The 243,793-nt window shown below is 39.5% G+C and overlaps 3 protein-coding genes across 3 annotated transcripts; 2 read left to right on the plus strand and 1 right to left on the minus strand.

Moving 5' to 3' along the window:
• Positions 1-28,396: 28,396 nt before the first annotated feature.
• On the plus strand, positions 28,397-223,070 carry LOC149065955 (insulin-like peptide receptor). The gene is made up of 25 exons (XM_089253299.1): positions 28,397-28,991; positions 101,478-101,890; positions 175,069-175,608; positions 177,314-177,486; positions 178,802-178,994; positions 179,096-179,194; positions 180,262-180,409; positions 180,551-180,765; positions 183,019-183,157; positions 183,338-183,391; positions 186,773-186,948; positions 187,051-187,221; positions 189,012-189,222; positions 191,324-191,609; positions 193,767-193,860; positions 194,679-194,830; positions 196,956-197,124; positions 198,493-198,589; positions 198,918-198,988; positions 199,112-199,254; positions 203,096-203,160; positions 204,899-205,031; positions 207,393-207,679; positions 207,839-207,973; positions 209,967-223,070. The coding sequence occupies exons 2-25, from the start codon at positions 101,647-101,649 to the stop codon at positions 210,511-210,513; spliced, it is 4,542 nt and encodes a 1,513-aa protein (XP_089109425.1). The 5' UTR covers positions 28,397-28,991; positions 101,478-101,646; the 3' UTR covers positions 210,514-223,070.
• A 4,644-nt stretch (positions 223,071-227,714) lies between these two features.
• LOC149065956 (uncharacterized) lies at positions 227,715-235,958 on the minus strand. Its single transcript, XM_089253301.1, has 4 exons — positions 235,801-235,958; positions 233,260-233,371; positions 233,028-233,111; positions 227,715-227,859 (listed from the first exon to the last, which is right to left on the minus strand). The coding sequence occupies exons 1-3, from the start codon at positions 235,877-235,879 to the stop codon at positions 233,051-233,053; spliced, it is 252 nt and encodes an 83-aa protein (XP_089109427.1). The 5' UTR covers positions 235,880-235,958; the 3' UTR covers positions 227,715-227,859; positions 233,028-233,050.
• A 461-nt stretch (positions 235,959-236,419) lies between these two features.
• Positions 236,420-241,575, plus strand: LOC149065957 (uncharacterized). The gene has a single exon (XM_089253302.1). The coding sequence runs from the start codon at positions 236,921-236,923 to the stop codon at positions 238,679-238,681; it is 1,761 nt and encodes a 586-aa protein (XP_089109428.1). The 5' UTR covers positions 236,420-236,920; the 3' UTR covers positions 238,682-241,575.
• Positions 241,576-243,793: the final 2,218 nt, after the last annotated feature.

The raw sequence follows: 243,793 nt of genomic DNA on the forward strand, positions 1-243,793 counted from the left end.
TAGAAAATACTGGCAAAAAAATGGCAATTGAATTTTATAATAAGATATAATATAACATCAATTTTAATTATCTACATTCAATAAATGCTACATTTAATATAAATATTTATAGCGCTCTAACACTTCAATTAGTTTTATGTAAGCCTAGGGTTACCAGCCATCCTCCTTTTTGATGCCATTTCAAGCGTCGTCGGCAAAAATTCACCTTTTTATCCTCCTTTAAACACATTCACCAGAAGCCAGATTTTTTTCTGTTTCTGCTTTTTTTTTAGCGGTTCTGTTTTGGAGTTGGGAAAAGTTATTGTTGCGCCTGGTTTTATCAGTGGGAATAGTGGCGCCATCTATTGTGGAAATTGCGATAAGTGACGCCACTAGGGGTGTGTGCGCAGACGCCCTCCTTTCTCGGTCTTCGGATCTAGTAACCTTAATCCAAACCCCAGTTGAGAGGGGATGGTTTTCATCCGCGGTGTGTCAACGGGCTGAACATGAGGCGGGGGGGGGGGGTTACGTTTTTTTCTGCGAAATAACACTATAGTCTTGGCTCGAGGGGGGGGGTTAGAACCCCAAAACCCCCTCCCCACTTGCGTACGCCAATGGGGTTGAATACCCATGATTTGAAATTGTAATGATTTTGTACCATGGATGCGCAACGTTTTCAGTCCGCGGGACCTGTAGGCGTTAATTCTGCCGCTCGCTGGTCAGAAACTGGATTACATCGATATGACCGATTGTTGTTTCGGGACATTCTCGTAATTTTGGTCATCCCGACTTTTTTCTGTAAAATATCCCGTATTTTCAATGACTCTCGATTGAAAATTTCTATTTTCTTTTTTTACTGAAATCAAAAAATGTGATCATTTTCACGACATAAATTACATTATTTATGACCAGGTCCAGATAAGGGTCCAGGTCCCATAAGCACTTGCTTAGGGCATCACGGAAAAAAACGGGACATAACAAAAAAGATATCAAGTTGCGTTTTTTTTAATAACAAAAAGATCCCGAAATTTTTAAAACACTTAACTCTATAGCTGAAGATCATTACTGTATGGATGGGACAAAAGAAGAGAAACTTATAATGTTACGAACTAATATATGCATTATTGCTGTGTTTTTCGGTTAGATTATAGCCTGTTTGTAAAACCTGATGTGCCACCCCCTAAAGCTTTCACTTAGTAGATCTGTAGCTATCACTCGAACTGGCTGCCCAAAGCCCTGACATAGCCCGAATGTTTGACATTAGGGCAACTGGCTGGCCAATTTCGGGCTTTAGCAATAACACTTATACCGGCTCCATCATTGACGCTCAAGGCGGCCCCTCTATCTCCACCCATGCTCAGGGCTCACACGTGCAGACAGGACCTCATAAAAATGAGATATGATTAAAAATTTTAAGTGTCAGGATGCAAATCGGTAGGCAGGCATTTCTAGCTAGGTAGAAGGCCTCGGAAGAAATCTCTTCACCGAGGGGTGCAGGATCATGCCGCTCCCCCTCCCCACAAGGGTGGATCTGGCAGGGCTCCAGCCGGGGCCCGGGGACGATTCTCCCCATTTTTTGTTTTTTCACATAATAAATTCGCTATGCAAAGGGCCCGTCTGGCTTTGGGCTCCCTCCAAAGTTCCCAGCCTTGGGGCCCTGCTGCAGTATGGGGGGGAGGGGCAAGCCCAGGATGCTCTTCAAAAGGCCCTGATACCGCCATGCACCGATTCATAAGAGATTCCCTCAGAGGAATGTTTACTACGTACATGTTTAGTAGTTGAAAGTCATATTTCTAATCCAATCGTCGTATTTTAAGCATAGACGGTTACAAAGTCGGGGGATGGGAATCACGGTCTCCATCCTGCGACAGGGCCTCTAGGCTAGGATCTTTGGTGGGACACCCCTCTCCAGAATTTCACTTGCCCCACCATAGTAAATTTATAAAGTAAAAAAATAAAATAAAATCGCCCCGGGCTGGAGTTCTGTCAGCAACACCTGTGGGGGGGCATGGGATGGATAGCTTCACCTTCCCCCTTCCCATTCAGTAAAAATTTTGTATTATTTGCACGGGGGGGGGGGGGTCGTAGGTGGCAGGATCGTCTTAACAGCACCATTGGACCCCGGGCAAGGTGATATTTCTGGGTAAGATAATAAATTAGATAAAAGTACCTTCTTCTATATGCTTTCTCTCAAAAATTACAGCACCAAATCTAATTGGTACGAGGCACCTCATATGCACTTGAGGGGCACTCGCGTGTTGACTCATGCGTTAAGACCGCACTGGGAGATGGAGATTCGTCTCCTCCCCCCCCCCCCCCCCACTTCCCCCTCCCGTTCACTATACAAACACCCAGAGCCGTAACAAGAAACAAAAATTTACTCTGTCGCTCGGGGTCAGTGTCCATTTGGGTGCCCCCTTCGCCGTAATTTTTAAAGGAAAAAACATTGAACTCAGTGCCCTTTCTGATCCAACGATCGGTGCACCAGATCCCATGCCCTTCCTTAGTTGCGGCCCTGTACATACATCAAGATTTCAATGGGGTGTACTTTCAGGTGCGGATTCAGAGAGTGCAGGACCGTCTGATGGGGGCAGATGGGGGCCCAGCCGGGCAAGGTCCAGATCCTTCAAGTGCATACGAGGTCTCGTGATAACGAGATTTGATGTCATGATTTTCGAGAGTAGATGAGATGAATAACAATGTGCAGGCACTTTCATCAGGGTGAAAGCCTCAGAACATCTATCTGTAGGCCCATAGCATTGTTAAAACGTGAGACACCCATAGTGGTGTTCAACATCCTTGAGAGGGAGGGACACCTAGTAGTATGGGGAAAATGCTGCGCAGTGACCATTACTACACAATCTGTCACCCTTTCTGGCGCATCTGTCTAGATCCGTGCCTAGGTACTTGAAGCATGAAAGATTTGGAACCACCGGCCTAAAGCTAGGGCCACACTCATGTCTAGCTAACCCAATGTTCCTTGACGAATATTTGCTTCCAGAACAATCGCTAAGTTATGACTCTGTTGGCATTCTTCGACCAATATAGGCCAGATAGATTGAAAGATCGGCTCATTCGACTTGGGTTGGAATCTAGAAGGTCTTGGTCATACACTTCAACCAGCTTTCCAATACCTCCTAGTGAATTGACTAGGATTGTCAATAGTTGGACGGCCACACTACTCGGCCACGATCAACATTGGAGCGTATTGGGTCAGGCTGCACACGAGTGTGGCCCTAGTTTTGAAGGAAGAAACACTGGACAGGAATTACAAAGGCGTAAAATTTATAACGGATGTATTTAAACAGGAGAATCTTGAATATATATAAGCTGCGCCTATAATTTGGCTTACATGACCTTAAATCTGGGTTATGATAGATCGAGACGAGGGGCGTGGGGGTGCGGTATTCTATTCTATAATGCGTACGTTCGGTCAGTCGGTCATCAGAAGGAATGGATCATGCAGTCGAAGAGCACCGCCCTGAGGTCGTCGTCGCCGCAGATGGCCGCGGTGATGTCCTTGTCCATGACGATCTCCGCATTGCGTTTGGCGCACACCGCGATCGCCCTTTCGAGGATGTTCGAGACGATGGACTCCTCGATGGCCGTCAACATGATGGGCACCCGGACGTCCACTACCTTCTTGTATCTGCGGATGTGATCGTGGATTTTCTCGATGGAGAAGAACATCTTACGCTTCGGCTCCTTGCTGTCGTGCTCGTGGGTGTTCTTGGCGGTGGACACCTTCTTGTTGTCTTTCTTTGCCTGCTGGCCTGTCTCGCCAGCCACGATGTCTTGGCCGTCGTCGTCGGAGTCGCTGTAATCGGTCGAATCCGCCGCGTGCGAAGTTGCCACCGGGGGCTTCTTCGGTTTCTTGGCTGTCGTCGGCGCGGAACCACCGGAGCTGGCATTTGACGATCTCGACAACTGCCTCGACGGCATATTTGTTGTCGACCTTTCTTTTTCTCTTTACCTCTCTCTCTCTCTCTTACACGATAATCTATTCTCCTGGAAGCTGCTGCTGTGGTGGTGGTGGTGGTGGTGGATTAAGACACTAAACTTCCGAAACGGATCTAAACATGAAAATAATGTCCGCTCGTGGAATAGAACGCAATGCAATTTCAACTACTTTGCAATGGCTGACTTTTACTGTTTCTGTGCAACCCTTTCACGATATGCATTCAAATGCGAGATTTAAAAGAAGCGTATACACAAGAAAACAAATATCAACATACCAAACTGCGGAACCGTACAATAGAAGGGGGGGGGGGATGGAGTGGAACCTAAAGGACTCAGAGTCATGTTCACACATACAGATACAATTTCAAAAAAAAAAACCACGTGCGAGAAAAAAATCAGTTTATAAAAGGAGTTCGGGGACCCTCCTTTGCATTCAAATGCGAGATTCATAGTAGCATGTGGGAGTATGGGGTCATTCAAGTATTACGTCAGCATCGATAGGGGGAGAGGGTTTCCGATTTGGCTGACTTTTTCTGTCAAGGGGAGCGGGGGGGGGGTTTGGATGATGCTTACGTCATCAACCACCCTTTATGAAAATATGGAATATTCTTAATGACATCTTACTCGGTGCGCCGAAAACGAGAAAAATCTTTCGCTAGTTTGTGGGCACCTGGACTAACATTCTACCTATTGATAAGTCCTCTACAAAGCTACTTCAGCGATCTCTAAATGTAAAAAAGTGCTTAACAAATGTGTCCGGGCCGCTTGCTCTAAAACTGTGCCGCATGTCACTCAAGGGCTCTCTAAATGTGCCACGAATCGCTTAAGTGTTCTGGAACTGTTTCGCGGGTTACTTAAGTGATCTTTGAATCCGAAGTGACCTACTTCGGTGATCTGAAAACGGGCCACGAGCCACTTAAATGCTCTGGAATTGTGCCACAGGTCATTTAAGCGATCTGTAAATGTGCCGCTTAGTTCATTTTTACAAAATTGGGTTTGAGGGGGGCAAGCCACATCATATAAGCTTCAGGGCCACATTTGGTACGCGAGTCAAGGGTTTACCATATATGGCTTAAAGGGTGGGGCGCAATGGATTTCTTAAAGAGAAATGTTGAGTTCTTACCCTTCAAATAGCATTGAAATTAACAAAAATCGGTTATAATAACATAAATAAAGGTATTCGAAATTTTAATTTTTTTTTTAAATGCTTTCGACAAGAGGAGGGGATCAGAGTTTTTCTGTGTGTGTGTGTGTGTGACTTTTGCTGACGGGAGGGATGGGGTCGAAAATGGCTAAAAATTTGCTGACGCAATACTTGAACGGCCCCTATACAGTGAAATCTCGATGTGTCGAATGTGCAGCAGCCGACGAAAATCTTTGAGTTAGGCTGGTGTTACACTATAAAACTTTGATAAAAATTCTTTTATAAAACTTGGAAACGTAAGGGACTGTTCGAGCTAGACCTGATTTCTGCATAGAACCCCCACTAATTTAGAGCTTAAAATTTAAACAATATATCTGTTGAGAAACCAGACATTCTTTCCGAAGTTGAGGTCTTCTAATACTTATTTTTCCCTGCCCAGGGCCCCAAGTCAAAAGTGGATCCTTCCTGTGTTCGAGATTACCTTGTAGTTGTATCAGGAACTACTGATGAAGAATTAAAACACTAAAAAATTAAATTTCATGTATTTGTAAAATTAATGTGCAAAAATTCTGTTGTGAAGGAAAGCTAACTATTCTAAGAGTTGCTGTAATTAGTATAAATTAAAAATTACTAGTATAAATCAAATTGTATACCAGTATATTTTACCATAGTAAGTCAATAGTTAAGTAATAAGAGCTCAAAAAGAAAAATCAATACTTTTTTCTTTTGCAATCTATAAATTCTATTTTAATATCATAATTTAATTCATATTTTAATAAATGTTATATTACGAAGGCCTGGATAAAAAAACCAACCGGAGATCGAGATGTAGTTCGGAAAGAAAATTTCATGCAGCATTCATACATATGCTCTAAGGAATGAAAATGTCTGTCCTCTGTAGTTCAATGGTTAGAACACACTCCTGGAGAGTGGTGGTTCGATTCCCCACACAGAGGAATGTGAATTTTCTTTCCGAACTACATATCGATCTCCGCTTGGTTATACAGGCCTTCCGTATGAACAGCGGAGATTGATATCGTTTCTCTCTATAAACGTTATATTACTTTCAATTTATACGATTTTGACAATACTGCACATTGAAACTGATGGCACTCCGCTTAAGCCGTCATAATTTTTCGATAACATGAGGTGACGACTTATCGAGGTTTTACTGTATATTATGGAATTATTTCTTTCTTTTATTCTGAATTATTTCTTTCATTTATTCTGAAATTATTTCTTTCATTTATTTCGGAATTATCTCTTTCATTTATTTTAGAATTATCTCTTTCATTTATTCCAAAATTATCTCTTTCATTTATTCCGAAATTGTCTCTTTCATTTATTCCGAAATTATATCTCTCAGTTATTTTATAATTATTTCTTTCATTTATTTTAGAATTATTTCCTTCATTTATTCTAGAATTATTTCTTTCATTTTTTCTAAAATTATTTCTTTCATTAATTCTAGAATTAATCGTCTTTCAATGTTTTCCAACCATTTCCACACAATGATCAACCCGTTCTGCGTTGGAAAACGCATTCTTTGATGTAATGTTTCATCAGAAACTCGTGTAAATACAAAAATAAGTAATAATAGGTGACCATTATTAAAACAAGAAAAATGAATCGAATTCGTGGCACGTGTAGCACTCGATCAAGCAAAATGTTGCTGGCAGAAATGAAAATAAAATAAAAAGAAGTGCGAAAATGAAGAAAACTAACAACAACAAAAAACCGATCGATAACAACAATATTGATAACATATTCGACAACAACAACGTCTTCTCTTCTCTCTTAAGAGAAAAGAAAAAACTGAGTGGATATTGAGAAATCCACACACTCTTCGAGAAATCTTTGACAAAAAACAGGAAAAACATCTCGTTATCGGTTGCCGTTTTCCATCGACATTTGCCGATTCTCTCACGGACATAAATAACAAGAAAGGACCTCTGTTTTTAGTCGTAATAATAACCTTCAAAAACTGCCATCGAGTTTGTGGCAGAGCCGCCCTTAGGGGTATACAACAGGTGCAGTTTATTTGGAATTTTCATATAAGTTTTAGAATTATATCTTTCATCAATTCTGGGATTTTTTTTCTCATTAATTCTGGGATTTTTTTTCTCATTAATTCTGGGATTTTTTTTTCTCATTAATTCTGTGATTTTTTTTCTCATTAATTCTGGGATTTTTTTCTTTCTAATTTTGGGATTTTTTTTTTTCTTTCTAATTTTGGGATTTTTTTTTTCTTTCTAATTTTGGGATTTTTTTTTCTCATTAATTCTGGGATTTTTTCCTTTTTAATTCTGGGATTTTTCCTTTTTAATTCTGGGATTTTTTTCTTATTAGTTCTGGGATTTTTTCTTATTAATTCTGGGATATTTTTCTTATTAATTCTGGGATATTTTTCTTATTAATTCTGGGATATTTTTCTTATTAATTCTGGGATTTTTTCTTTCTAATTTTGGAATTTTTTCTTATTATTCCTGGGATATTTTTCTTATTAATCCTGGGATATTTTTCTTATTAATTCTGGGATATTTTTCTTATTAATTCTGGGATTTTTTCTTATTAATTCTGGGATTTTTTCCTTGTTAATTCTGGGATTTTTTTCTCATTAATTCTGGGATTTTTTTCTCATTAATTCTGGGATTTTTTTCTTATTAATTCTGGGATTTTTTCCTTGTTAATTCTGGGATTTTTTTCTCATTAATTCTGGGATTTTTTTCTTATTAATTCTGGGATTTTTCTTTCTAATTCTGGGATTTTTTCCTCATTAATTCTGGGATTTTTCTTATTAATTCTGGGATTTTTTTCTTATTAATTCTGGGATTTTCATCATCAATTCTAGGATTTTTTCTCATCAAAATTCTGAATTTTCATCATCAATTCTAGGATTTTTTCTCATCAAAATTCTGAATTTTCATCATCAATTCTAGGATTTTTTCTCATCAAAATTCTGAATTTTCATCATCAATTCTAGGATTTTTTCTCATCAAAATTCTGAATTTTCATCATCAATTCTAGGATTTTTTCTCATCAAAATTCTGAATTTTCATCATCAATTCTGGGAATTTTTTCTTTCATTAATTATGAATTTTCATCATCAATTCTGGGATTTTTTCTTTCATGAATACTGAATACAGTAGAGCATCGATTATCCGAACACCGATCAACCGAAAGTGTTCTAGTCAGCAAATTCACTGCCTTGAGGCGGCTATGAAGTGGTTAGAACAAGAAGAATGTGATGTCGCGTCCAATTGCTGTCTTTAAAACGTTTGCGATATTTAGCGGCAAAAATGAAACGAGTCAAAGCTCTTTTGAAGCAAAAGAAAACTTTGAACTTCTTTTCCTAAACTGTATGTAGGCCTACTTTAATAGCCGTTTTGAACTTGTCAAACTAGGCTAGTCGGTTCTCTTTGTTATTTGTAAGACGTGTGATACAAAATATATACACACGTTTTGGGTTTAATATCATCGTTTCTTTGTTTCATATTGCTCCTATGACGCTGATACAATTTTTTGCCGTGAATGATCGGTTATCCAAACATCATCAGTCCCCAATCGATGCTCTACTGCAATTCCTTTCATTAAAATTCTGGGATTTTATCTCTCTCATTAAATATGAGTTTTCATCAAGTCTGTGGGCTTTTTCTCTGGATAATTATTAATTTTCATCATCAATTGTGGGATTTTCTCTCTCATTAAATATGAATTTTCCTCAATTCCGGGATGTTTCTTTCATTAATTAGGAATTTTCATCATCAATTCTCGGGTTTTCTACCTTATTAATTACGAATTTTCATTAATTCTACAATTTTTTTTCTCATTAATTCTCTTGAAGTTTCACCATCAATAACTTTGAGCTTTTCGGTCTCATTAATTCTGGGATTTTCTCTCTCATTAATTCTGGGATTTTCTCTCTCATTAATTCTGGGATTTTCTCTCTCATTAATTCTGAATTTCATCATCAATTCTAGGATTTTTCTCTCATTGATTCTGAATTTTATCATCAATTCTAGGATATTTCTCTCATTAATTAGGAATTTTCATCATCAATTGTGGAATTTTCTTTTTCATTAATCCTGAATTTTCATCATTTTGGGATTTTTCTTTCATTAATCTTGAATTTTCATCAATTCTGGGACTTTTCTTACATTAATTAGGAATTTTCAGTAAAAAACTCAACTGCCTCTGCGGGAAATTGAACCCACGTCCTCTCACTTGACGGGTGAGCACGCTCAGAGGCAGTTCAATTTTCTTTGCTGAATCCATCTTCGCATCAGCCAACTGTCCAAACATTCGTTTGTTTTTTTTTTAGCATTGCTGTATATTCCATTATAATGTGTAAATTTTGGATAGCGATACCCCACTTCTAATACCCTCTCCGGTTTTTTGATGGGAGAAGGGGGGGGGGGTGGGGGCTGGCCTTCTCTCAATTCCGTACCGGGCGTCACGTCCGGAAAGAGCTGCAGCCCTGGGTGAACTCAAGTGGAAGGGGATCCACATAGAGCAGCGAAGAAATAAAACTTTTAAGTGAGATATATGGTATGACTACTTTCACAGAATCCACTGAGACCATCGAAACCAGTTTCCCCAAAGTAGTATCGCCCTCCCCCCCCCCCCCGGGGGAAGGTGTAATGGTCCAGGAGGGCAGTAGAGGTAGCGCCCGATTGGCATGGTGGTAAGATGTTCGTCTACCATCGTGAAGGTTGCTGCCAAGGTCCAGGGTTCGAACCCAAGGGAGGATATAGATAAGTTTTTTTTCCTAACGAACTCGAGGTGACCACCGATAGACAGCGCCTTCACTTCCAACCCATTTCACTAATGGCAGTAAATTGTAATATAGCGATATGGCCCGAGTTGGTGTTTGGTGAAGCAGTAGAGGCTACGGATGTCAGTTCTGCTTATTCTGAAAATTTCTACTTTAATTTATTCGGAATTATTTCGTTTCTTAATTTTGAAACTATTTGAAATCATTACCACAACATTCCTGTGCTGAAAGCGACCTTTACTCAGTTCGCAACTGCACTCCATGCAGATGAGTGCATGTGTGTGTGTGTTCGTTAAATAATCTTAAGAAAATATTGAAAAACTTAAACTTTTGGGAAAATTTATCTATTCCATACTTAACGGCCTAAAACGGTATACTATTCAATCCGTATTCAACACTTCATGCAGAGCCAGAAAAATTGATGGCAGATGGCAGCACTACACATAACAAACATTACACAAAAACAAACTTCACTTCAGGTTCACTACACGGACATGGACACACATTCGAACATGTACCAATTCGTTTAGATCCGCAGAGGAATATGGACGAGGTGTAGGTCTGGTTTAGTAGTAGTTGTCCATACTTAACGAGAAATCTGATACAAACTCGGAAAAAACGTTCTTTTTGTAAGTAAATAAATAATTGTATTTCACCGATTACCACTAACCATCACAACCCATGAACGTCAATTATCCAATCACAGCTTCCTTGTTCACGTGGGAAGGGAGAGAGAGAGAGAAGGAAAAAAAACGGAGCGAGAGGCGCGAAAAAAGTAAACAACCGTACTGTGCCTGCGCAGATACGGCAAGAGGCACGACATCCCATTCGTATCGGAAATTTTTGTCGTCTGTGGTTATTGCCGAAAATCACTAGCTGAAGATAGCTGCTAATGGATATAGATCCAATTCTCGTACTTTCCTGTGCAATGGGATCAGTCTTGCGAATACAGACATCACGGCGTGACTTGTTTATCGCTTCAAGTCGGACGACCGGCCTAACGAACATTTCGTTCATACGAATGCACGCGCTAACATGAAATAGCCACGTCGTGAGCTGAGTTTTAGCGCCAAGCGTCATCACTTAAAAACACAGAATATGCCGTAAAAACCTAAAAATATTCCTTTATAAATAGACTGACCATATTTCCTCAAAAAAATTACGGGAAATCACCAATCATTGCCTAAAATGATGCCAAAGGTAAGTAAAATTGTAAATTATTGCTAACATCGTCGAAAAAATTGCCAACCGTGTTGAATGAAGCTAGTGAAGATTAAGTGAGAGAGAGAGAGAGAGAGCTTGTTGGAAAAAAATCCCCTCTTCATTGTTCAGCTGGAATATGCAAAGTAATGCTCTAAAATATGAAAATATGCTTTCAATTCTAAAAATCAGGAAAAATACCTTGAAAATTACTGAAAATCATGAAAATACCTTGAAAATTACTGAAAATCATGAAAATACCTTGAAAATTACTGAAAATCATGAAAATACCTTGAAAATTACTGAAAATCATGAAAATACCTTAATATTACTGAAAGTCATAAAATTAAAATCAGTTCAAAATCAGGAACATTAATACTGAACTCTTTGCGGTCCAGAGATTTTTTTTTTGGCACTTCGTTGGTATGATTCGTCTTTCATAATAGATCCCCACAATGAGGAAGGCCCCCTCGGAAATTTGTCCCTCCCTGTACAGTCTTTGTGTAGCTTATGAGATCTGCTAAGAAGCCGAATTCACAGGGCCTCAATATTACCATAAGTGAGTCCTTGTAACAATGAAATCCTGTTGTTTCGTGATGCAGACCCATGTCGAATCCACCTCGACATAGCACCACCATAAAAGGTTAAAATTACTGAAAATCAGGTGGGGGGGGGGTAAAAAAGTGCCTTAAAATTACGGGAAATCGCGAAAAAATTCTCTATCGGGGAAAAAAATAGCTAAATATGCAAAAAAAATTTTAAAAATGCCAAGTCATAGAAATCCGAACCTAGTCATTTGTGTCGTCCCCTTTGGAATCTTTCTCCAGATGTAGTTTCACTTCTCCTTCTGAAAATTTTCTAATCTCATTTCATTTAAAATGAAAAATTCAGCTAAGAAGAAGCCTTTGGTCTCAGAGCAGGCGTTCTTTCGGTATAAGACTCAGCATCAAACTGAACAGTCTGGACATTCTAGGCGAGCTTATCTTTTCCATCTGCGCCTGTATCAGACGCAGAAATGAACTACAAATATGTGTGATGGACGCAAAAATGGTGTGTTCGACTCCTACGAACTCGATTGGGTTGGGTTGTGTGACCAGCAGCATCAGTAGATTAAAGCTGTATGGTATTAGAAGAATAAAGAGCTGGTGTCGGTTGTGTTGTATATAGTGCGAAATAAAAAGGATCTTTACTATCTCATGTTCTCCTGTAAATTCTCATTTCATTGTTCATTTTATCCTTCGGTCAGTTTTTGTATTTTTTATAGCGCTCATTTATAGTGTGCTTCAAAAAACTTATCTTTAATATTTTGGGCGGGCCCCAACGGGAATGAGAGAATTAAACGATTTTCAATAGAAACCTATGGTGGGAAATCGCGTTTCGACTAGCGAAGATTTCGGCAAACGAACGTGATTCCGGGACGAACCATCCGTTCAGCTGAGATACCGCCGTAATTTCATTCCCCCGCAGCCTTAAAAGATCTCACGGCCCACCGTTTGGGAGTCTTTGCTTTCGCGTACGATCGTCCGCGGTTGAAATAGAAATCTGAATATTTTCGATTCTATTAGCGAATATATTACATAACATGAGGAAAAAATTAGGATCAAAATCTGCATTTTTTTTCTCTATCCTATTATATCATTCTCAAGGTGAGGATAAAATATATAGATAACGAGATACTGTACAATCTTTTTGCCTTGCTGCTTATCATAACTACTTTGAAGAAAGTACTAATAACCGTGATAATATTTGAAACTTCGTCTCCATGGGATGGTGATAACGGCCTGTTTATTACAAAGTCTTTGTGTCTGCATCTTTCTCTTATCATACAAAAATAACAGAAAACGAAATTATTCTAGATATTCAAATAAATTTTTAGCTACCGTGTGGTTTAGAGTTTCCAATATTGGGCGGTATGGCACATTTTGGATAGTGGCACTCGCGGGGCCGGCGTAGAAAAAGCGGTATAATTGTAACCTTGCAACGCTTTTCTTCGAGGGAGAGACAAGGGTGGTTCCGATTGCACCAGAGTTTCCCAAACATTTTGTTCCACATCGCTCTTTCTTCAGTGTTTATTTTTTCTTATCGAACCCCCAACTCAAGCCAACCCATAGAATCTTGTTACATCTACAGCCCGGAAGTTTAGGCACTAAAAATGCCTAAAATAGGCATTAAAAAAAGACATTTACAATTTATGCAAAAAAGAAAAAATAACTAAAACTAAGGTATTGAGGGTCTAAAAACTACCTGAAAAATTTATTGCATTCAATTCCATTTACTGCTTTAATTAAGATTTATTACCGTGTTATAACGCAAATTAAAGTAATTTCAAGCCCAAAATAAAATCTCAGTAGACCCTCATTATTAGGTCAATTCCAGGACCACAATTACTAGACGCGGAGCCGTAGAGGAAATGACCCGTGGGACTACAAGTTGCGAATAATTCTCGTTTATTTGTTGTATTATTTGGAATGATCATTATCATTTCTATAGTTGAAACACGGCTACCTTGTTCTAATGTAGTAAAAAAAAAAAATTTTTTTTTAATATTAATGCGGGACTTCTTCAAGCGAGGGGCCTCTGTGTGGCCGCATCTGTCACACGCCCCTGAGGGCGAATGGTAAATTTAATTGGATACTAAATATGTATGTAAAATATATAGCCTCGGTTTTTTTATAAAAAAACAAAATCAGCAGAACGACATCGGACCCAGAGCTCTGTCTTTGGGCGGGCGACGTCAATTGATGACCTCTTGGGACAGTCATAGGTCAGCTATACATATAGGCCTACAATATAGTCCAGTGCCTGAGTGAGACATTTCCATGTGAAGCATGTAGAGAAACAAAAATTTATAATTTTCCTCTGCTTTTCTAACATGGGTTGGGTTCATCTGAAACAAAATCATTCACGTCTAACACCATCCGGTCAAAGCAAAGTTAATGCACGGCGCACAACACCAACTTCTCTATCTCTCAGATCACTTATTCGCTTTTAAATGGTACTGGAAAGGATGTGGGGGGGGGGGGGGGGGTATGGCTTTCTGATGATAATTCGTATCGAGAGAGTTGGGAAATTTGGAAAAACAGCAATTCTTTTGTTTTCAATGCTCAAAATCAATAGATTATGGACACTGAAATTCACTAATATACTTGAAAATATGTTAAAATAGACATTTATGGCAGAAAAACTTAAAAAAAGGCGTTTGTAAGGCCAAAAAAGGGTATATCCATATCTTCTGCCGCTCCCTTTGGAGCTTTCCATCTCCCCCTAGTGGGAGATATATTGCCCACTTTGTGAAACACTAGTATCGCTAGGTCAGGGGAATTTTTTTAAGACTGAGGAAAAATGACTCAAAAACAGCCGATAGGTAACGCTGCTACGAGCGACTTCGATGGAAATATGCAAATGAGACGGTAATAAGAACTTGCGCTCCTAATCCACAATCAGTTCGCCGTTGTAAACCGTGTATGTGGACCTGCTGCACTCTCCGTTGCCGGATTTATGACTCGCCTGCAATGCGTTATTCCCTGTGGTCATGTGGAACACATACTGCTGTAATAAACGATTTGGAGGGATTCTGTTCGTTATTTGAACATATTTCCTTTGACTTGTGTACGTCAGCACCACCCATCGTCTGTTTTTTAGTTATGCTTTTCCTGTCAAAAAAATCCCCGTGACCTAGCGATGCTAACCCTGCAAATCGTTTTTTTTTTCGGTTATTTTTCCGATTTTTATGAATTTTTAAAATTTCTACGGACTTTTTGCTCACACTGTATATGTACTGTAATTACAGTAAAGGGCGTGGAATACAAAGACCTTCTCAAAAAAAGTCAAAGGTCGGTAAAGAAGCTTGGGATATATCTGTTCGCATGCTTAACGGGTTCATAGGTAACCGCACGAAGAAAAACCATCTTAAACTTGTGAAAAAACATAAAAATCTGTATAATAGAATATCCAATGTTTCATCAAATAGCACATCGTATTCTCCGCTAATCTCGAAAAATTCAAAAAAAAAAGCATGGGTGCCTACCCAAAAGAGCACCTTCACCAAAGAATTTTAGACTTGAAGCATCTACATATGTGAAAACACGTCACAAAAATATCGTGGCAACTACTTTTGGTAGCTAAAACGTGAAAGTGAAGTGTAAATAATGATGGAATAAGCAATGAATGAATGATGAAATGAAGATGGGAATAAGCTAAAGCGTGAATACATGGGAATAAAAGTGGCAAAAATTCCATCATTATTTTCAATTAAATTTTATTTTGCGTGGAACGTCCAAATACGGGACTTAGTTATTTGAAAAGTTATTTACAGTTTTTAAAATTGTCAGTGCCAAAAGTTTTTTCTTCTTTTGTCATTTTCAATATTGCAGTCACCCCCTCCCCCCTTCAGCCAATGGTAAATGACCAATTCACAAATATCGATCTCCTGACCACAAAGGCAAAGTTGAAGGGAATAATAATCATTTTCCTGATTATTAGGGCTAAGCAAACACAGAAATAACAACTTCTACCCTGGAACAAAGAAAAAGGGTTTTGTTACATAGTGTTATGTGTCACCTGTGCAAATGGCTCTCGATGATGATGATGGTCGCCAACCATTGTGAAAGACGTCCTACAGAGGTGGATCTATGGTTTCGACGTTTTTGGGTGTGTAACAAATTTTGCCACCATTCCCCCATTCTAGTCTTGCTTCTGGTCCAGAGCCATAACTAGTATTTTTGCCACCCGGAGTAAACATTATTTTGCCACTCCCCCCCCCCCCCCCACAACTTTAAAATCTGATAATTTTGTAACGGTATGCTTTATTGCCATATAAAATTACCGCCCCACTAAATTTTGCCGCTTGGGGCAGTTGGGCCCCTTCCCCCGCCTCCACCTAATTCCGGTTTTTCCGTGTACCACCACAATTTTTTTTTTTTTTTCTCGTTGGCCCGATTTTGTAATCAGTGGTCTCGCACCAGCCGACCACCAATGATTTCGAACGCTGCCACATCTGTCTTGTCCCCACTTGGTTTCATCGTGTTCAGATTCCCCCTTAGAATATCAACAGTACCTTCTCGAATCCGGTTCAGTTTTGTAGCAGCACCTACACTATCGAAACCATCACGAAACACAGTATCTTGCTGGTGCCCTCTCCACTGACCTAAGAAAGAACTTCCAAGGGAAGGGTAATTGTGTTTCTCTCTTTCTTTTTAGATACCTTCAAATTCCACGAGGAAGTCATCGATAATTGCCGCCGCCGCCATTACACACTAGAAAACAGATCATCGTCGACATCATCAAATTGCAATAGAGTCACGGTCAGTAGCAGCTCGAAGAGAGATCACACACAACACAATAAAACACGAAAAATAAAATACCCGAAGGAAAAAGACTTTCACGCCGTAGAAGATAAAATGTTTGGAATTCCTGAAACGGAACAATGAGCCTCGAGGTGAAATAATAATAATAATAAAAGAGACTAGAGAGAGAGAGAGAGATGATGATACGGAAGGGCATCCCTTTATTTTGAACAACACTAGGCCGCATGCACTAGACGACGACGATGATGATGATGATACTCTACGAAGCTGCAGCGGCAGCAACTTATGACTTAGGCAGGGGTTAATGGCCCCTGTAATACTCGAAGAACCAGCAAAATACCAACGCCAAGATTCTTTTCTTTCCTTCATCTTTCAGACATACTACGAGTGTTATCGGTGCTATCGTTATACACAGTATGCATGTATGTATAATACGCACCGATCCATCCTCCATATCGAGACAGGAAAATGGCGGCTTGCCTTTGATCCATCGAAAGTACGTATCGAATGTCAAGAATTTCTCCACTGGATTCCGTAATTTCTATTTCTGTTGTGATACAGTGTGGTATGAAGTTATGAAGATTGGGCAGTGATGCGTATTTGTCTGCTTGAATAAAGGCAGCTGAGGCCCTACAAAAGACTGTCCAAATGCACGAGGCAATCCAGAGGCGGATTTACGTATTTACCGCCCGTGGGCGCTACACGAATTTTGCTACTCTTTTCCCCTTCTAGTGTAATTTTCTTGACCACTCAGTAGCGCTTGGCCCTCAGTCCTGTAGGCACGACTGTGTCTCAGTCAGCGTTTCTGTCACTCGCGCGTAAAGCCGCAACAAGGGGCGGGGGGTAGGCGGTGCTGTACCAGAGGGGATGTAAGTTTCACCCCCCCCCAACCTCTCCTTCAACATTATAAGGGGGCACTAAAATGCAAACTTTCCACGACTGACCAAGTATGTAGTGGCAGCCGTGCTCACACGCTTGCATACTCTTTTGGTCACTCCTATGATCACACAATCTCTGGGTCAAACTTTTGGTCATTCACATGTTTGCCTACGCTCTAGGTCACTCTTTTGGTCATTCACATGTTTGCGTACGCTCTAGGTCACTCGTTTGGCCATCCATATGTTTGCATACTCTTTGTTCACTCTTTTTGACATTCATTGACCTGGTCTCTCATTCTATAGGTCACACTTTTTGTTCGTTCACATGTTTGCTCACGCTCTAGATCACTTTTTTGCTCACTCACATGATTTGAAATCCTGACCTAGTCCCTCGGTCTCTGGGTAGAGGTGAACAATTTGTCCATCACAAATGATTTAATTTATGGTGTGCTGTACAAGTTATGCCGCCCTTCTCCCATTCTACTTCTTGGTCATTCATTCCTCAAATTTTCTGCCCTCCGGTATAGCCCGCTAAGCCCTCCTGTAAATACGTTACTGGTGGGGCTATGTTCCACTATAAAAGGAGTACATGATCACGACTCGTGGGCCAAATGCGCCCGCCAAGGATTTTCATTCGGCCCGCGAAAGGTGTTCTAGTAGAAAAGTATCAATACACGCAACAAGGTAAATTCCCTCTATCATGATTATATTTACAGACGAAAAAAATGTCAAAGGCAAGTAGAGTTGTCAATTAGAACGAAAATCGTTGTCAAAGGTAAGTGAAGTTGTTACTTAAAGCAAAAAAAGAAAAGGCGAATGAAAGTAGAGTTGCCAATTACAAACAAAAGATATCAAAGGCACACATGTAAAGTTGTCAATTACAGCTAAAAAATTGTCATAGTCAAGTGAAGTGGCTAGTCAAAACCAAAAAACTCAAAGACGAATAAATCAAGTTGCCAATTGCAGAAGAAAAATTGACAAAGGACAGTTCCGAACTATTCATAAAATTTGCTAAAAAATCGCCAATGGCGCGAAATAGAGGGCTACGACAAGTTGTAATGGGCAAATATCTAATTCATCGTTTATGAAAAGTATACGTTTATCACACGCAAACATGTGAGATGAATACTGTATATTTCTGACAAAAATTAATTATGATAGTGATAATTATCATACTATAATTGCTGAAGCCATGAAAATAATCGCAATTTTAAAAAAATAATAAATCAGGCAAGCCTTGTTGAACGCAAGAGAAAAAACGGACATTTTATAAAAAAAGTTGGAATGACCAAAATTATACGGGGATATCCCCTTAAATACGGGTCATATGATCACCGTATGTATACCAGTTTCTGGCCGTAGATTAAAAAGGGTTGCGTACCCGTGCAATTGTACAATCTCCCTGTTGCTTGTGATTTTGGGTCCCGCATGAACGAGAGGTCTGGCGACCGTGAAAAATCCTGGCGCAAAAGATCTCGGCCTATAGCAGGGCCTTCAACGCATGGCCCGCAGGTCACGTGTGGCTCCCGAAGCTTTTTGCAGTGGCCCTTTGACGAAAAATCTCATATAGTTTCAGAATTAATAGAATAAATCTCAATGAAAAAATGTATTCCAAAATCGGCAAAAGAAGCAATTTCAAAATTACTTTTAGAAAACATTTCAGAACTAATGAGAGAAATAGTTTCAGAAGTAATGAGAGAAATAGTTTCAGAAGTAATGAGAGAAATAGTTTCAGAAGTAATGAGAGAAATAGTTTCAGAAGTAATGAGAGAAATAGTTTCAGAAGTAATGAGAGAAATAGTTTCAGAAGTAATGAGAGAAATAGTTTCAGAAGTAATGAGAGAAATAGTTTCAGAAGTAATGAGAGAAATAGTTTCAGAAGTAATGAGAGAAATAGTTTCAGAAGTAATGAGAGAAATAGTTTCAGAAGTAATGAGAGAAATAGTTTCAGAAGTAATGAGAGAAATAGTTTCAGAAGTAATGAGAGAAATAGTTTCAGAAGTAATGAGAGAAATAGTTTCAGAAGTAATGAGAGAAATAGTTTCAGAAGTAATGAGAGAAATAGTTTCAGAAGTAATGAGAGAAATAGTTTCAGAAGTAATGAGAGAAATAGTTTCAGAAGTAATGAGAGAAATAGTTTCAGAAGTAATGAGAGAAATAGTTTCAGAAGTAATGAGAGAAATAGTTTCAGAAGTAATGAGAGAAATAGTTTCAGAAGTAATGAGAGAAATAGTTTCAGAAGTAATGAGAGAAATAGTTTCAGAACTAACGAAAGAGAAATAGTTTAAGAACTAACGAAAGAGAAATAGTTTAAGAACTAACGAAAGAGAAATAGTTTCAGAATTAATGAGAAAACTCGCTTCAGAATTGCTGGGAAATAATTTCATAAGTGTTCAACAATGAAAAATATTTTCAAAACTGAAGAAAACTCATTTTTTAAAATTATTTCAAGATCAATGAGAAATTCGTACTCAATGAAATATAGTTTCAGAATTGATGAAAATTCACATTTGATGAAAAAAAATGAATCAACTGTATTATGTCACCGTATTTCATAAAGCCCTTGTGACCTGGATACAATCTTGCAATTCTAACCGCCCTTCTATGACTAGGTGGCCAGTGGGCTCCATTTGTGAGCTTTAATTTGACCCATGATGTCTAAAACGTTGAAAACCCCTTGCCTAGGGATTCAAAGTGTGTGTTATTATAGTGTTGAAAGAGTAGGAAACTTTTTTAACATTCATGTTAGGCTAAATTTCCACTCAAATAAGTGTTGGTCATTTCCTCATACATTTATAGGGAAACGTTTTTAGGAGAGAGATTTTTCCCCACATAACACAGTAGGCATAATAATGAAAGTGAAACTGAGTTCATGGACGCGTTATTGCATGAAACAATACCAAGAAGAGCAATGTTGCCGTCATTCATCGTCATTTTATTAGGCTGTGACAGAGGCCGTGGTACGCTGACCTCGTGGGCGCCATCTATAAGATTCTTGCGAACTGACCCTTAAACATCAAAAAGCTTTTGTTTTTCCTATTATGGACACAACTATCACAAAGGTGAGTAACAATTGAAATAATAACCGTTATTTTGAAGAAAAACAATCATTGTTGTAAAAGAATATATACTTAAAATAACATTCTTTGTCAATCTTCTATAACGATTGAAATTTTTAAACGTTATAAAATTTATAATAATTATTTGAATTGTTAGTTTTTGATTGTGCATAAAATGGTGCTTTGGGTTCGTGTCGTGTTGAAACTGATGTTATTACAATACAGATATGGTATGTGTCATGTCTTCATTATAACTTTTTCTTTGACGTTCTTGATTATGGTTATATGACTGATGACGGTTCAACAGTACCTCAAACATCTCTGGTTAGTGTCTCTCGATTATGTAAATATTTATAATGTTGGGGTTTTTGGGTAGCATATCATCAGCTACTTCCCTTAAGACATTTCCCCGTTGTTCTTCGATTGTGTTGTGTTTTATCTCGATGAGCATTCATTTCGCGAAGATTTGTAAACAATACTCTCCTGGCTCATTCATTCTCTACACACACACATACACTACATACCTTACACACATGCACAAACTTGTCTTTTTCCTTCTCATACCACCCCTGGTGATCTGTAAGTCGCCAGACAGCCTGCAAAGGCTGGGCAGCGACGGAAACGTTCAATTCTGGTCTGGTCTGGAGTTTTTGATTGTGTGTTAGTATGCGGTCGACTGAGTAAATTCGGTGAATTCACCATCAAATTCAGCTTTTTCTACTCTTTAGTGTCTTTTCAGTATGTTCGGCGAATTATTCTCTTTAATGTCTCAGTAAATTAAATAAATTTTTTTCAGTCACCTCAGTAAATTTTCCATCCTAATAAATCCAATCAACTTAAGAAATTCAGATTAAGTTATCTCTTATAACCTCAGTAAATCACGCAAGTTCTCTGGAATTTACCCAATTACTTCTATGAACTCTCTCGAATCGTCGCAGTAAATTCAGGGAATTCACATTTAACAGTGTCATTCAATTTCTTTTTAAATATTTCAGCAAATTAAGTACATTTTCTTGAATCATCTTAGAAAATTAAGTAAATTTTTTTGAATCGTCTCAGGAAATTAAGTAAATTTTCCCGCTTTCTCTCAGTAAATTCTCTCTAATCGTCTCAGTTAATTAATTTATGTAGATCCTCTAAACTCATCTCAGTAAATTAAGTTAATTCTTTTCAACAACCTCAGTAAATTAACTAAATTCTTTTCTTTAATACGTCTGTAAAACCTAATTTTTAGTCTCAGTTAATTAAATAGTTTTCAGTCACCTCAGTAAATTTCCCATCCTAATGTAATTTCCCATTATTAAGAAATTCAGATTAAATTGTCTTTTATCTCCTCAATAAATCATGCAAATTCTCTTGAATTTACCCAATCAATTCAATAAATTCTACCGAATCGTCTCAGTAAATTCAGGGAGTTCACAAATTTAACAATCTCATCCAATTTCTTTTTAACCATTTTAGTAAATTGAGTAAATTTTTTTAATCATCTTAGAAAATTAAGTAAATTTTCTCATTTTTAATGAATCGTCTCAAAAAATTAAGTAAATTTTCTCGATTTCTCTCAGTAAATTCTCTCTAATCGTCTCAGTTAATTAATTTAGGTAGATCCTCTGGACTAATCTCAGTAAATTAAGTTAATTCTTTTCAATCACCTCAGTAAATTAATATTTTATCTCATATCTCATCATTTTCTTTAATGTGTCTGTAAACTCAGATATTAAATGTCTCAGTTAATTAAGTAAATTATTTTCCCTCACTTCAGTAAACTCCCCATCCTAATAAATCTAATCACCTTAAGAAATTCAGATTAAATTATCTCTTATCTCCTTAGTAAATCATGCAAATTCTCTTGAATTTACCCAATAAATTCAATAAACTCTCTCAAATCGTCTGAGTAAATTCAGTGAATTAACACATTTAATAATCTCGTTAAATTTGTTTCTAACCATATCTAACCAATTAAGTAAATTTTCTCGAATCGTCTCGTAAAAATAAGTAAATTTTCTCGAATCGTCTCGTAAAATTAAGTAAATTTTCTCGAATCGTCTCAGTTAATTAAGCTAATTCTTTTCAATGACCTCAGTAAATTGAGTAAATTTTTTTCAATCATTTCAGTTAAGAAATTCCGATCAATTTCTTCAATTCACTCAATGAATACAGTAAATTCTCTAGAATGGTCTTAGTAAATTCAGGGAATTCATACCTTTAGCAATCGCATTAACTTTACTTTTAACCATCTCAGTAAGTTAAGTAAATTCTTCTACATCGCGCCAATAAATTAAGCGAAACCTCTCGAAGCAGTAAATTAAATAAACTCACACCTTTAATTATCTCATTGAACTCTTTTTGAATCACTTCAATGACTGCAGTTTATTCTTCCGAATCATCTCTCTAAATTAAATAATTTTTTTCGAATTGCTTCAGTAAACTGGGAGAATATTACTGAAACCCCATACAAGTAGGTAAAGAAAATTCTTTCGTCTCAACAGATTAGGTAGATTCACACCTTTACTAATCTCATGAAATTCTTTTTGAATCATTTCAGTAAATTAAGTAAATTGTCTCGAATCATTTCATCGGAATAAGTGAATTTTTTCGAATCGCCTCAGTGAATTGAGAATATTCTCTCAAACCATCTGAGAAAATTGAGTTAATTCCTCTCGAATCATTTCAGCAAATTCAATGAACTTACACGTTTAATGATCTCATTAAATTCTTTTGAGTCACCCTAGTGAACGCAGTAAATTCTGCCGAACAATCTGAATAAATTAGATGAATCTTTTCGAGTCGTCCCAGTAAATTGAGTAAATTCTCTAAAATCATTTCAATGACTCAAGAAAATTCACACCGTTAATAATATTATTGAACTTTTCTGGATCATCTCAGTAAATCAAGTACAATTTTTGGTGTCATCTCAGTAAATTGACTCACACGTTAAATTACCTACTGAACCTCTTTTGAATCATCTCCGTAAATTACGTAAATTCTACAGAATCGTATCAGTAAATTAAGTAAATTCGTTAATCATAACAGTAAATTAAGTAAATTCGTTAATCATAACAGTAAATTAAGTAAATTCGTTAATCATAACAGTAAATTAAGTAAATTCGTTAATCATAACAGTAAATTAAGTAAATTCGTTAATCATAACAGTAAATTAAGTAAATATTTTAATAATCTCATTAAATTTTCGTGAATCATGTCAGTAAATCAATTAAATTCTTCAGTATGAACACCAAAACTAAGTAAATTCACAAACACGCACGTTTGATATCCTAATTAAATTCTTCTGAACAAATTCTACTAAAAAAAACATTAACTTTTATTTTAATTTGAATAATTTTGATTTTTTTTTTTTAGTTGACTATTCTGTTTTCCATACTAATCTTTACTAGCATTTACCAGAATGGGTCATTTTTTGATTGACTCCTTGGTAAATTTTTTCTTTTTGTACTGTTATATGATAACAATAAATTTGATTTATATATAAAAAAAAAAAAAAAAAAAAAAATCTCAGTAAATTATGTAAATTCATCTGAGCTATTTCAGTAAATTCAGTATTTTTTCGAATCGTCTCAGTAAACTAATTAAAGTCCTCTGAGTCATGACTTATTATTAAATAAAAAAATTCACTCCTTAATAATTTCACTGAATTCTTTCGACTTGAGTAAATTCCTTCGAATCGTCTCTGTAAATTGTGTAAAAATCCAAAATCCCTTACACACAAACCTCACAATATTCTTCAGAATCATCCCCGTAATTTAAGTTAACTGTCTCGAATCATTTCAATAAATTAAGTGAGTTGTTTTGGAGCGTCTCAGTAAATTAAGAAAATTTTAACCCTTTAATAATCTCATTAAAGTCTTTCGAATCATCTTAGTAAATCAGATAAATTTTCTCGAATCCTCTCATTGAATTAAGTAAATTCTTTTGAATCGTCTTAGTGAATTAAGCAAATTCACACCTTTAGTAATCCCATTTAACTTTTCGATTTTTTAAGTAAATTAAGTAAATTTTCACCTTCAATAATTTTATTAAATTCTTTTGAATAATCTCAGTAAACCAGATCAATTTTTTTTTCCGAATCGCCTTATTAAATTAAGTAAAAATTCATCCTTCAGTAATCTCACTAAACTTTTGAATATTCTCCGTAAATTATGTTTTCGAATCGTCTCAGTAAATTAAGTAAATTCACACCATTTTTTATCGAATTAAATTCTTCAGAATCATGCCAGAAAATTAAGTAAATTTTTCAGAATCGTGTCAGAAAATTCATACCTTTAATAATCTAATTAAATTTATCTGAATCAAATCAGTAAATTAAGTGGATTGTTTAGAATCATCTCAGTAAATTACAGTAAACGTAATTGACTTTAAATTCATCCGTAAAACAAGGGTGACCAATCAAACAATCTCACTTTCAATAATCTCATTAAATTCTTTTGAATTGTCTCATCATGACAGTAAATCAAATAAACTCTTATTGAATCGTGTAAGTAAAACAAGTAACGTTTTCTGAATCATGTTAGTAAATCAACTAAATTCTTCAGAATCATGTCAATAAATATTATGTAAATTCTTCTAAATCATTTCAGTAAATTGAGCAAATTCCGGTTGTTAAATGATGTCCGAAAATTGGGCAAATTCACCCACGTTAAATAATCTAATTATATTCTTCTGAATGATCTCAGTAAATTGTGTCAATACTTCTAAATAACCTCAGTAAATTAAGAAAATTGTCTTGAAACGTTTCAGTAAATTAAGTGTATTCTTTATTGATTTCATTAAAATGTATGAGTCACCATATGCAAATCAGGTAAAATCATTTGAATAATCTCACTGAATTCTCTTGGGTCATCACATGTAACTCAAGTGAAATCATTCGAATCATTTCAGTGAATTCTCTTGTGAATCACCTCAGTAAATTAAGTAACTTCTCTTCAACTGCTCCAGTAAATTAAGTATTTTTTTTGATAACCTCATTTTTGAATCATCAATCACCACAGAGTGAATACGATAAATTCCTTGTCATTTATCTCACTGAATTTTCTTTAATCATCTCAGTAAATTATTTAAATTCTCTTGAATCATCTCAGTAAATTATTTAAATTCTCTTGAATCATCTCAGTAAATTATTTAAATTCTCTTGAATCATCTCAGTAAATTATTTAAATTATCTTGACTAATCTCAGTAAATTCTCTTGAATCCACTCAGCAATTTAAATTCTCTTGAATAATTTCATTAATTTTTTTCTGGAATCATCCCATTAAATTTTCTTGAATGATCTCATTGAATTCTCTTGAATAATTTCAGTAAATTAATTAAATTTTCTTGTGTGAACCGTTGTGTTAAATCAAGTAATTTTTTTAATCTCATTAAACTGCTTTGAATCAGCTCAGTGAATTATGCAAATTCTCCTAAATCATCCAATAGATTTCTCTCTTGAGTCATCTCATTAAATTCTTTTGAATCATCTCGGTAAATTAATAAAATTTTCTTGAACCGTTTCATTAAATTTAGTAAATTCTTTAATCATCTCATTAAATTCCCTTGAATCACCACATTAAATTAATTAAATTCTCTTGAATTATCTCATTAAGTTAATTAAATTATCATGGACTGTTTTGTTAAATTAATTAATTTTTTAATAATCGCATTAAATTGTTGTAAATTCATTTGAATAATCTCATTCATCTCTTTCTTGATGATCATTAAAATTCTTGATCTCAATAAATTCTCTTATATCCTCACATTAAATTCTTTTCAATCATCTCATTAAATTCTCTTGAATGATCTCATTAAATTCTCTTGAATCATCTCATTAAATTTTATTGGATCATCTCTAATTCTTTTGAATCATCTCAATAAATTCACTTGCTTCATCTCATCAAATTATCTTGAATGATCTCATTAATTTTTCTCTTGAATCATCTCATTAAATTCTCTCGAATCATCTCAATAAATTCTTTTGGATCATCTCATTAAATCCTCTTGCTTCATCTCATTAAATTCTCCTGCTTCATCTCATTAAATTATCTTGAATGTTATCATTAATTTCTCTCTTAAATCATCTCATTAAATTCTCTTGAATCATCTCAGTAAATTATTTAAATTCTCTTGAATCATCTCAGTAAATTATTTAAATTATCTTGACTAATCTCAGTAAATTCTCTTGAATCCACTCAGCAATTTAAATTCTCTTGAATAATTTCATTAATTTTTTTCTGGAATCATCCCATTAAATTTTCTTGAATGATCTCATTAAATTTTCTTGAATGATCTCATTGAATTCTCTTGAATAATTTCAGTAAATTAATTAAATTTTCTTGTGTGAACCGTTGTGTTAAATCAAGTATTTTTTTTAATCTCATTAAACTGCTTTGAATCAGCTCAGTGAATTATGCAAATTCTCCTAAATCATCCAATAGATTTCTCTCTTGAGTCATCTCATTAAATTTTTTTGAATCATCTCGGTAAATTAATAAAATTTTCTTGAACCGTTTCATTAAATTTAGTAAATTCTTTAATCATCTCATTAAATTCCCTTGAATCACCACATTAAATTAATTAAATTCTCTTGAATTATCTCATTAAATTAATTAAATTATCATGGGCTGTTTTGTTAAATTAATTAATTTTTTAATAATCGCATTAAATTGTTGTAAATTCATTTGAATCATCTCATTCATCTCTTTCTTGATGATCATTAAAATTCTTGATCTCAATAAATTCTCTTATATCCTCACATTAAATTCTTTTCAATCATCTCATTAAATTCTCTTGAATGATCTCATTAAATTTTATTGGATCATCTCTAATTCTTTTGAATCATCTCAATAAATCCTCTTGCTTCATCTCATCAAATTATCTTGAATGATCTCATTAATTTTTCTCTTGAATCATCTCATTAAATTCTCTCGAATCATCTCAATAAATTCTTTTGGATCATCTCATTAAATCCTCTTGCTTCATCTCATTAAATTCTCCTGCTTCATCTCATTAAATTATCTTGAATGTTATCATTAATTTCTCTCTTAAATCATCTCATTAAATTCTCTTGAATCATCTCATTAAATTCTCTTGAATCATCTCATTAAATTTTATTGGATCATCTCTAGTTCTTTTGAATCATCTCAATTAATTCACTTGCTTCATCTCAATAAATTATTTTGGATCTCTTGCTTCATCTCATTAAGTTGTCTTGAATGATTTCATTAATTTTTCTCTTGAATTATCTCATTAAATTCTCTTGAATGATCTCATTAAATTCTTATCTTGAATGTTCTCATTAATTTCTCTTGTTTCGTCTCATTAATTTCTCTTGCTTCATCTCATTAAATTCTCTTGAATCATCTCATTAAATTCTCTTGAATCATCTCATTAAATTCTCTTGAATCATCTCATTAAATTCTCTTGAATCATCTCATTAAATTCTCTTCAATCATCTCAATAAATTCTCTTCAATCATCTCAATAAATTCTTTTGGATCTCTCGCTTCATCTCATTAAATTATCTTGAAAACGACCTCATTATTTTTTTCATTTCCCTCTTGAATCGTCTCACGAAATTCTCTTGTTTCATCTCATCAAACTCTATTGAATCGTCTCATCAAATTCTTTTTAATCATCTCACTGAGTTCGCTTCAATCATCTCAGTAAACTAATTAAATTCTCCCGAACCGTTTTATCAAATTAATTAAATTCTTCAATAGTCTCATTAAATTAATGTAAATTCATTTGAATCATCACATTCATTTCTCTCTTGATCTAATAAATTCTCCCGAATCATTTCAGTAAATTTATATTTTTAATAACATCACACACACACACATCAAACAGAATCAATTCAACAGATCTCTGAAGGTTAATTCATTAAAAAAAAAGAACCTTATGTATGGGAGAGAGAGAGAGAGAAGCGCGCGATATAGTAAACTTATATTATATAAAAAGAACACGAAAAACACACGCACAGGCGCGTCTCCTTTCTTTAGTGAATGGACTCGCCGAGATCCGAGCAGCCAATCAGCGCCGAGCAGTGTTTACACCCCGCGATATGTGCGTAAATGATTGATTTAGAAAGTCGTACGTACGGCGACTGCTATCGTCGTCGACGCCGTCTCCAACAATATTATTACTGTTATTATTGCATTCGTTTCAAACAATACCGACACATTGTCGAATTGTAGTTGCAACCATTGTTGGGAAGAAAAAGAAATCTATGGATTCTATTGTTGTGTGATAACAATGAACCTTGTGTGAGAGAAACCGCCGATAGTGTTGATTTTTAAAAAATATATATATATATATAGTGCGTGTGTGAGAGAGTGTTATTTCAAGTGCGTGTATATTCGAGTGCATTGTGGTGTGTGTGTGTGTAGTGAGTGTTGTTGTTGCAGCCGTCATTGTTGGTGTTTTTGATTCTCAACAGCGGGAAAAGAAACGCGCAACAATATTCGAAAAATAATTAAAATAACGTGGAGTTCATTCAACAGAGAGTAATATTTACGATCTCCACTCGATACCCCCTACTACGTGTTTATTTTGATTGTTTCGTTCCTCCCGTATTGTTTGTTTTCCTCCCGCCATCGGACGTAACAATTGGATTAACGGTTTTTTTTTTCAAACAATCGAAGATGTGAACGTTCATTGAGACGTTATTACTACACAAAAAAAAAAGGAATGCTTAAAATCGTAAGTACGAATTTATATTGTTTACATTTTTTTCTTTTCCCTCCATTGTTAAGCCTACCCTCGTGGTCTTGTTGATCGCAGTCGTAGTTATTCCTATTGTTCGTTTACAGTGATAACTTGTGTTTAGTATCTTAGTGATGTGTGTTTAGTAGCTTAAGTTCAATGAGTTATCATTTCTAAATAATGCTTGTCATTCACATTCCTTGAATAACAGCAACAATAGATCGGAGTTGTTTCTGCTTCATATTCAACAATACAAATCTATGTATGTATTTTTGTCTGTTGTATGAGCGATCATATATGATTGTCACTGTTGAGGTGAGGTCTCTTCCCGATGAGTGATGTAAGCAAAAATTGTCCATTGTTGTGAATAGAGCGGGAAGTTACTTGATGCATTCGAGTGATGTCGTCGACATCGTCTCCAACAAGATTATTACTTTCGTTTTTAAACAATATCGATACATTGTAAAATTGTACGTGAAGCCATTGTTGTGAAGGAAAAGAAATCGAAATTTCTCAATTCTATTGTGTGTTAACGATGGCCTTTGTGTGAGGAAAACGCCGATAGTGTAGATTTTATATCTATATATATATTAGTGAGTGTGTATTATTTCAAGTGTGTGTACGTTCGAGTGCATTCTGTGTAGTGTGTTGTTGCAGCCCTCATTGTTGGTGTTTTTTGATTCTCAACGGAAAAAAAGCGTGCAACAACATTCGAAAAATTTCAAAAAAAAAAACGCGGATTTCATTCAACAGAAAGAAATCATTTACGATGTCCTTTCGATACTCTGCAACGGGTTCATTTTGATTGTTTCGCTCCTCCCTTCACTCGTATTGTTGGTTTCCCCCCCCCCCCACGCCATCAGACGTCACAATTGGGTCAACGTATTTTTTTTAAACAATCGAAGATGTGAACGGTCATTGAGACGTTATTACTGCGCGTAAAAAAAAAAAAAGGAATCCTTGCGCATTTCTATTGTTTAAATTGTTTTTTTTCCTGTTCCCTCCATTGTTAAGCCTACCCTCGTGGTCGAAGTTATTTCTATTTGTTCGTTTACAGTGATAACTTATGTGCGTTTAGCATCTTAAGACCAATGAGGCATTGTTGATCGTTTCAAAACAATGATCACTCAAGTTCTTTAATAATATGGCAACAGTCGGTTACATGGTTTCGTATTCAACAATATAGATTAATCCATATCCTTTTTTGTTGTATTGGCGATAATATATGATTATCACTTTTGTTGGGGGGAGACCCTTCTGGATGAGTGATGTACACAAAAATTGTTTGAAACTTTGTAGTGCTGTTGGAGAGGTACAACTGTTTTTGTCGTTTGTTAATGTTTTTCTATTGCTTGGTAACAGTGTGTTTTATGGTGATAACTCATGGCGTGTTAAACTTTTTAAAATGAATGAATCAATGTTGATCATTTCTGAACAATGCTTGTTTTTTAGATTCCTTGAATAGCACAGCAACAATCGTTTAAGTTGTTTAAGTTTCATATTTAACAATATAAATCTATGTACGTATTTGTCTGTTGTACTGGGGGGGGGGGGATCATGTTTGTCACTGTTAGGGTTCTTTCCTGATGTGTGACGTAAACAAAAATTATCTATTATTCTGAATAAAAGGGGAAGATACGATTATTTGATGCATTCGACTGCTGTCGTCCTTGACACCGTCTCCAACAATAATATTATTACATTTGTTTTTGAACAATACTGACACGTCAAATTGTACTTAAAGCCATTGGTGTGAAGGAAAAGAAATCGCAGCTTCTCGATCCCATTGTTGTGTAATAACAATGGTCCCTTGCGTGAGACATAGGGGGAGATAGACTTGGAAGTATGGGGGGAGGGGCCCGATGAGGAGAGATGTCAATTTATATATACATTAGATTAGTCGACTCCACCTTTGGCACAGGCCCCCCCCCTTCCCCCCGTTTTTCCGTCCATGGTGTGAGAGAAACTGCCGATAGTATATTGACATTTTTTATGTATAAGTGAGTGTTACTTCAAGTGCGTGTATATTCAATAGCATTGTGGTGTGTGTGTTGTTGCAGCCGTCATTAATGGTGTTTTCTGACTCAACACGGGGAAAAAACGCTTAATATTCCATAAATAATAATAATAAAATATGGTGTTCATTCAACAAAGAAAGAATTTACGACAACGTTTTGATTCCATACTACGTGGTGTGTATTTTGATTGTTCGGTTCCTCCCTTCACTCGTATTGTTGGTTCACCCCCCCCCCCCCCGCGTCATCTGACGTCACAATTGGATTTCCGGTTTTTTTCTTTAAACAATCGAAGATGTGAACGTTCATTGAGGCCGAAATTACACTATAATTCACTATAAAAGTTTGATGAAACATCTTTTACATAACTTGAAAAAAAAAGAAAGAAAAACTGTTATATCTGCTCGAAATTGTTTCGGTTTCACCTACGTATTTTTGTCTGTTGTACCCGTGATCATATTTGATTGTCACTGTTAGGGTCCACATAAGCAAAAATTATCCATTGTTGTCAATAGAAGGGGAAGTACGATTACTTGATGCATTCTACTGCTATCGTCGTCGACACCGTCTCCAACAACATTATTATTGTTATTACATTGGTTTCTAAACAATACCAACTCAGGGTCAAATTCTAGTTATAGCCATTGCTGTCAAGGAAAAGAAATCGAAGCCTCTGGATTCTATTATGTGATAACAATGGGCCTTGTGTGAGAGAGCTCGCCAATAGTGTTCAAGATGAATGAATCGTTGATCATTTCTAAACAATACTTGTTCATTAGATTCCTTGAATAACACAGCAACAATCGTTTAGGTTGTTTTAGGTTCATATTCAACAATACAAATCTATGTACCTATTATTGTCTGTTGTACTGGCGATCATGATTGATTGTCATTGTTAGGGCCGCTTCCCGACATGTAACGTAAACAAAAGTTTGCCATTATTGTGAATGGGGGATATAGTTATTTCATGCATTCGATTGTTAGATTGTGGCAATCGGTATTGATCCATATTGTTATGGACATATTTAATGATTCGAAGTAGTTTATTCCCATTGCTGTTCGTTTTGAATGACAACGCGCGTGCTTAGCATTGTAAGATCAATGGATCATTCTTGATCCGTTCAAAATTGCGTTCCGATTGTTATTTCTTGAGTGAGACGGCAACGATTGTTTCGGTTGCGTGTTCAACAACGAAGATAATCCATGCCCCTTTTTTATTTGTCTGTTATATCGATCACATTTGATTGTCACTGTTGGGGGGGGGGGGGGGCTTCCGGATGAGGGATGCACACTAAAACACGACATCGTTGTGAATAGAGGAGGGCGGGAAATGTGATTCCTGGACGCATTCGATTGTTAGATTGTAGCAATCACTGTTGATTCATATTATTGTCGATGTGTTACGGTGGCACTTGAGGGGTCAGGTCCCCCCACAGAAATGTGTGAAAATGACCGAAAAAGGGGGAAAAGTTGGCCAAATCTATTCTATCACTTTGGTTCTCGCCGGAACGAAATTTCTGGCTACGGAACTGCTGTTGGGGTCCCTTCAGGCGATGAGGACTCTTCCCGATTTGTGATGTAAATAACAATGAGGAATTGTGAATATAAGGTACGGGTTGGAAATGTGATTCTTTGCATTCTATTGTTAGGTTGTGTCAATCATTGTTGGTCCGTATTGTTGCGGACACGTTTATTGATTCATTGTTATTCCTCGTATCTAGTGATAACTTATGTGTGCTTAGCATTTCGAAAATCAATGGTTTATTCTTTTAAAACAATGATTGCCATTTAGGTTCGTTAACAACAATCGTTTAGGTTGTTTCGGTTTTGAATTCAACAATATAGATAACCCGTGCCCATAGTTTTGTCCATTGTTTGCTAGTCATATTTTATTGTCCAGTGTTAGAGTGCTTGCGGCCGCGTTATTACAGGGGTGGCATTGTTTATGACGGATTTATTATGACGGTGTTTTTTCACTCCCGCAAATTTTTACACATCGAAATAATTTTGAAGGGGAAAGCGTGAGTGGATAAATAAGCGCAGGCAAATACAATACTTTCCAGTGTTGAAATGCTGGTATTCAACTCTCTGCTATTCAGTGCTTATTAATTTATCTCAACGCACTTCGTTTCTTTAACATCCGCCACCTATCTCTAGAGAAGCTCGTTTCTGAAAAGATTACGCGTTCCTATTCTTCAAGAAAATTTTTTTTTTCACTTTTTATCCATATTTTTTCCGATTGACTCCATCCAGTGAGATTCCCAACCTTTTTTCCCTTCCCGCACCCCAAGGGCACTGCGACTCACCTTCCCGTAACCCCCATGGATGATAGCATTTTCTAACAGACAAAAAATGTATTTTTTTCTGTAATTGATTACATTAATTATTAGGGATTGTACGGATAATGATTTGGCCGAATATTCGGCTGATGTTTGGGCCGAATATTGATTTTCTGAAAATCCATCAAAATTATAAAATTGGTGTTTTTAACTGAAAATGGAATTATTTTGGTAATTTTATAAATGATATTGCATTTCACGATTATGCAATTCAATTATTTATATAAGTATTAAAAACTGTGGTAATTGAAAGGTTTTTTATTGTCATGGTAACTGATGATCAAATTTAACGATGATATATAGTCGAACTTGGGTTAATTCAAAATCCAAAGTCACTGGAAAGACGCTCGATTTACCCAAAATTCGAATTATCCGATTAATCTATCGTGGACCTTGTAGAAAGGCTACAAATTTCGACTTAATCCTCAACGTTCATATGGAGGTTGGGGGGGGGTATAATAGTTATCAATTATTAAATTTTATCAGTTACGAAACTGTTTCCCAAACTTTAAAATTATTTATAATTATAATAATTAATCTTGGCTACTGTTCTGAACAGGAATCAACATCACTGCTGAATTTTTTGACCATGCTTAAAGTCTTATTTACGGAAACAATTTATGATCATCGGGTTACGAAACTGTTTTCCCAAATTTTGCTTGTTATTCTTATGCTATCAATGAAATACACTTTCAGTAACGTATTGCAATTTGTACATTTACTATAAAAAGATTCAGATTTCGAGAATTGTACACCTTGATTCATAGGTTGAACAACATAATTGGTATCAAGTTGTAAACATTCTCGATGCACTCCAGCTGAACAATATAAAAATAGGCATTAAATTATCATAGAAAGAATAAAAAAAACCGGAATATTCTCTCTCAAAACTTTTAAAATTTGTTGTTTAACAACTTGGTCGAATAAAACAGTCTGTGTGACGACTTCTTTTACAATTTTACGTCTAATCAAAAAAATTTCACACAACTATTATTCACTCTGAATTAGAAATGCATCATAAAATTTACGCGTTATTTTTCCCCTCTTTAAATGTTCTTTGCCCCTTTCAGTAGCTTAATACAGCCAAACCTCGTTAATAAGTCACTCTTGGGAGATCAAAAATATGACCTTTTAAGCGGAGTGACTCTTTAAACGGAGTAAACAATGGCTGCGCTGATTCCTGTCTCGTTATTGATACGTTCATACAGAAAAAAGAAACAATTTTCTGTCATTCAAACAAGTTCTCATGAAAATTGATTACTAGAGTTTTTCTTAATTAATTAATGTTTATTTACAATATTATTACACTCTTAAATAACACAAAATATTACTTTTTTCGCTTTTTAAAAGTGCACAAATTGTTCCGCATGTTTATAGAAACTAAAGTATTGTCGTCTTGTATTGCAGTTTAAATCTTTTGCGCATCATAAATGAAAATTAAATGTTTTTATGGGTTTGAAAGAAATAATTATTTTTCACTGGAAAAACACCGGTGAGTTTTAGCCCCGTTTACATGGGAAATGGAAAAAAGCGGGTTAAAACCCGCTTCAAGAATTTTCACCAATGACTGCTCTCCATTTCTTTCCTTAGGAAGGAAAAAAGTCGTCAAGGGGTTCTAGAACTCCCAATGCTACCGCAATATTGCACATGTAAACGAGGTTTTTGTGTGGAATTGGTAGTTAAAGCTATCCTTTTCTCCAAAGAAGATAAGAATTGGAAGTTTCTGTCTGTTCTGTTTTCCACTCCCGATACAAATTTTCCAAATAGGTCGATTTTGCTTTGTCTTTAAAGGTGAACGACCTTCTTTTTAAGTTAGAGAACATTCTGGCGGTAGGGTTACAAGAGCTCGACAATCGTCCAGCTGAGATTAATTTCAAACGTCAAAAAGCTTATAAAAATATTGATCAGATTAAACTACACGTTTTTCCTTCTCCAAAAAGATTTAAAAAAATAAAAACGGTGAATTTCTGCCATGGATGCTTTCTCAGCTCAAGCTGACCTAGAACAGCAACTCCCCAAGGAAATTAAAATTCCAGCTGAACTATTTTTTTTCCAAATAAGACTTTGTCAACAAGCCTGCAGTGAAAGGTGAATGGGATGGAGGCTTCTGCTTCAAATGCTAGGTAGATCTTTGACGTGATAAGAGTCAACGTTGAACTCAGCGTGCTTATTGTACGAAGAGTTTCCGATTTGAATGGTAATTTTCCAGAGTACTTTCACAAAAAAGTGACTTCTTAAGCGGAGTGGGGTGACGCATTATCAGTTCACTAATATTCGAACATCAAAAAATTCGGATATCAAAAAAGTGGCCCGGTAAGCGGAGTGACGCGTTACCCGGGTGACGCATTAACGAGGTTTGACTGTGTTTCTTGTCTAGGCACGTCCTTCATCTAATGAGCTTGTGTAATCCATGCTCACTTCCACGTTATTGCAGTAGAATTCTATTCTCAGTTTCATGTTTTCTTTGTCCTAGAAATTCACCCTGACATAGCCTCTCTTAAATTAGTTTGTTACGCTTGGAGATTTACACAGATATTCGGCCAAATATTCGTCCTATCTCTATTAATTATCCAATAAGTAATTTTTATGAATTTGTTACTTATTGTTTAATGTTTTTTTCAGCTATGGCTAATATTTAATTTTGACTTCATTTTTTTTTTTAAACTAATTCAAAAACGAAACTAAGAAAACACTATTATTCTAGAATTTTTTTTTTTTTGAGATTTGGAACGAAAAATATTCACATTGAATAGTCTTATTGATTCCAGCCGCAACAACTATAAATTAATGTTTCTTTGACACTTAGGAGAAAACGTCAAAAAATTTACTTAAGTCGTACGTGTTCACGACAGTATCAAATCTAAGTACAAGATGCTAATAACAGGAGGCACCAATGTAAACAAACCACGAAATAGTTCAAGTAAATAAATGGTATTTTTTTTCTCAACCGAAATATAAAACACGATCGCTAATCGAAAAATAAACTTTAGCGACGCGAAATTCGTGTGACGCATTTCTGCGAGCTGACGTCAGAACATGAGGCGTCGGAATATTGGTATGATTCATATTTTATTAGGAATTGAAAAATTCATTTTTTGTCATTTTAATTTTTCTGAATAATCTATGAATATGTTGTAATTTTTTTTCCATCTCGCAACTCCCGGTTGAGAACCACGGCTTTAGTCGAATTCTCCAGAGTATCTCTAGTGTCGTGCTGTTCGGGCACCGGAATGGTCTAACTGCCCATTTTTGTATACCTATTTCTGTTCTATATATCAGGTGCCTCCAACGTAAAGTTTCTCGCGGAACCCTCGATGACAATTAGGGAGTTCTGCACGGAACTGAAACAAATTTTTGAATACTTATCCAAAAAAAGTGTGCCCCTACTGCCATTCACTACCATTCCAGCATCATCATAGCCCAGAGAAGTATCAAAGAGGGCCTAGGAAGCACCTCTTAATTTACTTATTTTCATAGATCATCGTGTCAGATCTTATCGTGTAGAAGCTCCTAATCAAATGAGGTCCTGTCCCCATGAAGGGAGTGGGTCTGGCAGGGCACGAGATGATTCTCATCAGAGATGTGATTCTATTTTTTTTTTCACACTACAAATTCATGTTAGAGGAGGGATTGCGAAAAGTCTGACCCACTTAAGATCTCGGCCTAGAGTCCTACTGTAAGATGTAGGACCAGGTCTTACGGCACGGATAGGTCGCCGTGCTTGGTTGAACTCATGCTTGTGGCTCACAATATTGGAACCTCGTAAGCCTATTCGGAGGCTTATTCACGAATCAAGCGCTTTGATTATAACTTATAACCATCACCGGGCGAAAAGCACCCGTACAAGAACTCTGACACATGGCTTTAATTGAAATAATCATTGTGCTAATCTCTCATGAAGTGTTCATTTGGATTGCCGGTGAATATTTCCGAATAACAACAAGCGAAGAAATCAAGCATATATATGCTCAATAGTTTGAGTGAGCACTTATGACCCCTACAACGATAGGGCAGGCACATGGGCGGGGATACGGGGGTGGGGCATTGCCCTCCCAGCGTCAAAGGTGGAATCGACTGATCTAATATATATATATGAATTGACATCATCGTGCCTCCCAGCAATAATGACCGTGCTCCCCAGACTTCCAAGTCTATCTCCGCCTATGGGCTGGCACGGCTCTAACACGGAGGCCCGAAACAAATCTTTTTTTACTCTATAAATTCACTAACGAGAAGGCCTCAACCAAAGATCAGTCTTAGGGAGGCCTAGCTGCAGGATGTGAGGGGGGGGGGGGCATGATGAGCACCGAGGTGCTCGTGGTAAAAAGGAAAAATTGTATTCTTACATGAAATGCGTGTCCTTTGACTTCCCCCTCCCTCCCCCCCTCCACATAGAGGGGTACATTGCCTCTTATTTCAACTGCACACACCTGTTTCCGTGCTCACAGACCTTCGATGCGATGTCTGTGCGGAATGACGAAGTAACATGCTTGCTAGCTTGTTTTCTGCGAAGTAAAAATATTCTGTGTACACGGAGACAATTTCAGTCATTCTCGGACTCAAAAACATCCATATTTTGTAAACTCATTCACCATGAAAAAATGCCTGTCTTAGTTACCTTGTCCATAACCAATAAACGGGTGGAAATAAAAATTAAATCATCAAAAAATATGCTTTCTAGAAGATTACAGTACAGTATTATATATTTACATGTGAGAAACGCATCAATGTATTAGTAGAACCCCCTCCCGCCACCTATCAAATAAAAGTGTTACAATTCTTCCATTAAAATTAGTTACCGAATTTTGATTAATGTGCGGTATGGAAAAAAACAATATACGATATATTAGTTAATATTTTATACGCAAAAAATATTAATTAAATTATCAAGTTTACCTCGAAATTTTAACAGTTGTTATTTGCAAGGGGTAAAACACTGTTAGTAGAACTCGCAATGTTGGTATACCAGAATTTTTCTTATGCACATTTAATTTATAGAATGGGCATAGCAGTAACTTTGAAATTTAATGGCCAAAAGGCCCCCTAAGATGGAGAAGATGCGGCATAACCGGACAGCCGGCTGTACGGTGCCAGGGCTTCATATAACAGTTCACGGTAACGGTATACCAGAATTAGAATTTTACGGGGATGCCTGGCCCTTAAAGCGGGCCATCTATTACCATACAGGCTGGGGGCTTTCCGTTCCCCGATGAAGAGGAAAGACAAGGGAGTAATGTATGTGTAGGTGTGTAAGTGCATGTATGACGCTGGAAAGTTTGGGGAAAAATCCTCTTTTAGTCATGATCGGGAAAAGTCAAAAATGGTTCTTGGCTTGCGATTAATTTAATTTTAAACGATGGTAACATGCCGCCACTGCCTCACGTGATTAATATTAGCTTTGCTGTGAAGAAGCCCGGTCGGGCAACGTTAGATGCTGGCCTGGTTGCCTCCGATTGGCTGGGTTACTAATACTATTTTACCATGCACAAATAACGACTGTTAAAATTTCGAGATAAACTTAATATTTTAACTAATATTATTGCTTATAAAATATTAAATAATATCGTTTCATATTGCTTTTTTCTCATTTGGCACTTCAATCAAAATCTGTTTAACTCCAATCAAAGAATCCTAACAGTTTTATTTGATAGGTGGCGAAAGGGATTCTAGTTCTATAATGAAAAATAAGTTCCTGAAACAATGACCATGATCCATGGTAGGCATTTAACCATGGTCAGGCCTACTTCTCGTAGGTTCGGGCTTTGGGTACAATACAATAGTAATTATACAGGGCTTTTAGCTACTATGACCATTCCCTGATCATTAAAATAAAATAAAAAAATTGGCAGAAAAAAAGAGATGTCAAGATAAGCTAAACAAAACGAGAACTACGAGTATCGGGCCTTGGGTAAATATGGATTTTCGGAGTGTTCTTTGGGGGGGGGGGGGACTCGTCCTTATGAATGAAAAACAAAGTTTTGGGGTCCCTGGGCACGTGCCCCGTTTGACTATTCGAGAAACAGGCCCTGTTCCCGGGCAATGCAATGTTCTGGGCAAGGAACTGGTATTGCACGTGCCTAGAACCCACTAATCTTCAGGGCCCGGAATTGGCTACTCTTATGTTATAAACAGGGCATCCCCCCCCCCCGCCTCAGGGAGTACTGTATGTATAGGGGACTCCCCGAAAAATTCATATTTGCCAAGGGCTCGAATTTATTAGAAATAGGCCCTGGTTCTGGGGGGCCCCACTGAGCTGGAAGTTTCCCTCCTATATCAGTATTAACACACTCGAAAATCATTTTACAAGATCTCATTATCACGAGTCTAAGCCCCTTAGCTCCCTGATGGAATCAATGTGTTGAAACGGGCCCTGTCTGTATTTCACAACAGAGTCAAATCTTTCCTACGTGCGTATACCCCCCTCCCCTTTTATTCCGAGTGCGTGAAGCTAGCTCCGAATTCAGATTACAGAGGCCCATTTGCTTAAGTTGGTGCCGATGGAATCTCAGTAGGCACCCCCAATGGCCCATTATGTCTAACATCAGCCTGCGCATAGGGGTTTGGACCCTTCTTTTATTCAATTTCGCTCTCCTTATTTGAGCTTTTCGATTTAGGAGGGTTTTTCATTACTGGAAACCAAAAAAAAGTGTGTAGGTCCTCGGGTGCACAACCTAAGGCCCGCGAAGGAAAAGAAGTAGCAATCCGCTGAACATGATAAATAGGTTACTAAGCACTGCACCAATAAAAAAAACAGTATATATATAGAACATGGCAGTACCTACACCGAAGTGAAAAGGTTGTGCACCCCTTGCTGCAGGTGATAAGCTTGATGAATAAGATGCGGTGGTATCGCAGTTACCTTGTGTTTGACTATCCATATCATATATGCCTTAACCCAGCGGTTCTCAGCCTTCTTTGACTCGCGCGGAGCCCTTTCAAGTAAAGAAATTCTATGGCGGAGCCCCGGAGGCCAATTTTTTAATTATTCGTCAAAGTTACTGATTTATTTTTACTATTTAAAAATATTTGTAATTATTTTTTTTAATTTTACTGTTTTTTTTACTTTCCTCGAATGGCCGCGGAGCCCCTGGAGAGTGCACGAGAAGCCCCCAATGCCTTAACCCATAGACCGCGACCTCAGACCTAACTTTGAGAAAATAAACTACGTTGCGCATTTCCAGAACCGTTAAGTGATTAATTGATCCGCGGTGCAGTTCCACATCACTTGAGTGATCCGGGAATGTCACGGGACCATTCAAGTGACTTGCGGCAATTTTACATATAACTCAACAACCACCCTTGGCACATTTACGGATGACTTTAGTGTCCCGCGGCACATTCCAAAATAACTTAAGGGGGTTGGTGTTCGCAAATTTTCCAAAAAAAACAAAAAAAAACCACATTTTCACCAATTTTTCAATTACTTTGAAATTTTCTGCGTCTATGTTCAATTTTTTGTTCTAACTGTATTAGAAATGTTTTTAAAGTATTTTAAATACAAACTACTGGCAGGCATCACACATGCTAATGTTTTCCACTTTAAAAAATGCGTTTTTCGCATCAACTAAGTTTTTTGTTGGATAAGGAACATTTTTTCGAACACCACTCATTCAAATGTCTTGAAACTGTGTGTTCATCAACATTGGTGTTACATACTGTACTTTGAAGATTTTTTATTTAAATTATTAAAAAAAAAAAAAAAAATTATGGCACAAAATATGCTGTTAAAATTCAAAAGGACCAACAATTAAAATCCTAAAAAAGCTCGCTGGGCTCCCCCTCGTCCTACTTCTCCTACCAAAACCCATCAACAAAATTCGTATAATTTATTTTAATTCAGGAAAGAATCATCGATATAATGTCAAATAATGCAAATGGCCCGTCCCGTCATTTGGGGGGGGGGGGGAAGGGTAAGTAAATTTTTGATTGGAGGGGAGGCGCGAGCTCTCCCTATGCTGCCCCCCCCCCCCACACTGAGTACGTCTGTGATCCCAGTATGCGTTATAGAACATAGTTTCCCAAACTTTTTACTTAAATCCCCTACTCCCTTCTTCGGAAATTTTTTTTCTCTCATTGCCCCCCCCCCCCCCCCACCCCAACTCAAGTGAACCCATAGGATCCTTTGTTAAGGGGATCCGCGCAGGGTTTAAGCTGGATGAAAAATTCCTTTCGCAAAAAAACGAAAATTGGGGGAAAAGCTTTAGCAAAATGCTACAATGCTAATGTAATGATTGATGGTTGGATGTCTACTCGTTTCATACCTCCTGTATGCATTTTTGCGAAAGTGCTTCTTTCGCATTCTACGATTTTCTTTCGCGTTTTGCGAAAAATGCGACCGTAGCTTAAACCCTGGGATCCGGGAAAGGGCGATACTGCCCCACTTTGTGAAACAGTGCGTTAGGATGTAGGGGGGGACAGAGTTTTTTTTTCAAACCGAGCACAACTCAGGTCTATCGCCATAGGCAATTTACTACCTAGTGAGTTGTGCCGGAAGTGTAAGTGTACCGAACAGTCTGAGTGCGTATCTAGTGTTGTGTATGATTTTTCAGTGCTGTCATCTATATCTCAGAAGTGAAGTGAGTGATGTGTAGTGACTGAATATTTGCACTGTTTGTAGGACTGCTGCTCTCTGTGGCGAGACTTTTTAACGGCTCGCATTTGCGCCTTGAAGTTGGGAACCACAGAAAACCAACTTCAGCCGACCACCACTGTGGCGACGGTGGGGCTCGAACCCGGATCAGGGGGACAGAGTTGAAGAAATTTTGCTGACAAGGGGGGGGGGTCAAAAATGGCTAAAAATCTGCTGACGTAATACTAGAAGGCCCCCCCCCCAGTGTAACCCATAGGCGGAGGGGAAAAAAATTAAAATCTGTGTGTATGGTCAATACACCTCGTGGTATCGAACCCGTTTTCTTTCATAACTTCTCGATCAAAAAAAAAAAAAGATTTCCAGCCACATCCCGTATCAAGATCAGCGCAATGCGTAATTTCGCAACGGGCAAAATTTTCTGATATACTGATGATATTTCGCAATGGAAAATCGCACCAAAAAAAAAAAAAACTTTTTTTTTAAGCTTCCTATAATATAACAGCAGAGAGAAGTAATTTTCTTCTTTTCTCTTCTTCTTTCTCTTATTTATTACGTATCACACACACACACACACACATTTCGAATTCCAGACTAAACAAGTTTCCCTCAAACAAGATGTCTGCTCTTATCTTTGGAAACTTATTCACAGCAGCGTTGTTTCTTTACATTTCTTTTATTTTGTTTCTCTATCTTCTGTACTAACTTACTTCTTTTTCTCTATAAAAGGGAAAATGTTTTCCCATCGACTTTTTTTTTTTGTTCTACGAGCGTTTTCTTCTTTTTTCTTGATAAATAACATTTTTCTTTCTTTTTGTGGAGACTGGCGGATCTTGTGCAAATAGGAATAATAACAATAAGATCAGTGACATTTCACGGAAATTTTAGTTATTGCAGTCGGGGGTTGTTTGGATTATCAACTCGAATCGAATTTTATAATCACTGCAGCAGGGCCGTAGTGTGCCTTTTCGGGGACCCCGGGACAGACTTTTCCTTGGAGGCCCTTCTTTACTATGCAAAATAAGTGTAAAATTTTTTGGGGCCCCTCTATTCGGCTAGGTGCCGGTTCGTCCTTTCCCGATTCATCCTTAAGTCAAAATAGTCCCGTTTCATCCGATCTCTTGTTTCCTCTCCCCCATGTCGATAGGGGATTACTGTCAATATAGATAAACACCCCCGTGTTTTCACAAGTACTCGTAGATAGAGCTCCTAGAAATACCTCGTTCGTAAAAACCCCGTTTCTCAACCTTTTACCGGATATTTAAATTCGGGAGTAAAATACATAGTATATTATACAGGAATGTCCCGTCTTGGTTTTGATAAAGCCTACGTTATTCATACTTTCGAAATTAAATACCTCATTTCCGAGTTATGCAAGATTCACCTATGTATCTCGCTTATGAAGCCAGTGTGTACTGTATGTAATAATGTAATACAATCACTCTGGTACTATTTTTTTACATCGGGAACTCGACATGTTATATCACCCCCCCCCCTCATGAAATGAAGGTGTAATCCTGACAACAAAGAGGGGATGTGAGAGCGGATAAAATCACGTTATCACCTCGGATGAAATGGCACTATTTTGACCTAAGGATGAAACGGGAAAGGACGATTCGGGACATCACCCCCCCCCCCCCTATTCGGCTCGGAGCCCTGGGGCAGTGCCGCGGTTGTCCTAGCCTAGTTACGGCATCACACATGGGACCTATATAATGAACCAATCGAACATTTCGATTCCAACCAAAATGAATGATATCTACGTTGATTAACAATCAAATTCTGTTTTTGTCTGAGTAAAATGACAACAGAAACTTATAAAATGATGAAGGAAATGTATGATCATGCGCTCGCTGGTTTTTCAATTCAACAGGTTTTCAATGGATTTAAAAACTATTCAAGAAGGTGGGAGAAAGAGACAATCCAACTGAAGATGCAAAGTTCCAGTATAATTGTTGTTAGAGATTTTTCACAATCGAATGCAGCCAATGATCTATGACTATGAGGCAAATTTAAGCCATTGTTACATACACCATGATCGACGAAGGCAGCGATAATTAACTGTGAAGACTTCTGTGTTAGAGTTCGACGGATGTCTGATGTTTTAAACCACTGATAATATGCTGGGGGCCCCCCGGTTGCCACATCCCAGTTACGGCCCGGCACTGAATGAATGAACGCCAGAACTTTGCCACTGGACTTATCCCGTTGCCGAGATCTCTTCCAGCCCAGCTTCGTGGCAGAGTCTGGAACACTTTATTTAGTGTCAAAAAAAAACAAAACATACAAACTTTTTTACAACATATTTTCCCCGGACAATTGGGTACTGTCGCGTACGGCCCGGCACTGTAGACACTAGGGATGGAACGAATACTAGTTTGGCCGAATACCGAATATTCAGCGGCCGAATGTCAATTTTCCTAAAATCCATCAAAATTATAAATAAAACTGGTATTTTTAATTGTTAATAAAAATTATATAGGTAATTTCAAATAATTGATATAGAATTTTAATTATGCAGTTTTTATATGAGAAAATATTTCCAAAAACTTGTAATTGAAAGATGTTTATTTGCCGTGATACTGACAATCAGATTATCGGAAAGACATTGCAGAAAATATAGGGAGTTGAACTGAGCACTTAGCTAAACTGCACTAAGTATTTTCCGTGCATTACAATGTGGCACAAGGGTTTCCTTGATTAAGAAAACAGCAATTATTTTTTGTATAAAGCCTTGAATTCTATGCCCTGCTTGTTGATTCAAAATAATATGTAGGGGAGGGGGTGTTCTAGCAACATAAATATGCATCTCATTGAGCTTTTGACTTCCCTTTTCGTATTGAAATTTTGTGTTTGCTCGTTTTATTTAATCAAAACTCATTAAATCTAAGAATAAAAATGTATAAACTATATTAAGCAACGTCACATGCAAGTCGGAAACATATCCAATAATTGTACAAGAAACAATGTCGTCGATAGAATTTGTTTTTTTTTAGTTCATGGTGAATGGCCCTTTGGTTGTGCATCGAGTGAACTGAGATGTCTGCACCAGAGATGAATGATACTGAATTGCCACCACTCATTCACTTTAATGTGTGCGTGTGTGTGGGGGGGGGGGGGGCCCACATGAATAAAAACACTTTTTCCTCTATAAAAGAAATTTTAATCTTTGAAGCTAATTTGGGATCAATGACCTTTCATGATCCCAAATATATATATTTTTGTAAATACAGATTTTTGGTGTTTATATTTTTTGCTTGCAGTTCGTTTGTAGTTTATTCATTAATGCTTAATTGAATTTGGGCACATAGTGCACATTCGTTGTTTCTTTTTCTTTTGTATCCCTTTTGGTTTGTTACGAGTAAATAATAAAAAACTCAGTTAAAAATTTTACCCTGGTGGGCTGAAGTGCTTACGTTGCTTCTTGCGACAGAGCCAGGGTTCCTCGGTTAAACATTTTTTAATCGACCCGCAGCCCACACCTTACAAGGCTTCGCTGTTCTGAAAACGAAATACAGTTGAACCCTTCCAGGGCCGTTAAAACCCTGGGAAAATACGAGTTTTTGGGGGGTTTCCCCCCATTTGTAGCGTTCTTTGAGTAATTTGTTAAGATACGACAATACGATCGCGCTATGCGTTTTAACATAACATTATACAACCGTTACGAACAGGTCCCAATTTTTTCGTATTTCTGCAGTTATATTTTTCATCCAATATAACGACAAATAAATATTCAATCCATTACAACGACCGATCTCAGTCTCAAAAAAAAAATGGACAAAATCTGTCTTTGAGTGTGTTTGACTTTGACGCTTAGAGAAGGAAAGATAGTGTTGTCACTTCTACGAAAAACCCTGTAGTTAAGTAGCGCGCTCAGCAAGGCGCTAGTCGACTGGATGATGTTTATGCCCCCCCCCCCCCCGGCTGCTTCCCATTCTCTTTTTATTGTCTCATATGAATGTCTCTCCCACTTCCTCACGTGGTTGATTTTTCACAACTTTACTCAATTTCTCAATTTAAGAATAGACAGGTAATTGAACTTTTTTTCATTCTGAAAATTATTCTTCCGGCATGGCTGTCTTAAATAAACGGAGCGGTATATCTTTGCCGTGTTCCCCCGCATTGTTCGGCATGGCGGGAAACATCGAGGGGCCACCAGCATGCCGGGAAATTCGAACCCCAGAGAGAGATTTGAGCAAAATTCTCAAATACCTTTTATTGTAAAACGTAAAAATCAGTTGAATCCAGCTGAATGCATGATGCGATCCTTATTAAACCCAGCTTATTCCCGGCATGGCGGGGACGGACCCGACCACACCATTCAAAAATCTGGTGGCCTTCGAGTATGGCGGCGTGTGCCGGTTAATGCGGGGGAAAAACGGTGTATCTCAAACTGAATGTTTTGGCGGAAGGTGACTAGAAACTGATGTCGAAAGCCGAAATAGCCGAATCATTGAATATTCTCTAAAGCAGCGGTTCTCAACCGGTGCTCGGCGGAGCCCTTAGGACTCCGTGTGCACTTCCCAGGGGTTTCGCGGCCACTCGAGAATAATAGAATAAATCAATAAATTTGATAAACAAAAAAAGAGGCTTAAAGGGTACCGCCATATAAATAATATACTAAAAAGGGCTCCGCTAGAGAAATTATTCACTGAAAAGGGCTCCGCGAGTCAGAAAAGGTTGAGAACCGCTGCTCTGTTCATCATAACTGAAAACCGTGATTCAATTGTGAAAGCAGAAGAGAGATGGGGGTCTCTTCTTCGAGTAGTCGATCACGAGCAGGTAAATTTTATGATTTTTTTGGAAATGTTCGATATAACGACCTCCCAATATAACGTCCGTTTTCCGATAAATGGTCATTATAGCGAGCTTCGAATGTAATAATTTTAATAGTTCCATGAAATGAGGTTCGGGACCTCAGAAGACCAGTTCATGAAATCGAGCGGCGACTATTATTTATGCAGTGTGTGTGTCTGTCTTGTTTTCTGATCATGATGATGATTGTCGTCTCGGATATTGCCGCATTTCCTTATCTTTTGAATATTTTTCTCTGTTATCATTAGATACGTTTTCGTTAGCTTTGCAAGAAAGTTTCTACTTATCTGTTATGTGAAACGTGTTTGAGGAGCGCTGACCATTTTTTCTTCTTTTGCTCCTTTCCATGTAAAAATGATACAGATGAAGCGTTTATGTTCAGCTCACTGAACAAAGTGCTCGTTGCTTATGTTTTTTCTGCCCTATTTCACTAAGAGTACGAACATAGCGCACGCTGGTTTCCGATTTGTCTAGTCGCCGCCGTTGCAGAGTGGCTAGAAATATGATTTTCCGGGTGTATAACCAATCTGTGACGGCGCCGACTTGCAGAATCGGAAACCAGCTCGCAGTATTTGTTCGTACCCGTAGAAATCAATGATAAGAACAATGACTAGTTCAGAGTTGCCAACTGCTACGGATGGCCACAATAAACTACGGAGCTACGGGAGACACTCTCAATACTACGGAAATCGTTAAAAAAAAAAATGAGTGAGTTTCTTGCAGTGTTTTACCTATTTTTGTTATTATTTTTCTTTTTAATTGCATCGACCTTTGCCATAACAATGAATTCGTATACGCCTGTGCGAGATTTCGAGAGAAGACAAACTCGGAGCCGATCTGTTTTGTCTGTGCGCGGAAGGCAACCTGTAAAGCCGCGTCTAAACCCGCCGCTCTACCCGGAAAATAGGTTTTTGCGCGTTTGGGCAGAGAGGAGAGCGGTTCTCAACCTTTTTCGAGTCGCGGAGCCCTTTTCAGTATATTATTTTTATGGCGGAGGCCTGTTTGACTCGAGGAGCCCTTTTTGTATATAATTTTAATTCCGGAACCCTGTAGGCCTCTTTTTTTTCTATTTATGTATCAAATTTACTGATTTATTTCCTCGAGTCACGGCGGAGTCCCGGTTGAGAACCGCTGGAGTAGAGCAACAACTTTCTATGGCAGAAAGCCTCCGCGCGAAGCTCGTGATGTCGCTGAACTCGTCCATTTCACCTATAGCCACTTGAAATAGCTTATCAAGTCACCTTAATTTCACCTAAGGTGACTTGATAAGGAGCTAGCTGTTTTCAAGTGTCTATAATTTCACCTATAGTCACTGAATATACTGCAAAAAAAGGTAAAGATTTCGCACACGTCGGACTGCTATATCCAATGGATATAAGTGAAGTGTACGACTTCAGTGACGTCAAAGCTTCGCACGGGGGCTTCTCTGCTATAGAAAGCGTTTTTTGTTCTACTCGATGCCCACAAACGCGCAAAAAACCTATTTTCCGTCAAAACAGCCCCGCGCTGAGGGTTAAAAACAGATTTTTTGAGTGGTTCAGCGCTGCGGGTCCGGACACGGCTTCATTTGCATAGTGCATGGTCGCTCTCGCAGAACTTGTGTCGGAAAGAATGCAAGCGAAGAAAACGGGGAAGGGGGGGGGGGTCTACGGTTGTTAGACGTCCGTATGTACCAGGGCTCATGCATGTTGCATTGAATATTCATGAATTAGTAAGAGACTCGGTGACCTCGGAAAGTTCCTTCGTGAGATGGCTTGGGCGCCTTCTAGGTTCCAGTGCCAATGAGGTGCTGTACTTAATAAAAACTTTCAATTAAAATTTAAAAAAAAAAATTGAATCTTTGAATGATTATTTTTTATTGTACTATGATTATGTTGTCCTAGGGGGATCCCCTCCACATGGTAAAGTTGAACATTCATCACTACCGACAAGCTTTAAGCTAATGTTGGCATGTCTGCTAGTTTCAGATAATGGGATGCGAGTTCGGCGGCCAGGGCTTAAAAGATATTTTGGAGCCATTGAGCCGTGATTTTATTTATGTATTTCAGGCGAAAGGAAGTTGGTATCTAAAAAGGTTAACAATATTCCTTCTCCAATTTAGTAACCACACGCAGGAAATTTTTTTTTTAGGCGCCAATTTCGTCGTCATGATGCTTTGGCGCCAGGGATATTTTGTCGAGCCCTTTATACATATTATTATGAGCTGAAGTATATATAATAGCAGTTCTTTTCTTTAAAAATTCAAATTTTTAATATATAATTAACGAGATCTTTATGTTTTCCTTTTCGAAATTCCATTCGTTGTACGTAATAACGTGGAAAACAGGCGAATGGAGATCTGTTTTTATCCTTCGGAATTTACATTCGGTGGCTGCTTTTACAGGAAACAAACAACAAGAGTTTTTCGAAGGCCGAGATCCGTATTCCACATCATCACCATCCTCCTCTCTCAAGAATCCATAACAAGTTATTTCCATAAACAAGAGATCGGTTTCGAGGGTCAGCAGCCGGTTTCCGCATATCCCTTAGTTAGTTTTTTTTCAACCATGAAAACTGATCCATTTATTATTATTGTTATTGCCTGAAGGGAATTTTCCATCTCTCTTAGGGAATTTTTCTTTTCCCCCCTCTCCTCGTGTACATGAGAATTTATTGATCCATTCATTGAATACAATAAATAATACAGGTTAGGAAAGCAAGTTCTTCTGCCTCTTGGAAGCCGATATGCAAATCAGGGCTTGACAAATCAGGTGCCAGCGAAAAATTGGTGAAAAATTTAATTGAAATTTTAAATAATTTCAAAACCAATTAAAATCAAGTCCTAATGAATGAAATTGTCTCGGAACTAATAAGAATCGGTGAATAGAAAATGAGAAAAATAATTGACACAGATAATTCTCTCCAGCACCTGTTTACATTCAGAATTTATATTGACCCTTTATAGGTTGATTCTCTATAAGAATCCCAGAGAAAATTACTTCTTTCTACATGAAAATTCAGAATTCCAGAAATGAGGAAAGTTCAGATTTTCAAAAAATCGATAGAAATTAAGAATTTACAAAAGAAATTAACTTATTATATCATCGTAAGTGTGGGGTCTTCCCAAAACGCGGGGCCCGGTGCGATCACACCTGTCGCGAAGAGCAAGCTCTGGTTTGACTGCTTGTCAGACCGCATTTATAGACGACTGGGACATTGTTCATCAAGTTGGGCAACCCTGCCTTATACCGTACCGTAAGCAACACCGGTTGCTTTGGCCCACTTTTAAGAAACTTTTTTGTTTAATTTTTTGCTACTATGTAACAAATAATACATACTGATGTTTTTAAGGTAATTTTCTAAGTAGTTCAAACCTTTCTCTATTATCATGCAATGAAAGCATTCGCAATTGGTTGTTCGGTAATTTGTGCGGTGTTGTGAACGATTCTTGAGCTGTTTTTACTGGACCCACCTGGAATCAGTTTTTTTCAACGAAATCAAAGGGAGGAAAGGAACCCACGAGCGAATTAGAACCGCTGCAGGGGGGGTCAAGATCGGCGAGCTAGTATATACGCGCCTTGAAAGACATATGAAAAATCCACTTCCTATAAGATTTTTATGCAATTTATTTTTTTGTTGTTGGGACAAAGTAACCGGAAGTTAGGGTAACTTTGTACCACATCAAATATGCAAATACAAGGCCGCAACATGCAAAATGCCCAACGAGGTGGCTGAGGAAAAAGCTCATCTCTGTCTCTACCGGGAATCGAACTCGTGCCCCACGTTTGCCACACGAGTGCTTTCACCAATAAGCTGCAGGGAATATTCCTGTTTCAAAATACTGTAAAACATACTTGAAGCAGTAGAACCCACAGGTTTTGAAGAAAAAGCACTCCCATATAAATGTATATCAATACAAAAATACACTACATTTATTCATAGTTTACACCAAGGGTTTTCGAACTTTTCCGTCCACGGCGTGCCTTACCCTAATAAACGCTTATGCGTGGTTCCCCGGAGGAGTTTAACAAAGAATCTTTTCGAAACACATTTGTTGGGCCACCGCTTTGCGGTGCCTCTGACAAAAGGTGGCGGCGCACAGTTTGAGAACCCCCGGTTTATACACCATTACTTCTTTGTTCAAAAGAAAAAAAATGTTTATAAATCAGTGAAGAAAAAAAAAGACTAAACAACATCAGTCTTATTAGAGGTCTTACATAAGTACGGTACCTGAGTGTAATCTTTGTATCACACAGTCTTTTATAACATCAAAAACAACTTTCGAGTCTCGGCTATACCATATTCATTACTACTGAACCATATATGCCCCTCGTCCATATACCGCTGCGGAACTTCTAACGAATTGGTACATGTTGGAATGCGCGTGTCCGTGTTGTGAACCTAACGGGGTTTGCTTATGTGTAATGCTTGTTGTGTGTAGTGCTGCATTCTGCCATCAACTTTTCTAACCATGAGTGAAGTGAAATGATTAAAGATTTTATCGTTGTAGGCCTATTGCTATCTGTGGCGAGACTTTTTGTGTCTGGGCTGAACTTTCCCACCCATGGCATTTTGCTGAACTAAAACATGTACTGAATTCTTTGCGTAAATGAAAGTTTGACATTAATAAAATATTTGTACTTAAAGTTATGAAAACAGCACTGCTGCATCCTAGCCATGGGTGGAGATACGGGGCAATGCCCCACCCCCCCCCCCCCAGCATCAGAGGTGAAGTCGACAGATCTAATGCATATATGCATAGATGAATCGACATCATCATCTTACCCCCCCCCCCAGACTTCCAAGTCTATCTCCGCCTATGATCCTAGCGGTGAATATTATAATCTGTTGAAGGTGGGCTTGCCTAACTAATGATGTGGCCTGACATAATCGCCGGTTACTATGCGATCCTGAAACAATCAGCTTTTAGCACGGCTTGATTCAATCATTATTTTGTCGTTTTGGGACAACATAACACGCCAGGGCCAAAGTAGCCCCCATTTACGGTATTTGTTCAGTTTTCGTTACACATAGTCGAACTTGGGTTCACAAGCTTTAACGTGGCATATTCGACTGATTGTGCTAGTTGTTGCTTTCTCAAAACTCTCGTACGAAGGTTGTAAAACATGGGTAAGCCCTCTGGTTGAGGTCACATAGGAGGCGTTGAATTTGAAAGTGCGTATACGTGCGTGGTCCTTGTCCTTGCGTGGTTTGCTGAGATTTCCCATCCATGTGTACGGCTGTCTCGGAATATAACGTCGCGAGTCAAGCAACGCGCACTAAACGAACGTCAAATTTGGGAGGAAACGCCGACTACTGATTTATCAAAAGAGCTCGCGTTGTGTATGTTTGATTTTGTATAGCTAAGGCTGCGGTCGGAACGGGAAGAGAAGAAAGAAAGCAAGATCACGGCGGAGAAATGAGTAAACCTAATGTAGACGCCCCTTTAGGCTATCCAACTGTACCTTAACTTAATAATTTTTGTTGATAGTAGCTTAGGTTATTAGATTTCAGTCTTCCAACTCCACATAACATTCCGTTTTCGTAACAGGACCTCTGAACCGAGTATATAACTCAGTCAATGTGTTTCTCCTAATCAGATTGTCATATATGTGTGTTTTTAGCACTGGTCTGTCGAGCAGGCCATAAGTCACTTTGATTGGATGTCGCGTTGATGTGGCGAAGGATATCCAATAATTCTTCGTTTGTGTGGTGAGAGGAAAAGAGTCGCGTGTGATTCACAGTACCTCTGGCCAGGCCATATTTAGGGTCTGTTACCCCTGAACGACTGCTACTTAAAGCGCATGCACCTCGTAAACATTCCTCCGAGGAATTTCTAGCGAATTTGTGCATACTGGGAAGCGTTTTTTTGTGTGTGTGTATTCATTATGGGGTTTTCTAGCGTATTTATGTGCGTTCTTTCTTTTGTCCATGTACAGTCAAATATTCTAGCCCCGTGACCCATTTTGCGCTTGACCAAACCTCGTAAACATAAAAAAAATTGACCGGGCTATAATTTTCCTTGGTCTTGTGGAGCTTCGACAGTTAAAACGTTTCGATATTTCTAAGAGATTATGAAGCAGGGGTGTCTGGTTCTTCAATAGCAATACAATGACTGCAACGAACGTCATGTACGTTACTGTAAAAATTGGTCGTTCAGTTTTTTTAGAGATGATATCGTATGGCCATTTAACGTTTGACCCCCCCCCCCCTCATACGTTACAGCTGCATTTTGCAATTAGCATTTACCCGGAGTCGCGAAATACCCAGGCTACATCGCCACGCGGCAAATGTCGATCATTGCCCTCACCGACGTGGTTACCTTTGGAAACTGTCTGGGTCGACTGCCAACGGAAGCTTCTGCAATCATTCGATTTTTGAAGTGAAACATAGTAAGAGTGAAAGTTTGTGAGGGGAAAGAAAACAATCACAAATAGTGAAACTTCTCCCCCCCCCCCCCCGAGAATGGCGGTGGGGATGCCAAGACGTTTGGTCGTGTACGGAAATGAAGAGGGGGGGGGGGGTGGTTGTTTGGACGGTTTTTGTGTCGGACAAATTTTCCTTACCCCCGTGACGCCGCACCCACTGGCCACACAAGAGCATATTTCACACGCAAATGTGTAAGTTTTGTGACGTCACAATGCCGGCTTCTCACACCCCCCCCCCTCCTCCCTAATTGGCTGCTCTGTCATAACGCTGTACATCCACAGCCCTTCACGTTTTTTTTTTTTCGTTTTCTTACTCTCGCACTCCTATACTTTACCCTTGTACTAGACTTCAGTTCCGATAGAAGCCCCTCCCCCTCTGATTTAGAGCCAACCACAATTAATTAGCGTCAGAAAGTTTTAGTGAACAAATCTGCCACACGAGATTTACTATAGGATTGTTACGGCATTTTATTAAATTTAAAAGTTCCATATTCAATTTTAAGTAATTAAAATTGAATTCAATTGAGTTGAATCTAGTCACGTGCCATACCTTGAAATTTCAGTTTCACTTCAACGGCGCGAGATTCTCACTTAGATTTTTTCATTTTTATTCCCATTGAAATATTCGGGAACATTGTATTGTAATATGGACTCAAGAGGTGGGAGGTTTGAACCCTGAGAAAACTCCCCCCCCCCCTACCCCCTTTACATACATCAGTGCTTATTCCTATTCTGTTTTGAAAGTTATTGCGTAGATGCCATTAGAGTTTTTAAAACTTTTGTGCTTCATGGACCCTTTGTGACAATGAGATTAAAGCCACGAACCCCCATGCTAATAAAAATGGATGCCACGGACCTTCTAAACACAATAACACAATGGTATTCAAGCTTTTGCCACCAACGCCACCTGTGACAACGGTGATTCACGGCTCTTCAGAATACTCTAAAACTGACCCACACTTCAAAGCACTGAACTGAACAGACATGCATCAATACTGCCACGTAACCACGACGCCTCCTCTGAGAACCACTAACAAGATATTTTGGCATATAAAAACAATAAGTTGGCCTAATTGTTTTCTTATCCAAGCTGAAATTTCACTGAAATTTCTCCAAGGGCAGGACCCTTGTTTAAGAATCCCCCCTGCCCCCAATTCTTTGCGGAGATACATGTAGATTTATGTGGGGGCACGAGACATGGCCTCCATAAGAGTTTGGCTGACAGAGCCAGGGAGGACAACACATGTCATCTGCCACGGACCCTCTATATCCAATTTATGGTGGGGGGGGGGGGGAAGATGAAAATCGCGCGTATTACGGCTCTTGGTGATGGGCCATCATTACCATGGTCCCCTTACAAACTGCAGCACAGCCTCTCGGCTGGAAACATTGGCGGACTCCCTCTATAGTGAATCTATAGCGTTAAAAAACAAAGAATATATAAGAGAATCGTCCTGGGCTTGAACCCTGTCTGCAGTGCCGTTTTATTCCATGGGTCCACCCTGACACGGTCCGGTGGCCTTGCAAAAATGAGATATAGTTGAAAGTTTTGTAAAAACGGAGTATGCATATAAATTTGGCAGGTAGGACCTCAAAAATCACTTGTTCCGGACGTTCGTGGTGCTCATAAGACGGCCCTGCCCGTCAGATCTGCCCTTGTGGGTCCATGATCATCACTTACACTTATCCCGTAAAGTGGCATTATAACCGAGCAACTTTCATTGAGAAATTTATTTCACATTCGTTTCTGGTGCTCCAGAGTCGGACAAGTACGAAGCCGAATTTTTTTCTTCCACTAATTTTTCCAGAAAATTACTGGATGGGAGAGCACCAATATGTACACTCTTCCCCCTTGCGATAGAGTGCATTCGTTTTCTGGGATAACGGCCCTCTGGTCCTGTCTGTCCCCAGAAGTTTTCTCTACATCATCGTCGTACTGCTGAAAAGCGCGTTCTGTCATATGTTTTCGCTATTGAAAACTTCTAAAAATGTTTGTGTCTTAACTGAAGCCCGAGCTGCCGCCGGGGTTCACCGTCCTCCCCAGTACGACTCAACCCACACGGGTAAAAGGCTTATATCCCGGGAGAGACAGAGCCTGGATCGCGTCTGGTCTGTCGGGGGTTCACCGTCGCTTAAGCCGCTCACCTTGCACTAAAATACTTTTCACAGAAAAGCCTACTGCTCTTCTGCAGGAGCTGGAAGAACGTATCTTCTTGATGCTAACCTTCATCAAGCGCAATTTCCATTGTCATCAGAACAATGGAAATCCACGTCAGCTCTTCACCTTTTGAGCTTGACCCACTCCCCCGAGAATGAGAACGAAACCACGGTCCGTTACAATGTGTTGAATTGTTGGGGGAAGAAAAGGGGGTTAATGACCGACTTTCGTTATAACGAGGTCTGTTTTAACCGGATTTTCAGACAAATAACCCGCTTTTTCTTCCTTCGGTTTCTTTAGTAGAGGCGTGAAGGTAACATTTTTTTTTTCTATCTGACAGTGTGAAAAAAGAAAAAGGCATCTGTATTATTATCGTGCTTCCGGCAAAAAAAAAAAAAAAATGTCTTTGATATCTATAAACCTGTCCTCGTACATTCGTGTACGTTTCGAATCCGTAGAGGAAATGCACATTTACAATCGCTACACTTAGAACATCTGTCCTTGCCCCAGGGCCATCCGGAAAACATATAAATTTGTTGCCGCGGTCGCTGGTATATTATTCAATGGCTCATTAACAAATTGGGACTACCAACCACATTTACCGTTACAGTCTACGCCGCTTATTAGAATCACGGATAATGTTATCGTTAGGGTATTGTTATCAGTTTCGCGAGGAACAAAATTCACCAATACCGTAACATGGGAGAAGATTCGTTTATAATTATCTGGACCTCGGTTTATGATATCAAATCAATTTTTTTTTTTTCGCATGCGGTTTTAGGTTTTTAAGGTTTCTACCCAGGGGTCTTCAACATTTCCCAGACATTGCATATTGAATTAAAACTTTCCACGAAGCCCGCGGGTCACCAAGTCATTATTATGAAATTATTTTTTATTTAATTATTAATTTTGATTAGTTCTTAGATATTTTTTCAGAAATTCTTAAAAAAAATTTCCATTAATTACTGATTAAATTGGTTAATTTTAATCTGAAATCACTTTAAATGATTCTTTAATCATTTATTTCGGTGATTCTGAAATTATTTTCCCTTCACAATACATCTTGAAATGATTTCATTCAGTAATTATGCCATTATTGTTTTATTTATAGTGAAATAATTTCTATGAAAAATTACGAAATTATTTCTCTCATTGATTAATTAATAAGTTAGTTTTTTTCATTAATTCCGAGTTTTCATTTTTTTCTGGAATAATTTCATTCATTAATTCTGAGTATTCATCAATGTGTTCTTGAATTGTTTCTTTCATTCATTCTAGAATTATTTTTCATTAATTCCGACATGAATTGATGCGCCGCCTCTCCGCTCGCTGCTTCCCTGACAAAGGTTGGTGACGCGCAGTATGAGAACCCCTGACCTAGAGACTTTGTAAGAATGTGAATGAACGAAAGAGTGTGTGAGCTAGAGAGCAGCTTCAATCACCAGGTCAGTGAGTGACCCTGTAGTCAAGCGCATGAGTGATCGCAGCAGTGACCTAGAGAGAGGGACCAGGTCGATGACTAACCTAAACAGGAACCTAGTGAACATGCAAACATGAGGATGATCAAGAAAATGACCTAGAGACGTGAATTGATACGGGTTTCTCGAACGCGCTGGGGAGGGGGAGGGGCGATAATTCAATTTTTTCTCTGAACAGTTTTCTTCTGCCCCCCGTAACCTCCTATGCCTAAAGAGCGATGGACCGTGTCTGCTAGTGGTCTAGAGATTTTGTGAGCAAAGGAAGGGAAGCTGGAAAGCAAGGGATCAAGTCAGTGAGAGGCCTAAAGAATCACCCATAAAACAAGAGATCAAATCAGTGAGTGGCATAGAGTGTAGCTAGCCTATGCAAGCATGCGAATGACCAAAAGAGTGAGAGATTTTGTAAGCATAGGAACAAGCACAGGAGTGGCCTAGAAAGAAAGAGATCAAATCAAATCAGTGAGAGACCAAAAAGAGTGACCTAGAGAAGTGGTGTGAAAACTTTTTGAAGCGGTACCCCCCCCCCCACCTTGACCAAAAAATTTTTCGGTGACCCCTACATAGGCTAGCCATATAGCCCTGGGTTACCGGTACGTCCCAATTTTTTTGCCAGTAATTGTACTGCCCCAAAGCCCGTTTCGAACCGCTTGTTTCGATTTTGATTAGGCAATATTGACTTCTAAAGATATGCTAGAAGCACAAATGTACAAATTTTTCCTCTTTTTTTATCATCTATTTGGATAACTTGTTTTGCTATGTATGTTGTGCCTGAAACGCGTATGTGTTTTGAAACACTGTGAAGCACATTATTGAAACACGGTCCTATTGAAACACGCGTTACAAAACGTTTTAGGAAAGCAACTTCCATGGAATAACCATTCAAACGTTATTTCCCACATTCTTTTATTTGTAAGGACATTAGACATTCGTGATTCTGGCATGATGGACTATATTGATTAATGTACAAGTAGAATTTGATAAAATTACATTTATGATACATGGTAATTAGCTCAGCTGGATAGTCATTCTGTAATTTTGACGTATTTTTAAATGAAAATGAATTTCTTATTTAGAAATTTCTATTTTGGAGAATCCCCTCCCCTAGTTCACTGGTGCGACCCATGGTTTAAAGCGTGTGGAAGCATGCGAATGACCTAAAGGGCGAATGGCCAATAAAGTTTGCAAGCATATGTGTGATCTAGAGACCGAAGCATATCTACAAGGGCGGAGTCCATGGCGGCAAATCTGAGGAATGAATGGCTGAGAAAACTAGACCAAAGAAAACGGCAACAGCGGCAAAATTTGTGCATCCCACGGGCCACATCACTTTGTTATCCGCGGCACATTTCCGGATCTATCAGCTGCTGCCCGCGACACGTTTTCAAACCAATGACGTGTACCGCACTCTCCTAAAGGTCGAGCATCCTCGTTTTAGGAGGAGCGTGATAAGTCCTCGTGTGCTGTAATGTTTCGAATACCGTAGCTGTGAATCATTAAATTAGTTCTCAAACTTTACTTGAGTAAGGATTCTCTCGAATTTCGGCCGATTTCCAAATCAGAGTTGACACAAGTGAAGATGACAGGGGGGGAGGGAAAGAAAAATGAAAGCGTCCGTCTATTTATTTCTCGTATTGTTTTGATATCTCCTCTTTTCTCTTTAAAAAAAGATAAATGTTGACAGTGTCTGCAAAAGCCAGACATTCTGAGACCTCGTTGGTAATTTATAGTCCACTTTCCACAGTGTGTGTTTTTTTGCCGCCTTCTGTGTGTGGCTTCCTTTCTTTTTTATACCTTATTTTGTTTCGTTTCTTCTTCACGCGATGCGAAGGTGGCCAGATTTTTTTTCTTTTTAGTTTTGTTTTTGTCGTTGGATGTCAAGAGTAAACTCCTCGTGAAGATGAGAAGATGGTCGAGTGGTTTCCAAATGAAAACAAAATATTGCACATCCAATTTTCTGGGATATTAGTCCGCCCCCGCTCAACACTAAAACTGTGGTTCTTAACCGGGTGCTACGAGATGGGGGGGGGGGGGAAATTCAACATGTTAATTTATTATACAAATACAACGCCACAACAGGCAAAATGCCCAACGAGGTGGCTGAGAAAAGATGCCCATAAAAAAATATGGAGGATGTCATATATTTCAAAAATTCAGCAACCCAATTAAAAATGCAATTAATAAAAATTATAAACAATATATACACGGGATAAAATATTATACAATGCCGTATGGATAGTTTCTCGATTTACCTCAACATGTTTATCGCATTTCTTTTTAAACGTGTCAATTGTGGTACAATTCACTACCTCCGGGGGTAAGCTATTCCATTTATCAACAACCCTATTAGAGAAAAATTCCCTGCGACACCGTAGCCTTGCATTGTCCCTCACCAATCGATACTGGTGTCCCCTTGTAAAAGCAGTCGATTGGCGGTGTACGAAAAGTTCATGGTCCATCCCATTGAAAATTTTGAACACTTCGATCATAATTCAGGAAAATATCGAAATGGTGATAAAGTTTAATTTTTAAATTTCTCAAAAAATGTGAATCGCATCGATCTTTTGACGATTCAAACTTTCGCGTGCAGAAATGTGTGACATGAAATTCTCGTTACGGAAGTTGCTTTTCCGATTAGCGGTCGTGTTTACTTTCTATTTCGATTGAGAGAGAAACACGTTTAATACATAAAATAATTTGCGGTTTTGTTTAAATTTGTGCCTCGTGTTATTAGCACGGTGGGGCTTTTAGATTTGATACTGCCTGCATTACTCAAGAGAAACATCAAAAAATTTAATCGAACGCCAAACCCCAAATAATAATAATAATAATAATGTGATCCTGTCGTATTCCCAAGAGACCGGCAAGATCTATCCAGGGAATTTGCTTGTCTGAAGTAGACATCCATGCTGAACCGAGATTTGTACCCAGACCTGTACAATCAGAGGCTAGCTAGCTCCCCTAACCATCGGACTGCCAGGCGGCAAATTTAGTGAAAACATAGTGACGCAATAAGTGCATTTGTAACAGCTGTAAGTGGATTTTTACGATACACCTCGGAATCCCCTGCGAATCAAGTTTGGGTTGTGATTCATAGCTCAAGAATCCCTGGCTTTGAGTGTAGTATTTATACATACATTGTTGTTCTCCGGCTGGAATACAAATACAAGAGCCACAACAGGCATATTGCCTAACGAGGTGGCTGAAAATATTTGCCCATAAAAAATATAGATATCAAATACAACCGAAATACAGCAACCCAATACAAAAGATCAACTTTAAAAAAAATCAATAAAAATCATATAGACCTGCTGGAAGGACCTTACCGTCCCCTGAGGCTACATAGTGCATGTAATATATGTGTATCTTGTGTTCTTGTCTTTGTGTAATTTATGTTTGTATATTGTATTACATTTTGTATATTGTAAAAATAATAATATATATATATATTATACACTGCCCATAAAAAGATTATGGTTGTCTCATCTAAGTTTCAGTTTCGTTTAATTTTCAAAAAAGAAGCCAAAATTATTAACAATAGCTAAAAAGGGAAGTAAATAACTAAAATAATGTATAAAAATTAATTGATGTAATAACAAGAAACTAAACTTCCCTAAAAATAGATAAAAACTCATTATTTTTTAGAGGGAGCGGGATGAAAAAAAAGGTTCACTGCACTCTCTCTCTAGAACGACGGGAACTTCGAACTACCTATATAGAGCAGAGAGTTCTTAACCTATGAATCGCAACTCAAACGTGAGTCGCAGGGGCTTCCGAAATGGGTCGTTGTCCAAACCCACTAACAACCAGGGACTCAGAGCTATGGGTCCTGACTCGAGCTTGTTTCGCAGGGGCTTCCGAGAAGGGTCACACAAAATCCACTGTTACGAGTGCATTTATTGCCTCACTGGTTTCACTAAATTCAAAAAACAAAGTTCCATGGATCTTGAAGCTGCTGATTTTGGGTCGCGGCTGAAAAATGTTAAGAACCCCGATTCTCTAGGACGACGGAAGCGATCGTTTTGACCGCAGCTGCAAAAATTCAACATTAATTACTTTTTTTCACAACCAAAGCTTTTAAAACTGTATTAAGTTTCTGTCATATTTTTGTGATTATAACCCTTTCTCATTCACCATTATATATGTGTGTGTATATAATATATACATATATCGCCTGTTTCATAATTTTTCAGCTGGAGTGCGTTGAGATTATGTATCACTTAATACGATTATGCTTTTCAACCTTATACAGTCAAACCTAGTTAGTGCGTCACCTGGTTAACACGTCACTCCGCTTACCGGATCACTTTTTTGGAAGTCCCAATTATCTTCATGCAGGAATTGGCACAGCTATGGCTTACTCCGTTTAACGAGTCACTCCGCTTATCAAGTCATATTTTTTCTCTCCCAAGAGTGACTCATTAACGAGGTTTGACTGTCATCAGTGGTTCTTAATCTTTTCTCAAACCCTCACCCGAGTGCAATGCGACTTATCTTCTCGCACCCCGTTGGATAATGCATTTTCTGTTAGAAATTTTGTTTTTCAGTAATTAATTACCCATTAATTATTTCCTATAAACTCGTGCTTATTAAGAAAAAGTTACTATTTTTTAATTCTGTTCAAAATTTGAAAAAGTTTCAAGGAATAGTTCTGATTATTCGTGTGAACATTAATTAATACTGATTGATTCCAGCTGGGACAACAATATACAGATGTTTGTTTAGCATTTGATTAAGTTTTTTCACGTTTTCCTCTTTAGTCATGCTCGCAACCGTATTGAATCTTAAGAGCAGCATAACAATAATACGAAAGGTACAAACGCAGCAAACATATTTTAATGATCTTTTTTCCTCAATTGAAATGGGAAACAATTACGATCCATAATCTAAAGAAACTTTTGCAACGCAAAAATTCCGTTGGCACATTTCTCTAAGGCGAAAGCCAAAAGATGAGGTGCTTCGATTGAGAAAAAACACCCCGGTACAGTAGAATATTTCGCGATTTATTTACACTATTGTACCTCGTGTTATTAGTATTCTGCGCTTGGACTACTTGATACTGTCGTGAGCATGAATCAGGAAAAACGTCAGAAAATGTAACCAAGCGCCAAACAAAAATGTAATAGTGTCGTGTGTAAGTCCTAACTCGGCCTTCATCTCATTAACCGTTCGTTGTAGAGAGGAATGGTTTCAATTCAATAAATTCTCGAAATGTGTCCAAAAATCACCGTTAGTTTTAAGTGTGAAAATACAGTATGTCGCGAAATAAAATCGAAATTTTTATAGCGACGCTCTGTCCTAAAAGCCCAATTAGAGGAAAGTTGTTGTCCTGTCTCTTCTTAGGCCAACAAAAAAAAAAATTCACGTTTCTGAGTGCAATATTCCCTGAGACATTTGAGTTGGAAAAATTGGGAAGGAACAGCATAAATGAGGGAAAAGAGCATCGTCCGTTAGGCTGTGCTGTTCTTTCCCAACTTTTCACTGATTTCGAATTCAAACGGGAATTTTTTTTTGTTGGCATCACAAGAGACCACATCAACAACTTTCTAACTGGGGTTTTTAGGACAGGGTGTCCGTATAAAAAAATTTGAATTTGTTTATTTTATGACACACTGTATTTTCACTCTCAAAGCTGATTCCGGGTTACTTTTGAACACATTTTCAGCATTTCTTAAACTGGAACCTGTACGACGAACGCTTGATGAGATAAACTAAGATTTAGGACTTACAGGACGCCCTGTATATTGTCGTACCGGCAGGAATCGATAACAATTCACTGAAATATTCCCTAATTTCAAAAAATTAAAAAAAAAACTAAAGCAAACTTAGAGTTGAAAGGGGAAATTTTAACGCTAAAATACGAAAAAAGTTCTCGGGCTGAGTGAAAACTTCGACTTCCGAGGTAACGGAGTTCGACTCAGGGGCCGTTCAAGTATTACTTCATCATCGATGGGGGGAGGGGTTTCCGATTTGCTGACTTTTGATGACGAGGGGGGATTTTGATAATGCTTACGTCATCAATCACGATTTATGAAAATATCAAATATTTTCAATAGCATCGTACTCGGTGCGCCAAAAAACGAGAAAAACCTTTCAATAGTTCGTGGGCACTTGAAGTAACATTCCCCCCCCCCTCCCCCTATTGATAAGTGCCCTACAGAGCCAATTTGTTGATGTCTAAATGTTTCGCGGATCCAAGTGCTCTGGAAATGTGTACGAGCCGCTTAAATGCTCTGGAACTGCGACACACATGACTCAAGTGATTATATACGGCGGATCACTTAAATAATCTGACAATGTGCCGCGGGTAAGTAACTTGAGTGATGTAGAACCGCACTGGGGGCCACTTAAGTGCTCTAAAACTACGTTACTGAAGGGATCTCTAAATGTGTCACGGATTGATTAAGTGTTCTGGAACTGTGTCCCGGGTCATTTAAGTGATCTGTAAATGTGCCACGGGGCGCTTAAATGTTCTGGAACTGTACCACGGGACACTTAAGCGATCTGTAAATGTGCCGCTTAGTTAATGTTTTACAAAATTGGGTTTGAGGAGGGCAGGCTGCATCAGATAACCCCCAGGGCCATATTTGGTCTGCTGGCCAAGGGCCTTTGTGCGATTTATCATTATATGGCTTAGAGGGTGGGTCGCAATGAATTTATTGAAGATAAATAACCCTTCAAATAACATTGAAAATATTAACAGAAATTTATTATAATAACAAATGAAGGTATTCTCTTCCAAAATTTCAAATTTAAAAATAAAATTTTTTTTGCATTAAAGAAATGTATTGTTGATCGTGGGAGGGGGGAACGACCCCCTATGCCCACTCCCCCACCCCCCGTGTACGTTTCTGATCCCACCAATATGCGTTAGGATTCAGAGGGGTAGAGCTGATGACGAAATTTTGCTGACTCTGGGGGGATCAAAAATGGCTAAAAATTTGCTTACGTAATACTTGAACGGCCCCTTATTGCGAATTGACTGTAAATAAAAGAAGTTCCGACCTGCTGTCCTAGAACACGAAGATACGTACTACTTCGGAAATGAACAGGTTGTACCACACCGAAAAACTTCGATATAATTTCGAGTCACGTTCTCATAAAACGTAGCGAAATACTCAAAAATGAGATTTATGGCTGTTTTAGATTTGTGTTAGCTAGCTTTTTTTTTTTTTTTTTTGTATTATTGTTATTGTTTGTGGAAATAGTTTCAGTAAATAGGTAGCAGCACATACGCTGTCAGAATTTGTAGATGAGATTGTTGGTGCTCGTTCTTCTTCTTTGTGAAAATATGTGTGCTATTGCTTATTGGTCATTCATATTGCCGGTAATGTCAGTGATTGCAATCTCGTGTATTTTTTATTTTTGTGCTATGTTTTCTTTTCTCCCGCCTACGGTTTCTAAGTTTTTTCATCGGAAACCATTATTTTTAAAAATAAATTGTTTTTCTCGAAGGTTCTACCCGGTATTGAAATTTGGGGCACGAGACGGGATCTCCTTTCAGGTACTCGATTAAAATTTTTACTATTTTATGGTTTTTTCTTCCGTTAAGGCATGGGATTTTCGCTGCCCTGGGCAAACATGATTCAGCCGCCCCACGCAACTTTGAAATTAAATAATTTTGTAGCAGTGTTCCTTGTTCCCCCACCAGATACTACCGCCCTCTGTCCTTTCCCCCTGCCCCCCCCCCACCTCTAGTTTTGACCCGGGTAAAGGATTTGTTCAATATTCAACATTAGTTTGCAGGAATGGTGAGCGTTGTTGAGGAACGATTGTCGTGTTTTTAGTTGCGGCAAGTATTTTCGGAGGAGGGATTAATGTGTGTGTTCGCAGTGATGAACATTTTATTTGAGGAAGGATTGTTGTGTTCGAGAGTTGATGACTAGCATTATTCAGTAGCAGTTGTTGTATTATCGGGGATGATGAACATTTTTGAGGAACGGGTATTGTGTTCGCAGGGATAATGATCATTTTTGTGTGTTATTGGGGATGACGAGTACCGTTCGAGAATGGTTAGTTTGTTTGCTGGGATGACGAGCCATTGTTGACGAACAGTTGTTGCGTTGACCAGGTTAAGCAACGATGGGTGTGCTCATGGGGATAATGAAACATTTTTTAGAAACGGTTGTTTTGCTTGCAGGGGTGACGAGCAGCAGCATTCTTAGCGAACGATCGTTGTGTTATCGGGGATGAGGAAACTTTTTTAGGAACAGTTGTGTCCGTGAGGGATGACGAACTTTATTCGGGAATGGTTAATTTTCTTGCGGGGGTGACGAGCATTGTTAAGTAACGATTATCGTGCGATTATTACAGCGTTGTCAGTGACCTGGAAAGGCGGGAAATCATAGAAAGTCTCAGCGAAATGAAAAACAGTCAGGAAAAGTAGTTTCGGGGGGGGGGGGGGGCTCTTTGAAGGGGAAAAGCTCGATTAATAAAATTTTTGAATTATATTTCAGGATTTTTGGTTAGGAAAATACATTCAAATTTTCCCCTTGAATATGAATTAAATTGGCCTCTGTTTAGTCTCGAATCGTTTCATTTTAAAAGCTAACCCAATGAGAGGTCTTTGGAATTATCCAATCTTTATCTTTTCGTAAGACCGCACACTGCTGCTTAGAGACCTGAAGTGAATAGATAGATACTTTTACGAAACCACACTTGCACCTCGTCTATGCTCCCCTGTAGAACCTCTAACGAATCGGTATATGTTGGAATGTGCGTGTTTGTGTTGTGAACCTAAACGTGTAGTTTATGGGCATTACACGCGGTTTGTTTCTGTGTAATGCTTGTTATAGTGCTTCCATCTATTTTTCGAACTATGAGTGAAGCGTGATGATAGAATATCTGTACCGTTGTAAGCCTTCTGCTGTCTGCTGCAAGACTTTTTAACGGGGAGATAGGATCGCATTCACATCTCTAAGTTGGGATCCACAGAAAACCAACTTCAGGTGACCACCACTGTCGTCGGTGGGGTTCAAACCCCGGGTCCTGAACACAGATGTCCAAAAATGACTGAAAGCAGCCTCTTATAGGCCCTTTTTGTTTTCACAATGTTTTCAAATGACTGGTTTTTACTGGAGGATCCAAGAGGGTTCACTTATGCAAGATGATGTTCTTGTGAGTTATCAATCGACTACCCAATCCAAATTCCATTCGAGGGTAAGCATCGCGCTGATTTAATTCCGAGCATATGTCAAAGTTGTCATATGGGTGCTCTTCTGATGGTGATGATGATGGACACGCAGATGGTGCTCACGGCAAGGGTAAGTGTTGAGGATCCATCCCTGGCCTAGAAAAACCGATTTCCCTGTCAGTCAGGCAAGACGTGATCTGATTCCGGAACCACGTGAACTTGTGTGGTAGAATTAAAACCCGTACATCGCGGACTACATCTTGCGAACTCGTGCTGGTGTGAATAATTGTGATAGTTCTATTCGAGATTGTTTTGAGAAAGTTTGAATTCACACGAAACCGAAACCGGGGTTTTGTAAAATCCAAGTTGGAACCTCATTCTTACTTACGATACTCTTTCTGTGACTGACCTTACAAATGGTGTCGAAATTACGCACTTATGTGCGTGGTGCGTACGAAAATGAGAATAATTTTCTATTTGGGTTGTTGTCTCTTTTTGCCAGGGGACCAATAGGAAGCGAGAACGAAAAGGAAATGTGTGTGCGCCTCGTTCACGAAAAGGAATCCTTCGCCTCAATTAAAATATCGTTGTCGTTTGTTTAAAGTTGTTTGTCTCCGCAAGGCAATCACGAGACAAATTTAGCATCCAGACATCGGGGCTTTTTGGGGTTGGAAATGGCGGGCTCCGTGCCAGTTGTGGGGCTCGTGATTCCCAGCAGCGGGAAGATCTCTCTCTCTCTACTACACAAGAAGTCAAAGGAAAGGGGTTTTTTTTGGTGTGTAGTGAGCAAAAAAACTTCATCCTCATCCTCCTTTTTCATATAAACATACGGTTATGTACCCCTTTTTTTTGTTTTGCCCACACAGACTAATGTCTGCTTCCTGATCATTACGGGCCAAAGCTATCTTTCTGTTTTTTTTTTTCTTCTCCGGATTAATGTTTTGCAGTGACATCAATGGGTAATAATAGAATTGTATGTGTGCTCTGTGATGTATTTGTTTGGATACCTTTCGTTTGTTGGGTTAGCGCCGGAGGAACAAATGTATGGACAGCGACATTCTTTGTTGAAAAATTCTTGTCCTCGCATTCACATTTTGGACGAAGTTGCAATTGTGCAGCAGTGGTTCCCAAAGTGTGGGTCGCGTCAATGAAATAGGGGGGGGGGGGTCGCGAGAGATTCACAAAAATACAAACGTCCTAATAGCAGGGCTCCCACTCGTCCTACTTTGGTCATAATTTCTTGGTTTTGTCCTACTTATCTACCAAATCCTATCAACAAAATTCGTGTGATTGATTTTAATTGAGTAGAGAATCATCGATATGTGGCCAAATAATATAAATGTAGTTGATTGCGATTGATGATTCTGCCAAAGCAGAAATTGTATTGCTTTTCAGGTTACTTGGGGGGTTGTATGTGGGCCATTTGGTTTATTAATTTTTGTTTTGCTTAGTTTGAGGATTCAACAAGTAGGGTAATCATTAAAAACTTCTGTCTGGATGGAAGAAATAATTCTGTGTTTACTGCTTTACGGTCTTGGACAGTAACTAACACACACATTCATCATTCAAAATTATAGTCCACATTTTGTGTATAGGTGAAGCAACAGTTTGCATAACAAAGCTTTGGATACTTTAGGCGCCTATTCTTGGTTTTGTGATACTGATGCTACCCAATATCATTCCATTATCTTCTGTATTTTTAGGGTATGCAGAGTCATAAACAATATTTACAATGCTCAACACAGAGTCAGAAATGAAAGTGCTTCATTTGTCAAAAATGATTACACTGGCATTGAACAGTAAAATGTAAACAAATCCCTTTAAAAGTAAAAAGGATGGACAACGCAGTAAAACCATCTGGTCCACCTTCGCTTATTACTATTGGACCTTTTGATTTACACATTTTTCACTGTGGTCTTGTGAAAGTGGTCTCTTCTTAAAAAAACTTACATATATCTTCATAATTTTCTGCATACATTGTCGAAGAAAGTTGATAGACTGGACTGTGGAAGACTCCAGAAAAGAATGTAATTTATATTGTGAGGAGAGACAGAAAAGATGTATCAGTGGTTGACAGTACACTGTTTTTGTTGCCAAGTCATTTCTGCCATTTTGCTTTAGCTTTAGTCAATCTTACAGGATACTGAAGTAATGTTATGAAAAAAATGATTAAAAAAAAAGTTAGGGATGGAATTTTCTTTTTGTTATGCTGTGATTATGGTGTCTGGGAGGGGGGGGGGTTCCCTATCCTACTTTCTAGGCGTTCTTTTTCTAATTTTTTGAGTGGGAGCCCTGTAATAAGAAATCATTCATATTTTGGAAATATGTCAAAACTAATAAATGCCGTTACTAAGCTGAGCATCATGTATCATACAATGTAATTTTATCAAATTCTACTTGTGTAATCATCTCAGTATATGAAGTTTATACTTATATAATAAGAATCAGTGAGAATCGCCCGATTTCAAAATTGAATAAAAATTAGGATTGTGTATAATACATGTGAATATACGGAGGAAAATGTGTCTAGGGTTTATGAACAATTTTTGTTAATAGGCGATTTCGTAGAATCATTTTGAAATCGGTAGATTCTTTCTTAATCACTCTTTGTACGAAAATCGAGGACCCATACTTGATTTCCTTCATTCCTCACTGCATTTCCTTCTTGCAGTAACACTCATAAGAACATCAAAAAACAAACATCTATATAATGTTTAAAAAAAAATTGAATATCCTTAAAAGTCTTGTATCGCTTAATTAAAACCGAAACAAGCGTTCGAAAAAGTGCTATCGGGACAGTTCATTTACTGACAAAAATAATCGGAATGTGTCCAGGAAACATGGTCAGCCTATGGTAAGAGGTCGCCGATAAGTGTTTTGGTCAAAAAAGGGTCGCGCACTGTTGCAGAGTGTATGTAACTCTTGCAGGAATTTGATTGTACCTTAATCTGCTGCCAGTGCCGTCATGAACTTCCAGGTTAGGGGTTACCAGACCTCCTAATTTTGATGTAATTTCAAGCATCCTCCTACATTTCGGAAAATTCGCCCTTTTGTCCCCCTTTTCAGTTTTCCGGAACTATTTCTTTTTTCACTCACACATTTTCAGTATATGTTCATTGACAGTTTTTTTTATGGTTTTTCTTTTTTATCCACACGTTTACACGGTTTGAACAATCACCGTCGAAATTCCCAGAATACAGGCACCCAAGTTGCCTCCAAGCAGGACACGTAAGTGGTAGTAACCTCACGAGTGAAATTTCCCTTTCACGTAAATTTTTTCCCACACATTTCGAAAGATCTGCCATCTTCCGGTGAAAATATATAAAATATCTGTTGGAACTCACAAAAATTCCCACGGGACTAATTTTGACCTATTTTTCCCATGCACATGTTAAATTTCCCACGAGTTACCATCAGTGGCGTATGTACAGGGGGGCGGCAAATTTTAGGAATGAGTTGCTGAGAAAATTACTGCATAATGAAGAAAGGGCGGCAAAATTCTATAACTATAAATCCGCCTCTGTCGCGAGAGACTAGGTCAGTGAGTGACCTAGAGCAGCGGTTCTCAACGTTTTGTAAGAACGCGGCCCAGTTGTTTTCTGTTTTTGTGAGTGAGGGGCCTGGTCATGCACACGACCAATGATAAAAACATGGAGAAAAATTAAACGATGAATCAATCAATCGTTGATTGATCCCAGTTTGGCGGATGTCAGGGCCCGTTGATTGAGAAACACTGACCTAGAGAGTTTGCAAGCATGTAAATGACCTAGAGCGTGAGTGAGCATGAGAGTGACCTAGAGCGTGAGTGAGCATGAGAGTGACCGAGAGAGTGTGTGAGCATGAGAGTGACCAAAAGAGTACGCAAACATGTGAGTGTGTGAGCATGAGAGTGACCAAAAGAGTACGCAAACATGTGATTGATCAAAAGAGTACGCAAACATGTGAGTGATCAAAAGAGTACGCAAACATGTGAGAGACCAAAAGAGCACTGCACCAGGCATGTTTACAGGTGGAGGGGAGGGCGGCGAATTCGAAGGATGAGTGGCAAGGAAATTAGACTGCAATGAAAGAAGGGCGTCAAAACCATAAATACGCCTCTGGTTGCCATCACTGGGGCCGATGCTATTCTAAGTGGGCCCTCGCTACCCCGAAAAGTAGAGCACCCTTGATTTAAAATACCCCAGGGCGGCGAGAGAGAGAGAGAGCTATGAACCCCTCCCCCCACATTTGAGAACTACTCGTCTGGACAGGTAATGGTCTTAAAAATGTTATAAGTAAATCGAAATCGACTTTTAGGAATGTTGCTCCACGTCATCTTCCGCCATCTTTGATTTTTCTCCGAATTTTCTCTTGTTTCTTCTCTTTCTCTCTCCGGATTTTATTACCTTGTTTGTGTAAGACTTTTCTTCTTTAATGGTTGTTTTTCCTTTTTTTTTCATGAGATATCTTGGAATTTCTCGATATCGGGAACCTTCTCTTGTGTTTTATCGAATATAATGTTTGTTTCTTCTTTTTTTTCTGCTGGTTCCACAAACTAGACGGAATTTCCTCTACATGATTATATCAAGTCTTGTTTCTAAAAAGCTATTTCCTTTTTTTTCTCTTCCTATCCAATCGAAGATGAATGTTACGTGCCATATTTTTGTTTACTGTATCAGCATCCTGATCGGTGGTGTGACCTCAGACCATTAGATAGTCGATTGCTTCAGAATTGTGGTGGGATTCGAGATGATAACTTTCATATATTGCAATTGATCCGATATATATGCAATAAGTCCTGTGAATTTTCCAGTTTCAAGATGTAATGGCCTTTGGAGGAGAAGGGGGGGGGGGAAGGTCTTTCCGCGACGTGGTTACAAAGGTAAATACAAATCCGTGCCGTCGAATGTGATCGCATCGCGACTCGGTGGTTTCCAACAACAATAACCGAATGATAACTATATTCGAAAAAGTCCTGTTCGCAAGTGCGGTGACCGGACACATTCCGTTTGATCGAACGGAACGTGTGGTAAACGCAGGGACGGGCTTAAGTATTTTGCTGCCCGGTGCAAACAAAAAACAGCTTTGCCCCCCCCCCCCCCCCTCCGACAAAACGGAGTTTCTCATTCTCGGTGTCCATGAATAACCCGAGTCACGCCAGGGTTTACATTGACACCCTAGAATGAATATCGAACCACTATTTCATGAACAAGAAACCACTCGACAAAAAGTGTGGATGATAGTCCGCTGCCCAGCGGAAAAAATTGCAATTGCACCCGCCAGACACTTGAAACTTAGGGTTTGTTGGAGCTAGAGACCCGATTATCTGACCAGGGCCGCAATTAGTATTCAGCTGAGCGAGCGAGCATTATGCCCTTCGTAATTTTGGATAATTTTTTGGGATGAATTTAGCTTCTCCCACTGGTTCAACTTCCGAGGCACCAGGTCCACCTGCATCCTTTTCTTGGCTTGAAGGTGGGGGGGAGATTGTTCTGTGAAAACTCTAGGCCGGAGGGGGTCTGATGTATGGATTTTATAATTGGACAAAAATTTTAAGCTATTCGCTTTGTTAACGTCAAGTCAAAACCATGTCCCCTACAAGGGTGGGGCTGATAGGGTCCGGGATGACTCTTTTCATTTTTTTGTTTTTTCATGCAGTAAATTCACTACATTGGGGCCCAGACAAAAATCTCATCCTAGGGGCCCTGCTGCTGGATGCGGGGCCATGGTCAAAACGTTGAGAACGTTACAGTCAAAATGTAATTAAAGTTTTTTTACCCCGTTTTGCGGTCCCTTAAATTTAGCGGCCCAGTGCGGCCGCACCTGCCGGTTCACTTGCGGCTCCGTGTGTGACCGCTCTATGACAATAAAATACATCAGTCAATCTGATGGAATAAATAACAGAAAGGAGACTACTTGGCTCTGCCATTTATAACACATTAAGTCAGTGATTCCCAACGTGGGTGTTAACGCCCCGTGGGGGGGGGGGGGATGGAATGTTCCAGGGGGACGGTAGAAGCTACCTACGGGTATAGCATAGGATCCTATGAATTAGATTGCGATGGGAGAAACAAATATATACCTTATACAGTACCTATTGTTTGATCAACTTGTATCATTTATGTACAGGGCGTCTATAATTAAAAGACGCTATTTTAAAGTACCAGTCATCAGAAAATTGTGAAATTTTGTGAAGGACTTCATGAAGTGATGAGAATTTGGTGGCGACATGTGCAACTAATTTTTTGCCCCCTTGAAAAACAGAGGCGGCAAGGTAAGAGGGGCCTCACAAGAATGAGAATCTGTTCAAATTTTCGATAATTCTCCAGGTAGCGCCTCAGAAAAATCACTTTTCCCGGGGGTCCATGATGCACTTATGACGGCCCTGCTCTCATATTAAGATGATAGCACAGATGTAAAAAAAAAGAATACTCTTTTGAAAGCTTTATTTTTAGTTTTGATAACTGGTTTTTATATTATTTTCAGTGCCGATTCCAAAAATGTATAATCTTTTTCTATCACGTAAGGTTTTTTCACAAAACAATTTCCATATATTCTGGAGGAAAATGACTCAAATCCAAATATTTTGGAAGTTTTATTTTATCACCTCATAAATATATACATATGTACTTGGAATTTGTATTTTAGCTCTGTCATTGTGATGATAGTCCCTAAAATCAATGAAATATATTTCGCAATGATTTACTGTATTTGTTTATAGCGCACAGTTTGTGAGAGATTGAGCGAGCCAGAGAGTGACCGTACGAGTGACGGAGTGAGTGTGCAACTGCATGAGTGGGTTGGTGTCAGAGTGAACAAGCGAACAACTGAGTGAAAGCAGATGAGCAAGTCACTCATAATCAAACTCATTCGCTCATCTGCTAACTCACTCGATCATTTGCTCACATACTCACGAACTATTTCAGTCGATCATTTGCTCACATACTCACGAACTATTTCAGTCGATCATTTGCTCACATACTCACGAACTATTTCAGTCGATCATTTGCTCACATACTCACGAACTATTTCAGTCGATCATTTGCTCACGAACTATTTCACTCGATCATTTGCTCACATACTCACGAACTATTTCACTCGATCATTTGCTCACATACTCACGAACTATTTCACTCGATCATTTGCTCACATGCTCACGAACTATTTCAGTCGATCATTTGCTCACATACTCACGAACTATTTCAGTCGATCATTTGCTCACGAACTATTTCACTCGCTCACATGCTCACTCGCTGGTCTGAGCGTTGACCCCCCCCCCCCTCATTTTCTCACTCACTCGATCATCTACTCTCTCTTTCCCTCCTTGACTCACTTGATCACTCGCTCACTTTATTGATGACTTTTCCGCACACGCTTTCGAACACCAAAATACTGTATTGGTATCATCACCACTTTCTTTTGATTTCTCTTATCGCTATTCGACCAATTTCGACGAGATACCAGAGTATTAAAATTGTGATTCTGTGTAAGGTCGGGATTACACTATGAAAGTTTGATATAATAAAACTTAATAATCTCATTAGTGATGTTTTTTAGTTAGAGGCCGTTCAAGTATTACGTAAGCAGATTTTTAGCCATTTTTGACCCCTTCCCCCCCCCCTTTATCAGAGAAAGTCATCAGCTCTGCCCCTCTGAATCCTAACTCCTAACTCATATTATCATAAAGGGTGGTTGATGACGTAAGCATTATCCAAACTCCCCCCTCCCTTGTCATCAAAAGTCAGCAAATCGGAAACCTCTTTCCCCCCCCATCGATGATGACGTAATATTTGAACGGCCCCTTACATTCTAGAAAATGCAACCAATGATCTTATTGGTAGTATTTTTCAAGTTTTATAAAAGGACTTTTATCAAACTCTTACAGTGTAATCCCGGCTTTAGCCAATTATAATAATAATAAAATTCCAAGTACAAATTCCTTAAAACAAAAAAAACCCCGTCACATTTAATGGCTACGCAACAATATCCCTCCAACAACGTTATCAAATCGAATAATTTAATCTCTTTGAAAGGCACCGAAATAGCACTTTCGTGATGGGGGAAATGAAGTTTAAAATTTATATTGAAAATAATAACTCAGATGTGGGTGGTGTGCGGAGAGGGGGATACGCATATATCCTCGCCATCGCATAATCATCATAACCACGGTGATCGGAGCCACAGAAGAGGAGAAGAAAAAAAAAAGCACCCATTAGTTAAAGAAGCTAAATTAGTTTGTGTGTGTTCCGTACTAAACCATTTGGTGTATTATTATTCAGCACCTTCAGTTCATTTGATAGTAAGGGGGGCGTTCTCCTGTGGGGGGGGTGGGGGGGAATTCACGAAATTCATGAATTTTGGCTGACGGCCAAAGCGGCAAACAAACAAGCTTCTCTCGACCTGGCTCTTTGGATGATGATGATGATTCTTCTCCTGGCAACGGGCCAGATTTTCCGAACGGTTCGATGTTTTTCAAATATGTGGCCTACACTTTTAACTCTCTCTCTCCGTGTTAAACTTTAAATAAAATGCAGAAAAACTGGGGTTTGGCATTTTTAAGTTTGATGATAGCCATTGTTTGTGTGTGTGTGTGTTTTTGTTTTAAATTGGAGTTTCAAAACATTACTTTTGTGAGGATTAATTTGTTTCTTATGGATTTTTCCTCTTTTGCAATTTTGAATCCGCGCATAGAGGCAATTATAAAGTTATTATTGTGATGTCAGCATTTTCTTCTCTTTCTCAATTGATTATTATTAACGTAAATATTTGTGTCTGATTTTGTTATTTTTGGAATCGGAAGAAATAATTAAGTTGTTTACCGTGTGGAGGATTGCGGTGGCGTAATGAGAGAGGGAGGAATCGCTGTTTTTTGGAGATGTTTGTTAATAATCGATGATTTAGGGTTGGAGAGAAATGCGATTATATCTCGATGTCTTTTTCCTCTCTCTCTCTCGTCGCTTTTTTTCTGCGATGGTATTTTTTTTTTTCTTTTCCTGGAAATTATTGTAATCGATGGAAATGATCATTGAGCTTATACGTGCCTTTGAAAAAAATAATAATAATAGTTTTTATTTTCGTTATCTGGGATGATGGCAACGTGACGGTCACACACGTTATTTAATGGGTCGAGAATTTCTTGGCATGGGGTCAAAAGTATGGCATATTCTGGAAATTGATTTGCTAGTTCGAGATTGTGTCCGGGTTGTCGTGTCCGGTAAAGCGTGTCCGGGATGTTTTCGTTTGGGGGGGGGGGGATTTGTTCTCGTGGTGCAAGCGTTTCTCAACCTATGGTCCGCTGTCAATTTAATATATATATTTAGTAATATAGTTACAAATATACAGACAGACATGACCGCTGACCGCCCAGAGAGACAATTTGAGATGGTTTGCGCTTTTTCCAGGAAGTTTTAAAAAGGAAAAATCCTTTTATCCGCATTTAACGCTGTTTTTTTTCCCCCCCAAATTTCCTCCGGTTTTTCGAATTCGAATATCTCGGTGAATATTGCACTTAGAAACAGGGATTTTTTAGTTGTTTGCCATCCAAAGAGACGGGGCAACAACTTTCTAATTGGGATTTTTGGGTACATGGGGAACTATAAAAAAAATTTAATTTTTTTTAATTTTAATAACTATATACACAAATCTCCTTGCAATATGTATGACATATTATTACTACACGTTATTTCGAAACTTCCCTAATTGGAAGTATGCCTCTAGGATCAACGGTTCGCCAGTAAAATGCCATACCCTCTATTTGCTATGCACCCTGTATAAGCTGTTATATCCAGATAAGATAAGTTTGACGCCCCAGCACATAACTTATCCCGGGGATGCATGATGGGGAGACGGCCATGCATAGAACCACCACAAGAAGAAATCTGGCTGAACTACAGCCCAGGGTATCTTCGGACCCATGGCGGTATGTTCAGTGCTGTCTTAACGCATGGGCCTACCCGGGGGGGGGGGCCTCAGAAAAATGAGAAGTAGTTGCATTTTTCGAGAAATTTTTCAGGTAGGGCCTAAGAAAAATCACTTGGCCCTGGGGCCCATGATTAGACGGTCCTGGGTATGTTTCGAAGGACGATTTATTATGTAGGTTCACTAGATAGGTCCGCATTTTATACTTATTTACCCCATATAATTCGGCTCTTGAGAGTGATGATCATCCCCCCCCTTCCCATTCTGGATCCGTAACTGGCCCAAAGATGGATCTTATATATATAGTGAATTTTTATTATAAATTTAGTTTCGACTAAATTCAATTCAATAAGTAGAAAGAGTCTTGCTCCTGAATGAGGGTAGGGGGGGGGGGCACCCTGGGTAAGGCTGCGCTCACACAGTGGGACGAAGAGGTACGAGTTACAAGAATTGCAGTTAGGAAAAAAAAATCGCATTTGGTTGGAGAAAGATGTCCGCACATAGTAGAGGAGAATAGAGAAAATTACCGGTGGGGATCTGACGGCGCGGTAGCCCAGGTCGATAAGATACTTGCCCATAGGACGTTTAGAGGTGTCGCGCCTGTTCGCCCTTGTGAGAAAACTTTCCTGACACAGGTGTACAACAAAAACGGCGACATGACCGCAGAAAAAATTGCTACTGCGGGGAGTCCCCCATCGAGGGGTTAGCGCACCAACCTCTCGATGAGTATAAAAAAGAACTGCCGTTCGGAATCGGCAATAAATTGTAGGTCCCGGTCTAAATTAGCCCTCGTGTGCAGAAAATGGTCGTGGTGCGACAAAAATGATCAAATGACTGAAGGGGGATATGGTATGTAAGGGTGTAATGATGATCCCTCCCCAGAAACTCTTTTTCTCTCTCGCCCCTCTTTAAAAGAATAATAGGGGAAAAAACGGGCCACACACAGCAGATAACGAAAATCAGCAGATCGAAGTGAAAACAAACATGTTTGTTCAAGTCGCGCACTTCGATGAGTGAATGGCCTCTTTTTTTTTCGTCTCGCTTCTCGAATATGTGCGGTGTAGAACAAAACAATACAACTGCTTTTTTGTCGCTACTCTCTATTATACACTCCCGTACCTCTTGGTCGCTCTCACCAGTGCGCGGCCTAAGACTGGAGGCCACGAGAAAAATATGGTTCGAAGTGGGCGGCCATGAGCTGAAAAAGCTTGAGAACCGCTGGGAGGTAGATGATGCGTGCATGGTATGCCTTACGTGCTTGGGAGCCCTCTTGGAGCACCTTGCAGTACAACTTGGGAAAAGATCGGCTGTCATTTCATGTGCTATGACTAATGTGTGTGTGGCGTTAAAAAAAAATTGCAGGGATGTCTAGACGGCACCGAACCGAAATAGTGTCAAGTCCGAGAGTCTTCTTGGATGGCATCCGACTGGGATCGTGTTGTTTGTTTGGAGACAAATCCAGCTTCTCTCTCTCTCTTGGCACACATAGATAACATCACTACATCCGTTTGCTTTGCAGCATATGCCTTTCCACGTGTTATGAATTTTTGCACGACACCTTTGTTTAGTGTCTGTTAAGAAATTTCTTGGAAAATTCATCCGAGAACGAAGAAAGATGGTTCATCAGATTAATGACTGGTGTTGCAGAGTCTACCTCCTGTGCATGCTCAACCCGTGTCCCCAAACCTAATTGTATAAAAATGAACTAAGAGGGCGGTATTCACCGACATGGTTTAAATCAGTTTCCCAAACTTTTTATTCTATCGCCCTCTTCAGAAATTTTTTCTTTCATCGCCCTCCCCCAACTCAAGCGGACCCATAGGATCCTATGTTATACCCGTAGCTTCTATCGCCCCCGGACCATTCCATCGCCTACCAGGGGGGCGATATTGCCTACTTTGCAAAACTCTGGTTTAAACCAATGGTTCTCAAACTTTTGACACCCGTGGCTCCTTTCCCCAATTTATAGCTCGTTTGCGGCTCCCCAGAATAGCTCGGCAGATAGTTTCCCCCATATAAAAGAAGCACTTCAAAGCGTTAATAGGCACACGAAACAATATTTCTAGCCCGTGACGGAGGTTGATGACGTCCCTAGGAGCTGCGAAGCACATTTTGAGAAAAGCTGGTTTAAACTATAGTCACAATATTTTTGAATAGGAGGTCGACACTGATTGGTTAAAAAATGAATCATTTCCACATCACTCAAGTGGTCCGCTGCACATTCCTGATCACGTAAGTCACCCGCAGCACAGATCACTCGAGGTACCTGAAGCGCTGTTCCAGTGGCCCGCGGCACATTTACAAATCACGTAAAGCAGCCTGCGATACATTTCCAGATAACTTGAGTTCTCTGCGACACGTTTTCGAATCAATGAAGTGGCCCACACTCTCCAAAAGGTTGAGCAACCTTCGTCTAACTTTATATAACTTTATGGTCTAACTTTCCGATATTTATCAACTGTAAAGCAACACAAGGAATTGGAGGGAATCGATCCAAACTTGTAGCTACAACTGGTCATTTGAGAAGAAATTGTGTTTTAGTGAACTCCTAAACTTTTTATGCTCGTGGCACCCTTTGCAATAAGATTGGAATGTTACGTGGGTTCGCGAAAATGAATCTGCAAAAGACTAAAGTTATGTTCAATTCGTTTCCTTCAATGAAGAAGATTTTGCTCAACAACGCAGAGATGGAAAGAAGTAGAAAGCTATGTATGTACCTGGGACAAGAAATTACCATGAACTACAGCATCCTCAATGATATAAACAGAACTATCAGGATCGGGTGGAACATTTTTGGCAAGAAATTTGTGATTCTGAAGAGTAACATGCCATTATGCGAGAAAAGTGGTCAACAATCAGTGTGTGATGCCAACGCTGACTTATGGACCTGAAACATGAGCAGTTGGCCTACTCACAAGTTAAATGATCTTTCCATGCTCTTTTGTGCAATCTGCAGTCTTCGTATCGTTTAACTTGTGAGTAGGCCAACTGCCGACGTTTCCGGTCCATAAGTCAGCGTTGGCATCACACACTGATTGTTGACTACTTTTTTCGCATATTGGCATGTTGCTCTTCAGAATCACAAATTTCTTGCCAAAAATGCTCCACCCGATCCTGATAGTTCTGTTTATATCATTGAGGATGCTGTAGTTCATGGTAATTTCTTGTCCCAGGTACATACATAGCTTTCTACTTCTTTCCATCTCTGCGTTGTTGAGCAAAATCTTCTTCATTGAAGGAAACGAGTTGAACATAACTTTAGTCTTTTTCAGGTTCATTTTCGCGAACCCGCGTAAAATTCCAATCTTATTGCAAACGGATGCCACGAGCATAAAACGTTTGGGAGTTCACTAAAACACAATTTCTTCCCAAATGGCCAGTTGTAGCTACAAGTTTGGCGTCAGAAAGAGAGACAGAAAACAAATCACGTGAGTAAGGACCCAAAAACAAATGTATATGATATCCGTGTCAATATTTGAGAGTTTGTGTGTCGAGGTATGACGGACTGGACTGATTTGCGCCAGTATTTTTCAGCCAGTGAATGTAATACTCAAAAGTTGTACAATACTGTATTTTTGTTATTATTATTATTATTTCATATGCAAGAATGGAGCCCGCAGGGGCACTAAATGTCTGCTCGCGAAATGTTAATGGCGCTTCCTGGGGTAAAATATGTGTTTCCCCCCCCCCCTCCACAATCGAGTCTAATATCAGGCTCTCCGAGACCGTCCATCCCTTTAAGAAAGAGCGCAAACCATCCCAAGATGGTCTCTCTGAGTGGTCATGTCTGTCTATGATATCATGGAAGGAATTATATATAAACTCCTAAAATGGGCAATCGCCAAAAAATTACGCCAAAACCGAACAAAGTTGCCAAATATTGTTGAAATTACGAAAAAATCTTAATGGCGGGAAATGAAGCATTACTGCAAATTGCAGTGGCTTAAAATGCATTCCACGGGAAAAAAAACACGTTCACCAAGACAAATGTGAGAGATTAATATTTTCATTTATAGTTGTAATTATAACATAATTTGAGTTGGAAAATAATTTCAATTTTCGACTTCAATAAAGAATAAATATTTAAGTAGGCTTCAACGGGACATATGGTCACCCTAGTCATACACAATATTTATGAGCAATGAGCAGTATTATAATTTGTACGCAATATTTATAGGGGCCTAAATACAGCTCGGGAAATGTACGTACTGTGAAGCTTCAGGGATTCGTTTATAGAAGCGGTTATCTAATATAGGGCCGGAATTATAGGGGGCAACCGCCCCGGGTTGCAAAATTTAGGGGGGGGTGACAATTTTGGGTGGAAACAAAAAACATCCTTAAATTGTCGAATTTTAAAGTTGTGGGGCGGCAAAAGTCCTAGTTACGACCCTGTCTTATAACTCACCCCGTACTTCCTATTCCGATGCCACGGATGTGTGTGTGTGTGTGTGTGTGTGTGTGAGCTCTTCACGGAAACTCATAAACGATTACAAATCCAATGAAATGTTTCAAAGGGTTCTTCGAAACAAACGAGACCCGATGCGCGTCAACTAAGCACGGATTTGGTGTTTGAAACGCATTCCCGGAATCGCTGTAAGGATCAAGGGCTTGCTCGCCAGACCAGGACGTCTATAGGCAGGCACGTGTGGTTTGCGGTCTGTGAACACATTCTCTCTCCGTATACACCTCTCAGTTCATGGCTGAAGTCTCAGAAAGGAGGGGGGGGAGGTTAAGGGACCTCTGAAAAGTCTAATCACTCCAATTTCAAAGAACTCTCGAACACATTTCTGTATATTTCTCGAGCGCTAGGAAATCCATTCTATAATATTCCTCGAGAAAAGGTCTCGAAGCAGAGCAAAGAGGGGAGAGGATATCTCTCTATAAATAGACTGCCATCGGAATGCGAGCTACGAAAGCTTGTTTGTTGAGAAGAGAATGAACAAGAAAAATAGAAGAGCAAAGTGTGTGTGTGATTTTTTTTTGATTTTGTTTTTGAATGAGAAAGCTGTTTGTCCGGCTCCTCACTCACTCAACATAACATATATACGTACTTATAATACTACAGCACGAGGCGAGCAGCAATTTGCTGTGTGAGGCGCGCGGCATCCCTTCTCGTTATATAAGATACATGCTCGGGGGCTTACGGTGGCGGCGACCACTGAGGGAAAACTTTCTCGCGTATATTTCTTGTTATTATTAAAATATCGTCTATCCTCTCTTGAATATATATTATGGGATTCCTAGAAACTCGACATAAATGTTCATATCTCATTGGATCATAAAGTTTGTTGGGGTTTTTTTTTTTTTTAAGCACAAAATGAAATATATGTTATTATGTATTCAACTGCATCCCTCCTTGAGACGCGTGGTTTTTTTTAAAGAAAAACCGGTTTCTATTTTTTTTTGGTGTGTGCGGAATGGTCCTGTATCTGAATTGGCCGTTCGTTACCGTGATTCTAGACCAGTGTTTCCCAAAGTGGGCAATATCGCCCCCTGGTGGGCGATGGAATGGTCCAGGGGGGGCGGGGGTTGATAGAAGCTACGGACTTAACATAGGATCCTATGGGTTCACTTGAGTTGGGGGGCGATGAGTGGAAACAAATTGTTGATGAAGGGGGCGATGGAACAAAAAGTTTGCGAGAATATGTCCTAGAGTCTAGAACATAGTCTCCCAACCTTTTTTTATCCCACATCGCCCCCTTCAGAAATTTTTTTCTCCCATCGCCCCCCCAACGCAATCTAACCCATAGGATCCTATGCTATACCCGTAGCTTCTACCGCCCCCCTGGAACATTCTATCCCCCCAGGGGGCGTTAACGCCCACGTTGGGAATCACTGTTCTAGACCAAATACGGTTTTTTTACGGATTTTTGAAAAGTATGCACTGTGCAGCTTCGGCTAACGAAGATGATTCGTTCCCCAATGTTCGTTGGCGATTCTTCGGAAAACGTGATTTCTCATAGGTTTATGTGGAAAATTTATTTATTTATACAATAATAATGGCCGAGGCCTACACACGAGAGTGCGATTGATGGTGACAGAAGTAATGTTCAACATTTTTTTGGAAAATATAAAGGGCGTGGGTGAATCAACGACAAGTGGAGGGTAGTAAGTTCCAGTTAGCTATGGCGCATGCGGAAAGAAACTAAATTTAACCTCTTCGAGTACAAACTGTTGGTGATAAGTTTGAATGATCTGCATTAGACGTATAGGCGATAAATACGGAATACCTTGTTCCACGTTAAAAGAAAGGAAGATAAGGAAAGAAATCTAAGGGTGGAGAGGAACCCAAAAGTAGATATATATTGGATAAGATAAATAATAGTACAGTGCCTTGCTTTTTTCGCCCTCACCTACAAACTTGTTTTGTAGGGGTTTTTTTTTACCTTTTCTTTTTCACTTCTATGTACAGTATACAATAGAGGGATTAGTTCTGAGAGAGATACATTATATGTGTGTGTGTGTGGTGGGGGAAGCTGAGGAGAACCCCAACATCGTTATCTCAGTTGCTCGTTATCTCGTTGAGATATCACGGAAATGGGAGAACAAAAGGAGGAAACATACACACACATACAACTTTTTTCGTAGGTAACTTTTGATAAAACTAATAATAAAATAATAACCTTATTAAAATTTTGACTAACTTAGCAACTTTTTTGTAATAAACCTTCACGATCAACAAAAAAGAGGAAGAAAAAGTCAGCTTGATTGAATATATTCCAATGGTTTTTTTTTTGGGGTATGTCCCTGATTGTAAAGGGGTTAAACGAGTCTGTGGAAGCAGAGATAGGGTTTATCTTGAGGCGCGTGGATCTCGCGATGAAAGTATTCGCAATTGGTTGCTCAGTAATTTGTACGGTGTTGCGAACGATTTTTGAGCTGTTTGAACTGGACCCACCAAAGAAAGGAACGGAGAGGAAGCTTGTGTACCTACGGGCGGTCCCAAATTTAGGTTTGGTAACAACGCGAGTAAAACGCTCAAGTTCGCGAAAGAAGCGTTTATTGACACATTTCTGGTAAATATAATCGATATGTTTATTCCAGCGCAGGTCTGCTGAAATGATGAGACGAAGGTATTTATATTGAGAAACCTGCAATATATGTTAGTTAATATATGAACGTTTAATTCGTTCAAGGTAAGGCCCAAAATTTGAAGATGAGATTTATAAAACATTTAAAAAAAAACACTAAAAAAGACAAAAATTCACCAAAGGCTAAACTGAACAGCATCAAAATTGTATAAATTAGAATTTACAGGAACATAAAGGCACTGAAGATCATTTTATTTTACACTAAGTGCACAACCATTACCAGCTTTAGATGAAGCTGGCGTTGACACGACGCAGTGGAGTTCGTAGATGTCCCCATCCATTTGTGGTCAGCTCATTTCTGCGTCTGATGCATGCAGGTGGAAAAGATAAGCTCCTAAGATGTCCAGACTGTTCAGTAGTAGAAAGCGCGCTCTGAAAACAATAGGCTCCTTTTTTTATCTTTCCTTCATTAGATTTTCTATTAGCCGAATCTTTCATTTCACATGAAATGGTCCAAAAACTTTCAGAAGGAGAAGTCGGGGGTGCATCTGGATAGATTCTGAGATATGAACATGAGCAAATCGGGCACGAGTGGCAGTAATTCTGATGATGATTGGCGCTAAAATCGAGCTCACGAGGACGCTTTTTTTTTATGTTAACGTGTACATCCATATCAATGAAAATCTTCATTAGCCGAAAAATTCGTAAGCCGAGGCGTTAGTAAGCGAGGTATCACTGTATTTTGCAATATATGATGTGGGCAGGTATGTTGGGAATTGTAGGTGGGGTGAGGAGGTAGAAATACGGGTAAAGGCAGTGGGGGCTGTGAGATAGAAATTCGGAGAAGACTGGGGTGTGCAGAAACTCGGGAAAAAAAAAACGGCAGTGAGAAGCAAAAATTGAAAAAAAAGGTGGCAAGAGTAGAGCGGGAGAGGAAGAATACAGAAAAAACGGCAACGGAGTACACTATTTCACCAAACTCTGGCCATATCGCTACATTGCAATTTGCTGCCATTAATGAGATGGGTGGAAATGAAAGCGCTATCTATCGATGGTCGCTTCAAGCTCGTTAGGGAAAATATATTTTCTATATCTTCCCTCGGGTTTTAACCTGGGATCGCGAAAGCAACCTTTTCACGGTGGTAGACGACGAGCATCTTACCACCACGCCACTCGGGCTCTCAACGGAGTAGATACCTGCAATGGACAGTGCGAACTCGACTGAGTTGCGCGCGTGTGTGTGTGTACATTAGTATAGAATAAACAGATTTTCAATATCTCATATCTTCCGGTAGATTCTCATTTATCCAATTTTGAAGCTATTCATTCATTTTAGCCTCGAGCCAGTTTTCCTCTGTTTCGTAGCGCTCCTCGGTGTTTTGAAAAACTTGTCTTTAAATTATGGCCTTACCTGGAACGAATCAGATGATATTCCATAGAAACCTTACCGCGTTTCGGCGAACGAACGTGATTCCGGAGCGAATCATCTTCGTTATAGCGAAGGTATCACATGTACTTCTTGTAATCGTGATGTTATATTAATAATTGTTATAATATATATGCGGTACGGCAAATGCGGTTATTATGCGTACTTACCAAAAAGCACTTTGGTAAGTTTGATAAATTTGCCTAAATATATCACTTTTACCGGTGCATAATACCCAAGCGTCGCATCGTTGGTAAACATGATAGTTCGTAAATGTATTGTATCATTATATCGGGGTACGATCGCAAAATTTGTTATCATTATATCGGGGTCCGATTATATTCACACATATAGTAGACATTTAGAATTTTTCTCATTTTTCTCAAATTCACCAATTACACTTGGGTGTAAATGATAAATACTTACATACATAATCGCCGGTAAAAGTGCTAACGTTTTCAGTATTTATCAAATTTATCAACGAAGTTTTTTTAGTTATTATGCATAATCTCCGGTAAAAGTGATAATTTTTTTTGGTATTTATCAAACCTTGCTTAGTTATCATGTATATCCAAAAGTAAGATTGATAAATTTATCAATTACTTATTTATATATCAAGACGAATGGGAAGTGTGCATAGCAACCGGTTATTATGCATAATATCCTTATCATATTTACCATCAATTCATACATAAATTGTAATTAGATACTTCTCCTTGACGAATATTTCTTCTTGCACCTAAATTACTTTAAGCAATTTTTCTAGCCCTGCGCACATCCGGAACGCTTTCGTTGGCCGGCAGGGTTGAATGATCGCTCAGGTAGTTCCGTACACTGTGTACAATAAACCCTAACAACAAGATCAGCTTCAGTACACAGTTAAGAATCCATTCAGTGGGCCGTAACTATGGGGCTGCTGACGAGGGGGGACAACTGTCCCGCGCGGCAAAATTTGGGGTGGGGGTGACGGTGACAATTTTTTTTCAGATGGGAACAACGAACACCATTATAAAAATTATCGAATTTTAGAGTTGGGGGGCGGGCGGTAAAATAATGTTTGCCCCGGGCGGCAAAAATCCTATTCAAGGCCCCGGGCCGACATTTTGCCAGAATTACAAGAATCGAAAGAGATCGGCATCTGACGACGCCAACCCACTGGAGCTCCACAAACATAGTGTGGAATGCTCAAGCATAAATCAAAAGGGGGTGGAGGAACCGTCAAATGAATGTAAAGAAAAGTTCATTACCGTCACAAGTTCTCTGTATACCGAGATGTGGCGAAACCTTGAGGGTTATTAATCCCCGGATGGAGATCTCTCCCGGTGATGTCACCAGAAGCCGTGGATCTTAATCCAGAATTTTTTTTTTCTTTACTCCCGCCCCCCCCCCCCCAGACGGAATTGGTATTTATTCTACCCTCTCTTGGCAATTTATTATCGCCTATGTACATATATCACTCGTTATTTGGATCACGCCAAGTTCTTGACCACCATCCATCGCAGCAGAGCTTTGGGGTCGAACACCTCCGTTTCATTGGAATGAGTAGAGACAGCGAGATAATGTTGTTGTTGTTGGTTTTTCTCTCTCTCTCTCACTTTGTATTAGTTCATATCCCCTTAAGGAGAAGATCTTTTTCTCGGATCCTCGACCTTCGTGCTTGAATGACGTAGACTTTTTTCTGGTGTGTGTGTGTATGTGATGATAGTTGTGTGTATTACCATCTCTTTGGTATTGGGTTAATACAGGGTGGTTATAAATAAACTGACACCCATGACCCTCTCACATCCTGGAGCAGGGTCCCTAGGCTGGAACCTTTTGCCGGCCCCCTCCCAGACCAGGGTTTTCACATACCCCCTTTATAGTGAATTTATAGCTTGGGAAAAAAAATGAGGATCGTTCCGCGGGCCTCAGGAGTTAAACCCTGTCAGCCCCGCCCGTGTGGGGGGCCATGCTGATACCATTCAGACATATGTAACGCTTATTCCGGGCCCCCAAGAGCAGACTTTTCACATACCCCCTTTATAGTGAATTTATAGCTTGAAAAAAAGAAATGAGGTTCGTTTTTTCCGGGCGATGTGAGCCCCATCCTTGTGGGGGCCATTCAAACATATGTACATATCATAGAAGTCAAACTTCTTGTTCCATCGCGCCCCCTTCAGAAATTCTTTCCTCCCCCGGCTCAAGCGAACCTATAGGATCATATGTTTTACTCGTAGCTTGTATCGCCCCACTCCCCCGACTATTCTGTCAGCCACTTTGATGGAACTTGGTATATAACAGTGTTTCCCAGAGTGGGCGCTACATACGTCGGAGTAGAGTCAGTTTGTTTATAACCAAACCCTCTACAAGTGTATTCAACCTTTTAGGGGAGTGCGGACCATTTCATTGATTTGAAAACGTGTCGGGGGGGGAGGGTGTCACTTAACTGAGTGATCTGTAAATGAGTTGCAGAGAGAGGCCACTCAAGTGATAGGAATGTGTCGGTCATTTAAGGGTCGGGAGCGGTCACTTGAGTGATCTGTAGATATGCCGCGAGTCACTTAAGTCGGGACCTAACAAATTATAAAAATATTTAGGCTCCCGCAAAATTGCATAGGTGCCAAATATCCCCCCCCCCCACTTCCCGACGAAATTAATCCAAAATAGTGTATTCTTTGACTTCTACGTGACTCCTTTCAGGGGCCCCTTTTCCTGCTAGCAGAGACAGACTGACATAATTTCAGAAAATTTCCTGGTTCCAATACAATTCAGTTATTGAACATTGAAAAAGTTAGGCACTAATCTCAATTTTTTAGTCGCTCTGGTGCCTGATATTGTCTATCCCTGACTGAAGTGATGTGTAAATTTTCCGCGGATCGCGTGAGTGATCTGGGACTGTGCCTCAGGTCATTCTAGTGATCTGTAAATATGGCGCAGGCCACTCAAGTCATATGTAAACATGCCGCGAGTCACTTGAGTTATATGTAAATGTGCGGTGAGTTACTCAAGTTGTATTTAAATTGCGGCGGGTCGCTTGAGTAATCTGTAAGTGTGCCGTGGTCTGGAAGTGATTTTTTAAATGTGCCTGGGGTCGCGATCCACATCAGATGACTCGGAGGGTCACGGGTTGAGCATGTATGGCAGTCAACCTTCTTCAACCTTTTCCTTGTCGCGAGCACTGCCTGTACCCATCATCAAATGAAGGGTACCCTTGTGACACGTTTGACACTTACAGATGCATAAAATCGGGATGAATTCAATCCCTGAACGCAATTAGTACACGACGTTTGATTGGAACGTTGATCAAGTGCTCGCGAGCACCAAATCAGACACGACCATCGAGCACTCCGGGTGCTTCTGGGATCACCATTGCGGTCGCGAGCAACGGGTTGAAGCATCATTTGGGGGGGGGGGGGAGGCGTTGCCCCCATGGCTTTTGAAAATACACTAAAAATGGTATATATATATATATATATATATATATATATACACAAATATATATATACAGTCGAATCCCGTTTTAACGAATACCGTTATAGCGAAAATCTCGTTTTAACGAACGGTTTTCTAATCCCTCTAATAAGTATACATAGGAACAATGCAAACAATCTGAAATTCCTTTATAACGAAATTTCGTTATAACGAAGTGTTTTCTCCGGTTTCTCGGAGTTCGTTATAACGGGATTCGACTGTATATACACGTACATTTAGTACATGTTGTTTGCCCCCCCCCCGGAAAACGTTGAAACGACGGTCCTGAAGCAACACCACCTATAGAACAAAACCTCCGCACGAAGTTTGTGATGTCACGGCACGGCCGTCTTAAGAGCATCATGGGGGCCCCCCCGGGTCAAGTGATTTTTCTGAGGCCCTATGTGACAAATTTTCAAAAATTTCAACCGGTTCCAATTTCTCTGAGGCCCCTGGGCCGTGCCCGGGTGAGCCCATGCATTAAGACGGCACTGCGTCACGGAAGGAGGCCATTTCACCTATTGCCATTGGATACAGCAGGCCGACGCATGCGATGTATCTTTACCCTTTTTTTTTTCTTTTTTTTTGCAGTATATCCAATGGCAATAGGAGAAACGGCCTTCCTCATTGACGTCACAAACTTCGTGCGGGGGCCCTCGTTCTATAGGTGGTGTTGGTTTTGAAGATGCCTGAATGTACGGGGTTAATATCAATTGTGCGGCCGCCACCGCGTAAAAAACCCGTGCTTCTGTCTTTTCTCCAACAAGTTAAAAAAAAGGGGGGGGGGCTACCTACTACACTACGTACTATGACTTGTAAAACTTTGCCGATATCTTTCTGTGGTGGGAAGGAGAAGAAGAAGATCCTGTTGTCTGGTATGGGGTTTTTCCACCTCCCCTTTTTCCATCATGTCTGGGTCAAATCTCGTTGTACCCGTGCACTTTTTCTTTCCTACTAGTTTCCATTGAGGAATTTTCTTTCTTTCCCTTTTTTTTTGGTGTGTAGAGGTTGTGGTGGCCGTTGAGCTCGTCCACACTGCTGTTGTTTTTGCTGTTTTCTTGCTATGGTTTTTTTTTTTTTTCTCTCTCCATTCAGATTGTTTCGAGAGAGTTGTGTTGGTTGGATGGAATGTGAAGACGTTTCTCGTGGTTCTTGCAGGGCCGGGATTGTGGAGGCGCGAAGGGTGTAGCCGTTAAGGAAGGGGGGACAGTGGACTAGCGGTTCCCTTGAAGCGATTAATGACGTCAATTGATTTTGAATATATTCTGTGTGCCGTAATAAAATGAAATTCAAATTTGGGGCCGTTCAAGTTATTACTTCATCATCGATGGGGGAGGGGGTTTCTGATTTGCTGACTTTTGATGACGGAGGGGGGGGGGGTTTGGGTAATGCTTACGTCATCAACCACCCCTTATGAAAATATGAGTTAGGATTCGGAGGGGCAGAGCTGATGACAAAATTTTGCTGACGGGGGGAGGGTCAAAAATGGCTTACGTAATACTTGAACGGCCCCTTTCTGGAATTTTAATCTTTCGGAAATTTCTGGAATTTACGAATTTCCATGAATTTTTGTAATTCTAAATTCGCCATGAGAGGTGGAGGTGAAAGGAAAAAATTATGTCCATAAAAACATGTGGATATCAAATAGAACAATCCAATATCACCAAAGAAACCTCAAAAATATTGATAATTAATATACACTGCCCATAAAAAAAAAGACGATTATGGTTGTCTTAAGTATGGGCTTCTCTTGATTTATCCCACCGTGTTTATCGTCGTACTTTTTCAACGAGTCCATTGTGTTAGAATTCACGACCCCTGGTGCTAAGCTATTCCATTTATTGACACACCCCTATTAGTGAAAAACTCCTTTACGACACCACATTTGGGAATCGTTCTTCACTAAACGATACTGGTGTGCCATTGTCGAAGCAGTTAATTGACGGTATATTAATTACTCATGGTCTATCCCAGGGGTGGCCAACTTCTTTCTGTTCGCGGGCCAACGTAATTGTCAGCTATGGCCGCATTAGCGGTGCAACTTCGGTGTATAAGCCGCTCCATTATTGAATTAATTAGTTATTAAATTAATAAGAAGTTTGTAAGCAGTTCGTGTTAATAAATAAATCTGCTGTTTGAAACCGATAGTTTAAATTTGTGACCATTATTTGATTTTTTTCACGGTACATTTACCTTGTCGCGGGCCGCACAAAATCATTTCACGGGCCAGCTGTTGGCCACCCCTGGTCTATTCTATCCATTCCGTTGAAGTTTTTAAATACTTCGATCTTAACCTCCCCCTTCCCGAGGTAGTTTTACCCTACTATTCAGTAATTTCTTGCCCTTGCGTGTAGGGTAGGGCTCAGGGCCGTAGTGTGTCTTCTTGGGGCCCTTCTTTAAAGGATTATTATTATGCACAATAAATTTAAACTTTTGTGGGACCCCTATTAAGCTCGGGGCCTAGGGGCAATGCCCCGGTTACCCCAGCCTAGTTACGGCCCCGGTAGAGCTTTCAGCTTGACATCGCCGTTATGCAGTGGAAAGCTATAGATTTGTGTGCGTGCGTGTATATATATATCATGAAACACCACGACGGATATCAATAGAGTGGCACCTCTCTCGAATCTGCCCTCATTGGCACTCGACTCGGGAATTTATCCCGTTTCGTCCCGGCCAAGTCTTCGTACTGGGCAGGAGTGTAGCGTTAGATTTACTAAATATCCTGTATACCCCCCTCAGGGATGGTTCAGGGGTGCATCCAGGGCCGGAAGGCAGGCGGGAGTTTTAGGTGAGAACAAAGAACACCGTTACAAAATTATCGATTTTCAAAGTTGTGGGGGCGGCAAAAATCCTAGTTACGGCCCCGCGTGCATTAATGAGATATCTCTTTCCCCCACCCCGACACCTGCATCCCACCAATGTAAAAATATTGAAAATCCAGTGGTTCTTCATACCTCAAAAGCCTTGTGCGGAAATAAGAGCACGCGCGTACCTCTTCTCTGCCCCCCCCCCTCCCTAATCAAGTCCGTGTCCCTCTGTAAGATTTTGGAGGGGGCCAAAGAAATTGATGAAAATTTATGAGTCTAGAAATGGATGAAAACTCCTAATTACAGAAAAAACCTTTACTCCTAATTCCAGTCCAGGACGGACTAAGAGGAAAATTTTGAAGAAATATATCAATTCTGGATTTTTCATCGATTTCTGTAATTACAAATTTTTACCAATTCTGAAATTATCAATTTTCTCAGAAACAAAAAAAAATTTTCATTAGACTAATTCTAATTCGTCGATTTCTGGAATTTCTGATGTGTTTTTCTCTCTCAAAAAAAATTTCCTATCATTAATTCTAAATTTCCATCTACGAAAAAAAAAAAAATTACGCTATTCTAAATTTTTGCATCACTAATGAAAAAAAAAAGCTCTTACGTTAGTTCTAGATTTGAGTCAATTTCTAAAATTCTAAGAAATTTTTGTATTAATTTAGAATTTTCATCAATTTCTTAAATTCTGATCTGTAGGCAGTTGGAGGGTTAACGGGAAATAGGGGTTTACGGAAAATTTAACGCTGGGCAAGACAACAGTTCGACACGAGTCAGTGAGCCACTAAGTGGGCGAGGCATGGGCGGAGATACGGGGGGGGGCGTGTGGGAGGCATTGCCCCCCCCCCCCGTCAAAGGTGGAGTCGACTGATCTAATGTATATATGAATTGACATCATCGTGCCCCCCCCAGACTTCCAAGTCTATCTCCGCCTATGGGGCGAGGAATGACCGAGTGAGTGAATCGGTAAATGATACAGTAGTTGGTGAGTGAGTGACATGGTTAGTGCTGGTAAGTGAGCAGATTAGTGTCGATGAGCGACCAAAAAGAGCGATTTAGAGCGGTGGTTTTCATCCTTTAGAATCCTGCGGCCCTGTTGAATATATATATATATTTTTTTTTTGGAGTGGAAGGCCCGGGCATAAACACGGCTAATTGTAAATTAATGGGGAAAAATGAAACGATGAATTACTAAGGGCCCGGTTTCCTTGATTCCGGAGCCCTGTACCGTGCGTTGTCCGGCGGTTGAGAAACAACACGGATGTAGAGTGTAAAAACGTGCGGGTAACCAACAGTGTGCAAGCATGCTGGGTGGCCATAAGAATGACTTCAGAGACATATATTTACTGGGAGCGGGAGGCTAAGCAGGCTGTAGCTTAGGGCAGCAAATTTGAAAAATGAGTGGGTAAGAAAATTAGACCAAAATGTGATAAGGGCAATAAAATTTACCTAGCTCACAGGATCAAAGCCTCCTAGATACTACTTCTAGGAGGCTTTGACAGGATCCGCCTCTGTGGCTGCAAATCGATATCCCAACTACATCCAGAAGCGCATTTATGATTTTGCCACATGTGGGCTACTCAAATCTTTTCTGCCCTTATCCCATTCTTGTCTAATTTTCTTAACCACTCATTCCTCGAATTCGCCATTGTGCTATAACGCGCTTAGACCCTCCCCTCCTTTGGCCAGAACACCTGTGTCTCTAATTCACTCTTTTGGTCACTCCCATGCTCACACACACTCTCCAAGTCACCCCTTTAGTCATTAACATGCTTGCCCACTGTTTTGGTCACTCACATGGTTCCTTGATTAATGGGTCACTCGTTTGTTCATTTTAACCCATTTATTTCCCGTAAGTCGTGTGTATGACCGGTCCTTCCGTTCACAAAAAAGGAAATCAACCGGGCCATGGGCTTCCGGAGTTTGAGAACCACTGCTCTATGTCGCTCTTTTGCTCACTCACGTGCTCACAAACTCTCTAGGTAACTTTTATGGTCACCCACTGATCCAGTCCCCTAGCTGTCAAATTTGCCCCCCCCCTCCTTCAAAACTTGCCGGCCTGGGCTACAGCCCGCCCGTCACCCCACTATAAATACGCCTTTGGCTACATCCAATATCCACTGGTATGTTCTTCTCCATTGCTCATCATGCCCGTTGAACAAGAAATTATTTTTCCTTTTAATAATAATAGTAATAATGTAACGTATATCATGATCCTAATGCATTAGATACATACAATGAAGCAGCTGCGATGCATCTGAAATATGTTTCCGGCAGAAGGAAGAGAAATACAGAGAAGAAACAAGATGAAGAGACAAGAAAAGAAATTGTATCGCAATTTTGAAGAAACAACAAAAGAAAAAAGGAAGGGAATTGTGAAATCAATGGAGAATAAAAAGAGATAACATAGTATATATATATATACAACAGAAGAGAAGAATAAAGTAACTAACTTAACTAACGTGTCAAAATGTACAAGAAAAGTAACGCTCGGACGTCACTTGATGATGATTGAGTGCGTCTTCATCCCTCTACGTCTTCTTTCTCTTACTTCCATTCTCTTCAACAAAGATATGGCCAGTGGCGAACGAAGCCAAAGAAACAACGGTTGGTTGTTTTCTTGATTATTATTGTTATTTTCTTATAGCCGCCAATGGGTGAAAATTTTTTTTATTTCTTATGAAGGAAAACGCATTTGCTGATTGTAATTAAAAAAAATAAATCGATCATTTGTTTCGAGAATCCTGAATTTCCATCAATTTCTCGAGTTTCACCGATTTCTGTAATTAGGAATTTTCATCAGTTTCTAGAATCACAAAATTTTCATCAGTTTCTAGAATCACAAAATTTTCATCAATTTTATAGAATTTTGAAATTTCATCAATTTTATAGAATTTTGAAATTTCATCAATTTCTCGAATTCTGAATTTTCACCGATTTCTGTAATTAGGAATTTTCACCGATTTCTGTAATTAGGCGTTTTCATCCATTTCTAGAATCATAAATTTTCATCAATTTCTAGAATCATAAATTTTCATCAATTTCTAGAATCATGAATTCCCATCAATTCAAGAATAACGAATTCCCATCAATTCAAGAATAACGAATTCCCATCAATTTCTAGAATCATGAATTCCCATCAATTTCTAGAATCATGAATTCCCATCAATTTCTAGAATCATGAATTCCCATCAATTATAAGAATAACGAATTCCCATCAGTTCAAAAATAACGAATTCCCATCAGTTCAAAAATAACGAATTCCCATCAGTTCAAGAATAACGAATTTCCATCAATTTCTCGAACTCAAATTCTGAATTTTCACCGATTTCTGTAATTAGGAATTTTCATCCATTTCTAGACTCATAAATTTTCATCAATTTCTAGAATCATGAATTCCCATCAGTTCAAGAATAATGAATTCCCATCAATTCAAGAATAACGAATTCCCATAGATTTCTAGAATCATGAATTCCCATCAATTTCTAGAATCATGAATTCCCATCAATTTCTAGAATCATGAATTCCCATCAATTTCTAGAATAACGAATTTCCATCAATTTCTCGAATTCTGAGTTTTCATCCATTTCTAGACTCATAAATTTTCATCAATTTCTAGAATCATGAATTCCCATCAATTCAAGAATAACGAATTCCCATCAATTTCTAGAATCATGAATTCCCATCTATTCAAGAATGACGAATTCCCATCTATTCAAGAATAATGAATTTCCATCGATTCTCGAATTATGAATTTTTATCGATTCTGGATTTACGAATTTTCACCAATTTCTGTTATCCTCATTTTTCATCAATTTGTGTTATTAATTTTCACGGTTTCAAGAATTTTGAATTTTAATCAATTTCCGAATTCAAAATTTTTATCGATCCTCAAATTCTGAATTTTCATCGATTTCTGTAATTCTGAGTTGTTATCAATTCCGAAATTTCAAATTTTTAATCAGAATCTGTTGTAATTCGTGATTGGGAATTTAATTTTTTTTTTTTTTTAAATATTTTTTCAGTTGTTGATGTAAAGTTAATTTGCACAATATGACTTTCCGTTTCTTCGAGGGAATTTGATCGAATCGGGAAAATAAAATCCAATTTTACAGCTGAAATAAAATCTAAATTTAGAAATTTGATGCGATTATGTGTCGACGCAGTTGAATGTATAATGAGATTGTTATATATATCATTGTATTATTGTTGCGTGTTTAGTAAGGGCTTATAATAAATCGTGATTATCGAATGGGTATTTTCCGCGTTCTTTTTAGAGTAAATAAGGGCTCCCGCAGATATTTTTTAAAGGACCTAATTTTGCTTTAAAGGCGGAAATAACCGTGATTTTGGTTGCCTTTGGTCTGTTGTTGCAACAATGGTGTTTTAATGTGTCATTTGTTGGATCTCCCTTGTATTGTGGTTTTTTTAATTGAATTCACGTGTGTAATTTGAAATTTCGCTCACATTCTGCGTGGAGTGAACAATGAGAGAGAACAATGACTGACCACGTGAGCGACAGTATCTGTGAGTGTGGAATTGAAGGTATGAGTGAATATTATGTAGTGTGTCTGATTGAGTGATTGATCGTAACAGTAACCGAGTAGTTGACCGTACGAGTGACCGAGTGATTGACCATATGAATGATTGTATGAGTGACCAGGTGAGTGGCGGTACGAGTATCCAAGCGAGTGATTGAGTGGTTGACCGTATGAGTTTCCAAGGAAGTTTACTGAATGATTTACCGTATGAGTGACTGAGTGAGTGAGTGACTGATTGAGCGAATGAGTGGCCAAGTGATTGATCGTATGAGTGACCAAGTGATTGACACATGAGTGACCGAGTGATTGATCGTATGAGTGACCAAATGTTTGACACATGAGTGACCGAGTGATTGCTTGTTTGAGTTCCAAAGTGAGTGACTGAGTGATTGGCCGTATCAATGACCAAGTGATAAACCGTATGAGTGACCAAGCGAGTAACCGAGTGATTGGCCGTGTAAGTGTCCATCCAAGTGAGTTACTGAGCGAGTGCTTATTTGAATTTTTCCAAGTGAGTGACTGTGTGGTTCACTGTATGAGTGATATAGTGAGTGACTATATGAGTAACCGTAATAATGACGAAGTGAGTGACTATATTAGTAACCGTAATAATGACGAAGTGAGTGATCGTATGAGTGACCAAGCAAGTGACCGTGGGAATGACGACGTGACCATATGAGTGAATCAAGTGAGTGACCAATCGAGTGAGTGTCCGAATGATTGACCGGGTGAGTGTCTGCAAAGATGATCCCCCCTGTTATGGGTGGTTATGTATTACTTTAATGGGCCCTAAAAATTTGGAATTTGCTGTAAAGCATAAGATAATTGTTTCCAAATTTACGTTGCAGCGAAATTTTTCAACATAAGCTGTAGTATATAATATATAATAACAGTCCTAAAGAAAAACATTAAAATCTCCCAAACCCCCCTCCCTTCCGCTACGCTTAATACGTACTCCAATGCATTTGTGACAACAATCGACATTATATTATGCTTTGTGCAAATTTATCACCTAACATCACACAAGGGGTGAAATGTCGGGTTTGAAATGAGATAAAAATCCTGTCCAACTCAACGTAGTCGCTCACTTGATGATTCATACGGTCATTTCTACTGTCACTCATACGGTCAGGGCAGGTGAAATGTCTACCGATATTAAATAACTTACTTGATCATTCATGCGGTCACTCATACGATCATTCATATGTTCAATATACGGTCACTCATACCATTGCTCATCAGGTCAGGGCAGGTGAAATAAGAGAGTAAATTTCCACTCTATCACTCGTAGGGTCACTCACAAGCTCAGGGGAGTAAATGTCCAATTCACTCCATCACTGATAGGGTCGCTGATATGTTCAGCGCACGCGAAATGTCGGGTGAAATTTCCGGGGACATATACCGGGGCGAAATGTCAAGGGCGGAAATTTCCGGGAGCCAAATGTAATGGGGACGAAATGTCGGAGGCGAAATAACGGGGGCAAAGATTCCGTGAACCATTTACAGGGTCATTCAAGTATTACGTCAGCATCGAGGGGGTTTCGGATATGCTGACTTTTGATGACAAGAGGGAGGAGGGTTTGAAGGTTGCTTACGTCATCAACCACCCATTTTTGACGGTATGAAATATTCCAAGCTGCTGATGGTGGGGGGGGGGGGATGGGGTCTCAGTGTTTTGCTGACTTGGAGGGGGGGGGGTCAAAAATGGCTGAAAATCTGCCAGATCCGACAACCTTTTTAGTTTTTAAACCCCGCCTTATGGTTCGATTCCGGTCCTGTTTGGTATAGGTATGTGCAAAATTTGGCGACGATTGGTCTAAAATTACATATTTGTATAGACGACAAATAGACATACACACTTTCACATTTATATATAAGGTAAATTATTGAAATTTGGGATTCCCTTCAGAAAAGTCTTACTTTTTCAGTGACCCGTCGGGGTTGGGTTCGGTCGTCAAAGTAATAACATCTCCCCCGTAACCCCGGGGATCACTTTTTGAAAATGATTCCAGTCTATATTCTGTGATTTCAGGGGGGGGGGGGGAACAATTGTATTTCTTTGAATATCAGCCCCGCATTGAGTGGGAAAATCGCGCTCGCGTCATCCGTCCCGCGCGCGTCTAGCGCTTGTATTAAAAAAAAGAAAGAAAGACGTGCGCGCGGATTCCTCCGTTGAGAGGAGGAGGGGGGGGGGTAGCGCCGCGCTCAGTGGTGTAAGTAAGCAAGGCGGATGATTAAGTGTTCTGTTTACTCGTTCTAACACAGTTTGTCTCATTAAATCAGTGGCGGAGGATGTGCAAAGGGAGGTGTGTGTGGTGTGCATGACGCGTCCATGGAACGAGAGAGAGAGAGAGAGCAAAATAAAAAAAAAATGGCGCATCCAAAAGTCACTTTAGATGTGCGTCAAGCTGCTGAAAAGAAGGTAGCGCACGCGTCAGATTCTCGACCAATGGTGGGCTCAGACGTCGCGCTGATCCTTTTATTATTATTATTATTATTATCATTTTTCTCTACAACTATTTTCTAGCTGGAACGTTGCCCCTGGATAGGACTTTTTTTTGTTTTGCTCCAGGCAAGGACGTTGTAAAGCGACCCGCGCGTTGGTGATGATGATCATGTGACACCTCCCCCCCCCCCCCTCCGCCAGTTTTATCATCTGTGTTGTCCGGAGTCGTCGTCGTTGGTCATTTTACGACTTCGACATCATCGTGGCACGCGTGCGTTTGGGTACGTAGTAGTTGTCAGAAGTTGTTTTTTTTTCTTCGTGTTTCTGAGGGTTCGACTGGAAAATTCCGACGTCATCCAACGAGGAAGTTTGGGGAGCACCGTCGTTGCTCAAACTGTATGCCGCAGCTAAGCGTGGACCCCCCCCCCCCTTCCTTCCTGGATGAGGGTGATCGGTCCCAAGAACCGAGTAATAATGAAATTCATTTGTCTTTCCCGTAAAATGCAGGATGATCAAGTTCATCTACACGATCACTCGGTTCTCCAACGCATCGCCCTGGATCGGCAGCATTCACAGCTGGAAGATGTCTGTCATAGCTTCATTCGTAGCTGAATATGCCTGTCATAGCTTCATTCGTAGCTGAATATGCCTGCCTCTATTTCATTAGCGGCTGAAGATGTCTGCCTTCGCTACGTTTGAAGCTGAAGGTACCTGCCTCCGTTCCATTCGCTGCTGAAGATGCCTCCCTCCGCTGCATTCGCAGCCGAAGATGCCAGGCTGCGCTGAGGCGCGGGGGGGGGGGGGCATAGGAACGATCGCAGGAGCCGAACATTATGGGTCCCGTAAAATACTGGACGATCCAATGAACTTACACCAGTCGTCCCTCCCGGCACACATAGTCCTGGATCCGCGCCTGACCGAGGTCAGTTAATAATCGTTGATAGTTTGATTGCGGCTGGACATTTTCGGATGTCTAGATGAGGTCACAGACAGCTCAAAAGCCACTGACGGCCAGCCAAAAAATTACGCCTGGACAACCGCCAATAATACATTAATGGTCGTAATGACCTATAAATGGTTCAGCTCTTGGAAATTTTGAGAGTGCCAATTTGATCTATTTTTCCTCCATGCGAGTATCGACCGGATGTTTCTGATGAGTGGTCAGAGTGACGGACTCGCATCTGAGCACATATTCTGCTAATATCCCGCAGCGGTACGCACCTTGCAGTGCTTTGTATTTTTTCCATTTCGTGCGCAGCTCTTCGGAGGCGCTGTCAGCCTATCTAAATAAATAAATATAAAACTGACGGTGCCCCCTGGATTGCTGGGGCGTCGGGTGGTGTGCGCGCGTTGGTCGGGGCTTCTTTTTGGTTGTGGTCGGATGGAGGGGAGTGACTGGCATAAGCAGACCACCAAAAGGGCTGCCTTAGAGGGTGGGAGAAGACTAGGGTGGACTGATTGCACAGAAACAAAGTGCCTGAGGGTTGCAGGAGCAGGGTGCCCGTGGGCGAACCCGATCCTTTACAGCAGTAGTTCTCTACTTTTCCAAGCCCGCGGCCCAGTGGATTTCTTTTGTGTTGGTGAAAGGCATGGGTCATGTAACCAATAAACAATAAATGGAGAAAAATGAAACACTGAACCATTCACGGTCCGCTTTGACTAATTTTAGATCCCGGTGGTTGCGAAAACATTGCTCTACTTTATAGCATGGCCTAACCCAACTGGGTAAATGGCCTATATCCCTCAAGTGACCGAGCCCGAGTCATGTCTGGTGTTCAGAGGGATTCGCATCGCGAGTACCCGGGTTCGAACCGCACCGCCGCCATAGTGGTTGTCGGCTGAAGTTGGTTTTCTGTGGTTCCCAACTTCGAGTCGTGAATGCGAGTCGATCACCCATTAAAAAAAAAAGTCTCGCCATTATCTGGATCCGTGCCTGAGCGTCAGACACACATCTTCAGCTACGAATAAAGTGGAGGCAGGCAGGCATCTTCAGCTGCGAATAAAATAGAGGCAGTCATCTCCAGCTGCGAGTAAAGTGGAGGTAGGCAGGCATCTTCAGCTGCGAATGAAGCCGAGGTAAATATCTTAACGCGTGAATAGAGCGAAGGCACTTCATTCACAGCATCTGTGAATAAATGGAAGGCAGGTGGATCCAGGGCGATGTGTCGGAGAAGCGACTTATTGTGTTGTGTCGGTGTGCGTCGGATCATCCCGTATTTTACGAGGCGGACAAATTTTCCCCAAATTAGTAGGCTCTTGGGAGGGGCGATCGTCACCCCCTACCCTCTGGATCCGCGCTTTGTGACATGGTAACTTTAACGTGCCGCCGAAATGCCTCGAGATCGACATTCTACCTCGAGTGATGCTATTTAATTATAGTAGTGATCTTTATCTTATATAGGGTGGGTGCCGCGAAGGTGAAAACCACTGCTGGAGAATCTTCATCTGAACAGTTTCTATCCCACTGCTGTTGATAATAAATAAGTGATCGCTGCAGGAGAATTTGGTTCTCTTCGATCTCGTGTGTGGTCACCACATCCGGGGAATTTTTTTGTTTTGCTCTATATCTCTGTGGGATCAAATGAAATGCGGTTTTTCTTCTCGTGCAAAATTCTTGTTGCTGCTGCCGCCGCGATTGCTCGCGGATCACGTGATCACAAACTGCTGAATGGCCTTTTCCAAACGCGGTGGCGGCGTTTATTTTATTTCTATTCAATGCGTTTTGTAATTTCCGCGTTTTTCGTTTTGAATACGGTTTTTTTTCAAGGTAATTTCACAGCGGCCAACCCATCGATCGAGACGGGGGGTCTACAGAAACCACAGCAAATGAAAAGAATGACTTGTAAAAATCCCATCAAACGAGAACAATGGTCGGCAAGAATGAGACAAAAAAAAAAAAACAAGGGTCTGCGCAAATGACAAAAAACGGGTCCCGTCTGCCACAGCGTTCACAAAAGCGGGGGGGGGGGGGACGAACAAAAATCGTAGCAGACGAAATGAGAAAAAAAAGGGTCTGCAAACATATCAGCCGATGGGTCCCGCACAGCAACTAAGGTCTGCAAAAAATCAAAGCAGATGGAATGAACGAAAATCACAGCAGATTCGTAGCATTGCAAGAAAACGAAGCAAGGATCTGTAAAAATCACAGCAAACGGTAACAATGATGTGCAAAAATCACAGCAAACTGAATGAATAAAAATCACAGCAATGGTCTTTGAAATCTCAGCAAACGAAGCGGAGGGGGGGGGGGGGCTGCAAAAATCACAGCGATTTCACCAGAATCCGAGCAAATGAACGGAAACAAAATTGTGCGTCGATCACATCATTTCAGGAACCTTCTCAAACAACAGTTGCTAGGGGCGTCGCAAATTTGAGGGTCGCCACTGCCTCTGTCAATCATAATTCTTGTAAAATAGGAGTCAACTATGCGTCGGGATTGGCCCGGTCTAGAGCAGTGATTCCCAACGTGGGCGTTAACTCCCCCTGGGGGCGATGGAATGTTCCAGGGAGGCGGTAGAAGCTACTGGTATAGCATAGGATTTTATGGGTTAGATTGTGTTGGGGAGCTCTGAGAGAAAAACACTTCTGAAGGGGGCGATGGGACAAAAAATGGTTGGGAAACTATGGTCTAGAGCAGGGGTTCTCAACCGGTGCTCCGCGGCGACTTGAGAAAAATAGTATAAATCAGTAAATTTGACAGATAAATAAATAAAAGAGGCCTACAAGGTTTTCTGCCAAAAAAATTATGTACAAAAAAGGGCTCGAGTCAAACAGGGCTCCGTTAGGCACAAGTGTTGTAATAAAAAGAATTCGGCCATTCTTTTTCATTGATAACCTGATGAATGTGGATCGTAATTTTCACGAATGGACCCATAAAATCCGTGCATACTTTTCTATGTTATTGGAACTCTCGTTTGATTCTTTGTTTTCTTTTCTTGTTGAAGGTACAGTACCATCTCGGCCTTGCTTGCCGCAGCCCACGCCGGTCACCGGCCTACGTCGCCGGGAGATGTCCAAGCCGCTCTCAAATGCCGAGGAGGGTACGGTAACGAGATTACCGGCCTTCCCGAATAATCTTCAGGTAGAGTTGTCGAGGACGGCGGTGTCATCGTCATGGTGGTGCTGCTGAGTGCCTGCTGCATGGTGACCAGGCGCCGGAGTGCAGCCGTCCTGGCCGCCATGCTGTGGTGGTTCTGGTGGTGGCATTTCCTACTCGCGACGGCGGCCGCAGCAGAGACGTTGTTGTTGCAACCGCCGAAACCATCTTCTTCTTTCTCATCGTCGTTTTCGTCGTCATCAAAGCTGATATCATCACCCGTCGCTGGCGGTGATCGTCGTCCCAGTGGTGACGAATTTGGTGAGTGTTAATTAAAACTTTTCGTTCACTCTTATACTTCCTAAATTGCAATGACAGCGTGTGAATACGAAGAATCTGATCTGAAACCATTGCGCGAACTGGCTGGACTTTTTTCGAACGATGACATAGTAGCATAACATGATTTCCCAACAGGTGTACCGTGGGGTTCTGGGGTTCCACAAGAGACTTCCAGGGGCTCCGTGGTACCAAAATTGTATTTTCATAGGCTTTAAAAGTTTTGTACTACTACATACATATATAGATGTTGGAAAAATATTCATATTCTCGTTTGGGTTCCGTACAACAGTTTCGTAACCATCAAGGGTTCTGCGGAATAGTAACAAAAAGTTGTCCATGGGGAACAGTCATGTAACTATTTCTCAAGGGTTTTTGTGGGACGATTTCGTTACCTCCACTCCGATGGAACAGGTATCGCCAAAGATCCCGTGGAATATTCTCGTAACCGGGTTCCATGGGGAGGGGGGACCACCCATTGGTTGTGTGTAACAATCTCGTATCCCTTAAGGGTTCCGTGGAACAGCATCACCAAGAATTCAATACAAGAATCTCTCTTAGTCCCCTCAAGGGTTTCGCGGAAAAGTATCGCCAACGGTTCCGTTGAAGAGTTCCTTCATAACCATCAATGGTTCAGGGCTAACTAAAACCTTGGACACCTTTGGAATAGATGTAGACTCCTCTCACCCCTGTGACAACATGGTGCAGAAGGGTGCTTAGCCGTCTCTAAGGGTCCAAGTGCTCCAGATTCTGAAAACTTTATGTGGATGAAAGATGCACAAAAGGCCCCCACACGGCACTTAAGTCGGTATTTTCGCCTTATTTACTATGTTGACCAGATATGCAGCCCAAGACGGGAATAGGTGATATCGTCCAACGTGGAGGTATTTTCGGGCAAATTACTGAAATATATATATTTGGACAATACTGTGCCTTTTTCTACTTTATGAATGGTGAATTTACATGTAAATTTATAGTATTAAAAAAAATTACGTGGAAAAAAGTTGGTTGGTCCTAGGGTAGAAATTAGTCGGCCTTCATAATCGCTACAAGGCCATTTTGTATTTGTTGGGGGGGGGGGTGTTTTCCTCTGTGAAACTACCTAAAATCAGTTTCTGCCATATCAGATGAGTATAAATTAGTTGCTACCAAATTTTTATAAAATCTAGAACTAATTTTGAGGTCTCTGAGCATTTCATTCAGCTAAGTGAAGCTTGGTTATAGTTCTACAGATGACGCAGGGACCATCTGGGGTGGCTATGACGTAGTTTTCGAATGATGAGGCACAATGATTACACATAAATGAATGCAATATTGATAGCAAAAATATACAAAATTGGTAGTAGAAGCATCTAGAACAGGGGTCCTTCACTTTTTGTGTTTCACAGACCTTTTGCTTCAGTAAGCAGAGGCGCATTTATGGTTTTACCTTTTGTGGGCCACGCGAATTTTGCCGCCTTTCTCTAATTCTAGTCTAATATTTTTTTGACGAGATGTTTTCTCTAATTCGCCATCCTGTGCTGTAATCCGCGTAGTCTCCTCCCCCCACTCCTGCAAGTATACGTGTCTCTGAGTCACTCTTTTGGTCACCTCCCATGCTCGCTGAGTCTATAAGTCACTTTTAGTCATTCACATGCTTGCACACCATTTTGGTGACTCACATGCTTGCACACTGTTCTGGTCACTCACATGCTTGCACACTGTTCTGGTCACTCATATGCTCTAGGCCACTCTTGGTAGCTCACTGATGTGGTTCCTTGCTTTATAGGCCACTCTTTGGATCGTTTACACATGCTCTAGATCAGTGGTTCTTTTACACAACACTAGATACGCACTCAGACTGTTAGGTACACACACTTACACTTCCGGCACAACTCACTAGGTAGAAAATTGCCTATGGCGATAGACCTGAGTTGTGCTCGGTTAAAAAAAAAAAAAAAAAAAAAAAAAACACCTTTTTTAGCTTATGCCCCACTTTGAACCACATTTTCTTCTCGTGCCCCTCCCCCTCGTCTTACCTAGGGCCCCCTACCCTCATGAAGGAGCGAAACACTTTCCACTTACTTTGGTTTAGTCCAAACTAAATTTTTTTATAATGAACAAAAATTTTATAAGATCAGTTGAAGTGGGGAAGGGGAGATTGCCACCTTTCTTAAGGGACAAATTATATGGGAATAATAGGTATGTGCAAAATGCTGGACGATCCAACGAACGTACACATTAAATCGCCCCTACTGACACATCATTATGGGTCTGCAACTTACCGTAGGCTGTAGTTCAGTGAACTTCCTTCTTTTAGGGGTTCTATGCACAGCCGTCTCACTATAATGGTTCCCCGGGCGAAATGATATTCTGGGGCGCCCCTTTACGTAATCGAAACAGCTTACATATTTACACTCAAAAATCATAGTACCATATGTGACCATGAAGGGCCTCCATGAGCACCTCAAGCCATAGTGATGCCCACATAGGTTTAGATGGCTCCTGGTTCATGGACAGCTATGCTGGATTCTGAAAGTTAAGTCACACTTTTTTCCACCAACATATGAAGAAAACAAGTTTTCAAGTGAAATATCTCTCTGCGGGCCCCCTTCACCACTTGTCGTGACTTCCCCTTTCATCTGATTTTCACTCGTGGCCCCCTTAGAATATCCCAGGACCACAAGGGGGCCATATGGCCCCAGGTTGAGAAACACTGATCTAGATCATTCTTTTTGGCATTCACACGCTTTAGGCCACGCTTTTTTGCTCACTCACGTATTTTCATACCCGGTCGCCCGCTCTTGCTCACTCACGTGCTTGCAAACTCGCTAGGTCACTCACTGACTCGGTCCCTTGCTGTCTGGAGCAGAGGCGGATTTATCTAGGGTTATACATACTCCCATTCTACTGATTTTCTTAGCAACTCATTCCTCAAATTTCCCGCCCGTCTGATCTTCCACCCTGGACTATAGCCCACTAATCCGCCCCCCCCCCCAACCCGTAAATATGCCACTGTCAATAAGACGAACGCCAGGGACCTTTTTTTACAAAATAGTATTCAGAAATAGGCAATATAAATACAATGGTTGTTTGTGGAGATGAGGATTACAGTCTTTCGATGAATCTTGTAAATACAATGACTTCGGTTTATCAAAAGTCCATCACCACAAATATTTTTGCCCACGCTTCTCACGGATCCCCCCTTGAATTTCTCCGACGACCCCTGGTTAAGGACCACTGATCTAGAACGAGACATGGCGGATTTATTTATTATGTTGTGTATGTGGCATATCTGGAATAATTGGAGCGAGATTTCCCTAATGTTCACACAATGTCTGCCACATAATTGAAACATTCGACCTGTCAGCGTCAGCGAGAGATTGTATCGGATATTATTTTCGTGATTGATGGGTTGTTCGTACGCACGCGCGATTGTGTCGTCGATGTTTCTTTTGTGTTCGTTCCTGAGAACGAAGAGCCACCCCAGCAATAAAGCAACTTTTTTTGTTTCCTTTATTGTTATTATAACTCATTCTGTGGTTAGTGGGTACTACGACTTTTTCTTTTGTTATTTTTGCCCCAAAGACACACACACACATATCGTGCAATGTTTATGAGTCTTTCATTTCTCCTTGTTAGCTAAGTGTTGTTTGTAAGAAGGTGTGTGACGTGTCTCTCTCTCTCTCTCTTGCCTGAAACTAACCGTAACCGGAACGAGCTGGATAAGAACCAATCTTTACCGGATTGTTCCGGCTTTTTGCCGTTGAAATAAACTGAGAGAAAGACTTTCTCTTCTCATCCTTGGGGAAAGAGAAGGCAAAAGAGGAAATTTACGGGAGAATTGGCATCGGATTCGAGATTCTTATCAGTGGCTGGGATTCAAGGATTTAAGCTTCTCCTCGGCGTCTGGCAGAAGAACTTTTGTCAAAAAGGATATTTGAGATTTATGTACAGTAAAACCTCGATGAGTGAGTCGTCACTCACGTTATGGAAATGTTATGACGGCTTATGAGCGGAGTGCCGTCAGTTTCATTGTGAAATGGTGTGCAATTCGTATAAATTCTAAGTAATACAGTCGAATCCCGTTATAACGAACGTCAAGAGACCGAGGAAATCAATTCGCTATAATGAAATTTCGTTATAAAGGAATTCCAGGTTTATGGCGTTGTTCCTATGTAAGCTTATGTGGGGGAATTGAAAAAGTGTTCGTTAAAACGAGATTTTCGCTATATCGGTATTCGTTAAAACGGGATTCGACTGTATAACATTTAATCAAAATATGAATGAAAATCATAATACAGTCGAATCCCGTTAAAACGAACTCCAAGAGACCGGAAAAATCGCTTCGTTATAACGAAATTTCGTTATTACAGGGAAATAATTCCAAGTTTTTGAATTGTTCCTATGTAAACTTAGAAAAGTGTTCCCGCCAAAACGAGATTTTCGCTGTAACGGTATTCGTTAAAACGGGATTCGATTGGTATTACAAAATGGGTAGATTACAGAAGGGGGAAAACAAATGGAATCTAACTTTTTTGAGAGCTCTTAGTAGTTATTATTGTAAAATACACGGGGTATACTTATGATTTATACTAGTAATTTTTGATTTATGCTAATCAGCGCAACTGTTAGAATAGTTATCTTTTCTCTACAACAAATCTTCACGACGGCCCGTGCCGTCGTACCCAGATGAGTGAGTAATTTCAGTGCGTATGAATTCTTTATCGGAAGTTCACGATGCACTATATGTAATAAGGTATCCTATCCTCTTCTATCCTGTCCCTCCCCTATATAATAAGGTAATCTCAAATACAGGGTCCCCTTTTGGACTTGAGGAGGGCTCTGGGCAGGTAAAAGCAGATATTAGACGGCCTAAACTTGGGAAAAATGTCTGATTGTTCAGCGAAGATGTTTTTATTTAAAACTCCAAATTGGTGGGGTCCACACAAAAATCAGGTCCAGCTCGAACAGCCCCTAACGTTTCAAGAACGTTGTTTTTTAGTCGGCAAATGAACTTCCTCTGCCTAACTTTCGTTACTTGAGCTGTTCCGCTTTGATACATGAGGTTTTATGGCTACTTTTGAACATTTTTCTTTGAAGGGAGCCGTAGAGAAATAATATGTTCCTCACTGTTTCCCTCACTTTTCCATTGTGACGAGTTAACCGAAATTAGCGACGAGTAAGCGATGGTTTATGAGCGTTGTTATCTATGAAAACTGGACAGGATCGAAGAAAAACGACGTCTTAACCGGAGTGACGACTTATTAGGGTTGATGACTTAACGTTTATGCAGCCTTCGTTATATATGACGAAAATGTTGAACCGCGTCTGTGAAAATGAATCATCTTGAGTTGAGCCACATGTTGAGTCTCCTAAAAGCGAACGTTTTTAGGTATTTGTAGAGAAAGACGACCTCCCCTTTTGTAAATACAATACAGTCGAATACCGTTATAAAAAAAAATTTGGTTTTAACGAACACTTTTCTAATCCCCCCAGATAAGTTTATATGGGAACAATGCAAAATAAAATCGAATGCCTTTGTAGCGAAATTTCGTTATAACGAAGCGATTTCTCCGGTCTCTTGGAGTTCGTTATAACGGGATTCGACTGTATATACGGAAAGCTGACTGTGTGAGAGGAGCTATTGATGTTTAGGAAAGGAAAATTCATCTCTGCCTTCACGGGTACCTCCTCACGGGTCTCTCGTAATGCTGGACCTCTTAGTTATGAATGCAGGTAGAATATTTGAAAAATATATGTGCTGAATTGCTCCGTGCGATGGCAACATTCTGCAAATAGCTCGCAAATGATATTCAAGCCAACCAGATGGCGACGTTATACGCAGAGAAAGACGACCCCTTCCCCCGAAATTCGAGTCCCCATGAGGGCAGAGATGAATTTTTCTTCCCTAAACATCAATATCTCCTCACACAGCCAGTTTTTCTTATATAGTGATTTTAGATATTCCCTACATAACATACATGTTGGATCTTGCTTTCGTTATGTACGTCGAACATATTGAGTTTCTGTGGTTTCTCAAAAATACTTTGAGGTGAGTCTGTGTAGGAAACTTATTGGGTCAAGTTTCTGTGTAGCAAAACATTTATATTCCACTTACTATGTAAACAAAACACCTTGAGTGGTGTCTCGAGTATTTTGAACTGCCTCTACACAACAATCCAACTAGTTGAGTCTCTGTCTTTAATTGTTTCGTGTAACAAACATCTTGGATTGTTTATTTATAGCAACCTTGTTGAGTAGAGTCTTTGAGAAACATGTTGAGATGAATTTCTGTATCCAAAACATCTTGAGATGAATTTCTGTATCCAAAACATCTTGAGATGAATTTCTGTATCCAAAACATCTTGAGATGAGTAGTCATTATATAGCCAAAGTGTTGAGTCTCTGAACGTGAACATTTTTAGATATTCTCTGCACAACAAACATGACATCACAACTTCAGGAATACCAAACATGCGGAGTCAAGTCTCAGTATAGCAAACATGTCGAGTCTTCTACGGTTCAATAACATGTTCAGTCTTCTACGGTTCAATAACATGTTCAGTCTTCTACGGTTCAATAATATGTTCAGTCTTCTATGGTTCTCTCTCTCAATTAACATGTTGAGTCTTTGTTTAGCAAACATACTGAGTTGAGTCTTCCCCCCCCCCCAAGTCTTTGTTTTACAAAAATCGTCATCGGAATCGCTGCGTAATGGACAAGTTCACTTACTATATAACAAAGCACCTCCAGTTGGATGTGAACAAGCACGTTGAGTAGTTTCCTATTTCTTAACCAGCAAGTTGGGTTGAGTTTCATATAAGAAACATTTAAATAGTTTCCAAGATTCTCGACTCAACATGATTGCGTTGAGTCTCTACTTAACAAACATCTTGATTTGTCTAACAAACATCTTGAGGTTGAGGCTCGATCAAGATTTGTGTAACAAACATCTTGAACTGAGTCTCTGTATAACAAACATCTTGAACTGAGGCTCTGTATAACAAACATCTTGAACTGAGGCTCTGTATAACAAACATCTTGAACTGAGTCTCTGTATAACAAACATCTTGAACTGAGTCTCTGTATAACAAACATCTTGAACTGAGTCTCTGTATAACAAACATCTTGAACTGAGTCTCTGTATAACAAACATCTTGAACTGAGTCTCTGTATAACAAACATCTTGAACTGAGTCTCTGTATAACAAACATCTTGAACTGAGTCTCTGTCTTGAGTTACCCAACAAACATCTTGAGTTGTCTAACAAAAATCTGGAGTTGAATCTTTGTCTTGAGTTGTCTGACAAACATCTTGAGCCGCGTCTCTTACTCGAGTCGAATCAATTTGAGTTTTACGTATGAGGAAAAACGTTCTACTTCACGTATTTGTTTGTTTTAAAAGTAAAACTTGGAATGACATTCAAGTTTTCAATCTAAGGATGTACCAACAGCAATTTTAGTTGACTTATACGTCATTTGTTTTTTTGTTTTTTTTTTTCAAATTCTTCATGCAAATCCATGAATCTAAAGGAATTCCCAAAGCCCTGTTCTGAATTCCAAATCGGCCGTGAGATATAAATCCGAACTCTCGCATGCATAAGAATCGATGATTGATTGATGTTTCGTTTCGTGTATCGTCAGGATAGGTTTTTTTTTTATCTATTATCGAGGTCGTGGAATATAATATATGGGAGGAAAAGAGAGAGGGGAAAAAAAAGGAATCGAATAGAGATAAATAGCAAATAAATGCGAAGTGCTAATCGTGTTTTTGATATTTCCGTGAGAAAAGAAAAATCTATAGCCGGAAGATTAATTAAAAAAACAGCTTTTTTTTTCTTCTCCCAAAAGAGAAACGGGGACTCGTTGTTTACTAGCAGCTTCATCATGAAGTTCATCGTCTACACACGCATTTATGCAAATCAGTCTACGCACGTTCAGACACGTATGCAGATTTATGTATTTCAGCTTCTCTCCGTGGCGAAAAAGAAAGAAAGAAATAAAACCTGGTGACCTTTCCCGTTGTATTTATTCTTCGGGAATTGACTTATTTATATTATTTTATTTGTTATTATATGTTGTTGTTCTTTCGTTTCTTTTTCGCTGTCAACAAAGTACACGAAAGAAGAAAACTTGTTCCTGATTAGTTTATTTTACTTTTTTTTTGTGTGGAGTTGTTTACTTCATTTTCGACGTGTCGTCTTTTGGATATTTCTGTAATTTTCTTCTTTTTTTTGTTTTTTTTTAAAGGAAATACTGGTTTTATTTTATTTTTTTCTCAGTCTCTTGAGAACACGATGCTTCGAGTCCTGCCTTGTTTTTTTTTCCAAGATTCTATTATACGTGTTTATTTAGTTGTTATTTTATCCGATTCTAAATGAGAGAAAAATGTATTTACGTCGTTGAGACTCAAACGGTTTTTTTTTTTTTACGTTCGTGGTCTCCAAGGTGATGACTAGAGCCCGGATTATATGCACTAAAAAAGTGGCAAAATATGCTCTAAAAATATGCAAATAAGCACGGAAAATACAAAATGTGCACTTAAAATACAAAATGTGCACTTAAAATACAAAATGTGTACTTAAAATACAAAATGTGCACTTAAAATGCCAAAATATACACTTAAAATGCCAAAATATCCATTAACCCCAGAATAGCACTAAAAATCTTGAAAAAAGTCAAAGTCCGAAATATGTACAAAAAATGAGAAAATATGCATTAAAAAAATCACCATGCAAAAAAAAGATGTGTTTTTGAAATGCATGTTTTCTATTTTTTAGTGCATATTAATATATAATTTAATTTGCAAAAAATATCCCCATATACATACAGGGTGATCAGCGAATAAGCCTTTATTTCAAAATTAAATATCTCTACAACAAAGATCAATAGAATTATGCGGTAAACGGTATGTTTATTAGCAAAACTGTAAGAATGTTGTACAGAAATTTCGAAAATTTAGTTGTTTTTTTTTAAATTTAAAAAAAACAAAACAAAACTGGAAATTTTGGGGTTCCGAAAATCCTCATTTGTGTGAAGAGAAACCACTGCATTCGCCTAAAGTTACTGCATGGGCTGCGGTATGCTCCAGAGGCATTATCGGCCTTATTCTTCGTGCGAGAAACGATTACTACTGAACGTTACGTTACAATTTTGGAACAATTTGTCAGCACACATGGCGCATACCGCAGCCCATGCAGTAACTTTAGGCGAATGCAGTGGTTTCTCTTCACACAAATGAGGATTTTCGGAACCCCAAAATTTCCAGTTTTGTTTTTTTTTTTTTAAATTCTAAAAAATTAAAAAAAAACTAAATTTTCGAAATTTCTGTACAACATTCTTACAGTTTTGCTAATAAACGTACCGTTTACCGCATAATTCTATTGATCTTTGTTGTAGAGATATTTAATTTTGAAATAAGGGCTTATTCGCTGATCATCCTGTATATACTGCATATGCAAATAACTTCTACATATTTTTTATTCAGGCATTTTTTAATTTTTAGTTTGTACGTAGTAACTGCTCAATAACGAAAATACTAGTAGCAAAAGAATTTCGACACTATTTCTAAAAAAAACATTTAACGCTTTGACGTATCTCTAGAAATAGCCTCACAATAAAACGGTTAATATTCGTAAAATACTTTATAAATATGTATCAATTCCCTAAATTCCACCTGCGGGAAAAAAACCGATGTTATGAAAATATTATGAACAGTATTTATTTGAAAAATTATAAAAGAGTAAATAAAACTTCAAAAATATGCACTTATACAGAAAATTCTTTGATTTTATGCATTTATATGCATTAATGCTAAAAAGGCCAAAATATTCAAATGCATATGCACATAATCCGGGCTCTAGTGATGACGTTTGAAATTTGAATATCTTCCAGGAACCCTCTGGTCGGGTCGGGAAATCACTGCCCTATTTACGTGTATGTGATTTCATGGCCAAAATATCTTTTGTTAATTTTGTTTGATCGCACGTCACACCGTCTAGGAATCACTGCTTTACGGTAGGTCCTACGCAAGTTGTCTCCAATATTGATGTGCCTAGGACAAGGCCCTTCCAAGACGACCCAAAATGAGAAAAAGTCATTCAGTGAACGCTCGTTATAGCAACCTCCATCTTTCCGTCAAAAAGGGCGTTACGCTGTTAGGTATACATGTAGGATTAGGTATACATTGTTATGTGAAAGCATTCGGGAGGGCTTATCCTACCGGTCGTTGTAATGGAACTGTCGCTATAACGTGGGGTCGTTATAAAGAGTGTCGGGCGTGATAGCCCAGGTCGATGAGATAGATACTCGCCTAAAGTACCAAAGGATGTTTAGAGGTGTCGCGAGGTCGATACCCGGTTCCACAAATCTTAGGGGGTCATTCAAGTATTACGTCAGCATCGGGGGGGGGGGGAGGGGGTTTCGGATTTGCTGACTTTTGATGAGCGGGGTTTGAAGGTTGCTTACGTCATCAACCACCCCTTTTTGAAGATATGAAATATTTTAAGCTGCTGACGAAATTTGGCTGACGCCGGGGGGGGGGGGGGAGGTTCAAAAATGGCTGAAAATCTGCTTACGTAATACTTGAATGGCCCCTTATCCACCCCGACCGAAGTCATACGGATTTACTGGACCTGCCATCGCGACCGCAAGTCCAAATGTGTGCGAGTATATAAATTATAAACACAGGTATTCTTCTTGTTAAATAAATGTAAGCATTAAGGCTATTCCTAAAACCAATACCCAGAATAGATGATAGATATTGCCTTTCCAAGAATTTCTGCTATGAATTGCTCGATTCCTTTGCGTTAATAAATAGCTCTATCATATTCAGTTTATACATATTTGTTGTGAAGACAGCTTGCCTTTGCTTGTTGCAGAAGGTGATGTTCAGATTTTGCATTTCGTGTCTTCTGACAGAACACGCGCAGGAATTATCTCTGTTGTGATACCATAAATGATAATAAGGTATGGCATCCCACGATTTGCCAACATTTGGTTAATAAAGGAATCGCATTTGATTCTCTTTAGGGATACTAGAGGGGGGTGGTAAGTTATTTGAAGGTTGGTAACTCTCGAAATTTCCGAAGAAAATTTTTAATTTTTGTGCCCCCTCGCCCAAGGTCGTGACAAGCGGGGGGGGGGGTTATAGTGCCCCCCCCCCCCGGAAATATGAGACAATGACCGAAAAAGGGGAAAAAGATAGCCAAATCTGTTGTTCTATCAGTTTGGTCCCTCCGAACGAAATTTCTGGCTACGGATCTGCATCAGCCACTGTTGTCAAGCCAATTTTTCTCAATTGTTTTTTGCACACAAAATCCTGTAATCGAATTATTGTCATGACCAGAAAATGAGCTTTCTATTGGCTTCTTTTTTTATACAGGGCTGTCATGAACATAGTGTTGTATTATACGATCAACGTCTCGAATCATTGGCTGCACTCGGATCGTGAATAATGCGAAAAATGTGTCGAATGCGCGAACCCAGAAGCCATCTTGAAAACTGTTAATGGCTTTTAAGGACTAGCTGTGGGTTAAAATGAATGTCTCTTTATGATGCAACCCAGTCTGTTTGAGAGGAACCTACGAGGGGCCTCTCAGCCTGGAACAGCAGGTCAACAACCAACTAAACTATGTACTGTGGGAGAGGAAGAAGAGGAGAGATTAAGTTCGCGAAGGGTGCTGAGAAAAGGGGCCAAAGTTGAACATTCATTCATGGCGGCGCAGATGCACACAAGAAACAGGAAGTGGAACATGCAACACACACACACAATAGGAAATAAATTACGATTAACACGAGAGAGAGAAAAAAAGTACTTTTATTATCTAGGAGGATATCTCCGCCATCTTGAGGAGAAGAATCTAGGGGACTCGTTCGGGCGTGCAACGCGCACCGAAAGAACGAGTCTTCTCTGATTTTGATCGGAAGTGTCTGCTGCTGGTTCTGAATGACCTAATGATGACTCACTCGTGGATCGTACATAAGTACGTATCCATCCATCGATGCTTCTGTGGGCGGCAAACGCTTTTAATGACCCCGAGGTAGCAGCGAATGGAATTCTTCTGCTGTGACAAATCTTGATGATTGATTGGCATAACGTGTCGCCGCGGGTCGTTGGATTCGTGTGGCTTGGCTGGTCTTTGTTGTTCCGGATTTTTGATTGGGGGGCGTGTGGTGCGAGGTCTCTCATCTTGAATGCAGGTGTGTTTTCAGCTTGCTGCTCGAGAGCAACGTGGTGCTTACGGAATAGTCCAAGAGTGCTCGATGTCGGATTATGTGCTCATGAGGTGTTGGCGAACTTCCCCAGTCAAGTTGTATTCAATAACTACTACTCGGTCATTAATTAATTATTAACGATATCGCTTTTATTTTGTTATGACTGCTCGTACGGGGGTGGTAGGCTCTTGTGTGAATCAATATAAAGATAATCACAAAAGTGAGAGCTGTGGCAGCCAGTAACCGTCTATGTTCGCGGTTGACGGACGACCCCCCCTAAATTCCTCCAATCAGTAATCCGATACTACGCGTCTTGTCCAAAGATGTGTATGATGTCACTCTCCGCTATTCATGCGAGGGTTTTTGAAACAGCTGGCTGATGCGAAGATGAATTCGGGAAATAGAGGAAATCCAACTGCTTTGCGGGGAATCGAACCCACATCCTCCACTGGCCGGGTGAGCGCACTGGATTCCAAAGGCAATGAATCACAATCTTTCCTTAGAGCTCGTGTGCGCTGAACCCTACATGGACAGTAGGACCTATACAAAAACAACGCCACAACAGGCAAAACGCCCAACGAGGTGGCTCAGACCAAAGCTCACAATTGCTGGACCGTCCATGTATGATCCCGTTCAGTGCACACGAGCTCTAAGAAAAGACAGATATTCGTTGCCTATGTAGTCTAGTGGCCTAGAGCAGTGGTCGTCAAACTCAGTAGTCAACAGAGCCAAATATCAACAGTACAACGATTGAAAAATTTCTTTCGAGAGCCAAATTTTTCTAAACTTAAACTAGATAGGTAGGTACATTGTTATTAACTTAATTAGGGTACTCATAAGCTGGCCTTGGCTAAAAATGCCCTCGATCTGATTGAGATAAGTTCGCTGAGGTCAACCCTTTCAGACTCTTCCATCCATACTCGTCTTGTATATGACCGATGTTGGATGCGGATGGAGAGAGGTGGCCACGGGAGTCATCATGAGAAGTGGTGGTTCAGGACCTTCGTCTTCTATGATCTGGCCGGGTAGAAGTTGACGTTCCTTTGGTATGGAAAACATTGCATGCCCCCCATGTTCCGAGAAGAGACTCGTCTTTTGCGTCTATCTGCCCCCCCCCCCCAGTACCATAAGAAAAAAGCCTCGTTTTCGACAACTTGTTCCGGAACTTTCTAGTTTCGACCCACCTGATTGGTCGCGGAAGTGTCACATGACAGCAGCGTCAGGCTTTCGGCAAAAGCCCGCGAAAAAGATGACTCACTAGGGAGGGGAAAGGAGCGAGAACAAAATGGCCAAAATGCGTGTCTCTAAACATGATTTTTCAAAAATCTAGAGTTTTTGTGAGCTCGCACGTGGTATTTTGTGGAAGAGCCACACTCTAGGGGCCAAAGAGCCGCATGTGGCTCGACCTCTGGTTGATTCTCAACCTTTGAAAACCCGCGGCTTAGTAAATCTCTTTTGTGCACGTGAAAGGCCCGGTCATACACACAATTAACGAAAAATTGATGTAAAAAATGAAACTTCGAATCACTGACGGCCCGGTAGTTGAGAAACACCGTTTTAGAGCGCTCTAGAGTCTAGACCGCTCACCCGACAAGTGAGAGGGGGGTGGGCACAGTTGCATCTTCTCTTTCCTAAATGCATCTTCGCATCAGCCAGCTGTTAAAAACTTCACTACATATCTCACAGAACAACAAAAAATAATTGAAGTTAAAACGTGATAATACACGATCTAGAGCGATTATTAATCACGATTATTAATTAACAAGTGTCAGGGACGAATAATTTCATGATGGTTAATTTATTCAATAAAAATATCAGCTTATACTACTTTCTTTCTTTCAAACCTAGAACAACTCAGGTCTATCACCATCTATGGGCGATTTACTAGTGAGTTGTGCCGGAAGTGTAACTGAGTGTGTATGTAGTGTTGTGTTTGATTTTTCAGCGCTGCCATCTATGTTTCAGAAGTGAAGTGAGTGATGTGTTATGATTGAATTACATATTTGTACTGTTTGTAGGTGTGTTGCTCTCTGTGGCGAGACTTTTTAAAGGGGAGATCAGCTCGCATTCGCGCCTTGAAGTTGGGAATAGGCTTATACTGCTCGAACTAAATGGATTAATTTGTTATAGTTAATTAATTCATTAGTTAATTATTCAATTATTAATTGTTAAATAGTTATTACCCTCGGACGGTAAAGTGCGAATTATTCGAATTAAAGAGCACCGACATACCATTTCCCCTTTTCTAAATAATTAACATTAAGTTTCGTGAAAGTGCCATCTTGTGGTAAAAACTTAATAATGAATCAATTCAATAACTTTTTTTTTTAAATAATTGTGTTCAAAACGTACATAAAAAATCTCTTCGTGAAATATTGAACAAAACCCTTCTTAGGGGTTAAATGTTTCATTAAAACTAAAACGCCATCAAGTGACAAAAATTTGAACTATTTTGTTAATCTATTAATTTTTTTTTTTTCAAGAGAAACTTTTGGGGGTGTCCGTGAGATTGTATGAGAAAACAACATTATTTTCAAACTTAATATCAACAGTAATATTTTTATAGTACAGGGTGGGCAAAAAGTCCGTGAAAACTTTAAAAATTAATAAAAAACCGCAGGGATAGCTTCGCTAGGTCACATGAATTTTTTAACACAGGAAAAATTAAATAAAAAACAGCCGACAGGTGGCGCTGACGTACACAAGTCAAAGAAAATATACGCAAATAACGAACAGAATGCCTCTAAATTGTTTATTACAGCAGTAAGAGTTATATACACATGGCCACCACCACAGAGGATAACACATTGTAGGCGAGTCACAAATCCAGCAACGGCGGAGTGCAGCAGGTCTACATGCACGGTTTACAACGGTGAACTGGTTCTGGATTAGAAACGCAAGTTCTTATAACCGCCTCATTATTCGCGTATTTCCAGCGAAGTCGCTCGTAGCAGCGCTACCTATCGGCTGGTTTTTGTTATTTTCTTTTCTGTCAAAAAAAATTTCCCGTACCTAGTGATGCTGTTTTTTATTTAGGTTATTTTTCCGGTTTTTATTAATTTTTAAAGTTTATACGGACTTTTTGCCCACCCTGTATATACATACTGAATATTACTCTGAAAAAAGAGGTCCGCGACCTTCATTTCATCCATACACGGGCTCTGCTGCCCTCACTTTATTGCACTGGTGCGTGGAACGCAAAAGGTCAAGAACCTCTGACTTGAATTATTACTATTCTGTAGACCCGTGGTTCTCAAACTTTTGTCGCCCATGGCTCCATTTCCCAATTCATGATTCATCTGCGGCTCGGCAAAATAGTTTGGTAGATATTTTCCCACATAAAAGAACCACTTTAAAGCTTGAATAGGCAAATCAATATCTCCAGCTGGTCGAGACGCCTCTGACAATGGTTTGGGAACACTGCGTTATCCACCAATAACACGTTAGTACGAAACAGGGTTTAAGCTAGATAAAAAATTCCTTTAGCAAAAAAGCGAAAATTGAAAAGCTTTAGTAAAATGCAGACATGCCAACATTGACTTTAAGCTTTCCAGTAGTGATGAATGTTCAGCTTTGCCATGTGAAGGTGGGGGTACCCCCTCTCGGACAGAACATCATAATTGTAGTGCAATGAAAAATACTCTCAAAAATTTAATTTTTTTTTTTAATTTTAATTGAAAGTTCATTAAAAGCAGCACCTTATTGGCACTGGAACCTAGAAGGCTCAGACCACGGGACCCCCCTCCCGAAGAAACTTTCCGAGGTCGCCGAGTCCCTAAATAATTCATGGATATTCAATGTACTCACAACGTGCATACGCCCTTGTGGGCCGTATATATGGACGTCTTGCAATCTTAGACCCTATTTACTGTATCTTTTGTTTTGTAATAAGCGTGATTCTACACACCCTAGATTCCCCCCCCCCTCCCCATGATTCCCGTTCTTTTCGTATCAGAGCTTTTACGGCACCTACGATGTAACATTCTTTCCGACAGAAGTCCCACGAGCTCGACCATGCACTATGCAAATAAAGCAGCGTCCGGACCTTGCCGCGAAAAAAAAAACCTGTTTTGAAACCAGTTTTGAAACACTCAAAACCTGTTTTTAACCCACAGCGTGTGGCGGTTTTGACAGAAAACAGGTTTTTGCGCGTTTGGGCATCAAGTAGAGCGGCTGGGTCAGACACTGCTTTACAGATTGCCTTCCACGCAGATCTTCCAACACATCGGTTCTGAGTTTGTCTTCTCTCGAACTCTCTCACGTGCGCATACGAATTTATCGTTATAGTAAAGATCGATGCAATTTGAAAAAATATAATGATAAAAATAAATAAAACCGCAAGAAACTCAAAAGACCTGTTTTTTTTTTTTTTTTAAATCTGATTTCTGCAGTATTGAGTGTGTCTCCCTTAGCTTCGTAATTTATTGCGGCCGTCTAAAGAAACTACGGACAATCCGTAGCAGTTGGCAACTATGAAAATGCTAATGATGGATGGATGTCTACGCGTTTCGTACATCCTGTACGCATTTTTTGCGAAAGTGATTACTACTTCCTTCACATTTTGCGGATAATGCGACCGTAGCTTAGACAGTGGTAAGAAATCGGACACTGTATCGAGCGCGCTTGGATACCTCACTTATCTCTGCAGCATAGGCGCTGAAACCTGAAGGGAAGGGAACTCACGCTATTCGCGAGTAGTTCCATCCAATGAATTTTGTGAAGGGCAGAGGTGCGCCACAATCATTAATGAATGTATAATGCAATCAGCCCCTTCCCCCCCCCCCCTTTCTGCGTAGGTGATTGAGTCCCGTACATACGGGATGACTCACAACTTCCAGCCCTCCCAATACTTTCTTGTCTGCCCCGCAGTGCTCGCGAGCTCGCCACAGTGACGGTCATCTAAAGTTTGTTGCAGTGGTTCCCAACTTCAACGCGCGAATGCGAGCCGATCTCCCCATTAAAAAGTCTCACCACAGAGAGGTCTCGTACCAATAGGTCTACGACGGTACAAGTATTCAATCATTGCATGTAGAAACGTCCTCTCCACTTGTCAATACAAGATTTATACAAAATTTACAAAAATAAAAGATTTTTTGTGATAATATTTTTTGTGATAATACAAGATTCATCGAAAGACTGGTTATTTGTGGAGATGAAGATTACAAGGAAGAAAATTCATCACTGCCCCCACGGGGACACGAACCCCGGTCTCTCGCTTGCCGGACGAGTGCTCTACCATCTAAGCTATGGTAGAATATTTCAACCTTGGAGCGTATATATATGTTGAAAGGCACCGTACATGGACGGCGTCAACAATCAACTAATAGCTCGTGAATGACAAAGGCCAACCAGATGGCCATATGCATATAGAAACGTCCTCTCCACTTGTCAATACATGATTCATCGAAAGACTGGTTATTTGTGGAGATGAAGATTACAAGGCAGAAAATTCATCTCCACAAATAACCAGTCTTTCGATGAATCTTGTATATTCAATCATTGTTGGAAAAATTGATGGCAGATGGCCGCACTTGCACACAACAAGCATTATGTCAGGTTCATAACTCGTACACGCACATTCCAACATGTACCAATTCGTTAGAAATTCCACAGAGGTGAATGTGGACGAGGTGCATGTCTGGTATAATAGTAGCGCTCGCGAGCAACGGGTTCAAGATGCCGGCTGTAAATAAACGGAATATTTCTAAGCTCATTATTCATATTTCCCCGAATGAATTTGGCCTTGCAATTAATCGTTTCATCTATTTTTCCCGATTCATTTTTGATGTCATCTGCACATTAATCGGATTCTATTCGGGTTTAATTGGGGAAAAAAGATAAGTACCCTTATTGTGGTATGAGAGCGTTTGGTTGTTTACCTAGTGATTTGTTTATTTGGCTCGAATATACCAAAGAAACTTGAAAAACAGAGCTATCAAAAGACTCTTGAAAGTTCGAGATGGTTCAGTTACTGGCCCAACCCAGGGGCATATTTATGATTTTGCCGCCTGTGGGCCACACGAATTTTGCTGCCCTTCTGTAATTCTGATCTGATGTTCTTGACCAACTTAATCCTTGAATTCGCCTCCCTGTGCTATGACTAGAGATTGACGGAATATTCGCCTGCTGTTCGGTATTTGGCCCTTTTGCTGAATATTCAGTTCTGCCGAATAATCCTTAGGTATTCTGCCGAGTATCTGTATTAATCTAAGCTCAAAAATAATTAAAAATATATATGTATGTTGGAATTTTTTGCATAAATTAAAAATTTACTGATTATATTTTACTGTGAGGTGAATGAATATCCCTTTCTGTGAAAGAGTTCGTCAGGCTGAATGTCTAGGATGAGGGGCCGTTCAAGTATTACGTCAACATAGTTTTTGCTATTTTTAACCCCCCCCCCCCAACCTCCTAACGCATATTGGGGATCGCAGGCGTACGGAGGGGGCACGCGCTTCCTTCCTCTATGGCCCCGACGATTTAAAAGAAATTTGTTTAATGCAAAAAATATTTTTTTTTTAATTAAAATTTCAAAAGAAAATACCTTTTATTACAATACCTTTTATACCTTTTATTTTCAATTTCTGTTAATTTCAATGCTATTCGAAGACTAATGTTCAGTATTCAGCTAAATCAGTATTCGTCCCATCCCTATCTATAACTCGCATGATCCCCACCCCTGTAAATGCACCTCTCTCTCACACTTTTGGTCACTCATGCTTACGTGCTCTTTCGTTCTGTCCCATGCTTACACACTCTAAGTCAGGCATCTTCAACCCGTTGCTCGTGAGCGCCGTGGTATTCCCTGAAGTACCCAGAGTGCTTGATGCTCGTGCCCGATTTCGTGCTCACGAGCACTTCATAGACGTTCCAATAAGGCCGGTATTACACTATAAAAGTTTGATAAAATCCATTTTATAAAACTTGAAAAATCTAACCAATAAGGTTATTGGTTACATTCTAGAAATTACACCTCAGGCAAAACCAACTAATAATACTATTGTAGTTAAGGTATTTACTGAAAAAGATCATAGAGCAATCACAAAATTTTTTGATGACAAAAAATTTAAGTATTATACTTATTATACAAGATCTGAACGCACTCTGAAGTTTGTTGTACGTGGCCTTCCAGCCAATATAGGCTTAAAAGACATCAAATCTGAGTTGGAAAAGCAAAAATTTAATCCAATCAAAATTAGTAATATGAAAAATTATCATACGGGAAGATTACTTCCATTATACTTAGTGGAGGTACCAGTTGCAGAAAAAAATTTTGCTAATATTACAAATTTTTCGGAAATACCCATTGAGATAGAGAGATATAGAGGACTGCAAAGCCCAATTCAATGCAGATCGTGTCAGTCCTACGGTCACAGTTCTTATAGGTGCAAAAACGCCCCGATATGTGCGTACTGCTCTAAATCTCATGAAACTCGTAATTGTATTGATAAGGGTAACCCAACTAAGATTAAATGCTGTCATTGCGGGGGACCGCACACATCTACGTATTCTGGTTGTAAAGCTAGGCCAGTTTCTAATCAAAACAGGGGACGTCTATTTCTACCTAAGGTACCACCTGAATATCAAGGGTCATCTTCAATTAATTTTCCGTCACTTTCTAATAACCAACATCTTGAGGAAGATGATGATAACTTCATCATTGGACAAAACCCCATTTCTATAATGCCCTCATCAACAAAAAAATGGACTGTAAACAACATATTGCTACCTCAAAACGACAACATTGAGGTTGTGAAAATAAACATAGAAAAACAGAAGTTATTGGATGAAACAGTAAAACCTGGCATTCATCCACTGGCAAGAGAAAAATCTGGTATTACATCAGTGCACGAAGCTAAATTGGAATTGTATGAGCTACATGCCAAAACCACTTATCAAAAGGTTTTGCGTCAATTATTAGATAGAACTGAGAGAGTCAACATTACTTCTGTGTCAGAAATAAATGATTCTGATACTGATTATTTTGGTCCAGAATTACAGTTAGGAAAACCTGTGGAAATCAGCAAAAATAATAGTAAAGATCAATTACACAACCTTCCGTCCATTAACCCCATTGCTGAAGTAGGAGGAGTCAATAATTTACCCATGCAAAAAAAAGCTAATGACATGAGTCAGATCTCTGATACATTCTGTACAATTTTGAGTGCAGCGGGAATTTCCCGAGGAAAAATTGAGAGTATCCTGCAAGCTTTGATTCAAGTAATAACACAGCTTAATAATTAGTTCCCCAAGTGTAGCATTAAGACCCTTGTGCATAATGGCCTGGAATGCCAATGGTCTTAAAGATAAAATACGAGAACTCAAAGAAGAGTTATACTTTCACCAGGTCGATATTTTACTTGTCTCTGAAACTTGGCTTTTGCCCAGTCAGAAAATAAAGCTAAATGGTTACCAAGAAATTAGGAAAGACAGAATACACAATAGAGGAGGAGGAACAGCAATATATGTTAAATCAGATATACCATATCAAATTAATACACTCCCAAATTCATCACAAATGGAAGCCTGTTCTATTACTACTTTTGTAAACAGAACCCCCATGAATTTTTGTGCTATTTACAAGCCGCCTAGAAACAGAATAGATATTTCTCTCCTTCAACATTTAATTAACACAAATACTCCCACGTTTATAGGAGGGGATTGGAACAGTAAAAATAGCATTTTTAACAGTCGTGGAAGTAATAGGAGTGGGAGAATCTTGCGTAAATTCTGCCTTGACAATTTTGTTGACATTCATTCTTCTGTTACTCCAACGCATATTCCTGCTTGTCCAAGATATAGACCGGATGTCTTGGATTTTGGAATATCCAAAAATTTTGTATATAATATTAATACTTTTACATTACATATTTTAAACTCCCCACATAACCCAGTTTTCTTTCAAATAGATTTTCCTATTCCTCATAAGATTAGAACCTTCAGAAGAACGAACTGGGAGGAATTTCGAGAAATTTTAGAGAGTGCTAATATATCTGGGGATTTAAATAGTAAGGAGATGATCGACGAAACAGTTGATAAATTAACAGAAACTATACAAACTGCCTTGCATCGTTCTACAAGGGTCTCCCCTGACATTGAAAATAAATATGGACTTTCCAAAGAAATCTTACAAAAGATCAGGCATAAAAACTTTGTACGCACCTTATGGCAAAGGTACAGAAGAAGATCTGACAAGATCGTATTAAACAAACTAAATAAGGAAATCAAACAAGAAGTTCAATATTTTATTAATCACAGATTTTCTGAATTTTTGGAAAATGCCACTACTGAGAATGGAAATGTATGGAAAGCGTGGAATCTGTGTAAACCGGGTGGCTACATAAAAATCAATAAAATTCAAGGTACCAATGGAATTGTCTATAGGGAGGATGAAATTGCGGAAACATTCGCAGAGGCCTATGCCTTACAGTTCTCACCAAATCACATTCAACCACTGTCTACACAGGTGGAACTGAGGCGCAGAGCTGCACAATATATTTTTCATCACTCCAACGCTGATGTAGAATCGCTTGAATCAACTGATGTTGTTGAGATCACTGATATAATTACTAAGCTCAATAGGAAGAAAGCTTCTGGCTATGATAATATTTCTAATACAGCTTTAAAAAACCTCACAATGAACATTTTATTAAATCTTACAGCCATTTTTAATGCTTCCTTAAAACTGATGTACTTTCCACATTCTTGGAAGCATTCTATCATTAAAACAATTCACAAATCTGGTAATGACTTTATTCAACCTACATCTTATCGTCCAATAAGTTTGCTCACTAACATAAGTAAAGTTTTTGAGCGAATTGTGGCACTCAGGCTTGAACAATATGTTGATCAAAACAGTGTACTGCGGCATGAACAGCATGGATTCCGTAGACAACATTCCTGCATAACCCAATTATTGAGGGTAACTGAATATATAACTGAAACTTTCAACAACAGGGAATATGTAGCGGCGGCCTTTTTGGACGTATGCAAGGCGTTTGACAAATGTGATTATCCAACCTTAATTAATAAATTAATTGATTATGGTATTCCTCCTCAATTTATAATTTTTTTGTATAATTATTTAATTGGACGTACATTCCAAGTAAAAATTGGAGACACGTTATCTTCCATTAAATCTATCACTGCATCTGTCCCTCAAGGAAGTGTCCTGGGACCACAATTATTCTTATTGTACATTAATGATATCCCAGCCCCTCAGAATGGCATCATTGCTCTCTTTGCAGATGATACTGCCATATTATGTAGACACAAGAATGCAACGCAGGCGGCAGATAACCTGCAGGAATCAATTGATGACATAGTAGACTGGTGTAGTGAATCTGACATCTTGCTTAATGGAAAAAAGTCTCAATTCATATGGTTTACAAGATGCCATAAAATTCCCAGAAATAGGAACATCTACATCAATAATCAAACAGTCAAACCAACTGATCAAGTTAAATATCTTGGCTGTTTCTTAAATAAATCTTTAACTTTCACATCTCACATGAAATACGCCAGAAATAAAGCACACAAAATAATAGGTGCATTAAACAAAGTAACATTTCCCCAAGCTAAACTCTCTCTAAAAAATAAAATACTTTTCTTCAAATCAATAATCAGGCCCACGTTATTATATGCCTCACCAGTTTGGGCTCATGCAAATAAGAGGAATATTAAATACTTACAACAAGGGCAAAATAAAATTTTGAGAAGATTTGCTAATGCACCATACTACATTAGAAATAAAAATATACGTCAAGACTTAAACATTCTACATATTTTTAGATATATTAAAAAAATAAATAAAGACACATATGATCGAATGAGTGAATCAGAGTATCCTCACATCAGAGAGATTGTCAATTATAATGAACAACCAGAACCTAGAACTTCAAGAAAAAAGATATATAGAAGGCCAAAGCAGATTTTCCACTTACCGTGGGGAAATCTGTAAAAATGTAAATATTGTATATAAACCTTACAGTTTTCATTAACTGACAATTGGCACCTATTATACTCGAACAAATAGCAATGGCAATTATAAGATATGAATATATACCACTTGGCACCTATAATATTTGATTATATAACACTGGCACCTATTTATCCAATTTTTGAACTTGCTATTATATATACTACTCTTGGCACCTATACTTGAATATATATTACTGGCACCTATTTATTCAATTTTTTGAACTTGCAATCATATACTTTACTCTTGGCACCTACTTAATCTCTTCTTTATTCATTATTTATATTAAAAAAAAAAAAAAAAAAAAAAAATGAAAAATGAAAAAGCCACCTTGAATGTAGGGGACGAACTTTGAATCTTGTGTAGATGTTGTTTCTGAAGAGAAGGAATTTAACAACAGGTTGACACTGAGTAATTCATCAATATATTGTTATGATAAATGAACTCTTACTTCCTTACAGGTTGTGGTGGCGTTTTACCTCAGGCATAAATTTTGTAGGCCATGACAGCTTATTACCGGACTTGACATATCTCTTTTCTTTCACGTTCATGCACTCACACACTGACTTACATATCACTATCCCCTCTACTTCTTCATAGGCCTTACTAGGCCCGTCTGTAATTCCACAATCGGCCCATTGGGCTGGGCATGGAAGTCAAGGTCTGATGCTGGCTGGTCTGATCGTCATTTCATGCATTCGTATGTTAAACTTGCCGTAAGGGTATTCTTTTTATGATGATGGGTACAGGCAGTGCTCGTGACTGGGAAAAGGTTGAAGACCTCTGCTCTAGGTCTTTCACATGATTGCACACGCTCTAGGTCACTCCTTTGATCGCTCACTCATCCGGTCCCTTGTTCTCTAGGTCACTCCCATGCTCACATACTCTCTAGGTCGTTCTATAGTCATTCACATGCCTATACACGCTCTAGGCAAATCATTTTGTCAGTCCCATGCTCACACACCCTCCTGGCCACTAGTTCAGTCATTCGCTGAACTGGTCCCTCTCTTTCTAGGTTACTCTTTCGATCATTCGTACACTCATATAGATATCTCTTTTGCTCACTCACTCACAATGCTTGCAAACTGTCGGTCACTCACTGATCTAGTCTCTTGCTGTCTAGGCAGAACTAGATTTATGGTGGGCACAACAAATTTTTGCCTCCCTCCTCCCATTATACTAATTTTTTTGTCTCCACTACTTCCTCAAATTTTTTCCACCCTGGGCTATAGCCCGCTAAGCCCTCCGTAAACGCGCCACTAGTCCAACCCCCCATATTTGACAGACGGTTCTGATCTTTTATTCCGCCATTTCCATCGACACGTTGTGTGTATGTACACGATGACGATGATTGCTTCGGATCACACCGAAAAGCTTATTGAAATTCATTCTACATAGTGAATTACCATTACCTATGCGCACTTGCATAGTTGCTGACAGCATGTAAATGCCTGCCTAGTGCCTACTACCGTACTATCATCATTATTATTAGTAGTAGTACGTAAAGGGAGAGGATGTGTTGTGTGTAGCTCTGCTCATTATAATGTGTGTGTGTGTGTGTGTGTGTGTGTGTATGTAGACGGGGGGGGGGGGAAGAGAGAGAGAGATATTGGCCTTGGATTTGGTCGATGCACGCTGCTGCTTCAGAAAATAAAATAGTATTACGTCGACAGCGTCCGGACCCCGACCGGCCACGTGCTGATGGAAACACGGGGGCACCAATGGAAGAAGAAAAGGTCCCTTAGGTTTAATGTATCCTTTGGAGGCCATTTCTAAAAGAAGAAATAGCCGAGATATGATGTCTGCTACGCAGAGAAAAACACGTTTTATTTTTGCTCTTTCATTTCTCTACGGGAAAAGTTCTCTCGGTTAGCGAAGGCATGTAAATTACTCGTACGAATATATATGTATACGAGCTCCTTATCGATTGGATTCCTATTTCTCTCTCTCTCTCACCTTTTACCCTTGCATATATATACACTCTTATCTTACTCTTAATTTAGAAATTCCCAAAATACACTTTTTTAATGAAGGTCTTTTCTGCGTATTCTACGTCGGAATTAGATTCCTCCGATTCAATAGATGCTGATTCTTACCAAAGTGGATTTGTAGTAGTTGCCGTATTATGTATGCGCTCGTGTGAATATCGAATACGTATACTGTACGAAATTCGATCCGCGATTGGCAATCAATGAACAAGGTGGCTTTAAAAATGCCTATAATAAATGTGGATGTCTCCATAAAACCTGCCCAAAAATTTAAAGGATAATTAAACACACTGATCATATACAAATATGGCGTCACCGTTTGAGCATGTGTAGTTTTCTCGATATTTACAACCATGAACATAGTGTTTACTTTTTGAAAGTGTCAACTGGAAGGAAATTTCCGACAACAGAAGCCAAGCTTCGTTTGTCGTTACCATTCATTAACAACTTTTTTTTTAGTAGAGGAAAATTTCCTTCCTCCCGGCAAACCCCCCTTTTAAAATAACGTATTTCGAACCCCTGGTTATAACGGTCACTCCTCAGATGCGATCTCGGACACCATTGGACTAAAACCCCTATACGGACACCAATACTTGCGATTTTGTTTCGAATTATGCTCACTAGATGGTAGCAAAAGTTGGTATTTTGCTAAGGGTGACGGTAGCGCATCTGACTCCGTATTGATGAGACAGTTTGAGATACATGATATTTAATTATGAGGTTATAAAGAAGATATTTACATGTACATATTTACATTAGATTGAAAGAAAGAAGGGCGACGTGGATCCATCTCGTGTGAGAGCTAGAGCTGATCTGGTGTTCTCATCCACACATGGTCATGGCCCCCACATCCTGAAGCAGGGCCCCTAGGCTGGGATCTTTTACGGGCCCCCCCGACCAGACTTTCACGGGGGCCCCTTTATGATGAATTTATAGCGTGAACGCAAACAAAAAAAAATGATTAAATCACCCCGGGCCCCAGGGCTGGAGCCTTGTCAGCCCACCTCTTGTGGGGGCCATGCACATGGCCCTTCGGACCCTCCGAAGGGGCATTCGGTCGTGATGATCTCGTGTTTCAGTACAGAATGTACTGAGATTCTTTCACGTGACCATATAAGAATATTGAGGCTGTACAATTTGATCAACTTTTTTTTGTATTTGGCTTCTTTTGAATGACATTTTAAGCTTGAAGTTTGTTAATATTCGGCAACTCTGATGTCCGTTTATAGTCTGAAATCACGTGCTGCTGGTTGTGCTCGTTTGATTTACATATGATTCTTCGCTGTTAACTATGACCAGCTCTATAGTAATCGTCGCTCTCTATCACCAAGACAAAAAAAATTGACGTCATCGAATGCTGTGAAAAACGTAAAATTGGAGTTCGTGCTCTTGCAAAATGCATTCTAATACATTTTCCTGTCAACACAATGATGGAAAGGCATTGGATTTAGTCTCGCATCTTAAAGTATATTTTGAAGGAGTCGGAATATACTCATCAAAACCCACCAAAAGTCGATTGATCAGTATTCAGTATTCAAACTTTATATAATATTTCTTTTGTAATTTTAACTGCATCTCTATGTAATAATTATGTATTTTCATTACTTCTTAAATGCATCTCATAGTGTCAGAATTTATTGCTACTCAAAGAACCATTTCAGTTTCTTTTCAATGCTACATAAAACAATTTCAACAGGAAGTTCCTCCGATACGATCAGCCCCCCTTTCACGAACGAGTATTTTTGTCCGCAAAAAAGGGGTTTTAAAGCGACATTCTACCATCCCGAAAACATTTCAGAAAAGCGGAGAGATTTCCAGAGCTCGAAACGGCACTTATTGCTTGGCTGAGGGAAAATGAGAGATAAAAATTTTCCAATCGACGGGAAACCTTTTGGAACAAGGAGCGAAATTATTTGCCTCAAAAGTTTTAACTTTGGAGGATTTCGAAAGATCCGCTGAATGGCTGTAGAAATGCAAGACTCCACCTGACTTTTTTGGATACTGTGCAGCTGTCGAATGAAAAAAAAAAAAGGGAAGCTAAAATCAATGATTAAAACCACAGCAAAATGTTACGATGAAACGAACTGAAATAAATGATGGTTTTTTTGGTAATCGTCAAATAAAAAGGCCAAAACTCATTTTTTTTTTTTTAATTCCCGCATTTTTTCATCGTCTCTCCTATTTACGAACCAATTTTCAGGTCTTTCACGGGCTCGTAAAAACGAGCGTCGACTGTATTTGCCTTTCTGTTTTTACCGCGGGACAGTGCTCAGGAAAAACCTAAGCCCACTCATCAATGATGATTTCCTAGTTTGCCTACTTAGTCCCATCTGGGATAATTGTACCTTGTGCCATTCAACTCGTGATTGAAACGTGGGATTATTCGATTCAAAGTATCCCACAATGCACTTGTCAAAACTGAAAGTTATGTTTCGTTCATTTGCCCATGCTGCAATCATATTCAAGTTGGCCTGGAGCAATGATGTACCGCTTGGATTACCGATTATACCAATTAGTTTCACGTCATTCTGGGAATTTGCTAACATTCCTATGCCATGATCGAGTGATTTTATTGGTAAAATATGAAAGAAAAAAGTTCCTTATTCAGCACCCGAGTGGCGCAGTGCTAAGGTGCTCATCTTCCACTATGAAGGCTAGTAGGCTAACGTCAAGGTCCACGGGTCGAATCCCGCCAAAGAACATCGGGAACAAGTTCTTTACCTACCGAACCTGGGGCGACACCTATAGATGGCGCTTTCACTTTCCACCAAACTCGGTTGGAAATTGCCGTATGGCGATATATGACCAGAGTTAATGTGCGGTAAAGTAGAACAGTTCCTTGAGGGACTGCATTAATAGATTGGGACCGACCCGTTTACCCTTTGTTATCTATATCACTCAGAAAGTAGATTTTTTTTTTTTACTTCAGGAGAGACAGAACAGTTGGATAAGTAGTGGTGGAGGGAGATATTTAGATATCATATAATAAATGGGATATTAGATATCATATAATAAGTGGGATATTTAGATATTGTATAATAAGTGGGATATTTAGATATTGTATAATAAGTGGGATATTTAGATATTATATAATAAGTGGGATATTTAGATGTTTTATTTTGAAATACTGTCTTTTCAAACTCGGTCATTTTTTTCGTATCACGGGCATTTTCTGCACACGAGGGCTAATTAGACCGGGACCTACAGCGTATTGCCGATTCCGAACGGCAGCGTTCGACATTTTTGCCTATTTTTATGTTCACCGAGAGGTTGGTGTGCTAACTCCCTCTGTTGTGCCCCTGCGTCAGGAAAGTTTCTGATTAGGACGAATCGGGTATCGAACTCGCGACGCCTCTAAACCACCCTTTTGTACTGTGGGCGAGTATAATTTTTCACCCTCGAAACTGGTACAGAGGGATTTCAGAACACATTTTTGAACATTTCCTAAATTAGATCCGTACCTCTACACCGAACGGTTGATGAGATAAAGGCCGCATCAGGACTTGCAGGACACCCTGTATAAAGACGGAAAAATAGCCCCGAGAAGAAGACAATCACCAACACGCAGATATCAGTCGCATTCGGTGAAAACAAATACCCATTTTATTGTTTTATCCTTCTCGAGTGCCATCAACACTTATTTTCTAAACGCGGATTCTCACACACACACCTCATACTTGTATTTTGTCAGACAAATAATTAACTTTCAACGATAACAAAAACAATTTTCCTTTATTGTTATTATCATCGAAAAGAAAATTTTTTTTAAGGACCTTGAGGCTTCTCTACCATTGATTCCGCCATCCATTTATTTTTTCCAAAAATTTTTCCAATTGGAAAAGGGGGAAATCCTTCGTAAACAACGTTCATTATTTTGTTCTAATACATTTATTGTTATTATTTGAAAAGAAATGTAAAAAAAGATCGGATCAATACATATTTTCAACGCCTTGAGGCGTTTTTTTATTTCTCATCTTTCGCCTTGGCGCATCTTATTATACTCACCTCGATGTCGTAGCTGCCGCCACTGCCTATGTCGGAGATGGGAAAAGAAAAACAACACACACACACACTCGGCTTTTATGTGTCGTCTTGGGACCTTCTACTGCTTCTTATTTTTTTTTTATTTTTCTTTTGAGAGTTAAGGAAACCGATCTTGTTGTAAACAAGTGACGTCACAACATGGCAGTGATGGTGAGAGAGAGAGAGAGAAAGAGCGCTGGCGCGGAATTGCCGAAGGTCGCCAGTAGATGCTCGTAAACAAATTCTTATATCTACGTTTCCCTACGATCTAGGATGATCATGTGCCCTTCCCCCCCCCCTTCCAACATCTTAATGCCCTTTTTTTTTTATTCTGCTCTGTCATGTTTTATGTGTGGTCTTTTAAACATGGCCGTTCTTTTTTAACGGGATAGAAGACAATTGTGTTTTTCTTTCAAGTTGATCAACGTGTGAGGAACGGAAACGGTTTTTCCGCGAATAGGATCCCATAAAAGTGGGCGTTGGCCACTTTTTTTTTTTTTCATGAATAGGCGCAGTGGAGGAGTTTGATGCTTTTTTTAAGAAAAAAATATGTTAGGCTGTGTTTTTTTTTTTTTCATGTTGTTTTTGTTTGAGGTTTATGTATCACCTGATTGCGCGTGTGTGTGAGTATCGCGGAGGCGTTTTCCGTGAACGTGGTGATGATCGTGTAGGTGTCGGATGTGACTATTTTTGTGTGTGTAAGAATGCTGTGTTGATCGATTTCTGTCTCTTGGTGTTGACTACATCCCCGGATGATGATGGACCCATTGAGGATATTGCGTTATATTGATCCTTTTTTTTTTATTTAGTTCAGTATGTTGTTGAACTTCGGGGTAGGGGGGGCCTCGGCTCATATTTTCTTGGGCAAGGCTATGCGGGGATCCAGATGGGAAGGTGGGGGGGGGAACAAGAACCTACTGATATTGGGAAACGGATTTGTATCTCCTCAAAGGGGTTTGTACCGTGAAATACCTAACAGCAGAGTAAAAACATTAATACAAAATAAGTCACTCCCCACCCAGGGCCGTCTTAAGAGTATCATGGGGCCCCGGGCCAAGTGGTTTTTCGGAGGCTCTATCTGGTATATTTTGGGGAATTTCAACCAGATCTCATTTTTGTGAGGCCCCTCTTCTCTTGAGGCGCCCGGGTGGGCCCATGCGTTAAGACGGCACTGTCCCCACCCCCATGACGCATGACGTTGGATCTGTGCCTGGGCAGGGCCGTCAAATCATCCTCCTTCATTCCTTCATGGTGGCCTCTCCCCCGGTCGGGTACTCCATGCAGTAAAGGTTCCAGCTTCAAGGAGGAACCCCCCCCCCCCCCCCCCGGATAGTTATCAAACTGTTCTACATAACCTAGAAAAACATGAATATTTCTTCAACATAGCTACCTGTATTGTAACACCAATTAAAAGAACCAACTTTTGTTGCCCCTGGATCACCCTTACGGCTGGAGTCGAAGTGTAAGCAAGACATTAACCCTTTAAGCGATTTAAAAAAAAATAATTTCCGATCCGCATTATAACTGCGGTATTGAAAATAAAAGGGCACTTTCAGTGTGGAATGTAAAATCAAGGCCCATAACAAGACGCATTGACCGTGACGCCACCGGCTGGAACAAGCGTCACCCGCAGTGAAAGTTAAGAACTCGAAATATTTCGTGGTGTCCGAAATGATGCAGATCGAGTTTGACGAGATATCTTGCGATTACTGCTGTAACGGTTAAGGGTCCAAAAAGTAGCATAAAAATGGGTTGCACTAACTCCGTCTGTTTCAATTGTAGTTTATAATAACTTCATTGATATATCACAAAGTTGAATTCATTTCGTGCCAAAAATAAAATGGTACTGGACCCTTAGGATTAGGTCAATTCCAAGGTCACCATTACCAGCCCTGTGTGGCCGCACTTGCTTACACACCCCCTCGAGGCCAGTGATAAAAATGTAAAATGTTGCACCATACAAGATTCTGAATGGGGGGGATGTCGTATACTTCAAGTTTGTTGAGGATGGCATGATGCTTCTAAGATAAGCCTGGTAAGTATGCCCTCTCCCCCACACATAGGAAGTAAGCTCGCCATAACTAGGAATAAACTTACGAATATACTTTTTTTTTGTGGGTTTTACGCTATAACTTTACTATAGAGGGATCCCGTGAGAAATCCTATCTTGGGGGAGGGGGGGGCGCTCTTAAATATTCCAGGGTGAGTGGGGCCCCATGCTGGTAACATGAACGGTGCAGGAATATGGTCTCGGACGATTGATAGCGACGACGTCCTTTTTCATAACCTGAACATGTTTGCTGGGTGCATGGCTCTGGTCACATACTTAATACGTATGTGAAATAACTTGGTTTCACTAACCCACAGTTTTCTGCAGTGCATTTGCGGTATTTAAAAAACCATAATCAAAACATTATCGGCCCGGAGCCATAGCCCTATCTGCCCCTATCCCGCGTTGTGTTAGCCATGACGTTTGTCAACTGATGATCTCTTTGGACAGTCATACGGTCTAATGCGTGAGCAATGCATGTCACGTGGAGAAACAAACTTCTAATTTTTCTCATACGCGGGGCTCTGCGTTCACCTGAAACAAAATCATTCATGTCTAAACATCATCCGGTTAATGCATGGCAACTTCTAGTTTCCTATCTCTCAGGCACTTACACACATATGCACATTTTAATGCTGTTGGAAGATGGAGGAGGAGGAGAGGGCTTTCTGATGATAATCAGTACTAAGAGTTGGAAATTTTTTTTAAAAAAGAAATTCTTTTTTTTGTTCTCAATTGCTCAAAATTTCCAATTTATACACAATGTGTTGTCTCTGAAAATCACGAATAAACTAAAAACGATATTGAAATAAACATGTGGTGGGAAAAATTTTAAAAAGAAAAAGCGTTTATGGCATTTTGCCTGAACTTCCGTTCTCTAATTATGGTTGTGTCCGGAAAATTCACCAACATTAGTTCGATATGAGTGGATGAACGAACGAAACCGGCCTGCCACTAGAGCTATCTCGCTCACTCACCAGGTCACTCAGTCAATCACTAGTTAGCTCATTCTATCAATCACTAGTTAACTCATTCTATCAATCACTAGTTAGCTCATTCTATCACTCACTCGATCTCTCCTCCTGTAACTCACTCACTAGGTCGCTCATCATATCACTTACTCACTAGGTCGCTCATCATATCACTTACTCACTAGGTCGCTCACTTGCTCACTCACTTCATAGGTCACTCACTCACAATGTCGCTATGCCACTCTCATCAGGCCGGTCACTCATTTGATCTCTAGCTCGCTCAATTACTTCCTAGGGTCGCTCACTCACCAACACTAACCAATCTGTCACTGACGGGAACTGTATAATTTACTGACTCGCTCACTAACTCGTGTCGAACTGTTGTCGGTGAATTTTCCGTTGATGAATTGTTGGTTTGTGAATCTTCTTAGCGGTGAATGGCATGGTGGTTTGTTGAGGGTGGCATGATGAGTCTGTTAAGATAAATCTGGTAAGTATGCTGCCTTCTTGCCTGACATGACTAGGACCCGGGATAAACCGCCCCTATTTTGTGGGTTTTACGCTATATCTTTACTATAAGCCAGTGAGAAATCCTATCCTGGCATTGGGGGGGGGGGGGGGGCTCTTAAAGATTCCAGGGTGCATGGGACTCCATTTTGATAACATGAACGATGCAGGAATACTGTCGGGGAAGATTAATATTGGAGACGTCCATTTCTATAACCTGAACATATTTGCTGGATGCAGGTCTTCAGTATCACGTTGAAGTTGATCCAGGTGCCATGTTGTTGTGGGGGGGGGGCGCTACTTGAGAGGAAATATACTGGAGTTCCAGCTACGCGTCTGATGTATTCCTTGTGGGGTCGCCACATCGATGATTGCACGTAAGAAAAAGGAAATCGTTGAGACGAGTATTGATGATAAATAATCGATCGTGACCATGAAAGTACGTTGAAGTCATAACACCTGCGTCATGATGGTGGTGTGCTCACGTGAATTTGGGTAGGTTTAATGATGTGAATTGCAGTATGTAATTATAAATAGCGCAGCTTCCTGGAGAGGTAAGTCCATGGCGTTAAACTTGGCTTATTTCCACTAGGTTGTTTCATTTCATTAGTGTGTATTTTTCGCACGTCATTGCACATTCTCACTGAAAAACATCTGCTGCTGTTGTTGCTGCGGCTGCTGCTGAACCGTAAATTACCATGATCATCATGATCGTCGCAGCTTCACCCGGGACCCTTGGAAATGAGGCCCCTTTCTGTTCATTAATGAGAATCCAATGTCCATGCATCCATTTGATCTGATAACTGTCGAATCAGATCCCTGATTTTAGGAGCCGCCGTCATGAAAGAAGCACTTAAAGGGGGTTAAAAATTGATGACCTCTAGGAAATGGATCATGCTATGTAGCCCAGGCAGGACCATCATTTGGGGGGGGGGGGACCGTTGCCCTCCTGGATTTTGAAAATACACTAAAAATGGTGTATATATATACACAAATATATATATATATACACGTACATTGAGCACATGCTCTTTGCCCCCCCCCCCGGAAAAAGTTGAAATGACGGCCCTGAGAGCCCAGGGATTCTTAAACTGTGTTGGGTCCAAGCGCTCCTGAGATGGGTCGTACGAATCCACTTATAATACAGTTTTGAATTCATTTGTTGCAACCACTGGTTTCAGAGACATCTAAACGATTTCGTTGATTTTCGTTCCAGGTATTTTTGGGGCCTCTTGAGCCATGAGTATTATTGCAGAATGCACAGAAATCCAGAATTTAGTAAAGAAATAGTTCCAGAATGAGTGGGAGTTCAGAAAATAATTTCAGAATTATGAAAATTCAGTATTTGGGCAAGAAATAACTCCAGAATGAATAGAAATCCAGAATTTAGAAGAAATGAAAGGTTTCAGAATTATAGTGAAAGCTTTGAATAATTTGAGACCCTTTCTTGATTCGGGACCCCTTAGGCTCAAGCCCTATTGGCCCACCTGCTATGACGCCATGGACTGATTTCACTGATTTCGAAAAACAAGCATTTTGTTCATCAGAAATATTCAATTAGAAATTTCAGATTTAAAATAGATCGATCGGTCGCGAAGTTTATCATGTTGATTTTGGATCGAGGCTTAAAAATGTTGAGAGACCCTGCTATAGCCTAAGCCAGGGGTCTCTAACGCATGGCCCGGCAAGCACTTCGGTAACACGTGCGAAGTACAGCTTAGTGGCCCACGGGCCTCATTAAAATATTGAATGTGGCCCACGCGGCGTCTCAATGGTTGAAGGCGCCCCGGGCCTAGACATTTACTCAGTGGTGCAGTGCATTCTATCTTCTATAGCGTATGCGTATTTAGTTAAGTAATTTCAAGGCTCCCACTTTCCTACTTTTCCTATTTTGCTACCAAATCCTGTGAACAAAATTCATGTAACTGATTTTAATTGAGGAAGGAATCATCGATACATTGCCAAATAATGCAAATGTAGTAGATTTAAATGAATGATTCTGCCAAAGCAGAAATTGTATCGTTTTTAAGGTTATTTGGGTTGGGGAGTGTATGTGGACCATTTGTTTTTTTTTTATTTGTTTAGTTTGAGGATTCAACAAGTATAGAGTAGTCACTAAAAACTTCTATCTGAATGGAAAAATACTTTTGTATTTTTGCTAACTTTTCCGACACAACTCTGCCTCTTTTGAGGTAACGGAAGTAAGGTGCTTTGCATCAGTCCGGGGCTGTGAGCGGTTCTATCTATCTATCTACTTTTGTATTTTCTACTTCATATCGTCTTGGACAGTAACAAACATTCATCATTGAAAATTAAGGTGAGCATTAGTGTATAGGTGAAACGACAGTTTGCATAACGAAGCAGTTGGATACATATTCCTGTTCTAGGTTTGCAGCATTCAATTGTCTTCTGTATTTTTAGGACGTGCAGAGACATAAACAATATTTACAATGCTAAGCAAAGAGCTAGAAACGATAGTGTTTCATACGTCAAAAACGATTACACTGGCGTTGAACAGTGAAATTTAAGCAAATCCCTTTAAAAAAAAGAAATATAGACAACGCAGTAAAACCATCTGGTCCACCTTCACTTATTTATATCAGACCTGGTAATTTACACATTTCGCACTGCGCTTTTGGAAGTGGTCTCAAACGAGCGTCGTCAGAGAAAACATACGTCTTAATAATTTGTTGTGTGCATTGTCGGGGAGAATTGACAGAACTGGATTGTGAAAGTCACTCCAAAAAAGAAAATTTAATATACATTTTGAGAAGAGACAGAAAAGAATTACCAGTGGTTTTGGCCAAAAATGGTTTTTGTAACCGTCATTTCCGTCATTTTGCTTTGGCTCGAGTGTCAATCTTACAAGATACTGAAATTGTGCTATGATTATGTTGTCGGGGGTGGGGACCTCTCTGTCCTACTGTTTTTAGTCCTACTTTTTCCAATTTTTAGAACCTTGTAATTAAAGGAGTTGGTGTACGCAAATTTTCCACAAAAAAAACACATTTTTCAATTTTTAAATACAATGAAATTTTATGCGTCGAACTGTGTTAAAGTTTTTGTTCTACTTGTAATAAAAATATTTTTAAAATATTTTAATGTAAACTGCTGGCAGGCATTAACATGGTAATGTTTTTCTCAAACTTTCCAACACTACTTCATTCAAATATCTTCAAACTTTGTGTCTCTCTCAACACTATGGTGTTACATACGTCAACACGAGGAGTTTCTATTAAAACTATTCAAAAAAAATTTTAAGGCGCAAAATATGGGTAAATTTTGGTGATTTTTGAAAAAGTTGCATGTGTTAAAGTTGAAATTCAAGAAAAAAAAAAAACAACCAACAATTAAAATCCTAAAAGCTCGTGTTAAAGTATGTAACACCATAGTATTGATAGACACAAAGTTTCGAGACATTTGAATGAGTGGTGTTCGAAAAAATGTTCCTTATTCCTTATCTAACAAAAAAACTTACGAAAACCGCATTTTAGTGAAAAACATTAGCATGTGTAATGCCTGCCAGCAGTTTATATTAAAATATTTTTAGCGCAGGTAGAACAAAAACTTTAACACGGTTGGACGCAGAAAATTTCGTTGTATTTAAAAATTGGAAAACGTGTTTTTTTTTAAATTTCCGTGCACCAACCCCCCTTAATATGTACAGATGCAATCATAGTGGTTACAGCCAACCCCTCCTATATGACACTAAATTTCTTTTTTTTTCCCTTTTATACTGAATTTAATGTATGTGTGTGTGTGTGTGTGTGGGGGGGGGGGGACAGCTCATAAAAGAAATCGTAACCAGAGATCATTCGAAAGAGACTGGCTTCAGGATGTAGGGGGCCCTCCCGAGGGAGATTCCGAAACTATTGTACAAACTTTGAGAAGTGAGAGAGCAAACGGATTTTTTAAATATAGAGTTTTTAGAGTAGTATCAAGGCCGCCTGAACACATGAGCCCAGGCCATAGAGTGCATAGGGAACCCGCATGACAATGAAATTCAGTACTATGAAATAGGGTTCTTTAATTATAATTATACCCCGTAAAAATTCTCCTGGAAAAATCAAAGTCTGCAACCGAAACCAGTCATCAGAAAATCGTAAAATTTTATGGATGATTTAATAAAAGGGATGGAAATTTCCATTGGCGAAAAAAAAAAAAAAATTGGTCTGAAATATCGCCAGCAGAGGGCGTTTAAATAATAAATTGCACATCTAGTCACACTTTTTACTTGTACAATTTTTATTTCAGCGAAACATGTTCCACATGATGGCCATCTGAAATCGCAAGATGGCATATTCTTCGATTGAGCGAAGTGTGTCATTGGAAAGCGTTGAGCACGTGCCGTGAAACGCCCTTTCAGATCAAGTAAAGAAAACAATATCATCTTCGCGAATGTTTCTAGGTTTTATAACAGCTGCTGCGTGACGTTGGAAAATAAATAAAAATTACGTGTATATACTATGGGTTATCAAAGGTGCCCTCTGGTGGCGATATTTGCATTTTTTTTTTTTTTTCGCTGAAAGAAATTTCCATCCCTTTCTTAAAAGTCCACGAAATTTCACAATTTTCTTATGACTGGTTTCGGCTGTAGGCAGCTTTGAAATAGGGCTCTTTAATTACGGATACTCTATATATAAAATTGATGGGAGGTACTTTTTCAGTGAAGTATGGTCCCCCCATTGATTTTTTCAGTAAAATTTATAGTAAAAAAATATATAAATAATGTGTCGATCTCTCTTCACACCCCTGGGCAAGAGATCTTTCCTCTTGTCGTGGCTCTATCCAAGGCCGTCTCAAAATCATACCCCCTCCCCCCTCCAAAATTCACCGCCATACAATTTACCTATCACTAGGAAAATTCACTGACAACTGTTCGTTACGACTCAGTGAGCGAGGAATGACCGAGTGAATGAATCAGTAAATGATACAGTAGTTAGTGAGTGAGTTACAGAGTGGTTAGTGTTGGTGAATGAGCAAATTAGTGAGTGAGTGTCATAGTGAGTGACTCAGTGGTAGACTGAATGATCTGTATAGAGAGAGTGCGTGAGTGAGTAAGTACCCCACCTGGTGTTCGAGTATGTGACAGAGTGAGCATTTTAAGAGAGCAACCTAATGAGGTGATGGAATGAATGACCTAGTGAGGGAGTAAATGAACGACCTAAAGATCAAGTGAGGCACCGACTCGTTGAGAGAGTGGTCAAGTGACATAGTGAGCAACATTTTGAGTGAGTGACTCGCTCGTTCACTCATTTGCTCGCTCGACCATTCATTCACTCAGGTCGAACTGTTGTATTATTATCCAATATGTCGAATATGCATTATTATCCAACGTGGACATTGATGTTCCCAGATTTCCTCTGAAACGCTGTCTATATGCTTGTATGTATACTCATAATAACTTGTATAACTGTTTTTCGTGGGCCCCATTCGTGGCCTGCAGGCGATGTGCGTCTGTGCACCTGCCCATGTTCTCCCCCCCCCCCCATATCTTTGTATTTCATGTCATTTTTGTACGGTGAATGGCGGAATTGTGGAAGGAGTCCTGCTGTGTTGGTTGGCTTGGGGCTGTCCGGCCTGCTGCGGGTAGTTTACCGGTCTTGGATGTCGGATTTTCCACCATGGCCCACGTCTCCTGAGACGAACCAGCTTATATCCCGTAGCGGGACAGAGCGGGGGCCATGGTTGGTCTGGAGGTCGAACTGTTGTCGGTGAATTTTCTGGGCACGCCTACTTGGATAGAAGTTGGAGCTTTACATAAGGTGGTGAGGGAAAAAAAAAGTTTGAGGACAGCCTAAAAACCGTCATATCTTGAAAACTTGTAGATGCATGAAAATTTTAAAGCTATAACTCTACTCACAAGAACTATTATGAGCGCTGCGCACATTTTCAGAAAGGAAAAAAAATTGTTGAAGAGGTCAAAACCTGGAGGGAAAGTATAAGGACAAGCGCGTGTTTTCTGACGTCCAAGAAAGAAATTTGCATTTTTCTCATGTTGGCGTAACAGCCGAGACTGTTTTGAACAGTCATGAACTGTAAAATCAATTGTTTGTTTTTTTCCCCCCGAAAGTGTCAAGATGCCGAAGATAACATATGATATATTTATTGGATATGGAAGTAGCGAAAAGCTCTTGCTCTCAGAGAGAGAGAGAAAAACGTGATGTCTGATCACGAAATGACGAGAAGATTTAGAAAATTGATGAGACGGTTGGTTACAGTTTCATAAATGGGGTCCGAGAATTATGGACTGACTGAATGCTTGCGCAAAGGCTTTTTTTCCCCCTATTGCTATTCGTCAGGAAAAAGACTTATTCAGATTTTGCTGGGAAAAAAAATCTCTCTGATGTAACTCAGAAGAAATACACCTTTGCACACGTCGAACTGTGCTGCCTTTCAAATGAACGATACCAGATCCCATTGAGTAGGTTTCCTATGGAGAACATGAGGACCTCGGACTGCACGGTTGGGCTCAGGCGTTGAGAAAGGCTTCATATCTGAATTTTATTTCATAGCTTTCTGTAGACCCCCCCCCCCCGCCAACCAGGGGCATCTTAAGCTGCCCGCCGGGTGCAAAGTCTCGTGCCGCCCTGAAGATGACCCTGGCGGGAAGCTGATAGGACTCCAACCGGGTGGGGGCTTGGGATAAACCTGATTTAAAGGGATGGGGGAAACAGCACACACCGTACCGTTGTTTAACTGAGGAAAACAGGCGTGACCATTATTCTCCACATTTGAAGAAACTGACCCGGATTGTAGAGAAGCTTTTTTGGTCCAGAAGAAGTTTACCGTTCTTAATCATGTCAGATAACTTAATATTCAAAACAGCACTTATTATTTAGCCGTCATCAGGGGTGATTTTTATTGGGAAATTTATTTGAAAGGCGTTTCTCTCTGGTGCTCCAGGAACTGGATAAGTGAGAAGCCAAATCCTTTCTTTAGCCTATAATTTGACCATTCTGGAAAAATTAATAGGTGCGAGCTCTAAAATGCCCATTTGCCCCTTGTGATAGAGTACATGGGGTGGCTCTTGGTCCATGCGGCCGCACGGGACACCACTCACGAGGGGTGTCACCAAATCCAAGGTAAAAGTGCGAATTTTTTTTTTTTTTTTTTTTTTTTGAAAAAAGGGTTTTTTTAGGAATTTTCTGGATAAATTGTGAACTAACGGGTAGGCAGGGACCGCCATAAACAGTCCCCGCATGAATAGAGATTTTGTCTTAAGCCACCTTTGATGATTATATTCTTGTTAGTGGTATTGGTGGTGGTCACATTCAGATTGTCTGTTTCCTCAAGTTTTCTTAACATCTTCTTCGTCAAGGCCTGCCTCAAATGATTTTGATATTTTTTTATTAATTTTTATACATTTTTACTATTGGAAATTTTTAAAAATTTTGGAATCGAACCAAAGTCTTTGCTTCCTCGCAGTTGTCCTGCACCTCTTTCACCCTCGCTTAAACCACCTATGCCCTCAACCCTAAGTCATGACTCTCCTTCCACTTAATTTTCACTCGTGCCCCCCCCCCCCTCCCACAATGCCTTATCTTTAGGAATTCAAGGGGAGCCACATGGCCCCGGACAAATTTCGAGCGAATCAAGAAATGTTGTGTCGGCGTGCGTGTGTCTGTGACCCCCAGAAGATTATGATATTATAGTAGAAGCGTTTTTTCTCATGCTCTCTCTCTGTAAACAAAAACATCCGGCTTTTGCTTTTATAAAGGAAAAAGAAATTCTTTAGGAAGGTTTTTATAGCAATTTCCGTTCAGAGAAGTCGAAAGCGGAAGCTTCTCACGAGAGAGGGCGCCTCCCATTCATTGAATCCGTTCGCCAGCCTTAACTCCCTCTCTCTCTCTGTCGATAAAAATATCCAACATTTGCCGCGGTTTTTTTTTTACCATTCAGCCAATCATCTGCTGGAGATAGAGGCGTATTTACGGGGGGGGGGGGGCGTGCTATAATGCCCAGGGTGACAAGTTCAAAGGGGCGGCAGATTTGAGGAATGAATAGTCAAGAAAATTAGTATAATGGGAGAAGGGTGGCAAAATTTGATTTGCCCACTGGCAGCAAAACCATAAATTCACCTCTGCTGAGAGAGCGGGGAACTAGGTCAGTGAGTAGCCTAGAAAGGGTGTAAGCATGTGAGTGACCAAGAGAGCGATAGACTGTGTCAGCGGATTGTCTTTTGGGCTAGGTACGAAATCCGTTAGCGACAAAAAAGCGCGACCCAGTAAGTGTGTGAACATGTTAGGGACCAAAGAAGTGACCTATAGATGACATCCTAACCGAACGGTGACCCAGTCCATATTCCACAAGGAATTTCTAATTGCTGGTCACTGCCGGATTATTATATCTTTCCCCACGGGGCCCCAATATCAGCCACACAGGCAAACAAAGTACTGGATCCCTGCCCGCCAACACAAACCCGCCTGTGCGACCACGAGCACTCCCGAGCACCCACCAACCAGAGGATCATATGTTGTGCTAGAGAAACTAATACAGGTTAGGACTCGGCTGTGGGAGCCGAATAGGGCACTTCACGGGTGCTGAGACATGGTATTGTTACATGCCAATTAGAGAACAGACAAATAGAAGAACATAACTACACACCAATACGTTATCGAAGCATAGTTGACACTGGAAAACATTGCAATCGTGTGCAGTGCCGTCTTAACGCATGGGCTCACCCGGGCACCTCAAGAGAAGAAGGGGCCTCAGAAAAATGAGAAATAGTAGAATTTTTCGAGAATTTGCTTGTTAGGACCTCAGAAAAATCACTTGGCCCGGGGGCCCATAATGTTCTTAAAACGGCCCTGATCGTGTGTCGCTAAAATGTTGATCAAAAACATCCCGGTTGTCTTTGCTATGGGTAGTAAGTAAATCTAACCAAAACAACATCCCGCGGTCCTGTCGGGGATAGCAAACCTAAAACACCTCGGCCACCATCCCCCGCTAAGGGTAGTAACCGGGAAGTTCAACACTAGGTGCTGTAGTAGCCGTGTGATGTCGGAAGTGCGGCGAGCGGCACAGGTTGCATGTTTATCATTCGAAAATGTTGAAATAAAAAATGGGAGCATATAATGCAGTAGAGATCAAAATGAATGTAAATATGTGGCGCGGAATATATTGTAGATGTAAACGAATGTAATTTCCATAGTGGGAAAGGAAAAACATTATATGATGCTGGTAAATACAGTACGAACAACAACAAATGCCTTAAATTATATTATGAACACATTTGGCTTGGGAAATCGGGGAAGTCCATTTTCTATGGAAATCGGGGAAGTCCATTTTCTATGGAAATCGGGGAACTTCCAAGTCCAGGTGCAATAAGGAAAGTCGTGATCCAAATTTCATTGTAGTTTCCTTTTTTTTATCATTGCTGGACCACTGGGCATAGAGTTCTAGCCCTGCTGCGTGTTATTGAGGGGGGGGGGAGAATAGAGTAACTGTCACATCTGAAGTGTCGGACGAATCAGTGTGTGGTACTATCAACACCCACTGAAAATTCTCTAGTAGGTGTTGGTACTATACGTCTTTTGTCGTGGTAATCGTGTAGTTCTCTCTCCAGTCGTCTGATGATGGAAGCTGCTTGATAGCATCTGAGAATGTATAATACATTTTTTCCCAAGTGATCTTATTAGCCGGTTCTCGGAAAATGAAGATCCTTCGTATATATATGATGGCATGACGTAAAATAATGCACCAAGTCTCCAATTTAGCCGCAATTACAAATGGCCTATGGGGTCATTCAAGTATTACGTCAGCATCGAGGAGGGGTCTCGGATTTGCTGACTTTTGATGACAGGGGGGGGGGGGGTTTGAAGGGTGCTTACATCATCAACCACCCCTTTTTGAAGGTATGAAATATTCTAAGCTGCTGACGGGGGGGGGGGGGTCAAAAATGGCCGAAAATCTGCTTACGTAATACTTGAATGGCCCCTATACACATGAGGATCCCGAATAGGCCTATACGTTGAGATGACCCAGGTTTTGAGAGCAGTTCTGCTTAAATCTTCAGCCTTCGTCGAGTTTTCAGCACCCTTTAAGGTAGAAGCGCCGACAAGAGGGCCAAAAATTGCCAGTTGTCCCGTATGTACGAGACTCGGACCTGTACGCAGAAGGGGTGGGGGATTGCACATTGTATATTCAATAATTATTAGGACTCGGCTCGCCACCATAAACTTTATTGGGCTCTCAGTCTCCATTCTTCCCCCAGATACTGGTGCCTCTGCCTCAAGCATCAAAAAGATGAGCACCTCAGGCGTATTCTGGGGAATTTTAGACAAATTAAAAGTGTCGATCACAAATATTCGCAAGCACCACTTTCTGATGTAGTCATATTGGGTGCTCTCACCGGGTAACTTTTCGGAGATGCCTGCGTCTAATCCACACACATCCATCAATGTAATTGTCCAAATGGATTTTTCCGAAATCGACGCCATCTTTGGAGGTGTTATTAAATTATCGATTAATGGATTAGTCGGGGTTTGTTTGCGGGTTTTATTGCAGACGCGACCGCGTCTAGACATGATTCAAGGTGGCTTCCTTATTATTATTATTCAACGAGAATATGCGTTGCGTATTTATCCGAATTCACAAGATGTCTGTCTGCCCTCGTCATCGAGTGTGGACCCGAAGAACAAAAATAATGAGAGAGAGAATCCTGTAAATCTCGGGAATGGATTTACCAAGGATTTTTTTTATGGATTCCAGTTATTTCGTAGGATTTATTTGTTCAGATGGCGATTCCCCCCTTTCTCCTCCGTCCCGTTTTTACGAGCGTCTCTCTCTCTCACGCGTTAACGTTAAATGTCGTTGTGTTTCTTGTTGATTGTGTGGATCCATTTTGTTATTTTTTTATGCTTGTGTGTGTGCTTAGTGTGACGTACGTGTGACACGCTGACGCGGGTAATTAAAGATCGCTGACACGTCCACGATACGATTCCTTATGACTTGCGTGCGTGTTATTGTGACCTTTGGGTGACATCTTCAAACTTGACAGATTCAAACTTCTGGTGTGCAGTTCATTCATGTGCTCAACCCGCGAGCCAAATTGTGGCCCTTGGAGTTTCCTCTCGTGGCCCGCCACGTCAAACCTGATTTTGCAAAAAAATTAACCCCAGCAGCACATTTACAAATCACTTAAGTGATCCTCGGCTCATTTCCCGAGCATTCAAGTGATGCTCAGCACATTTCCAGAATACGTGTGCTGCCCACGGCTAATTTGGAGGTCATTCAAATACAAATGCCATAAAAGTCAAACTGTCCAATGAGGGGGCGGAAAAATCGACCGCGACGAATTTGGAGATCACTCAAGTTACTCGTGACTCATTTTCGAATCACTTAATCGGCCCGTGGCAAAATTATAGATCGCTCAAGTAGTCAGTGGTGCATTCCCAGATCGCTTAAGATGCCCGCGGCATATTAAAAAAATAATAACGTGATCATCCCAAGGGATCAGCATGATCCATGCAGGGAATTTGTTAGTGTTAAGTTAGTAGACATCCCTGCCCGAACCGGGATTCGAACCTATACCTGCGCAGTGAGAAGCTAGTTCCCTAACCACTCGACTGCCAGGCAGCGAAGATCCAGATCATTTTAGCGTAGAACCCTAGGATTCCGGGAGAGGTTTTCTGGGGTTCCATGGTATCAAAAGCAATAAAATAAATCATTGATGTGTAAATAAAATCATCTGTGTTTGAAAAATATTTTTTTGTTTGGGTTCCGTTAAATTGTCTTACAAGCGTCAAGGGTTCCGCGGGAACCAAAAACTTGACCCTCCGCCTTATACAGTGCAGTGAAACACGCTCCCGGACAAAAGTATTTAAAAAATATATATATGTATAATATTTTTATTATATTTTGAGGACAGTAACGGCCTGACGTAAGAGTAAAAAACTACCCTGGGGGGGCGGGGGCTCGCAGATGTTAATTATACCCTACTTAACGGGAAGGTAAGTATCGGACGATTTAAAATCTCTCAGTTTTCAGGGAGGGGCCCCTCACAAATCCCAGCGCCATACCAACCAAGAATACTTAGACCTACTTTACCGCTCACCAACTCTGGTTGGAAATTGCCATATGGCGATATATGACCAGTGGAGTTAGGTAGGGGAAATGGAGGTTCCATCTATCGGTGGTCGCCCTAGGTTCGGCAGATGAAGAACTTGTTTCTGATGTTCTTGTCCGGATTTGAACCCGTGGACCTCGACAGTAAGCTTTTTAGTGAAAGACGAGCACCTTACCACGGCGCCACTCGGACGCTGAATACTTAGGCGTGTATTGATTTTTTTTTGTAATCAGTGTCATATTTGAACAGGTTGTCAATAAGGCTTCATACTGTGTTCAGAAGCAGTGGTGGCCCTACTAATTGTCAGGAACCCCCCCCCCCCCATGAAACTTTCGCCCTGGAGGTTCCCAAATTGACGATGGTCGAAAATTGATCTTCTGTTTCCGTTGCGTAGAGCTTCCCCAACACCTGCAAAGTCCCGAGGTGGTGCTTTGTTAGGCACTACTTCGGGCCGCTACTGTTCGGAGATTTGACTGGCCTGCTCAGAGCATTAATTTAGAGCGTATTCAATAGCTTTGGGGGTGAATTGTATCACCAGCTGCGCACCAAGCTACGACGTCAAGAAAATCTGTGGCATCCAAGGCCGTAGTCAGGGAAGAGGGATGCAGAGCCGTGCCCTTCTGTGTTGCCTACGTTGCATGGGAACGTTGTGGGAATAATGCAACCTCCATTTTTCATGGTTAAAAATAACCTGCGGGGAGTGGGGGGCACCTACCTTTTGGTTGGTCCTGACACTTGAAGGGACGGAGGCTGAAGGGAATCGTTTTTACACAGACATTTCGAGTCAATAAACTTGATTTAAAGAGCATTTCAAAATACTTACAATAGGGCACAGGCCCCCATGCCTGCTCCTATGTACGCTTCTGTATGATTTAATTTTTTTCTCTTACTGTAGGGCACACCTGCCGTGTAAGGCATACATGCTCAACATGACCCGTGGGCCAGATATGGCCCCTCGGAGCCATCTGATGAGGCCCGCGACAAATTTTCAAACCACTAAGGGCCGTATTCACCGACATGGTTTAAACTGTAGTCACAATTTTTGGATAAAAGATCAACATAGATTGGCTAAAAACCTGAATTTAACCAATCCGTGTCGATCTCTAATCAGAAAATTGTGGCTATAGTTTAAACCATGTCGGTGAATACCGCCCTTAGTCGCCCAAGAAATATCACCAAATCATTTGGGTGACTCGCGACACATTTCTAGATAATTTAAGCTGCCTCCGGCAAACATTCAGATCACTTGAGCGATCCCAAGCACATTTTCAAATCACTTGAGCTACTCGCGGTACACCTTTAGTTCGCTCAAGTGGCTCGTTGTAGATTATGTAAGTGGCCAACGGCACGCTTGCGGTTCTCTTGAGTGGCCCGAAGCATACTTACAGATAATTTAAACGGCCTGCGACACATTTTCATTTTAAGTTTCTTGCGGAATCATTATAGATCAACTCATTGGCTCTTAGCACATTTTCAGATCATTTAAATGACTCTAAGCGCATTCAGATCACCCGTGTGATTCACGACACATTTCCAGGTAACTTAATTGGCCCGGGACACGTTTCCAAACCACTAAATTGTCCCGCACTCTCCAAAAGGTTTAACACCCTTGGTGTAAGGCGTACATGCTCCACCCATGGCCCTAATGGACGTCTAATATGACTCCCGACTTCAAACCTAATTCTCTAAAAATGAACCTAGCGGCACGTTTCCAGATCATTAAAATGATGCACAGCACATTCACAGATCACTTAAACTGCCCGTGGCACATTTACAGATCAGATTTTACTCGTGGCAAATTTATAGATCATTTGAGTATCCCGACCCTGACCTCCGCTCCGTCGGTCATGATGGTCTCATGGGTGATATAAGCTGGTTAACTTGAGTGACCCTGTGCTCACTTCATGAGGTGGCCCACAACACTTTGCCAGGTTACTTGAATGATCCGCGCCACATTCACAGCTCACTTGGGTGGCCCTTGGTGCAGTTTCTTATCACACAAGTGGATACATTGAAAGATCACTTAAGTGGCCCGTGGCTTATTTACAAATCACTCAAGTGACCCGCGAAATTTTTACAAGTCTTTCTAGTGACGCGTGGCACACTTCCAGAGGACTTAGTCGGTCCGTGGCTCAGTTCTAGATCACGGAAGTGTCCCGCGCGACTTTGTGCCCCGTGGCAAAATTCCCACATGACTTAAGTGACCCGTGGTGCACTCCATAATGGTTATGGGCATCTTTTTCTCAGCCACCTCGTTGGACATTTTGCCTGTTGTGCCCTTGTATTTGTATTCTCAGATCACGTCTTTGACCCGCGGCGTATTCAAATATCACTGGAGTGACCCGCAACACAGTTCCGTAGCATTTAAGTGGCCCGCGAGATGTTTTCAAATCAGTTAAGGGGCCCGTAATCTGCTAAGAGTTGAACACCCTTGATGTAGGGGAAGGGGGGGGGGTTCATTCAGGCCCGTCATTTAGGGGAGGCAGGGGGGCCGTTGCCTCCCCCTGACTTTTGAAAATACAGTGCTTTGCCACCCCCCTTCCTGGAAAAACTTGAAATGAGGGCCCTGGGTTCACTTTTCTCCCAGGACATCGTGCCTTCTATAGAGTTTTTATGTTCGTTTTTTTTAGCCCAGTTTTCTTTTTCCCGTATAATATCGGGGAGTTCATTGGCACGGGGCCTACGTGTGTGTGTGTGTCAACACTCTGAAATATACGCCGTCGTCCTGAAGGAAGCCTCCCCCACCCCTCCCCCCGCGAGCGTTCTTCCTAACCATTACCTACCACGCACTGTCGTGCGGCGCACATGCAAAATTGATCATAAAAGATTATTATGACGATAATAATCGGAGGAGTGGCGACGAATCACAGGACGGACACAAAGGACGTTTATAGGATTTTATTATTATTATTGTTATCATGGATAATATGGAAGCCATTATCCGTGTACCGAACTCAGTGTATCGTGTTCTCCGGAGCTTAACGATCACGTTTCGATTGTATTAAACGAAGGGAAAAAAAGAAAACGGGACCTCAAAAAAGATCTCTTTAATATTTACATTATTTATTTCAACGGGAAGACGGCGACGTCCTCTTTTTTTTTTTTTTAGCTGGATTTACGGTGTTTTTAACCCTGGAATTTCGGTTACGTTGTTTATTACGTAATACCTGTGCGTAGTACGCGATGATGGCGGCGGCTTATGTAATAATATGGCCTTCATATTATTACATACAAGTAAGAAGATGCGGCAGGAGCACTTCTGTTGATGATGTGAAAGACCGAAAGTACAGTAACTCTCTCCTTTTTTACGGACACCAACGGGACAAAAACATTGGTCCGTAAAAGAGTGGGGGGGAGGGGAATGCATCCATTTGATATGCAGTGGGAAATTATTATTTGTCCGCTAAAGAGGGGCGGCCGCATCCGATGGGTGACCGAAAAGAAGGGGTTTTACCGTATTTCGGTGAATGATTGTGTGACTGAGATCGGAGGTGGCTTCATATTCATCTTTTAACATAGCGGTACCAGCCGATGTCTGTGCAGATTTACTGACAGACAGACACAGACAGGTCGTTCTGGCCAATGGGTGTTGTGGTGGTGCGACGTTTCTACTCACCCCGACGTAGGATCAATGATATTCAATCAAATCCCGCAACGCTAAATAAGAAGATAAATCAGCCCGCACTCAGGAGCTCAAGAGCATCATTGGCCCCCGGGCTAAGTGATTTTTCTGCGGCCCTACCTGGTAAATTCTAGAAAATTTCAACCGGATCTCATTTTTGTGAGGCCCCACCCCCCCTCTTTTATTGAGTCCCCCGGGGTCATGCGTTAAGACGGCACTGCCCACACCTGATGCAGCCGTAAACTCGGCTGACAATTCGGCCTGAAGTGAACTGAATATCAGTGAACGCCCGCCGACTGACTTAGGTTCAGGTTCCATTTGTGCAGGTTATAAAAATGTATGCGATCCGCTGTCCAAAGCTTCTTGTGGTAGACATGGGGGGGGGGAAGACAGGGCCATCGCCAAGCTTGAGGTGGCGAAGCGGCTGCCTAGGGCAACATGATTACTGGGGGCGGCATTTTTATGGCAGATTTTATTATGACTGTCTCTTAACACACTCTCGCGCAGGTTTTTTACATCGAGATAATTTCTGAAAGGGGAGCGCGAGTGGGGAGCTAAATTAAAGCACGTAAATAAAATACTTTTCAGTGTTGAAATGCTATTTAAGGCTTAATTAATCTCAACGCACCTATTCCTATTGGCTTTCCTTTCTTTAGTCGAATCACCTCAACACAAGATTCCTTGTTCATCTTCTGGCAAATGCCTCCTTCAGCTCCATACTAGAAGAATCTCTAGTGTAGTGCTGTTTCGGCTTCGGAATATCCGAACTGCCCCAAGTATACCTATATCGATTCTATATTTAAGGGGTTTCCAATGTAAAGTTTCTCGCGGAACCCTTAATAAGGCTGTTCTACAGAACTCAAACGAATTTTTGAATATTCTTGAGTGTGTCCCTACTGCTGTTTCAACATGTTAGCCCCAGGGCAAAATGAAAGAAGGCTTAGGCACCACTTCTTAATTTACATATTTATTATCGTAAATCATTGTGTGAAATTTTATCGTGGAAACTCCTATTCAAATGAGGTCCCTGCATAGCCCTCACAACGGGGTGGGTCTGGCTGGCCCCGATTTGATTTTTATCAGATAATTCCCTTTTTGTTTTAAACACTACAAATTCATAATAAAGTGGCCCGTGGAGAGTCTCACTTGGGGAACCCACCAAAGATCCCAGCCGAATGTGAGGCCATTTGTCTCCGGACAGGAGACGAATGGCGAGGAGACAAAGACTCTTGGACTCGCGAGGTTGGAGCCCTGTCAGCCTATCCGGAGGTATATACATGAATCAAAAGTTTCGATTATAACCATCACCAGAAGAAAAGCACCCATACAAGAACTCTGACATATAGCTTTAACTGAAATAAGTATGATGCTGATCATTGAATCATAGGGTGTTCATCTAAGTTGTCAGTGAATATCTCCTCAGTAAGAAATCGGGCATCTATCCTCAATGGTTGATGATGATCACACCATGACCCCCACAAGGGTAAGGCTGGCAGGGCTCTAGCACATTGGCCTAAAACAAAAATCTCATTGTTTTTTGTCTCACTATAAATCCACTATAGAGGAAGCCTCAACGAAAGATCTGTGTCATGGGGGGGGGGGGGGTTGCTAGCTCTAGGATGTGGTAAGGACATGACGAGCACCGTGGGGAAAGGAAAAATTTTATTCTTACATGAAATGTGCCCTCTAACATTTTTTTTCCCATATAGGAGGCGCATTGTCTGATATTTCATCTCTGCATAGGCCTGTTTCTCTGCTCACAGAATTTCGATATCTGTGCTGAGTGAGAAAATAAAAGCTGCCTTATGGGAAATTTTTTTTTTGTACGGGAAAAAACTGTGCACGGAAACATTCTCAGACTAAAAAACATCCATATTTTGTGAATTCATTCACAAAAAATATGCTTTCTTAGGAAATATTGAAGACAATTATTCAGTACAGTATTATGAGAAACATCAGTAAAGTAAAACCTCTCCCGCCACCTACCAAATAAAGCTGTTACAATTAATTATTCGATTAAAATCAACAACTGGTTTTTGACCCATGTACTGCATTAAAAAAGTCAATGTGTTTTGATATAAACTAGTATTTTGAAAATAATATTATTAATTAAAGTTTCAAATTCTCTTCGAAATTTTAGCAGTTGTTATTTGTTTAAGGTAAAGTAGCATGAGTAAAAACTAAGGGGTGTATCATGCAGCGCATTAAACAAAAACCAGTCATCGATTTCAATCAAATTATTATGACAGTTTAATTTGATAGGTGGCAGCAGAAGTTCCAGTTCGAAGATATTTCTCCCACGTATATGTAATACTACTGTATAACTGCAGTGATTTTAAACCTTTTTTATCCCATGGTCCCCTTTGGACCGTATTTTTTCGCGTGCCCTCCTCCACCTTACCCAGGACATTACCCCTCATCCAGAATACTCATATCATTGCTTATACGATATCAGTAAATATTTTCAGGGGGTTTTTTTTCCGTGCTGGACATTAATCAGAAACCGGTCGCTATATTATAACAGTTTTATTTGATGAATGGCAGAAGAAATTCCAGCTCATTCGTGTTTCCCACATCTAATACAGGATGATTCTAAATCCGTGAGCCACGAGAAAAACTTTTAGAGGTGATAGAGGACACCTAAACAAGAATTTTTGATCGTAGAAAATTTTTCGGTCGAATTGCAATAGCAGGGTGTTTTAAGATAGTGAAGAATAGCACTACACCATAAACAAATATCATATTTTTCCTGGGCCGTACCAAAAGGGGCGCTGAATTCACCCTTTAACTGCTTCTTCTACATGGCGGGGGGGGGGACCAAAATGCCGGTTTGTCCCGGGTGACAAAGTACTTAATTGCGGCCCTGCCTCCACCCTGGTCACGAGCATTTGCGTACACAGGATCGATCTTTAGGGGGGGGGGGGCACATTGGGTTTTGGGTTCACAATTAATATATCTCAAAGAAATTTTGAGCTGATAAGCCTTCAAAAATCATTTTAAATTAATAGAAATTTTTGACGATAACATGCAGTATAAAGGTAGTTTCTTTCGATATTTTAATTTTTTACTTAAAATATTTGAAAATATTTGTAATTTTTGATCGTCTTCTTGAGTGGCACGGGACCCGTGTGTTCTCTCCTGCTTACTACGCCTCGGGTCACAAACACAGGGTTGTTACTTAGCTATAAAAAATTTCGTAGCAAGTATAAATAGGAAGGTTGAAAAAACTTATCTTTATATGCTTGCGCAACATAACGTGTAAGTAACACATAACGCGCAGAATCACGATTTTGAAAACTAGGAAATGAGGAGCGCGATTCTTCGATTTTCAATAAATAAATTTTGTCTTTGGATTCGGAATAAATATATTAATTTATCAATTTTCATGTTTTCTTCTAAAAATGCGCAAAAACACATTTGTGATATTTACAGAAAAATTTCATTCAATCAAGTGACTTTTAGTAAAATTTATGTAGAATTTTTTAATACATTACATAACATATATATATGCTAAATAGCTCAGTTGACCCTTTGAAGAGCAGACATTTTTCCAAAACCCATAGGAAGAAAGGTAAACTGGGGCACCCAGAGAGAGTGTGGGTTCCCCCTCCTCCACTCCACCCTTCAAAGAAGAGAGTAAATCAAATAAATATCTCATCCGGACGTTTTTTATTCAGGAAATTCTCTCATGACATCTTAAGTCATCAACGTTACCAGACTGATCAAAAAATGGCGGAAATTCACAAATGAATAAGGGGATGCAGACATTCAGAAGTGCACAAAAGGGAACAAAATTTTTTTCTAAAATTACTTGGCCCGGGGAAGGGGGGGGGGCTGATGCTCTTAAGACGGCCATGTCTGGAGCGTGTGCATGTGAATGACCAAAAGAGTGACTTCGGCAGTGTGAAAGCATGTGAATGACCAAAAGAATGGCGTAGAGCATGTATGATCAAAAGAGGGACCCTTAAAGCAGGTCTATATGGGAGGTCAGGGAACTATGTCAGTGAGCAATCAAAAAGAGGGACCTAGAGCGTGTGCAAGCATGTGAGTGACCAAAGCAGTCTGCAGGCATGTGAGTGACCAAAGCAGTCTGCAGGCATGTGAGTGACCAAAGCAGTCTGCAAGCATGTGAGTGACCAAAGCATTGTTCAAGCACTGTTGAATGAGTGACTTAGAAACACGGGTGTATTAACAGGAGTGAGGGGGCCAAGCTGGTTATAGCACAGGGTGGCAAGTTTTGAGGAAGGAGTGGTCAAGAAAATTAGGCTAGAATGGGGTGAAGGGCGGCAAAACCATAAATGCGCCTCTGCATGCGTAAGGACGGCATTCCTTTGCGCCCCCCCCCCTCTTTTCCCCTGGTTCCGGCGTCCCTGGAAACAGTCAACTGTGAAATTCGTTTAAGACCGTATGTTTTTTTCCTCAAGGGGAAGAGTGACTGCATTTTTAAGGGTGAAATTGATTCAAAAATGTAAATGTTGGAATGTCGTGTTCCTTTTGCCGTCCGTATGTGGCAGAGTGAGAGGGAGCGGAGAGTGCGTTGTCGGACGGGAATTCCCGCGTTTTCTTCCATGACCCACTTTTCCGTTGCGGTTTATCGCCGACAGGGGGCGCTGCTCGCACCGCCTACCGCTACTACGACGGACGAAATAATAATAATAATAGAGAAGAGTGCTCCGGAGTTGTAAACAACATTCTCCTTCCTCTCCCTTCGTCGTGTTTGTATCCGTCAAGTTTGGCGAGTTATGGCCGTCTTTTGAAAATGTCGTTGGCGACGTGTTGGGTATCGATTGCGCCCTTTGCTCTCTTGGGTGAAGGGAGATATTTCTTTGTTTAGGAAAGGACATACACGTCCTTTTCAAAAAAATTAGATCACCCTATAAATTTACGACAGCAGTTCTCAAGCTGGAAAATCCCAAATTAAGGGTACGGTCAGGCCCGTAGCCAGAAATTTCGTTCGGGGGAGGGGGAACGAAAGTGATAGAACAATAGATTTGGCCATCTTTTTCCGCTCATTTTCTCACATTTCGGAGGGAGGGGGAAGACCAGACTTTATATCATATTTTCCTAGGGTGGCCGTGGAGCCCCCTGGCAAGTGCACAGGAGGCAGTGCCTTCTTAAGAGCCTCGTGCTCCCTGACCAAGTGATTTTTCCGAGGCTCTACCCGGCATATTCTCAAAAATTTCAACCTGTTCCCATTTTTGTAAACCACCCCCCTCTTGTGGCCGGTGGCCCACCCCGTTCGAGGAGCAGACTCTGGTACCCCGCTTTTACTAACCGACTTGGTCCTTCGCTCTCTTGGTCAATCACTGACCTGGTTACTCAAACTCTTAAGTCACTCATTTAGTTCATTACATTCTTTCACAAATGCTTGCTCATACTCTAGGTCCCTCACTGACCAAGGGACCTAATTGCAAGGGTCGCCCTAGTCCAGTCGATAAGATACTCTCCTAAAGTACCAGAGGATGTTTAGAGATGTCGCGAGTTCGATACCCAGTTCGTCCTTGTCCGAAATCTTTCCTGACACAGGGATACAACTAAAAACGGCGACTTGACCGCAGCCAAAAATTGCTACAACAGGGAGTTCCCCCATCGAGGGGTTAGCGTACCAACCTCTCGATGAGTGTAAAAAACAAGCCTGCCGTTCGGAATCGGCAATAAATTATAGGTCCCGGTCTAATTAGCCCTCGTGTGCAGAAAATGACCGTGGTGCGACTCAAATGATCAACCTAATTGCTTGCTAGGTCCCTTGATCTGTGTCACCCCTTCGCTCACAAAATCTCCAGGTCACCCACACTTAAAAGTGTTATGACCTCTGGGCCAATCGCTTTTTTTTTAGGCCCTACGTAGCAAATTACGGGCTTACTCCCAAAGATTTCAACCAAATCTAATTTTTGTGAGGCAACTCTTCTCCTGAATCCCCCGGACCGTGCCCGGAGTACCGGTTGAGAACCGCTGTTATAGAACATATCGGCAGCGAAAAAAATAATATTGCATAAAGGAGATTGAATGTTTCTTTAACTATATATAAACTTAAATCAGTGTAACTCTCAGTAACTAATTTAATTAGTTGGTAGTTGCGCACACACTAATTTAATTATAGTTTGTAGTCTATTAGACGAATGTTAAGTTATCTAAGGGTTAAAGTGTCAAATTACCTTTTCATCTTTGTTTCAGAGAATTTTAAAAATAAACCCCGAAATTAGTTTAAAAAAATTAGAACATTTGACTCTTAAAACGTACTATTACGTGAACATTTACATGCAAATTCACATCAACTTGATCGCATTCGTGTTTCTTTTCTTTCTCATTATGCATGTAGACGCAGAATCGTTCAGTCTTCGCAATACGGGTGGGAAAACGGGACATTTCTGCAAGCGCAAAATTACATGTGCATTATCTTGAGCTTTATGAGAAAATGCATGCTGATATCACACGAATACATCGTACTGTTGCCATCTTTAGCTTTGACCATGATTTTTATGCATCAAGACATCGAATCGAGAAATCTTCAGATCTGGATCGGAACCGCAACGGTGAATCCCATCGTCGCTATTTTAGAACCGATGGCCCAGTGGCTCTCAACCTTTGGAAGCCCGCGGCCCGGTAAATCTCTTTTGCGTAAGTGATAAGTGAAAGGCTCCGTCATACACACAATTAACAAGAAATTAATGGGAAAATGAAACTGCGAATCACACTCACGGCCCGGTGTGACTAGTGTCAGGACCCGGTACTGGACCGCGGCCCTCGGCCATCGCAGAAACACTGCGATAGCCGATGATTTGAAATTGATTAGACCATTTTTTTTTAGCATGGCTTCACAATCTTTTTGTAGGATCAGCATCAGACATCGCGGAACCGCCGAAGTATCGACGATTTTTGATGGACATTGCCGAATTCTTGGTTCAATATCTGCGTTTTTCCATCTTCAAACAATCTTCAGCTGCTTTATCCAAAAAATAGAGACCAATGAATCAGAATATTTCTCTGGATGGAGATGTACACATTAAGCTCTCTACCTTTTGATTCCAGAAGTTGCAAAATTATATGGAGGTGGAAATTTCATTTTCCCCTCAAGATTTTGCCTATGTGAATTGCTTCAGCATCTACGTATATAGATTCTTAGACATAGTCAAAATCTTGATGGCAAATAAAAATTTTGATCTTGCCAAGAGATTGCGGAGTCTTGCTAAAAAAAAAAAAAACGGGCTGATCAATTTCAAACCATCTGCTATCGGCTCTAGAATAGCGACGATGGGATTCATGGTCGAGGTTCCGATCTAGATATGTACGGAAGACTTCTCAATTCAATACCTTGATGGCATAAATCCATGGTTCAGGCCCAAGATGGCCACCACAGTACAATGTATTCGCGTGCCAGCACACGTTTTCTCATACTGCCCAAGCTACCCGTATTGCGAAGATTTAACGACACCGGATTTATTCGTAACGAGGCAAGACACAAAACACGAATTCGATCAAGTTGATGTGAATTTGTACGAAAATGTTCATGTAATAATCCGTTTTAAGAGTCAGATGCATGGCCCCCACAAGGCCGGAGCTGACGGCTCTAGACCTAGGGCCCGGACAATTCCCATAACTTTTTGCTTTTTCACTCTATACATGAATTATAGAAGGGCCCGCAAAAGATCGCAGCCTAGGATGTGGGGGGCCGTGGTCAGATGTTCTGATTTTTATGAAACAGAGGAAAAAGGAAATTTCTCATTTCAAGACGATGCTCAATAAGAACCTCTCAGAAGCTGAAAATACAAATCGGAACCGTACTTGCCAGCTCGCGACGATTTTATGAACTGCTCTTGTAAATTTCTTAATTTTTTGTGGGGCAGGGTGTTCTTATTGAATAAAGTAAGAACTATATTTCTTGACAGTTTTACGTCCATCATCCCTTCGCATGCCGCCCCCCCCCCACATCCGTCAGCAGGACCCTACCTTTACCTGTAGCTTTATCAAAAATTTCAACCAGATCCCATTTTTGTGAGAACCCGGGTGGGCCCATGCGTTAAGACGGCACGGCCTGCCCCCCCCCCCCCCACCATATATTGAATTTGTAGCGTGAAAAAAAAAGAATCGTCCCGGGCCCTGTCAACCCCACTTCATGGGGGCCTTTGGATCATATCAGACACTCCTAAGAAGGGGGGGGGGGGTGTTTGCCGTGCCCGGGTAGGCTCATTTGTTATTAAGATGGCACTGTCGATAAAAAAAAGTCTCCGTCCTTTATGAGGGTAGGAGGGGCTGTAAGAAAATGTGGTCCAAAGTGGGGAGGGCATTCTCTGAAAAAGAAGTTTTGAAACACTATTAGAGATATCTAGGAACCATGGATGTTGGGAGTGAAAAAAACGTGCTGCTGGCGTTTTATAATTTTGTCAGCATGAATCGCGATACACCGTTGGCGACAATCGCGCCAAACTATCAGAGTAAAGAAGAAGAGGGGCGAGGGCAGGCGGCGTCTGCGCGTGGCAACCCTGTGATGTTGTTTTTTTGGTAAGATGCCAAAGAAGTTCAAAATGGGAATAACAGTTGTGTTTGTGTGATGTAAACTTCTAGTTTTTCCTTTCTTCCCTCCCTCCCTCCCTTTTTTTTTAATATAAACTTCAACACTATTGACATTATGTTGCCAACACCAGGTAAAACGCAAATACATTTAAAAGAGTTTCACGCATGATTCCGAGCAAGGTTTTTTTTGTCAGACCACTGTATGCATTTTACAGAGGGTACGCCACCTTTTTCCAGTTGTGCGGTGTTTCTCCCGCTCGTGGGCCCCTGCGCAGATCCGGGGGGAAACGGTCGCCCCCTCCCAAGAGCCAAAAAAGTAAGGAAAACATTTATCTGTCCCGAAAAATACGGGGTGATTCAACCAACCTAATAATGTCTGCCCCCCCCTCATGGCCCCCACATCCTAGAGAGGGGCCTCCGGCCGGAATCTTTTGTGGGCCCCCGGTCAGACTTTTTACGGGCCCCTTGTGTTTGTGTAGTTAATTTATAGCGTGAAAAAGCAATAAATGATGAGAACCATTCCCGGTTCCTGTCGGCCCCCCCCCCACTTGGGGGGGGGGCCATGGCTCCCCTATTACATTCACTGATATTGTTTGCCTCAGCTCCATTCGGAACTGAAGATATCTGCCTCGGCTACATTCGCAGCTGAAAATATCTGCCTCTACTCCACTCACTGCGAAGATTGCCACTTCCGCTCCATTTGTAGCTGGAGATATCGCCGTTATTTGCGTGATAGTGTCTGCCTCGGCTCCTTTCTTAGCCGAAGATATCTGCCTCAGCTCCATGAAGAAAATGTGGTTAGGCTTTATTCGCAGCTGAAGATGTCTGCCTCGGCTTATGCACGGATCCAGCGGGAGGCGATGGGGGTCATTCCCCCCCCCCCAAGAGCCAAAAATGAGGGGAAATTTTAAATCTCCCGTAAAATACGGAACGATTCAACGAACCTAAACAGTAAATCGTCCCTTTCACTTTAAAAACCGGATTATTATGTATAATAACCGGATTTATCACATTAACCGTGCGTAATATACAAATTTCTGGTCCACACAAGCGCGGATTTATACAAAATCGCTGTGCATTTTGGTAATGCAATAAGTTTGATAAATTTCTGTAAATTAGGCTGGGATTACACTATAAAAGTTTCATAAAAGTTCATTTATAAAACTCGAAAAATACAACCAACGATTGCATTTGCTAGAATGTCACCAAATACACCATGTTGTATTTTTCAACTTTTATAAAAGTACTTTGAGTCCGGGATTACGCTATAAAAGTTTGACAAAAGTACTTTTATAAAAGTTGAAAAATACAACATGGTGTATTTGGTGACATTCTAGCAAATGCAATCGATCACCCGATTGGTTGTATTTTTCGAGTTTTATAAATGAACTTTTATGAAACTTTTATAGTGTAATCCCGGACTCGATCACTTTTACCGGCGACTATGCATAGTACCCAAGCGTCGCGCCATTGATAAACAGGATGTGTAGTACGTTATGTCATATAGTACGATTTATGATAATTCATGCATCGATACATGTATTGTATCATGATATCGGTGTACGATCGAAAAATTTGTTATCATTATATTCCAGGGCCGGGCTTGGTCATTTAGCGGCCCGATGCAAAAACATTTTTGCGGCCCTCTCTAACACTTTGTTTATATGCATGCGGGATTAGACCCAAATATTAACTCATTTTTGTTCTATACATTCGACGAAAATCAATTTATGGGGACATAATTATTATGTTCTAGAGTGCAGGGCCGCCTTAATGCATGAACATGGGTAATTCAGGTGGGTAGGGAGCCTCATGTAAACGAGACATACGCAAAACAAAATAATGTCTGATACATGGGAAAATATTTTGAATAGCACCATACGGGGGTGGATATTATTACGTAATTAATGTGATACAATTAAGTTTTACGTCCCTTAACATTTTGCGGCCCGTTGTGATCGCACCTACCAAAGTCCGGTCCTGATTATATCGGTGTACGATCGTGAAATTTGTTATCTCGGGGTACGACGGTATTCATCACATACTAGACTCATTTGCAGTTTTTCTTCATATTTATCAAATTATACTAGGTATTATGCATAATCTCCGGTAAAAGTGATAAATTTATCAAACTTACCAAGACTTAAGTATGCACAATAAAGGGTTATTATATATAACAACCGATTTTTTATCGCATTTACCGTAACATATAGGCCTACATTTGCTATGCATAGCAGGGGCTGCACAACCTTTTCAGTCCGGGGGCGCAGATAAGCGGTGTTTCTTCAGGGCCGAATAGAGACGGCACTGGTTTCTTCTGCTCGCGGGTCAGGAGCTTGTGTATATAGTGACCACGACCTGTACATTACGGAACATTCCCGTAATTTTGGTCGTTCCCAAATTGTCCCGATTTTCCCTTTATTTTCAACGAGGCGAACTTAATTTGAAATCTAGAATTGGAAGTATTTTCATGACTTAGAGAATTATCATAACATAATTCATGCGGTGTTTGGTGAGAACATGATATCTCCACAAAATGGCTTTCTGATCTAAAAGCAAGTCTTGCTAATTATAACTAATTAGAAATGAGATAAATGCACCATTACGTGTGTACGGCTAAACAACAATACATCATACGGCTGATGTATGATATTTTTATTTGTATTTGTGTGTATGATTTATATATGATTTTTAAACGACAATCAAAATGCTTATATCTCAAAAATGTGATTTTGGAGTTATCACGTTCTGACCAAACACCACAGAATTATGAATCTATATCGTAATAAATTATAGTCGTATTAGTGTATTCATCTTTACATGTAAAATAAACATGTCCTGACTAATTCATCATCACCGAACTGGACCGCTGAGACTATGTAATATGAATTCTGATGAGAAGTTTCATTTCATGACGTAAGGACTCACTTTACGTCCTCACTAAGAAGGGTTCTTTCGTAATTCGATCCCCTAAAGCGAGGGGGGGGGGTCATACGGGGAAGTTCAAAGGTTATATGGGGTAATCATTGCTGAAACTATAAATATGAAATTCGGTCAGTACAGACACCTTCTAGAGCAGTGTTTCTTAACCTTTTTTTGCCCGTGGCCCCCTTTGAACCATATTTTTTTCTCGTGGCTCCCCTGTCTTACCCAGAGTTTTCAGCTCTCATCTAGAAGCAAGACACTTTATACGTATTGAAATGATTTTTTTCAGTGAATTTATACTGAACAAAAATTTTGCAAAGAAAACTGGCCTCCAGACCACTAGCCTAGAATTTATTAATCTCCCCGCTAGTCCGAGTTCTATCAGGACCGTCTCAATATCATGCCCCCCCCCCCCCTTAGGCAAAGTGATGCTATGGTAGTCCCATACTTTAGCTGGAAATAAACAGCCTACATATTTCCTACTTATTTTCAAAATTAATTGTACTATACAAAATATCATAAGGTGGGGTCACTTATGGGCATGAGGCCCCTCACAAGAGTGGGACTGACAGAGCTACAGCCCGGGGCCTAATATGGTTTTCATCATTTTTTTTTTTTTTCATACAATAAATTTCATATAGGGAAGGGGGTCTGAAAAATTTAGCCGGGGACTTGAGGAAAAACCCCATCCTAGGGAACTTGTTGCAAAATTTAGGCAGCGAGGCCTGGGTGGGTCCATGCCCTAAAGAAGGCCCTGGTTTTATGGGTGGCTTTGTTTATTCTTTCTCTCACTGTATATAAGTGTTAGTCACTAATATAAAATCTTTATTTCTTCACACCTTAATTTTTCTTCTCAGCTCTCCAAACCACCTGTCATGGCCCCTTTCTCCATTTTCTTCCGTGGCCCCCTTGAAGTATCCCAGTACCACAAGGATGGCCGGTTGAGAACCACTGTTCTAGAGCACCTTCTGCTTTAGAAGGTATTGGTACAGAGGACTCTCGCTAATCCGGCACATATTAAACCAGGGGATCACTAGAAGTCAATTGAAAAATCGCCCATTTAATTTTTTTAAACTTCTGTGCACAGACATGCAGTGGAATGTTTCCTATGCTCGAAGCAAAACCCCGACTAAAAAACGCCTTATTACAGAATGGGCCGGATTACCGTGATTGTACTGTAGTTTTGTTTTAAAATGTAGAGACTCTCTCTCACACACGCACGCACGCTAAAAAGGAATTTCTCAAAATTGAACCGTTGGGGGGGGGGGGGTTATATGGACAATTATCGCTGAGCCGAAACCGCTGTAGCTACAAATATGAAATTCAGTCAGTTACTCTATTTTGTAATGTAGATTTAAATTAATTTAGAAAGGATTTTTCAAAATTCAACCTCCCCTCCTGCAAAGGGGAGGCGCCAATGTAATATGGAGGAATCATCGTCCAGAAATTTTCCTTCTTATCAAATCCAAGCGAGCGAAGCCGCGGGTATATATTTGTCAAGCACTCACAATTTCTTATAGTGAAACTCAATGCCATAGCGGGGGGTACCCCCAAAATGTGAGAAAATGATTAAAGAAAGGGGAAAAGATGGCCAAATCTATTGTGCTATCACTTCGTCGTCGTCCCCCGAAATGCAAGTGCCCCCCCCCCCCTCCGAACAGGACTGTCATTTCCACTTTTCCGGGAGGAGACAAACATGGGCAGAGATACAGGGGGCATGGGGGGGGGGCAGTGCCGTCTTAACGCATGGGCCCACCCGGGCACGGTCCTGGGGCCTCAAGAAGAGGGGCCTCACAAAATTCGGAACTATTTGAAGTTTTCGAGAATTTTCCAGGTAGGGCCTCAGAAAAACCAATTGGCCCAGGGGCCCATGATGCTCTTAAGACGGCCCTGTGGGGGGGAGTCCCCTCCCCCAGCGTCCAAGGTAAAGCCGATTGATCTAATGTATTTGCGTACATATGAATTGACATCATCATCATCATCCCCCCCCCCCAGCAATCATCGTGCCCCCCAGACTTTAGACTTTCAAGTCTGTCTACGATTATGGGGGCAAAGAACATATACTAAATGTATGCACACGTGTATATATATACACACACACCATTTCTAATGTACTTTCTAAAGCCAGGGGGGCCGATCCCCCAAATGACGGGCCTACCTCCAAACGAAATTTCTGGCTACGGACGTGGTGAAACTTTCTGTATTGCAGATGAATCCAATCCGTTGAATGCAATTTATGTATCGGAGTAGTAGTTCTATGCAGGGGCGTAGCCAGAAATTTCGTTCGTGGGGGGGGAGGATCCACTCTCATTTTGGGGGGGGGGGAAGACCAAATGAGGCCATGGGATTTGGCCATCTTTTTTTCGGCCAATTTCTCACCTGTCGGGGGGGAACCAGACCCCCCACCCCCCGCTACGCCCTTGGTTCTATTGTAACATTCTGCTGATGCTGAGCATAGACGGTGCTCTTCGGTTGATACCAATTGGAAACGGCAATTTTTTTCTGACACGGAGCCTCTTCTGGTATTGGGCAAAAATTCTTTTTTTTCTGATGCCGGGGCAAAGAGGGATGACGGAAAGGGAATAATTTTTCACACAGCCACGTAGATAGGCCAATGGCCTGTTGCATTGGCGTACGCAAAGGTCCCTCTTGAGGCGCGATTATTGCGTTGCAGGAAAATACGTAACCCCCCCCCCTCTTCCCCTTCAGAAGGCAAAAAAATTGAACCCCCACCCCGAGAAAATCCTGCTGACAATAGCCAGAGCTATGGCCAGGATGAGGACACCCCCCTACCTTCACCTCCAGTGAAAAATTAATCGCTGCGGCCTTGAATATTGCGAACGCATTTTTTGCGTATATCGCAAACAGTCAAACGTGTGAGTGAAAGTTTCTTGGAAATGTGCAACAGCTTCTTTGGTGATATAAAGAGAAGAAACAATGGCGTTGGTGGCGACGAGATGTATCAGTTGGCAACCAGGCGCCAGGGACCCCCAAACAATGCGCGATTTTTGCACGAACATCAGCAGGCTTTCGTTTTAAAAAAAAAAAAAAGATGCCTAGGCGACAGACGTAAACAAGTGCGTCATAAAGGAAACATCACACTTTTATATTTGATATCTCACATTTTCTCTCTCTCTCTCTCCTTTTTTTTCCCCCAACCTTGTGTGTTCGCAGTGATTTCCAGTGAAACCTCGATACAACGACACTCTGCAGCCAAGAAAAAAATATCGTCGTAAAGAGAGGTTTTCGTTGTATCGAGAGGTAGCGTCATCAGGCACCACTGAATTTTACTGTTTTTGGCATATTTTTTTTCTGATTTCGACCTCTAATTTAATTTTGTAAGGGCGGTGTTCACCGACAGGGCCGCAACTAGCGAGAGGTAGCGTCATCAGGCACCACTGAATTTTACTGTTTTTGGCATATTTTTTTTCTGATTTCGACCTCTAATTTAATTTTGTAAGGGCGGTGTTCACCGACAGGGCCGCAACTAGCGGGGAGCAGACGGTTCTCGTGCCCGGGCGCTGGACCGATGGCCCCCACGAGGGGTGGGCTGACAAGGCTCTAGCCCTGGGGCCCGGGACGATTTTCACGACTTTTTTTTTGTTTTTTCACGCTATAAATTCATCATAAAGGGGCACGTGAAAGTCTTGTCGGGGGGGTCCCAGCCTAGGGGGGCCCTGCTCTAGGATGTGGGGGCCATGGCTGGACCCGAGGAAACGCAAATTTCATTCTGAAACACCTCCTTCATCATTGCAAGGGGGCGTCAAAATGCGCTTTTGCCCCGGGTGACCGAGCATCTAGTTGCGGCCCTGATCACCGACATGGTTTAAACTAGTCACAATTTGTTTTTAAGAGATCGACACGGATTGGTTAAATTCAGGTTTTTAACCATTCTATGTTGATCTCTTATCCGAAAACTGTGACTACAGTTTAAACCATGTCGGTGAATACGGCCCTAAGTCACCCGCGGTGCAGTGCCACATCACTTTAGCTGCCCGCAGTGCATTTCCAAATCACTTGAACAACCCGTGGCAGATTTCCAGGTCATTCAAGTTACCTGCTATTCCAGACAGAGGCGCTGCCATGAAGAAAACATTGTAGGGGTTGCTGGTAATCCTATATATACGGGACACAATCGCGTACGCAGGAGAGGGAAGGTGCATTGCATTGTTTTTTTCGGAAACTATTGGGAGGGGCTCAGCCCCCTACAAAATTTATTGAGGGGGAGGAGTTCAAATGACCTATAAGCCCCTAGGTTCCTGCTTTTATGGTTTCAGATCACTTGAATGATATGCGGTGCAGTTTCACATCACTTGAGCGGCGTGCATCACATTTCCAAATCACTTGAATGATTCGCAGCACATTTATAGCTCACTTAAGAGACTCGCAGAACAGTTCCAGATCACTCAAGCATCCCGCGCGGTGCATTTCCAGATCACACACGCACTTGAGTCACAATCAGGAATATTTTTTAAAGATCACTGAATGACTAGCAGCACAATCCTAGAGCACTGAATCACCTGCTGCATATTTTCAGATCATTTAAATGATCCCTTGGTACATTTATTATTAATACACTTAAGTGACCTGCAGCACTGTTCCAAATCACTTAGTTGAGTGGACCGCTGCACGTTTTCAAACCAATGCAGTGGCCCGCACTGTCCTTAGAGGTTGAGCACCCTTACCCTTGCCTTAGGCAAAATTCCAAACAATTTTCGAAAAAATGTCATTGTAGAGCAGGGGTGAAAGAGCCTTCAGACATTTTTTTTCCAGGATTTCACAAAATACTTAGGAGAGGTATTGGGGACCACTGACGTATACCATAGTTATAGGTGCCGGAATCTGGAGGGTGGTGCTATTTGAGCTTCCTCCACCCGATAAATTTCATGGGGAAGGGGGTTGTCTGAGCCATAAGCGGAGATGGACTTTAATGAATGTGCCCCCCCCCCAGACTTCATTGCTGGGGGCATGATGATGTCAATTCATATATACATAATACATCAGATCAGCCGACTCCACCGTTGACGCTGGGGGGGGGGCGTATCTCCGCCCATGGTTTGAGCTGAGGCCCCCCCTCCCCCAAATAATTGATTAATATGCAATGCAACTCATCCTTCTCGTTCCTGAGTATGAGCTTGAGACTGGCAACTTTTGCCTCCCCCCAATGGTTTATTCATGTCAATTATTACATTAAGAATGTTTCCTATGCTCGAAGCAAAACCCCGACTAAAAAACGCCTTATTACAGAATGGGCCGGATTACCGTGATTGTACTGTAGTTTTGTTTTAAAATGCAGAGACTCTCTCTCACACACGCACGCACGCTAAAAAGGAATTTCTCAAAATTGAACCGTTGGGGGGGGGGGGGTTATATGGACAATTATTGCTGAGCCGAAACCGCTGTAGCTACAAATATGAAATTCAGTCAGTTACTCTATTTTGTAATGTAGATTTAAATTAATTTAGAAAGGATTTTTCAAAATTCAACCTCCCCTCCTGCAAAGGGGAGGCGCCAATGTAATATGGAGGAATCATCGTCCAGAAATTTTCCTTCTTATCAAATCCAAGCGAGCGAAGCCGCGGGTATATATTTGTCAAGCACTCACAATTTCTTATAGTGAAACTCAATGCCATAGCGGGGGGTACCCCCAAAATGTGAGAAAATGATTAAAGAAAGGGGAAAAGATGGCCAAATCTATTGTGCTATCACTTCGTCGTCCTCCCCCGAAATGCAAGTGCCCCCCCCCCTCCGAACAGGACTGTCATTTCCACTTTTCCGGGAGGAGACAAACATGGGCAGAGATACAGGGGGCATGGGGGGGGGGCAGTGCCGTCTTGACGCATGGGCCCACCCGGGCACGGTCCTGGGGCCTCAAGAAGAGGGGCCTCACAAAATTCGGAACTATTTGAAGTTTTCGAGAATTTTCCAGGTAGGGCCTCAGAAAAACCAATTGGCCCAGGGGCCCATGATGCTCTTAAGACGGCCCTGTGGGGGGGAGTCCCCTCCCCCAGCGTCCAAGGTAAAGCCGATTGATCTAATGTATTTGCGTACATATGAATTGACATCATCATCATCATCCCCCCCCCCCCCCAGCAATCATCGTGCCCCCCAGACTTTAGACTTTCAAGTCTGTCTACGATTATGGGGGCAAAGAACATATACTAAATGTATGCACACGTGTATATATATACACACACACCATTTCTAATGTACTTTCTAAAGCCAGGGGGGCCGATCCCCCAAATGACGGGCCTACCTCCAAACGAAATTTCTGGCTACGGACGTGGTGAAACTTTCTGTATTGCAGATGAATCCAATCCGTTGAATGCAATTTATGTATCGGAGTAGTAGTTCTATGCAGGGGCGTAGCCAGAAATTTCGTTCGTGGGGGGGGAGGATCCACTCTCATTTTGGGGGGGGGGAAGACCAAATGAGGCCATGGGATTTGGCCATCTTTTTTTCGGCCAATTTCTCACCTGTCGGGGGGGAACCAGACCCCCCACCCCCCGCTACGCCCTTGGTTCTATTGTAACATTCTGCTGATGCTGAGCATAGACGGTGCTCTTCGGTTGATACCAATTGGAAACGGCAATTTTTTTCTGACACGGAGCCTCTTCTGGTATTGGGCAAAAATTCTTTTTTTTCTGATGCCGGGGCAAAGAGGGATGACGGAAAGGGAATAATTTTTCACACAGCCACGTAGATAGGCCAATGGCCTGTTGCATTGGCGTACGCAAAGGTCCCTCTTGAGGCGCGATTATTGCGTTGCAGGAAAATACGTAACCCCCCCCCCCCTCTTCCCCTTCAGAAGGCAAAAAAATTGAACCCCCACCCCGAGAAAATCCTGCTGACAATAGCCAGAGCTATGGCCAGGATGAGGACACCCCCCTACCTTCACCTCCAGTGAAAAATTAATCGCTGCGGCCTTGAATATTGCGAACGCATTTTTTGCGTATATCGCAAACAGTCAAACGTGTGAGTGAAAGTTTCTTGGAAATGTGCAACAGCTTCTTTGGTGATATAAAGAGAAGAAACAATGGCGTTGGTGGCGACGAGATGTATCAGTTGGCAACCAGGCGCCAGGGACCCCCAAACAATGCGCGATTTTTGCACGAACATCAGCAGGCTTTCGTTTTAAAAAAAAAAAAAAAGATGCCTAGGCGACAGACGTAAACAAGTGCGTCATAAAGGAAACATCACACTTTTATATTTGATATCTCACATTTTCTCTCTCTCTCTCTCCTTTTTTTTCCCCCAACCTTGTGTGTTCGCAGTGATTTCCAGTGAAACCTCGATACAACGACACTCTGCAGCCAAGAAAAAAATATCGTCGTAAAGAGAGGTTTTCGTTGTATCGAGAGGTAGCGTCATCAGGCACCACTGAATTTTACTGTTTTTGGCATATTTTTTTTCTGATTTCGACCTCTAATTTAATTTTGTAAGGGCGGTGTTCACCGACAGGGCCGCAACTAGCGGGGAGCAGACGGTTCTCGTGCCCGGGCGCTGGACCGATGGCCCCCACGAGGGGTGGGCTGACAAGGCTCTAGCCCTGGGGCCCGGGACGATTTTCACGACTTTTTTTTTGTTTTTTCACGCTATAAATTCATCATAAAGGGGCACGTGAAAGTCTTGTCGGGGGGGTCCCAGCCTAGGGGGGCCCTGCTCTAGGATGTGGGGGCCATGGCTGGACCCGAGGAAACGCAAATTTCATTCTGAAACACCTCCTTCATCATTGCAAGGGGGCGTCAAAATGCGCTTTTGCCCCGGGTGACCGAGCATCTAGTTGCGGCCCTGATCACCGACATTGTTTAAACTAGTCACAATTTGTTTTTAAGAGATCGACACGGATTGGTTAAATTCAGGTTTTTAACCATTCTGTGTTGATCTCTTATCCGAAAACTGTGACTACAGTTTAAACCATGTCGGTGAATACGGCCCTAAGTCACCCGCGGTGCAGTGCCACATCACTTTAGCTGCCCGCAGTGCATTTCCAAATCACTTGAACAACCCGTGGCAGATTTCCAGGTCATTCAAGTTACCTGCTATTCCAGACAGAGGCGCTGCCATGAAGAAAACATTGTAGGGGTTGCTGGTAATCCTATATATACGGGACACAATCGCGTACGCAGGAGAGGGAAGGTGCATTGCATTGTTTTTTTCGGAAACTATTGGGAGGGGCTCAGCCCCCTACAAAATTTATTGAGGGGGAGGAGTTCAAATGACCTATAAGCCCCTAGGTTCCTGCTTTTATGGTTTCAGATCACTTGAATGATATGCGGTGCAGTTTCACATCACTTGAGCGGCGTGCATCACATTTCCAAATCACTTGAATGATTCGCAGCACATTTATAGCTCACTTAAGAGACTCGCAGAACAGTTCCAGATCACTCAAGCATCCCGCGCGGTGCATTTCCAGATCACACACGCACTTGAGTCACAATCAGGAATATTTTTTAAAGATCACTGAATGACTAGCAGCACAATCCTAGAGCACTGAATCACCTGCTGCATATTTTCAGATCATTTAAATGATCCCTTGGTACATTTATTATTAATACACTTAAGTGACCTGCAGCACTGTTCCAAATCACTTAGTTGAGTGGACCGCTGCACGTTTTCAAACCAATGCAGTGGCCCGCACTGTCCTTAGAGGTTGAGCACCCTTACCCTTGCCTTAGGCAAAATTCCAAACAATTTTCGAAAAAATGTCATTGTAGAGCAGGGGTGAAAGAGCCTTCAGACATTTTTTTTCCAGGATTTCACAAAATACTTAGGAGAGGTATTGGGGACCACTGACGTATACCATAGTTATAGGTGCCGGAATCTGGAGGGTGGTGCTATTTGAGCTTCCTCCACCCGATAAATTTCATGGGGAAGGGGGTTGTCTGAGCCATAAGCGGAGATGGACTTTAATGAATGTGCCCCCCCCCCCAGACTTCATTGCTGGGGGCATGATGATGTCAATTCATATATACATAATACATCAGATCAGCCGACTCCACCGTTGACGCTGGGGGGGGGGGGCGTATCTCCGCCCATGGTTTGAGCTGAGGCCCCCCCCTCCCCCAAATAATTGATTAATATGCAATGCAACTCATCCTTCTCGTTCCTGAGTATGAGCTTGAGACTGGCAACTTTTGCCTCCCCCCAATGGTTTATTCATGTCAATTATTACATTAAGAATGTTTCCTATGCTCGAAGCAAAACCCCGACTAAAAAACGCCTTATTACAGAATGGGCCGGATTACCGTGATTGTACTGTAGTTTTGTTTTAAAATGTAGAGACTCTCTCTCACACACGCACGCACGCTAAAAAGGAATTTCTCAAAATTGAACCGTTGGGGGGGGGGGGTTATATGGACAATTATCGCTGAGCCGAAACCGCTGTAGCTACAAATATGAAATTCAGTCAGTTACTCTATTTTGTAATGTAGATTTAAATTAATTTAGAAAGGATTTTTCAAAATTCAACCTCCCCTCCTGCAAAGGGGAGGCGCCAATGTAATATGGAGGAATCATCGTCCAGAAATTTTCCTTCTTATCAAATCCAAGCGAGCGAAGCCGCGGGTATATATTTGTCAAGCACTCACAATTTCTTATAGTGAAACTCAATGCCATAGCGGGGGGTACCCCCAAAATGTGAGAAAATGATTAAAGAAAGGGGAAAAGATGGCCAAATCTATTGTGCTATCACTTCGTCGTCCTCCCCCGAAATGCAAGTGCCCCCCCCCCTCCGAACAGGACTGTCATTTCCACTTTTCCGGGAGGAGACAAACATGGGCAGAGATACAGGGGGCATGGGGGGGGGGCAGTGCCGTCTTAACGCATGGGCCCACCCGGGCACGGTCCTGGGGCCTCAAGAAGAGGGGCCTCACAAAATTCGGAACTATTTGAAGTTTTCGAGAATTTTCCAGGTAGGGCCTCAGAAAAACCAATTGGCCCAGGGGCCCATGATGCTCTTAAGACGGCCCTGTGGGGGGGAGTCCCCTCCCCCAGCGTCCAAGGTAAAGCCGATTGATCTAATGTATTTGCGTACATATGAATTGACATCATCATCATCATCCCCCCCCCCCCAGCAATCATCGTGCCCCCCAGACTTTAGACTTTCAAGTCTGTCTACGATTATGGGGGCAAAGAACATATACTAAATGTATGCACACGTGTATATATATACACACACACCATTTCTAATGTACTTTCTAAAGCCAGGGGGGCCGATCCCCCAAATGACGGGCCTACCTCCAAACGAAATTTCTGGCTACGGACGTGGTGAAACTTTCTGTATTGCAGATGAATCCAATCCGTTGAATGCAATTTATGTATCGGAGTAGTAGTTCTATGCAGGGGCGTAGCCAGAAATTTCGTTCGTGGGGGGGGAGGATCCACTCTCATTTTGGGGGGGGGGGAAGACCAAATGAGGCCATGGGATTTGGCCATCTTTTTTTCGGCCAATTTCTCACCTGTCGGGGGGGAACCAGACCCCCCACCCCCCGCTACGCCCTTGGTTCTATTGTAACATTCTGCTGATGCTGAGCATAGACGGTGCTCTTCGGTTGATACCAATTGGAAACGGCAATTTTTTTCTGACACGGAGCCTCTTCTGGTATTGGGCAAAAATTCTTTTTTTTCTGATGCCGTGGCAAAGAGGGATGACGGAAAGGGAATAATTTTTCACACAGCCACGTAGATAGGCCAATGGCCTGTTGCATTGGCGTACGCAAAGGTCCCTCTTGAGGCGCGATTATTGCGTTGCAGGAAAATACGTAACCCCCCCCCCCCTCTTCCCCTTCAGAAGGCAAAAAAATTGAACCCCCACCCCGAGAAAATCCTGCTGACAATAGCCAGAGCTATGGCCAGGATGAGGACACCCCCCTACCTTCACCTCCAGTGAAAAATTAATCGCTGCGGCCTTGAATATTGCGAACGCATTTTTTGCGTATATCGCAAACAGTCAAACGTGTGAGTGAAAGTTTCTTGGAAATGTGCAACAGCTTCTTTGGTGATATAAAGAGAAGAAACAATGGCGTTGGTGGCGACGAGATGTATCAGTTGGCAACCAGGCGCCAGGGACCCCCAAACAATGCGCGATTTTTGCACGAACATCAGCAGGCTTTCGTTTTAAAAAAAAAAAAAAAGATGCCTAGGCGACAGACGTAAACAAGTGCGTCATAAAGGAAACATCACACTTTTATATTTGATATCTCACATTTTCTCTCTCTCTCTCTCCTTTTTTTTCCCCCAACCTTGTGTGTTCGCAGTGATTTCCAGTGAAACCTCGATACAACGACACTCTGCAGCCAAGAAAAAAATATCGTCGTAAAGAGAGGTTTTCGTTGTATCGAGAGGTAGCGTCATCAGGCACCACTGAATTTTACTGTTTTTGGCATATTTTTTTTCTGATTTCGACCTCTAATTTAATTTTGTAAGGGCGGTGTTCACCGACAGGGCCGCAACTAGCGGGGAGCAGACGGTTCTCGTGCCCGGGCGCTGGACCGATGGCCCCCACGAGGGGTGGGCTGACAAGGCTCTAGCCCTGGGGCCCGGGACGATTTTCACGACTTTTTTTTTGTTTTTTCACGCTATAAATTCATCATAAAGGGGCACGTGAAAGTCTTGTCGGGGGGGTCCCAGCCTAGGGGGGCCCTGCTCTAGGATGTGGGGGCCATGGCTGGACCCGAGGAAACGCAAATTTCATTCTGAAACACCTCCTTCATCATTGCAAGGGGGCGTCAAAATGCGCTTTTGCCCCGGGTGACCGAGCATCTAGTTGCGGCCCTGATCACCGACATTGTTTAAACTAGTCACAATTTGTTTTTAAGAGATCGACACGGATTGGTTAAATTCAGGTTTTTAACCATTCTGTGTTGATCTCTTATCCGAAAACTGTGACTACAGTTTAAACCATGTCGGTGAATACGGCCCTAAGTCACCCGCGGTGCAGTGCCACATCACTTTAGCTGCCCGCAGTGCATTTCCAAATCACTTGAACAACCCGTGGCAGATTTCCAGGTCATTCAAGTTACCTGCTATTCCAGACAGAGGCGCTGCCATGAAGAAAACATTGTAGGGGTTGCTGGTAATCCTATATATACGGGACACAATCGCGTACGCAGGAGAGGGAAGGTGCATTGCATTGTTTTTTTCGGAAACTATTGGGAGGGGCTCAGCCCCCTACAAAATTTATTGAGGGGGAGGAGTTCAAATGACCTATAAGCCCCTAGGTTCCTGCTTTTATGGTTTCAGATCACTTGAATGATATGCGGTGCAGTTTCACATCACTTGAGCGGCGTGCATCACATTTCCAAATCACTTGAATGATTCGCAGCACATTTATAGCTCACTTAAGAGACTCGCAGAACAGTTCCAGATCACTCAAGCATCCCGCGCGGTGCATTTCCAGATCACACACGCACTTGAGTCACAATCAGGAATATTTTTTAAAGATCACTGAATGACTAGCAGCACAATCCTAGAGCACTGAATCACCTGCTGCATATTTTCAGATCATTTAAATGATCCCTTGGTACATTTATTATTAATACACTTAAGTGACCTGCAGCACTGTTCCAAATCACTTAGTTGAGTGGACCGCTGCACGTTTTCAAACCAATGCAGTGGCCCGCACTGTCCTTAGAGGTTGAGCACCCTTACCCTTGCCTTAGGCAAAATTCCAAACAATTTTCGAAAAAATGTCATTGTAGAGCAGGGGTGAAAGAGCCTTCAGACATTTTTTTTCCAGGATTTCACAAAATACTTAGGAGAGGTATTGGGGACCACTGACGTATACCATAGTTATAGGTGCCGGAATCTGGAGGGTGGTGCTATTTGAGCTTCCTCCACCCGATAAATTTCATGGGGAAGGGAGTTGTCTGAGCCATAAGCGGAGATGGACTTTAATGAATGTGCCCCCCCCCCCAGACTTCATTGCTGGGGGCATGATGATGTCAATTCATATATACATAATACATTAGATCAGCCGACTCCACCGTTGACGCTGGGGGGGGGGCGTATCTCCGCCCATGGTTTGAGCTGAGGCCCCCCCTCCCCCAAATAATTGATTAATATGCAATGCAACTCATCCTTCTCGTTCCTGAGTATGAGCTTGAGACTGGCAACTTTTGCCTCCCCCCAATGGTTTATTCATGTCAGCGCCCCTGACCATAGTTTAATTAGATGATTGTGTGAACTGCGCTTTTCTTCTGATACGGTCACAATTTTACTCTTGATTTGTGACTTGATTTTTACATGTATGTGCATGTGTATGATCACATATTTTTCTGAATCAATGTTTTACATTTTCCTCCCTGTTTGTCTGTTGCAGTGTGTTCAAACATTGACATTCGCAATTCAGTTCAACAGTTCGAAAAAAAACTCACCAATTGTACAGTAGTCGAGGGATTCGTCCAGATACTTCTCATCGACAAAGCGACCACGGAGGACTTTGAAAACCTGACTTTCCCGAGACTGCGCGAGATCACGGGCTATCTTCTTCTGTACAGGGTGCTGGGACTTACTTCCTTGTCCAGGTTGTTTCCTAACCTGACCGTCATCAAAGGTCAGGTCCTCTTCCATAACTATGCGCTGGTCATCTTCGAGATGAGGTCGATGCAAGAGATCGGGCTCAACAACCTCACTGCCATAGCCCGGGGATCGGTCAGGATCGAGAAGAACTCTCACCTCTGCTATGTCGACACCATCGACTGGGATCATGTCACGAAGGCTTGGAGGGGTGGCCACTTCATCAAGGGCAATGTTCCTTACGAGCAGTGCCCTAACGTCTGCCCTTCCAACTGCCCCGTCAGAACACTGCCCAGTGGCAAGCACATCAAGCTGTGCTGGAATGCACACAACTGTCAGAAAAGTATGTGTTAACTTAAATCTTTATTTTTAACATGCTTGATATATTTTTCTTTTTTTGAATTTTTTCATGGTATATTTATTACATGCTCTAGGGGGGGGGGTGTTACATCGCTGCTGGTTCAGCAGTCATTGGCGTCAGACACTGGGGTGTGTGCAGGGAGGGGGCTAAAGTTGTAGCACTTGTCTGAGTGCCCCCAAAATTGATTCAGATATCAAAATTTCCTGATAAAGATGAAGTCGAGCACCCACAGGTATAAAACACTTCCGACGCCTCTGGGTTTAATATTCTGATAAATATCAAGTTATCTTATATTTCTCTTTCACCCTAATGCGAAAGGGTGCACTGGGCCTCAAAACGTATTAAAAATGTTTTGATTACATTAAGAAAAATACTTAGATTACATTAAGAAAAATACTTAGATTACATTAAGAAAAATACTTAGATTACATTAAGAAAAATACTTAGATTACATTAAGAAAAATACTTAGATTACATTAAGAAAAATACTTAGATTACATTAAGAAAAATACTTAGATTACATTAAGAAAAATACTTAGATTACATTAAGAAAAATACTTAGATTACATTAAGAAAAATACTTAGATTACATTAAGAAAAATACTTTGATTACATTGAAAATAGTAGACTCTGCACTATCCGGTCTAATGTGGTGGAACGGTGGGCTGGGTAACAGAAAAGCCAGAGTTCTAGAGTGCTAGAGTTCTATAATTTTCTGACCTCTAAGTACAAGCGAGTATTAAAAAAAAAAATTATGCACTTCTGAACTGTTCTGTTCAAAGCCGGATTAAATTGCTTGAAGGCCCTAAGCAGTTGAATGGTTTGGGTGCCCTTCCCTCTCACCCAGTCCCTACGAGTATATTTTAACTACATCGAATGGGATTGAAATCCCTACGTTTTTCTATATCGGTGTGCTACTGGGGTAGGTTGCCCCTCCCCGGGAAAGGATTTTGGCGGAAATTAGTCAAGACTTTGAGTGAAGTGATATAGGTGCCAGATCCATTTGGGGCCCCATAATAAACTTTGTAAAGAATTCCAGAAATTGTTGGAAGCAAGCATTCCCCCCCAACAATTTCTGGAAAAAAAGTGCAATGGACCCTCACTCTCTTTGCGTACGTGCTTCAGTCCCTTATATACGAGCGACCAGTAACTTTCAGGGCCCCCTCCAATGTTTTCTTCATGTCTGCACTTCTGCTCACAGTGTGCAGAAAGACCCTCAGGCTGGTATCTTTGGCAGACCCCATACATGACTTTTCATGAGCCCCTGTATAGTGAATTTGTTATGTGAAAGAAACAAAAGAAATCAAGAATTGTTTTGGGCCCTGGGCTGGAGCCCTGTTAGCCCCACCTTTGTGGGGGGCATAGAGGGCCCTTTTATATTGATTTTAATTAAATTTACAGTGTGAAAAATTTGAATATTGAAGTAACTTGTAGAATTAATCAAAGATCTTTGAATTTGGGATTTAATTTTTAGAAGTGATCGGCCTCTTGATGAATATAAAAAGGTTGCCAATTGGAATCGATAATAAATTGTGGGAGAGAGTGAGAGTGAGTGAGTTAGTCTAATTAACCCTTATGTGCCGAAAATTACCATCGTGCAACAAAAATGATCAAATGATTATTATGCCACTCGTAATAGAATTCATTTCTTGATTATGATTGTTTTTTTCCCCTCCATCCGGAACAGTATGCAAAACAGAATGCGTCAGGCAGAATCTTACTTGCTCCACAGAGTCTCGATGCTGTCATCAGGAATGTATAGGAGGTTGCACAGGGGGAAGTTCCAAGGATTGCATTGCTTGCAAGCATGTTTCTTACAATGGAATGTGCATGCTTAAATGCCCTTCTGGTACTTACGAGGTATGTTTCAAACCTATATCATGTTTTTAATTGAATTTCATTCCTATAATAATGTGTTATATTGATTATGTAATGTCGTTACGTGTGTACAAGTAGATGATTGGTAAGTATGCATATAACCGGTTATTACAAGGCCATAGCAAAGGGGGGGGGGGGTCTGGTCCCTCCCCCGAAATATGAGAAAATGATGAAAAACGGAACAAAGATGGCCAAATCTATTGTTCTATCACTTTGGTTCCCCCTGAAATAAAAGTGGTTCCGCTCCATGCAAAATTTCTGGCTACGGGCCTGGGTTATTATGCATAATAACCAATTTATCATGTTTACTGTAACATACATATGAACTGGCATCATAAATGCCCCCAAATTTCATTATCATGCCTTCCAGTCTTTCATTGTCTATCTCCGCCTATATTGCTTCCCATTTGTATACTATTTTTGAATCCCCAATACCTTTTGCAAAATTTCTGACGCTCCCCCTTTTTAAAACTTTTTTTAGTGCTTTCCACAAGGGGGGGGGCTGATTGGACTGGTATGTAGTGTACATAGTAGGACTACACATGCACCTTGTTCATATTCCCTTGCGAAACTTCTATCGAATTGGTACATGTCTGAATGTGTGCGTACATGTTGCAAACGTAACGGGAAGTTTGCTTCTGTGCAATGCTTTCTATGTGTAGGGCTGCCATCAGTTTTTCTTTTCTTGGAGAATCGTCCTGGGGTCCAGGACGATTCTCATTATTTTTTATGTTTTAATGCTATAAATTAAATATAGAAGGGCCTGTAAAAAATCTGGCCTAAGGAGCTTCAGGATGTGGATACCATGGCTTCTGCAGTGACCTGGAAAGTCAGGGAAATGAAAAATGCTCAGGGAAAGTTTAGGGATAATGAAAAATATTTGGCACAAGTTGGGAAAACACGCAAATATTTGATAAAAGTCATTGAAAAATTCTGTGAAGGGAAAAAAACACTAAATACATTTGAATAAGTCAAGATTTTTTAAAATTATTTTTTCTCTGAGTTTTCAGCAGTGTTGGTCAGGAAAATAATCAAGTAGATTATTCTGGAAACTGCAGAATATATTTTCTTCTCTTTTATTTCTGCTTTGGTCCTTTTTATGAATTTTACGCTCCACTCTTTATTGAATTTCTGCCTTTTTCTGAACGTCTCTTTTTGCCCTTTTTCCGAAATTTCTCCCCCTGCACTTTTTCTGATTTTCATAATCTTTCCTGCATAATCTCTCTTTATAGATTTTGATATAGATCAGTTATGGTTGAAATTTTTCTTTTTTTTATATCTTTTCTTCTCCTTTTAGTATCTGGGTCGGCGCTGCATCAGGGAAGACGAATGCAGAGCGGTGACAAACCAACTTGCCATAACACCACCAACACAAACGATACATTGGAAACCATTCAGCCGGCAGTGCATGGCATATTGCCCTGCTGGCTTCACAGAGAATGAACATGACAAGCATACATGTAAGGCGTGTAAAGACCGCTGTCCTAAAGGTAAGAGTTCGAAAATTTATACTTGGTTTAAGTGAAGACGAATTGTTTAAATTTTCTCATAGCTGCATTTATCTTACTCTGGTTGTCATTTTTCTTTATAGTCTGTGATTCTGCTGTTGTTGACAGTGTTGCATCAGCTCAAAAACTCAGAGGTTGCACTTACATAGATGGCTCTCTCGAAATACAAATTCAAGGAGGTGGTAAGCATCTGTTATTTGCATTCACCAAAAGATTGATGTGCTTGTTTTTTTGTGTGTGTGTTTTTAGAATATAATTTAGTCAGTGTGTGTATCTACCGATATAACTTTGCATCTGAAACTCTGACTGCATTGCAATCAATCACAGATTCAGAGGGTGATGATACTATGAGAAAATAATAGTTCTGTCCCGTAAATTGTGGGGCACATTGCAACTTTTTCTTTGAGTTCCTCCCCAACACATGTTGGATCTCCATCCGATTGTGGTAGGTGGTTAGGGAAGCACTCCAATATCTTGCAAAAGATGTTATGTGAGATGAATCTAGTTGTCATGTATTAGGTGGTTGAAACCTATATGTGGTTTTCTTACCCCAATTGCCCAAATGCAAACCAATCTCGTCCATAGGTGCTGGAACCAAGCTCAGATCCACTGGGGGAGGGTGATCACCCTCTCAAGAGTCGAGTAATATGGGGGAAGTTTGTCTGGCCGATGCATCTACACAAAATAACCGGGAGCACGCTGGACCGATATCTATTCACAGATGGAAAAATCTGCCTCGACTTCATTTGCAGCTGAAGATTTATGTATTTTTCACTAGCTACAAATTGTTTTTCGTATTTATGTAGTTTTTGCTAGTCTGCAAATTGTTCCTGTTTACTTATTTTTTGCTGGTTCATAAATTATATCTTCTATTGTTATTGTTATTATATGTGTTTTTTCTGCCTTCCTGATTTCTTTTGCTGCCCAAGTTATTTATTTATTTTTTTAGTAGTCTGCAAATTATTTTCCCTATTCATGTATTTTTTGCCGATCCAAAATATTTTTTCAACTATTTTCACCTGTCTGCAGTTGAAAAAAAAAAAATTGAAGAGCATTTCTCTACTTAACGTGAATCCATTGAAGTATTGTCACTTCATTTGCAACTGATGGCTTGAGTTTCAAAGAAGTCGAAATTATTATAAACATGCCTGCCTGTATGAATTTCTACTATTGGGTCTTAATATAATTAACATTTTTTTTTTCAGTTTTTTGTCGAATTCTCATGTTGCACGTACATTATTTCTTTCAGACAATGTCATTAAAGAATTGGAAGTAAGCTTGAGCAGCATAAGAGAAATTAGAGGGTACTTGAAGATTGCACGGTCGTTTCCTCTTATTTCGCTTAACTTCTTGAAAGATCTGACTTACATTCGAGGTGAACGTCTCGACAAAAAAGAGTGAGTCTTGATGTGAAAATATTGTTGTGAAAGTTTTAGTTAATCAAGTATATTTGTTTCTGCTATAAATTCAAATAATTAAGTGAGAGAACTTATGTGATTTGCTTCATTCAAGGTGATATTATATATATGTACTTGCAGCTACGCTTTTCTAGTCCTTGATAATCAGAATCTCCAAGAACTATGGGATTGGGAAACCAGAGAGACAAAACTGCATATCGGAGGCGGTAAAATTTTCTTCCATTTCAATTCAAAACTCTGTCCCAATAAGATTGAAGAGTTGAAGAAGTATGCGGAAGTCATGGAGTGGGATGACAGGGATGTTTCACCAAGCTCTAATGGCGACCGAGTTGCTTGTAAGCAAGAAATTCATTTTTATTTATTAGTTTATCTGATCAAATGTGTATACATTGAACAAATTTACGCAATCATAATGCCAGTCCATAATTGGTTTGGTTAAAAAACTTTGGATCATAGTTTAACTAGTCTTCACATACATAAAATGATGGCAATGATAACTTAGTTTGTGGAGTGTTTCTCTGAACATTAGGTCGATTGATGTGTTTCTTCCTTGTAAAGCAACTTAAAATTTTCATATCTTAGCACAAGAGTTCACAGGGTGCTCTTCCAACCTTTTTCAGGGGCTCCGCAAAGCTGTGACCCTGACAATATTCTTTGCTAAACTGCTCTGGGGAGCCGGTGTAGCTCGCGGATAAGCATTGAATGGGGGAAGGGGCCACCGTGTGTGGAAAAAGTTTGAGAACCCCTGCCTTAGCATAATTACATTCTCAAACTGTGCACTGATATCCGCTGGTCAGTGTTACCATGAGATACATATGTCATTACCATGAGCAGAATCATACTGTAAATCAATGCTTCCCAAAGTGAGCAATATCGCCCCCTGGTGGGCGATGGAATGGTCCGGAGGGGGGCGATAGAAGATACAAGTATAACATAGCATGCTATGGGCTTATTTGAGTCAGGAGCAATGAGACAAAAAAAGTTCTATAGAAGTGGTGACGGAACAGTTTGGGAAACTAGGCTGTAAATGATAATTATAACAGCGATTCCCAACTGCTGTATGCATTTTGAGGACACCGCTAAAGACAGATTGGCAAATAAGGTATTTGAAATTACCAGCTAATTTTTGAAGATGCTGTGAATGTCAAAATTTTTGGAATCCCTGCTTCAACATATCAACACAGCATTGATCAGAGTGATCTCCAGACACCAGTCTTGTACATGTGAAGGGGGCTTTTGTATCAAACTCAAGTTGAGCTCACCACAGTCTGAAACACTTTTCACCTTTTAGGACTGGGCATACCCCTCTTCACATCTCAGTGAGATATTGAAGTATTCTCTGAGGCTTGGTGTCTGTCCAAAAAATTTATTTTCTCACATAATCAACACTTGGTAACAGACGGATCGTAATATGCAATGATCATTATCACATCAGAATATCATAATATAGATTCGTTAAAGTATATAAAATTATTGTTTTGAAGCATCCATGCATGTTAATCAGCAAATCATGTGATGAAAGTCCTCGTGAAGAGATGATAACCCTTCATATGAGCGCTGTCGCTGCATCAAGTGCCACAATGTTCTCTCTGTACAGGCTTAGCCTCCAAGCACCGCACCTTTTTTGTGCCTCTTGTTTCTTAAGCAAGTGTATTGATGTCCAGTCCAATTAGCTGTGCTTGTGCTGTGCAATAATTATATAATCATTGAAAGTGATATTGAGTCTAGTTGCATTTTGAAACACTACTACTTAATCATACATGCCCCTTGTACACATTCTTCTATGGAATTTCTAATGAATGGGCACATGCTGAAATTGTGTGCTCTGAGTGTATGTGTATCACTAACATATTTCTGTTGTCGAGTTATGCTTGTTTCATGTTTGTGCTGTCATCTGTCTTTCATTTTCTTAAGTAAAGATGGAAATGCTTGAGTTTCATGTTATGTCAGTATCATGTTGTAAGTCTGCCTACTCTCTGCGGAGAGACTTATTCAAATGGGAAATGGCTTGCATTCAAGAATCAAAGCTGGAAACTGCAAAAAAAACCAATTTCAACCGACCACCACTGTGTCGTCAACAGAATTTGAACCTGTCTGAAACCCTGTTGACTGTAGGTTTTGCACAGTGGGAGAAAAAAGTGTATTGAAAAAGTTCTAAAATACACACAAAGAGCTTCATTATGCAGTGTCAACAAAACTAGCCATTGGAGCAAAAGTTCTCAAGTGGTGCTCCATGGCAGCCTGGGGAACTTAGAGCAGCTATCAAGAACGCTGCTTCACCATGTCCCATTAATAATTTATAACTGTTGGTTAAACTATGCACAAACTTGAGTGTTGAAAAAATTTTGGTACATTAAGAGAAGAAAAAAAGAAAGGCACAGAGAGAGAATTTTTGGAACTACCGTGTTTGAACTTTTAGCAATTCTCAAATTTTACCAATCATAACTTGCAGATTGATCGTTAAGAGCAAAACAATTTTATTCAACCAAAATCTTCATTAAACTGGTAATAGCTGTTATTGAAAAGCTGTCATAACTTTATTATTTTGAACAGTTTCTGAAATTGAATATTTTCCATTGCTCTCATAGGTAATGTCGTTAACGTGCAAATATCTGTTTGGAATATGCAGTGTGAAGTTGCTGGCTTGACGTGGAAGAACTTCCGTAAACATCATGATAACTTTGATTTCAGATCTTTGCTGGGATATGTGGTTTATTATAGAGAAGCGTAAGTGTGGGTTTTTTGTCTATATTCAACGCGCAAAGAAACAGCACTTTAGAATAGTTAATGTTTTTTGTATTTTCAGCATTTACACAGAATATGTGATGTATTTATAGCTTATTTTATTTAATTTTCAGCCAGTTTTTCATTACGGTTTAATTGTTCATGATCTTCTATCATTTGCAGGCCTAGTAGAAATGTTACCAAATTTGATGGAAGAGATGCTTGTGGATCTGATGTGTGAGTTTTGAATAATATTCCTCTTCAGACTTTTCTTATTCTGCTTGTTTTTCCACTATTGATTCTGTGATGCAAAATTTTTATAAATATGCAAGGCCGTAACTAGGATTTTTTCTGCCCAAGACAAACACTATTTTGCCGCCCCGGCAAATTTTAAATTTAATAATTCTATACAGTGTTCTTTGTGTCCACCTGAAACTGCTGCCCCCCCCCCTAAATTTTGCCATCTGGGCAGTTGCCCTCCTCTAGTTTTGGCCTTGTCAATATGAATGTCCTTTCTCTTGTAATTCAATACTTTTGGCCTAAATAATGATAAATTGAGAGAATTTTTTTTTTTGCTGAAATAATGTTGAATTGTGGGACTATTTTTCATTTTAAAAAAATGTTGAATTCTGAGATATTTTTTACTGTTGAATTTTGGGACAAAATTTTTCACAGAATTAATGTGAGGGGACAATAATTTTTATTGAAATGTTCAATTGTGGGACTATTTTTCATTAAAATATTGTTGAATTGTGTGGAACAATGAATGAATGAGCAGCAGAACTCTGCCGCTGGACTTATCCATTTCTGGAAAATCTCTTCCAGCCCAGCTTCATAGCAGAGTCTGGAACAGGAATTTCAGGACAATTTCATTAAAATGTTGAATTGTGCGACAATATTTTTCACTGAAATAATGTTATTGAATATTAGGACAATATTTTGCTTACAAAAGTCTGTGAAAAATAGATTCATCCGCAGTTAATCCCCCTCTCTTCTCTCCAGGGGCTGGAGAGAGATCTAAAAATTCACATGCCTGAATCAAAATTTAATATGCTAACATCAGCATATGGTTAAAAAGAAAATGAAATAAATGGCCGGTCATGTTGGGCATTAGATTTGTCCAATGCCTTCCCATCAGATTGTTCCTAATGCCAGAAGAAAGAATGTACCACATTAATTACCTTGCACATTTTACAATGTTGTATAATGCAGTATTTTTCAACTGGTGATCCAGTCGGGGCGGTCTGTGAATACTAGGGGTTCTCAGGATCATTTTTATTTGCTATCATTGCATGAATGACACATTTTGTGTTGTGAAATCTTAATGTATTCAGTATTTTTACAATATGCTAGTTATAAAAAACAAATTTTATGGGGGGGGGGCATTATTGAAATTAACTTTCTGACATTACGGGGAGCGTGGTTTAGAGAGCATTGATCATTACAGTCTGCAGCCTTAAAAAAGGTGGGAAACAATGGTATGCATTAAATTAGGGCTGCTCTTTTAGATACCCTGAAAATGTGCCCTGTGTGAAAATTGGTTTTGGATTTCTTTTTGGGGATCAGGAAATTTCGCCCCAGTATGTTTCATCCCCTGACATTTGAACCTTACCCTGACCATATGAGTGATTGATTGTGAGTGACTGTATGAGTGACCATATGAATAGTCAAGGTAGTAGGTGAGTGTGAGTAACTGTATGGTTGAATGAATTATCAAGTGAGTAACCTTATTAATGACCTCACTAGTGCACACAGTCACTCAGCCACTGATTTGGTCATTCGTACAGTCACTCACAAACACTCACTTGGTCTCTCATGCAGTAACTTACACATTCACTTGGTCACTCATATGATCTCTCAGCCACTCACTTTGTCACTAATACAGTCACTTACTTAGTCACTCATCCACCCACTTTGTCAGGGCAGAGGAAATGTCCCAGCTGAAACGTTTGGATGAAATGCCAGAGGCAAAATTTCCATAAATCGTCCCTACGCTAGATAAACAATATTTTTTCATTCCTCATATTGTTTAGATTTTCATAGGTGCTGCACAGTCATCCTGTTATGTTATTACATTCCCCCCCCCCCATTTCTTTTACTGCAAGTGTGAGGCCTTTCCAAACACTGGGCCCGGTATGACCACATCTGTCACACACACCCTCTATGCTAAGTGCTTTAAACTGGTGACACATGACGGACCACATTTTACCGAGTCCACTCGCTGTGCTACACCATGTGTTGAAGAACCCCTGCTCTATCTGCTTCCTTCTAGTTCCATTCTCAATTTTTACTGAAAAAAATCAATTACAGTGGTTTTAAATTTCCTAAAATTAGCATGAAAAGCATTAAAAAAACTTCAATGTAACTTAACAAAATATGGCATCTAACAATTTAATGCTCACACTGTCTGTAGAATTCAGGTGCAGATCCGGGGAAGAAATAGGGGGGTGACTACCACTCCCAAGAGCTGCGACCAGAGTGGAAAAAATTGCTGTGTCCCATAAAATATGGGACGATCCAATGAACCTATAGAATAAATTGCCCCTTCTGACACATTAGCTCTGATGCGCGCCTGGTAGAAGTTTGGTTATCAAACTGTGGGGCACTGCTGTTTTAAGTCATTTATTTTTATCATACCACTACGCTAGGAACAGAGTTTTCCAAAAGAAAGAGAAATTCTATTTTTCATTTGAAGGGTCCTGGGACTTCACAGCAATTTTTTCGAAAATGAGATAGGGGATGTATATAGGGGATGCTATAAGCATTCAAGGAATACTATCGCCATGGGGATTAATTTTTTGGGTAGAATGACTTTGAAGTCGTAAAGTAATAGTTTTGGTTTATGGGGGAAAACCACTTTAATGCACGCATTCAGATTCATTCGCTCAAAATCTAATTTTGGTCGTAAAGTGGTATTACCCCTGGACCCTTTATTTTAAAAAGTCTGCAGAAAGCAGGCAGACCTTGAACACAATACCTACACAACCCAAAGATTTAGACATCTGCCATTTTCAATTCAGAATGTGGAAGAAGAATAGCAGCATCATCAGGATACACATACACACACACACAACCAGAACTATAGCGTGCCTTCTCAGGGCTCCTTGAAAGGGTTATTATTATTCAAAATAAGTGTATATTTATTTTGTGGGTCCTCATTTGGCTAGGGCCCTTAGGTGGCACCCTGGTTGCCCCTAGCTTAATTACCAATTACAGGCCTGCCCACAACATATGTACATGCCCCCCTACCTCTGTCTTCCAGTATGTACCAGTTTCTTAGAAATTCCCCAGACAGGAATGTTTAGAGGTGCAAGTGAGTTTAAGACATGGTTTCCCAGACTTTTTGTGTTATCGCCCCCTTCAGAAATTTTTTTCTCTGATTGCCCTCCAACTTAAGCGAACCCGTAGGATCCTATGTTACATTCATAGTTTCTATCACCCCTGAACCATCCCATCATCTTCCGGAGGGGTAGATGACAATACTTTCGTCCCACTTTCGGAAATACTGTTATTAGAATCATAAGAACAGGAAAGAATTGGATATTTTTATTCACAGACAATTGATGAAGATATTGAAAATGACCATGATACATTTTTATTTTTTTTGTCTTTGAAAAGATGGAAAGTCGATGACGTAGAAGCACTCGATGATGACGTGTCCGGAGATGTGATAACAATAATTACTCAATTGAAGCCATATACTACTTATGCAGCTTATATGCGTACTTATACTATAGCTTCAGCACTTTTAGGCGCAGAGAGCGATATAATTTATTTCACTACAAAACCTTTCAGTAAGATAATTTTCTCAATCTTTATGAATGTTTTTTTCTGTATGTATTATGAATTCATTTATTTTGAGCTTGAGTAATTGTTTGTTTACTTTCCTTGAAAAGCACCATCTCCTCCTGTGAATGTTCAAGCAAGTTCTCCAGAACATGGTGTCATCACTGTTAGGTGGGACAAGCCAAAGAAGCCGAATGGAAATGTAACTCATTACATCGTTGATGGAATTCGAGAAAAAGACCTTTCAGAATTCATCACTCAGAGGGATTACTGTGCTGAACGTAAGTATCATTTCAATGTCAGGATGAATTTCTAGGGTAATGAAAACGAACATGGGTAATGAAAAACACGTACGTTTGTCCCGTCTTTGAAAATAGAATCCTACTGCAATAAGGGGCCGTTCAAGTATTACGCAAGCAAATTTTGAGCCATTTTTGACCCCCCCCCCTTCCCCTTGTCTGCAAAATTTCGTCATCAGCTTTGCCCCTCTGAATCCTAACTGATATTTTCATAAGGGGTGGTTGATTACGTAAGCATTATCCAAACCCTCCCCCTTGTCATCAAAAGTCAGCAAATCGGAAACCCCCTCCCCCCCCCCCCATCGATGATGACGTAATACTTGAACGGCCCCTAAGGTAGAAGTGAGCATGAATTACAGTGAAACCTGTGTATAATTATACTGTCTATAATGATAAACCTGCCTATAACTATATTTTCTTTGGTTCCAGCGGAATTTCTACTCAATAAGAAAAAGCACAAATGTTCAAACTGTCTATAACGATAACCTAAATAGCAATATTTTTTCTAGGTCCCTAAAGTGTCATTATAGACAGCTTTCACTGTATATGCACACGCTTACTAACTGAAGGATGTACCGAGACAAGATAGACATTGAACTACTGAAAGGGGCAAAGAACAGCTAAAGAGGGAAAATAAGTCGTAAATCTTGTGATGTATTGTTAGTTGGGAGTAAATAATGGTTGATACTTTTTCTTAATACAATATCATCTTTAAATTTGATTGCCAGCGTATCATGGCAATAAAAATCCTTCAATTATCAGTTTTTTTTATACATTCTAATCTCATTTTAACGAATACCGTTATAGCGAAAATCTCATTTTAACAAACATTTTTTTTAATCCCCAGATAAATTTACGTAGGAATAATGAAAAAACCTGGAATTCCTTTATAACAAAATTTTGTTATAACAAAGTTATTTCTCCGGTCTCTTGGAGTTCGTTACAACAGGATTCGACTGTATTTATGTAAATAACAAATTTCATAGAATTGAAATTCAATATCAATCATTCGAAAAATTATCAGTAATTTTATTTTCAATTAAAAACACCAATTTTATTTATAATTGTGATGAATTTTAGGGAAATTTATATTCGGCCGATGAATATTTGGTATTAGGCCGAAACATCAGCCAAATATTTGGTATTTGTTTCATCTTTATATTCAAATAGTTAAGTCACCTTCCATATTAAGTAGTTTTTATTCTGTCCGCTAGGATACATAAAATATTCTGCAGGAGAAGACTCCTGTTTGTTGACTATAGTAAATTGTAAAAGTTCTTGTATTTGTATTTTAAAGTTGTATTTGTATTTTAAAGTTGTATTTGCACTAAAGTGTGATATTTTCACACCACCCTACGGGTAACAACTGTTGTCAGATATTATTCCACCTTATATATATTTGTGTGCCAGAAGTAAAACGCACCATGTCAAAAAGGGAAATTTTACAGGACAGTCGTTCAAAGATTTTTGTCTTTCTGTGGAGCTCGCTTGTTTTATAAAATGAATATCTCGGTTATTTATTGAAATAAGACTTGGTGTCCTTTACTAAATGTGTGGTTGTAATGAAAGTAGAGAGAATTAATAGCGTTATATTCCAATATTGAAAAAATGGACATGGTGCCCTTTACCTCCGACATGAAAATTAACCTCAGAAAGAAATTATCATCTTTGAACATTGTACATTTACGCCAATGATATTATACTTTTAAAACTGATCTTGATCTTATTATTGCTGTACTTGTATTTTATTTGTTTGTCTTTGTTATGAACAGCTCGAGCATTCCACAGCATTAAAAACACTCCGCAAACCCAGTTATCGAATGAGCTTGATTGGTATCCAAATGCAACTTCGACACCAGAGACCAAAAACTCTGATAAATGTTGTTCATGCAGTAAAAGTTCCTCTCTTGAAGTTCAGGAAGCTGATGCAGAGTTTCAAATTGACTTTGAAGACTTTCTCCATAATAGCGTTTATCTCAAAAAGTAAGTTTTTGAAATTTCTTTTATTTTCAAGATTTAAAAGAAATTGTGTATATGTCTATTAAATTTAGTGTTGTATACCTGTAGCATGGAAAATCCAGTGAATATTACGTTAATTGGCCTACGTTGAAACTCAAACTTTGTTTTCACAAAAAAGTGATTGATAATTGAAATAGTCTGGTCTGTAAAGCCTCTAAATGCTTCCTTATGCCAGAATTATTCAGTTATTTTGTTGCGAAGGTTTAGCACGTGGCTGATGCAAAGATAAATCCAGGGGAAAAAAGTCAACTGCCCTTGTGGAGAATCGAACCCACGTCCCCTTACTTGCTGGGTGAGCACTCTAGACCACTAGACTACAAAGGCTAAATCTACAAGGCAAGATCCTCTTTCCTTAGAGCTGGTGTGTGCTGAACTGGATATGATCGTGTGTGCAGTGCATAGATAGCCAGATCTAACTAAGGCCAAAGCTCACATTACTGACACAGCCATCAGATGGTGACTTATCCGAAGATGATGTCACTCTTATCTATTACTACGAAGGTTTCGACAACTGTGTAGAATTTTCTTTCCTGGATTATCATCAGCCAGCTGTCTGAAGATGTGCTACAAACTAGTCCACCAAATTGTTTATCTACCATCGAGAGAGCCTTTCTTTGAGATCATAGACAGGCAAGTTAACCTTCGTAGGCATCGCTTCCAAATAAGAATACCAATGGCTAGAAGGGATTGTTTTTTCCAAGGATATAGATGCCGTGTGGCAAGAATATGGAACAGTCTTCCATCAGAACTTGTATGTGCCTCCTACGCAAGATTTGCTTCCACTATTGGGGATTTCGACCTGGCTCCGTATGCGAAGTGCTTCCCGTACTGACTATTATTTTTTTTTCTTCCAGTATAAGTGCATTTCATGCCTTCTGGGGTTATTGTAAATAAATAAATAAATAAACCTTCATAACAGAGAGCAACATCATCTTCGGATGATCCTGTTGTACTGCGTAATCTGATGAAATGCATTCTCCATCCTTTCCCTTGTTATTTTATGAAATTGGCTGTGACATACACATTGCACTCAGGGCCATAACTGGAGGGGCAGGCGAATCTGGTACCCTGGGCACCAGATTGGGGGGGGGGTGTAAATTTCATATTTTTACCCCTCCTTCAACATTATAGGGGGGTGCCTGTTACAGTCCTGATTGCACTGGTTTGTAAAAATTTCACCCCCAACATTTTGCCCCGACATGTTTTATCCTCAGTACATTTCGCCCCTGACATTTAGCCTGCCCTAACCTTGTGAGTAATGAAGCGAATGGGTAAGTTACCAAGTAAGTGACCATATAAAATAACAAAGTTACCATGTAGAATAACAAAGTTTCAGTTAACAATATCCAAGTAAATGACTGTATGATTTACTAAGTGAGTGTGAGGTCCCAAGAGAGTGTGTGTCAGTGATTGTATGAGTGCCAGGTGAGTAACCAGATGAATGGGTGTCAACCGTATGAGTAAATAAGTGAGTGGATGGGTGTCCACATGAGACAGTGTGGTCACTCATATGGTCACCAATGTGATTACTCAGACTGTCACTCCCTTGGCTCATGGTAACTAACTTGATCGCTAATGTGGTCACTCATACGGTCAGGTAGTTGGTCACTTATATTCTCACTTATATGCTCACTCATTTGATCATTCATACGGTCACTCACACTTACTCATACACTCACTCACTTATATGGTCATTCATATTATCACTCACCCATTCATACAGCCAGTCACTTGGTCGCTGATGCATTCAGGGCAGGCAAAATTTCCTGGAGCAAAATGTATCAAGGACGAAATGTTGGCAGCAAAATGTCGGAGGTGAAATTTCTGGATCCCAATTTCACTGTAGTTTGGTTATAACACAAGAGTTAACCATTCCTTCAAAACCCATGTGATGAGGTTACACTGAGTATGGTGTTTTGTCAATAAATTTGTGATTCCTATACACATATCTATTATACAACCATCAAAAATTACTTCAATTATACAAGCATTAAATGCAGTTTTTTTAGTTTTACATTTTATTGTAGTTATTAATATTTTCTTCATTTTCGTTTATGCCATGTAGTCCTGACCGTTCTACGAGGGTGAACAAAAAGATCACCAAACCCATACAATTCACTACTCAGAAATCCACTGCCACACCTCCAAGTGTTTGGGATATGACCAAGAAACCTCATCCATCATCAAGCCAACAGCATTCGCCAGACGAAGGCTCTACGGAACCTAGTACAACAGAAAGTGATTCAAACAGACCCAAAGAGAACAATGAAAACAATTTCCATTTCGTAATAAGCGATAATATGTTTGTCGTTATCAGGAATTTACACCATTTCACTGAGTATACCATTGAGGTAAGATGTGTCTTCGTAAAAGATTTGCCTTAATTATCAGTATAAATTTTACTATGCTTTCTATTTCCTAAGATTTTACAAATCAGAAAAATCAAAACGATGTTGAGGTGTCAAGCCATGATATATATAACAAACATTTAAAAAAAAACGTTTGGCTTGCTGTTGTTCCAATCTAATGAGGAAACATGAATCATATCGCGCAAAAACGAAACTATAGTAGACTCTTGCTAATTAGGCATATATCAAACCAGGGTGTTATTGACCTTCAAAATCTGTGATCGGTGACCTTTAAAATCGCCAGATTACTGGAAGTCAATTGAAAACGCCCATTTAAATGATATAAACATCTGTGCACAGACAGACAGACATGACCGTCCAGTGACATGTTTTCCTCTTATGCTTAAAGAAAGCCCCCATCTAAAAAACTCTGGATTGATGCACGGCCGGGTTATCAAAAGTCTGTTATATTGGCATTGTTCCAACTATCACAGAAGATGTCAGTGCAATAACAATTTGAAAACATAATAGTATTATGCAGAGCCGGAACTAGAGGTGGGGTGGGGGCAAGTGTTCCACATGGCAAAATCTAAGGGGTCACTAATCGCTCACAATCAGAGAACTTGCAGACGAGGCAAGCATTAGCATTGGATGCTCATTCTATTTTGACCGACAATGTGGTCTTCAATAGACGCAGTGTCGGTCATGCTGACTGTCCGCTTTGATTCTGGTGGTGTGATTCATCAAGAATACTCACCACATGGCACAGCCATCACCAAGGATTGCTACTAAGAGGGGTTCTGCATCACAATTGGTTGCTCCATCATGATTAATGCAGTAGCATTGTTCAAGTTTTTTCCTACCATTTTGTCAATGAAAATGCAGCAGCGCTTACTTACACTTCCTCATGCATCTGCAGTCTAGCAGCTTCTGCTTGCAGAAAAATATTCAAACATGCACACTAGGATAGCTTGCATACATGCACCTAACTCACCACACACTCATTGGTTCACACACAAAAAATCATGGTTGGATATCTTTTTGAACAAACATCGTAATTATGTGCATTTAGTTCCATCTCAGTTCTGACAAAGGATGTTGCATTACTATATTCCAACAGTCATTAATTTTTTTTTATGGGTGGGGGAGAGTATCAGGCTTTAGTGACTTGCAATTTGCAAGACAATATCAAAATTGGACCTCCTGTCATTATACTCAAATCTACATAAATATAACGACCTTCCCGCACCTTATTCTGTCACTTGCAGAACACCTTGCTATCACCTAGACATGCACAAAACCGTTTTTCTGGATATATGCTGCTGGATACATTAATGTGACTTATAATGTGATTTGATTTTCATACTCTCAGAGGTTTGCTATAGTGGCATAAAAAAACATTGCACGTATAGCAAATCTAAAGGAACCCTAAATGGAACCACGTGAAATGTGGTAGTTATTTGTCACCATTTTTGGAGATTCCTATGCACCTCAAGAAAGACATTACAGGGGCGTAGCCAGAAATTTCATTTGGGGGGGGGGACCAAAGTGATAGAACAATAGATTTCACCATCTTTTTCCCTTTTTTAGATCATTCTCACATTTCGGGGGACCAGACCTCTAAGTCCCCCCCCCCCCCCCGCTATTCCCTTGAGACATTACACTAATTAATGCACATGATCTGCAAGGATAAATTAATGATAATAATGCCAAAATTGGCTTCTATAGATATCAGTGTGAATCTATACAATGCCCCAATAATATTTCTCGCACAATAATAACTAACACCAGCTAGTATTCTTCCAGCAATTGTTACAGAATTTTTTCATTGGAAATTGCTCATTGTTATCTGAAGATTTGCCATAATCTAAGTTCAGTATAGCAGGGTTCGGCATTAATTGCTGTAATATTATCTGCATCAAGGGAGAAATAGTGGATTCTGCTGACAATTTGATTATTTTTTAATTGTTAAAAATGAAAACAAGCCCAAAAGTGTGGTCGGATCGAATATAAAAAAATCTCATATTTTATGTAGAGTAAATCATCCTAATATATATATATATATATATATATATAAGTATTTGATTCATAAAAAAATAATTTTTCATTAGAATTTGATACCTTCTGTATTAAGGTTTTTTTTTCTTCTTTAATATCAAGGTGAGAGCTTGTCAGGATTCAAAGAACGAGACATGTAACAATGCTCCTGAATGTAGCACGAAAGCCATAACAACTGTGCGAACTCGAGCACTTGGTATGTAATATCAATGTCTAAGAATCTGAACTTTTTGAGAAAGTAAAATGCAATTTATATTTTACTGCTTTTACAATTTCTGTAACTTATCTTTAACATCTCTGATGTGTTTATCTTTAATAAGCTTGCTGTTAATGAGCTTCTCCCCAGATCTTTGTTCACAGCCATTCTGCTTATCATTTTGAATATATTTGGCTGATATTATGCCATAGGTGCTGGTGTTTCTGATTTGAAAGCCTTGTTAAGATCTTTCAGTCTGGGACCAATTTTTTCTGATTTTTCATATCTTTGTAAAAATATTTCAAAAAAATCCTCAAATTGTGCTTCACAGAAATGAAAAATCTCTAATGAAAATGCCATAATTGCAATCTTAATCTGATCGTGTTTCCTAAAGGGAAAGCATGAAATTTGGATTTCAAATATGGAAAATCGCCAGACCCCCGGTCAGACTTTTCACGGGCCCCTTCTGTAGTTAATTTATAGCGTGAAATAGCAAAAAAGTAGGTGGGGGCTGACAGGGCCCCCCACCACCACCACCAAACCTCTTTCTGAGGTAATGTAATGAAGGATGAGTAAAAGTGGAATGATAGTTTTAGATTGAAATTTCAACGAAATGGGTATTGTCGATTTATTGGCTATCTCTTTCCTCCTAAGGCATCACCCATTGTATATCAAAATGTATGAACGGAATTTATTTTATTGCCGATCCTTTGAATACATTCTCTCTGTATCCTCTCACACAGGCATTTATGCGTGGATTATTCAGGTATTTTAGATTTTCAAAGGCATGAACCATTTCTTTGTCTGATATCTTTCAGGTGGTGCAGATGACATAGACGAGTCCAGCATAATATTGAACTTGGACAATGCAACTTATGGTACTGTGATCATCAAGTGGAGTGAACCAAAGGATCCGAACGGACTCATTGTTACCTACCACATTGAGTACAAGCCAGCTGAAGCAAGAGATGTAAGTTATTTTCTGGAGAAAGTTGTCAATTTGCTTTAATTCCGTAACAATCACAGACAAGATATTTTATTCAAATGTAAATGGAAGCAACTCATTCCAACTCTTTCTGGTTTTTCTACACATTTCTTATTGCAAAACTTCATTGTAACCAGGGCCGTCTTAAGAGCATCATGGCTGCCTGGGCCAGGTGATTTTTCTGAGGCCCTACCTGGCAAGGCCGGGGGACTTGAGGGTCTGGTCTCCCCCCCCTCCCAAAATGGCCAAAAAGGGGAAAAATAAACAAATCGATTGTTCTATCACTTTGCCCCCCCCCCCCGCAAACAAAATTTCTGGCTACGTGCCTGCTACCTGCCAAATTTTCGAAAAATTCAACCACTTATTTCTCTGAGGCACCCAGAGGTGGGCCCATGCATTAAGACTACATTGATTGTAACCCTATGAACAGAAGTGTTTTTCTCCCTCATTATAAACACAGATACTACATAATTTCATGTACAACTATTTTTTCCCATGTCCATGAATTTCATATTGTTTATCTATGCTGTTTCAATTGCTTATAACGAACACAGATTTTAGCAAAGTATGCCTATAATGAATTTTAAAACAGTTTTCAAACACAAATTTCAACAAATTTCTTTGTAATCTTCTTATAAATCCTCTTGATTATCTTCTTTTCAAATCCTCTTATTGAATTAACATTTTTATGCAATGCAGTACATGCAATAATGGTCACTTTATTTCCCTGAAAGCCATTTTAGTAGAGTGAGTACTGTAATTTTTGCGTATTGTTAAATCTTCTTTTGCTTCACTTTTTTTTTCACACTATTTTTCTCTGTTGAATCCTATTTTATTTGAAGAAAACTTTATCAGGAACTGAGGTTATATTTTCAAGAATTTTACCTACAAAACATCTTTAGCGCATTTAAGATTTTTTAGCTAGATTCGGGCGACGAAATCGTGTGCAAGTTAATTTGTGTGAATTCCAAACATAAAAACGCTGTCTGCTGCTTCAAAAGTTGAAGCTATACAGTTTTTTGAAAGCCAAAAATAGTTTAAAAAAAAGACAAGGCATATCAAAGCACTTTTGGATTCCTCAAACTTTGCTACTCCATTTTGAAGACAGAAAAGGAATTGAAGGAAAAAGTTTATATATATATATACGGATCTGAAAATTTACAAAGAAAGATTCGTAGGAGTCCTTTTTAAATCAGTTGAAAATAAGGGACGAAAAGAACGTTCCAGTAACCGGACTCTTGGTAAAGGAAAAAGCATTACATTTTGCATGTTTATTAGGCAAAAATAATTTTTACGCTAAACATTTGACATCCATAATCATGAATTTTAAAAAAAACAAATATTTTCTGCTCATGTATTTAACTACGTAAGATTTCTATTCGAATTTTGCCTCTTTTGATTTGTACTTTACTTATTAAGAATTCTCAGATTATTGAAAAATATGCATCGTGCATTTAAATTATGTTTCATTTTGCTCAAACACATAATTTTTCAAGTTGGTATGGATATAACGAACAGTTTTGTTGTTTTTTCCTATTTCATTATAAGCAGCTCCAACTATATATATATATATATATATACACACAAGAAAGAAAGAAAAGGTATGGGGAGGGGGTGAGGACAAAAGAGAAATCTATTGTAATCTCCCCCCCCCCCTTTCCTCCAATATATTTTCTACTTTTATCTTTTATTTCTTTCATTTCCTTTCTTCTTTTTCCAACATATTTTTGGAAACCAGTTTTTTTTAGAATTATCACTGATATTTCAAAAGAGAATCGTCCAAATTTGTTTCCAAATGCCTATATGTGAAATACTTAAAACAGATGTATACTTATAAATATGTGTACATCAGGATTATTCTTATGAAAAATATTCAAATTTTTAAAATTGATTAAATATAAATGTACACAAGCTTATAAATTTGAGCTATGATAGCATTATATAAGCCTGAAAGTGTTAAAGTTCTAATTGAGTGAAGATTTTGAATTTAGATTTTAAAAAATTCTAAAACACTGTAATTATTTTATTACATGCAAACTATTTCTACTTTATTGCAAAATATATAATTAAATGTCTATGCGCTCATAAAAACACATTTGTTGTCTTTCAGTATAAAGCTGTTCCAGTTTGTATCACGCAATTAGAGTACAGTAAAAAGATGGGCTACACCATCAATGGCCTAATGCCTGGCAACTATTCGTTGAGATTGAGAGCGACATCTCTTGCTGATGAAGGAAATTGGACTCTACCGAAATATTTTGTGATACCAGATGTGAGAGGTTAGTTCAGAGTGATTTTTTTCCCTAGTATGTGATTAAATTTCTATTTCTTGAACATTTCAAATTTTTATTATCAACTAACTATAATACCCAGCGCTGCCGGGTTTTCTTCAATTACTGGGAAGATTGAAAAGTGACAAACCATTGTGAAGGCATATGCAGGTCTGAAACGCATTGCTAGGGAATCACTGTAACCAAAGTAAACATTCCAAAAGTGAATGTTGAGACCCAGATACCATTGTTGCCCAATGTTTTTTTTCCCCCATTTCAGGCATTTGCCCAGCTCTGACGAACTTTTAAAATAGCCTACGGTTCAATCCCGGTCCTGTTTGATATATATGCAAAATTTGGCAGCGATCGGTCTGCAATTGTAGATTTGTATAAAGAACAAACATACAAACTTTCATATTTATATATAAGATGTGAATCACACTAACGGACTAAAAACAGCTGTCTCTGAAAAGTTAGCGTAACAAAAATACTTTAAATACTCATTTCATGGGGGACATAAGTGTTTTTATGCGTCTACTAGAAAGATCTTGTTGAAACAAATCTAATGGTCTCTCATCAGTGTGGTATGTCTCTTTAGTTTGCTTATCAGGTTTGCGGTACACTTTCCTAGCAAAATCATTTTACTCTAAATCTCATTTTGTGCCACCTGCAGATAGAAGCCAAGAATTTCCATTTATTTTTAGTGCAGTCTTTCCACTGGCTTCGTAATTGTTATTTGATTACAAATATTTATAATTAGTGCTGTCTTAATGCATGGGGCACGGCACGCATCAAAAGAGGGGCCTCACAAAAATGAGATCTGGGTGAAATTTTCGAGAGTAAGCATGTATATTTTTTGCCAGGAAGGACCTTAGAAAAATAACTTGGCCTGGGAACCCATAATGCACTCTTAGCACATTCGCATCTATTTTTCCTAGAACGTTCATATAAATCAGGGTATTTTTATTGATATAAAGTATTTCAACGTATGTGCATTAAAACTGTGGTAGTTATTTTTTTGTAACTAATATATTTTATTGAAATTTTCACTCTTATATAATGTAAATATATATGCACTTACAAAGGCAAGAATGTAAATACATAATCCCATTATCTGAGAATTTATCAGGAAAGCGCGAAACGAGAATTTTCATTTCCTGGCATGAATATGTTAAAACTGCCCTGTGTTTACGAGGTCTAGTTGTAATTTGTGGTTAACCTTTTAAGGAATATTTCTGCTTCTTGCTTAATATTTCTGATATTTTATTGGTTAATATAATAAGTATATTAGTAGTAGTATAATGTGTTATACTAGGTATAACATATGTAATATTTTGAATTTCATTGCCATTCTCAAAACATTTTTTTCATTCCCAGATGGTGTTCGTCATGAAGTACTTGTGGTTGTAACTATAGCTGCCATTGCTGCTGTGATCATAGTCATTAGTGGCTCAATATATTTTGTCAGACGAAAGTAAGTTTATGTTCCAACATTTCGGAATTTCGCCAATTTTTCAAACCCTTAATAGTTTGCCTCCCATCCCTCTTCACAAAAATGTTTCTAGATGCACTTATACATTAATCGAACAAAATCGATGAAAAATTACCTCCCTACATATATTGGCCTCCTTTGTAAATGGCTATGTTAGGCACAAACTCAATTGGATATATGAACTGCAGTCGAATCTTGTTTTAACGATTATCATTATAACGAAAATCTAGTTTCTATCTCTCTTTCTAAAATCCTCGTCATCTCTTTGAATTGAATTTTTCCTTCATAATTATGCTCTTGTTATTTGTAGGTATGGTTCTCGGATTCCCGATGGAATTCTTTATGCCTCTGTCAATCCTGAATATGTTAGTGCTGGGCTGGGTGAGTATTTCAGTTTCTTATGTATTTTGTCCTGAAAATTAGAACATTTGATATCTTGTCTATGTTGATTTTTTTTATGTTATATATGATTTTTAATAATTTCTCATTGATTTTGTTTTAAAGTGTATAAACCCGATGAATGGGAAGTTCTCAGAGAAAAAATTACTATACTCGAAGAGCTTGGTCAAGGTTCCTTTGGAATGGTCTACAAAGGCGTTGTCAAAGGACTCAGAGAGTCAAACGACTTAACGCCTTGTGCCATCAAAGTAAGTCTTAATCACCGAATTTGGGAATTTGTAACAGGTAATGAGGATGTAAATTCCTCAGAACAAAAAATCATTCACTCGAAGCAGATAAAATGTGTCAGAAGAATTGAACCTTTTTATTACTTGCAGCTTCCAGATAAAATGGGAAACAAAATTTATGATACCCCTCATTCATAAATTTTGCCGCCTCAGCCTCTTTAATACGACTGTCAGAAAAGAGTTTTCTGTGTTTGTCTATTAATCATAATACTGTGCTTCTCAAAGTGTGGGTCGCAACTCTCTGGGGAGGGGCGGATCACAGTGATGATTTAGAGCAGTGATTCTCAAGCTTTTGCCACAAGTGGCTCCTTTGTCGTGACAACGTTTATCTGTAGCTCCCCAGAATAGTCTAAAAAAATTAAACCACTTCAAAGCACTAATAGGCAATTATAAAAATCAACAGCTTGCTGCAATGTCTTCAATAAAGATTGGCGACGCCCATTTTGAGAAACACTGGTCTAATCCCATAGAAAAACCCCAGACAATAAATAACCAAAAAATTTTAATTATTCTTTGTTGAAGACAAACTTTACATTAATATAGTGTCATTGTTTCTGGCGATATTTTGGACTTCCAAATTACTGGATCAAAACAAGCAAAATATAATGTTTTTGAAGCATCGTGAAGACCGCTGCAGAAAAATAGCATAAAGCTAGTGGCTTTTTATGGCACCTTGCTTATGAGAAGCAGCGCAGAGTCACAGTTCCAATAACAGCCTGTAGGTGAACAGATATAAGTATACAGCAGTGGCTCTCAAACTTTCCTCACTCACAGCTTCCTTGCCCTAGTCAACTTTCATCCACAGCTCCCCAGAGCAACCTAACAAAGAACCACTTCAAGGCAATGTACAGGTACATATGAATATCGCAAGCTCACCACAACGCTCCTAGGAGCTGTAATGCTCGCTTTGAGAACCACTGGTATACAAAAACAAGCATTCAAAGCATTCCTGAGCTAAAACAGATAGAAATAGGCCTATCTCTAGTATTGTGTTGACCGAAAGGGGCATTTGTCTTAAGATGAACAAGGTATCCAAACTTGCTGAGGTATTCAGTCAAAAGAAAAGTCAACTAGAAAAATGTTGAGAAAGAATGAAAAGATCCTTTACAAAGAAGAAAAAGGAACCTAATTTTTCAGAAACCACCTTCTGTATAGACCTTAATCTGAACAATCAGATGCACCCAAGTTCCCATCACTTGTGTGATTTCAAATCTTGCAAGAGGATGGATGCAACTAGAAAAGCTAGTCAGCCTATATCCATTCCCTATGTGCCGGTCTCTACAGATAGGCTCTAGAGACGCAGTACTGTGTGGGACGAAAAGGAGATGAATTGAGCATTGAATAGCTAGGTATTGTATTTACTTGCACTTATTTACCCATTTGTGCTTTGCATTCAAAATGATTTTGATGTGTAAAAATCTGCGAGAGTGAAAACACAGTCACAACAATACTGTCAGAAAAAAATGCCACCTTAGGTGGCTGCCTCGTCTCCTCATGCCTGGTGCCAGCCCTAAGCATATGATGAACATGGTACAGTGATTTGATTTGCTGAATTATATAGGTTACTAGTTATATTACCCAGCGTTGCCCGGGTTTTCTTCAATGAGGCTTTTTGGATCACGTGATATCTCCCTCTTTCTTTGAGGGACATACAAACTGTGTCCAAGTTAACCAATATGGCAACTTCCCGCGCGACTCATGAATTAGAAAAATCTAGATTTAAAGAAACGTAGAAGTGAATATTTTTTTTTCCTTTTTAAAGGGTGCTAGGTAGTTAGTTCGATTTCCCCCCTCCCTTTTTGAACTTCAAGTTATCCATCTGCCTGTTTAAGCTTCCAAAAATGCTTAGTTAAAGCTGTGGAATTTCTTCGATGCACTTTATGGGCCCATAATTAATTTTAAAACAACCTATAAACTATATGAATTTATGCCGTTGAATATTGAAACATTAATTTTCATGCTTGAGAAGATATAAATGGAAAGTTAAAATCAATGTTATTGCATGAATATCCAACTCAAAAGTATGTCTGTCACGTCGTATTTAATTTTCTGGGCTTCGTATCTCTTAAGCGAACTCAATATTTCAAAAATTGAGAATTCAATACACTTTTTTAAAATTATTGATGTAGTGGAAAGCCCCACTTAATTTCCGCATTTCTACAGTAAAATCGGCAATTTTAACACTGATTTCTATGAGGATCACCCTTTTCCTGACCCTCAAAGCGATGCTGATAATGATTATGACGTCATTCAAAAAACCTCATTACTGGGAGAATTGAAAATGTGGCAAACCATTATAAAGGCATAAATATTATACATATATTGACAGCGTTGAAGAAGTGGCAAGCCATTGTAAAGGCATAAACACGCCTGAAACACATTGCTAGGGAACCACGGTAACCAATGTAAACGTTCGGAAAGTGATTGTTGAGGCCCAAAAACCATTGTTGCCCGACAGTTTTTTGCCCATATGGGGCACTTGCCCTGCTCTAACAAAATTTTAAAGTAGCCTATCGTTCAAGTCGGGTCCTATTTGGTGTATATGCGAAATTTGGTGACGATCGATCTAAAATTGTATATTTGTATAGAGAACATACATACACACACACAGACAGAAAATCAATTTTATATATATAGATTAGTTTTCAATGTGTGCATCATGGCTCCTATCAACATCACCAATCTCTGTTGGGGGCATTGCAAGGAATTTATGCATTGATGTGAATCTGTTCAGTCAAGGTAATTTCTTTCTATACAAGGGTTTTTAACAGTTGGCTGATGCAACGATATATTTTGGAAAGAGTTGTCATTGTTTGAACTCAGTTGAATTTTCTCGTTACAAAATATATCTTCGCATCATCCAGCTGTATGGATAGCTGAGTGACATCATCCTCGAATTTCTTTCTAGACTATTCTGCGGAGACCTGAATGAATGATGGCAAGGCCAAGGGAGCCATGGTTTAAAAATTTGTAGGATAGTTTAGGAGCACCAAAAATGTTTTTTAACAAGCCATATATATATATATGATCATGTGTATTTTCATTTTATCTGGGAACTATGAGTTATGGTTCATTCGACACTTTTTAATTATTCACTCTCAAGGAGTTCTACAGAGTTGTGTGGCCTTTGCTGGTTTTTCTCAGTTCAACTTCGAAAGAGCAAGCCAATCACTAGGTTAAAAGGTCTCTCCACTGAGAGCAACAGACTCTATAATAATACAAATAATATTCAATCATTAAATTTTACTCATGATTGGGAATGTAGATGGCAGCATTGACCTCCTCATGCACAATACCAAATATTCAGAGGTGTATGGGGGGGAGCCAAGCCAACCAAAAATTTGGAAAAAATTAATATTTTGGTAAACATTTTGAAATGTTGAAAGAAAATACCCTCTATATGCTATGTTAATTTAAATGCTTTTTGAAAGGTAATAACTCAAAATTTCTCGGGAAGAAAATTTTTGTGCTCCCTCCAAAGTTTGACCCTGGACCCTGAGTATGTCCTTGCACAGACTATGATGTAAGCACACACACACACTTGCTGCACAATCATCTGAAAAGATGGCAAAACAGTAGTAAATTGCCCAAAGGCAATAGAGTGGATTTGTGCTCTTTTAGAAAAAGATGGTTTTTATAGAGCTCATCCTGTCTGGGCACTTAACATTAGTGTATAATCAGCAACGGAACTAAAAATTCTAATCTATTTCAATTTTCATAATGATTATAACATGAAAACTTTTCATTTTCTGAGATTAATGGCTTTGAAATAGTGTTTATAATTTCTGCAATTTCATTACAGACAGTAAATGATTCCGCCTCCATGAGGGAGCGGATAGAATTCTTGCAGGAAGCCTCAGTCATGAAGTAAGTCTATTCATTTTGATTTAATATTTAATTTTTATGTGTTTCAACATTTATAATAATTGTATAATTATAAGTTGATAATAATTTTAGTACTTATTTCTTAATTAAGTTTCTATAAGCAGTCAAGCTTCTGTAAGCAGATACCAGAAGAGAGGATAAAACTCTCAAATTATGTTGCCAACGGTTTCTATTTGAAGAGATTTGACTGTAAATAAAAGAATCTGTAACGGTCACCTCCGAACAACAGCCATATTTTGTTGGAATTGAACGTGTCCCATAGATTTAATCACACATAACCTTCGAAAAATGATTTCTGTACAACTGCCACTTTGGACATGGAGTTGAAAAAAAAATGCAAATCGCTATAAGCAAAACAATTTCCAAGGGGGTTTTCTGTACCCAACTCCATGCTGGGGGGAAAAAATATTTTACATGCTTTCTTTTTTCTGGGGTGCAAATGCTAAACAAGTATATTGTTACGAAAATTAGGTCTTTCCGCAATTTGTTAAGATATCCTCAAACTTGGCGTTGTCCTGTTGCTAAATGGAAAATGCAAAGGTACGGAGCAAAGCATCCAGATTCTTCTGGAACATTAATTTTTGTCCGTCGGGTGGTGCCACCAACTTGGAAACTGTAAAATGAAGTTTTGTGGAATATTTATTTTTCTCAAAGATTCGACCATACCTATAAATAGTGAGGCAATCGCAATAGAGGAGTGAGTTGTTGGACTTTGTTTGCTCAATGTGAGATCTCCGAGCATATTTTCAAAAAATTGCTGCTTGTAAGTAATTTTAAATAGCTGTCTGTGTAAATAAATCTGATGTCCCGTGAAAATTATTTCATCCTCTGATCATTTCAAGGACTTGTGAGAAATTATCCAGAACAATATTGAAGGCAGTGGAGGGGGGAGGGTCACTTAAGTAATCTTTTGTTGTGTCTCAAGTCAATGATCTTAAAATGCATCGCAGGTCACTTATGTGATCTGTAAATCTGCTGTGAGCAGGACCGCAACTAAATGCTTGATCATCCGGGCAAGCACACATGTTGACGCCTCCTTGTAATGTTGAAGGGGAGGTTTCAGAATAAAATTGGCGCGCCTCCCCCCTGGGTCTAGCGTCCGGGGCACAAGACCCGCCTGTTCCCCCTAGTTGCGGCCCTGGCTGTGAGTCACTTTTATATGATCTGAGAATGTACCGTTTAGTTCATTCTTACAAAATTTGGTTTTAACTCGTGCGGGCCACATATCAGATGTCTCTGGAGGCCACATTTGGCTTGCTCATCATAGGTTGGGCATGTATGATCTGGTAAGTTGATCATGGGTGGGAACAAAGAATTATTTGGAATTACTTCACTGTCTTGGTCTATATCAGTGTTTCTCACAAGTCATTTCGACGCCTACTACTTCAGCATTGCAAGCCTAACTTTTAGGATGCCAAAACAGTGCTGTGGATTGATGAATAAATTATTATAATATTATCAATATAATCATATATTCTAATATAATCATCATAATCAATTACAGAAGAGATTATCATTTTACATGTTATATAAATCACAAATTTCAGTTTTTTTTCCCCTGCAGAATTAAAACTGCTATTCCCAATAATGACCACTTCCCAATAGCTATCACATTTTCACTGTCTGTTGTTGCGAGGTGTTACAGTACTTATATGACTCATTTCACTCGTGCAGCTCATTTTCCCGTTCTAATTGGTGGATGTTTATTTTACATTTGCAGAGCATTCAGCTGTCACCACATAGTCAAATTGTTGGGTGTGGTTTCGTTGGGCCATCCAACACTAGTCATTATGGAATTGATGAGCAAAGGCGATTTGAAAGCTTTCTTGCGTTCACACCGTCCAGACAATGAAGTAAGCTTCCTACAAGCAACCATCAAATGACTTTTATTTATAACAAAATATGTTTTTTTACTTGTCTGTGTTCTCTAAGTTTCTGTCGCAATGTAGATAGGTGGTTTGTTAAAGAATGGGAATCTTTACTACAGTGATTATCGTTCATTGTCTGCTCTTCTTTGTTGCCGGTCTTCAAGAATGGAGGTTATTTTTGGCAAAGTGCTTTAGAATCATCTCTGCTTATTTAATTAACAGTTGCGGAATATAAAAAATGTCTTCCCTGTACTTGTAGATTTGTTGATCTTGCATACAATAAAAATTATGTGAAGATAGATCAAAGCTGTATAATAAATGGCATAGACATTCAAAGTCCTTTTTAGTCAAAAATTGCTTCAGAAGAATAGCCACATGAGGCCAGTCATTGCCAGAACTAGTGTGAGAGAAGTTTGGTAGAGGTGTTACGGTAAAAATTATAAATCGGTTATTATACATACTTACCAATTGCCTTGGTAAGTTTGATAAATTTATCACTTTTACCGGAGATTATGCATAATACCCTAGTGTAATTGGTGAATTTGATAAACATGAAAAAAATTCCAAATGCGTCTAGTATATGTGATGAATATAGTCGACCACAATATAATGATAACAAATTTTACGATCGCATCCCTATATAATGATACAATACATGTATGAATTATTGTGTAATAAGGTTTATCATGTTTACCAATGGCACGACACTTGGGTAAAATACATAACTGCTAGTGAAAGTGATTAATTTCATTGAAATTTATCAAATTTACCAACGACTCTTGAATTCTATGCGTAATTGCTGGTAAAAGTGATAAAAAAATTTAGGGAAATTTATCAAACTTACCACTGTGCTTGGTAAGAATGTGTAATAACCACTTACTGTGTAAAGTAGCCACATTTATCACATTTACTGTTACAGAATAATTAATCTCAAGGGAGATAGAAAATTTTGGGGGAAATGATAAACACAATTATCGCATTAGATATGATAAACATTGAGGGCATAACAAATTAATGTTTGACTCTCTCCCAACAGAAATCATAGTTAAGACCCTGAATGAAAAAGAATGAGATTGTTTTGTTTTTTTTAATTTCTCGGATATGCAAGATTGATTTTCAACTTATATATCCTGTAATGCGAGGCTGGACAAATACCAGTCACCAGGTCGCCATGGCAATTAAAATGTTGGGATCATCTCCTAAGACTTTTGTATGTTGTTGCTTAATTAGGGTCGGGCAACACATTTTTGGAATTCATGATAGCATATCAATCAATATATGGAAAGGGGTTGCTATTCTTTGAAGTTGAAATATTTTTTGACCCTATATTTTCTCTGGAGGGAAAAAAGTTTGAATCTCCTAAAAATTTATTTTGGCGCGTAGATTTCCTGGCGATTTGTCAAACCCTTCTATAAATAATTTCTTCAATATATGGCTCATGAAGAAGTAATTTAGTTCCTATATGGCCCGCAAAAGTAATCCTGGACAAAATTTAGTTTGCAGATCAGAAATTTTGTGGATTATCAGTGGTTTACCTAAAGCATCAGACATCCATTGAACTCTTAACACAGAAGTCTTCATAGTTGATTATCGTTGCCTTCATCAATCATAGTCTATGTAACAATGGCTTAAATTTGCCCAAGTCATAGAGCCTTGGCTGTGTTCGATTGTGAAAGATCTCTGTAACAACAATTATACTGGAGCTTTGCATCTTCAGTGGGATTGTCTCCGACCTTCTTGAATATTTTTTAAATCTATTGAAAACCTGTTGCACAAGGCAGTGCATGATCATACATTTTCTTCATTTTATAATTTTCTGTTGCCATTTTACTCAAACAAAAACAGAATTTGATTGTTACTCAATGTAGATATTCATTTTGGTTGGAATCGAAATGTGATTAGCATCTATATATTTTTTTAATTTTCGATTGGTTCATTATATAGGTCCCGTATGGGATTCCAGGGACATAACAACCGGGGCACTGCCCCAGGGCTCCGAGCCAAATAGGGGCCCCAAAAATATTGACACATATTTTGCATAATAACCCTTTCAAGAAGAGCCCCAAGTAAAAGTCTGCCCTGAGGCCTTAAAAAGGCACACTACGGCCTTATGTGATTCTCATTACCGTAATTGTCAGACAATTTCCGTATTAAAAATATATATGTTTACATCCTTTACTGAACAGCTGATGTACACATGCTTTTCCATTCCTAGAATTTTTCATTACTGTTATTGCGGCAGTATTTTATTGTCAGGAAAAATTTACAGTTCGATAGCTGCGAGATTGCTTGATTCAAGTGAACAATGTCTTTCCTGTATGTATTTTATCATCAACTCTATTACAGGATCCTGATGTACAACCACCAACCTATCGTGACATACTCCAGATGGCAGTTGAAATCGCAGATGGTATGGCATACTTATCAGCTAAAAAGTTTGTCCATCGAGACTTGGCGGCTCGTAACTGCATGGTAGCCGAGGACTACACTGTGAAGATTGGTGATTTCGGCATGACACGCGACATCTATGAGACTGACTACTACCGCAAAGGAGGGAAAGGGCTGTTACCAGTCAGGTGGATGGCTCCGGAGTGCCTCAAGGATGGAGTTTTCAGTTGTCAATCTGACATTTGGTAAGTTTTCGATTTTTGTTGTGTCACTCTTGATCATACTCATTGGGGGGGGGGGGCAAAATAAAGCTGCTGGAGATCTTGCTCTTTTGCTATTACATCACTTTCTCTATATTGTGTCAAATAAAAAGATATAAAGAATATTCATTCCATCAAATATAGGTCATATGGAGTGGTGCTGTGGGAGATGGCCACGTTTGCATCTCAGCCATATCAAGGATTGGCTAATGAGCAGGTCCTGAATTATGTGATTAGCGGTCGGATCATGGACAAACCAGAAAACTGCCCAGAGAAGCTGTATGTATTGAAAGTCTTTATTTTTACATATTTAAGATGCTTTCAATGTAATGAGTTTTATTTTCTTAAACTTTTTTTGCAAATTTTCAAATTGCTTTTCTATTTTCTTTTATTATATGACATTTTGGCCAAACTTCTGTGACAAATTTTTCAATAACTCAAAGTAAAGATAGATTTCTGTAAACAGTCCGAGACATTGGAGTCCTACTGTTTTTGCATAACTTTTAATGATGCCAAGGGATTTTTCGAAGCACAAAATTTTACGATAACTGAAGTTGCAAAAAATCACAATGAGTTTTCAGTGGCACTCACTTTAATTTAATCTTCAAATCCAAGGCCGTCATTTCAACTTTTTCCAGGAGGGGAGGGGGGGGGGGCAAAGAACATGTACTCAGTGTATTTATAATTTTATATATATGTACCATTTTTAGTGTATTTTTAAAAGCCAGGACTGACCCCTCAAATGATGGACCTGCCCAATCCCTCTCTTTAAATGGTGTCATGTTAGGTTAGGTAGTCACAAAAATTTATGCACAGTACCCTGCTAAATCAAAATAAATAGGATCGTTAGGAGGACTGTAGCCAGAAATGTATTTCCGAGGTGGATGACTAGCATTTCAGGAAGCACATAAGTGAGAGAACAAAAGACTCTAGTATGCTTATACATACAGGGTGATTCAGAAAAGATGGGAAAACTTAAAGAGGTGATAGTACACACCAATACAAACAGTTGTCATCAAAGAATGCATGGTCTAACATGAAATGCAAACGTGCTAGTGCATTTCGAAATGGCGGCTCTGCAAATATTAAAGCACATTTCTGTTGAAATTTATTGGGAGAAAAAGAACACCATGCACGTAAATGTAACCTGGGGAAGAAGAAACTGTATGCATCCGTTCTGGCAGTCCTTGTACGACCTGCATCAGACCAGGAAGCAAGAAAGGATCCTTTTTCTCACAGCTGCCGATGCAAGCGCACAAATGTTTTCGGATTGGACAGCCGCCTGTGGGGAAATGCTTATTGTACATTCGCACGACCTCTATGGTGCTTCCGTTTGCAGCTCCGTAAATGAAATGTGTGTCTGCTTTCTTACAGTGCGCTAAAGTGCACCATTATCCTGTACGTTACAACTGTTATAACGCGTGCGCTGTTGCACGCTAGATTAACTTGACAGGGCTGGTGTCCGTGCCTTTTATTCACTGTGTCGCAGATTTGCATATGGTTTTTTTCTTTTTCACCAGGTTACATTTGCATGCATGGTGTATTTTTCCTCCCAACAAATTTCAACAGGAATGCCATTTTAATGTTTTCTGATTGTTTGCGACATTTCATCTACATCTATAAGCAGGGGTAGAGGGGGCATAGAGGGCCAGTGGCCCTTTCCCCCCAAGGTGAACAAAAGGTTTTTTTTCAATATTTTTGTAGAAAAATATCAAAAGATGTTAATTTTAGCATCAGAATGGGAACTGAAAATTTATGGGTCCTGGGCACATACCGCATTTGCCCCTGCAAGAAACAGGATCCGCCTTGGATCCTTCTAGATTCGTATTGGCTGGTTTTATTGATTGATTGCCTGTTAGTCAAATGATTGGCTGAAGGGTAATATCGTCTCTGACTCTCATCAGGGCCCCATCTCATATCTCGGCTTTGAGTAATGAGATTGAAGACCTAAGGTTTGACCCGGACGAGAATCAGAGAATTTGAATTGACATCCAAGTTGGCTTGGCCAAGCACATCAGAACCTGAGAGAACTACCAATAGAAATCTAGTAGGACCCATAGCCATGTACATAAAGAGTGATTCAACTTAATCAGCCATCTTTCCGCATGAGGGGCAACACTTATAAAAATGTATTTCACACTTTGGAGGTGAACCATTAGAGGAAGTTGTCTTCCCAGATCATATCCCAATGATAGTATTGCATGCTGCAATCAATGTTAAAATTACAGCATAGAACATAATAACGCTCCATTTCCATTATTTTACACTTCAGGTATGCTCTCATGAAGCTCTGCTGGGAGTACAACCCAAAAGCAAGACCCACATTCACGGAAGTAATTGAAATTCTCTTGCCAGACATCAGCGAAAGCAAGTTCCGTGGTGTCTCTTTTTACTTCACCCAGAGGCAAGAGACAAGTGTCAAAGAGAGCGAGTGTGTGGATGTGGCGACTTCCTCGACGCCATTGAGGATGCGTTTGGAGGCCGCAAGCGGCCGCGAAGAATCCGACGATGATGGTGACATACAGTATTTTCCTCCCCCGCGTAATGTGTCAGACGATAACTACATTTGCGGCAATCCTACCGGTGGTGGAATGCTGTCCAGAGACAGCTTCGATCTAAATGAAGTGAGGAACAGTGGCGGGGCCACTGGTGGCAGTGATGGCAGCAGAGGTTACAGTGTCCATTCCAACGAAGGAAGCAAGGGCATGTCCGCGACTTCTTCGGATGGTAGCAAGGGCAGCAAAGTCAGCACTGTCTCAAACGGGAGCATAGCTAACGGCCATATTCCTTTCGCTCTGGGAAGGACTACAACATGTTGACCTAACATATGAGGATTATTGTTGCTATCCATGTGTCTCTAATGTACAGCATACATATATGTACAAAGACTGCTCCACATTAGAACTATGACCATAATGCTTTATCGTCGATTATGTGATCTAAAAAAACTGCCCCCTCCCTTCCCCTCAAGTGTACAGAAATTTTGGCTAGTCGCATTATTCTATATGCAGGTTTCCTATGTACTCTCATGACCATGTATTTGTATATGTAACTGCAAAAAAAAAGATTGCGGTTTCGCCATCGGAATTACTTTGAAGCTGCTTAATTATTCGTTTTGACACCTCGTCTGTTCCTTCATATTATATATACATTTTTTTTTTAAGTTTTAAACCATGTTGTAAAAAAAGAATGTTGCGTAAATATGTGAATATCGCAATTATTTATGATAAAAATAGACTGCTGTACAGTATATGAGAAAAAAAAAAACACAATTGAGCTAGTTCGATGTGTCGAGATATGTCATTTTTTTTTTTTTTTAAATCATCGTGTGGCGTCAGAAATATTTTTATAATTTTTTTTCTTTTTTTGTGTGCATGTTTATCATCCGTGGTCGTTATTTTAGTTCGGAATTTTTGCTTTTTGTGTTGTTGTCGTTATTGTTCGTATCGTTCTATTTCCATGGTCTTCCTTGTGATTCACATTTTCTTCCGCAAAATATTTCATTTCATTCGATATAACGATAGATAATAATGCAATCTCTCAAAAAAATTAAATTACTTTCGAGGGTTTCTTTTATTATTATAAAATTTTTCGACTGAAATTTATGTTTGATGAAATAAGGTACAAATTCGACGCATTTACGATAAATTGCTGTTCTCAGTTTCGTACAAAGTATTTTCAGGTTTATATTTGTATCAGATCGATATATTTTAATAGTTTTTTTTATTTTATTTCAAGAGTATTATAATACATGTGTTATTACGTTCATTTGAAATGATTTTATGTTATGAATTCTGAGATTATGGCGATGAAATAAGGCCTGAGATAGTCAGCCTACTTAGCAGCATGAAATTAACATGTTTTCATGCTGCTAAGTAGATTGCGTATCTTGGGTCTAAGGAATGTACTGGTGATGGGAGCAGTGCTTATGCTGTTTAGGATGTGTTGGATAGTGAAAAATGTATGATACACGATAGATATGATAGAGCGAAGGATGCTCAAAAAAATTTGCTTTTAAAAATTGTCACTGAAGCGCTGATCACAATGGTGTGAGCATTTGTCCATTGATTTATATGCATCAATTTTGGATATTACATTTGAAGACCAGACACACCCCGCTTCACATCACAGTGAGATATTGAAGCGTTCCCAGAGGATGGGTGTGTCTGGGAAATTTTATGAAATTTCTTCAAAAAAAAAAATCGACATAATCTTCCAAGTTCTTAATTCCATCTGAAAACAAACACAACACTTTAGCATCTTTGCATATAAATTAAGCATCCGTGCGGACTAAATAATGTCCCTTGGAATAGTAGTCGTAGCCTTGTTTAAGTACATTCACGAAAAGTCTGTATACGATGGTTCATTAAATCTCTGAGATTATGAGGCAAATCCCATGCACCAGATCGCCATGGCAATTAAAAAATTTATATTGGTGCCTAAAATTTTCTGTGTTATAATTAGCTCTGGCAAAAGAAAAATGCTTGGTTCCAAAATATTTGGTTGGCACCTAGATTTTTTTTTTATTTGTCAAGCTCTGGTCTAATCACCTTTTAAGAAAACCCCTATGATGTGGCAGACACTTTGTTGATTATCTGATACTAGTCCTGTTTCCATGATGTTTATAGAAATCTCAGAAAAAGTGACATTACAGCGTATCGCCGACTCTTCTTAATTACCTTCTTTAATTAAAGGTAGCAAACTGTTGAACACTAAAGATCGTAGCTGCATGCTTTCTGTTCGTAATCAGTGTACATACATTGTAATACTCAACATTTTCCTCCCATGTCCCCCCTCCCAATATCTAGGAACGAGACCCTCTCCACCATTAAACCAAAACAGTAGAAGGGTGCAGGTGTATCCAGGCACTGGACTAGATGGGGTGTCATATTCACCCTGAAACTCTTTAATATTCAGATATTTCTTTTCAAAATGGACTTATCCAAATTTTGACCATTTTCTTCCCACCCTCCTGTAGGACTTGGACCTGTCTTTCCGATTCTCTCCTCTGAAAAGAGCTTATTTTTCTCCTTCACCGCAGTTCATAAAAGCCTCTAAAACATATTCGTACTCCTTATCTGGACTGTCTGAGGCATTAAAGGGTTAACCACTTCAATACCACAGACTTACCGAACTGATGCATACTTGTCCCGAATAAAATATTCAGCTGCGACTCTGTCCAAGGAAGTCAAATCTCTCAGTTAATGGTTTTCTATGTGTGATTTTAAAGCCTGCTGACTATCTGAAACTGGTTCTGTTTCATGAACGTAACATTTCTAGAAATTGCCAAGAGAGTGACATCAAAGCAAATCGCGCATATCTATAGGATCTTCTTCAATTGAGCATACCAAATGTCAGATGGTAAAGATGGTGGCTGTATGCTTTCCATTATAATCGGTGTTCCCTCAATATTTTTTCCACCCATAGGCCTTCATATGTAGGAACGATGTCCTTTCTACTTATTGAATGGGTTTTTGAATAAATTTACAGTGCAAAAACAATCTTCAAGATTCTATTTCCCAGGCCTTCTGGTTAAACTCCTGCCAGCTCCCCCCCCCCCTCCCATCTAGGGTTCTGAAAATGTCCCCTCTCCTCGTATTTCTTTATGCCATGGGTTTACTCTTTCTATGGCCCCATAATTTCCTGTCATGGATCTCATTTTTTCTTTCATGCTCCTCCCCCAGAATATCCAGGGTCCTGTGTGGAAGGTCGGCTGTTACTAGGGCATCAGGTTGACTGTAGTGCCCAAGCGGTGCAGTGGTAAGATGCTCTTCTTCCACCATGGAGGTGCCCATCAAGGCAAATGTGTTCAACCCTGGAGAAGAACATGTATAACAAGTTCTTTTCCGCAGTGAACTGGAGGCGACTACCAATATATGGCACCTTCATTTCCAACCCAATTCCATTGATAGTAAATTGCTTTAAGATTAAGCAATTCAGTTTTATTAGCCATTGTAAACATTCGCCAAGAAGCTGCTACTTGAGAGAGAGAGCCTCATACATATTTGAAAGCTAAACATTGTAAGCAGTGCCCGAGAAATTACAGACTTGAAGGTCTGTAATGAAAGCACAAACTGGCTATGCACACCACTGTGATCACAGCTCTGTAGTGACAATAGTTAGAAATAGAATTTATCATCTCAATTGGATATCTCGTACAGTATAAGGGTGTGTGTATGTGCGCTTCAGAAAAGTACACATGAATAAGTGTCACGATCAGTTGTAGTTAATGACTGCCCAATTTCCATTCTTGCAAAGACTACTTGAGCAACTATCTTTACTCAGATGGGAGTTATAACTATGTAGGCCTATACTATTCTTTAAAAAAAAATTTCGATACCAGTGTCACATATAGTGTGTGACGCAATATTTAACTGCTTATACATAATAATTGTTTGCACTAAATTGTGGCATAAATAGATAGGTGTCATCATAGGCAGAAAAAGAGGTCCCATTCACTAAAATTATTTTTATTATAGTGTTGGGGGGGGGGGGAGAACATTATCTTGGGTCATTTTTCTTGAAAAATAATGTTTTTGACTCCTAAAAAATCATTTTTTGATCTGTCGAGTCCTGATTATGGGCATACAATGGAAGGACAGAGACAAAAATCTTCCCCCAATCATAAAACATATTTAATCCACGTTCCAAGACCCTGGTGGTGAACTTGTTAGCTATGGTTAAATTTGTGCTAAAATTCTGGAGCGATTTTGGGAAAGCAAGTTGACAAACCCTAGTGATAAAACAAAATAAAAATATTAGAGAGATGACTTTTGACCATACGTTGAATGATACCTTCTTTAAATTTTCAAATATATCTAAGGCTTTCTCCGCAAGTTAAGTAGTTACACCACAGCTTTTCCTTCTTTATTTGTTATCAATCATATGTATTGTTACGGAACTCTTTTTAGAGGTAATTTTAACGTTTTCCTCCAAAGTTACACATTCAACTGATCGTGAGCACATATTCGAAAATAAAGTTACGTACCAAATTATCTAGTAATTGTATGGTAATGAAGCATAGCAGACTCTTAAAAGTTTCTTTGTCACCTTAGTTAAGCGAACATTGGTTCATAGCTAGTACAATTTTACCCTTTTTCATGAAGCTTAATACAGTGAAAGTCCTATTTAATGATACCTGTAAAGTGTATATAACGTAAGTCTGTGCTGAGATGGCTAATTGTTAAAAGTCACTTTTCCCAAAAAAAATTGAGTTCACATTCCAGAGTCTCATTCATTAAAATCTTGGAAGGTGGCAAAATTTTGTCTTTCTCTTTCAGTTTATGAGAAAACAACGAAGGTGAATTGTAATAAATCAAACTACAGTGTCGCATTTCTGCAAAATATTATTCACAAATTCGACATCGCGAAGTTTTAAAAAAGTGACTGACAGCATTTTGCCATCTGAGCACAAAATTACTTTCTGGTCCTGATGTACCTTATATAGTGTTTATATATTCCATCTATAATAGTAAATCCTTTATAATGATGCATTTCTCGGGTCTCTTGTGTATCATTATATAGGAGTTCCACTGTATGTATATTCAAACTCTACTTAAAAGAAATCGGAAAGTACCTGCATGATTACTTGAAAACTTGCTGTTTGACTTCATGTAAAATCAGTGGAACCAATAATGCGAGTGAAATCGTAAAAATGTTGTTTCCATTTACTACTGTATGCAAATGACATGGTGAAATATTACTATATGGTCACAAGCCGTGCAAGATAATAATTATGAATGCCAATGTCCAGTTAAATGAGTTCTTTGACTTTTACTTAGGTTTAAATTGTTACGGATAAGAAAGAATTGAAATTGACTATTCTTTCAATGGGCAAAAAGAAGAGACTGTGATTTTGTGATATATAGGCCGTAGAAGCTATAGCTGATTCTTATTTGCTACCAAAAATATAATGCCAATTGGGCATACTCGAAGCTTTATGTCAAGTAAACTTAGTAATTCTAACTAACAAATAACTAAGTAATTCTTATTACAAGAAAAGAACATAGAATGAAATGTATTGCTATGATGAAACCACACACACAATACAGTCACACGATTTCTGTCTTTAAAGCAGTTTCCCGAACCTTTTATTTCATCTCGCCCGTTCTTAATCCCCCCCCCCCCACCCGCTCAAGCCAACACATAGGATCTTATGTTATATCTGTAGCTTCTACCACCCCCTGGACCATTTAATCGCCTAAGTTGTGATATTGCCTTATTTTGGGAAACACTGCTTTAAAGTGATATTTTAATTTTCGAAACTGGTAATATGAGTATACTTTGCGAAAGTATAAAAAGGGCTGTCGTTCAGAATCGGCAATAAGTTGTAGGTCCCGATCTACTCTTGTGTGCAGAAAATGATCAAATGACAGCCCAGCATGAATGCAAACAAGGCACTGCCTCGGTCCTCGCAGATGGAATAAATAGAGTACATGTTTTATTAATCTCTATGTTAGGAGTCCTCACAAATCCTCGGCCTCAGTGTGATGGTAACTTCCTCAAGCAAAATTTCCTTTTTGACTAAATTTTTCCCACACATTCTGAAAAAATGCGCTGCCTTTGCATTCCCCCCCCCCCCCCCCGATAGCACGATAGATACAGGGATGCAATACTAGCGCATTGTATTTTTACACTAGAAAAGTTATTACATTGCTTGCCATAATTTTCTTTTCAAAAACATTATTTTTTTGAACTCCCAAATGAATTTCCCACGTGGACAAATTTTGGCCAATTTTTCCCACGAATATGGGGAATTTCCCATGAGTTAGCATCACTGCTCGGGCCACCACTGATCTCCATTGTAAGTCTGCACGCTTAACTCATGAGGTAAAAGTCTGAGGTGTTATCCTAAAAAACATTTATGAAAAAAAATTAAGCACATTAATCTTACTCAGAAACACATAAAAACAAAAAATTAATAGCAAAGTGAAATTATTAAAGATAACAGTTGGCTACTTATCGTCTCTCAGCAATATCTGTAAAAAATTTCTTTACATTCTATTATACCATAGCAATCTTTTATTCTATTTTCTTTTTTTTTTCCTTTGTCTTATCTGATCATGTGTTGTCTGAATGACGTTACTCTAAAGATTCCAGTGTGTTACAGAATTTTTAAATTCATTATTGGCCTCTGATGACATTCAAACTATAGTTGATGCTCATTATAACGATCCTCTCCGTTCCATGAAAAATGGACATTATATTGGGAGGTCAGTATATTGAAAGTTATAGTTTAGTTTCTCCGGAAAATTGTATATTCTATTGACAGAACAAAGATAATTGTTTCATTTTGTTGCAAGGAAAATGTATCTGGCTGAGAAAAAAAAATTAAACTAAATACACATAAATACAGTGTGTACATCGTACTTAAGAAAACACTGTATATGACCTAAACCTGCATTTATTTTCTTATTACATGCTGAAAAATTAGTAACTTGTCTATTTTTCTTCCGTTGAGAAATTAAATAAAATCGCGCGTGAATGAACGCTAGAACTTTGCCATTGGACTTATCCCGTTGACGAAATCTCTTCCAGTGCAGCTTCGCGGCAGAGTCCGGAACAGTAAAATTACGCAATAAGATGAAAATATCAACCTCACAGGAAGTTTGTGTGAGTCACCATGTGAGATTATAGCAGAATATAATAAGGAAACTACACCACCATCCAGTCGACTGACACGGTCGCAGTGAGCTTTAGTTTGCCCCGTTTCCAGATATGGTGCTAGTTAACCACGAGGCTTTCCATAGAAGTGACAATGCTTTATCTTTAAACTATCTATATATTTCATACTCTTTTTTCTGCAAGCATCAAAGGTCAAACACACTGAACGAAGAATTTTGTCCATTTCTTTAATAACAAAAAAGCGGAGGGCCAAGTTCAGTTTGGTCGGTGTGTAAAGGATAGAATCAAGGCCGTAGCGAGGGGGGTGGGTCTGGTTCCCCCCCCCCCAAAATGTGAGAAAACGACCAAAAAAGGGGAAAAGATGGCCAAATCTACTGTTCTACCACTTCGGTTCTTCCCCCCCCCCCCCCAAATGAAATATTTCCAGGCTCTGGATAGAATGATATTTACCAGTCGTTGCATTGGATAAAAAATAACATGATGGAAATAGGAAAATATTTGAGACCTGTAGTATCGGTTGTTATAATGGGATGGTTTTTATAATGAGTGTTGACTGTATTAATATTTATAAAAACAATTTTGAATGACCCGCATAAAAATTCTGCTTAATTTTTTAAAATATTTTTGTGGATTTCAAATCAAGTAGAATCAGAGAAATTTTTTTTTTAAACTTTTTGGAGACGTCATCTTTAGAACCAATATTTTCCAGCCCAGAATCTATCTGCTACTTCGAATGGCATTGAAAATGTAGTAGGATTATATTATATGCAAAATCACAGTATTATTCTTTAAAAAATGTTCAAATTTGTCATTGTTTTGTATTAACGAGCCAATATTTTCCCTCTATTTTATCCATATAGAAGGCAGCAGCGAGGGGAGGTCAGGTCCCCCCTTCGAAGTGTGAGAAAATGACCGAGAAAAGGGAAAAACATTTTGTTCTATCACTTTGGTCCCTTCAAATGAAATTTCTGGCTACGGGCCTGTCCATAAACGTACATCAATCTGTCGATGTAATTTTTAAAAAAAACTATTTCCCCTATATACAAACACATGAAAGAATGATGTGTTATTATATCTGCTATGTTAAAGTCAAACGCAAAAAAATTAAGCAATAAAAAAAAATGTAATTATCGAATTCTCGTTTCTTTAAAAAAATAACATGATTATGTGGCTAAGCGTTGGAATTGGAGAATATTTTTCTGAATTGTGTACAGGAAATGTAATCGTCCTCCTGCAGACTATAAATGATATATATATATATATATATATATACATGTAACGTTTGTGTGTGTGTCTGTAAACTTGATATATTAATGTGTAAAAAAATGATAAACGATGCTATTTTCCGCCTTCTGAAATAAGTTAAGCATGATTCACATTTTGCCCATGTTTAATCGTATAGCATTTTCTTCCGCTTTCTTCTCCCGTCTTTTAAATGCCATGGAACTCAGGGATTTGCTGAAATTTTTAGGAAAGAATTTTTTTTTTCAGTGTTTGTATGTATATGTATGTATGTTTTTTTTGCACATATTTTATCGCTAGTTCATTATACACGATTGCTTCCTATAAAAATATATTTTTTGTGCCATTTTCATTATCTTTACGGATTTTTTCAGAACAGTAGTTCCCGAGGCAGTTTGCGAGAAAATGTTTGTTTTTCTTTCCGCCCCTTTTAATCAAATTTATCGGTGAAATTTCCGGTGAATATTTTTACTCGTTCAAATTGTTAAAATATATTATAATCGTAAATTACAGCGGGAGAAATGGTTTGTGTTACATTAACCACAATAAAACAATTTGCACATGCATAGGCTCACGTAGGATTTTCTCAGGGGGGGGGGTGGGATGTGTAATGCCTTGTATGCACTACAGTTGAAATCACATGCTTACTTTTTCGAAGGGGAAATTTATAATCTGTAGATTTATTCTGAAGTTCACGCGCTAACATTCCTAGGTGCCAAAACCTGGGGGACTGAGGCTATTTGAGCTTCCCCCCAATAATTGAAAGGTTTGGACAAATAACAGTCTATGTTACATTTTTGCAAAATCGGTTTTTTGACTGAATAATGTTCCATATAGCTTCCTCTGCAGGTTCCTCAAGTTTTATAGCCACAGAGAGCAACAGACCTACAATGGTACAATTATTCAATCATTACACTTCACTCATTGTTAGAAAAATTTATGGAGTTACACGTAACAAGCAGTACGCAGAAACGAACTTCACGTTAGATTTACAACACATACATGCACATTCCAGCAAATGTGTACAAGGTTCATGTACGGTTAAGCAGTAGTAAGTTCCTCAAGTTAGTTCCTGTGGAAACCCACGTACTTCATTGCTGTGCCATTTTAAACAGCTGCAATTATGAGTTTTATAACTGGTCTATATTGTGTGCTATTGGGTCTCAGTTACCTTCCTAGACGGAAATCGGTCCAGGTTACTTTCAGACAAAAAATTCCCTTTTTCAACAAATAACTCTAATCACATTTCCTGTAAAATTTGAAAAAATGACATAGTGTTAGTTGTCCAACCCCTTCAATTAATGATTATACAATGCAATGCAGCATATGGGCTTAAGTCTCGTGTACACAGGACAATTACCAACTTTTAGCCCCCTCCTCAGTGTTTTTTTTCACGTCCGCTACCAGTTTTTCCTGTTATATTTAGAGTTGCCGAACATTGGTGTCTGTTTGACAAGAAATTTTGCTGTTATGCTATAAGAGCAACCGTGAAGGTTGAAACTATAGTGTGTTCTAGGTCTAACTGGGGTCTGTCTGGACACTGAAAATAGTTTGTGCCCTTGTTTCTGATAGTTAACTCATATTTAGGATTCAGTATGTTGAAGATTTTTCAGCCAGCGTAAATAAGATTCTGAACTGAAAAGCAGCTGGTTCAGAGAAATTTTTATCACAAAACACTTCATTCGCATCTGTTTCTAATACCTTTGGTGGAAACAGGTGAAGAGTCAGATCTCCGTTATCTGGAGATAATAAGTACGGCAGTTGCCTTTGGCCTGAAGCTCTTTAACATTGAATCTCGTCCGATGGTGCTAAGAATCACCCCCATGAAAATCCATGGTACAGGATCCCAGAGTTTGAGATGATTCTATCATTCTACTACTCGAAAGAACAGTTCCGATCCATAGTTTTTGGCACTATTTATCAGAAATCTGTGTACTGACTGAAAGATTATTAAAGCTAACCTACAGATATTTGCGATCAATATTGTTTACAAAAAGTGAAACTGTTTTAATTTAGTCTAGGGGGCGCACATCCTCCAGCTCACGTGCCAAATGCAGCCTGTCAAGGGGTTCCATCTGACCCACGAAACTTGCTTCTGTGTAAAAGTGTCAAATATAAACACGATAAATACTCAGACAGGGGTCTTCAACCTTTCAGATATTGACGGGATGAGTTAAAACTTCCCACAAAGCCCGTGGGCCACCAAACTCATATAACTTTGTGATATCTTATTAGAAGGGCCCGATTCCTCCCCCCCGAGTTAAAGTCGGACGAAAATAATTGAACTCTCATTTATGAAATTATTCCTTTTATGAATTTTAAAATTCAAAAATTATTTCATTTCTACAATTAATCATTTTTCAATGTTTTCTACCGTTTTCTGAAAATGATCGGTGGGCCGCAACAAAATGCTCTGAGGGCCAAACGTGGACTGCAGGCCATGTTTTGAGGACCCCTGATATTTAGGCTGACCAAACTACCCCACTTCTCATCTCAAAGAAATATTGAAGTGTTAATAGGCTGACTGCACTTCTTTCATAAAAAAAATATGGGATATATTGTCAAAAATAGTTGCCAAGGTAAATAAAGTTGCCAAAAATTCCTAGTTATAGCCAAATTGTCAAAGGCAAGTAAAGTTGTGAATTACAGCCAAAAAAAAGTGTCAAAGGCAAGTGAAGTTGGCAACTATTACTAAGATTGCTTAAAAATAACGAGTACTACTGAAAGTCAAAATGCTGCAAAAACTTACATGTCTGATGAATTAGTGAGGTGATTTATTTGATTATTAATTATGTTAGCTTCATAATTATCATAGTATAATTTATAAGTTATGAAAATCCTTATTTCAAAAATTCAACCAAGCCATGTTGAAAATAGGGGATATTGGATTTTGTAAGAAAAACAAAGGTCAGCCGAAATTACGGGAATGTCCCATAAAATATGGATCATCTGGTTACCCCTATATGTATATACAAGTTTCTGACTCAGGAATGTCTTAACAGCATCACAGGTCTTCAGGCAAATGATTTTTTTTTGGGGCCCCAACCTGGTTAGTAATACCTGCTTACATACTCACTGTTAAAAATTTTCACCAAATCTCATGAGGCCTTTTCTGCACTCGAGACCCCCGGCTGCATCGGGCCTTGCATTAAGACGACACTGCTTTGATTTAGTCATAGTTTTTGGTTCTGAATATGACTTTTGGAGCCTTGAATAAACACCCCACTTACCCATTGAGATATAAATCAGGTCTAGTATATGTTAAATCTAAATTAGGGCTTGACAAATCCCTGGTGCTACGTCGCCATGGCAACTAGCCGTTTTCTTTCATATATAATAATCGAAGCTTGGGGACAGCATAAAATTATATAAGCCTGTCTGCTAGCATGAAAATCGGTCCCTAAGTTCCAGACAAGTAAAAAAAATACATTAATTTTGGACCAATTTTGTAGGGGAAAACAAATACTTGGCGCCTAAATTTTTTTTCCAATTCTTCAAGCAATTATCTAAATATTGTGTATCTGAATACTGTAGTTTTGTTTTCACGAGCCATGGATTCATAAACGTTTCTTATAAACACTACCCTTGGCAACAAAATAAAAAAAATGTAAAGCCAGGAATATGCGTAACATGGTGAATTTGTGATTTCAAGTAAATACTTACATGTGGATCGACTACTAACATGAAACAATATTGTTGAGATCCCAAACAACTACTTAAAACCCACGTTTATTTCATCCGAAATATCTCATCCCTTTTTTTCTATTTTAGAATACACTGTCTCAAGCACCGCAAACTGTTTCCTCTTCCGTAGTCTGGGTTGATAAAATTATAAGCACCAATTTTAATACAACAGTAATTTACTGAGTTTCAACTACATAAGTACATTTCCTGCTTTGTGTATTATGTGTATAACATGTATTATTTAGCTGTTGAATGTTGATTATGTATGTATTGCTGAAATTTTAGTTATCGAAAGTTAGCCGATTTGTATGATCAGTAAATATTACTTGTTAGTACTGATAAACCAGCGGGAAAGAAAATGCTCAATGGAATTACTAATTATGAAAGCCAATCGTCTAAGATTCATTATGAAATCATTTCGAATAGAGAAATCAAAGGTTTTTTATAGTAATAATGATGAAAAGGGACGAGAATTCCGTGACGCTATGCAGCTGTATAGTAATTTGTAATTATTTTTACAAAAAAAAAACCTAAGTAATATAATTTGAACATTTTATAGATGGAAATTTAATTTCTTATATTTTGCCCCGTCCCAATGTGTGTCAACCTTTCCTATGACTATCCATGTTCGCCATCTTTTTTCAGATCTGTTTACGTCAAAACAGTTTAATGACATTGTACTTTAAAAGAGGAAAAAAAACAGCCCTTTCTTTTCCCATTTTCTCTTGTAAATAGATTATATGTATATTGTGATGATTGTGTTGTTTTGAATGTGTCTGGAAATATTATCTCCATTTACGAATTAAATTTGTTTTTAATTATCGAATCGACTGCGTCCAAGAGTTTGGTATTTTTCCTCCTACCGATGAGTTCGAGTGCATCCTCTGGAGCCCACAAAATTTTCGCACATGCTTTTAGGGGAAAGTTTTCATCCAAAAAAGCCATTCATAACACTGTTCAACAAATTTTCATGAAGTCTTTATAAATGCATTCAAATGAGGTTATTTACATTTTTATGACTATAGGGGAACAGAACATTACCATATCGCTAAATCATTAGCTCTAGTATTTAAAATATGAGAGTGGGACAAATGAAATACACGATTTATAGTTATGAAGTGAAATTCGCAAAAACTTTCCATATGTTTGATGGAAATTTTTGTGACAAACTATTAATGCAGGAGCCAAAGTACATAATAAATAACATTTATTGTGAATAACGGCCGTAACATCCTTTTCTGGAAGCAAGTTAGGCACTTTTGAGACCTTCATATTTCCGCATTGAAGCTGCTCAGAGACTTGTAAAATGCTCTAGGTATGCCAAGTTTCAAATTCAATTAAACCTTTTAATTTCATCATTTATAGTTCTTAACGAAACTTTGAGCACAAATTTCTTATTTCGACACTGACTGACTCACAAATCATCAAAAATCTTAGGCACTTCTGGCTAGAGATGTAAAATTCTCGAGAATAATCTTTTGGAGAATATTCTCTGGTAGGACTACTATTATAAATAACTTGAGAATATTCTTATAAGTTCTTGATGAGAATATTCTCCTGTTAATTATAATATATAGTTACATATAATATCCTTGAGAATATTCTCTGGAAGGACTACTTTCATAAATTACTGGGGAATATTCTTATAGAAAATAATAAGAATTACTTTGAAGTTATTAATGATAGTCCTTCCAGAGAATAGTCTCCCCCCAGCGTCAAAGGTGGAGTCGACTGATCTAATGTCTCAATGTACATATGAATTTACATCATCGTGCCCCCCCACCCATACTTCCAAGTCTATCTCCGCCTATGGTAGACCACAATATTAGTTTGAAAGCAAGAAAATTAAACCAACAGGGCTGAATTTGCACAACTTTTAAAGAAATGTGAGTGATACAGAATTTATAAGTGTATGTGCATTGGAAAAACAACAGTTCTGTATCTACTTAGAATGAAAGTGATTATATAAGAATAGCTTCCTTTATCAATCAACTTTGGTTTAATATCTTTTGTTGTGAACTTATTTCTGAAAATTAATCTAATTTTAAAATAATTATGTTTTAATCTAAAGGTTTCTAAAATCTTTACAACCAAACTTTTAAAACCTCTCATCATGACCTGAAGAATATTCTCAAACTAAAAGTTGCCATTGGGGGGGATTATACCAAAAATTGTTTTGTTGTAAATGTTTCAGGCAATGAAAACTATATTTCACAATATAAACAAAATTAAAAAATTTAAATTATTTAAAAGAAAAGTGAATATTCTCGATTATTCTTCAATTTTTACATCCAGGAGAATATTCTCGTTCTCCAGAGAATATTCTCACTTCACATCTCTACTTCTGGCAGCCCTACAAACATGAAGTTTAGTATGAAGATAATATTTAGGATACAAAGCAAGAAAAAAATTAAATCTGGAAAATTACTCTCAGGATTGAAAATTTGGGATATTACCAATTGTCATGAAAAAAAAAGCCAAATGATTGCCAAGTATAGTTGAAATTATTCAAAATTTGCCGAAGATAAAAAAAATGGTTTTTACATATATTGACAGTGGCGTTGGTTTAGTGCTGCATCAATATAAAATTCAGTGTTAATTTCATTGATTATAACACTATTACGATTCATATATTTTTCAAAAATCACCCATTTCCGATGGAAAAAACAAGCTTAATTTTTATTCTAATTTTTCATGGACAAATCCAAAAAACATATAGGAAATATTTTTTCCTTGTGAATTTCTCGAATGATATCATCTCTAAAAAGGGGGATCAGAAGGGTAAAGATAATGAAAAAAAAATCTGAATTCGGCCTGTAAATTGTTAAAATGTATGTATTTGTTATGTACGACAAAAATATGAGATGAACATACACACATTTTTGTAACAGTTATCATAATATACTAATAATAAGTTATGCATATTATCTTTGTTCACACATGACTTTAGTAAATATTACCGATTCAACTGAGCTACAATGAAAAACGTCAGTGACGTATTTACAGGTGGGCTATAGCCCAGGACAGAAAATTCAGAGGGGCGGCAAATTTGAGGAATGAGTGTCGAAGAAAACTAGGAGAACGGCGGTAAAATGTGTATAACCCTCAATAAATCCGCATCTGCCCAGACAGCTAGGGACTAGATCAGCGAGCGACTAAAAAAAGTGGCCTAGAGAGTTTGCAAGCACATGAGTGAGCAAAAGAGTGACTTGGAGCTAGAGCAAGCATGTGAATGACCAAAAGAGTGATCCAGAGCAGTGGTTTTGAACCTTTGGAAGCCTGCGGCCTGGTAAATCTCTTTTGTGTAAGTAAAAGGTTTGGACATACACACAACTAACAAGAAATTGATGAGAAAAATGAAACTGAATCACTTACGGCCTGGTACTGGTCCGCGACCCAGCGATTGAAAGACACTGACCTAGAGATTGTGAAAGCATGTGAATGACCAAAAAAAGAAATAGAGCATGATAGAAGTGTAAATGAACAAAAGAGTGACCAATAATGCAAGAAACCATGTCAGTGAGCAACCAAAAGAGTGACCTAGAGCATGTGTAAGACCAAAACAATGTGCAAGTATGTGAATGACTAAAAGAGTGGCTAAGAAAGAGTGTTAGCATGGTAGTGACCGAAGGAGTGATTTAGAGAGACAGTTGTACTTGCAGGAGTGGGGGGGGGGGTGTAAGCGGGTTATTAGACAGGGTGAATTTGAGGGAAAAGTATATAGAAGTCAAGGAAATTAGAATGGGAGAAGGGCGGCAAAATTTGTGTAACCCACCAGGTGGCAAAACCATAAATGCACCTCTGGAAATACCTGAACGCATTTTTAAAAGTAGGGTAAGGATAGAAAAATTACTCAAATATTCTTTAAAATGCGGATCATGTGGTCACCAGTGAGGCCTTTCAACTCGCGTACTGGCACGGTGAAACAATAATGTACAATTTGATGCCCCCTCCCCAAATTTTGTCACCCAGTCGAAAGGTGCCTATCCCTAAATGCGGCTGCGTGATTGCATCAAATATGCTCCTCATAAACATTCCTCTAAGGACCTTCTCGCAAATAGTGGGGAGTGATAGAAAGCATTATGTGCAATCTCTGACAGTATGTTTATGGTCACGTGTACCCACAGAACACACAATCCAGCACCCATCAATTCATTAGAAATTACCCAGAGGCAGACCCGTAGCCAGAAATTTTGTTCGGGGGGGGGGGGGGAGGATTAAAGTTATAGAACAATAGATTTGGTCATCTTTTACCCTTTTTCGGTCATTTTCTCACATTTTGGGGGAAGGGGACCAGACCCTCAAGTCCCCTCTCCGCTACACCCTTGCCCAGAGGAATTGTTGTTATGGGAAGCATGTATACAGTTTGGTATTTGTACTACACTAATCCACACATGCACCCTGTAAACATTCTTCTGGGAAATTTCTGCAGAATTGACTCATGCGAGAAAGTGTTGTATGTGTAGCCCTAATATTACTTAATTTCCCAGTTATGCATGTTTTGAGTTTGAGAAATGCTGTCATCTTTCTTCTGCATAGAAATGGAAGTGCCATATATCTAAATTTTTGTATTTATGTAAGTATGGAGTTCAAGGGCCTGCGTTCTGTATTTTCAAATCATAGCATGTTGTATCTGGAGACCACTATTGGTAAACTCTGTATGCTTGAAATTACAATGAAACCTCAATAAATCCCTCAGCAACAATATTTTTTAAAAATCTTGTTCAGAATTACCTTTGTATAACGTTACATTCCTGTTGAAACAACCCATACACACTGGAACTTGGGGGGGGGGGGTCTGAGGCCATTTGAGCCCACCAAATAAATTTTGTGAAAGGATCTGATTCCCCCCCCCCCCCAATGATTTGTGAAAATGCAAAGCAAACTCCTCCTTCCTAGGTATGCACTTGAGCCTGTATATACGGAACAGCCGATAAATTTAGCCTCCCAATGGTTTCTTCAAGTCTGCCTCTGGATATAGAATATCCTTCACTACAATAAATCCCTCTATAATATTTTTAAATAAATTTTGAAACAGCTACAACTACGTGGCTTTCTTTTCTCCCAAAATTGTCTTAGAATTACTTGTAACTTTTGTCCCTCGTTTTCGTTCTTCTAAGGATGTTGTCTAATAGCATCAATATTTTGTACCACGCGAGCGCAGAAAGTGTTAATAAAGTTGTTGGTATTGCTATTTTCTGTGTAAGACAAAAAGGTACAGGGCAGAAAACCACTTTGCAAGGCCTGTGACTGAAGCGGCTAATAAACACTTAAAAGCGCATTTTCTAATGCTATCAACACAGATTCAGAAAAGATGTCAACAACAACATAAATTTCCTGGCACGTGAATTGTTGCTCTCAATATATAACAATCCCTCTACAACATTTTCTTCTTGGTCCACAGCATCGCTATATTAATGTTTCATTGTACAAAAATAAACCATTGAACTACCACACAAACTGTAGAACATAGTTATATCACTTGGCGTTTTTACTGTTGTGAAAATTATATACAAGGTCTCTCATTTCTCAAACATTTTACCGCATACGAGACAAAACTCCAGATGGAAGATTCACTGTATCCCGCTTCCATACGGCAGATTGATACGAAATACCTGCAAAAAAGAACAAACACGATTTATAAAAATTATCGTGAGTCAAATTATTATTTTATACAACAAGGATGCTTACTTACATGCCTACCCAGACATACTTAACAAAAATTGAAGTGTGTCCCGAAAATGTACTTTGCAGCTATCAGTAAACACGTTTTAAAATTCTGTTTGATGAAAAAGGTTAGTAATTGGCAGTGTCGTGTAATTCAATTAATCTTATCACTCAAAAATATACAAATAAGGTCACCTTTACGCAGGGTCACCTTACTCACTATAAAGGAGTCATCAAACTTGTATGGTGTTGTAATTCCGGCCTTATTCACTTGGACGTATTTATGCATGCTCAAAAGTTTTTGTGATGTCATGAGCTTCGCACGAAGGCCTTCTACTATAGATGGTGTGGGCTGGACTCTCATTGTGAGGATCCAAGTTTGAACCCTGTTGATGCACGGTGGTGGTCGGCTGAGGTTGGTTTCCCAACTCTGAGACGTGAATGCGAGCCGGTTTGAAAAATTTTCTCCATAGAGAGTAAGCAGACCTACAACACGATATTGACATAACAATAAAGTTCAAGCATTTACCATTTTTACTTCAATATGAAAGCCAGATGGCAGCACCAGCAAGAACACAAAACAAGTAAGATTCTGACAACATAAATATGTTGGGACCACACACTCAGAACATGCATTGCTGAGTGTACCAATTCGTTAGAAATTCTGTAGTGGACCGTGTATGGTTAAGTAAAGGCCCGTTTACACGAGGCAAGCGCTTTAGTGGGCAACTTAATTTTAACTTACCGATTCTTCTTGAAAGTGTCCACACGTATAAGTGGCAAGTAGATGCTCATTGGATAATTTTTACGGAGGCGAGCGCAGTTAGCGCATGCGCGCTTCAGTCTACTCAAATCCACGGAGAGAGAGAGACGCACAACGCGCGGGAGTATAATAGTAATAATTTTTTATTTATCTGGCATTCCGAGAGGTGCTTTTTTTAAAGCTCATAGCTTTCGTAACGATGGATGAAGATGATCAGGTAGAACTTACGAATACTGTGATCAGAGGCACATTATATGATATTTTTTTTAAGGAATATAAATTTATTCACTTAAATAAATTTATTCAATAAAAAAGGAGAAACTATATCACTTGCGCGAGATCAACACACTGAGCAAGAAGTAGGTCACGCAAGGGTAACAGTTCGCTTGTCCCCTTTTTTCGCCTCTGCACCCACGTAAGGGGGGGGCGAGAGATGACGCCACAGGGGAAAAAAGAATACACAACATATTATAAACTTATGTAAGTCATCGAGAAGAAATATAAGATTTCTCTATTTCTCGTCCAAGTTGTAAACATCGATTATATGATATTTTAATCGAAGTTGAAGAGGAGATAAATTATGAATTATGGTAGCCGAAAATACTGGAGAAGATTCTTGGCATTCGTAGGAAATTCTAAGGGTTGAAAATTAAATAATAAAAATTCATTAAACAAAAATTATTTCCAAATTTTCGAAATCATTATTATTTTTTTAATTTAATCTATAGATGACATCTTTATATTAAATATTTGATCATGTATTTTTACAACAGATGGCAGCAAATTCGTTCTGGACGAGAGAAATATTCGAAATCCCCCTCCAGTTTTTAATATATAAATCCTCCCCACCCGATATATATTTTTGAATCTTCAATTTTTTTCCACTCCTGACATCACGTCGACAGAAAATTCTATAGCTTTTTCCAACATCGAATAATTTTTAGCTTGTTTGTTAAGGTAATTTTCATTTCTATAGTTCAACAAACATTCATGGCGAAGATATTTTTCAACAAACTTGAAGGTTGTGTCCTCTGGCCACCTCTCCATCCAATATTTCCGCGGAATTCTAGCGAAACTTCAGGAGACGATGGAGTATGAACAGGTTCACGCTTGAGATCAATATAAACCCCTCCGTGAGAGAGCAAAATGACCCCTCCAGCGCGGCAGGTCACGCCCACTGGCGCATGCGCATACGTCTACTTAACCGGAAAAAATAGAACCGTTCTTATCTGACTTACCAACTAAATCACTTCTGCACTTGTCAACTAAAGCCGTGTAAACGGCCCTTATCGTCTGCATACATCGTATCGTACTTGGCAACTAAAAATTAAGTTACCAACTAAAGCGCTTGCGTCGTGTAAACGGGCCTTAAAAGTAGCATAAATAACAGAAAACAGGGTTTTTTTTCTCCCCCCCCCCTTGTTTTCTCTTTCCTTAGTGTTAGGGAGCACAGCAGTGCTCAATTGGTCACAGTGATGGACTCTCATCATGAGGACTTCGGTTCCAATCCCACAGTAGTGGTCAGCTGAAATTGGTTTTCTGTCATTCCCAACTTCAAAACGCAAATGCAAGCTGATCTTCCCCAAGTCTTGTCACAGAGAGTAACAAGGTTGTAATGATATACAATTATTCAATCATTACACTTCACTCACAGTTAGGGGCCGTTCAAGTATTACGTCAGCAATTTTTCAGATATTTTTGACCCCTCCCCTCGTCAGCAAAATTTTGTCATTTTCGCCCCCCCCCACCTATCACATATTGGTGGGATCAAAGACTGTATGCTGGGAGGGGAGACATGGGGAAGAAATTATTGTGATCCACCCTCCAAGCCATATAATAAATCCTTGGCCTGTGGACCAAACGTGGCCCGGGGGTTATCTGATGTGGTCTGACCTCTCAAACCTAATTTTGTAAAAATGAACTGAGCGGCACATTTACAGCTCCCTTAAGTGACCCATGGCACATTTTCAGATCACTCAAGTAGGCACGTTTTTCAGATCACACAAGTAGGCCTGTGGCACATTCACAGATCACTTAAGTGACCCGCGGCACAGTTCCAGAACACTTGAGCGATCCGTTGCACATTTAGAAATCTTTTGAGTGACAGTTGACACCGTTTTAGAGCACTTAAGCGACCCCCAGTGCGGCTTTACATCACTCAAGTTACCCCCGACACATTCCCAGATTACTTAAGTGATCAGCGGCATAATTACGGATCACTTGAATGATGCATGGCACAGTTCAAGAGTACTTAAGCGGCCCAAACACATATTCTATATCATTTGAAGGATCCACGAAACATTTAGAGATCACTAAAGTGGATCTCTAAGAGACTTATCAATAGGAAGATCGTTAGTTCAGGTGTCCACAAACCACAGCTCAAGATGTCATTAAGAATATTTCATATTTTCATAAAGGGTGGTTGATGACGTAAGCATCATCCAAACCCCCCTTGTCATTTTTCTAAAGTCAGCAAATCGCCCCCCCCCCATCTATCCTGATGTAATACTTTAATGACCCCTTAGGAAAAATTGATGGCAGTGCTACACATAACAAGCATTACACAGAAACAAGCTTCACAACACATACATGCACATTTTACATCATGGCCCGGGTTATCTTCAATCACCCGCTAAAATCTTTTCATTGAGACAGAGTGGCACCCCATGATCTGGTTAGGATGTGTTCAGAGGAGGGAACATTCATCAGCTCACACAATCGGGGAAAAAATATTCTTGGAAAAATTTGAATTCTGGGCCACGTGCAGTCTATGTTTGCACACATGACAGACCAGTGTCCAAAATGTAAACAATACTACCAAATCAAAAATATTTAAAGGTAGGTTTACATGGGTCGACTGCACTGATCAAGGGATGGTTAATTCAATCGGAGTGAACTTTGTGAAGAGCCTGTTTCAAAAAAATAGATTGGCATAGGTAATGAGCGAAGAGTTGGCATCAGCCAATTTTTAACTGAATTTTGTATTAGCAGTGTTGCTAGGTGTAAGAGTCCACTCCTTTTTTTTTTCTTTCACCTCAAGCTCAACTCCAGTCTATCGCCCACAGCCACAACTAGATACTTGGTCACCTGGGGTAAGTGCACATTTTGGGCCCCCTTGTAATATTGAAGGAGAGGTTTGAGAATAAAATTTGCGCCCTCTCTGGTCTAGCACCCGGGGCACGAGACCCGCCTGCTCCCCCCCCTAGTTTGGCCCTGCTATCGCCAATAAGAAATTTACTACTGATTGAGTTGCGCCATAAGTGTGATATATGGGCACAAAACAGTCAGTGTGTATCTAGTGTTATACATGAATTTTTAGTGCCATCTGTTTTTCATACTACAAGTAAAGTGCAATGATTGAATATTTGTATTGTAGGTCTGTTGCTCTCTGTGGCGAGACCTGTTAACAGGGATATCGGCTGGCATTCACGGGCGAATACACTCATTTGTGAATTGAGACAAATATTAATTAGAGTAACTCCTGCTCATGCTGCTTTATTTCATTGCGGAGATGGACTTGATCACCAGCCGAAATTCTGTTCTAGTGAACCGTGTATAACAGAAGGTGCACAACCTATTAATTGGTGACTTTACTTAGCTTGGATAATTTTTTGGCTGATATTGCCAACTTTACTTGTGACAATTTTTTGGCTGAAATTTAACCTATAATAAATTTTTGCACCTGTGACAATTTCGTTTTGGCTGTAATTGGTGACTTTACTCGCCTGCAACAGTTTCTTTGGCTGTAATTGGCAATGTTACTTGCCTTTGATAATTTTTAGCTGTAATTGGCTACTTGACTTGTTTGGGACAAGTAATTGCCAACTTTATTTGGCTTTAACAATTTTTTTGACTGTAATTAACAAATTTACTTGAATGCAACAGTTTTTTTGGCTATAATTGGTGACTTTACTTATATTTAAAATTTTTTTGGGTCAAACTGACAACTTGCTTTTGTAATTTTTTTTGGCTGTAATTTGTGACTTCACTTTATTTTTAGTGGAAATTAGCGACATTACTTGCCTTTGATAATTTTTTGGCTGTAATTGATGACTTTACTTGCTTGTGACAGTTTTGTTTTGGTTGTAATTGACAACTTTACTTGGCGTGGAAAACTTTTTTGGCTGTAATTTGTGACTTTTCTAGGCTTTGACAATTTTTTAGCTGAAATTGTTACCTTCATTGCCTTTGACAATCAATTTTTGGGCTGCAATTAGCAATTTTAGTTGCACCTGACAATTTTTTGTGATATCCTGTATGGATCCCAATTTTCCGTATTTTTAAGAAGGAAATATGATCAGCCGAGGCATTTATCGTGTTGTGTGTACATTGATACTTTTCTATTCAACTTACATTTTTGCTGTGGTAGTGCAGCGTCATTCATTTTTATCGTCTTGAAATCCCAGTTTACTCCACTCTTCTTTGGCCATTAATTCCCTACAAAGTAAATACGAAATGAATTGCGCCCATAAACCACTGTAGTAATTTACAAAATATAGGTTTATCAAAACATTTATGTGGATGTTCAAAGTATCATTAATTTCTTAACATCAAGGTGAAAGAAATTGGGGAAAAAAAACTTCACCTGTCCATCCGACATTGCAAATAATGTTTTGCTAGCTCGTGACATTCAGAATTATTATTCTCTTTGCGGTTCAGACAAAGCAAATAATTCAGCATGTGCTTCTTACATTCACCTATTAATTGAAGAATTATCATCATTAGAGAGAAATATATCGTTATAAAAGGGGTTATCATTAAAGATGGAGTATATTAACACTATGAGAATCGCATCGAGACTACAGAGTAATATGATTATAAAGGCAATTATCATTATAGAGGAAATTGTTATATAGGATTTTCACTGTACATGAATCAAGGGTGTTCAATCTTTAGGAGAGCGCAGGTCACCTCATTGATTTGGAAACATCAAACTGGCCACTTAAGTGATCTGGAGCAGCGCTGCCGGTTACTTATGTGATCTGTGAATGTGTCACAGGTCACCTAAGTTATTGGTTCTCAACCTTTGGAAGCCTGTGGCTCAGTCAAACACACAACTAACCGAAAATGAATGGGCTGCCAATCATTTGCAGCCCAGTATGAATGATGTCAGGACCCGGTACTAGGCTGAGGTTGAAAAAGACTGACTTAAGTGATCTGGAAATGTGTCACGGGCCATGTGATTCAAGACATTTTCATCATGTCAAGAAAAGAAATTGTCAAAAAAAGTAACACCAAAGAAAAACAAAAGAATTTGTACTATAGCTGTTCGGTGACCTCCACAACTGTTGTATCCATGATTACAGCTTCACTTGGTGAGACACTATCTGCCAGTACTGTGTACCAAAGGCTGCACATAAAGGGACTGTTTACCTGAATACCATGTGTTTCTCTAACCGGCCAATCCGGACGGAAAAAAGCTAGGTTTTCCTAGAATTACTTTTTTTCTGAATTTCTTTTTTTGCACAGCGTGAACCGAATAGGACTATTTCCAGTTGGCAGAAACGTGTACTTTATCATGCTATGCATTTGTGTTTTCCTAGCATGGCCCATCAGCTGCTCTGTCGTTTGCATGCTCCTGTCTGAAGAGAGGGGAAACAAAACAAAAATGAAGAGAATAATCAGTGCAGCATCCAACATGCCATTCACTCAACAATAGAAAAGCACCATGATTGTTTCTCTCCAGAGCATGCCTTACGTCGTGCGTGGTCATTGGCGTATGCAAAGGGGGGATTTTGGGGTTCTAACCCCCCCCCCCCCAAGCCAAGATTATAGTGTTATTTTGCAGGAAAAAATTTAAACCCCCCCCCCCCCCCCTCCCGAGAAAATTCTGCGTATGCCTATGGGGTGATTGACCAACTGCCTTTTGGAGTAGCCAAATGCACAGTGCGCCATGATTTTGCTGACATTCTCTTAATTTTTTTTTTCTTTCCCTTCCTTTCCAAACCAGAGCATGCAGACGACAGAACAGCTGATGGCTAGCGTGATAAAGTTACATGTTTCTGCCAACTCAAAATAGTCATATTCGGTTTGTGCTGTGCTCCTAGAAAAACCTGGTTCAAAGTAATGTCTTGATGTTATATAAGCCGTGTGCTTAGCTTTTGGAAGCCAGTATAATAATCAGTTGCATCAAAGCACCAATGGAAATTTGTAAAAATAAATCAGAGAACCATCAGCATTGATTCAGAAATCAAAATTTCTTACACCAAGATTGCTCAACCTTTTAAAGAATGCTGGGCACTTCATTGATTTGGAAATGTCATGAGTCACTTGAGTTATCTGGAAATGTGCCGCGGACAATTTAAAAGATCTTGTAATGCTCTTCGAGTCACTTGAATGATCTGAAATCACACCACGCATTACTAAACTTACCTATAAAACATAGCATCGCTCAAGTGAGCCCCCGTAATTGATCTGGAAGTTTTCCGTGAGCTACTCGAGTGATATCAGAATGCACCACCATCCATTTACGTAATCTGTAAATGTACCAAGCCAATTAAGTGAACTGGAGGTGTGCCATGGATTGCCTAAGTGATTAGGAAATGTGCATGGGATCACTCAAGTGATCTGGATATGTGTCGTTGGCAAATTAACTGATCTGGGAATGTGCTGTTAGCCAGGACCGCAACTAGAGGGCGAGTCTGGTGCCCCCCGGAACTAGACTAGAGTGAGTGGGCACTGAATTCACCCTTTAACTGCTCCTTCTACATTACATGGGAAGGGGGGGTAGTGCCAAGAATATAGTTGCGGCCCTGTCGCTAGCCACCGAAGTACTCTGGGAATGTACCACTCAAATCAGTGATTCCCAACGTGGGCGATGGAATGTTCTGGTGGGGGGGGGAGCGGTAGAAGCTACGGGTATAACATAGGATCCTAGATTGAGTTGGGGGACGATGGGACAAAAAAGGTTGGGAACCTATGACTTAAATGATTCGATAAAGTTTCATGGGCTAATCAAGTGGTTTGGCTATTTGTCACGGGCCACATCAGAGCCACTCCGAAGGCCACATTCGACCCGTGAACAATGGGTTGAGCATGTGTGGCCTGCATGAAACTCAAAACTTCCAACGCCCGTGATGATAATATTATATAACGCAAAAATTTGTCTCGAGAAATAAACTTGTACCTTCGTGATCAAGCGGGAAGCTTCCTTTATCTGGCGGAGTAGGGAAGAAAGGCTTCTGCTGGAAAGTGAGAGACGACATGGTTAATATTTCACAACACAACACCGGAGTTTTGATTACGTGTAAACACGAACGGCTGTGACCATGCCGTGATTGCCATCTCAAGAATTCAAGTTCCCGAGTTTGGCAACATCTGATGAAATTTTTGTTGATGACCATCGAGCTTATAATATGTAAGGCGACTAGATAAGGATTTCTTATAGATAATTAGCCTGATAATTTCTTCTTGATAATTAGCCCTTATTCTAGTCGCTATAATAATATGTAATATAAGCTCGATGTTGATGACCAATGACCATCGAGCTTTTGAGTCCAGCCGCCGCGACGGTAGCAACATCAAATGCAATTAAATCACGTGACTTGGTGGAAAGTACAGTTCGCTTAAAAATGTACAGTTTGTTATTTAATTTTCATTAATACTGGAATCATTTCTTTCATTAATTCTGGGATAATTTCTTTCATTAATGTGCTGGAATAATTTATTTTTTATGTTTTTTTCTTTCAAACAGGAGATGACCCCTTAGACATAAAGCTTTGTATAATTGAAAAAGAACCCAAGAATGTTTTGATTGTGTTTGTTTACGCTCGTATGTATGGTAATATTGCTTTTTAATTTGGATAATTGGTAATCGGTGCACGTAATTTCAAGTGATTGGAGATGATCTGAACCAACATGGCAGGTTTTCCAGAGGAATATCGCTCGAAATTCATCAGCAAACCGTAGCTAAAAAATCGTCTGCTCCTTCACATCCTTTGCTTGCTGCATTTAATGCGTTTCGGACGTACTTCGATTCCATTAACTGAAAGTCAAGTCAATCTCTCGCTGTTCGAAATCTTCGCTCGCTGCATTCAAAGTGGTGTTACAGATGCACTTTGATTCCAGTTACTGGAAAGCGGAGTCATTCCTCGCTTGCTGCATTCAAAGCCGTTAAATGTGTTTCAGATGCATTTTGATTCCATTAACTGAAAGTCAAGTCAATCTCTCGCTGTTCGAAATCTTCACTCGTGACGTGTAAAACCCACTGATTTGAATTCTGTCGCTGGTAATATTTTGGTTTTTCAATGAAAATGGAAAATTTGTCTTCAAGCAAAGAAGAAGAGTCAAACAGTCCCATAAATTCTGGGTGTCCACCCTTTGAATGTGATGTTTGCTTTCGGGTATTTTCACGAAAGAACGCCTTGACTCATCACAGAAGAGTCCACTTGAACAAGAAGAAACTCCATGAGTGTAGTGTTTGCAAACGGATGTTCTCTCGAAAGGAAAATCTCAATATCCATGAAAGAAATCACTCTGGAATGAAACCTTATGAATGTGGTATTTGCCAAAAGAAATTTTCACTTATGTCTACTCTAAAATGCCATGAAAGAATTCACTCTGGGATGAAACCTTATGAATGCAGTATTTGTAAACAGGCATTCTCACAAGTGGTTAATCTTAAGGCACATGAAAAAATTCACTCTGGGATAAAACCTTATGAATGTGGCGAATGTGAACAGGTGTTTACACAAAGAAGCCAATTGGTAACTCATGAAAGAATTCACTCTGGGGTAAAACCTTATGAATGTGGTGTTTGCAAACAGGCATTCTCACAAAAGTGTAATCTCGAAAAGCATGAAAAAATCCACTCGGGGGTGAAACCTTATGAATGTAGTGTTTGTAAAAAAGAATTTTCACGAAAGGATCATCTGAAAAAACATGAAAATACCCACTCTGGGGTAAAACCCTATGAATGTGGTATTTGCCAGAAGAAATTTTCTCAAATGTCTTATCTAAAATGCCATGAAAGAATTCACTCTGGAGTGAAATCTTACGAGTGTCGCGTTTGCAAACGGATGTTTTCACAAAAAAACCAGTTACAAACTCATGAACGAATTCATTCTGGGGTAAAACCTTATGAATGCAGTGTTTGCAAACAGGCATTCTCACAAAAAGGTAATCTTGAAGTACATGAAAGAATTCACTCTGGTGTAAAACCTTACAAATGTGGCATTTGTAAACAAGCATTCTCACAAAAAGGTCACCTTGAAGCACATGAAAAAATTCACTCTGGAATAAAACCTTATGAATGTAGTGTTTGCAAACAGGCATTCTCTCTAAAGGGTAATCTTGAAAAGCATAAAAAAATCCATTCCACAGTGAAGCCGTATGAATGTGGTGTTTGCAAACAAGCATTCTCACGAATGGGTAATCTTAAAGAGCATGAAAAAATTCACTCTGGGGTAAAACCTTACGAATGTGGTATTTGCAAGCAGCCATTCTCACGAACGGATAATCTCAAAGCGCATGAAAAAATCCACTTTGGGGTAAAACCTTATGAATGTGGTGTTTGCAAAAAAGGATTTTTACGAAAGGATTATCTAGAAAAACATGAAAAAATTCATGCTGGGGTAAAACCTTATGGACGTGGTGTTTGCAAAAAGACATTCTCGCAAATGAATAATCTCAAAGCACATGAAAATATTCCCTCTGAGGTAAAACCTTATGAATGTGGTATTTGCAAAAAGACATTCTCACAAATGAATAATCTCAAAGCACATGAAAAAATTCACTCTGGGGTAAAACCTCATGAATGTGGTATTTGCAAAAAGACATTCTCTCAAAAGGGTAATCTTGAAACGCATGAAAAAATCCACTCTGGGGTAAAACCATATGAATGCAGTGTTTGCAAACAGGCATTCTCACAAAAAGGTAATCTTGAAGCACATAAAAGAATTCACTCTGGGGTAAAACCTTATGAATGTGGCATTTGCAAAAAACAATTTTCAAGAAAGGATCATCTAGAAAAACATGAAAAAATTCACTTTAAAATGAAGCCCTTATGAATGACATGTTTATAAAAAGGTACACTCAACAAAGGTTTACAAACTTGATACGTTCCAGAAGTAATTCACAAACGGAAATAACTTTTCCCATTGGAATCAGTGTAAAATTAAATGATCTATTCCTGGAACTCTGAAGATTTTTTAGCATGAATTTTGCAACAGCTCTTGTGCATAACCAATGTTAATCATCAGCCAACATGGGAAAAGTTACCATAATTGGAAAACGATTAAATGCAACCAGAATGAAAATGATGCCTGGGCAAAGTCCAGTTTTATGAATATGTATCATCTATATTCTCAGGTGTCAAAGTCCTCAAAATTCCCTCCTTCAGTACTATCTGTCCACAAAATATATATCAAGTAAAATTGATGGTTCTGTAACATACTTGCTGCCAAGCTTTGTAAATACGAGCTATGCAATGTGGGATAATGGAAATAATGTTCTCAGTTACCAACTGCCTTAGTTCCATGTCAGATATCATTGAAAAACATCATTAAAGAAGTTCCTCTCCTTAGAGCTTCATAAAGTTTGAAATGACCTGCTGTGATCCATGGACTAGATAAGATGAGCAGTGCAGTGGCAGGAAATTTTATTCAGAGGAAACATAATTCTTCAAATTCTCTCTTGAAAAAAAATTATAATCTTTGACTTAATATTCTTTCTACAAGATTTAGACCGTTTTGCATGTTCATGAACCGAATCATTTTTTGTTGTTCATAAACTAAGGGTTAACTGTATTTTCACGAATGTCCTATTTAAAAGTCCATGAAAATATGCACTCTTGGGCAAAACCTTACAAATGGGGAATCAGAAAAAAAACAGTATTTTCACAAAAAATAAATAAATAGATCCTCCAAACTGCCATATAAGGCTTCATCTCGGAGAGAAACATGATGAATGTGCTATTTGCAGTCATATTTAAATTCATATCTCAGAAAATGCAAAATGCATGAAAGGCTTTGTAGCATAATGAATTTAGAATATCTGCGAACACGAATATTCAAGTCTATTCAAAATGACATTAAAATCTTGACACTAGTACATTTGCAGTAAGACATTTTTACAATATAGTCATACATAAAAAAAAAAATCAACAGTGTAGTGAATGTCATTACAGAAGAAGTTTCTGACAGTTTATTCAGAGTTCTAACAGGAGTGGGAACGATCTGTGCCTGCCTCAAAAACATCACATCACGATTTCTCTCAAAACCATATCAATTTCCAATTCCCGCCATCAGATGACGCTAGGCGCACATAAAGTGTCACCACACTTCTATGCTTGGTCGGATAATTAAGGTCACGTGGTTTATAGGCGATCTTCCTCTCCCCCCCCCCCTTTACGTGCTTACCATAGACCGACGATATCCAACGTGGGGGCAATTTAGGTTTTTATATGAAGGTTTAGCACTTCCCATACTCGTTTCATTTTTATATTAGTTCAAAAAATTTAAATTTTTAAATAATTTCTTGTGATGTCGTGCTTTTATTTATTTTTTTTCAGTGGAAGAGGTTTGACTAAGGGTTCTTAAATGTCTTCTGTTCCACGGAAAATTTTTGCTGGTAAAATAATTTTCACGCACTCCCTGTGCCAATAAAATGAGAAGGCACAAACTCCTTTACGAAATAACATTCCGTATAATACCAATGTACAAACGATGAGTTAAATGAGAATAAAGACTTACCGGGCCGTGGTCTGCTATTTTTTTCCGCAGCTGTGGTGGGCACCTTAAGGTGAATTCAGAGGTGAGTCTGATCATGCCCCCCCCCCCCTCCTGGAACAGGACCCGAGTCAGACTTTTCACGGGCCCTTCTATAGTTAATTTATTAGCGTGGAAAAAGCAAAAAGTGGTGAGAATTTGTCCTGAGCCCCGTCAGCCTCGCCCTTGTGGGGGGCTATGAAACTGATACTACCGAGCGCCGACGAAATGCCCTTATCAACTTCTCTGGCTTTACTTGCTATAGATTTGTTACCGTCAGCACTCGGTAGTTCCGGACTCCCCTCAGCGAAACGTTTGAAAGAAATAGCATACCACGATCTAACAGCCCGACAAATCCTTATATGCCGGCCGTCAAGGCAATGAATTAATTGTTTTCTCTCATCCGAATTTACGGACCTACCAGTCTCTCCCTGGACTCCTAACCCCTGCGCCGTCTTATGAGGGTCATGGTTGGGTCCCCGGCCAAGTGATTTTTCTGAGGCCCTACCAGGCGAATTCTCGAAAATTTGAACTGGTTCTCATTTTTTGTGAGGCTCCTCTTTTCTTGAGGCTCCCGGGTGGGCCCATGAGTTCAGACGACACTGTCTAACCACTGCTTGTGATTAAATAAAATGAGTGCCTATGCTTGTTTTGGAAAGCGTGTCACGTGGACGAATAACGTTTTGCAGGGATGGATATTTTTTAATGTACATTAGTTTTTAAAGTTTGCCATGCAAAGGTGCATTCATTAAACTTGTGTTTTTCAGCTACATGAGCTGCACAATCTTGCCAATAATGAAATTTGGTTTTTCAAATAAGTAATTATAAGGTGACCATACGTCCCGTTCCCGTTTTTCCCGGGACAGTTCCGGCTTTTTGGCAATAGTGTCTCGGTTTTTCCCGTATTTTACGCAAAGCCTACTTCGTGTCATTATGCCAAAGATTTACATTATTTTTCAGATCATAAATTATGTTATGATAATTACATCTATAAATGAGAATATTAATCTCCCACATTTGTCTTGGTGAACGTTTTTTTCGTGGAATTCATTTGAATCCACTGCGATTTGCAGTAATGGTTCATTTCCAGCAATTGTGATTTCTCCGTAATTGTATAATATTTGGCAACTTTGTTTGGTTTTGGCAATGTCCCATATTTGGAATCCCAATTTCCCGTATTTCTCTCGACAAAATATGGTCAGCCTGAGTAATTATTAATATTTCTTCAATTCGGAATAAAAATGTATTAAAATTTTGATTTATTTGTCTCTGTCTCGCAACTATATTGTTACGAAAATTATTTAAATAATGATTATTTATTTCTTTCACCTGTAAATAATCGGTAGCGCATATCTTTGTAAATCTCGCCCACTGAACCATAAGGAAAGCTAAAGTTTATTAAAGCACAGTGATCTCGCCAAATTAACAACGATGCGATGCCAAAGTGCCGTAGATGTTTAAAAATGTGTAAATCTCTCTCGCTGTTTTTAGGTCACGTTCAGTGGCATAGCAAGGTTTTGGTCCGGGGGGGAGCAAAATTCGGAAAGGCGCCATTTCTTGTTCCTGCTTTAGGTGCAAACTTAAAATTATGCATTAGTAGAACAGAACTTGAAACCCTTTTCAATTTGAAAAATCAAATTAAATTTACAGGGGGGGGGGGGCAGAAAGTCCGTAGAAACTTTAAAAATTCATAAAAACCGGAAAAATAACCGAAATAAAAAACGGTTTGCAGGGTTAGCATTGCTAGGTCACGGGAATTTTTTTATGACCGAGGAAAAAATAACTCAAAAACAGCCGATAGATGGCACTGGTACGAGCGACTTCGGTGGAAATACGCAAATTATAAGAACTTGCGCTCCTAATCCACAACCAATTCACCGTTGTAAACCGTGTATGTGAACACGGATGCTAAGTGCGAAGTTCAGCATCCTTTTTGAAAACATAAAGATTTGTTGGTGAAGTTGTTTTACGTGAACCGGGAATTAGCGACCATTGCCTTGCGTAAATTCTGAGTTCATAAGAACGTGAAGACTGGAAAAGCGCTTTTTACAGCGACAGGACAGGCCTCATGAAGCTTGTTAATAAACGATTTGGTGGCATTCTGTTCATTATTTGCGTATCTTTTCCTGTGTACATCAGCGCCACCTATCGGCTGTTTTTGAATATTTTTTTTTTTACGTGTCAAAAAAATCTCCGTGACCTAGCGATGCTAACACTGCAAACCATTTTTATTACGGTTATTTTTCCGGTTTTTTTTTTTGAATTTTTGAAGTTTCTACGGACTTTTTGCGCATCCTGTATTTTGTTTTCGGTTGATGTTATTTTTCAAGTTACATTAATAACTTTTCAATTAATTAATTTTAATCTTTTAGTTATTTAAAAAAAATGTAAATTCTGCTTTATGTTTTGTGTAGGCCTACTTATACAAATGCAACCACCAAAAAACAACTGGGAAATCACCCAAAAAAGTGGTTGGGAAAAAATGTTGAAAATTAGAGAATTTTAAAATAAAAAGAAAAAATATATATTGTTTCTCCCTCTCTCTCTAAAATTATTCCAAGATATAAAAGTACAGAAAAATCTTCATGCTTCCGTTTAATCGCTTTCGTCATACTATACTCTTATCGTAAGCACGTATCACATGCCCACTGCTGCTACTCAATCATACATGTCTACATCTTGTAGAATTTCTAACAAACTGGTGCATGCCGGAAAGTTCACTCTTATATTATGCGAGACCATAACGTATCTATGATGTCATAGTTATGCCAGGGCCAACTGAAGAGCATCATGGGCCCCCGGGCCAAGTGGTGTTTTTGATGCCCTACCTGGTAAATTCTAAGAAATTTCAACCGAATCTCATTCTTGTGAGGCCCCCCCCCCCCCGGACCGTGCCCGGGTTGGCCCATGCGTTAAGACGGCACTGAGTTATGCGGGGTTTGTGCTCCATATTAGAAGTAAAGCTGGCAGATGCCTGAAGGTTCGTGCTATGCAAATACCACGGTGAAAGCCTGCCTGCTCTCTGCGGGGAAACTTGTCAAACGAAAGATTGGTTAGCATACGCTCCAGTCAAAAAAAACACTCACTCCAGTCAACCACCACTCTGCCGCTAGTACGGTTCAAACTGGGATGATCACGAAATAAGTCCATCATGATGCTCACACGATCGTACAGTGGCTATTACATACTACTGGATTGCAGAGGGTGTCATGAATCCAAAAAAGTTTGGGAACCACTGCTTCAAACGAATTGATATGAGCCGGAAATTGTCGTATGTGTCCATAATGTGTTTAAGTATGTCTGAGGCGTGTTTGAAATGCCACTGCTCATCTTCCGAATCGAAATGAAAGTGGCAGGTGAAATGAATCGATTTAAATAATTTTTATGTTTGGTGACCTAACCGACTTCCTTTGG

Source organism: Pholcus phalangioides, unplaced genomic scaffold (assembly GCF_987345545.1).
Source record: "Pholcus phalangioides strain wild (caught in Gottingen) unplaced genomic scaffold, Ppha-v1.0 ptg000036l_1, whole genome shotgun sequence".
In the NCBI taxonomy this organism is placed as follows: domain Eukaryota; kingdom Metazoa; phylum Arthropoda; class Arachnida; order Araneae; family Pholcidae; genus Pholcus; species Pholcus phalangioides.

Bases quoted from the DNA above. Each gene is read 5' to 3' on its own strand.
- LOC149065955 (XM_089253299.1), top strand. From the start codon at position 101,647: ATGGTGGTGCTGCTGAGTGCCTGCTGCATGGTGACCAGGCGCCGGAGT. The intron at 197,125-198,492 runs GTTAGTTCAGAG...TTTCATTCCCAG, and splicing joins TGTGATACCAGATGTGAGAG to ATGGTGTTCGTCATGAAGTA. The intron at 198,590-198,917 runs GTAAGTTTATGT...TGTTATTTGTAG, and splicing joins ATATATTTTGTCAGACGAAA to GTATGGTTCTCGGATTCCCG.
- LOC149065956 (XM_089253301.1), bottom strand. From the start codon at position 235,879: ATGTCGTCTCTCACTTTCCAGCAGAAGCCTTTCTTCCCTACTCCGCCA. The intron at 233,372-235,800 runs GTACAAGTTTAT...TTCAATTAATAG, and splicing joins CTTCCCGCTTGATCACGAAG to GTGAATGTAAGAAGCACATG. The intron at 233,112-233,259 runs GTGAAGTTTTTT...TTTACTTTGTAG, and splicing joins TTGCAATGTCGGATGGACAG to GGAATTAATGGCCAAAGAAG.
- LOC149065957 (XM_089253302.1), top strand. From the start codon at position 236,921: ATGAAAATGGAAAATTTGTCTTCAAGCAAAGAAGAAGAGTCAAACAGT.